This window comes from Capricornis sumatraensis, chromosome 4 (assembly GCF_032405125.1).
Source record: "Capricornis sumatraensis isolate serow.1 chromosome 4, serow.2, whole genome shotgun sequence".
NCBI classification, from domain to species: domain Eukaryota; kingdom Metazoa; phylum Chordata; class Mammalia; order Artiodactyla; family Bovidae; genus Capricornis; species Capricornis sumatraensis.
The window spans coordinates 155,009,929-155,283,695 of NC_091072.1; the positions used below are offsets into that span (position 1 = coordinate 155,009,929).

Below are 273,767 nucleotides of genomic sequence, written 5' to 3' on the forward strand. Positions count from 1 at the left end.
AGAAGCTGTCCCAGGAGGTGGTGAGATCTACGTCACCCCAGGTATGCAAGCGGGAGCTGGGCCCTCACTTGGGGGGACTGACAGAGAAGCCCCAGTCCTGAGGACTCACCATCTGCTGGCTTCTCAGGGTCCAGCCTGTGAGCTTAATGAAAATGTTGCCGGAGGAGACTGGAGAGAAAGCGCACAGTAGCTGGCATCTTCTCCCTGCCTTGCTGTCTGATCTCTTTCACTCTCCTAAGCCCGGGGCTGTCCCGCTGGGCACTCAGCCGGTCAGGGAATGGAGCCCCTGCTCACGCCACCTCCTTCCTACCTCCAAGTCTTTGCACATGTCCCTTTTCCCTCTTCGATGCCAGTTCTCCACCCACCTCGTCTCCTCTTATCTCAGTCCTGCACGTGCCTTTGAGGTCCCGTGCAAGCCTTTGGCCCTGGATGAGGTCTTCCCCGAGACGTCTGATCTGCAGCCCACTCTGTTCTGAAATAAATCCATCCCGCCCGCGGACGCCTTCTGGCCTGCTCAGTCCGTGCCTGTGAGACACCACCACCCAGGCTGGTGTGTGCTTACATGACCTTGCACCGCGGTCTGGTGATGAAGGTTTGTCTGGTTTCCCTGGACATGAAAAGGTAGGAGCGATGAATGTTTGTTGAGCACCTACTATGTGCCAGGCACTGTGCTAAACCCTTTTTAGACTTCTCATTCTGCAGAGCATGAACTTGGAAATTCTTTTACGGGGAATCTGTGTGTTTCTTTCACATAAGAGGAACCTGGGGGCCAGAGACTGCAGGGGGTTTCGCAAGGCCCTCCGACAGGAAGGGGCTGAGCTGGGATCAAGCTGGAAGGCATCCTCTTCCAACTCTCTGTCCCTTTAGCAGACCAAGTGGTTCCAAGGGAGGTCTCGGTATCCCTTCACTACAGCCCCAGCCCAGCAGGGTGTCCCCACTCCCCCAGCCTCCAAGCAGATGAAGTGGGGGTGGGAGAGCTGAGCAGAGGTTCTGACCCCTCTGGGTCCTGAGGCCCTGGCTTCCCTGGAGGGAATTGGTGAGGCTGGGGCATTTGTAGGTGGAGTGAGGCTTTCTTTCCATCTGAGAGCCCTCTTGGAAGCCTTCCTGGAGGAGGTGGCTTTTCAGCCAAGCCTTGAAGAGTAGGAAGAAGCTGGGTGTGGATGAGAGGAGGGGAGGCTGCCTGGGCTGTGGCGTGAACCTCTGGAGTTGAGTTCTAAGCCGGGCTCCAGCCTGGAAAAGCTGGTGGTCTTAGACCGGCAGCCACTCACCGGGGCAGCAAGGACCCTCTCCCCGCCCTTCACACAGCGTCTCGCTTAGAATCCGGACAGTAATGTGGCCAACCGGGCAGCGGGTCAGTAATGGGGTCCCTCCCTTTTTAATGCATGACGCAGCCCCCTTGTGGAGGGGATAGGACCCTCCCCCAGGCACGACCCTGAATGTTGAGGAGGTGGCCTCAAGGCTAGGGCGGCTTCCTGTCCTCTCCGGAGAAGAGGGGGCTCACCAGCGGCCGCCGTCGGTCTGTCTGTCGCCTCCACGCCTCCCCCCTCCAGCGTCCCGCGCCTGCAGCTTTCCCCGAAGACATTTGGTGTCAGTATAAGGACGGCTTTGCCTCGCACGCGGCGCGGCTCGGTCTCGCCGCCGCACGTCCCCGCACCGCCGGGCGCTCGGGCTCCTCCGCAGCCCCCGCCGCGCGCAGACCCCGCGCCTGGAGCCCGGGGCCGGAGGCGCGAGCCCAGCAGAGCCGGGCGAGGAACGCGGCCCCGACCCCGCGCCCCCGCCCCGGGCCGCCGCCCTCGCGGGCTCCTCTCCGGGCACTTGCCCGCCGCGCGGTCCCCGCAGCGCCCCCGCCCCCGGCCCCGGCCCCGGCCCGGGAGCGCCGCGCTCCCGCCCGCCCGCCGCGCGCTCCAACTCCGGCTCGGTCCGCGGCTCGTCCGCGCTGCCGGCTTCTCGCCGCCCGCCGGAGCCGCGCGACACTCCCGCCAGCCCGCCGCCTCCTCGCGCCATGGCCCGGGCCCCGGTGCCCGCCGCCCACCGCCCGCCGCCCCTAGCGCCCCAGGGGCTCAGCTGATCCTGAATTGGCGGGGGGCGCCTGGCGGGGCTGCGGGTCCCCCTCGATTTCCGGCTTCGGGGGACGCGTCGCCCCCGTAGCTCTAACGTGGACGACCCCCCCCCCAACCCCCCGCGGCCCGGCCAAGTCCATGCCAAGGTAGGTGGGGGTGGGGGTGGAGAGGGGGAGGGAACTGGAAGCAAGGGAGGGCTCCGCTCCGATGCCAATTTCTTGGCGCGTCGTGTTCTTTATTGGGGCGTTTATTTATTTCTGGGGACCGGTCCCCCCACCTGCGTGTGCCTATCAGGTCGCCCCCCCAACCCCGAGCCTTGGGGGTAGGTGCCTTGGGAGGAAGGACGGGAAACTTTGACCGGTCTCTTCTCCAAGGCCACGAAAGTTCTCTCCGTGCCAATGCTGAAGCCGGCTGAGCCAGCGCTGCAGAAATTTATTCAACAAGTCAGGCTGCCGGCCGAGGGTTGCGGGGGGGCGGGCGCCCAGGCTGTCTGTCCGTCTATCCCGCTGTCCCTCCGTGGCTGGCTCTGCGGCCGGCGGGACCAAAGCTCGTGCCCGTGTCCAGGGGGCTGAGCTGGGAGTGTTGGCGGAGGCAGGGCGGCCGCAGGGGGATTGAATGGGGGAATCCCAGAAAGCGTTTAACTTTCCTCGAGGCCGGGGTGGGAGCGGGCCCCCTCCTTGGTCAGCACCCCGAGGGTGCCCAGAGCCTCGCTGTGGGAAGCCAGGCGGGGGTCGGAGCTGGGACTCTGGGGGGTAAAAGGAAACCTCAGTAGGTTGGGGCTGGTTATATAATGAGTGTTTATGATGACTGGGTTTTAATTGTGTGCTGGGTGGTGTGTGTGTAGGATGTGGGGGGACAGGAGGCCTTGGCAGGGGTGGCAGGCCTCTGGGGGGAGGGCATGATGCCTGGCGGGAGGGGGCTCTTAGATGGGCCCAGACTATAGAGGGGGCTCTATAGCCGTGAATGAGGTTGGCCTCTGGAGACACCTCGGAGCTGTATTCTGGCCCTGGGAGTCTGTGGTCTGGGGCCAGGTGTGTGCATGTGTGTGTGCGTGTGTGTTTGTGTGTGTGTGTGAGTGAGAGAGAGAGAGAAAGCGAGAGGAAGCTTGCTTGCGTCTGCTGTGGGGTGTGATCAGGTCTGACATGTCGACATGCCGTGTGACGGCGTCCTAGGGGCTGGGGTGCTCAGGATGGCCTGACCAGGGAGCCGGTCTGTCCTGCTGTCTCTTGCTGCCCAGGGGACTCAGCCAGCAGATACTGGCCCTGTCTCGGGCCAGGGTGCTGTGCAGATGGAGCTGTGGGTCTGTGGCCCGGGGCCCGCGGGAAAGAGTCTGGCTGAGGAGTTGGGCTGCTTGCCTGCTGCTCAGGCCCTGTCCATGCTGTCAGACCACCACTCAGATCAGTGTCTCCCCTCAGCCCCCAGGACTGGCCCTGGAAACTCTTGTCCACCCTTTAGGACAAACTTTCTGTTCAGGCTCCAGGCCCCTGGGCCTTGTATGGGGAGTGGGCTGGGGCCTCTAGAGACCTCTCTGTCTCCTTCCCTCCACCACCATCCGTGCTGCGCCCAGTCGGGGAGGACCCAGGGGGTGACAGGGCAGGTGGCACTGAGCTGGGATGATTCTGGGGCTGCAGTCTGGGGGAGGAAAAGGGAAGAGCCCCATCCCGAGGGAGTGCTAAGCTGGCTGGCGCCAAACTCGCCCTGCCCCCCAACACCCCCACCCCCAGGGGCCTGGGTACCACTCCAGGACCCTGCCTGGCTGCTCAGAGCTGCCCAGGGCTGCCTCTGGAGCTCCATGGGGGGCAGCTTGGGGGAGGGGCGGCCAGCCTGGCTGAAGGTCTCTCCCAGTTGCTTTGATGGAGGTCCTCCGCCCCTTCTCCCTCCACCTCCGTTCCAGGTGCTTCCAAGAGGGCATCTTCTAGGCCCACCAGGGGGCACCACCCGCAGTTCTCTGTGCCCTGATTCTCCTTGACCTTGGGTGGGGAGGTGGGGGTGGAGGTAGCTGCCAGAATCCCCTCCCTCCCCTCCCTCTGCCTGGTGCTGTCTTCAGACAAGCCTGCCCCTCGCGGCCCCGCAGCCAAGCTGGGAGCAGTTTCAGGGACTGGCATTTGACCGCAGCCTTCTGGGGGTCCTGGACCCAGATCCACATCCAGGAAACCGCAGCTGGAGGGGGGCGTCGCCTCCGACTCACCTCCCTCTGTCCCCCTCCACTGCCATCTCTGTCCCCTCACCCTGTGCCCCAAGTGGGGCTCCCTGGGAAAGTCTGCTTCTGGGCCCCGCTCTGTCCCTCCCCCACGCTCGAGGGGCTCCCGCCCCAGCAGCTTCTGAAGGCACACAAGGTAACAAGACAGGCTCTCATGAGGCTCCTTGGTCCGTGCCCATCTCTTCCTGGGCCGCCTTGTTCACCGGATGCCCAGTCAGTGTGCTCAAAACTATGTCTGGAAAGAGAGGCTGCCGGGCTGGGTGGGGCAGCAGGGGGTGCATGGCTCTTCTCCCTTCCTCCCCATCCCCTCTCCTCTTCTGGCTCCCGGCTTCCTTTGGTCCACCCTTCCCCTTGCTCCTTTTTGACCTCTCCCCGCCCTCTGGTTCTTTTCTGCAGAGCCTTTCCTTTCTGCAAGTTCCCAGGAGGTGCTCTTGGCTAGTGCCCTCAATCCTTCTTGCCTGCAGGAGTCTGGCGTGCGGCTCTGCTGGAGGCCCAGAGACTGCCCAGGGAGCTGGGAGCGTGTGGTCTGTGGGCCGTGCTCCGTCATCCGTGGATCTCTGTGAATGTGTGAGTGTGTGGGTCTGTGAGCCTTTAGGTCCATGGGACTGTGGGTGTAAAGTGTCTGCGAGCCAGTGGATATGTGGGTTCATGGGTCTGTGTGTCCGCACATTCTTGGGTCTGTGGATCCTCATATCCAGGAAGATGTGGGCTGAGTCTCTCCCCCTCATGGCTGCCAGTCTATGGAGGGAAGAAAACAAATCCAATGTCCTGGATTCCCTTCTCTCTTTTGTGTTTGATAAGCACCTACTATGTGCCAAGCCCTGATCTGGGCCCTGGAGGGATGTAGCAGTGAACAGAGGGGAGCAGACGAAGGCTTGGAGTATCTGTGCCCCTAGGAGGGGTCTGGGGCATCCCTCCTGCCAGGTGCCCAGGTGTGGGCACGTGGTCATAGGGCCTGCTTTCCTCGTTCACGCTCAGAAAGGAGAGCCAGGCTGTGTTTGGCACCTGTGGGGAAGGGTGCAGATCATGGAAGCCTTTGGAAGCACGAGGTGTTTGGGTACTCTGGGAGCTAGTGCTGGGAGCTTCCGGGGCTCCTTGAGCAGGAGAAGATGAGAGGGAAGTGGTTTCTCCAGGGTGGAGGCCACAGTCTTTTGGGGCCAAGGTCAGCACAGGCCTCGTGCTGCCTTGCTGACCTCCCTTCATCTCGGAGGCCCTCACTCTGCCAGTTCCCCGTCTTCTGCACTCCGGCCTGGGCAGTCTCGCTGAGAAGAGTGTCAGGGCTTTCCTTCTTACCTCTGACCACCGGCCCTGAGGAGCAGTCAGGGCTGCCCTTCACTCGCCACTGGTCCAGGGACTCAGGCTTCCTCCCTGGATCCCTCAGCTCTTGTCCCAGCCGGGAGAGACATGAGCCCATGCAGGGTCACAGGCCTGGCCCCTGAGGGGCAAGGCACTTAGCATCATGGGAGCATTGGCTGCTTGTAAAACTGGGAAAATAGCATCCACCTTAAGGGATTTTTATGAGACTTAGAAATGTCTCTGCAGTGCCTAGCACGGGTTCTGGTACAGGGAAGCTGCCTTTTTTCCTTAAGGTGCTTTCTGAATCTCTTCCCCATTTGCTGCCCCTTTCGAGAGATAGAGAAAGGACCTTGTGTTGCATTTTATACAAGAGAAATGAAGCTTGCTGTGACTACGATGCAGAGCAGGTGGAGCTGGGACTCTGGACCCGGGGTTCTTTCTGCTAGAATGCTCTTCCTCCGTCAGGGGCCATCGTCACCCTGACTGGTTTGCTGAAGTAAGACCCGAGGCCCTACCTCCTGCAGAGGCACTGAAAAATGATCAGCAGAGTCACAGATGGGAGATGTTCAAACACACGGATGGAGATTCAAACACAGCCCCACTTGCTGTGACTTGTCTTGAGGCCGAGGGCCGACGAACAAATGATGATGCCTAGTGACAGACACATGGACAGGTCCTGGGGGCGAAAGCATGACTTCAGCCTTCTGTCTACAGCCTGGCCTGGACAACCCTTTAGCTGGGGAATTGGATTTGAACCCCGTCTATCCAAATCCTAGCTCTTTGACTAAGTACCGCTTGACCTTGGGAAAATCCCCGCATCTCTCTGTACCTCGGTTCTTCGCCTCTAATTGGAGAGGGCAAGAGTGCTTACTTCATTGGTTTGTAAAGAAGTGCCTGGCACACAGCATGCGCTCAACAGTGTCAGCTGTGAGTCTTGTTAGCTGTCTTGGAGGGGCTGCTCATCCAATTCATCGAATGCAGCAAGGATGAAGGGTGAGCTGTTGATTCTGGTGACAGAACCAAGGTGACCGCAGTATGTGGGCAGGCTCAGCTGGCCAGACCAGAGCAGGTTTTGTGTCAGGTCCCGCACTTAGAGGCCAGATTTCAGCCATTCCTCTTTAGGCTAGAGGAGCCTTGACTTGGCTGCCGTTCCTCTGAAGAAGATCAGAGGAGACCGGTGGACCATACGCCTCATTGTTGCTTCAGTCTGGCTGCTAGGCTCCCAGACTGCATCAAGAGAGTTCCATCTCCATCTCTGCAGAGTCAGGAGCGGACCTGTCTGCTCTGCTCTGGGTGACGTGGTGCAAACCTGGTCTAGCCCTTGCAGAGGGGAAGTTGGCAGACTCTAGCATGACAGGGGAGAGGTCCCAAGGAACAGATGATCTGGAAATTGTTACCCAAGAAATGGATCAGGGAGCCAGTGACAAGAGGCCTGGGGCAGATGAGGTTTGGGGGTGGGCGGGCGGTTGTCACACATCTGCTGGGCTGTCATCTGGAAGAGGGAGCAGACAGAGGGTGCGGGGGGCTCTGAGACGCCAGCTGGAAGATTCTGGTAGGCAGGTTTCCTGCAGCCTCATAGAGACTTTTTCCCAGGCTCTGCATTGGAGGGTGTGGTGTTTGTGTGTGTGTCTGTGCGTGTGTGATAATGAGTGTATGAAGTGTGTGCATGCATGTTTGTGTGAGTGAATGTGTCTGTGTATGTGTGTATCATGGTGAGTGTGTGTCTGTGTGTGTGTGCGCGTGTTTGTGACTGACAATGTGTAAGACATCTGTCTGTGTGACTGGGTGTGGTGTGAGTGTGTGATTGTAGGTATGTCTCTGTGTGTGATTGTGATTGTGTTACCTTGTGCTGGTGAATGTGTGTGGTGATGACTAGGTCACTTTTGGGGTCTCAGTCTTTTTAGAAATTCCTTGTTTAGAAATCTGGAGCCACTGCATTTCTGGGACACTTGAGTTCCAGAGTTCTGGAATTCTGTGGCTGATGCTCTAACACACTTGGGAAACCATCACAGGTTCTTTGTGCACCGGCCCAGTGGCTGGTGGTGTGGTCAGGTGCTGGTGTGTGTGTTACCCCATTCATCCTCCCAGTGGCCCCACCACAGAGCAGCCAATGGCCTCATTTTATAGACAGGGCATCCGAGGTCCCTGCCAGGTTGTCATGTGCTAAGGTGAGTTGGTGTCAGAACTGGGACTGATACAAGTCTTGGCTTCCAGCTCTGGTGCTCTGAAGCACACGTTACAGAGTGTAAGGTTATCATAGTTAATATCTTGGGTCTCTAAGGTTCGTTCTGGGTGATTCTAAGATATTCTGACTCTGAGATTCCTGGATTCTAGGATTCCCAGAATGAATCTGTTGTTCTTGGAGCTGTGATGTTAGCTGATGTGTGGTTGTTGACAAAGGGATAAACAAGTTGCTGGCCTGTGTGTACCTGTGAACACACACACAAACACGCACACACACATGGCTTGGGTGACCCAGCCAGGCCTTGGGTTCTTCTCCACCAGGACTCTGGGCTTTGCAGAAACAAGGTTTCCCCATACCATTCTCTAAAGGCTCTGGAGTGCCTGCGGAAAGACCCTGGCAGGCAGATTAAACCAGAGACTTGGGAAGACTTGAGGGGCCTTTGCCCATACTGAGGGTCTTGGCTGGACCAGCAGCTGTATCTTCACTGCCTGCTGACTCAGCTGGGAGGGAAAGACTGGCTCCAGGGTACCTTTCTTTGTCCCAAGGTGGTGCCTGTGATGGTTCAGTGGGCTTGGGCTCAGGGGTGGCAGACCAGGCCTGGAACCTTGACTCTGCCCTATACTGGTTGAATGATCTCAGGCACTGCTGGACTTCCTTGGTCCCCAGTCACATTCTCCATGAAGTAGGAATAAGCATGGTGTGCATATCATAGGACTGTGGTGGAAATCAACATGGACAGTGCATAGGAAGCCCTTTGCCCATTGCATGGTATAGGGTCAGACTCAGTCAGAGCCTCTGTGATGCTGTGATGGTTGTGGTGATGGTGATGGTGGTGATGATGGTGGTGATGATGGTGGCGGTGGTGGAGATGATGATGATGGTGGTGGTGATGATGGTGGCGGTGGTGGAGATGATGATGGTAGTGATGGTGGTGGTGGAGGTGGTGATGATGGTGGTGATGGTGGTGATGGTGGTGGAGATGATGATGATGGTGGTGATGATGGTGGTGATGGTGATGATGATGGTGGTGATGGTGGTGATGGTGGTGGAGATGATGATGATGGTGGTGATGGTGGTGATGGTGATGATGATGGTGGTGATGGTGGTGATGGTGGTGGAGATGATGATGATGGTGGTGATGGTGGTGATGGTGATGATGATGGTGGTGATGGTGGTGATGGTGGAGATGATGGTGGTGGTGATGATGGTGGTGGTGGTGGTGATGGTGATGATGGTGGTGGTGGTGATGGTGATGTTGGTGATGGTGGTGGTAGTGATGGTGACGGTGGTGATGGTGATGATGGTGATGGTGATGGTGGTGATGGTGATGATGATGGTGGTGGTGGTGATGATAGTGATGTTGATGGTGGTGATGGTGATGGTGGTGATGGTGATGGTAGTGATGGTGATGGTGGAGATGATGATGGTGGTGATGGTGGTGATGATGGTGGTGGTGGTGATGATGGTGATGATGGTGATGGTGGTGATGGTGACGGAAGTGATGGTGATGGTGGAGATGATGATGGTGGTGATGGTGATGGTGGTGATGGTGATGGTAGTGATGGTGATGGTGGAGATGATGATGGTGGTGATGGTGGTGATGATGGTGGTGGTGGTGATGATGGTGATGATGGTGATGGTGGTGATGGTGACGGAAGTGATGGTGATGGTGGAGATGATGATGGTGGTGATGGTGATGGTGGTGATGGTGATGGTGGAGATGATGATGGTGGTGGTGATGGTGGTGGTGGTGATGGTTGTGGTGATGATGGTGATGGTAGTGATGGTGATGGTAGTGATGGTGATGGTGGAGATGATGATGGTGGTGGTGATGGTGGTGGTGGTGATGGTTGTAGTGATGATGGTGATGGTAGTGATGGTGATGGTGGTGATGGTGATGGTGGAGATGATGATGGTGGTGGTGATGGTGGTGGTGGTGATGGTGGTGGTGGTGATGATGATGGTGGTGATGGTGATGGTGGAGATGATGATGGTGGTGGTGATGGTGGTGGTGGTGATGGTTGTGGTGGTGATGGTGATGGTAGTGATGGTGATGGTAGTGATGGTGATGGTGGAGATGATGATGGTGGTGGTGATGGTGGTGGTGGTGATGGTGGTGGTGGTGATGGTTGTGGTGGTGATGGTGATGGTAGTGATGGTGATGGTGGTGATGGTGATGGTGGAGATGATGATGGTGGTGGTGATGGTGGTGGTGGTGATGATGATGGTGGTGATGGTGGTGATGGTGATGATGATGGTGGTGATGGTGGTGATGGTGGAGATGATGGTGGTGGTGATGATGGTGGTGGTGGTGGTGATGGTGATGATGGTGGTGGTGGTGATGGTGATGTTGGTGATGGTGGTGGTAGTGATGGTGACGGTGGTGATGGTGATGATGGTGATGGTGATGGTGGTGATGGTGATGATGATGGTGGTGGTGGTGATGATAGTGATGTTGATGGTGGTGATGGTGATGGTGGTGATGGTGATGGTAGTGATGGTGATGGTGGAGATGATGATGGTGGTGATGGTGGTGATGATGGTGGTGGTGGTGATGATGGTGATGATGGTGATGGTGGTGATGGTGACGGAAGTGATGGTGATGGTGGAGATGATGATGGTGGTGATGGTGATGGTGGTGATGGTGATGGTAGTGATGGTGATGGTGGAGATGATGATGGTGGTGATGGTGGTGATGATGGTGGTGGTGGTGATGATGGTGATGATGGTGATGGTGGTGATGGTGACGGAAGTGATGGTGATGGTGGAGATGATGATGGTGGTGATGGTGATGGTGGTGATGGTGATGGTGGAGATGATGATGGTGGTGGTGATGGTGGTGGTGGTGATGGTTGTGGTGATGATGGTGATGGTAGTGATGGTGATGGTAGTGATGGTGATGGTGGAGATGATGATGGTGGTGGTGATGGTGGTGGTGGTGATGGTTGTAGTGATGATGGTGATGGTAGTGATGGTGATGGTGGTGATGGTGATGGTGGAGATGATGATGGTGGTGGTGATGGTGGTGGTGGTGATGGTGGTGGTGGTGATGATGATGGTGGTGATGGTGATGGTGGAGATGATGATGGTGGTGGTGATGGTGGTGGTGGTGATGGTTGTGGTGGTGATGGTGATGGTAGTGATGGTGATGGTAGTGATGGTGATGGTGGAGATGATGATGGTGGTGGTGATGGTGGTGGTGGTGATGGTGGTGGTGGTGATGGTTGTGGTGGTGATGGTGATGGTAGTGATGGTGATGGTGGTGATGGTGATGGTGGAGATGATGATGGTGGTGGTGATGGTGGTGGTGGTGATGATGATGGTGGTGATGGTGATGGTGGTGATGGTGGTGGTGGTGATGGTGGTGGTGGTGATGGTTGTAGTGATGATGGTGATGGTAGTGATGGTGATGGTGGTGATGGTGATGGTGGAGATGATGATGGTGGTGGTGATGATGGTGGTGGTGATGGTGGTGGTGGTGATGATGATGGTGGTGATGGTGATGGTGGTGATGGTGATGGTGGAGATGATGATGGTGGTGGTGATGGTGGTGGTGGTGATGATGATGGTGGTGATGGTGATGGTGGAGATGATGATGGTGGTGGTGATGGTGGTGGTGGTGATGGTTGTGGTGATGATGGTGATGGTAGTGATGGTGATGGTGGAGATGATGATGGTGGTGGTGATGGTGGAGATGGTGGTGATAGCACAGAGACGGTTAGGGTGACAGCCATTGGGGATGACACCACTGGCCCCATACCTGCTTGGGCAACCACCTTCATGGGTCCTATAGCATCTTTCCATCTGTGCCACTTTGCCTCTTCACAGGAGCCTGCAGAGGGAGGCAGGAGGAAGGCTGAGCTTCACAGAGAGAAAACTAAGACTCCAAGAGGCCAGTGGAGTCAGGAGTAGGTGGGGGTATGCTGTAGATACAGTGGGGTCCTGATCCTGCCCTTGGTCGTGGAGGCCAGTCTAGTCACACACCACTGCCTGTGGGGCCACCCTGGGAGCGCTTAGAGGGAGGAGGCTCTGAACATGGAGGCAGCCCAGACTCTGGGGCCAGATGGACCTGAGTTTGAATTCATCAATGCTGCCTACCACCTAAGAGTGGTGGTCTGCTTTCTCTGAGGCTCCATCTGCAGACAGGACAAAGCCCAGGGGGACCCAGCTGCCAACTCCCCAAGAACCTTCAGCCACAGACAATGAGCAGCTGGGGACAGGAGCTGGGCTACAGGCACAGAGCAGAGGGAATTGGGAACGGAGAGCTGAAGCCGGAGAGCTATGGCCTGGGCAGCTGCGAGGGAGCAGGCCAGCAGGAGATGGCCTGGAGGGTCCTGGGGGAGCAGGTCAGAGGGTGGAAGCTGGGTAGGGCGGTGGGGAGTGGATTGGTGGCCTTGGCAGTCATGGTCTCTAAGAGCCCTGCAGTGTGGGAGGAGAGGCGTGAAAGCAAAGGACGACACAGTGTGACAGCTTTACACAGGGCCAGGTAAGGCAAAGAGCAAGTTAGTACTGAGTGGAATGAGCTGAGAGCGGGGAGAGGAGGCGGTTCTGTGTGGTCCCAGAGGCCATGGCAGCCGTTACCACCTCTGCTGTTCCCAGCAGGGCTTTGGTGGAGCTGGGCGAGGTGGCACTGGGGCCAATGCCAGGCCAGGCTCTCCTCAAATATACCTCAAAGCCACCCCTTTCTTTTCACCTCCTCCAGCATCCCAGGCCAGCCCAGCCCATCCTCCCAGGCTCCTTCTGGTCCTCCCCTGCCTCTCTGCCTACTCTCTTTTCAGCCCACAGAGGGGTGGGGTTAAAACGCAGCCCCAAGCACACCACTGCCCGCATAAACCCTTCCGTGGCTTCCTGTTGCACTTGGACTAAAACCCAAGCTCCTTCCGTGGCTCACAATGGGCCCTGCCAAACTCTTCAGTTTCATCCCTCCTCCCTGGTGCCAGCTCCGCCACACTGGCCTCATTTCTGTTCCTTGGACGCACCAGCTGTTCCTGGTACCTGGAGGCCTCTTCCCACCGAGCATCCATGGCTGGTGCCTCCAGTTCTTGTTTTTATTGTAAAGGTCGCCATTAGAGGGCAAGATGGGTTCTTCCCGAGCCCACCTTTCTCCCTGTTTATTTACTTCCCAGCACTTTTTACTTATTTAGTCACCAACTGTTTGCTGAGCACCTGTTATGTTCTAGGCACAGTCCAGGTGCTGGGGTGAACAACGCAGACCACAGTCCCCAGTCTCTTGCAGCCCCCTTTCAGGTCGGGAGACAGACACTAAATCATAAATATGTAAATACATAAATTATGCGGCATGTTGGGTGGTGATAAGAGCTTTGGAAGCCTAGAGAGAGAAATGAATTGACCCATGTTCCTCTCTCTCTCTTGCTGGACTGAAGGCTAAATGAAGGCTGATGCCGAGTCTGGCTTCTTCACCAATGTAGCCCCCTGAGCCTGCACGCTCCCTGCACATAGTAGGTGCTCAGGAAATCAGTGTTGGGCAAATGAATGAATCGTCAGGGCCCGGGAGAAGGGAGGATGGGAGATGGGGAGAGGGTTTTCTCGGGAGAGGGAGCCTCATAAGCAGAGGTCTGGGAGAGGAGGCAGCCTGCACCCAGGATGGGACGAGGCAGTGTTTGGCAGGAGCACGGGACCAGTGTGGGGAGCGGTGGACTCGGGCTGGCACGGCCGTGAGCAGACCTGCAGCCACCCCAGGGAGGATGTTTTTCCGCCCAGTGGTTGACACGTGGCGGGCCAAGGTGCCTGGGAGCTTATGTAAGGCCCATGGCTGTTTTTCTGGAACCAAGAGCAAAGCTCTGAGCTCAGGAGAAAACTCGGCCTCACTGACCAGCCGGGCGAAGAGGTAGGAGGTGCCACCTCCCGCCTGTTGCCCCAAGAGCCAGAGAAATGTCCAAATGTATCACCTCTGGGTGGCCCAGCTGACAGCTTAGCAGCCACGGGTGGCAGCTGGGTGGGTACCACTCATCCCTGACTCCCACTGCCCACCCTGGCACTGCCAGGGTGTCAGGGCCCAGGAGACTCCCCTGGAGGAGGATTCAGGGATTGTTAACCTCTTGGGTGATATGGGCAGTGGAAGGCCCTGCCCTTGACTGGCTGTGGAGGGGGCTGAGCAAGGCCGCAGTCAGTTGTTACTGAATCTGGAGGCTGGTGCTGGGCTTCTGGCCTCTAGACGTGCCCTAGTTTAGCCTGTGCCCAGGTGTAACCTGGGCATGCCCCTCCCATCTCAGTTTCTCCATCTGCTAAATGGGCCCAGTAAGGCTTCTGAGGTTGTAATGAGCATCAGATGAAGCCAGGCTGTCAAAGTACCTCTGAGTGGAAGTCAGGACCAGTTAAGTGAGTTGCAGGTCCCAGCGCAAAATGAGAGTGTGGGCCCCTTGATGGAAAAGTATTAAGGGTTTCAAGTTTGTGACCGCAGAACATTAAACCAAGCGGAGGGTCCTCCTGAGACACTCAGGAAGCCAGCCCCGATGGAGCTCTGTCTCTGTGTCTGTCCTCTCTCTTCGCCGTGTCTCAGTTTCTCCAGCTGTAAAGAGGCTGGTGTGTGAGGTCCTTCTGAGTTCTCAGCTTTATGGAGCGGTGGGTGGGGTGTCCCTGGGCTCACCTGTAGGTCTTGGCTCAAGGGTCATTTCCTCAGGGAAGTCTGCCCTGATTCCATGCCGGCTTTCTCGGGTACCTAGAGGTCCCACAGCACCTCTGCTTTGTAGCACACATCATCCTGGCACTGTCTGTCTTCCTAATAACTCTTGTCTTTCTCTTGCAACTTTTCTTCGGTGATGCAATAAATATACAACTCTGGTCTCATTGGAAAAAAAAAAACCTTACAACAGTATCACAACTGTGTTCTAAGAAGGTTTTATTCTCTCTACATTTCATCTCCTCTGAATGAGGTTCACCAAGGTTGACCAGACCTGCCCCAATACCACCAGCCTGGAAGTGGTTTCCAACTTGGGTGCCTCCAGGCCCTCAACTCTTCTGACCCTCCCAGCCAGAGTGTGGGCGAGGCGCCTACGGAGCTTGAGGCTGGGCTGTCTGAGCCGTATCCCTTTGTCGAGGGAGGCGGGTGCCAGGCTCGCCCCTAACCCCCTGCCAAGTGCTGCCTCTTTTTCTTCTGCAGGGCTCCCTGCTCAGCACCGACATGGCTGAGAGCTCCCCACCGCCCCCTTCCCCCGCTGCAGCCCCGGTGGCTGAACCCGGAGTCACGGAGCAGCCGGGGCCCCAGAGCCCCCCTCCCTCCCCTCCTGGCCCAGAAGAGCCCATGGACGGAGTTGACCCAGAAGTCCCTCACCCGGACCTGGCCCCCGTTGCCTTCTTCTGCCTGCGACAGACCACCAGCCCCCGGAACTGGTGCATCAAGATGGTGTGTAACCCATATCCTTTGTGGGGCTTGGGTTTATCTGGATTCTGCCCGGGCCCCCGCCGGTCCCTCTGGCCAGGAGGCCTGTGGCCTGGACTGAGGCTGAGAGGCTGTGGTGTCGGTTAGCAAGCTCAGGTGCTGGGCCTGGGGGATCTCGGACTAGAGCTCAGACGGATGAGGACCTGGTGTCCTGCTGATGTGAATGTTCTGGAAGTTGCTGATGACCGTGGGCAGTCAGTGCAGTGTCCAGCTGGCTCAGGAAGCCCTCGAGTGTGAACTTTAGGTTTGCAGGAGGAAGCAGAGTTAAGTCAGACCCTGGCCCGTGGCCCAGCTCCCGGTGCTCGAGTCATTCGGGGGTTGCTGACCACAGGGGTGATGAGAGATGAAAGCCTGTCAGGGAACCATGGGCCTGGACCACTGACAGGTGACCCTGGCACGCAGGGTGAGGCTCCACCCACCTCACCTCCTTACAGAGCTTCCTGCCTCCACTTGCTGCCTCTCCTCTGCTCTGGTCACCCCCTGGTGAAGACCGTCTTGGAGGCACGAGCAGAGTCCCACCCAGCCCCCAGGCCCTGCCCCGCTCCCCTCATTCTGCTTCCCCTGCTCTTCCAGGCCTCAGGGCCTTCTCACACTCTCTCCTTTGAAATGCCTTCCCTTCCCTCTTCACTGGGCCAAACCTTTTGTTGCATCCTTCAAATCCCCACTTACATGTCACTTCCTCAGGGCAGCCCTCTGTGGTTTCTCCTCCGCCCCTCTTGCTTGTTGTCCCTAGCTAGTGTGGGACTCAGAATCTCACACTGTCTCCTCCAGGGCACTGTCAGGTGACCAGGACACAGACCAAGCCTGTCTTTTTGACTGTGGGACCTCAGCACCCAGCACAGTGCCTGGCACATTGCGGGCGCTCCTGCAGTGCTCGCTGGGCGCGTGTCTCCACAGTGAACGGAGCAGAGGCCCCATCACAGGGCACTCAGGCTGGGCTTTAGGATCTTGGGGGGATGTAGTGGGATTCTTTGATTCCATGCCAAGGGCTCCAGGATTCTTCCCCAGCCACAAACCTCCCTCCCGCCCCTCTTTCCTGGGAGGGAGCTCAGGAAAGGAGCATTGCATAACTCAGTGTTCCTCAGTGCGGGCAGGGTTGGCATTTGGAGTGTGATGGTGTTGTGCGGTCTGAGCTGTCCTGCATAGCACAGGATGTTTGCTCTTCCTGGTCCCTAAATATTGGTAGGGAGCAGCCCTCCATTATTGCGACAACCAAAAATGAGCCATTGCATCTGCAGACGTTGCAGGAGTCTGCTCTGCATCAAGAACCCAAAGGAATGGTGGACATGGAGGTGTCAGGGTCAGGCCAGCAGGGAAAGGCTGTCAGGACCTGCAGGCCCGGGTGGGAGCAGGGTGGTGTGGGAGGTCCTCCCGGGACAGACTGTTCTGAGCACCGGAGTCCCTGGTGCTGAGGGGCCCTGGCTCAGAGCCAGCTGCCCTTTGAAACTTGGTGCTTCCTGACTCAGCTCCTCTCCCAGACCAGAGGCAGGCCCTGAGTCACTGCCTGACTCACTGGAGAGACAGAAGGCCGCTGGGACCCTCCGTAAGCTGCCGAGCCCGGGTGGCAGAGGTCCACTCACCCAGAGGTCAACACCATTCCTTACCTGGTCTGGGCCTTGAGCTCACACTGTCAGCCGGGTTTCAGCTGGGAGGACTCTGCGTCTGAAATGTCAGGGGGTCTGTTGTGCTGTTTTTTTTTTTTTTTTTGAATCAACTAATTTATTTTGAAAAGTATTTATTCTGTGGCTGCTGTGGGCCTTAGCTGCCGTCCATGGGGTCTTTGTTGCATCGTGCAGGGTTTTCACTGCGGTGCAGGGATTCTCTAGTTGTGGTGCGTGGACTCAGGAGTTGCAGTGCCTGGGCTTAGTTGCTCCGTGGCATGTGGGATCTTCATTTCCCGACCAGGGATCAAACCCACGTCCCCTGCATTGGAAGGCACATTCTTAACCATGGGACTGCCAGGGAGGTCCCCCCTTGTGCTGTCTGACTCATGGGTAAGTGGCATGTGGAAAGCATTGGGGACTGGAGTAAGACAGACCCATGGGCTGGTTCTGCCTGTTGTTTGCTGTGTGACCACAAGCCAATTTCTTAACTTCTCTGAGCCTCAGTTTCTCATCTGTTAAACAGAGGTGGTGTTTACGCATTTTACTGGATTACATTGAAGACCAAAGCAGTACATAACTAGCACATGGGAAAGCAAATCTTTGTAACCTAGAAAACCACACATGTGGTTATCACTCTTATTACCTGTGCCCAAAAGTGACCAGGGCCCTCACTTACAGCTGAGTAAACACTAGTCATGGTAGGTTCAACAAGACGCTGGGCATCACATCTTTAGATAGAACATAATGCCTTCAGAGGGCGTTGTTTCCAGGGAAAATCAGATTCTATCTCTGTGATTTAGGTAGATTTGTGCCAGTTACCATGCTGATACCCGTGCCCTCATCCATGCAGACATTGCTAATCGATCACGGCGTCCTCCAGCAGGGCACCCTTGGCAGCATGACTAATCAGTTTGAAACCCATTTTCCACCCTCGATTAGACTTTCAGAGCCTTTCTTAGGCATGTCACTGGCGGCATGTGGGTGAACGGCCAGTGGTGGGTTGTATGCACTCTGGTTTCCTTTCCCTGAGCCTTAGTTTTCTCATCTCTGTGATGGGACAATTAAAGATGGTTAGGGATGATTCTTGCCAAGCACCCAGCCACGTGTCCAGCCCAGAGGTGAGGCCAGGGGAGGACGGGCGGTGATAATAACAAGAGCCGGCACTTAAACTGTGTGCTGAATGCTTTGCCTGCAGTATCACCTTTTAACCCTTATAACCACTCCCCAGGAGGTAGGTGCTGTCAGAGCCCCATTTACACATGGGAAAAGTGAGCTCAGAGAGGTTGACTAACTTTTATCCAGGTTGCACAGCCAGGATGTGGTAAAGCTAGCAAATACCTCAATCTCTCTGAATTCCCCAGGCTCAGCTTTTATCCAGGACATGGCTGCCACCTTCGGAGGCTGGAGACAGGTTCTCCACACTCCACCGGAGCAAGGATGCTTTGCAGTTCTGGGCGGCTGGGCGGGGGTCTTCCTGGGTTCCAGTGTGTACCTTTGGCAACCACCTCACTGTGCCAGGAGGACTTTGCAGCCCCCTGCCTCCCCGCGTGCCCCTGGCTGCTGCCTGCCCCATGCCAGCTTGCGCTGAGCCAGCGCCGTGGGAGCCAGCCATGCGTGGTGGGAGCCAGTCGGCTGTGGAGGCTGCCTCTCTGCTGGGCAGGGGAGGGCGCCAGCCTGGGCCGGGAGGCGGGAGACACCAGCTGCTGGTGACCTTGGGCAAGTCACTTCCCCTCTTTCGCCCTCGGCCTGCCTGTCTGCAGGATGGGGAGACTCGGGCAGTCTCCCTGAGTCAGGAGGGGCTGTCTGGGGTGCCCGTTTCCCTGCTGCCTTTGTCAGAAAGTGTCCCGTGGTGTGCAGGGATGGGGCTCCGTGTTCCTGGTGGGCGGGTGTCCTCGCTCTGTGCTTTCATGGCTGTGCCTGGTTCTCATCTGCTCCTCCGTCCCACTTCTGTTTGCTTCTGGTGCCCCGCCTGGCTCTGCTGCTAGGACTAGGGGTCTGTGGGTGCACTTGCATTGAAGCCCACCTGGCTGAGACCCTGACGCCTTGCAGACCCTCTGACCTGGGTCATCCTGGGGCAGGAAGAGACAGAGTCCATTTTCTCATCACAGCCCTGCAGTGTCAAGCCTTGTGCTGTTCGCTGTGAGGGTTCAGTGAATTTGCTGAGGTGGGCGAACAGGCTCTTGTTCATCTGTCCGTTACTCACCCATTCATGAGTTGGGTCGGCAAGCGGTTACTGAGTGCCTGCCATGTACCAGGCTCAAACAGAGGCCAACTATGGCCATTTTGTGCAGGGGAGGGTCACTCTGGCTCCCTTGGCAATAAGCCAGCCAGGAGACCATCGTGAGAGGGGATCTGGGGAGGCCGGTGGTTGAGGGTGCTGGTGGGGCCGGAAAGAGGGGTCTGAGTGGAGGCATGGCTGCCTTGGGGTTGGTGTTGGAAAGACACAGGGGTGACCCCAGGGGCTGTAGCTTGGTCAAGCATGAATGTTAACCTTCTTGGCCAAGGGGCCTTTGTCTTTGCTGAGCCTCAGTTTGCTCATCTGTGAAATGGGAACTTCAATGATCCCCATTTGGGAATATCAGGGGTTCCAGTGAGAATTCCAGGGCAAGCATTGACTGGGCAAACTGTTAAGTGTGGAGTAGCAGCTGTGTGCACCCTGGAGCCAATGATGGAGCTGACAGGGACACACCTGGGGTGAACTGGGTGACCCAGCTCAGAACAAGGGTTTTCAAGGCTGGTGGGTAGCTGGGTCCCGTGTCTGGATGATGGTCTGAGAAGCCTGTGGGCCGGGTTGCCCCCAGGGAGAGAGGTGCCGACTCCTGCAGGGTGGAGGGAGGGCATGAAGTTTGGGGAGTGACGAGGAGAAGGCCTGGAAAGCCCTCGCCACGGGAAGAGAAATGGGGCGTCACCACCCTCCATCGCCCTGCTGTCCCTGCTCTGGTCATTTAGTCCATCCCCCTGCCTCTGGTGGGCTACCTCTCTGCTGCATCAGACGGGGCCTGGGACCAACTGATAAGTACCTTTTGGGCCTTCTGAGGCCCTAGGCTGACTGTCAGGAAGTCCTCCTTAATCTAGCCCCCACCCCTCCTGTCCTGAGCCCTTTCCCTGGGTCGGGGCCGTTGGGAAATCTGGGCCTGTATTTCTCCACCACCTCTTGTCTAAACAGGTGGCCTCTGGGATCTCACCCCTCCTGCCCCACTGACAGCTGGCATCTTCCTCCTTCCTCTTCCCTGCACAGTGGAGACAACCCCCAACCAGGAGCCCAGAGTGTAGTGCCCTCCGACGAGTGCCTCTTTCCTGCAACCCTCTCCTCCCCGCTGGCCTTCATCCTCAGGGGGTCCTGGGCTCCCGGTGTGGACATGGTTTGTCATCAGTCAAGTGCTGTTTGCTCCCTCCCTCCCTTGCTGCCTTCTTCCATTTGTTTGCTTATTCATTCCTCCCTCGGAAACCTTCAGCGGCTCTCTCACCCCCAGAATAGTCTCACTTAGCCTGGATTCGGGGCCTTCCACCATCCACCTGGTTGGCCTCCAGCCGCCTTTCTGCTGTTTCCCTTCACACACTCTGTCCTGAAGCCCAAACACGCTGCTGGTGTTTCCTGACACCCCTGCCCGCCCGCCTTTGCTTACGCTGGGTCTGCCCCCTGAGACACCCTCTCCCCCAGTCTCCAGGGTGCCAAATCCTGCCAGCCCCATCAGCACCAGCTTCCTGGCCACCACCTGCAGGAAGTGTTCCTGAATCTCAGCTTTTCCCTCTCTGGCCTCCTGCAGTCCTTCCCTAGCCTCTGGCCTCAGGAGATTGTTGGTGGCTAGCCTTGTCTCCTCCTCCTCCACTGGGGTCCCAGAGGGCTGGGCCTGTGGCTCTCACTTGATTCTGTCTCCAACGCACAGGCGTCTCATCACTTTCCGGTTTACAGGGTACTTTCCCGCTCGCCACGGCTTCTCAGATGCTCTCCTCCCGTGTGGTGCCGGGCCCAGAAGTCTGCTAGCTCCCCATTCTACAGCCGGGAAGCCTGAGGCTGCAGAAGGGAGCCTGACCTGCCCGAGGGCACATGTTGAGTAGTGGACAAAGCCAGTGCAGATCAGAGCCCAGGACTCTCAGGCCAGGGCCTGCTCATGGCTGGGGAAGGGGTTCTTTCAGGGAGGGTATCCGCTCCTCCTTCAGCCCTGGCCCAAAGGGAACGTCCAGACGGATGGCAAGTGTTGCTGGAAGAAGCAGCACATGTCTGGGAAATTGTCCGTTTCCCTCCATCTGGCGTAGAGAAGGTTGTTTTTCTCAGAAGTACAAGTCAGCACCAAGCTGTGCCCTGGGGATGCTCACGGTGGTCAGAGTGGATGCTGCACGCTCATTGATCAGCAGGGTGGACCTGACGGCCAGTCAGAGGAGCCTGGCTGGGCCAGGGAGAGCCTGACCCACAGGGCAGTCTCAGGTACTGTCACCTGGAGATGTCTACATAAACAGAGCTACAGGTGCAGAAGCTGCCCCTGACAAAGCCTAGGAGGGTTGGTGAAGCCTGCCTGGAGGAGGGGACGTTTGGCTGGGTCTTGCTGCATGAGTAGGAATTTCCTAGGACGGCAGTTGAGGAATGGTGTTTTAGCAGGGAGACTAGTGTCGGGAACAGGAAGGAGTTTAGTATGGCTGGAGTGGTGTGAGGAGGGGCGGGATAGCAGGGTATGAGATGCCAGGTTGGAGCTTACTCTCCATCCTGTGGGCACTGCAGAACCACTGAAGGATGTCCAGCAGGGATAGGGCACGTGTAATTTCATTTATTAGAACACTTCCTCCTGGAGCAGAATGGCAGGTGCTTGAGAGAGAGAGACTAAGGTCAGGAGACCAAGCAAGAACCACCTATTATAGATATAGATCAGTCGATTGATGGATTCAACAAGTGTTTAGCGAAGCCCAGCTTCAGTAGTGTTGGACACTGTCCTAGACAGAAGTGGAGGGCTGTTCAGCCACGTTGGGTTGGGGCCACGGTGTACCAGGCCTGGCACCTGGCCTTGGCCCCCGGGAGACCCCAATCTGATGGGGGAGGCAGAACCACACCCAAATCATACTCCAGTGAAGAAAAACGGGGTAAAGACTGGGCAGAGGGACTCTGAGCGGGCTGTGGGCACCAGGAGGCTGGTCAGTCCGTTGTGACTGGGAAGCCGCAGGAACCCTCCATGGATGGGGAGCAGGGCAGGAGAGACTTCGGTGGGGGAGAAGGGGGAGATGGGGCATGATATCCCAGTTGAGGAAACAGCCTGATCGGAGGCTCCGAGTCAAGTTGGGGTCACCAAGGTCGCTGACTACAGCCTGGGGGCTGGGCTGGGAGACCAGAGGAGTGGAGTCTGAGCACAGAGGGACATTCGGGGTCTAGATTCTGGAAGGCTGTGCCAGAGAGGACACTGGTGATTGATCCCTAAGGGCCTCCCATGTGCTGCTGGGTGCAGCTCAGGTCCCCCCTCGAGATTTCCCATTTGACAGCCGAGGCTCAGAGAGGGGACGTGCTTGTCCAGACCACCCAGCTGGGAGGTGGCTGAGGGGGCTTGGGGTGGGGGCCTGGGCCTGTGTCGCCAGCCCCTCAAAGCCCCGAGGTGAGCCCAGCTGGGAAGCCTCGTTATGATGGATATAGAGCGGGTGAATTAGAAGGAGGGCTGGCTGGCTAATGAAGAGTCAACCCCCTCCTGGGGCATTTAAAACGCGATTGGAATTTTACTTGTCAGTCCCGCCTGGGCTGCGGCTTCGTGTCAGAAGCTGACTTTGACCTGTCGCCTCCCTCAGACTGCCTCGCGGTCCTGTTGGGAGACAAATGGCCCCGTTCATTTCCCTGGGAGAGAAATCGATATGGCTTTTTAATCAGCCAGAAGGTCTTCCTGCTCATCTCCCTCCAGCTCTCCTATGGGGGGCCATCCATGTTTCCTTCCCCAGCTGCCCTGGGGAGTCCTGCATCCCTGTCTCCCCACAAGTTCAAATCCTGACTCTGCTGCTGACTGCTGTGTGGTGCTGAGCAAGCCACGTGACCTCTCTGGGCTCCCATTTCTATCTGGCTCCTGTATGTAGATGAGAAAGCAGAAGGAGAAGCCTTGGCTGACTGTGAGATTCTGTATGAATATTGGGAGCTGGGCTAGGGGAAGAGACCCAGCCCATGTGTAAGCCCTGTGACCTCAGGCGGTCACTCCTCCCGTCTTCATCTCAAATTTCCAAAAAAAACCCAGGACTAAGGAAAGGGTTGAGCCATATCAACCGTGATCTTCAGTTGGGAGTGATTTTGCCCACGGTATGTGACAATGTCTCCAGACACCCACTCCAGTGTTCTTGCCTGGAGAATCCCAGGGACGGGGGAGCCTGGTGGGCTGCCGTCTCTGGGGTCGCACAGAGTCGAACACGACTGAAGTGACTCAGCAGCAGCAGCAGACACTGTTGGTTGTCACAGCTCAGGGAGGGTGTGCTACTGGGCGTTGTTGTCTTTCAGTTGCTAAGTCGTGTCTGACGCTTTCCGACCCCATCCATGGATTGCAGCACATCAGGCTCCTTTGTCCTCCAGTATCTCTCAGAGTTCGCTCACATTCGTGCCCATTGAGTCAGGGATGCTATCTAACCATCTCATCTTCTGCCACTTCTTTCTTCTTTTGCCTTCTATCTTTCCCAGTGTCAGCATGTGCTACTGGTTGCCAGTGGGTAAAGGTCAGACAGCCTGCAACGCACAGGACAGCCTACCACAAAGGGTCCTCCATCCCTCGATGTCAATCGTGCGGAGGCTCAGAAGGTCCTTGAGATCTCCTGAAGCTCCGAGAGTGTGGAAAGCATGGAGCTGAGGGTCTTGTGAGGAGGAGGGCTGAGACGGAGGGAAGCGGAGGATGATCACTGAGAGAGAAGAGGAGGACGTGCAGAGTCCCAACTGGCAGGGTTTCCTGTGGTCTCCTAGCCTTGAGTTTGAGTCCTGGAGCTGCCGTTTACTGGGAGTCACATTCTCGATCACCCCCCTCCTTCCACCCACCCATCTCCCCACCCGCCTTCCTTTGCTTCATGCATCAATTCATCCAGCCACTCCCCAACCCACTCATCCATCCATCCACCCATCTATCCATTCATCTTTTCATTTCTTCATCTGTTTATCTGCACACCCACCCATCAATTCACTCAGTCCTTACATCTGTGCATTTATCTACCCACCTTCCCAATCATCCACCCATTCAATCATCCATTGCTCCAACCACACAAAGGCCTCCTTCTCACCCTCCTACCTACCCATCTATCAACCATTCACTTATTTGGCAAATGCAGAATACCCAGCCCAACCCTCTGTTGGGCACCATCACTCTCTCCTTGTAGCACTTACGAGACCTCTTGTACCTAACTTCTTATTTTCACCTTCTGCTAGACTGTGAGCTCCCTGAGGGCAGGCTCCATGTCCCATTAATGCATGTCTCTTCTTTAGCCTTGACATAGTAGGTGTGCAGCAAAGCTTGCAGCAAAGCACATCCTAGTTAACAAGGTTGGAGGTGGAGGTTATACAGACAGAGAGGAGGCTGGCCAAGAGCTCTTACACAATGGAATGCAGAGCCGAGGCATCTGGAAATTCTCTAGAAGGCAGTGGGGAGCCATGGAAGGCTTTTGGTTTTGGAGGAGCCCTCAGACTGCCGTGTGGAGGATGTGTCAGGGAAGGCAGGGCAGCAGGAGGGGCAGGCTGTTCACGGACTTAGGAGTGAGAGAGCGAGGCTTGCCTGGGGCCGTGGGGTTCAGACGGGGGATGGAGAGGAGAGATTTAGGGGGTGAGATGGACAGGTCTCTGAGATGGACGTCAGGGGTGAAGGGAAGGAGGGCCCTGATGGGTTCTAGCCTGGACAGCTTGCAGGATTGGTGGTAGTTGGGGTCATCGTTCATGGGATGGGAAGTTCAGGGGAGAGTTTGGTGGTCTGCAGAGAGGATGACCTATCCCATTTTGGACATGATGACTCTGAGGTTCCCTGGGACATCCCAGAGCACTGCTTGGGAGGCTAGTTCAGTCCAGGGCAGGTCATCGAGGCTGTGGGTCTGGGTGTGGGTTCGGTGGATGGAGAGGGAATCTCAGGGGCCTGGGGAGCCCGGGAAAGGCCAGCATTTAAAAGGTGAGGTCCACCAAGCAAGATGAGGGTCTGTCCAGGAGCTTGTGGTATCCCCAGCGCCCAGCAGGAGTTTCTGGAACAGGGGTCTTAAACTGAGGTTCGTCCACTTGAATTGGGACAAGCTGCGTGTTTGGTTTCATTGACTTCTGACTGAAATGTAGCATTTCTTTGTATTATGAACAGAGGCAACCGAGCACAATGGGGTTACCGGCAGTTCCTGCCACTGTCATCCGCAGCAGTCACTGATATTTTTGAGCCACATCACGGTTCCTTGTAGAGCTCTGGGAATGTCATTGTCATTCTCCCCAGCTTCCCAGGCACACAGGCTCAGACCCGCCCCTGGCTTTGGTTATTCATTGTGTTGATAACGAAGCACACAGAGTTCTCCATCACAAATTTGTTTTTCTAAAAAATATTTTGACAACTATTTTAACGTAACTGGTTTCCTTCCTTTCTAATACTAAGCCTTCTTTAAAAAAAAAAATTATGCACTTAAAAACAGTATTCTGAGAAAGGGTTCATGAACTTCCCCAGGAGGTACAGAAATGCTTAAGAGCTGCTGGAGCGGGGAGAGAGTGGGTCGGCCGTACCCAGTGCTGCTGCCCCCAGGGGCCGCGGAGGCTGGTGTGCACACACTTTGGTGTGTGTAAGTGTGGGAGGGGCTCCGTGGGAATGCACATGTGAACATGTACACAGGTGTGGTCAGGGGCAGGCAGAGAAGACGTGTGGTGGGGGACAGGCCCCCAGGAGGCCAAGGAAGAGCATCGTCACCCTCTGTCCAGCCCTCACCCTGTCCAACCTCATCTCCGTTAGTGCTTGTGTTTGCTCATGGCTTCTGGAGGGCAGGGACCATGTCATCTTCATTCAGGGTTTCTAGGGTCACTGTGGGCCAGACAGAGGGGGGCGGGGGCTCAGTGAAGAGAGGCTGAATATATGAATAGTGAGTGATGGATGTTAGAAAGGAGAGGAGGGGGAGTTCGAGGTGGGGAGGGGGGCTGCAGGTCCCTTCAACACAGAAATCCCTCTTTAGCCTCCTTGATGCCTCCAAGTGACGGGCACCTCACTCCTTTCCCCGAGGCTGTAGATGCCCTGAGCTGCTGCTCCAGGTGGGCCTCTGGGCAGAGAGAAGGTCGGATATGCGCTGAAGGTCGGATATGCGCTGCCCCTGGAGAGCACGGCCTGGTTGGGGGTGGGACGCCGGGACAGAAACATGCTGTTGTCAGGGGCACGTCTGAGGTTCTGTAAGGGCCCATGGGAGGCCTCCACACGCCCTGCTAGGACTCCAAGAGGCTCCCCTGCAGGCGCACCTTCTTTGTGGACGGGCTCCTGAGGCTGGGTCAGCTCACAGACAGCGGGACCCTGGTCCCCAGGGGCCTTCCCTGCCCTTCTCTTCAGCAGTGACTAGAGTGCGGCCAAGGTGAGTCTCCTTGGCTGGAGCTTCCTTCCCATGGACCATCCACCCCGGTTTTCTTCCCAGCTGGCGGCCCCAGTTCCCTCGCCACTGCCTCCTCCACTCCGGCTGTCTGCACTGGGCACAGAGGCCTGCTGGGCATCTGGGAATCAAAGACTTCGACCAAATTCAATGAGTTGTCAAATTACACAGACTCTAAGAAGTGGGCTGGGGGGCAGTGACACTCTTTCTAAGGGCTCTCAGCCCACTGAACTTCCATAGCTTATAACTAGAACCAGTCAGCCTGGGGAAGGGCTGTGTGTCATGTGGGGAGCTCCCTGTCACTAGAAGCATGTAAGTGGAAAGAGGATGAGGACCATCTGCCCAGTGGGCCCGTTCACTTTGTGGAGCAATTTTCTGTCTCAGCTGAACCACTGTGTCAGCTTGGGAAAATCCTGCCATCTCTGAACCTTCATTTTCTTTTTTTTTTTTTGGCCACACCACGAGGCATGTGGGATGTGAGAGCTTAGTTCCCTGACCGGGGATCAAACCCATGCCCCTTTCATTGGAAGCGGGGAGTCTTAACCACTGGATTGCTAATGGAGTCCTAGGACCTTCATTTTCATATTTGTAAAGTGGGTGGAATGATGTCTGCCATGCCCATCTTCCAAGGTTGCCGTGGGCTTGGACAGAAGAAATTCTTAAACGAAGACAGAATGCTGCGAGGTTCAGATCCCTGTTCTGTCCCTTGCTGTGGCCTTGGGCAAGTCTGTGAAACAGGGGTGACACCCCTCCTTTGCAGGGTTGTGGTTGAAGGTCTTCTGGGGGGTCCAGTGCCCCAGCAAGTATGGCTTTTTAATTGTTGCATTTTATATTTCCCTATAGCTGTAGCTCGGCATCACTTTTTGTTACACTTTTTATTGTGATAAAATTTGCATGCAATAGAGCTCGCAAACCTTAATGTCCAGCTCAAGGCATTTTTCCATGTAAACACACTCCTGTGACCTCACTCCGTCCAGGAAGAACATCTCCAGCCCTCGCAAGCTCCCTCACCCCACCCGCGATGAACTCTCTCTCCTCTAGCGTTACTGCCCTTCTGACCTCTATCCCTGTTGCTTCGCTTTGCCTGGGTTCTCACTTCATATAACTTGGATGCTCTTTGCTCTTCTGGCTCCTGTTTCCAGCGTTAGGTCTGGCCGCTTCAACCACGCTGCTGTAGTAGTGTGTTCTTTTAGATCACTGAGCAGCGTTCCATCAAAGGAATGTGCCGCTGTTTCTCAGCCTTGGCACTGTGGGCATTTCAGAGGATTCTCTGTGGTGGGGCTGCCCTGTCATTGTGGTGTGCTGAGCGGCATCCTTGGTCTCCATCCACCAGATGCCAAGAGCCTCCTTCAAAACCCAGTTGTGACAACCCAAAACGTCTCCAGACATGGCCGCATGTCCCCCCGGGGGCCCAGATCATCTCCAGTTGAAATCTCCTGCCAGACTCATTCTCCTGTTGATGGACACTTAGATTGTTCCCAAGTTGGGACTGTTAAGGGTAACACGTGCCTTTTGGTGGACTTATTTGGGCATTTCTCTGGGGGCTGTGGACCCAAGAGTGGCACAGCTGGATCCTAGCATGGGCTTATGTTTTTTAAAGTCACCCTTCTTTTTTAAAAAATATTTATTTGTTTAACTTTTGGCTGTACCTGGTTGTCATCGCTGCACAGGGCTCTCTCTAGTTGCAGAGAGTGGGGGCTACTGTCTAGTGACGGTGCGTGGGCTCCTCACTGTGGTGGCTTCTCTTGCTGTGGAGCCCAGGCTCTAGGGTGCTCAGGTTTCTGTAGTTGTGGCACATGGGCTCAGGAGTTTGTGGCACACGGCTTAGTTACCCTGTGGCGTGTGGAACCTTCCTAGACCAAGAATTGAGCCCATGTCCTCTGTTTTAGCAGGCGGGTTCTTAACCATTGGATCCCCAGGGAAGCCCTCTGTTTAGTTTTAACAAGTGCTGCCAAGCAGCTTTCCAGAGTGGTTGTGGCTCATAAAGATAAGTTGAATGAATGAGTGAGTAAGTGAATGGATATCCTCTTTAAAGCCCAGGGCCTGCAACATAGCCGACATTCAAAATGGTAGCCACTTCTGGCACAGTGCATCCTACGTGGCCTCATACCATGGCAGGTCCTAGAACAGGTAAGCACTCTGGGCACCTCCAGCCTGGCTCATCTCAGTACACTGATGCACAGGTCAGATATCCAGTAGGTGCTCCATGGATGCTTGTGAACCTGGCCTTGGAGGAGCACAAAACTGGCCCAAGAATAAGGGTCTGGAACCTCAGGCCTTGGTCTATGAAGGCCTGAGGCCTGGGTGCCCATCCTTGGATGCCCTGGAGACAGACAGAGGAGGGAGCTCTGTATAGGGGCAGGCTCACCTTCCCTGCCTCCCTGGTTTAGGAGGATGTAGCTCCAGGCTTGCTTCCTCCACTTGATTTATTTAGACAACTGAAGTGCACACTGGGAAATGGATCTGATTTCAGATTTGACAAAAATAAAAACAAACTTGGCTGCCCCAGCCAAACTGAGCACTCCCATCCCCTACCCACCCTCCCAGAGCCCCCTGGAATTGCAGAAACCATGACTGTCAGCTGAGCTTGCAGGATGGAGGGTGGTGGTTGCCGTGGTAACCGTGCAGGCCTCTGGTTCTGGTTCCTGGAGAGGAGGCTGCCCTGAGGGGCCTGGTTGGGCTCTGGACATTGCCCAGCCAGTCAGTCTTCTCTTTAGGAAGTGGCAGGTTCAAGGGGGCCCCTGGCATCATAGCTTTGCTGGTGGCCCTGTCCTACCAGGTCACACCCCATCTTCTTAAGACAGGCATGGGATGGAGATGTTCCTGGTCTGGCTCAGCTCTTGCTGGGGACTTTGAGGCTGGCACCCTCTCCTCACTGGCTTCCCCTCCCACCCTCTCCTGCACCATCTCCTTCCTTCCCAGTCGGAGTGAGTGAGTGAGTGAGTGAGTGAAGTCTCTCAGTCGTGTCCAACTCTTTGCGACCCCATGGACTGTAGCCTATGAGGCTCCTCCATCCATGGGGTTTTCCAAGAAAGAATACTGGAGTGGATTGCCATTTCCTTCTCCAGGAGATCTTCCCGACCTAAGGATTGAACCCGGGTCTCCCGCATTGTAGGCAGACACTTTACCGTCTAAGCCACCAGGGAAGTCTCCCAGTCGGAAGGGAAAAGCAAATATTCCACTGAGCATGTGCCAGTCCAGGCCCTGTTCCCTGAGGCCACAGCATGTGGCTGAGAACATGGGGTTTGGAGTCAGGAGAAGCATGTTCAAATCCTGACTTTGCCACATACCAGCCATGTGACCCTGGGTGGCTGTGGCTGGAGCCCTGGAGCCAGTGCTGGTGCCTCAGTTTCCTCATCTGTAAAATGGGGTAACAGTAGCACCGGCCAGTTGATGGGACTCGGCTGAAGGTGAAGGGCAACTTTCCAAGTTGTAGATTGATTGTATTTAAAGCCTGTGAGTGAAGGTTCAGCCGTTGGGAGGCAGCCATGGTCTAAAGGGTTTGTGATCGCATCTCTTGTCCTTACTCAAGGTCATGTTAAGTAATCAGCAGATAACACCAGTCTGAGATTCTCAGTCCTTTGCTGGTGAGGTGGCTTTTTTTTTTTTCGCCCCAAAGCCAAAGAATGGGAACCCCTGGAGCCTGTTATAGAAGAGGCGGACAAGGACAGGGATTTCCCTGTTGCACATACATGACAAGCCCTGGTTCTTGTCCACAGTCACATGGGTCTGTGCTCTGGGGCCTCTGGGCTCCCTTCCTCATGTGCTTACTGCAAGGTTTAAATGACGTATTATTAATATATGCTATTTCATTAGAAAAGCGAAAAGCTCAGGGACCTTGTGGCTGGGGAGTCTGTTTTCTGAGGGTCACTTCTGCTCCAGGCTCATCGTGTCCCTGGGATGCTCTCTGCCCCTCTGTGTCCCCTCTGTGCAGTGGGGGATGGGATCAGGGGCTCTGTGAGGGCCGGGATGGGGTTATTCTGTGGCAAAGATCACCTGGAGAGGCGTGAGAGTCTGGGTGGCCAAGTGGGCAAGGTGGCAGGGTCCTAACCACAGAGCCTTGGGTGCCAGGCGGGGGCCCTGAGCTTCGCCATGGGAGGCCCTCGTGGAGCTGGCACCCGGGCCCCAGCCTGCCCTGTTCCCCAGTGCAGGGAGCCAGCACGAGGAGTCCCGCCTGTGGCAAAGGTCATGAGGTTAAGGGGCCCGACAGGCAAAGGCAAGTCGGGCCATCCTGTACCACCCTCTCTGGGCCTCTGTCCTCTCTTGCACTGTCCCAGAGTCCTGGAGCTCTGCTTGACAGCTTTCAGAATTCCCCGGTGCTTGTGACTAATGATGGCAGCTCTGGGCGCTGGGCCAGGCCACCAAATTGCTCAGCCCAGGACCTTCACTCCTTCCACCACTCTCCTTCCCATGCCACGTGGTCTGGTTTAACTTCAAGGAGGGCTTATGCCTTTGATCCCCGAGCCAGTGGGGAGTGTGTCAGGATCCGCAGACAGCGATGCCAGCTCTGGCCTGACTTCTGAGCCTTGCAGGCTCCTGGAAAGGGCCCAGCCCTGCCATCTGGGATTTCCCTGAGTGCCTTGGGGCAGGGCTGAGACTGTCCATCCCTGAAGCTGGGCCATCTAGAGGTGAAAGCCGCTCCATCTGCCCCTTTCGAGGGACATGCACCAGAGGTGGCCCTGTGGCAGCGCAGCACCGCTAAGTCAGACCATTCAGGCAACTCACTGGCTGTGACCTTGGCCAGGTCACTCCAGCTCTCTGGGCCGTTTCTCCATCTGCTCCCTGTGGGCTATGAGAAGAGTTAGGGCCATGTCCCTAGGGGCCTGGCAGGCAGTAGTCATGACTACTGCCAAGTTCATTAACGCGATATGAGCTAGACCAGGTGTGTGGGGAGCACTTCGGGAAGGAGGCTGAGCCCCCACTAGGTGAGTGGGGAAAGGTGCTTCAGCAAAGCTTCCAGAAGAGGTGACAGATGACCTGGGCTGTGAAGGATGAGTAGGAGTTTGCCTGGTAACGTTGGTAGAAGGATATGCATGTTGGTAGAAATGTATGCATGCATACCCCATGCAAAGGGTGTAATTGGGGACAGCCAGAAGTTCAGTGCATGCCAAGGCTAGCGGGAGAGAAGGCTGGAAGAGTGCATTGAGGTCAGGGTGTAGGAGGCTGTGGGTGTCAGACTAGGGAGGGTGATGGGAGCCTCCCTCCCATCACTTCTGGAAGGCTTTTGAATAGGGGAGAGGTCTAATCAGAACTGGGCTTCAGCCAGATTAATTTAGTGATGACGAAATGGGGCAAGAACAGCAGGCTCTGATTTTGTAGCTCAGCTCTGCCTTTTTCCAGCTGGGGTCCTTGGGTAAAAGTGTATTCCCCTTTGTGACTCTGTTTCCTCACTTGTAACTGGGGCTTATAATAGGGCTGGAGGATTAAATGCAATAACACTTGCAAAGAGCTTGGATAGTATTGGCCACACAAACACCTCAGGATTGTGTGCAGGGCAGATTGGAGTGGCAGAGACCAGAGCTGGAGGCCAGCAGGGAGGCTGGCAGGGCTCAGGTGAGAGACGCTGAAGATGAGCTGAGGCCTCAGAGGAGGGCAAGGAAAGACACAGGAAGAGACAAGCCCTGCATCACAGAGGAGAGCAGGTCTGGTGTGAATCTCAGCTCCAGCGCTTCCCAGCTGTTTGAGCTGGGAGAGACCCCTCATTTCTCTAAACCTCAGTTTTCCTAATCCATAAAATGGGTCTGCTGACCCCCACTGCTCAGGGCCTTGGTGAAGAAGAAGTGGGAGTGCCAGGTTCCTGGAAGACACCTGCCAAGTGCACTTTGAACTTGAAGCTGGCAGGAAGGGCGAAGGGAGCAGAAGAGGTGGCTGGAAGGAGAGATAGCACAACAGGCCAGGGGAAAAGGCAAAGAGGATGGGGGACGTTTGCTGGTAATTAGAACGTTTGAACTTCAAAAAAGTTAATTAATGATGAAGCTGCTGCTGGAGCGATGCTCAGGCTAGAAGGGGGCCCTGGCAACGACTGAAGTTAATTACAGGCTGTGGCAGGAGAGTGGCAGAGGTTTGAGGGGGCAGGAAGGAGCAGAGTTGGGGTAAGGAGGGTCTGACAGGGAGGCGGGAGGGAAGGCAGTATCCCAAGGTGAGCAAGGACCGGGGATGGGAGGGAGGCTGTTGCCAAGGAAACTGGGTCAATCTTCCATTAGGCAAGAGATCCTCACCCCACCGCTGGGTGGGGTCTGGCTGAGAGGCTGACTGGCATAGCTGCATCTGAGGTCAGAGTAAGGGCTTTGAAATTGAGGGGCCAGAGCTTTCATTTGGGGACACTCAAGAAGAATCTTTGGGTGTCAGAGTGGGCAGCACCTAGAGAGGTTTACTCAATCACGACAGACGTTTATTTTGCTCCTTCCAGATGCTTGTCACTGTTGGGGCATGAATGCCACCACCCTGTCCCCTTGGAATGTAGGTTCTAGCCTTGGATAAAGACAATGAACGTGTCAGCAAGTTAACCTGTGAGTGACCCAGGCCCTTGGGTCCCTCTGGGTTCTAGCTCCCCTGGTTCCCCTGGGGGCTTGGGGATTCTAGGTTTGGGAGGGAGGTATGGGGCTGAACATCAGTGGGCTGTGTTCTAAGACTGAGTAGGAATCAGCCAGGAAGGAGCAGGGTGTTAGAGAGGAGAGCAGCCTGGCCTGGAAAGCCCACTCACTCGGTCCAAGCACGTGCCCTTGAGGCCATGCCCAGCTGCTGGCTGTAGGAGCCTTTCTGCCTGGACGTGCCTGAGGAGGCTGAGCCCCACCCTGATTCGTGCAGGGGCTGGGGGGAGCCCAGGCACAGAACTGCTGGAGTCTGGCGATGAGCTGTAACCCAGCCACAGGAGAGGAGGGAAGTACAGGGTGTCTGGCTAGTCTCAGCCATGCTGGACGGACGCTCTGCAGGGTTCAGCTCCAGGGCTTGGGTAGAGCTGGAGGGGGCGTGGGTGGGGCAGGGGAGGGATGGTCAGAGAAGGGAGGCAGTGACAGTCAGAGGAAGGAAGTCAGAGTTAGGCTGGGAGAGTCTGGAGATGGTCTCCCAGTCAGGACTCTGGGGACCTCTTCCTTTCTGGGTCTGGGGGAATTCAGGCTGGGGCAAAGAGGTCGGGGGTGGGCGGTGGGGAGGGCATCCTGGCAGATGGTGGCTTAGTGGAGTTCAGGTTCTCTGGTGGATTTGGCCATGTCTGTTGTGAGGTGTCGGGGTAGGCTGTTTAAAAGGTCTTTGAAAATATAGGCACTGACCCACCAGGGGAGGCACCTGGGGGGCAATGGGGTGGATATCTGTGTTGGTGGTGGGGGAATGGCCCCCCAGCTGTTGTGTCCTTGACTTGGTGCGCACGTGGTTTGAATGTATCAGCATGCTGGTGATCCTGCTGAACTGCGTGACCCTCGGCATGTACCAGCCGTGCGACGACATGGATTGCCTGTCAGAGCGCTGCAAGATCCTGCAGGTGAGGCCGGCTGCCCCGCCCCGCCCCGCCCCGCGCCTCAGGCCCCGCCCCGGACCCGCCCATCCTAGCTAGGCCCCGCCCCGCCCCGCCTAGCCACCTCTTCACTCCTGGTCCTGCCCTCGCTGCGCTCATCCTCTTGCCTCACTGCCAGCTGGTCCTACCTGCCTCCCATCCATCCTCTCTCCTTTCCGTCCTCTCCTCTCTGTCTCGAGGCCTCTGCCCTAGTCCATGCCCTTCCTTTTCTCCCATCACCAACTTCCTCCTGGTCTCCCCATCCCCATCCCCCTATCCAGTAGAGCACAAGTGGCCTGACACTCCCTGAAGAAAGCCTTGCCCCTCACTCCCAGTGATCCGGATAAAGGCCGAGCTCCGTCACTATGTCGATGCCGTTAGGAGCCGCCTCCTGGACCTCTCCTGTTCTCATCTCACGGAGATCCCAGGTGGAGGCCTGACCTTTGGCCCCTATGGCACACGTACACCTGTAGTGCAGGGTGTTGGGTTTATACCCATTTTACAGGCATGGAAACATCTAATTCTGTCTCCCTGAGAAACTCAGATTCCTCCCGAGAGGAACTGCCCTCTGCTTCCTGTGTTCCTATAGGACTCAGAGGTTCCCAAGCCGCCCAGTTTCTCCAATTCCCTTGGGGGTACATGTTCAAGATCCAGACCCCGGCCCATACAAAACCTGCAGAATTAGAATCTGAGGTGGGTCTGGGGTCCAAGTGGGTAACAAGCTCCTGGGCCGGCCCCAGGGTCCTGGTGGAGTTAGAACCCATTATTAACTTCAGTGAGTACTAGACTGGCTTCCCTACCAGGGGGTGAATTTAGCGAGCATTCATCTCTGGGCCCCCAACACTCAACCTATGAGCTACACAGAGAAGGTGCTCAGCCTCCATTTGTTGAATTGAATTGTCTTTAACCTTCATTGATTCTGGAAGGAGGGATTCCACCCAGGCCCCATCCTCAGGAAATAGACATGAGCCCGTGATTGTGGCCGTATTTGGGGGCTTCCTTTCTGAGCAGAGGAAGACATCATGGGGACTTGTGCCCAGGGCGGGTGTCAGGCCTGTTTTGAGAAAGCTCCTTCCATGTGTGTATAGGAGACAGGGAGACCTGAGTGTCATTTCTTCCCTTCACGGCTGTGGGAACTGTGGCAAGTTTCTGAAGCAGTCTGAGATCCCGGTTCCTCATTGATAAAATGGCAGCATTCAAGGGGTCACTCAGAGAACTGAAGAGGAAATGCAGAGCAAGGATCTAGCCCAGGGCATGGCAATTATTAGGGAGACCCCCCTTTGCCCACTCCCATCTGGGTCCCTTGTCATTATGCTTGCTTTTAGGGAACAAATAGAGGGGGCTGGAAAACCCTGGGCAGGCTCATTCCCCATTCTGGGCCTCGGTCTCCTCCTCTGTGAAATGAATGCCTTGGACTAGGACCTCTGAGGTTCTCTCCCGGACCAGAAGAAGATGTTTCCAGGTCTCTCCCTGGGTCCTCGTGTCCGTGCCCCTGTTCCCACCTCACACCGTGGCTCCGACCCTGTGTCCTGCTCTGGGACCTCACGCTGTCCCTTGCTTCTTGTCCTCCTCCTGCCCCTGCAGGTCTTTGACGACTTCATCTTTGTCTTCTTTGCCATGGAGATGGTGCTCAAGATGGTGGCCCTGGGCATTTTTGGCAAGAAGTGCTACCTTGGGGACACATGGAACCGACTGGATTTCTTCATTGTCATGGCAGGGTAGGTAGACCATATCAGACAGGTCCTAGCCTCTGATGCATGCCAGATATCATGTAAATAATCTCTGGGGCTTCTTGGTAATAATGATGAAGCTGTGTGTTATTGTCTGGATTCCTCCTGGGCCCCTGTGATGGAAGGAATGATGTGCCTTCCCTGAATGGCCTGGACAAATAGACATTCCTTCCCCCTCATTCTGGTGAACTGTGTGACTTCCTGCGCTGTCAGCTGATACTGGGTCTGTTTTACACTAACTGTGACCTTAAGAAAGCTACTTAACCTCTCTAAACCTCAGTTTCCTCATCTGTGAAATGGGGATAATGTATAACAAAGGACAGCTCCATTAAGGTGAGCACCCAACAAATGTGAGCTATTATTATTATCATCCTAGATCACTTAGCAAGTTAGAGATCCAGCACAGACTCTACCGTCTGACTCCAGGCTGTGGTTATTTCTGCCCAGATGTAAGCTATAGTCAGAAAGAGGTCAGGGGACAACTTAACCTGTTTGGAGCATCTTGGACTCTGCTCTGTGCCTTGTCCTTCCTTTCCTGGGTTAAGCCAGGCTGGTGGCCCATCCGCACATTCATCCCACAGTCAGCAGTTGACTGAGCTCCTACCAAGTGTCAGCACTGTCTCCAGTGCAGGGCAGGAAGGAAAGCAAATCTAGACATAAGCTTTATCCTTCCCGAGTACCATCTGGAGAAAGGCATTCAGCAGCTACGCGGGTGAACGTGCCACACACTGAGACCAGGGCTCTGGGAAAGAGTTATGATTCTCTGAGAGCATCTTTGCACCAGGCTGGGGACTTGGGGATTTGACGACTTGCCTGAGGAGGTGACGCACGCACAACAGCTGGGAGATGGACAGGTGTTAACCATGCCCAGTAATGGTCAATATGGCAGAAGTGGAAAGCAGGGTCAAAGAGGCTAGAGACCCACGAGTGTGTGTGTGAGTGTGTACACGTGTCAGTGTCCGTGAGAGCATGTGGATTTGCATACATGTGTGTGCCAAGATATGTGTGTGATGCCCTTGAGAAGTTGCAGGGAGGGTGGCCAGGCAGGTGGCTGAGATGGGAGGTCAGTATCCCCATGTACACACTGAATTCCGCCGATGTGTCCTGAAGGGCAGGGGTTTGCTCGCTGGTGTTCTTTAGAACGTGACAGTATCCTTTCCTCAGAGCTGTATTCAGTTCCACAGCCACATTATCAGCGATGATTTAGACCGAATTAGAAGGTAAACTGGGTCCCTACGTGGGAGCTGTGTTGCCCTCTTTGTCAGATTCTTCCTGCTCATTCTCATCTTGGTTTGGCTGGAGGACATCCTTAAGTAGTTTTTTTTTTTTAATTGGATTGGCCAGAAAGTTCATTTGGGTTTTTCCATCATATGTTAAGGAAAAATCCAAATGAACTTTTTGACCAACTCAATAAAAAGAAAAGGTGCTTGGATAGTGTCATTTTTCAGTTTTGCCTGTCCAAGCATACATCCCTTTGATCTCGGTGGGTGAAGGGCAGTTTTTGTCTGCACTGGCTCCAGAGTCACAGTTTTTCTGCGTGCGGTATCATCCAAATCGACACCGTATATTGCAGCCGAGGCCGCTAGAGATCTGATTCTTCTTTGTTGGGAGAAACCTGCTTTTGCTTTGTTAGAAGCTTGAAGGTTTTCTCCTTACCTTCAGAATTCAGACATTTCTCAAGGGCAGGGATCGCTTCCGGTGGGGCCTTTTGGCACTCAAGACTTGTGCATCCTTCAGGTCAGAAAAAAATTATTCCGTATCTTGTTTGGTGACTGGCCATTCTTTGCTCTCTCCTAGAATTCCCAGTAAGTGGTTATTTCCATCCTCTCTCTATTCTCTGCATGTTTCGTTCGCCTCTCTTACAGATTTCATCTGTACTAAGAGAGAATTCCTTGACTTGGCCTTCTGAATCACTAACAATGTCCTTTTCTCAATTTACTGCCCCTAATGGAAGTGTTCATCTCATCTGTGTCTTTTTAATTCTCAGGATTGCTTGTTGCTCTTGAATTTCTTATTTTTCAGAGCAGCTTGTTTTTATGGATGCAATATTCACTCATATCTCTTCGTAGATACAAATTAGGCTTTAGTGATCCTGAAGTCAAAGTATAATTTCCAGAAAGTTAAAAAAAATTACCCTCACACAAATCTTAGAAGGAACATGTATATTACAAATTTATTCGACTCATTAATGAGGAATCAGCAGGATGGTAATTGTCAGAATCAGGAAAACAGGTAATGGAAAAAAAAACCTGGGGATATGAGGTGCTTAGAATCAAAGCTGGTTAATGGCCTTATAGGGTCATAAAACCGTAATCTTTGGGGTTATCTTTTTCTATTGGGCAGAAACCACTTACAAATATCTCCAAGTTCACATGTAATTTCATAGCAGCCAGACCTTTAATTAACAGTAAAGAGTGAATCAGACCAAGGTGTGTTCCCCCAGATAATGAAATAATCTTTAGATGGGTCTGCTAAATAGTGCTCCAAATGATATCACGAGAAATGCTGCCCTTCCTTTGCCGAAATTCCAAATTTTAGGATGATTTTTCTTAACTCTTGTTTCAAGGAAGTCATTTGTTTTGCTGGCTCCACTGACTGCCTCCCATGAATGCCCCCGCCCTGCCCTTTTGCCTTGAAGAGTCTCCTCTATTGCTTAGCGGTTCCCCTCTGTCTGCTCATATTTATAAAAAAAGACAATAAGGATCTAAACTGAGTGGTCTAAGGATCTGGGTTGGCTTCAGCATTGTGGCGAGGTCTCCGTTTGATATTTTCTCTTGGTCTTTGGGGTGGAGACGGGACAGGGGTGGGGTCCACAGGCCAGCAGCCTCCTGGGGGGTCAGGGAGCGCTGGGTACATGTGCAGCCCCGTAGGGCCCCATACTTGGTGCAATGCTCTGCTTTCATCAGTTTGAAATTCTTTTTTCTTTTTCTAGTGGTTGTTGGTCTTCCACAATGGAATTCTTTCTTTGAAAATTTTTTATTGGAGTATAGTTGCTTTACAATATTATGTTAGTGTCTGCTGTGTCAGCAAAGCGAGTCAGCTGTATGTATACATATATCCTCTCTCTTTTGGGTTTTCTCCCTGTTTAGGTCACCGCAGAGCCCTGAGTGGAGTTCTCTGTGCCACACAGGAGGCTCTCATTAGTTACCAGTTTTAGACGTGGAAGCCCCGTTTTATATGTAGTAATACATCTCTGTCAACCCCAACCTCCCGGTTCTTCCCACCCAGCCCTTCCCCACCTTGGTGTCTGTGCATTTGTTCTTTATGTCTGTGTCTCTATTTCTGCTTTGCAAACAGTTTCATCTATGCCATTTTTCTAGATTCCGTATATGTGTGTTAACACGTAATATTTGCAATTCTTTTCTTCAAAAGATTCCACTTTACGTTAGTTTTTCTTACTTTTGGCTGCGCTGAGTCTGTTGCTGTGCGCGTGCTTTCTCCAGTCTGGGCGAACAGGGGCTACTCTCCAGTTGTGGTGCGTGGGGTTCTCATTGCAGCAGCTTCTCTTTTTTCGGAGCAGAGCTGTAGATGCCTGGGCTTCAGTGTTTGCAGCACATGGGCTCAGTAGTGGTGAAGCTTAGCTGCCCCGAGGTATGTGGAATCTTCCCAAACCAGAGATCGAACCCGGGTCCCCTGCATTGGCAGGCAGATTCTTATCCGCTGTACCACCAGAGAAGTTCTGAAATTCTTAATACATTTTGAACAGAGGCCCTACATTTTCACTTAGCACTGGGTCCTGGGAGTTACGTAGCCAGTCTTGGGTTGGCGGTGGGCTCAACAGAGACATTTTTGTGAGTCATGAAGAGCCCCATGTGGGATGCTAGGAACTCTGGTGACCCAGAGCTCTGGGTCCTTCCTGTCCTTTGTGCCTAGGGATGGTGTGGGTGCAGAAGGCAGGATGGGGAGCCACAAGCCTGGGCTTCAGAGCCCAGCTCCCCTCACCCAGTCCCACCCAAGCCCGCAGCTATAAATGTCCCGTTTCCTGAGCAACAGGCCTGCCATCCTGAGGACGTTTTCTTCCTTCCTGCTCCTCCTTATCCCCAAATTACTGGCTCACTTTTCAAGCACAGAGAAGACAGAACCTCCACACCAGAAGGTGCCTGTAGAAGTCAGAGCCTTCACCTCCATATCCAGTCAGCCCCTGCTTGTGTGCTGCCACTGGAGGCAACTCACAAGGCAGCCAAATGCAAACTGGGACAGCTTTTGTTGTCCAGTCCCTAAGCTGTGTCCAACTCTTTGCGACCCCATGGACTGCAGCACGCCAGGCTTCCCTGTCCTTCCCTGTCTCCCGGAGTTTGCTCAAACTCATGTCCAGCCTAATGTGCTGGAAAGTTCTTTCAAGGAGTTTGAAATTTGTCTTCCTGTAGCTCCCGCCTGATGGTGGATCTCGACACTTACTCATTGACAAAGTCAGCATTTATTGAGCACCTACTGCATACCAGGTGCTACGCAGGGGGCACACGAAAGGAACAAGACAGATGCTGCTGTGATTTCATAAAGCTCACGATTTAGGAAACACTATAAAACAGATAATAAAGTTCTAGATAAATTCTGCTTGGGACCAAAGCCGTCGCAGCAAAGTGTAGAGGGCCATGAGGGTGTGGAGTGGGTCTGCATACAGCTTCCTGAGGAAGAGAGGCCTAGGGGTAAGGGTTGACCAGCAAGGGGTTGGGGAGGGTGTCTTGGGTAGAGGGGACAGCACGCAGGGGGCCTGGAGGGGCTATTTGAGGAAGAGGAGGCTGTCAGAGCCCAGGGACCCATGGGGTGGGTGGGTGCTGAGAGACGAGGCCAGAGAGGGGGCAGGGGCCTGACCGCTCAGAGGTGTTAGGGGCTCAGTTATGTCCGACTCTTTGTAACCCCATGGACTGTAGCCCACCAGGTTCTTCCATCCATGGAATTCTCCAGACAGGAATACTGGTGTGGATTGCCATTCCAGCAAGGGCGTCCCCAAAAGACTCGTGACAGCCTTCACACGTTGGAAAGAGGCTCATTTCCTCCCTGAGTCTCCCCTTCCCCATATAAAATGTTTCCAGCCTCTCCCGCTGTTTGTCAAAGGAGGGGAGGTGGCCTCCGCTGCCGGACCTACTTTAGGCTGTCTTGGTCCCTGGCTGGGGGGAAGGACCCCGGCTTCCCACTGATGACTTGTGGGAGAGAAAAGGGACTGCCCTCGCCCGGGACCATGCGGGATTGTGGCCTGCTGAGGGGCTTCGCTCCCTGGCCCCCCTAGGTTGTGTGCTCTCCAAGCCAGGCCTCTCCTACCCTGGAGCTAAACACAGGTGATTTTTAAAAAAACACACAAATACCCACCTTTGCATTTATTGTTATTAATTTCATCTTACAATGATCTCTTAGAGTCTTGTTTCCATCACTCATTACATTTTCTTCCTGTGCTTGATCAGCCCAGGACAGCAAGGCCCTTGGCACCTCACTAGAGGCTCTTCCAGTGTGTGACAAAGCCCCACTCATCAGTGGGTAATAGTGGAACCTACCTCACTGTGTTATTTAAGCTATGCATCTCTGCCTTAGTCCATTAGGAGGTCGTGAAATATTCACTGACATTCTCTTTGAACTTGAGATTTTCTTTATCTATATATCTCCCTTGCTGCATCATACTGGTAATACTACCACCTCCCTTAACCAAAAAAATAAAACCACATGAAATGGCCATTGACAGCTGTGGGGAGGGGTCTGGGTACCTCTGTTAAAATCTTTCCCAAGAATTCTGATGACTGGTGTCTGGGAGGGGTGGGCATGGTGAGCCAGGGCTGTAGGGCTGGGCTGGTAGGGACCTTTCTAGAATGAGTCTGAGCCAGTGCCCTGGCCAAGGTCATGGCTGGTGTGGGCCCCGCCTTGGAGGAGCTCAGGGAACAGGAGTGGCCTTGAGTCTGATGTCCCTTAAAAGCTTTTGACTATGATGGGATCCTGGAGAAGGCCTTGGCGTGGAAAATGGAGCTGCTGAGGGATAAGCATGAGCTGATCAGGAATGGGCTCTTAAACATATGTGCAAACTTGTACCCCTTCTCTCTGCTCCTTGAAATTCAGAGAGCCACAGGGTTACTGGGGCACAGGTTAAAATACAGATTCTGGGGCCTCATCCAGGGGATCCTGACCCAGCAGGTACAGAGGGCCTAGGCATCTGCATTTTATGCAAATGCCCAGGTGGGTCTGGGTTCTTTGGACCCTCACAGAGCTCCTCATCAGGAGTCCTTCGAGTGGTGAGCATGATTCCCAGTTCTGGGAACCACAGGAAGAAGAAGAGGCCTGGGGAGGGCTCCGTCTCTGATCCGTGCCCAGGATCTGAATTAATTCTCAAGACAAGCAGATGTGCTCTGTCAATGAAACAGTGGGGACACGTAAAAATTTCTGTCATCGTTAATAATATTAACACGAATAGCGGTAACACCAGGAACTCTGCACCTTGGCCAGGGAGGAAGGAGGAGGAGGGGCTGGGCCAGGATCTATCGTGCCCTGGAAACAGCTTCTCCCCAGAGTGCGAGGGGGGCAGCTTCTCCAACCCGACTCTTACAAGCTCTCGGGCAACAAAATGTCAATAAGAATTGTTCCTTATCCCTGAACTAGAGCTTTCTAAAGAGATCAGGCAGGCTTGTCCCCTCTGTGGATGCTTGCTGAGAGTTCCTATTGTCCAAAGTGGCCCATCAGTGGGACTTTAAAAAGCAAAAGGAATTGAATCCTCTTAGGCATTATCCAGGTGAAAAAAAAGAAAGAGCATCTACTGTTTGCGGAGTACTCACTGTAGGCCTGATGCTGTGCATTATCTCGCCGAATCTTCAGACTAGCACTGTGAGGGAAGGATTGTGGTCAGTTCCGTTTCACAGATGAGCACAGCGACAGGGAGTGACCTGCCCGAGGTCACGACCTAGTAGGGGGCAGAGCCAGGAGTTGCATCCAGGCAGCTTGGCTCCGTGGGCTGGCATCGAATCCTGGTTCTGTGTAACTTGCTGGTGTATCTGTCAGGGATGCATTGGACTGCAAGTTAACAGGACATCTGACCACAGCACAAATACTGGGATGTTTTTCCCGACATAACATGACGTTCCGAGGTCAGTGGTTACCAGTAATGGCTCTGTGATGCGGGGGCTGACGTCCTTGTAATTTTCCAGATCTTCTTTTCATGGGCACAAGGTGGCTGTTGAAGCTGTGGGCGTCATGTCTGCATTGAAGGCAGGAAGGGTGGAGGGAGACAGGACTATGCCAGCTGTGCGTGTCTACTTGGATCTGGAAAACGACATTTTCTTTTCTAGATCCTTCCCCATCCCAGCACACTTGGCCAGAACTGGGTCTCATGGCTGTGCTTAGCTGCAAGGGAAGCTAGGAGAATAGAAAACATCATTGAATTTGGGTAAATCAATCAAGAATTGTTCCCTGGGGCCAGGCAAGATTGGAAGAAGAGAGAGTGCACTTTGGGTGGGCAACTCTCAGAGTCTGCCACCCTCTTCTCCTGTGTTTCTTCATTTGCTCTTGGCCAAAGCTGTGGCCCTACCATGTCTCCAAGTCCTAATTGGAGCCTCAGGAGCCCTGCCTGGGCTGTCTGGGGATGTACATGATCTGCTGAGAAATTTAAAGTTAATTGCCAACCCGTGGAAGCTCTGCAGAGGCTGGTGCCCACCAGCAGGCTTGCTGTGGTTACTGGTGTGAGAGGGTCACCACCGGGCTGTTTCCCGAAGCCTTTGCTGCCTGCCTGCCTCCTGCACGGCTCTATGTGCATGATCTCTGGGTCAAGGAAGCACGGCACATGTCGGCAGGCCCAGGTAGAATCCTCTTGGGTCTATGACTTTAGACCCTGATTTATCCTGGGCTCTGTCTCCTCCAGGGCTTGTGTGCTCCAGGGCAAGGCCAAGGCTGAGCCATTGTCCCAGAGTCCCTGGAACTTGGCCCCAGGGCCAGCACAGAGGGGAAGCTCCATATTTGTTCCGTATCTTTGTGTCCTGTCACTGCAGAGCTGGGGGATCTGGGGCCATTTTCTTTTAGCTGAATCGGCCCTTGGGTGGGTGTGGACCTGGGAAGGTTCCAGGGAAAGTCCTGGTGTGGATGATTCTCCATTTGCATATGGAATAAAGTGGGAGGGAGAGACAGCATGATGATCACCACTCTGGTCCATTTCCATGGAAACAGGATGCTAGAAGGCATGGAGGACTGGGTAGGGGGTAAATCACCAGAGAGTCTCAGGCTACAGGTTGACAAGCCAGACACCAGTCAATCATAAATCAGTCAGGATTCTTTCAGTTTATACAAACAGGAACCCTCTGAACCTTGTTTAAAGAAGCTTACTATCCGTTTTCCTGAAAGTCCAGGGGTCTCTGACTTTAGGACCCGCTCAATCCAGGATCCTGAAAGATGTCACCAGGCAGTGTGCCCTCCCATCCTACAGCTCCTTTCAGTCCTCTGACTGAGGACTTCCATCCATGGCAGATTTCCTCTGGTTTGGAGGGGGGTGGGCAGAAGAAGGGCACAAACTTCTCCCTCCAGTTCAACAGAAAGAGACCGCTGCTTCCTTAGCCACTCTAAGCAGAGTGGGAGAGAGCCTCGTTGGCTTGGATTGGCTGGAAAGGGTCATGTGCTCATCCCTGAGCCAATCACTGTAGCCTAAATGAGGCAGCACTCTGATTGGCCGGAGCTAGGTCAAGGTATATGCCCTGGGCCAGGTGTGAGGTTGACCTCTCTCATACCACACGGTCAGAGAATGGGGAGGGTGCATTTGGCAAATCCCAGGACTGTTACCTACAAGCAGAGAAGGAAGCTCCAGGTAGGCACAAATCAGTGATGATGCCTAGGTGGGTTGTCAGAACTAAGGTTTCCTGACTGGGTTGTGCTTTCTTACTCCCCAGCTGTCCTGAGAACTTGAGGTTGTTAACCTCATTTCCCAACTGGGGAAATGGAAGCTCAGAGAGATCAGCAGCCTGCCTCAGGTCACACAGCCTGTAGGGACTGTGTGATGTGTTCAGGTATGACTGTCCCCAGAACCCATCCTGACTTGCAACCTGAAGGGTTTTACCTTTTCAGAGGCCAAAAGATCCCAGTCGCTCTGCCCTGGAGGACTTGGACGGCCTCACTAGCTCTCAGAAGGATGTGGGATGAGTCCCGGAAGAGGGACTTTTTTCCCTGAGGCTCTGGTGGAGCCAATAGAATCCCTATCTGGTTTCCAGCAGTTGTGCCCACCGGCCGTGGTGCCAAGACTACTCTGGAGTAAGGGAGCTGAATTTTGTGGGAGGCAGTCAGGAGGCATATTTCGGATATATACTAAAAAATGATAACACTGTTTGCCTGAAGTTCAGACTTAACTGGGCATCCTCTATCTACCTGGCAACTCTACCCAGAGATAAAGCCATTGAGTGTTGTCCCCTGTGTACAGCCTTGTGGAGAGATGGCCCAGGGTCTCCTGCTGCCGAGGTCCCCAAATTTCTTTTGTGGCCCCCAGTTCCTCCTTTACTCTGAACTTGGCCTGACTTGGTTTCAGCCCATCAGTTTCTTTGTCAGGTAGGCTTAAGAAACCCAGTTCTTGGACTTCGCTGATGGCACAGTGGATACGAATCCACCGGCCAATGCAGGGGTCATGGGCTCGATTCCTGTTCTGGGAAGATCCCATATGCCGCGGAGCAACTAAGCCTGCGCGTCACAACTATTGAGCCACCACTCTAGAGCCCGTGCTCTGCGACGAGAGAAGCCACCACAGTGGGAAGCCTGCGCACCCCAGTGAAGAGTAGCCCTGCTTGCAACTAGAGAAAGCCTGCGTGTAGCAAGGAAGCCAGTGCAATCTGCTCCCTGCAAAGAGAAAGAAACTTTGTTCTGGTCTCATAAGAATTGTGTGACGGTATCTGGGCAATAATGACCACCAGTCATAAAACACTGGCCAGAGTCAAGGGTTAACATTATCAGTCCCTAATTTTCTCTTTCCCTGATTTCCTCTCTCCCTCCTGTCCTCCCTCCACTGAACACCTACTATGTGCTGAGTGCTGGGATAGTAGCATAAGCTGGTGGTCTAGTTACCACCTGACTCAAGCTTGAGTCATCATAGAGCTGCCTCCTGACAGATGAGTTGCCATTTCCAGCATCTCAGCTTCCTTTCCATTAGCTACATCTTACATTACATTTTAAGAAAGCCCTGTGAGTCCCTCGTAAAGATTGAGGAAACACCCTATTTTTATCAGTAACACTCAGAAATCATCTCCTGGGAGGGGTATTTCCTGGAAAGATGTTAAGTCTCAGTCATTTTATGTTGCTTCTTGTCAGCTCCTAGATTTTTTATTTTTATTTTTTTTTCTGATCTTGTCCCTCAAGTTATTTGTTTGACAAGCTGGCAGGGGGAGCTGCCTCCAAGCCAGGTGCTGGAGAGGGGACTGGGGACCTAACTAGGGCTCTGAGCCATGCCCTGAGGAACAGGGAAACGACAGCACCCCCTCGAGCCAGAGGTGCCCTGGGGTGGGATCTGAAAGCTGGGAAGGGCGTCCCAGGGAGAGGGGCTGACAGATACAGAGGCATGTCTGCTGGTGTATTCTGGGGAACTGAGATGTTCGCGTGTGCCTGGACTGCAGGGCAAATTGTGGGTGGTGATGGAGTCTTGGTTGGGGAGCCTCCAGAGGCCCTTATCGCCTGGGCTTCCCCCGGGAGGAAGTGGGATCCAGGGAATGGTTTAAGCAGAGAGCATGTGATTCGTGGGCCAGTGTGCCCCGAGGCAGCAAATAAGGCTGTGATGTAATAATGGCTGGCTTTCGTGTGCCAAACCCTGTCCTGGTGCTGAATCCCCATGTGAACACATTTCATCGACTCCGTGAGGTCAATTCAGTGACTTGCCAAGGTCACCCGGTGCAAACCCCAAGCGGGGATTGGAACCCAGGCTCTGTGCTCTAAACATTGGGTAACACAGCCTCCACAGTTGCTGGCCCTATTCCACATGCTGCCGGTCCGATTTACTGGCTGGCTGTGGGAGTTGCTCTGCCGGACCTGATGACTGATGAAGTGTGGGGGGCAGGTTGTGCAGAGCTCCTGGGCCCCTCACTGCTCAGTTGGGCTCTGTCTGTGCCTCAGCTTCTAGGGTGGGTTCCCTACTTCCTCCAGGGGAAGGGCTGTAAAATGCCTGGCACAGGGCGAGTGCTCCGGAAAGCCCTCTGAAGCAATAGGACTCTGCGAGTTGCCAGGGAGAGAAACCAGTTCACATGACACCTAAGCTCCAAAGGGAAGGGGCTGGCTCGTGTGCCTGGGCAGGACAGAGCACAGATCCACTGTTTGGGTGCAGCTGGGGGGGAGTGCTCCAGCCATATGGTCAGGATCCTGCCTCGCCCCGGTTCTGGCCTCTGCCTTCCTCTGTGTTGGCAGAGATTTCCGGCCACCACGGAGGCAAGATGGCCATTAGCGCCTCCGGGTTTCCTGGTGGTGGCTTAGCCAGGGAGAGCATCTCTCCTCTGCAGTCCCGGCTCAAGGGCCGGCAGCTCCTCACGGCCCATCCTGAACTAGTCACGGTGGCTGGTGGTGGTCGTGGGGGCCAGTGTCTGGCAGTAGACTGGGCCTGGGTCTCTGTGCCTCTCCTGGGAACCAGGGGAACAGTACAAGGGGGTGGCTTCTTAGCTGGAATCCGTGAGGAGGGCCCTAAGAGCAGGTGTCCAACCTGTCCGCCCACCCTGGCATAGCCTGCACTTCAGCGTGGACACACCCGAGCCCCTCTCCCCAGACGACACCCCATCTGACACCCCATCCGGGAGCTGGGTGCAGTCACCCTCCTCCTGGGGTGATGTCAGGACGAACGCGCTCGCTTTAAAGCAAAATTACTTACCTAATTAGGCACTTGGGAGCTGGCAGGAGGTAGTGGGGGGGTTTTGTTGGTTTTTTTTTTTAGACTTTTAGCACTGAAGCTGCACGACAAAGTAACTGTGTAATTAGGGATTAATTTCTCACTCCTGCAAGTGATGTCTTACTTGGGGCCTGAGGGAAGTCAGCCGGATGGTTATTCACCCACAGAGCAGCTCTCTTCCCCTTCTCTTTTGTTGGTTGAGGGGAGAATGTGCCTTCAGCTCTCCCGAGGCGGGAGGTGGCTTCTTCCGTCCCAGGTGTTCTTCGTGCTGCATAGATTCCCCGAGTCAGTGCTGTGCCAGCTCTGTGTGGTGGGGCTGGAGCAGGCTGTGTCTGAGAGATGCCCAGCCAGTATCCAGCCGGTTGTTCAGGGATAACGCCTTGGCCCCGCCCCCGCTGGTCCAGGTCTGATGCACACAGCCTGTCAGGGTCCCCACTGGGATTGCACTCTGTTTGCGTTTGCAGGGTAATCTGCTCACTAACAGCCCCTTGCTGATTTTTCCCTCTCTGCTCCCTCTCTGGGCCTCCTGGTATCACCTCCCAAGTAAACTGAGGCTCCTGAGTCCTTGGCTGAGGTGGTGTTGGGGGATCCCAAGCCAGACTGGAGGTGTGAACAGAGTGTGGGAGGAACCAGAGCCCAGAGGGGTGAGGGCAGCCCGCGGTGCAGGGAGGGGAGAGCAGGGCTTCCTGGAGGAGGGGGTCTTGAAGGCGGAGAGTGAGGAGGATGGGCTCCACTCAAAGGAAAGGGTCAGGGAAGTGTGTTTGGTGAGCTCAGTGCGCCTGGTGCCCGAGAGGTGTGGAGTAGGAGCAAGGGGTGGGGGAAGGGGGCCGAGGCCAGACTGCAGGGCCGTGAAGACCCTGCTCAGGGGCTTGGACTTTGTTCTGAGGGCAGTGGGGAGCCATTGAGGGTTTAAGGCCAGGAGTGATGCAGCTAGCTTTGCGTTTCAGAAGCTTTGGGCTCACCAAGGCTGCTGCAGCTGTCAGCAGAGAGGGACGGTGGCTGGGCCGGGGCAGGGTGCTGAGGCTGTCAGTGACTGTCCACGTTGGGCTGGTGGGTACAGTTACCATCGGGGCAGAGACTCAGACCTGCGGTTCCTACCTCCCGGCCCCTCGCTTGGCTCCTGTCTCCCCATCCTTGTCCAACAGGCAGCTTTCCATCCTCTTCCTCTCAGGGAACTGTGAGATCTGCTGGATTCCTCACCGTGTGCCTGCTGTTTACTCTCTGCCTCTGAAAGCATTTGTACCTGGTCTTGCTCCCCCAGACAGGAGATGCGGCTGCGGCAGGACACCCCGATAGGTTCACAGAATACAGGAAAGAGAGTTAGGACCTGGGAGAAGTGTTCAGGCAGAGGAATTCCCAGGGCCAAGGTCGCTCATGCTGCCAGGGACTCAGTGACTCATCGCATTTCCCCTTGGGACTCGACTACCAGAAAGCTCGGAGAAGGCGACAGCACCCCACCCCAGTGCTCTTGCCTGGAGAATCCCATGGACGGAGGAGCCTGGTGGGCTGCAGTCCATGGGGTCGCCAAGAGTCGGACACAACTGAGCGACTTCACTTTCCCTTTTCACTTTCCTGCATTGGAGAAGGAAATGGCACCCCACCCCAGTGCTCTTGCCTGGAGAATCCCAGGGACGGGGGAGCCTGGTGGCTGCTGTCTATGGGGCTGCACAGAGTCGGACATGACTGAAGCGACTTAGCAGTAGCAACCAGGAAGCTCAGAGCCAAGATCTTGGCACTAAGTTCTTCAAGAAATTTATCTTGGGGAGTTTTTCCGTGGGGACCTGGGGGCTTGCAACTGATGAATTCTCAGGGGAATTTTTGCAGTGGAGGATCAGGTCAGAGGTGAACGGAAGGGGCAGAGCCACTGTGTTGGTCTGGGTCCGCCAGCCTGTGGCTGTGTCGTCCCCTTTGGAGATGGGACAAGAGTCAGATCAGCCTCCACGAGAGGGCTGGGGTCTAGGAGGTGTTCAGATTCTAGGGCTCACTACTCTGGGTTATAGCGAGCCTTGGTGACATCGAGTCATAGCGTGTATTGCGCTCAGGAGGCAGGGGCCAGCCCCGCTTGTTTAAGAGAAGCGCATGAGGAGGGTGAGCCCGATTTCTCGCCATCGGTCCTGAGTGCGCAGGGCACCTGTGCTTTCCCATTCCTGCCCTCCAGCCTATCCTGGGTCAGGGCCATGGTGGATGCTCCTGACTTAATTGAGAAGCTTTAGTCTCAGACTGTGGACTGTGCGTTCTTTGGGAGGGGATCGGCAGCACGGAGCCCGCGTGGCAGAGTGGGGCGGGGCAGTCAGGGACCAGGCGCGACTGTCCTGAGGGCTCCCAGCGCAGAGCGAGCTCTGTATGGCCTGCAGCCATGGGTCTGCCCTGGTCCAGGGGAGCAAGGAGAGGGTTGAGGCAGGATCTGAGTGATGTCGAGGGCACTCAGGAGGTTAACTGAGGTGAATAATGAGAACACACGCAAGAGGCCCTCAAAATCCGTTCTCTTTCCTCTGCCTACCCCTCTGCCTGTGAAGCAGCTATTTATTTTTATTGTGAGACGTGAACAAATCCTGGACTGGCACCTGCTGGAGCTCAGAGGTGTGGCCGGGGCTCCTGGAATGTAGTCCCTGGGTGGGTTCCGTCTGGCATGGCTGGGGAGCCCCCCACCTCCAGCACACCTAGCAAGGCACCGGCTGAGCCGGTTGCCAGGATGGAATAGAACCAGGCAGAAGGGAGAGGGTCTGTGTTGGTGGGGATGGGGGAAGGCGGAGGGGCTGGCTGGAGCTGGGCCTGGCTGCCTGCCCTGGGGTGGCTGTCCCCAACCTGGCATGTGTGTGTGTGTGTGCGTGCGTGTGCCAGTGGGAGAGCCTGTTTGTGTGCCCACGTGTGCCACCCCCACAGCGCCTCCATCACATACATCTCCCGGGCTGCCTGGAGAGCTCTTTCTTCCAGATAGGAAAATGACAGTTTGGCTCGCCCACGCACGGAATCCTCACGCAGCCCCCCTCCCCCGGCGCCCCCTTCTCACGTCACCCGCTGCCCCCGGGCGGCTCAGCCCTCGCCCTCTCTGCCTGGCTGCTGCCCCCTGTCCCCACCCCGCATCCCCTCCCGCCCGCTCCTCTGGTCCCCCTGGTGGTCTCTGCCTCTAGTTCTGAGGTCTCTGTCACATTCCTTCATCCGAATTTGGGCTCTGGTAGGAGCGAGTGTGGATGAGGGCATTCAAGGAGTGTGTGTGTATGTGTGTGTGCGCCAGAGGTTGTGTGCAGGCGTTTGACTCTGGGTTGTGTGAGTGTGTGTGTGTGAAAGAGAGAGGAGACAAAGAGGGGGAGTGAAACCTGGGCCCCAGAAAGCTGGGGGATGGATGGAGGCGTTTGAGGCAAGCAAGGCTTTCACTCAATTACTCTTCAAGCAGCGAGGGAGGGTGGGGGGCGGGCAGCTTCACAACAGTCGGACAGGTTTGCACGGTGTGGAGGAAAAGCCTTCATTTCCACTGATGGCGGTGACAGGTGGAACTGGCAGCCAGGCCCGAGTCTCAGGCTTGAGCGCCCAGGTCTGGTGATTGGGGCGTCCGGGGTGAGGCTGGGGTGGCAGGCCCCTGGGACCTGCCTTTCAGAGGTGGGGAGCAGGTAGCGACTGGGCAGGGAGGATCTGGTGGACGTGCTGGGAAGTACAGCCCAGGCCCCCCGCCCGCTTCCTGAGATCTGCCTGCTGCGGAGATCCAGGAAGGCCACCTGGAGGAGGCAGACTGTCTCTGAATTGCTGCTGGACTAGTGGACGGTGGGAGGGGCATGCGGGCCTGTGGGGAGAGGCCCCAAGGATAAGAAGGAGGGCCGCGGTGAGGGCTCCAGGGCCGTCTTTGCCTTTGAGTCTCTGCCCTGCCTCCTTGCGAATTCCTGATGGTAGGGGCCAGTCTGAGTCGTTCTTGGGTCCGTAGCGCTTAGACTGGCCTGGCTCATCATGGACCCAGGTGTGGAGAAACTGCCAAGTCTCCAGGGACTTCTGTACAAAACCCGATTAAGGCTTCCACAGAGGAGGGAGGTGTTCCAGGCGGAAGGGACAGTGGGGGGAAGGCCTGGAGTGGGACAGCGCAGTGAGCCTGCGAGGCTGGAGCCTGCACGCCTTGCAGGGGCTGGCCGATGGGTGTGCCCCAAAAGAGGGGGTTATTCCTACAGGTCAAGTACTGCCTGCCTGCCACACCCCCGAGCTGTGGCCTGTGAAGCCTGGCCTCTCAGAGACCAGGTGAAACTCAGAGACAGAGAGGGGGCAGAACTGGGATGGCTGCTGGCTTGAGTTTCTAAAGAAAGGCAATGCCAAAGAATCCTCAAACTACTGCACAATTGCACTCATCTCACACGCTAGTAAAGTAATGCTTAAAATGCTCCAAGACAGGCTTCAGCAATACGTGAACCGTGAACTTCCAGATGTTCAAGCTGGTTTTAGAAAAGGCAGAGGAACCAGAGATCAAATTGCCAACATCTGCTGGATCTGGAAAAAGCAAGAGAGTTCCAGAAAAACATCTATTTCTGCTTTATTGACTATGCCAAAGCCTTCGACTGTGTGGATCACAAGAAACTGTGGAAAATTCGGAAAGAGATGGGAATACCAGACCACCTGACCTGCCTCTTGAGAAACTTATATGCAGGTCAGGAAGCGACAGTTAGAACTGGACATGGAACAACAGACTGGTTCCAAATAGGAAAAGGAGTACGTCAAGGCTGTATATTGTCACCCTGCTTATTTAACTTATATGGAGAGTACATCATGAGAAACGCTGGGCTGGAGGAAGCACAAGCTGGAATCAAATTTGCCAGGAGAAATATCAATCACCTCAGATATGCAGATGACACCACCCTTATGGCAGAAAGTGAAGAGGAGCTAAAAAGCCTCTTGATGAAAGTGAAAGAGGAGAGTGAAAAAGTTGGTTTAAAGCTCAACATTCAGAAAACGAAGATCAAGGCATCTGGTCCCATCACTTCATGGCAGATGGGGAAACAGTGGAAACAGTGTCAGGCTTTATTTTTTGGGCTCCAGAATCACTGCAGATGGTGATTGCAGCCATGAAATTAAAAGACGCTTACTCCTTGGAAGGAAAGTTATGACCAACCTAGACAGCATATTAAAAAGCAGAGACATTACTGGCAAAGTAATGCCAAATCAAGCTCTGTCTAGTCAAGGCTATGGTTTTTCTAGTGGTCATGTATGGATGTGAGAATTGGACTATAAAGAAAGGTGAGTGCCGAAGACTTGATGCTTTTGAACTGTGGTGTTGGAGAAGATTCTTGAGAGTCCCTTGGATTGCAAGGAGATCCACCCAGTCCATCCTAAGAGAGATCAGTCCTGGGTGTTCATTGGAAGGACTGATGTTGAAGCTGTAACTCCAATACTTTGGCCACCTGATGCAAAGAGCTGACTCATTTGAAAAGACCTTGATGCTGGGAAAGATTGAGGGCAGGAGGAGGGGACGACAGGGGATGAGATGGTTGGATGGCATCACCGACTCAATGGACATGGGTTTGGGTAGACTCTGGGAGTTGGTGATGGACAGGGAGGCCTGGCGTGCTGCAATTCATGGGATCGCAGAGTCGGACATGACTGAGCAACTGAACTGAACTGAACTGAGCTTCTAAAACCCGTTTGCTAGGTGACCTGGGACATGTGACATCACCTCTCCTACAGCCTTATCTCATCATAAATCCAGGCATCTAACCCTGGCTTGGGGGGTTCCTGGGGACTTGGGGAGATGGAGGGACTGGGGGGCTCCACCAGACGCTGCTGCTGTGGCTGTAGCTGTGATGGCCAGTCACCATCTCAGCTCAGCCTGGGGCCTCTGGGCGCCTCTGTTCTCCCCCTTGGGAATGGGGTGACTTCTCCCTGTTTGGGGGGCTGCCCTGGAAATGAGGGCAGGAGCTGCCAGTGCATTGCTGGACAGGCTTTGAGGACCCAGGGTCTCTGCTCCTTATTCCCTCTGCCCCCGGCCACATCTACCGGGCTCCTTCAGGCAGTCTACACAATGGACGTCACCAGCCCTGCTTACGGAGAAGGAGATAGGCCCAAGGGGACAGCCCGAGGCCACAGGGCTGACTGGGGCTTAGCCGGGGTTGCTGACCACTTTTCTTACCCCATCCAGGCAGGGGTGGGCATGGCTGGTCTGGCCGTGGCCCCACCGTCCTTCAAGTTCTGGGTCTCACTCTCCTCCCCTCTCTTTGCAGGATGGTCGAGTACTCCCTGGACCTCCAGAACATCAACCTGTCGGCCATCCGTACGGTGCGCGTCCTGAGGCCCCTCAAAGCCATCAACCGTGTGCCCAGTGAGTTGGTGCCCCCAGCCCTGCCCCAGGCCTACCCTGCCACTCACACACTCAGCAAGACTGCCCAACACCTCCCAGTGCCAGGCCTGTGCTGGGCACGGGACCCTTCCATGACAGTACAGATGTGGGCCCTGCTGCCCAGGCCTCTCGGGCCATTACTCGGGCCTGAAGATGCTGGAGGGTGGCCCTGACGCCTCTGGGTCCCCAAAGCACTCATACTGCAGCAAGTTTCTGGCTTGTTGGGGACAAGGTTCCTTGCAGGGGTGGGGCAGTCAATGTGGCAAGTGTGTGAAAAGAAGCTGGTTGGTTGGGAGGGAGGTGTCATGAAGCTTTCTACTGGGGAGGGGCTCCTGGACCCCCCACTTGTGCCAAGTGACCTGGAACTTGAACTCCTGATCCCCCACTTCATCCCCCATAGGTTCACCCCCCGCCACATGCAGGTCTATCCACCCACTCGGCTCCCCCATCTGATCAGCTGCCCATCCGTCCACCCACCTAGTATTGAGAGAGATTATCTGAGAACAGCAATCCCTGACATCTGCCTAGACTCACACCGCTTTGCAAGCCTTTCATCTCTGTGATTTCTTTTGAGACTTACCGTCCCCCTGGGCAGGAGCGGGAGGTGGGCTGTGCTCATGAAAAAGAGATGAAAAAACCTGAGACTTGGATGAGACACGAGGTTACTTGCCCAGGAGGTCCCCTGACTCTTTTCCACTGTCTGGTGTCAAGGAATGGAATGGGGATTCGGGAAAGGAGTGAGGGGCCCTGCCCCAGGGAGCTTCTGTCCTGATGGAGAAGGACAGGAACTTACAAGAGCATCCGCCCACCTCCTGTGTGTCAGGCTTTTGACATCTTGATGGCTGACTTAACCCCCTCGACAACCTATGTGAGGTTCAGAGAGGTTAAATGGCTTGCAGAAGGTCACACAGCAATTCAGGGGCAAGGCAGGAATCTGAGCAGAGTTCTGTCTGTCCCGAGTCTGGACTCGGTCTGAACTCTAGTTCTCTTCCCTGCCTGAGCCTCCGTTTCTTCTTCTGCAGAAGGGGAAGGGGCTCCTGGCACCTCGTTCTCCTCCCCAGTTGGTACTGACCCTGCTCCACCCATTCCCAGCCTGTCCACCTGTCTGCAGCCGTCCACCTGACTCTGGGCTCGTGTCAGTCAGCCTGGGCAGGCCTGGCGGGGCAGTGGAGGCTGTGCTTTGGGATGTTTGTGGAGCAGAGGGACTTGGGGAGGGGGTGGGCTGGCTCAGGCTGGATGAGGTGCAGAGGGGGAAGGGCTGGTGTCTCAAGGTCACATGTACAAGGTCACCTCCCCACACATGAGCCTGGACAGGATGGGGAACTCAGGGGCCCCTGAGAGCTGCTGTGAGGTCCCCAGGGAGGACTTGAGAGGTAGGAACCAAAAGGTGGGCAGTGGAACTCAAGGTGTCTGGGAGCGGAAGGAGCAGTTCACCTCTGTCCCCTCCTGGTCCCAGGGAGACTCCCTTGGGGCAGAGAAGGGGCATCCAAAGAGGCCATCCTGGCTGGCATCCTTTCTGTCCTTCCCACTTGCCACCAAGCCTAGGAGTCTCCTTAAAGATCACCTCATTCTAAACCATCTTTACCCCTTTTAACAAATGAGGCCAGTGAGGCCCAGAGAGGGTCATGGCCAGCCCAAGGTCACACAGCAGGTCAGTGGCAGGGACTAAACTGGAGCCTGTTTCTAAGCAGCACGCTTCTCCCAGGGGCGCATGTTCCCCTCCCCAGGCCCCATCTCCTCCTGGGAGGCCGGCCACAGGCAGCCTTTGTTCCCGCAGCGCCCACAGCTCTGTCTGGTGTGTAGCAGGGGCTCAGTAAATAGGTGTGAAGTGGAGCCGCTGGGCAGGTATATCGAGCAGCTGTCCTGTGCTGCCCGTGCTCAGACCGAGGGATGCCGGGCATGTGGAGGGCACAGGGGTGCAGGGAGGGGCACAGCTGGGGGCACTGGGGGTCTGAGGTGGTGTCTGAGCTGAGACTCAGCAGAGTGTGGGGACTGAGCCGACAAGGGAGTATTTTAGAGATGCCTGGCAGTGGTGGGCAAGTGGATACAAGACTGCTCCGGCAATGTGGGTGAACTAGGGCCGTGCTGGGCAGGGTGGAGAGGAGCAGGTGGCCGGGAGGTCTGGTCCTAACTCTGGAGAGTCCCGGAGGGAATCAAGTGTCTGGCCTGGGCAACCCCACGGGGAAGGCAGGCAGGGGCTGCATCCCTCCTGGGCGTCCCCCATTGGGTTCCCCATTTCAGTCCCAGAGAAAGGCAGGGCTGCCCCCAGGGGGCGGCAACCACGTGGCCACTGTCATCCTCCTGGCCACTCAGCCCGCAGGCCCAGCCCCCTTTCCAGAGACGCGTGTGCCGGGGTCACACAGGGGTGTTTGGAGGCCATCCTACATTCTGCATCTCCCGTCAGGTCTCAGGTTTTGACAGGCATGGGAACAGCGATGCGACAGGGCATTTCTGAGAGGTGGTCTGGGTGGGGGGTGGATGATCCCTAGACACACAGGGTATGGGTTTCTGTGGATGGGTTTCTGTACATTTGTGCACGTGTGTGTGTGTGAGGGTCTCTCTCCTTGAGAGACTGTGTGTATATGTGTGTGCACATGTGGGAGTGTGCACATGTGGGAACGTGTACACGGGGGTGTGCACATGTGGGGACGTGCACACGGGGGTGTGCACATGTGGGGACGTGCACACGGGGGTGTGCACATGTGGGGACGTGCACACGGGGGTGTGCACATGTGGGGACGTGTACACGTGGGTGTGCACATGTGGGAACGTGTACACGGGGGTGTGCACATGTGGAGGTGTGGGCCCACGTGCCTCTCCTCCCCCCACCTCACTGCCTGTGTGAGGAACTCATTTGCGGCTCCTGGCTGTGGGGGGTCACTGGCAGGCCCCCTGTGCCAGTCTGTCCAGTTCTCTAGAGAAGGGCCGGGCTGGGCCCCGTGCTCATGGAGCTTCTGATTTTGGAGGCTGGGCGGCCCCCAGGGCCCAGAGAGGAATCCAGGTCTTTCCTCAGGGGCTTCTTTCCCGCTAATAGGCTTTGCTAGGAGGTCCAGGGCTGCCTGAGGTGGGCAGTTCTGTTCCTGCTCTGAGCTGTTTCTGCCTCTCGCCTGACAAACAAATCTCTTGCTTTCTTAGAACCTGGCCGGGGGGGATAGTTATTGAGACCATGAACTCTCCAGGATCCAAAATATAGCTAATGTGCCTCAGCCCCCTCCCCAAAAGGGACCTTAAGATAAATCCATCTTCACGAGCAACTTAACAGGAGCCTCAAGCTGTTGGAGCGGGTGCACTAATCCAGACCCAGGTGTTAGGTGCTCTGCCCAGAGTCACTGGGAATGAGTGGCCTGTAGGAGTGGAGGGTCACTTAGAAATCTCTTTGAGAGGTTTGGTTGGTTGCCTTCTTTTTCCCTAGCTGTTTCCCTGAACATTCCAAGTCCTCGCATTTATCTTTTTGAGGCCGTCCCACATGGCATGGGGGATTTAGTTCCCTTAGTCCCAACCAGGGATCAAACACGCATCCCCTGCATTGGAAGCATGGAGTGTTAGCCACTGGACTGCCAGGGAAGTCCCCCATTTATCTTTATTGCTGCTTCTGCCCTGGGACTCATTCAACATTAGCCTGTAGCTTTCAATTTGGCCACAAGATGGCAAGCTAGAGGATTAGGACGGCGAAGTCAAATTATGGGTTATTAATTGCAAAGCTGTGGAGAGGGAGGTGGCTGCCTGAAGTTTAAAAACACAAGCAACCAGGAAGACTCAGTTGGGTTGTTGGGGAATGTAAGTTCTGCTTCTGAGCTCTGCTGAGAGTCTGCTTTGTGACCTGGGAAGCCCTTGGGAGTCTCTGGGCCTGTTTCCCTATTTGCACAAAGGAGGAAGAGGGACTTTGCCCAGGATGGATGGGGCACCTGGGGGTTGTGCTCTTTACAGAACATCATAAAATGTGTCCCTCCACCCCACGCCTGTAGGTGTGTGCTGGCCACTCAACCATTGGTGGATAAAGGGCAGGAGAGTGTAGAGGAGCCAGGGAGGGAAGGAAGAATCACTAGACTGCCAGTCAGGAGGCTAGGTTCTGACTTTTGATAAGTCCTTGCTGTGCGACTTTTCATAGGTCGCTATCCCTTTCTGGGCCTTGGAAAGATGGGGCTGGTTTATCTCTGAAAGTGCTCCCTCCTGGCTCCAGCTGACTCCAGGCTTCACCCACCCTACACACCCCTCAGTCAGCTGTTCAGTTCACTCACTCAGTCATGTCCAACTCTTTGTGACCCCATGGACTGCAGCATGCCAGGCCTCCCTGTCCATCACCAACTCCCAGAGTTTACTCAAACTCATGTCCATTGAGTCAGTGATGCCATCCAACCATCTCATCCTCTGTCGTCCCCTTTTCTTCCTGCCTTCAATCTTTCCCAGCATTAGGGTCTTTTCAGATGAGTCAATTCTTCACATCAGGTGGCTAAAGTATTGGAGTTTCAGCTTCTGCGTTAGTCCTTCCAATGAATATTCAGGACTGATTTCCTTTAGGATGGACTGGTTGGATCTCTTTGGAGTCCAAGGGACTCTCAAGAGTCTTCTCCAACACCACAGTTCAAAAGCATCAGTTCTTCAGCGCTCAGCTCTCTTTATAGTCCAGCTCTCACAACCATACATGACTACTGGCAAAATCATAGCTTTGACTAGACGGACCTTTGTTGGCACAGTCAGCTGTGGTACCTCCCAAAGCCCATTGACCAAGCCATTTAAATATGAAAAGTGCTTTTTTCTCCATTAAGAAACTAGGGCTGCTGCTGCTGCTAAGTCGCTTCAGTCGTGTCCGACTCTGTGTGACCCCATAGACGGCAGCCCAACAGGCTCCCCCGTCCCTGGGATTCTCCAGGCAAGAACACTGGAGTGGGTTGCCATTTCCTTCTCCAGTGCATGAAAGTGGACTCTTTGCAACCCCATGGACTCTAGCCTACCAGGCTCCTCCGACCGTGGGATTTTCCAGGCAAGAGTACTGGAATGGGGTGCCATCGCCTTCTCCGAAGAAACTAGGGCAGTTACTGCTAAAGCCTGAGCCGGCTGAGTCTGAACTGCTGGCCTACCTGTGCCCCTGTACACCCTGACCCAGGCTGTGGAGGGGGTTGGGAGGGAGGCCTAGGGAGCTCGGGGCAGCTGTCCACCTCCTGGAGCCCTATCTGGCTGACAACCCCTGGGTCAGCAAGGACCCACCTCTGTGCAGGGGCCTCTGGGCTGGGGCTGGGCTGGGCAGGGCCCGGGGACAGGGAGGCAGAGCTGACTGTGCTGTGTGGAAGGCCCCTGTCGGGCCCCAGCTGCAGGCTCAGGACTGGAGATTAGCTCTCTACTGACAGGCCCCACTTCTGGTCCTTTCACCCACCTGTTGTGGGACCCTGGGCCTCTATTTCCCAAGTGATAAGATGGCATTAGTGATACCAGTTGCTATACGGTTTTTTAAGGACAAAATGCTCCCATGTGTATAGCGAGCTTAGCCTGGAGCCTTGTATGCAGTAAGTGGTCAACAGGCGCTACTCTAATGAAGAAGGTGCTTGGGAGCATTGGGGTTGGAGGGTGAGGGCATCAGGACCTCTTCACAGAGGTTGCTTGTAGAAAATGCTCACCAGGAACACAGAGAACTGGAAAGGGTGGTCCTGGCAGACGGAGCGGAATTGCACATGCCAGGGTGGAGAAGAGGAGCTCTCCTGGGACTGTGTGTATTTGTATGTGCACATGTGGGCTTGTGTGCACATCTTAGTGCGTAGGCGCAGAGCACTGCCTGTCACGAGGAGGGGTGAGGTGAGCGTTCCACGTATTCTAGGGATTTACTAATAATGATAAGTGGCTAAAATTTATCATATGCTTTACACAAACTGTATCATAACAGTCCTAGGATGTTGGTACCACTGTGATGCCCACTTAACAGATGGGAAAACTGAGGCAGAGAGAGGTTGAGTAACCTGCCCAAGGCCACACAGCTGGCCAGCGCTTTGTGCTCCCTTTCACAACCTCCTTCCTTTCCTTTTAGTGTGTAGGCATCTGAGCCACCCACTCCGTCTGCACAGGGGCATCAGGAAAGACACCTGCCCACATCCAAGGTCAAAGCAGAAAGGCCCCATGGGCTGAAGTAGTGGCCCCTTCTCTACCCCCAAGTTTGGTGTGCTCCAGACCTCTGAGCGCCTCTCACTGTCAGGCTGAAGAGTTCTCGTGGTGCTCGGCCCTTTGCAGCCTGAGGGGGTGAGTCAGGGCGGGAAGGAGGAAGGTAGAGTGGTTAGTGCGGAGCATGGTGTCTGAGTTGGCCTGCCAGTGTTCAGAGCTTGGGCCTGTGTTCGTTAGCTGCAGGACCTGGGAAAAGAAACCTCTCTTGTTTTGGACCCTTGTCTGCACAGGGGGGATGACGCATGGCACCTCAACGTGGGTTAGTCTGCAGTGCCAGATGTAGATTAGGCTCTGGCGAGCTGCTCCATCCCCGCCCCCTCAGAGGGAGGGTCCCAGTGTCGGGGCTACAGACCGCAGCATCCAGAGCAGTTAGACCAGGGTTTGTGCCTGGGATCTTGGCCACCTCTCAGACCTCAGTTTCTCAGTCCATAAGATGGGTCCCAGCCCTCCCTTGCTAGGCTACGGAGTAGCAAAGCGTCTTCATGACACCTGCTCCTAGAAGGTGCCCAGTGAAGGTGCCAACACTGTACGTTGATCACGGGTCTCACGTTGTTGTTGTTTAGTCGCTAAGTTGTGTCTAACTCTTCTGCCACTCCATGCACTACAGCCCGCTAGGCTCCTCTGTCCATGGGATTTTCCAGGCAAGAATACTGGAGTGGGTGGCCATTTCCTTCTCCAGGGGGTCTTCCAGACCCAGGGACTGAACCCACGTCTCCTGCATTGACAGGTGGATTCTTTGCCACTGAGCCACCGGGGAAGCTCGAGTGACGGCTCATACTCCAAATGTCACACTCCAGATCTAGTAGCAGAGGGGCTGGGGCACCCGGAAACAACGCTTGCACGAGAACCTCAGCACTTTCAATCTGTACGTGTGTTCAGGCGGGCTTGGGGTGCAGCTGAAGGGGGGCTCTGACCCCAAGCAGGACCTTGAACTTCAGACTGTCTGTCCTTGGCACCCACACAGCTCCCCCAGCTGCCACGTGGAAGAAAGGTCTGGCAGCCACCCGAGAAGGAAGGGAGGGAAGGAGGGAGGTGGGGAGAGAAAAGAGAAGACAGTGAGCAGGGGCCCGATTTCCCCAGAGAGATGGGGGTGGGCCGGAGAGCCTCTGGACAGACCATCTGATGAAAGCCTGGCTCGGGAACAGGAAAGAGCAGCCGGGACTGTGAGAGGAGAGATGCTTGGGGTGCGGCTGGGGTGAGGGCAGCCCCCTACTCCCCCTCCGCCTCCGCACTGGGTCAAATTCCGCTTTACACATCAGGAGGGCGTGATTCCTGCACAGGACACCAGATCAAGGGAGAGAGCCACTGCGTGTGTGTTCATTCCTTCATCCGTTCACCCAGAGTAGCATCCGCTGTGGGGCCACGGAGCCAGGCCTCGGGGCAGACGTGGGGGTCATGGAGAAGGCTCTCATGCCGCCCCGACTCTGTAGGCAGATGCTCAAGCTGGGCAGCTGTGGGGCTGGAGCCAGGGGCCCTAACGGAGGCAGCTGGGCCGAGGGGAGGGGCTCCCGACACCGTACTTTAAGGAGGCTTCAGAGAGGAGTGGGCAAGAGACTTTGGAAGAATGCGTGAGAGGACATCAGGGGCCATGGTGGGGTTGGGGACCTTCAGCAGGACAGGGCCGGGCACCTGACTGTGTGGGCTGGGGCCAAACAGGGAGGCCATTAGGGACCCCAGCCTGCAGGATGGTCTACAAACGCCCCTGTGTTTGTAGTGAGCACTGACTGCCTTGGGGAGGAGCCAAGGCCTCCCCTGGGGTGGAGGGCATGGTGCCGCAGACCCCTTGTGTGGGCATTGCTTCTCGTCTCAGGAGTGGGCACTGAGGCCCCGCTTCAGTCCACAGGCCCCTCCCCTCGGGGCTGGGGCCAGCAGCTGTGTCCTCGGCCACCTGGCCGTATGCTGCCTGGCCCGGCCTCCCGGACACCCACTGTGCCTCTGATTAGTTGGCCCTGGCCGTGGCAGGAGCAGCACACAGCCTCTCCCAGCTGCTTAGCAGCCTCTGCTGACCTGGGCAGACCAGGGAGAGAGGGGAGCCCCAGGGCCAGCCGCTGCCTCGCGGCCCCTTGCCCCAGGCCTACTCCCTTCCTCCTGGCTGCGGGCTGGGCCCCTGGCAGAGGCTAGCACGAGCTCGGCTCTTTCTACTTGAGCTGCCCTGGCAGAGCGGCTGTGCTAATCTGGGCTGACAGCTCCTGTCTGCGGAGAGCACCCCAGACCTCCAGGGGAGAGGCCTGTCAGGAAGTGCACCCTCTTCGCCTCCTGGGCGCCCCACTGCCACCAGGGGCCCTTGTCTGGCTGATGCCCAGCTTTCTTTATGGCAGAGGGCCTGGTCCAGGGGCTCGCTGGAGAGAAGGGGGTGAAAAGGTTGAGCAGCTCCATCAGTTTGCCCACCTGTCATCGTTTCCCCCAGCTCCTGGCATTTAAAATTCCACCTAGAGGGACTTCCCTGGTGGTCCAGTGGTTAGGACTCCACATTGCCCATGCAGGGGGAGCGGGGCTCGATTCCTGGTCTGGGAACTAACATCTTGCATACCTCACAGTGTGGCCCCAAAATGAAAACATAAAATGCCACCTACAAACTGTTTCTACCCTGATGCCACTCACGTGATGCTCCAGGCCATACTTCTCCCTCTGAACCCCAGACCCTGAGATCTGATTTCACACAGGTATACACCAGGCACCCCCAATTCCCCATATCCTCACAGACCTCCATCTCCACTGAGGGCTGCTGTGTGCCTCTGCACTCAGGCCCCCAACCTTGGAGATGCCTCAGCTCCTCTGTCCCATTCACACCCACATCCTACCCCTGACTCAACCTTCGGAATGCCTCTAGAGCCCCGCCTCGACATCCCTCTCCACTGCCACGTCATCTGAACCCAGCCAGATGTGTGCTATCAGGATGGCAGGTGAGCGAGGGCTGGGCCAGGCCAGGTGGCCTGAAGTGGAGCAGGTAGACCGAAGGCCCGGTCCCCACCCTGGAGAGTCCCTGGAGAGTGCCCAATCCCAGCATCTGGCCTGGGCAACCTCAGCAGGGAGGGCACCGGGCAGGAGCCTGAGTCTCTCCTGGGCACCCCCTCAAAAGAAAGAAAGAAAGAAAGAAAGAAAGAAAGAAAGAAAGAAAGAAAGAAAGAAAGTGAAGTCGCTCAGTCGTGTCTGACTCTTTGTGACCCCATGGACTGTAGCACACCAGGCTCCTCCATCCATGGAATTTTCCAGGCAAGAATACTGTAGTGGGTTGCCATTTCCTTCTTCAGGGGATCTTCCTGACCCAGGTATCAGACCACATGTCTTCCGCATTTCAGGCAGACACTTTACCATCTGAGCCACCAGGGAAGCCCCCAGGCACCGCCTTGAGGGATCCCTATTTCAGTCCCAGGAGAAGGCATGGGGTGCCCTCAGGAGGCACGACCACGTGGCTGCTGTCAGGCTCCTGGCCATGCAGCCCACAGGCCCAGCCCCCTTTCCAGATGCGTGTGCGTGTTCCAGGGTCACACAGGGGCGTTTGTAGACCATCCTGCAGGCTGGGGTCCCTAATGGCCTCCCTGTTTGGCCCCAGCGCACACAGTCGTTTTCTTCCCAGCAGCCGGGAGACCATGTCTGTCTTCCATCTGCGACTCTCAGTGCCAGTCAAAGCTGGAGTCACACGCTCTCCTGCAGGCAGCCCTGTGCCCTCCCACCTTTGCCTGGCTCTTCCCTCTCCTGGAGAGCTCTCCCCGAAGTAGGCACACAGCTGCTCTGTGTGTCTTGGCAGGGTGGCCTTTCCCAGCCCCCGCTTTATGCCAACTGGTCCCCTAGCCCCAGCCTGGTCCTTCTGCAACCTCCTTTTCGTTTTTGTAGCACTTACCACCCAACAAAGGAAGAAAGGTACTTGTTTATCATGCTTGCTGTTTCTTTGTCTCTATCTCGCTTGTTGTTTAGATGCTCAGTCGTGTCCAGTTCTTTTGCGGCCCCATGGACGGTAGCCCACCGGGCTTCTCTGTCCATGGGATTTCCCAGGCGAGAATACTAGAGTGGGTTGCCATTTTCTTCTCCAGGGGATCTTCCTGGCCCCGGAATCAAATCCACGTTTTCTGCATTGCAGGCAGATGCTTTACCGATGAGTCACCGGGGAAGCCCCTGCCTCTTCCTACCCTTAACCTAGAATGTGTGCTTCACAAGGGCAAGGGTTTGATCTGTTTGTGTGTGTGTGTGTTTAAACTGATATATCCCCAGAGCTTAAAACAGTGCCTGGAATGTAGTTGGCCCTCACTCAACATTTGTAGAATGGATCCATCCACCCAGCCCATCACTCCTACATTCGTTCAGGCCGCCCCCCTCGGAAGAGTTACTCTGTACTGGGCCCCAGGCTGGATTGGGGGATGCAGAGCACCCCAGGTGGGCTTTGCACTCCTGGTTTCTGGGGAGAGAGGAGGGCAGAGCTGTGATGAAGGATGACAGTGTAATAAGTGGTGTGATGGAGGGCGGACAAGACTGTGACAGCTCATTGCAGGGGCACGAGCCCAGCCCTGGGATCCAGGAGAGGTGACCACACAGCAGAGGTCTGAAAACGGACGAGAGATGGCCTTCTGAGCATGTGCGAGGGCCCAGCAGTGACCCAGAACCTGAGCTTCCCAGGGGTTGGAAGTGGGTCAGTCTGGCTCCAGCATGGACCCCATCCTGCCTTGGCAAGTGAACTTAGCATTGCTCTCAGCAGTGCAATAGTAAAGGAAGCCCCCTGGCAGAGAGTGGGGGGGCGGTGAGTGGGGGGCAGGATGTGTGCACAGGTGGGGAGTGGGCGTGCTGGGCGTGTCTGCAGTCTGGTGGAGCAGCAGGTTCAGGCATGGCCTGGAGGACAGAGGGGGACAGATTGGAGCCTGATGGTTGGGGGTCCTGCGATTGGGGGGTGGGATAAGGATTTATACTTTCCCCATTGGAATGGGAGGCTTTGACTTTGGGGGCGCCCCCCACTGAGGTGTTCTAGCCTTGGGGTCTTCCTGAGGCTCGACAGGAACCACTGTCTTCTGTAGTTGAGGCCTCTGGGGCCCAGAGAGGGCCAGTTCTGCCTCAAGGCTGCCCAGCCAGATCTGGCCCCCAGATGTCCTGTCCTGAGTTGGTGCTGTTTGCTCATCAGAGAAAGGGCTACACTGGATGTTCTGAGGTCTCTGGGGTCCTCTTCCATCTTAACTAGGGGAGCAGGGCCCCAAGCCACACTCATGGGTCACCTGCAGCCTGCCCTCATTCAGGCCCACCTGGTCTCCATCCAAGGCTCAAGAGTCACAGAGACCAAAACCAGGTAATCTCATCCCGGGAGAGGAAAAGGGAGAGCCATAAGGGCGCGAGAGGCAGGAAACCTGAGTATCTGGGGGTGAGAATCAGAGAAGGCTGCCTGGAGGAGGAGGCCTTGGCTGAAAAGAAGTGTGGAGGATGAGCGGAAAAGATAGTCTGAGGTAGATGGTGATAGGTCTTAAGAGCGGTCTCTGCCTCTTTCTCTCTGCCTCTATTCTGTCTGCAGTTCTCTCTCTGTTTCACTTTCTCTGCCTCTCTCTCCTGTAGCAGTTGCCAGGGGAATCAGGGGCATGGGGGAACCCTCCGACTTGCTTGAGCTAATTACTTGACTGTGGGCGTTGAAAGGAGGATTAGCTGGGTTCTCGTGAGGTCCTTCCTGGCTCCCTAATCCCGTGGCCCCTGTTCCCTGGCGCGGAAGCGATGAACTTGCTTTGAGTCCCTAATTAGCTAATTATGCCCTGGCTCTGTGGCCCTGGGGCTCCCTGGGCCCCAGGGGGGCTGTGAAGTGAGCTGGGGTTCAGCTCAGCAGAGGGGAGGGAGGAGGGGAGGAGAGATCGGGCTGCCATTCAGGGAAGCCGGCGGCCAGGCAGGTTCTCAGGAGCCTTTCAGAATTTCAATGTCCTGGAGAACTGGGAAATGTAATTAATTGAGCAACAACAGCTGGGCCCGGGGGGAGCAGGCGGGAGCAGCCAGGCTGGGATGGCACAGAGCTGCCTCCTGCAGGCCTCTCTGAGCCCACCGCTTCTCAGGGCCACCACCTGGCCCTCCATGCTTGCCTCCCGCCTCTGTCCTGTCCTCCAAGATTGTTCCATCGGCTTTAAAGCCCGGAGCTGGTCAAGGGCTCAGCCTGCTTAGAAACCTCCCAAGTGGCTGCCTAGCAGAGGCCCCCGGATGCCCTCTCTGGCTGGTCACTCCCCTGTGCCTTTGCCACCGCTCCTGTTATCCTGCAGGGCCCAGCTCGAGTCAGCCTCTCCAGCGATGCACCTAGAGCTCCCTTACTCCCCAGGCCTCATCCCTTTCCCCAACACTGGGGTCCCCTGTCCCTCTGCTGGCAGACTGCAAACTCTGCAAGGGGTGAAAAATGGGATTTGGGATTTCCCACAAGCCCAGCACTGTGCCTGGTATGCTACGCAACAGTTCTTGTAAGTGTCTGATGAATGAATGAATGATGGGGCACCAGAAAGGCCTGCGACTGACTGACTTCACTTTTGGATGGATTGTAGGCTGATTGCTCTGATTTCTCACTTCCCTCTTCTGCACACCCCCTGTTGTGGGGGCGGATGTGGAGGGAGTGGGATACTGAGCCCTCACTCACCCTGGCTTGCTCTCAATTGGAGAGCAGGAGCTTGCAAGGGAGCCCCACTGCCTTTCCCAAGAGGAGGCTGACCTAGTTTTGTGGGGTGAGAGGATGGGGGTGAGCATTAATTATTGATTGGAAATCACTCCATACAGAGCTCGTGATGCAAATCCCAAATAATTACCTCGTTAATAACTACCTCAGCCATTGCCCCTGGAATAAATAAAAATCTGGACAGAGCCACTCTTCTTGTCACCATCCTTTCATCTTCCCCTCTCCAATATTCCACCCCCTCCCCATGACTTTGCACATTGTTCATTCACAAGCAGTCATTCAGTAAATGTTGAATGTAAATGGCTGAGACTCTGCTCTGGGCCAGGACCTGCTGGGTTTTGGGAGTACTGAGGTGACTCAGATAGCCCCTGTCCCCAGGAACATATAGCCCAGTGGAAAAAACAGGAGAGTAAATGGATAATTATATATTAGGGTTAGAAGATTAGATGTTGATGTAAATGGTGCCTCCAAGGTTGTGCAGTATGCAACCTGCACAACTGTACATGACAGCCTGTGCTAGGTCAGAGGTGCTAAGGTGGCCCAGAACAGATGAGTGAGAGAGAGGTTTAGAAGGGGTATGGGAAGTCACAGAGAGACTTCGCAGAGAGAAGGCAGATCCTTAACTGAGCTATGGTGGCTGAATTAAGGTTTGCCAGGCACAAGAGAGGTGGAAGAGTGTTCTAGAAAGAGGGAACAGCATGGATAAAAAAAGCATGGAGGTGTGAATCCCATGGTATCCTTGTGTGTGTGTGCTTGCTTAAGTCACTTCGGTTGTATCCGACTCTGTGTGACCCTACGGACTGCAGGCTGCCAGGCTCCTTTTTCCATGGGATTCTCCAGGCAAGAACACTGGAGTAGATTGCCGTGTCGTCCTCCAGGGGATCTTCCCGACCCAGGGATCGAACCCGCGTCTCTTATGTCTACTGTATTGGTAGATAGGTTCTTTACCACTAGTGCCACCTGAGACCTAGGGTGCACACTGGGGACAGAGGGAGGGAGGGAGGAAGATGAGGCGAGAGAGGGTTCATAGGAATCACAGGATCTTGGGTGGTGTACACTCAAGGGTGACCCACTGGCTCCTGACGCTCTTTGGAGCCACAGACACTTATGTGGACCTTTTTCCCAGAAAAATTCATGGCATCATACTTGGATATTTTACGGCAATTTCATAAGGTTCAATGACCTCCTGTGATGAAAAGGAAAGTGAATGGCTCCCCAGACAGCCATTTTGCTTTTTTGCATTTCTTTTCCACGGGGATGGTCTTGATCCCTGTCTCCTGTACAATGTCACGAACCTCAGTCCATAGTTCATCAGGCACTCTATCAGATCTATTCCCTTAAATCTATTTCTCACTTCCACTGTATAAGTCCTCCTCTTGATGAAAGTAAAAGTGGAAAGTGAAAAAGTTGGCTTAAAGCTCAACATTCAGAAAACGAAGATCATGGCATCCAGTCCCATCACTTCATGGGAAATAAATGGGGAAACAGTGGAAACAGTGTCAGACTTTATTTTTTTGGGCTCCAAAATCACTGCAGATGGTGACTGCAGCCATGAAATTAAAAGACGCTTGCTGCTTGGAAGGAAAGTTATGACCAACCTAGATAGCATATTGAAATGCAGAGACATTACTTGGCCAACAAAGGTCCGTCTAGTCAAGGCTATGGTTTTTCCTGTGGTCATGTATGGATGTGAGAGTTGGACTGTGAAGAAAGCTGAGCACTGAAGACTTGATGCTTTTGAACTGTGGTGTTGGAGAAGACTCTTGAGAGTCCCTTGGACTGCAAGGAGATCCAACCAGTCCATTCTGAAGGAGATCAGCCCTGGGTGTTCTTTGGAAGGAATGATGCTGAAGCTGAAACTCCAGTACTTTGGTCACCTCATGTGAGGAGTTGACTCATTGGAAAAGACTCTGATGCTGGGAGGGATTGGGGGCAGGAGAAGGGGACGACAGAGGATGAGATGGCTGGATGGCATCACTGACTCGATGGACGTGAGTCTGAGTGAACTCCGGGAGTTGGTGATGGACTGGGAGGCCTGGCATGCTGCGATTCATGGGGTTGCAAAGAGTCAGACACGACTGAGCGACTAAACTGAACTGAACGACCTCCTGTAGTCCCAGAGACCTCCCCCACCTGCCAGGGATCCACAAACCCTGGTAGCTGATGAGAATGCCATCTGTTTGTACACATAGTGGTGACATGCCCACATTTGTGTTCTAGAGTGGCTGTTACCAGGAATTGCCCCCTCTCTGTCCTGGGCTCTGCTTTCCCTGGGCTGGCTTCAACCCCAGACAGGCACTATCCCTGGGAAGCAAGATGGCCCCACCAACTCCCAGCTTCACTCCTCCCAACTTGTAGTCTCTGCAGCAAGAGAGCATCTCTTTTCCTGTAGTTCCATCAGAAGTCTCATTGCCAACTCTCATTGGTCCTAGATAGAGTCACATGCTCATCCTGGACCAACTACGGAGGCTAGGGAAACAGACTATGCTGATTGGCCAAGTCTAGGTCGTGTGATCTCCATGTCATGTGATCTCCCACACAAACCATGGAACTGGAATGGAAGAGTGATACTGTGTTCAGAGGACTGGGAAATAGGGGCTGGGCAAAGCCACAGAGGTGGCCCACCTGTCTGGGGCATGCATTCCTGTGGATTCTCCAGTGACTGGGGTGGCTGGATCTTCTTGAGGAGTCAGGAGGGAGTGGGTGACATGCAGACTGTTACCGAAGCCATGACCGTGGCTGACATCACCCAGACTTGAGAGAGCAGGTGCTTGTCACAGCTCAGGGACTGAGCCCATGGGGAGAGAGGGCCTGGAGGGTGCAGATGGGTCAGCCCAGGCAGGCGGGGCAGAAGGGAAGGGTGGGGAGACAGACGTGAAGAGCGGTAAGTGTGTGGAGTAGTGCCGAAAGCTGAGCCTGTTCTCCACTTCCTCTGTGGGGTGGAAGCCCCAGAATTTGCTGAGACTTGGGTGTGGGCCCCGAGCTGGGGAATCTTTGTAGCGTGGCTGCTGTCTTCCTGGGCCGCTCTGCTGAGGGGTCTTATCCTCCACGAGGGGCAGGGACTGGTTCAAAGTCCCATAGGTCCCAGAGGCCAGCAGCGTGAGGATTTGAACCCTGTTCTCTCTTCATCAGGGGCTATGTGCGTTCCACAGGCTTTCCCTACCTGCAGAATTTTGGGATGTCATACCTCCCCAGAAAGTGACTGACATGTTCTGTTCCCCTCTCCATGCCTGCCTGAAGCCCCATTCAGGTTACCCCATCACCCTCCCTGGGGAAGTCTATCTCCTCTCTCATTTCCCCATTTTCTCCTCTTGTTGCCTCTGGCTTGGCTTGTTCATTGTAGCTATTTCTAAGGAAAAGAAAAGTCCTCTTCCTCTGGCATCAGGCCAGGTCTGGGTACTTTGGCTGGCCAAGGTTCTTCTCTAGGTGGTTCTGAGAACTCTTCCTGATTTCATCATGCAGAGGGGTGGGTCAGCAGGATGGTTTTGGCTGGTACTGATGTGTCCTGGCATGGTCAGGGGACCACTGACTGTCCCGGAGATCAAGGACACTCAGGACACAAGTGCCCGTCCTGGGTGGGTGCTGGGCATAGGGAGATGAGCTAACCTCAGTCCCAGACCTCCAGGTACTTGGGGGCTATGGAGAGTGCTAACTTGGTGTCAGGACACCTGGTTTAAATCCAGACCCTGCTGCGTCCTACCTGTGTGAACTTGGGCAAGTAGCTTCAGTTCTACGAACCTCCAGTTGCCTTTTCTATAAAATAGGGATAATATTACCACCCTCATAGAGTTGTCATGGAGACTGAAGAGCTCGTATTTGTGCATTACCCCGAAAAGCATTTGGCACGTTGAAAGTACTCCGTAGATATCTGCTTATTCACTCATGATCTAGTGGCAGTATAGCCGGATGCAGAGCCATTTTCATGGCTTCTGGGAGAAGGGGCAGGTACCAAGGAGGTCTGTCTGGGGGCCACTGAGCAGGTTGAGGGCAGTAAGGAGTCCCGGCCCACATGTCCCACCTCTCCTCTCACCACGCCCTCTCTGTTCCTCTAACCCCGCTCTCTGTGTCTCCTCTCTGGGCCCTCTGCCCCTGTCTGCCAATCCAATCCCTCCACCCTCCCCCTCCCAGGCATGCGGATCCTGGTGAACCTGCTCCTGGACACACTGCCCATGCTGGGGAATGTCCTCCTGCTTTGCTTCTTTGTCTTCTTCATCTTTGGCATCATCGGCGTGCAGCTCTGGGCCGGCCTGCTTCGCAACCGCTGCTTCCTGGAGGAGAACTTCACCATGTGAGTGCAGCGCCCCATCCCCTGCCCCGGGACTCCTGTCCCGCTTGACCTGGGGCATTGTTCATGCAGAATGTGTCCAGGCTAGGAAGGTCTCCCCATTGAGCACCTGGTCTCAATCCTTACTCCCGGTGGAGCAGAGAGATTAAGGGATGTGCCCAGGTGAGTTGGTGGTAGGTCTCCCATGAATGGTTGGACACCAAAATGAGCTCAGAAGGTCTCTGAGCCCTCCAAACTGTTATCACAAAGTCCCAGTCCAAGGCAGGCCCTTAGACGCTAATTTAGCTCCTACTGACTCTTACTTAACACATAGTTTTAACTTACTGGGTGAAAGTGAAAGTGTTAGTCGCTCAGTCGTGTCCGACTCTTTGCAACCCTGTAGTCTGTAGTCTGCCAGGCTCCTCTGTCTATGGGATTTCTCAGGCAAGAATACTGGAGCAGGTTGCCATTCCCTTCTCCAGGGATGTAACCCGGGTCTCCTGCATTACAGACAGATTCTGAGCCACCAGGAAAGCAGGAAGCAACTTACTTGGTAGTTGGGACCCGAAGAGTGGAAGCAGTGAACCAGGAGGAGGTTGGGTAGGAGGGGAAGACCCAAGCAGAAGTGATGACAGCAAGGGAAAACAAGACAGAAAACCTCAAAAGCAGACATGAAACCTGGCTGTCTAATTACAGCACAGACATTCCAGTCGGTGACTCTGAGTCATCAGGGAAAGGTCAGCTTGCATTTAGCCCACATGTGTCTAAAAGCAGTGGGGGTGGACAGCTCCCTGGAGAGAGGCTTGTCCAAAGCTATGTAAACAGAAATTGAGCTGTGGCTCTTGGAGAAGTTGGGTTGAGTCGTCGGAGAAATTGGACATCTGTAGCATCTCAGTGAGGAGGGGTAAGCAGCGCCTTTGAGTACACATACATGGCCATGTGTAGTTGGACATGACTAAACTTTCATTTCGTTTCACTAATATGCATTAGTGCACTCCTGCTGTGTCCAGGCCGCAGGGACAGAGGTAGGAAAGCATTTTCATTCATCCTGTGACTTGACACGCTCACCGAAGCAGCGGCACTTGCCCAGCTCAGGGGAGGATGCAGCAGCAGGTGGAGTTCCAGCCCTTGGGGATCGAAGGGTGCAGGGACATGGGGACACTGCACAGGCATGGGCTGGGCCTCCCTGTCCGCCTGACTGCTGGTTGTGGGGATGGAGCTATGCTGGAGAGCCAGGGGGAAGCCTGGGGAAAGAACTGGCTCCCTCTGCAGCACTGTGGGGGCAGATCAGGGGCAGGGCACCCTTGTGGGTCAGGGCCCTGTGTGGGGGAGGGGAGCGTGCAGGGTCAGTCATTTGTAAGGGGCGGGCCCTGCTTCTCCCGGTCTGGCCTGCACAGATGGAGACGGGCAGGTGTGAGCTCTCAGCTTTGGGGGTTCAGGTCACATCCAGGCCCCTCTGTCCCCCATGGATCTTTTCCTAGTTCATCCCGAGGTGGCCCCCTCTCATTAACCCAGCTCAACCCCAGTGTCACCTCCTCCGGAAGGCCTTCCCTCACCACCTCTTTCCCCCAGACATTATCTTGCTTGATTTTCTTGGCACTGTCTTTGTCTGAACCTGTCTCACTTGTGAGTTTATCTTTTGGGTTGTTGGGCACCTCTAGTCCAGTTTATTGACTTGGTTAGCAAGGATGACACGCTCCTGTGTGACATGGGTGGTGGTGGTGGTGCTTGACTTTTGACCCCATGTGGAGACCCGGAAACAGGCTGAGAGAGGAGAACCTTGCTCCAGAACTTCCAAAGCCTACCGTGACCACCCCCCAGTGAGCGTGCACAGAGCATGCCCCAGGCACACAGGCCCCAGGGGAGACCCCAGATGGTCAGAGGCAGGGTTCTTGATGAGCAAAGGGGATGCCACCCAGCTAGGAAGTGGCGGGGCTCCGTCTCATGTCCTCTGCAAAGCATCTGCTCCCTTCTGGCAGATTCTGTCTAGGCATTAATGCACACGCACGACTATTTACACCCCAGACAGGTTTTAAAAATGGGAATTGCTTAGGCAATGTGTCTTGAGTGTGTCTTACATCAGTGTTTCTTATTCCACAAATGAACCACAGTTCAGGGTGCCAGCTTCTGTTGATGGACTTTGTGTGGTTACCAGGTATTTGCTTTTATGTGGAAGCCTGCAGGGAGCCTCGTGTATGCTTGCCATCTTTGTATGCCCTTGTGTGATCAATGACTAGACTCATAATTGCTAGTCGAAGCGTAAGGCACACCTCTGAGATACTGTGGGTTCGGTTCCAGACCACGGAAACAAAGTGAGTCATACAATTTTTTGGTTTCCCAGTGCATGTTAAGGTATGTTTACACCATCCTGTGGTCTGGTTTTTTTTTTTTTTTAATATTTCTTTTTATTTATGTGGCTGCCCCAGGTCTTAGTTGCAGTACTCGGAATCTTCGATCTTTGTTGCGGCATGTGAAATCTTTAGTTTCAGCACGCAAATTCTTAGTTGCAGCATGAGGGACCTACTTCCCTAACCAGGGATTGAACCGAGGCCCCCTGCATTGGGAGTGTGAACCACCAGGCAAGTCGTCTGGAGTCTGTTAATCGTGCAATAGTATATAAAAAAGAACATGCCCCAACTGAAAATATTTTATTGCCAAAAAATGCTGGCCATCTCTGCTGAGCCTTCAGTGACTCATAGTAGTAATAACAAAGCTCATTGATTGCAGATCACCATAACAGACGTAATAATAATGAAAGCTTGAAATAGTGCAAGAATTACCAAAATACGACACAGAGACACAAAATGAGCAGATGCTGTGGGAACAGTGGTGTTGATAGGCTTGTTTGAGGCAGGGTTGCCACAAACTTTCACTTTGTAAGAAGGGTAATAAAGCAAAGCTTACTAAAATGAGGTATGGGTGTTTCTCTGGTGGTCCAGTGGCTAAGACTCCACATGCCCAATGCAGGGGGCCCGGGGTTTGATCCCTAGTCAAGGAACTAAATTCCACATGCTGCAAGTAAGTTTGCACACGCCCCAGCTAAAAAGATCCACAGGCCACAACTAAGATCCAAGATCCCACGTGCTACACCTAAGACCCAGTGCAGCCAAATAAATAAGTAAATACATAATAAAAAATAAATAAAATGAGGTATGCCCTGTGTCCATTTTTAAAAATTTTATTTATTTTTAAATTGAAGGATAATTAGGTTAGAGAATTGTGTTGGTTTCTGCCAAATATCAACATAAACCAGCCATAGATATACGTATGTCCCCCTCCCTCTTGAACCTCTGTGTCCATTTTTTTATTTGCCTTTTTTGGTTAAGGTATAAATTACACTCAGCGCCAGGCACAGCTATTAGGTGCTGTGGGGGGCAGGGTGCTCAGTGAGGTTTTCCCTGGATTAAGCACTGGTGTCAGTCTACCCTGAGAAATTCACAGTGCCCAGCAGGGCTCTATCCTGCCCTTTCCTCGTCACCCTCCTCCTCGCCGCGATGTAGCCGCTATTCTGATCTCTTATCACCACAGAATCCCTTTGCCTGTTTCTGAGGTTTCTTCGGATGAAATCGTACAGGCAGTTGCCTTCTGTGTCTGCATCTCTGGCTCATGGTCCTGTGTCTGTGAGGCTCATCCACGTTGCTGCATGTATCCGTAGCTCCTTCTTTTTTGCTGCGAGGCTCCCACTGACTGAATACACCTCGGCATGTTGTGTTTTTCCGTTCTCCTGTGGATGTGGGTGGTTTCTGGTTCTTTGGTTCAATGACTCATGAATATTCTTGCCCATGTCTTTGGGTGGATATGGCCGTTCCTTCTTTTGGGTAAATTCCCAGGAGTAGAATTGCCAGGTGAAGGGAGTGCCTGTGTTTACTGGCTTGTAAATTTTGTCAAACCGTTTTCCAGGATGGTTGCACTGAATGTTCGCTAGCAAAGTCTAAGGAGTTCCAGTTGCCCCACATTCTGTAGCAATGTTTGGAACTGTCAGTCCTTTAATTTTTACTATTCTAGTGAGAGTGCAGTGGTGCCTTATTGTGGTTTTAATTTGCATCTTAATTTGAATTTTCCTGATGGCTAGTGGTGATAGGCACTTTTCTGTTTGTTGATCAGCCATTGGTATATCTTCATGTGAAGTGCCTGTATGGTTTTTGCCATTTAAAAATTGAATTGCCTTTATTTTTCTTATAAATTTGTAGCAGTTCTTTATATTCTGGATTTGAGTCCTTCAGTGGATATATATATATATATATATATATATATATATATTTATGTCCTATATCATATATTTGATTCCAGTTTGAATTTTATGTTTTCACTTTTTTCTCTCCCTTTAAAATTTTTTTTAATTTTGTTTTTTCTTTTTCCGTTTTTTATTTCTTTTTAAAGGTTTTTTGTACTTCTGTGTTTTTTCTTTTCTAATTTTCTTTTTGTCTTTTTGCAGTTTTCACTTTCTTAATGGTATCATTTGATTGATAAACAGAAGCTCCCCAGTATTATCAATTACTTTTCTAGTGTTATTTTTTGTATCCAGTTTAAGAAATCTTTTTCTAACCCAAGCTTATGAACTATCCTCCAGTGTTTTCTTTTAGAAGCTTTCTTGTTTGTATCTTTCACATTTAGGTCTGTATTCCACTTCAAATAATTTTTAGTATGGCATGTGGTTGGGGTCAAGATTCATTTTTCATGCGGATGACCAGTTGTCCCAGCACTGCTGCTGGAGAAGTCCATCCTTTCTCCACTGAACTGTCAGAGTGCCTTTATTACCACCGGGGGACCATATGTATTTGGGTTCTATGTCTACGTGTTAATTGTTGATGGATGTTGCCAGAGTACCCTCTAGAAAGGTTGTGTCAATTATACTCCCACCGCTAGTGTATGAGCATGTCTGTTTACACGCACCCTCCCCACACTCAGTGTTATCAACCCTGAAATGTTTGCTGTTTGGATGGATGTAAAATGATCTCACTGTAATTTTTGTTCGCATATTCCTGTTATTAGTGAGGTGAGCATCTCTTCCTGTATGTTGGTCATTTTGATTTCTTCTGTGAATTTTTCATTCTTTTGTCCTTTCCTTCCCTAGTGGATTCTTTTTCTTATTGAGTTATAAGAGATTTTAATATGTTTTAGGTGGTTATATTGTATCTGTTTTACGTGTTTCAAATACTTTATCACACGGGATGGCAAACTCTGGCCTGTTTTTGTGAATAAAGTTTCGTTGGAACACAGCCATGCCCACTTGTTTATCCATTTTCTGTAATGGTTTTCATGTTACAGTGGCAGAGTTGCGTGGGTGGGACAGAGACCATGTGGTTTGCATAAAGGAAAAAAAAAAACTTACTATTTGTCTCTTTATGGAAAAAGTTTGCCTCAGTTCAGTCGCTCAGTCGTGTCTGACTCTTTGCAACCCCATGAATCGCAGCACACCAGGCCTCCCTGTCCATCACCAACTCCTGGAGTTCACTCAGACTCAAGTCCATCCAGTCAGTGATGCCATCCAGCCATCTCATCCTCTGTCGTCCCCTTCTCCTCCTGCCCCCAATCCCTCCCAGCATCAGAGTCTTTCCAAAGAGTCAACTCTTCGCATGAGGTGGCCAAAGTACTGGAGTCTCAGCTTTAGCATCATTCCTTCCAAAGAAATCCCAGGGCTGATCTCCTTCAGAATGGACTGGTTGGATCTCCTTGCAGTCCAAGGGACTCTCAAGAATCTTCTCCAACACCACAGTTCAAAAGCATCAATTCTTCGGTGCTCAGCCTTCTTCACAGTCCAACTCTCACATCCATACATGACCACAGGAAAAACCACAGCCTTGTCTAGACGGACCTTAGTCGGCAAAGTAATGTCTCTGCTTTTCAATATGCTATCTAGGTTGGTCATAACTTTTCTTCCAAGGGGTAAGCATCTTTTAATTTCATGGCTGCAGTCACCATCTGCAGTGATTTTGGAGCCCATAAAAATAAAGTCTGACACTGTTTCCACTGTTTCCCATCTATTTGCCTTGAAGTGATGGGACCGGATGCCATGATCTTCGTTTTCTGAATGTTGAGCTTTAGGCCAACTTCTTCACTCTCCACTTTCACTTTCATCAAGAGGCTTTTTAGTTCCTCTTCACTTTCTGCCATAAGGGTGGTGTCATCTGCATATCTGAGGTTATTGATATTTCTCCCGGCAATCTTGATTCCAGCTTGTGTTTCTTCCAGTCCAGCGTTTCTCATGATGTACTCTGCATAGAAGTTACATAAGCAGAGTGACAATATACAGCCTTGATGTACTCCGTTTCCTATTTGGAACCAGTCTGTTGTTCCATGTCCAGTTCTAACTGTTGCTTCCTGACGGGCATACAGGTTTCTCAAGAGGCAGGTCAGGTGGTCTGGTATTCCCATCTCTGTCAGAATTTTCCACAGTTGATTGTGATCCACACAGTCAAAGGCTTTGGCATAGTCAATAAAGCAGAAATAGATGTTTTTCTGGAACTCTCTTGCTTTTTTGATGATCCAGTGGATGTTGGCAATTTGATATCTTTTCTAAAACCAGCTTGAACATCAGGAAGTTCACGGTTCATGTATTGCTGAAGCCTGGCTTGGAGCATTTTAAGCATTACTGTATTAGCGTGTGAAATGAGTGCAATTGTGCGGTAGTTTGAGCATTCTTTGGCATTGCCTTTCTTTGGAATTGGAATGAAAACTGACCTTTTCCAGTCCTGTGGCCACTGCTGAGTTTTCCAAATTTGCTGGCATATTGAGTGCAGCACTTTCACAGCATCATCTTTCAGGATTTGAAACAGCTCAACTGGAATTCCATCACCTCCACTAGCTTTGTTTGTAGCGATGCTTCCTAAGGCCCACTTGACTTCACATTCCAGGATGTCTGGCTCTATGTGAGTGATCACACCACCGTGATTATCTGGGTCGTGAAGATCTTTTTTGTACAGTTCTTCTGTGTATTCTTGCCACCTTTTCTTAATATCTTCTGCTTCTGTTAGGTCCAGACCATTTCTGTCCTTTATCGAGCCCATCTTTGCATGAAATGTTCCCTTGGTATCTCTAATTTTCTTGAAGAGATCTCTAGTCCCTCCCATTTTGTTCTTTTCCTCTATTTCTTTGCATTGATGACTGAAGAAGGCTTTCTTATCTCTTCTTGCTATTCTCTGGAACTCTGCATTCAGATGCTTATATCTTTCCTTTTCTCCTTTGCTTTTCGCCTCTTTTCTTTTTTTTTTTTTTCGCCTCTCTTCTTTTCACAGCTATTTGTAAGGCCTCCCCAGACAGCCATTTTGCTTTTTTGCATTTCTTTTCCATGGGGATGGTCTTGATCCCTGTCTCCTGTACAGTGTCACGAACCTCATTCCATAGTTCATCAGGCACTCTATCTATCAGATCTAGACCCTTAAATCTATTTCTCACTTCCACTGTATAATCATAAGGGATTTGATTTAGGTCATACCTGAATGGTCTAGCAGTTTTCCCTACTTTCTTCAATTTGAGTCTGAATTTGGCAATAAGGAGTTCATGATCTGAGCCACAGTCAGCTCCTGGTCTTGTTCTTGTTGACTGTATAGAGCTTCTCCATCTTTGGCTGCAAAGAATATAATCAATCTGATTTTGGTGTTGACCATCTAGTGATGTCCATGTGTAGAGTCTTCTCTTGTGTTGTTGGAAGAGGATGTTTGCTATGACCAGTGCATTTTCTTGGCAAATCTCTATTGGTCTTTGCCCTGCTTCATTCCGCATTCCAAGGCCAAATTCGCCTGTTACTCCAGGTGTTTCTTGACTTCCTCCTTTGCATTCCCATCCCCTGTAATGAAAGTTTGCCTCCTTCTGCTTTATTGCAATTTGTTGTTTGTATACTATTGTTTGTCTCAGAAATCTTGTATACACTCAATCTTGCCAACCTTTTTCTTTATAGATTTTGGATTTTATGTGTCTTATATAAGAAGGTCTTACCTATCCTGAGTTAACAAAAATACCTCATATGTTCTTGTAAAGTTTTTGTGGTTATTTTTGTTGTACTTATGCTTTTTTATTCACCAGGATTTTATTATTTAAAATTTTATGATATATTTTTCTTAACCTAGTATGTCCAAAATATTATTTTCAGTGTGGGATCAATATAAACAATTGAGGAGATAATAGACATTCTTTTTTCCATTCAGTACCATGTCTTGCATAAGTTTACTTTTGTATATGGTGTGAGGTAGGGATCTAACTTTATTGTTTCCCAAATGGATAGCAGATGTCTTAACACCATTTATTGCCCAGTCCTTCTGTTCTCCATGGATCTGAAAAGGCTTCTCTATAATATACCAAGTTCCCTTTTATACCTGGGTTTGTACCTGTGTTCTGAGGTGCTCCACAAATCTTTCTGTTCCTGTGCAATACCACACTGTATATTGTGACCTCTTGTACGGCTATACTCCACTCACCTTTATTCTTTTAGAAAATTGTCTAGACTAGTCTCCCATTTATATAAACCTAGAACCATGTGGCCAGGTTTCATAGACAAAAGCATGTTGGAATTCCGATTGGGATTGCCATGAGTCACAGATTAGCTCCACAGGATGGGCAGGGCGGGGATCGCCATCTCTGTTTTACAGATGAAGAAATTGAGATCCAGAGAGGGGAATTGACCAGCCCAAGGTCACATAGATGGGACAGGGTGGAACAGGAAGGTATCTTACCTTGATTCGTTGAACCAGTAAAATTCAGCTTTTGTATATTGAGCACCTGATCTGTGCCGACCAGACGGTGTGCAGGCACTAGGGGTGCTGAGACCCAGTCCTCACCGTGAAAGAGCTCCAGGCTCCCAGGGAAGTTGGGTGCACTTTCCCCAAGAGCAATAATGGGAGTTTGTGCAGGGCCTCAGGCTCCCTGAGGAGGGGGGACCCTGGAACGTCCCTCAGTGAGTAGGTGGGAGTTTTTGTGACGATGCCAGAGGTGGAGAAAGGTGTCCCGGGCAGCGGGAACAGCATGTATGAAGGCCTTGAAGCGATAATGGCTGGCGGTTCCAGTCCTGTCGTGCCGCGTGGCGGTGACCCCTCCCCTTCTCTCTTCTGCACCATCACCTGTGCAGACAAGGGGACGTGGCTCTGCCCCCCTACTACCAGCCGGAGGAGGATGACGAGATGCCCTTCATCTGCTCCCTGTCGGGGGACAACGGCATCATGGGCTGCCACGAGATCCCTCCGCTCAAGGAGCAGGGCCGCGAGTGCTGCCTGTCCAAGGACGACGTCTACGACTTCGGGGCGGGCCGCCAGGACCTCAACGCCAGTGGGCTCTGCGTCAACTGGAACCGCTACTACAACGTGTGCCGCACGGGCAGCGCCAACCCCCACAAGGGCGCCATCAACTTTGACAACATCGGCTATGCCTGGATAGTCATTTTCCAGGTGAGGCCCTCGGGCTTGGCACCGGCCCCTCGGGTGGGCAGGGGTGGGCAGGGGTGGGGGAGCAGCGTCACCCGGCACTCTGTGCTCGGCGTTTGCCACCTGAGTCACTGAGGTCTGCCTGGCCTGCCGGCACGACAGGCACTATCACGCCCATGTTCCAGACAGAGCAACTGAGGTTGGGAGAAAGGACTGTAGGCCCTCGGGAGTATTGCCTGAAGTCTCTGTGCCTCAGTTTCCTTATCTCTAAGACGGGGGTGGGACTTCCCTGGCGGTCCAGTGGTTAAGATTTTCACCTTCCCATGCAGGGGATGCAGGTTCATTCCCTGGTCGGGGAGCTAAGATTCCACATGCCTTGCAGCCAAAAAACTAAACATAAAATGGAAGTAATGTTGCAACAGGTTCAATAACGACTTTAAAATAGTCCACATCCAAAACAACTTTTTTTCATTTAAAAAATGGGGGTCATAACAGCTCCCTCCCCCTGCCCCCCAACCTTGAGTGGCTGAGAAGAATAAACCAGACGTGAGCAGAGCCCAGCGCGCAGCGAGTGCCGGGTCAGGGTTACCTTCCTGCTGTGGTTGGAAGGAAGGATGGGGTAGGTGCAGAGGGTGGTGGCTGAGAAGCCGCTGAGAGGGCTGCTCTGTGAGCTTTGCTCTGGGGAGCGTTAGAATCATAGAATTCAGAGCCGAAGCTGTGATGTGGTCATAGCCCAGCATCTGTGTTTGGAGACCTTCCGGTTCCAAGAGGGGGAATTGCTCCGTGCAATTGCCCAGAAGCCAACAAGACCGTGGTGCTGGGGAGGACCCAGCATCCGTCTTGCCCAAGGCTGCTCTGCTTTTCCTCTCTGAGAAAGTACATGGGGGACAGAGTCATACCAAGCTCAGCACAGCCACTGTCCCTGGCTCAGCTGAGCTGCGCCCCCAGCCCTGCCGGGCGGGCTCTGTTAATCCCACGCACTGAAGAAGCAGCTGAGGCTCAGAGAGTGGCCCAGGGGGTGAGCTGGAGTTGCAACCCAGACCCCCTCCCCGCCACCTGCTTCTTCCAGTCCTTCTGCTTTGCTGTGGAAGACTGAAAGGTAGGGAGCTCTGGAGCCAGAGGGACCAGGTTAAAAGTCCCCAATCCACTCCTTGCTGGCTGTGTGACATTGGACAAGTGTCCTAATCTCTCTGGACCTCAGTTCCTCACCTGCATGTTGGGGATGAGGATGCCTGCCCAGTGGAGCCCTCGGGAGAGAGAACACGTGTAGTGCCCCGGTGCACTGGGGGACCTCTGTCTGGGGCACTCGCTTCGCTGCCTGCCTTTCCAGAGGCCCGGCCGTCCCAGCCTGTCTCTCCTGCTCTGTTCTGGCTGCAGGTGATCACTCTGGAAGGCTGGGTGGAGATCATGTACTACGTGATGGATGCTCACTCCTTCTACAACTTCATCTATTTTATCCTGCTCATCATAGTAAGTGTCGAGGGAGCTGGTGCTCTCCGGGCAAGCTCTGGGACCCACGGGCCAGGGGGCCAGAGAGTCTTTAGGAGTCCCCAGGGAGACCCTCCGAGCCCACAGGGCTGAGCGGGAGAGAGCAGGAGGGGCAGTTTTTAAATGCATCCGAGCCACGGGTGATTGAAGGAGCTCGTTGGGGGTGGCTGCTGGAGGCATCCATCGCTTCTGATTGCCTTCATTTCTCATTTCTGGGAATTGAAGTCCACCCAGCGCTCGAGTTTCTGTGTCTTGCAGTCTCTGGGAATACATTCCTTTATGACCATAGCAGGGATGCAGCCCCCAGATGAAGCTTCTCAAGAGCTCCAGCATCTCCCTCGTTTCCTGGGGCGGGAAGATGAGATGCTGTGAAACCAAAGCCTGGAGTGGCTTCCCAGGCAGTCTGGAGGGGAGACTGAGCCTGGGTGTGGGCCCCTGGAGCTCCTTGGAATTCTTGGAGGGACCCACGCCTCTCGGGCATCTCTGCCTTGTTGGGGAGACTTGGAGGTGAAGGGGGCTGTCTCTACCCCCAGAGAGGGCCCCTCTGCTGGCCAGCCCCTCTACCCTCACCACAGTCTCCTCTAAGCTTAGAGCTCATCCACTCTGTCCTGCCTGACAGCCTCAGCCACAACACAATCCTCAAATGTCAAGGTGATTCACTCCCAGGAGAGTCACTGCTGGCTCCCTGCTGTAAGGCTGGGTTGTCTGGCTCCCTGGTGTTAGGAGGGGGTGCGCTTGGTGCCACACCCCCTCCTGGGCTGCTGGGACTTTGACCTGGGGGTTCAGGACAAGCTAAGCTGAGACACTCACTGCTGGCTTAGCTTCAATGCCTTCCTCCGCGTGCTGGAATGCCTTCCATAAGGAAACACTGCCGATAAAAGGAGAAGATTGCAGGCTTTGTTCAGCATCCCCACCCATCTGCTGGTTCGTTCATTCCCCAGCACTTTCAGGGAAGCCTGCACTGTGCCAGGCCCCGAGTGCTGGGTGCTGAGCAGTGGATCTGGCCTGCCCTGCCCTCTGGGAGCTCACAGTCTCACTGGGGAAAACGGGCTGCCTCAGGCAGGGGCCAGCCGCATCTTAGGAGCCGTGCTGTCGGGGAGAGGAAGGAAGAGGGGATGAGGGACCGACTGTCGCCTGCAGGAACCTTCTGGTGGGCAGCCTGGAGGAGGGTGCAACCCCACTGCCTCTCTCACTGCAGCTGAGTCTGGTCCAAGGCTCAGCCCGTGTCTGGGAGGAGCCTGACTCTGGAAACTGGGGCGGGAAGGGCCCTTCTGCCTCTGGTGGCCCCTGGAGCAGGGCCTGCGGACTTGAGGTAGCAGAATTCCTAACCTTTCCCTACCACCCCATCCAAGCACACAAGGAAACCTTTTCTAAGGCAAACCTCTCTAGTGGGGTCTAGGGCCCAAGTCAAGGCCATAGCGAGGGCAGGGCTGGGGTGGGTTTCAGGGCTAGCAGAGCCTGCTGGGTCTCTGCCTCCCTCCCCTGCCTCAATGTTGATGTCCCAGGCGGGAGGGCAGCTGTGGTCAGGATCTAGGGGTCCGAAGCAGGTGGGCTTGGAAGCAGGCTTCAGGGAAGCAGCCTTCTTGGGGGGCTGCCCGGACCACCCCTGTCCTGGGCCCCAGCCTCCTCTGGGAGCCAGGCCTCAGTGATCTTTTCTTGTTCCTAATCTGTGCCCGTGCCTCTCCATCTCTCTGGGCCCTCCACACCCCGCCCCCTCCTCTCTCTCCCTGTCCCCACCCTCCCCCCTCCACCCCGTCTCCGTGCCTCCCGCCTCTGTCCTCTCTGAGCCTATCTCACCCTCCCTCGGCATCTCTCCTTGCCTTTCTCTCTGCATCCCGCTGTCTCTGGCCGTCTCTCTGCCTGTTTCATGTCCGGGATCTGCCCTGCCCTTCCCCTGGTCCTCTTTCTGTCTCTGCATCCCCTCTGCCCCTCGCCCTGCCTCCATCCCTCCATCTCCACCGCTCTCTCTCCGCCCTGTCTCTCCTTCTCCCTCTCCCACCCTCCTGCGGCCGGTCTCCCCCCACCCCCACCCCTTCTCACCCCACCATCCCCTCTGTCCCTGTCCTCTCCCGTTGGTCACAGGTGGGCTCCTTCTTCATGATCAACCTGTGCCTCGTTGTCATAGCGACCCAGTTCTCGGAGACCAAGCAGCGGGAGCACCGGCTGATGCTGGAGCAGCGGCAGCGCTACCTGTCCTCCAGCACGGTGGCCAGCTACGCTGAGCCTGGCGACTGCTACGAGGAGATCTTCCAGTACGTCTGCCACATCCTGCGCAAGGCCAAGCGCCGGGCCCTGGGCCTCTACCAGGCCCTGCGGAGCCGGCGCCAGGCCCCAGGGACGCCCGGCTCCGCCACGCCTGGGCCCGGCACCAAGGAGCCCAGGCACTACAGTAAGTAGCGGGGCCTCCAGGGTGCTCCAGCCAGGCCTGGTGCGTCTCCAGCTGGGGACTCAGAAGCGGCAGTTTGAAAACGTGGCCTGTCCCTCCAGCACAAGCAGAGGTGTCCATCTAGTTCAGAACCTGGGCCTTCCCCAGGAGCGGCAGTCTACACTCTCAGTTCCCTGTCTCCTTTCCCGACCACCTGCTGGGGCCTGGCCTGGCCTGGCCCTGGACTTGGGGGGCCTAGCCCCACCCTGGCGGAGTTCCCTTCTGACCCCAAGTGTGCACAGGACTCAGGCTCTACCGTGGGCTCCGTGCACAGAACGATGAACAGCTCTGTCGTTTGTTGTTGTTCCGTGGCTTGGTTGTGTCTGACTCTGCAACCCTGTGGACTGCAGCACACCAGGCTTCCCTATGCTTCACTGTCTCCCGGAGTTTGCTCAGAATCATGTCCTTTTAGTCAGTGATGCCCTCCAACCGTCTCCTCTGGCATCCCCTTCTCCCCCTGCCTTCAATCTTTCCCAGCATCCGGGTCTTTCCAGTGAGTCAGCTCTTTGCATCAGGTGGCCAGAGTACTGAAGCATCTGTCCTTAGTTTCCAGTTCAGTCGCTCAGTCGTGTCCGACTCTTTGCGACCCCGTGGACTGCGGCACGCCAGGCCTCCCTGTCCATCACCAACTCCTGGAGTTCACTCAGACTCACGTCCATCGAGTCAGTGATGCCATCCAGCCATCTCATCCTCTGTCGTCCCCTTCTCCTCCTGCCCTCAATCTTTCCCAGCATCAGAGTCTTTTCAAATGAGTCAGCTCTCCGCATCAGGTGGCCAAAGTATTGGAGTTTCAGTTTCAACATCAGTCCTTCCAATGAACACCCAGGACTGATCTCCTTTAGGATGGACTGGTTGGATCTCCTTGCAGTCCAAGGGCCTCTCTAGGGTCTTCTCCAACACCACAGTTCAAAAGCATCAAGTTTTAGGCGTTCAGCTTTCTTTATAGTTTTCCTTAGTTTCCTTCATAGTTTTCCTTAATTTTATGAAACTATAAAACCCCTTTCCATTGCAGGCCATCCCCCCTCCCTGCCCCCGCCCGGGGCTTCCTGCTGCTACCTGCCTGCCTGCTGGCACACCTGAGCAGGCATGTCGGGCACCTCACATACTGTGATCCGCTCCTGCCTTGGGGCCATTTCTCTTGCTCGACTGTGGATGGTTCCAGAGAGTTAGCCCCTTAGGCTTCAAAGGGTTTTCCATTCATTTTCTCATCTGCTCTAGAAAACAGTCTTAAGAAGGGAGCAGAATAATATCGGCTCCTGTGTTCAGATGGGAGTGCTAAGGTCTGGAGGGATGAAGGGAGTCACGCAAGGTCACACAGTGTGTCAGGGACATCAGAGTTACCGGTTCTGTCGCCTCCCGCCCCCCACCACCCAGGGGGACACGAACCTCTCCAGTAAGAGGAGGCGAAGGAGCCACAGGAGGTGAGCCCCACCCCAGGCCCAGCCCTGCCCCCCAGTTGGTGCCAGTGAGGAAGGCAGCCAGCCTCAGGACTGCACCCAGGGCAGCGGCAGCTGGGACCCTGGCTGGCCCGGCTCCTCTGTGGCTCTCCGGCCTCCATCCATGGAGTGAGGATGAGGCCAGGCCCTGTGGAGTCAGCCACCCCAAGCCCCGCTCCTGCAGCTCTCATGTTCTGGGAATCTGAGATGCTCAGAGACAAGCTGGAGAATTCATCCTCAGGGCAGCCGCCCACCCGTCCCCGGGCGCCAGCCGTCCAGGCGTGGTCTTGGAGGAGGCTCCAGGTGGCCCGTGGGCTGGCCCAGCACGTGGCCGGGGGAGTGGGGGTCTGGCCAAGGCTGGCACCCCGTGTTCCTGGATGATGTGGGGAGGGTGTTTACTGCTTAGGGACTTCCTGCTGTCGCCCACTCCTCTCTCCCAAGAAACTGCGTGGAGAGAAGCCCTAGAAGGCTTCTGGAGGGAGGTCGTCCCCTGCCCTGGGCCTCCGCGCCTCCCCCAACTCCTCCCTTCCTTGGGAAACAAGCCTTAGCGGGGGCGACCCCATGCACCACTGGGCTGGGAAGTACTCTGGTCTGACCTCCGATGCTGAGGTGGGCCCACGCCTGGCAGCCCCACCGGTCTAGAGGGTGAGTGAGTCAGAGCCTTGTCCAGAGGTATTTGGTAGCAAGTGTGGAAATGAAGGGTAGACATTTCAGGCTTTTCTTCCCCTTTAACGTTATATATATTTTGCTACACAAGCAAAACCCGTTTATTCTAGGAAAACATAGACAAATATAAAGAAGGAACCAAGCCTCCCAGATGGAGCCTCTCTGACGCTTCTTTGAAATGGTTCACGGATCATAGAACTTGGCTCCAATACTGGCTGAGCTCCTCACCTCTCCGGGGATAGCCCTGGGACGACAGCTCCTGCCCCTACCACGTGTGGGGACCTCCTGCCCGCTCCCCAGGGCCCACCTCGACTCAGCTGTGTGGAGGGGAGCCTGGTGGTGGGGAGAGGTGCTTCTAGAATGAGGATTTTCCTTTGCCCAGGGCTCCTGCCTCCTTCTTTCCTGGATGCCATAGACCCCAGGAAAATTGAGGAACGTTGAGGCCACCTTGGCTTCCTCTTAGGGGGTATCTGCCCTCCACATCGGCCTTTTCAGCCGTTTTCCAGGCTCCATGATGCCATGAAGCAAAACAGTGGGGACGGCTGGGGACGGACTAATCTCGGGGGGCCACAGGTCAGGAAGTGATGGAGCAAGGACACTCCTCAGGGCTCATCTGCATCTTAACCAATAGAACCCATCCCTGTGGCTCTGTGGGGTGGGTGCTTCTGATCCCTGCTTTTCTTCGGGGGCCAGGAAAGCCCAGAAGGGGAAGCAGGTTTCCCCAGGAACCACCAGCCGTCCTCCTCCAAGCAGCGCTGGTGGGTTCCAGGCAGACTCTGTGGGCTCACGCGGGTGGTGACCCAGGTTATGCCAGACCGACTGCAGGTGGGGACTGCCTCCTGCATGACCCGAGGCCCCGACCCTGACCCCTGCTTCCTTTCCAGAGTTATGCCCCCGACACAGCCCCCTGGACCCGACGCCCCACACGCTGGTGCAGCCTGTCTCCGCCATGCTGGCCTCCGACCCTGACAGCTGCCCCTGCTGCCAGCACGACACCGGCCGGCGGCCCTCAGGCCTGGGCAGCAGCAGCGACTCAGGCCAGGAGGGCTCGGGCTCTGCACACGCAGGGGTCGGCGAGGGTGAAGCCGGCACGGATGTGGCCCGCACCAGCGAGGACGGGGCCTCCTCGGAGCTGGGGAAGGAGGATGAGGAGGGGCCGGCCGACGGGGCAGCCCGGCTGTGCGAAGACGTGTGGCGGGAGACGCGAGCCAAGCTGCGGGGCATCGTGGACAGCAAGTACTTCAACCGGGGCATCATGATGGCTATTCTGGTCAACACCGTCAGCATGGGCATCGAGCACCATCAGCAGGCCAGTGGGGAGCGGGGCGGTGGGGGGGCATGGGGCGGGCTGTCATGTGTGTGCCCAGGGGCCTGGCGCGCACCCGCTATGTGTCTGTCTTGTCCTGGGTCCCATTCAGCCACGTGACCTCAGTGCCCAGCCCAGGGCTAGGCATGGAGGAGGCAGAGCTCAGGGTGGACGAGTGACCCAATGGCCACCTGGGGTGAGAGCCAGGGGGAGCACTTCCTGTCCCTCTCAGCGTGGGCACCTGCTCACCCACAGCCCATCCCTCGCTAGTCCCTGCTGCATCCTGACTTCCGTGCCTCGCCTCTGTACCCGAGCCTTCCTGTCTCTTCTCTCCAAAACCCCTGAAGTGGTCTTTCCAGAGGCTGGGAGCGCCCTGGCCCCAAACTTCCACGGCCTCTGTTGCCCTCGGCACAAAATGCAGACCTTTTCACCGATGGTCAAAGCCCCTTGTGCTCTACCCATGACACACCTTCAGCAGGTGGGCGCGTCCTCCTATCCCTGACCCCCACCCCAACTTCCTCCCCCCTTCCACTGTAGCCCCACGGCACTGAGGGCCCCTGTGGGGTTGCCCTGCTGCCCCCGTCTCCCTTCTTGGCCGAACCTGTGGCTTCTTCTGCCTTCAGCTCTGGAGGCATGGGGGGCAGAGACCGTGTTGACGGAGTTAAATGGTGGGTCCCAGGTCCCCTGCGCCACGAGGGGTATTACCCAGGGTTTAGAGGTGAGGCAAGTCGGACATGACTGAACGACTTCACTTTCATTTTTCACTTTCATGCATTGGAGAAGGAAATGGCAAACCCACTCCAGTGCTCTTGCCTAGAGAATCCCAGGGACGGGGAGCCTGGTGGGCTGCCATCTCTGGGGTCGCACAGTAGGACACGACTGAAGTGACTTAGCAGCAGCAGCAAGTTCAGAGAAAGGGTCCCCCACGGGGGGGGGTAGCTGCCCATGGGGGCGGGGACGGCTACTGGAAGGTGACAGGAGCACAGGGAGGATGTGTGGTACTAGAGGGTATTTATGGGGGCACAGGATGGAGGGCTAGGGGGTTGGCACAGATGTCTCCATAGCTCACACTTGGCTGACAGCCTGGACAAGTCAGTCCACCCCTGGCTCCTTTGGGAAAAACATCATTTTCTGGCTCCCATGGTTCCTCAGCTGCTAGGTGGGGTCCCTCCCTTAACCTGCACCCCAGCTGTGTAGGAACTCTGTCTAGGAGCCAGAGGGGGAGGCTTGAGGCCCAGGGAGGGGGCCTCAAGATCCCACAGGCACTGACCCAAGATCCCACAGCCAGTTGGGGTCAGATTTCATCCCCCATAGGGTCTGAACACCCCCTTGGCTTCCCAGTGGTCCTCTTTCTGTGGGCCCCCCAACCCACCCACAGCACCCCAGGGCGGGCCCCACTCTCATTTCCGTCTTCATTAGCCCACCAGGCACAGGCTCCATTCAATTTACTTAAATGCGGCCCCTGGGGCTGCCACCGCACTCTGCTTGGAGCTGCCCGTTTGCCAGCCATTCCAGCTTAATTATGAGGGTCTCTGGGGAGGGCTGGTGGGGAGGCTTTCTGCAAGGGTAAAGTTGGTGAGACTGGCAGCCTGGACCCCCTCGCCTCCAGTCTAGTCTCCTGGCCTTTGTCTGACCCAGCGTCCCCAGGGAAGGCCCCGCAGTGAACTGGTGCTGCCGGGTTGCTAGCTCTAGCTTCTGGATGGAGCAGCACCCAGGGTGCCTGTCGCAGTCCCGCCCCACCAGGGCCTGAGCATGGTCCCTGCTGGCGGCTTGTGGAACCAGCTTGCAGGAGCCCATTTTCTCAGATTCCAGGATTTTGCAAGCCCCCCCTTTCAGACGGTTTGGCCATGGAAGGAGGGGTATTCACCCCATGGAAACTGCCCTATGCTGTAAATCAGGGCTATTTTTTCAGAGGCCTGTTTGCTACTGTGCCACTGGTTCCCGCCTTCTCAGCCGTCCCTCCAAGGCAGCACGGTGGCCGCAGCTCTGACCTCTGGGTCCAGCTTCTCCCTCTCCCTGCAGCCCCAGACTCAGGCCAGGCCACAGTCCCTGCTCGAGTGCTCTTGGGGTCTCCCCACCTGGCCTGGCCCGGCTTGTCCTTCTGCCGCATCCTTTTGGGCAAACACTCCAGCCTTCAGATGGTGGGGAGGGGGCTCTGCTCTTTGGTGCTGCAGGCCCCCTTTGGTCTCCCCACTGGGGTGCCCTCACTGGCACCCTCTGTCCCTTCACAGGATCCTCCCTGGCCTCCTCGTCCACAAGCAGGTGCCCTGACTTCATGCCCTTTCCCTCATAGGGATTGGCTCCCTGACTCCTACTAAGCGCCAGGCCCTGAGCCAGCTTGGTGTACTGAATTTTCACCACCATCCTCAGCAGGTATTAACACCACCTGCCCCACCCCCCAACCTGACGACTTCCACCGGAATGCTGAAACCTGCTGCTTCATCCCCTGGTTCTGCTGCCGCCCAGCAGGGTAACCTTGGGCAAGTCACTTGGCCTCCTTCAGCCAGTAGCCCCATCTGGAAGTGGACACACGAACCTCTCCTCCCAGAGGAGCCGGGAGGGTCAAATGCGTTAAGGAGCCTGGTGCATAGTCCGTGTCCTCTAGTTAGGAATGCTTTGTGAACTTTTGTCGGAACCTTACACCACCCTTGGGGCTTCCCTCATAGCTCAGTTGGTAAAGAATCCACCTGCAATGCAGGAGACTCTGGTTCAATTCCTGGGTCGGGAAGATCTGCTGGAGAAGGGATAGTCTACCCACTCCAGTATTCTTGGGCTTCCTTTGTGGCTCAGCTGGTAAAGAATTCGCCTGCAATGCGGGAGACCTGGGTTCAATCACTGGGTTGGGAAGATCCCCTGGAGATGGGAAAGGCTACCCACTCCAGTATTCTGGCCTGGAGAATTCCATGGACAGTCCATGGGGTCACAAAGAGTCAGACACGACTGAGCGACTTTCACTACACCACCCTTGGGGTGAGTTTACCCAGCTACCGTCTGGAGCTTAAAAAAATTATTAAGGAAGAAGTGAGGGGGAGGGAAGATTTTTAAAAATATTCTCTTTAAAGCAGCTCGGAGCGGCAGCCATTGTTTGGCGGAGCTCCGCACAGGGGCTGCTCGTGGGGCGCGGGTAGCTCTGCTCCACGCCCCTCGCTCCCATCCCAGACGGTGCTGGCAGGAAGCGATCCGCCCCCGAGTCTATTTTGAGCAACTCCCGTCTGAGGTGGTGCCGGTAGAGAGAGAGGTGGCCCAGGGCTGCCAAGGGGCAGGGAGAGAAGCCGGGAGCGGGAAGCGGAGGCCGGGGAACACATGCAGCCCGTCCCCTGCAGGGGAGGGGACCAGAGAGGAGGCGTCCTGGGGGGTCCCTCGTATGGCCCTGGCTGCACACCCTGCAGGCGGCGAGCTTGGTGTGGTCACCGGGTGGCAGGGGTGGCAGGTGACGAGGGCATGACAGAGGTCAGGTGTCACTTTCCTTTTCCGTCTGTGAAGGGGCCACCCCTGTGTGGTCACAGGGGCTCAGATGAGAGGTGAGACGGGGGTGCCCATGGCCTCTAGGTGCTCACTGCTGCCAAGATCACGAAGGACTGTCGCCAGGTTTCTCGTGGTCATGGATACCCTGTGCAGGGACTGGCCTGGGAGGAGGTGACCGGGAAAAGCAGGAGTCAGCCAGGCAGGGGCCTGTGTGTGACCCACGAGGCGGTCAGATGGTGCTGAAGTCTGCTCCCGACCCGGCGCAGCCCTGGCGGGGAGGGGGCCCAGAACCGTCTGGAACGGAGTCTGCGTGACAGGCAGGTGGGTGGGGATGGCTTGGGCAGCCAGATTCCTCCATCGTCATCTGCTCTCCTGTGTTGTCATATCTCTTCCTGGTATGACCTCACGGCAGCCCCTGGGGAAGGCGGGGCGAGTGTCTTGTCCTCACTGGGCAGGTGGGGAAACTGAGGCTCAGAGAGGTGAACTGGCTCGCCCAGCGTGGTGTGGTGAGTGACTGTCAGCGCTGGGCTCCGAGATGCTGAGGTTGAATTGGAGGTTCCAGAAGGCTGATAGGAGGTGAAGGGGAGGCACCGCTCCTGGGAGGGGGCTGTCTCAGCCCCACCGTCTCCTGGCACTCTCTTGACCATGACCGTGACTCCTCCCGAGCTGGGCAAGGCCTTCCTGAGACTAGAGGATGGTCGCTGTGTCGGACAACACAAAGAGGATTAGAAGCTACCCTCGTGGTCCAGTGGTTAAGGCTCTGCCTTCCAATGCAGGGGGCACAGGTTCGATCCCTGCTTGGGGAATTAAGATCTCATATGCTGCAGTGCGGCCAAAATAGAAAAAAGAGGGTCAGGTTGAATGGAGTGCAAGGCAGGGGTGCAGAAACCCTCCCTAGAGCAGGGCTGACCCCACCTGGGGTATGTCCACTGGCTCTAGCTCCCAGGGGACAGCATTCAAGGCCTCCAAATCAGTGGATGGGTCAATATAGGTTTTATTCTCTTTTCAACAGTCCTGTCTAGTCACTGCCAACCTAGATCTGGGGTGACTCTAGGAAGAGGAAGATGGGATAGCTTAGTGCCTGACATTCCAGCTCTATGGGGGCTTAGGGGAAAGAGATACCAACATGGGCTGCAGTCAGGGAAGGCTTCCTGGAGGTGGTGGCACTGGAGATGGATCCTGAGGGATGATTGGGATTTCAGTAGACAGAGAAGAGACAAATGCAGGCACCAGGAACATAGGTATTCCTATGGAAGACCCTCCTGAGCCCTCAAGGTGCATATGCACAGGCCAGGGCAAACAGCCCAGGAGGCCCGGGGGCTGTCCATTCATGAAGGGTCTTGAAACTGGCTTTATCCTTAGGGCAGTGGGGGAAGGGGGCATGGAAGGCTTTTAAGCAGGGTAGTGAGTCTGTTGAACTAGAGCCTCCAAGTCAGAAAGGCAGGGAGGTGCAGGCACCTGGACCATGGGGAGGTATCGGGCCAGAGGGAGGAGACCTGGGTTTGAGATCTGATTCTTCTGCTGACTGTGTGTGGCCAGGGAAGTCACTCTTCCTCTCTGGGTCTCAGGTTTTCTGGCTGTCAAATGGAGCTACTATAGGATATTGTTTTAGCCTTGAGGGAATAATTCATGGAAAGTGCTTAGCGCCACCTGGCACATGGGGATGTTTTCAACACCAGCTGGCATTGTTGTCGTGGGGGTGATGCTGGGCTCAAGGGGTTCCTGGGGGGCAGCTTAGGTTCCTGCCCAGCTGGGCCCTTGTCTGCCCCTGCAGCCAGCCCTCCCAAGCCTGGCGTCTATCAGGGGTGAGCTGGCCGTGCCCCTGCCCCCGTCTCCCTCTGCTTCTGGCCTCTCCTCCAGGTTGCAGCCCCCCTCATCGGCCCTCCATCCTCCCACCGCTGGTGTAATCTGGTTTTTCTGCCCTTCCGCACCTCCCCTTCCCCTGGGTGGGTCTTTGCCATCTCCAGCCGCCTCTCTGCAGCCTCTCCGTCTGTCTGTCTGCCTCAGCACTCTCACTTGTTGGCTCTGCCTCTGACTTGCCCAGTGTCGCGATCGCAGTCTTTCATTCTGTGTTTATCTCTGTTTTTCTCTTTGTCTTGTCTCTCCACACCCTGCGTTTGCTTGCTTCTCACTCCCGGGTCCATATTGGTCTGTCTGTCCATCTGTGTTTTGAGTCTCCCTCTGTCCATCTCTCTGACGGCTGCCCTGTTCCTCTTCCATGCCTCCCCGCTTGGTCTCTCACTCACTGTGTCTAGGTTTGTCCACCTGTCTGTCTCCCAGAAAAATGCTCGCAGGAGTGATGGATGGTCCATTAGAAAAAGATTAACAGGTGTGTGCTTGACTAGAGAAACAGCTGTTGCGAGGGAGGAGGGGATGAAGCGGGTGACCTTTTGGGGAGAGCCGGGCGGCAGGCTTCCCATCGGTTGTGGGTGGGCGGGCGCGTGTGCGGTGCATGGCCCCGAGTGGGGTGATCGCTGTCACGGACTGTCAGCAGCCACATCTCTCATCTCCCTTTTGGCGGGCTGGGAAATTGGTGACTCTCAAGAGCATCTGGGCCCTGGCTCAGCCTGGGATGCTGGGCCCCAGCCCCTCCCGCTCTGGGGGCCTCTCTCAGGGTCCCACTCCCCTTTTGGGACCATTTTGTGAGTCAAATGTAATTACAGATGGAAATGGTGCCTTCTCCTTTGATCTGGCCTTGAGAGGAGCTGGCAGTTTTATTAGATTTCCCAGGCACCAAGCGGGAAGCAGAGGGTTGGGCTGCTATTTTTTTCTCTTCTCCTTTTGACCCAAGTGGAGTCAAAGTCAGGCCCTGAGTCCCTGTTGCTCTGTGGGAGAGGTGGGCCAGAGCGGGCGGACCTGATATTGGGATTTCTCCCATCTCCCTCCCTCGCTCCAGCTGGTCCCTCTGCCTGGACACCTTCTCTTCTCCCTGTTACCCACTCCCCCTCTTGGCTTTGAGCTCTCCTTGAGATGTCACTTCTTCCAGGAAGCTGCTCCAGACTCCACTGACCCTATGGCCTAAACCACCTTCAACTTCCCCCGGTTTTTATCACCTGCTGACTGGTTTGTTAAGCTGCACGGATGGCTTTGCCAGTGGAGCCTGCACTTCTCAAGGGCAGGAAGAATGTCACGATTGGCTCACCACCGCCCGGCCTGGGTAGCACAAGCCCAGCCCTTGACCGACGCTGGGGAGAGCCTGCAACAGTGGATGAGCAAATGGATGGACGGATGAGTTCGGGGGTGGGCGTGGGGACTGGGAGTGCACTTTGAAGTCTGACTTGGTGGCTCTGCCACAGCCTTGCCAGGTGACTCAGCATGGCAGTTCCTTCTCTGAGCCTCAGTTTCCTCATCTGTAAAACGGAGATGACAACAGTGGCCTCGCAGGGTGGCTGAGGTGTCAGAAATTGAGTTGGGGTTGAGCTCAGGCCTGACAAATGGCCCTTTCCTGCTGCATGATTTGGGTAGGAACAAACTGACCCGGTGGTGAGTAAAGACCTGACACTTGACCAGTCCTGGAAGAACCAGGGGAGGCGAGAGAGGTGGAGAGAGAAGGGGCTGGAGCCCTGTTTAGCCCTCCCCTCACTCCATCTCCCATTTTATGGATGAGGAAACTGAGGCCTGGGCAGTGAGGGTGGACTTGCAGCCCCACCCCCAGTTGTGGCTATAGGGTAGCTTGTTTAATACAGTGGCATTCCTCGGGTAGTCCCACATGTAGGGGTGTCACGTGCTGCTAATAATTAGCAGGTATGCAGCTCCAGGGGCAGAGGGTGGGTCTGTGGACAGAGGGGCTAGTCTCTCTCTGAGTAGCTGGGACTTTGACCTTCAGGGGCTTCCCTCATGGCTCAGCTGGTAAAGAATCTGCCTGCGATGCGGGAGACCTGGTTTCAATCCCTGAGTCAGGAAGATCCCCTGGAGAAGGGAATGGCAACCCACTCCAGTGTTCTTGCTTGGAGAACGCCATGGACAGAGGAGCCTGGCGGGCTACATACAGTCCATGGGGCTGCAAAGAATCGGGCACGACTGAGTGACTTTCCCTTTGACCTTCAACCTCTCTGGGTGAAGTAAGCCCCACTGACCGGGTGGTCCAGTGTACTGAAAGCTATGGTGGCACACGGTAGGGGCAGGGCCTCTGTCTGCCCTTCACAGCGCTGGTGGTATCAGCCACCCACAATCTTGAGAAGGCAATTGCTAAGGAAGGAAGGAGGTCGGGGGAGGGCTGGGTATGGAGGGGCGAAGGGCAGAGACTTGGAGTTAGGCTGCCTGGGTTCAGATCCAGGTACTAGCTGTGTAGCCTGAGGCAGGGGACTGGCCTTCTCTGAACCTGTCTCCTCATCTGCATAATGGGCTCTTCAGTTCAGTTCAGTTGCTCGGTCATGTCTGATTCTTTGCGACCCTACGGACTGCAGCATGCCATGCTTCCCTGTCCATCACCATCTCCTGGAGCTTGTTCAAACTCATGTCCATCAAGTTGGTGATGCCATCCAACCATCTCATTCTCTGTCGTCCCCTTCTCTTCCTGCGTTCAATCTTTCCCAGCATCAGGGGCATTTCTAATGAGTCAGCTCTTCGCATCAGGTGGCCAAAGTATTGGAGTTTCAGCATCAGTTCTTTCAATCAATATTCAGGATTGATTTCCTTTAGCATTGCCTAGTTGGATCTCCTTGCAGTCCAAGGGTCTCTCAAGAGTTTTCTCCAACACCACAGGTCAAAAGCATCAATTCTTCAGTGCTCAGGCTTCTTTATGGTCCAGCTCTCAGATGCATACACGACTCCTGGAAAAACCGTAGCTTTGGCTAGACAGAACTTTGTCAGCAAAGTGATGTCTCTGCTTTTTAATATGCTATCTAGGTTGGTCATAACTTTTCTTCCAAGGAGCAAGCATCTTTTAATTTCATGGCAGCAGTCACCATCTGCAGTGGTTTGGGGGCACAAGAAAATAAAGTCTCTCACTGTTTCCACTGTTTACCCATCTATTTGCCATGAAGTGATGGGACTGGATGCCATGCATGATCTTTGATTTTTGAACGTTGAGTTTTTAGCCAGCTTTTTCACTCTCCTCTTTCACTTTCATCAACAGGCTCTTTAGTTCCTCTTTGCTTTCTGACATAAGGGTGGTGTCATCTAAATATCTGAGCTTATTGATATTTCTCCTGGCAGTCTTGATTCCAGCCTGTGCTTCATCCAGCCTGGCATTTCACATGGTGTACTCTGCATATAAGTTAAGTAAGCAGGGTGACAATATCCAGCCTTGACGTACTCCTTTCCCAGTTTGGGACCAGTCCGTTGTTCCATGTCTGGTTCTAACTTTTGCTTCTTGACCTGCACCCAGATGGGCTCTTGTGAAGGACTAAGTGACATGATACTTATGAAGTGCACAGGACAGGACCTGCACACACTCACTAAATGGGTTAGGGTCGTGGGCAAACAGGGATTCTGCAGTCACTGGTTTGCCTTCCTGTCTTGCTCTGTCTAACTGTGTGACCTCAGGCTGCCTTCTGAGCCTTGTCTTCCTTATCTGTAAATTGGGTATCATAATGTGGCCCTCAGTGAGCAGTACAGGCATCATTGCCCAGTTGATGGGAGGTCGGCCCCATGTGTTCTCATCTCAGTAGCCCTCTTGGGACAGCAGAGACGATGCAGAGGCCAAGTGCAGGGGGAGGGTGGAGGTCCAATGAGGACACCGACCTGCAGGCCATGGGGCCAGGGTGGCAGAGCCAGGCCCTCCCTGGGGGTTTGAGAGCTGATGGGTGTCCAGAGTGGGGGATGCACGGCTGCCCTCTGGCCTGACCGGGTCCCTGTCCCCTGCCCCAACATCCCCACAGCCTGAGGAGCTGACCAACATCCTGGAGATCTGCAATGTGGTCTTCACCAGCATGTTTGCGCTGGAGATGCTGCTGAAGCTGGCTGCCTTCGGGCTCTTCGACTACCTGCGCAACCCCTACAACATCTTCGACAGCATCATTGTCATCATCAGGTGCTGACCCCACCTCCCCAGCCTGCGGACTTAGAAACAGAGCGAGGCGGGAGGGGGGTTAAATGCGCTGACCCCAGCCAGTAAATGAAGCTGTTGTTGTTCGGTTGCTCAGTCACGTCCGACTTTTTGCAACCCGGTGCACTGCAGCACACCAGGCTTCCCTGTCCTTCATTATCTCCCGGAATTTGCTCAAACTCATGTCCATTGAGTCAGTGGTGCCATCCAACTATGGGTGTAAATGAAGTACATAAGATCAAAGGAAGTCAATTATACCGAAAACCAGTTAGGAAAATATTTGAAAATGTATGATTTATCAATATAGATGTGCTTCTGGGTGAATGAATTAAATATCAAGATCAATAGTAGTGGGTCCATAACAACCACTTTCCAGAGAAAGGATGAGCATAACTAACGTCTGGAAATATCTGTATCAGCCATCACGTGGTAGAAAACCACCAGTGATTTCGATTGGCCACAGGGTCATAGGGACTGCTAATTAATTCTCTGCTGTTTGTTGTTGACCTTCATAATTAAAGGAATGTTAAATCTCAAAAAGAGGTCAGCGATATTCATGGGCTGTAGACTTCTTGAAGGGGGCGGTCCGTGGAACCCAGGTTCAGAGCCCTGGGTTTAGGGTGCCAGGAGCCGCAGCGACGTGGCAAACAGTATCTGTTGGGTGAACGAGTGTATGAACGGAACGTGTGCATCTCCTTCTCCCCGGCCCCGCTTCTTCCTCTGTCCTCGTCCCGCTGACCCCTCCTGCCTGTCTCCCCTCCCTGCCCTGCCTGCTGGCCCGGCTGCAGCATCTGGGAGATCGTGGGGCAGGCGGACGGCGGGCTGTCGGTGCTGCGGACTTTCCGGCTGCTGCGGGTGCTGAAGCTGGTGCGCTTTATGCCCGCGCTGCGGCGCCAGCTCGTGGTGCTCATGAAGACCATGGACAACGTGGCCACCTTCTGCATGCTGCTCATGCTCTTCATCTTCATCTTCAGGTGAGCCCTGCCTACCCTGGTGCCACACCCGCGGGGTCTGCTAGGGCTGTGGGCAGGGGCCTGGGGGAGTGTGACTGAGCTTCTCCACGCAGCACCCCAGACCTGGGTGTGAATCCTGACACTGTCACTTCATCCCTGGGCAAATCCTGCCCCTCTGAGCCTTCATTCTCTGGGCAAATCCTGCCCCTCTGAGCCTCAGTGTTCACATCTATAAAATGGGACCAACTCTGGTGCTTCTCCTCTTAAGTGGGCTGTTCTGAGAATGAAACAGGGTGGGCGGACAGAGAGCTTGGTGTGTGTGTGAGCCCCTTGAGCCACCTCCATCCTTCCCCCAGCATCCTTGGGATGCACATCTTTGGCTGCAAATTCAGCCTGCGCACGGATACAGGAGACACGGTCCCCGACAGGAAGAACTTCGACTCCCTGCTGTGGGCCATCGTCACGGTGTTCCAGGTGAGCCCCGGCCTGTGTCCACGGGTGTCTGTCACTTTTTGGAGGTGTCCCCAGCCTTAGAGAGTCTGGGGAAGAGCAGAAGCCTGCAAGGAGGCCCCTCTACTCCAGCCTCCAGTGGCCAGACTGCCTCAGCTCTGGCTGTGAGAACTGGACTGACCGCTCAGAGCCCGTCCCTGTGCGTCCACTCCTGCCCCGAGACTTTGGGGTTGATTCTTCCCTGAAACCGTTTCCTCATGGGTACTGTGGTCTTGGGGGTGGGGTTGTGGGGGCAGCCAGGAGGGAGCACTGGTCACCTGGGAGTGAGTGTTAGGGCAGGAGTATGTGATGCAGGCCTTGAGGGTGTGGGCAAGCCAGGCAGCAGGAAGAGCAAGGGGTGTGTGTGTGTGTGTGTGTACATGTTTGTGCACACATGCGCATGTGCTTGGGTCTGTGGCTATGCCCCAGCCGAGGCCATGATATGCGAGGACCCTGGGTGCACGATTGTGTATGAGAGGATGCTGTATGCAAGTACGCGCGGGCTGCTGCGTGCCTGCAGCTAGGACACCCAGTGGGCTGGGGCCTGGGGATACTCAGGGGCTAAGCAGCTGATCCTCTCCCCTCACAGATCCTCACCCAGGAGGACTGGAACGTCGTCCTCTACAACGGCATGGCTTCCACCTCCCCCTGGGCCTCCCTCTACTTCGTTGCCCTCATGACCTTCGGCAACTATGTGCTCTTCAACTTGCTGGTAGCCATCCTGGTGGAGGGCTTCCAGGCGGAGGTGACTGTGGCCTTGGTGGAGGAAGCACCCCTTTGGGGCCTGTATGAGACTGGGTGGGTGGGGGGGGCCTGGATAGAGGAGGGTGGCAATTCAAACATCTAGCAGGCAACGGGTCTCCAGAGGAGGGTGTTACCAGTGAGGTGGTGAGCTTCCCATCACAGGAAGCATGCAAGTGGAGGCTGCATCTAGGACCCCTGCCTATCCCCCGGGGATGTAGGAATAAGCCTCTCCATCTCTGATATCCTAGAGTCCCCAGGATCTGGGACGCTGGATCCTGCCTGCTCCATTTTCTGAGGCTTGGGGGACACTTGCAGTCAGGCAGATGTGGATTTCTGGCTGAGGTCCTCATTAGCATCTCACTTCCCTTTTCAGAGCCTCAATTTTCCCATCTGTAAAATGGTGTGTGTTGGGGGGGAAATGGTAAAAACACCCATTGAAAAATTCAGGAGGGAGGAGAGGGCTAAACTGACTTTCGTTCCAATGTGAGGGACGGTCTCCCAGGGTGATGCCAATCGCTCCTACTCGGACGAGGACCAGAGCTCATCCAACATGGAGGAGTTTGACAAGCTCCAGGAGGGCCTGGACTGCAGCGGAGGTAACCAGATTTCCACTCATCACCTGGGAGGCCAGGACTGTTCCCCAGAGCTCCAGGCGGGCAGAGGGTACAGCACCTAGTTTCCCCTCAGGCCAAGGCTCCGGGACTGCTAACTCTGTGGTTTGTTGTTCATGTTTATAATAGACAGAAATGCTGAATCTCAAAAAGGTCAGCGACAGTCATGGCTCTCCTGAATTCTAGCCATGCGGCCCACCCTCACCCCTCCACACAGCTGGCCTGTTAGGAAGAGTTGTGGGCCTCAGGATGCCTGGGTTCTGTTGAGTACTTCTGGGCAGCTGGAAAGAAACCTCCCCAGCCCATGCTGTGCCCTCAGCAGCTGGGCTAGACAGGTTCTGCCCTCTTCCTGCATTGAGTACAGGAGTGAGGCTCCTATGCTGGGTGAAGCCCAGAGCTGGCCTCTAAACATGGAAGGCAAGGGCTTCACTCATCCAAAAGTAAAGCTGAAAGCCTTGGAAATGAGCATAGGGGAGGCACGTGTAATGGGGTCCAACCAGGAGGACTTCCTGGCGGAGGAGGTCTCTCCAGAAAAGTTCTTCTTTTCTGTTACTGTCCATGTCTGTTTCTTCATCTCACGGCTTCTTTTGCTCTTGTTCTGTCCTCCTGTCTGCCCCTCCTTCTGTCTCTATCTGAACCCTCCAGATCCCAAGCTCTGCCCAATCCCCATGACCCCCAATGGGCACCTGGACCCCAATCTCCCACTGGGTGGACATCTGAGCCCCACTGGGGCTGCAGCATCCGCCCCCCGCCTCTCACTGCAGCCAGACCCCGTGCTAATGGCCCTGGGCTCCCGCAAGAGCAGTGTCATGTCACTGGGGAGGGTGAGCTACGACCAGCGCTCCCTGGTGAGTCCTTGTGGGGTCCTCTGGATGGCTGCTTCCTGCCGGGTGTGTGCTGAGTGACCCAGAGAAGATGTGTCTGCCAGTCTGGTACCAGCCTCAGGCTGGTACCTAGGCTTAGGACACCAGACTGCCCAGCCAGAACCAGGCAAGGACCATGTCATTATATTCCTGGGTGCCCAGGGAACAAGGAATGAATGAATAAGTGCCAGTGGGTCTGGTGTAGAGTTGGGTTTTGGTCTTAGCAGCAATGTGCAGGGTAAAGAGCTGGGCCTCGGGGTTGGGGAGACCTGAGCTTCAATCTGGCCTCTGCCACCGCCAAGCTTTGTAACCAAGACCAAGTTAGAATGCTTCTCTAAGCCTCCAGTTTCCTTTCCTGTAAAATGGGCAGATGCCCTAACTTGCTGTACCTTTCTCACTAGAAATGAGGTGGCAGGAGGGACAGAACCACAGGGTGGAGGTGACCAAACGTCCCAGGATGAGGATGGAGTGAGAGGCAGAGCAGGGACAGGTCTCCTGGGGTCTAGCCCCTTCTGTGCCCCAGTGGCCAAGTGCGTGGCCCCCTTTGGGCCTCAGCGGGTATGCAGGTTGCCTTCAGTCACAGCCCTGACTGTGTGTGATGGCGCTGACCAGAGCCCCGGGCTTCCTCCCAGTCCAGCTCTCGGAGCTCCTACTACGGGCCGTGGGGCCGCAGCGGGGCCTGGGCCAGCCGTCGTTCCAGCTGGAACAGCCTCAAGCACAAGCAACCGTCGGCGGAGCATGAGTCCCTGCTCTCCGCTGAGCGTGGCGGCGCCCGGGGCTGCGAGGGTGCCCGGGACGAGGGCCCGCTACGGACCGCGCCCCTGTACGCCCCACACGCCCACCATGCACATCATGGTCCCCACCCGGCGCATCGTCACCGCCACCACCGCCGAACGCTGTCCCTCGACACCAGAGATTCGGTGGACCTGGCCGAGCTGGTGCCCGCCGTGGGCACCCACTCCCGGGCGGCCTGGAGGACGGCGGGCCTGGCCCCCGGGCACGAGGACTGCAATGGCAGGATGCCCAGCATCGCCAAGGACGTCTTCACCAAGATGGATGACCGCCGGGATCGCGGGGAGGACGAGGAGGAGATCGACTACGTGAGTGCGCGGGGCTCTGGGGCAGCCGAAGGGACCACGAGGTGGAGAGCAGGCATAGAACAGGGAGGGGCCGAGGGGCGGGGCTTGAATGGGGCCCCACCTAAATGGGCGTGGGGAGAGGACTTCAGGTGCCTGAGCAGGGGGCGGGGCCCGGACTGCCCACCTCTGAGTGGGCCCACCCCTGGCACAGAAGTCCTCCTGGCCTACCCTGGGTGGGGCGAGCATTCTGGTCTTGCTAGGAGAGTTCGGAGGTCATCCAGTGGCCACACTCTGCTAGATGGCCAGGATGGGTGGAGGTGAGCAGCTCTGGGCAGCGCTGACCTGCCTGACCCCGCGGCCTTCTCTTGCCAGACTCTGTGCTTCCGAGTCCGCAAGATGATTGACGTCTACAAGCCTGACTGGTGTGAAGTCCGCGAGGACTGGTCCGTCTACCTCTTCTCCCCTGAGAACAGGTGGGCAGGGCCAAGCTTGGGGTGCCGTTAGTGTAGGAGGTTGACGTGTCTGGGAGGGAGAGATTTCTGCCAAGCCAAGCAGGACCATTGTGGGGGCGTCACTTATACCTCAGAGCCTGCAGGGGAGGGAGGGGTTCGGGTGGGGGCTTTTCTGAGCATCTTCTCTACCCTAAGCCATTCCTGTGCTGGGCACCAGGTTGGATAAATCTTCTGAGAACCTGGAGTGCTTCCCTCTGGAGGGGGCATCAAAGGGCTTCCTGGAAGAGGTGGCCTTTGTGCTGGGCTTTGGAAGCAGACAACATTCTGCAGATGAAGAAGGAGGTGTGAGAAGGTGGAGGCCGGTCCAGGTGGAGAGAGTAGCCTGAGGAAAGGCCTGGGGGCAGGAGCTGAGGGTACCTGGCCGTGTGTGCCCATGCGGCTGAGGACAAGGCTCAGGGGCATGGACTGGTGTCTGGAAAGCTTCGAGTGTCAAGGCTAGGTGGGCACCCATCATCCTGGGGTGCTGGAAGCTTGCAGTGTGGTCAAGTGGCATCCTGAGATGTGAAATCGCCACCTGTGATGTGTCCAGAAGAGAAGGGTCAGCTTTCCAGGAGACCCTGGTCCCCATGTGTGCCAGGGCCTTCTGCCTTCCTTCCGGCTAGGGTGAGGGACAAACCAACGCTCACGTGGTCCCCTGCCCACCCTGCCCAGGTTCCGGGTCCTGTGTCAGACCATCATTGCCCACAAGCTCTTTGACTATGTCGTCCTGGCCTTCATCTTCCTCAACTGCATCACCATCGCCCTGGAGCGGCCCCAGATTGAGGCTGGCAGCACCGTGAGCGGCGGGGCCTTCAGGCGGTGCAGGGGATAAGGCGGAGGGACAGGCCGCCAGGGCCTGCTGTGGGACGGCATGCCGGGCTGGGGGCAGGGGGTGGGAGAGCTTATGAGGCCGGATGCCGCGGAGGGAGGTGTGGCTGGGAGCATGCGTCTGGAGAGGGGGCCGCCGCCATGGACTGTGAAGTGGCAGCCTCTCCTCGGTGCCCCTTGGCTGAAGGCAGAGGCTGTCAGTTCTGGGAGGCCCCTGGACCCACAGCCTCTCCCGGCTCTTTCAGGAACGCATCTTCCTCACTGTGTCCAACTACATCTTCACAGCTATCTTCGTGGGCGAGATGACACTGAAGGTACTGGCTTCACCTGGGACCTCTCCTTCCCCCTGTCCGGGGCCCAGGCTCTGGTCCAGCCTCCGTCAGCTGGTCATCCACTTGCCCCTCAGCAGCATTCCACAGGGGGCGTTGGAGGCCCATCCCCACTTGGGGCCAGCCACTGGGTTGGGCTCCTGGGGTGGAGGAAGGAGGAGGGAGGCGAGGTCAGCTTCATGTCTGCCGGGTGGGCGCTCACAACGCATTTCCAGTGTCATGAAGGTACCTGCTGGAGGCGTGGGGCACAGGAGAGGGCTCCGTCTAGGATGCTTCCTGGAGTGCTTGGCTTCCATGGGGGTTAGCCAGATATGCAGGGAGAAGGGAACCGGGCAGTCGTGGGCCTGTGCTTCAGGGAGTGGCTCCTTGGGTAAGGGGACACCTATAGCCTGCCTTCAGAGGGGTGGCAGTGGACGCATCCACTCCTGCCCGCCTGCTCCCCGGACGCCTACCTGACCCCGCCCCCAGGTGGTCTCGCTGGGCCTGTACTTCGGGGAACAGGCGTACCTGCGCAGCAGCTGGAATGTACTGGATGGCTTCCTCGTCTTCGTGTCAATCATTGATATTGTGGTGTCCGTGGCCTCGGCTGGGGGAGCCAAGATCCTTGGCGTCCTCCGGGTCCTGCGGCTCCTGCGCACCCTACGACCCCTGCGGTGAGGACCCTGCCCCCGCGGATGGGGGACCCTGCCCCCGCGGATGGGGATCCCTGCACTGCCGGAGGGATCTCCCAGGGTCTAAGCGGACCCCTCACTCTCTCCCTCTGCACCCACACTGTCCCCTGTAGCATGTGCCGGGCACCATCTGAACCCCGGGCTGTGGGCCCTGCTCCTGGGGGCGGGGCCTGCAGCAGGTGCTGGAAGGCGGGGGCTGAAGGTGGTCCCCAGGGCTGCTACCCACTCTCTGTGTGTCCTTGGGGGTCTCACTGCCATCTCTGGGCCTCTAGTGTCTAGAGGAGAGTGCAGCGTGTATCCCAAGGGATGGGGTAGAAGCGCCGCGCCTTGCTGTGCATGGAGTCTGTGGCCTGGGGGTCTCTGCTCTGGTGACTCGGGCCTAGTAGGGGCTGTCCCAGGTCTGGCTGATGGCGCATGGTATCCTTGGCCCCTCCCTGCCTGCAGTGTCATTAGCCGGGCACCTGGCCTGAAGCTGGTGGTGGAGACACTCATCTCCTCCCTAAAGCCCATCGGCAACATCGTCCTCATCTGCTGTGCCTTCTTCATCATCTTCGGCATCCTGGGGGTGCAGGTGAGGGGCCCTAGGCTGGGCTGGCAGTAGGCTGGGCTCTGTAGTTGAGGAAGAGACTCCACGTTCCTGCCCAGCTCTCGGGACCTTGTGCCAGATGCCCTGGTGGAGCAGCCATGGTCTCTGCCAGCAGGGAGCTCCCATTCCAGGCAGGGAGGCAGACAGGGCCCAAAGGGCTGAGCGCAGAGCAGGCGGGGGAAATGGGATCACAGGGGGCCAAGGGAGGCAGGAACACAGGGCTGGGCCGGGGACAATGGGGAAGGAGGTGGCCTTTTCACCAGGCCTTGAAAGACAAGTGGTTTGGGCAGGTCACAGTAGGGGCAATGAATGTCAGGGCAGATGGGCACATGGGGAGGTGGGGACAAGCAGGGCACTGGTGGAGAGAGTCCTGGAGCTACGACTGGCGTGGAGAGGTGAGCTGGACCGTGGGGGCGAGACCTGGAAGGGCAGCTTGGCTTCACTGGGGTGGGCACCATGGAGAGCCTCTGACCCAGGCAGGGCCCTGAGCTCACTCAGATTTTTGTTTGGAGCCCAGTTTGGGTATGGGATGGTGCCTCAGGGCTGGACGGGGAGGAGGGGTTGCAGACCGTAGACTGTGTATTGGGGGGTGGCCAGAATGACCTGGGCCTTCTATGGTCCGAGTGCCACAGAGATGCTCTTTCTTGAGGGTCTGAGCCCTGTTCTGAGGCCCCCAGGCTCCCCACCTGGTCCTGTGCTCTGGGCTGTAGCTTTGGAGGAGCCCCGTGCACAGGGGTCCTTTGGGGTCGCTGAGAGATCACAGCGTGGCTGCCTGGGCAGGAGCCGCTTCGTGCAGACAGTGGATCTGCCCCTCTAGGCAGTTGACATGGAGAGGGCTTGGGTCCCTAAGAGGGTCCCCTTGCTTCTTTCTCTCTCTCCCTTGGGGAGGTACAGGCAACTTTCTTGTGTGGAGTCCCTGTCCGAATCCCCAGTGTACGTACTGAGGTCTGATCTCGGGTCTGTGGAAGAGCTGGAAATCAGACCAGGCTGTGAACTTTGGCTCTGCCACTTCCTGAACCTGATGACTTTGGGAAATTAACCTAACATCACTGGGTCTCAGTTTTCTAACCTGTGAGATGGGATAAGCATAGCCCTGCCTCATGCTGGAGGACTTGGAGAGCGGGTGGGGTAGAGTGGGTTGGCTCAGGCATACACAGAGGACGTGCCCCTGGAAGGGCAGGTTCTTTTTCTGATTTGCACCCCAATTGCACCCCATCCACCACCATCCCCTGGGAGCACTGGCTAGATGGTCACTAGCCCTGTGTCCCTACCCCCAGCTCTTCAAGGGCAAGTTCTACCACTGCCTGGGTGTAGACACCCGCAACATCACCAACCGCTCTGACTGCATGGCTGCCAACTACCGCTGGGTCCATCACAAGTACAACTTCGACAATCTGGGCCAGGTGAGCACCCGCTCCTGCTCTTGACCTGCCCCACCCCAGATGGGTGGGGGTGACAGCTCTTAAGTGCCAACAGGACTATAGACCAGGCTTCAGTCTTCCCCTGCCAGTGCTTCTGCTTTTCAAGCCTTGATTTTCTTTTCTGTAGAATGGGTAGAGGTAGAACTCCCTTCACAGGTAGTGTGAGGCTTAGGGACCCTGAACACAGAGTGTCTGGCAGGTGCTTGGCATTTAGTAAGTGCTTTAGTGGACATTGGTTCCTGGTCCCCTTCCCCCAGCCAGCCCTTTCCCATTCTGGAAACTCTGCTTAATGGCAGGCTGATGACCTTAGACCCCTGAGTAGGTCTCCGCAGAAGCACGTGGGAGGTTCCAGCATGGCTTGGAACCTTAGATCCCTTCCTGGACCTCTTAGTAGCTGTGTGCCCTCAGGCCAGCTCTGTCCCGCTCTGTGCTTCAGTGTCTTCATCTGTAAATTGGAGCAGTGATAGCAGGTCGGTGATTCCAGGGTCCCCAGGCTCTCTGCACTTCAGACCTCTGTGATCTAAGCGCTCACAGGGACATTTGCCCCTTGAGCTGGAAGGACTTCGTGTGCTTCCCTGGTAGAGAGGGCTCCCTTTTTGTCCCCTGTCCTGTTCCTGGGCCTGAGCCCTTTCCAGGCAGCCCTCAGCACCATTCCCTCTGGGAAGCAAAGAGGAAGGGTCTGAGGCCTGGATGGATAGGACGGAGGGGTCAGTACAGGTCAGGAGACCTCTCCCGTGGATGCTTTGGCCTGCTGTCCATATAGAAGCCTTGGCTGGCTATCCCCTGGGGATCACCTCTGTTTCTAATATCGTTAGTGAAGGTAAATATTGCCATTTACAGACAAAGAAGCTGGGGCCCAGAGACATGAAGGAAACTGCCCCAAGACACACAGCCAGTGAGTGGGAGAAATTGAGCTGGTCCTGACTTCTCTTGAGAGCTCCTGTTTCAGGTGCTAGAGGCAGGGCCCCTCCTGTTTTCAGGAACCTTCCAGTTTAAAGTCTCCGCTGATCCTCGGCCCTGAAGGGTTAGTGCCATTCTGTGGGTGAGGGGAAAAGATGTCATGAATTTTTTTGCCTGGTTAATTTCAGAGCTGAGACTGGAGCCCAGGACTCCCAGTCCAGTGCTCATTCTCCTGCAGCAGTGCCTGCGGGGCACATGGCAGGCACACGTGTTCTCAGAAAAGGTCTGTCGGTCAAGGACACAGCTCTGCCCTGGACTCGGGGAAGGCCTTTCTGTCCCTCCGAGGGGGCAGATGCAGCCTGAGATGCCCATGCCATCTCCCCACCCCCTTTCTCCCGTGTCTTCCAGGCCCTCATGTCCCTCTTTGTGCTGGCCTCCAAGGATGGCTGGGTGAACATTATGTACAATGGACTGGACGCCGTCGCAGTGGACCAGCAGGTGGGCATGGCCGGGCCAGGTCTGCCTGGGCAGCAGGGGAACGACACGGTGTCTTTGGGGCCCCCAGGTCTGAAGCAGGTGTCTCCCACTGTCAGCCATACCCGCCCCTCCCCGTCCTGGCCTGCACCCTTCCCGTTAGGGCTGCGCTCTGGCTGGTGTAGGTCCCTGCTCCGTTTGCTTCTGCAAGCCTGCTCTCTGCAGGGAGAGCGCTGTGAGCTGGCTCTGTCTGGAGGGCTGCAGAGCCCGTGGATAGAGTAGCAGGAGTAAGAGGAGGCCCAGGGCTGGGCTAGCTATGAGGACAGCAGGTGTACGCCTGCGCGGGACAGTGACAGGCTCAGGGAGTCATGAGGCCAGGGCCGGGGGTAGGAGGTGGAAGGAGGGTGGCAGGAGGCAGGTGGAGGAGGTAAGCAGGGCAGGAAGGGCAGGAAGGGCAGGAAGTGCAGGAAGGCCTAGGTGTGCAGTTGGGGTTGGAGCGGAGGGCAGTGGGCATCAGTGAAGGGGTAACAGTGAGGTGAGCTTGCGGGAGCCTCCTGGGGCTGCCAGGTGAGGATGGATTTGGGAGTGGGAGGGTGGAATGGGTCAGTGAGGAGGCTGGGTCTGAGCCCTCGCCCCCAAGATCCCTCTGAGAGCAGGGGTCCCCTCGGGGGCTAGGTGGGGGCCTTAGGCAAGACACATGGCTGATCAGGGTCAGCAGTGTCCTGGCTACGGAAGTCATCGGGAGAAGGAGCAGGGAGATGCTCTAGGTCATGCCAGGACCCACTCAGTGAGGGCATCGGAGCTGGGGATGCCCCTAGGCCTGTAGGCCCCTTCGGGCTCTTGGCTTCACCCTGGATGGCTCTGGAGTGGACACAGAGGTGGAGGTTGGGGATATGGAGGAATGAGAACATGTGGTGACATCACCTTCCGCTTCTTTGTCTGTACACTCTTCCTGCCTGCCACCTCCACTAACACACGCAGACACACACAGATGCGCGCGCACACACACACACAAACACACACACACCATCAGGGCTGTGATCACTCCTCTGCTGGCTGCTTTGCTTCCTGGTTTGTTTCTAGATGAATGAATAAATGAATGAATGCTTGGATGAATAGATGGGTGATGAGCACATGGATGAATAACTGGATAGATGGGTAAATGGTGAATGAGTGGATGATGGATGGGTAAATGGATGAATGAGCGGATGATGGATGGGTAAATGGATGAATTGAGTGGATGGATGGGTAAATGGAAGAATGAGTGGATGGATGGGTAAGTGGATGAATGAGTGGATGATGGGTGGGTAAATGGATGAATGAGTGGATGGATGGGTAAATGGATAAATAAGTGGATGGATGGGTAAATGGATAAGTGAGTGGGTGATGGATGGGTAAGTGGATGAATGAGTGGGTGATGGATGGGTAAATGGACGAATGAGTGGATGGATGGGTAAATGGATGAGTGAGTGGGTGATGGATGGGTAAATGGTGAATGAGTGGGTGATGGATGGGTAAATGGATGAATGAGTGGATGGATGGGTAAATGGATGAATAAGTGGATGGATGTGTAAATGGATGAATGAGTGGGTGATGGATGGGTAAATGGTGAATGAGTAGGTGATGGATGTGTAAATGGACGAATGAGTGGGTGATGGTGTAAATGGACGAATGAATGGATGATGGATGGGTAAGTGGATGAATGAGTGGGTGATGGATGGGTAAATGGATGAATGAGTGGATGATGGGTGGGTAAATGGATGAGTGAGTGGGTGATGGATGGCTAAATGGTGAATGAGTGGGTGGGTGATGGATGGGTAAGTGGATGAATGAGTGGATGATGGATGGGTAAATGGATGAATGAGTGGGTGATGGATGTGTAAATGGTGAATGAGTGGGTGATGGATGGGTAAATGGATGAATGAGTGGATGGATGGGTAAATGGAAGAATGAGTGGATGATGGATGGCTAAATGGTGAATGAGTGGGTGGGTGATGGATGGGTAAGTGGATGAATGAGTGGATGATGGATGGTAAATGGATGAATGAGTGGGTGATGGATGTGTAAATGTGAATGAGTGGGTGATGGATGGGTAAATGGATGAGGGAGTGGATGATGGATGAGTAAATGGTGAATGAGTGGGTGATGGATGTGTAAGTGGATGAATGAATGGATGATGGATGGGTAAATGGATGGAGTGGGTGATGGATGTGTAAGTGGATGAATGAGTGGATGATGGATGGGTAAATGGATGAATGAGTGGGTGACGGATGTGTAAATGGACGAATGAGTGGATGATGGATGGGTAAATGGATGAATGAGTGGATGGATGGGTAAATGGAAGAATGAGTGGATGATGGATGGGTAAATGGTGAATGAGTGGGTGATGGGTGGGTAAGTGGATGAATGAGTGGATGATGGGTGGGTAAATGGATGAGTGAGTGGATGGATGGGTAAATGGTGAATGAATGGATGATGGATGGGTAAATGGATGAATGAGTGGGTGATGGATGTGTAAATGGACGAATGAGTGGGTGATGGTGTAAATGGATGAATGAATGGATGATGGATGGGTAAATGGATGAATGAGTGGGTGATGAATGTGTAAGTGGATGAATGAGTGGGTGTTGGGTGGGTAAGTGGATGAATGAGTGGATGATGGGTGGGTAAATGGTGAATGAGTGGATGATGGATGTGTAAATGGATGAATGAGTGGATGATGGATGTGTAAATGGATGAATGAGTGGATGATGGATGGGTAAATGGTGAATGAGTGTATGGATGGGTAAATGGATGAATAAGTGGATGGATGGGTAAATGGATGAGTGAGTGGGTGATGGATGGGTAAGTGGATGAGTGAGTGGGTGATGGGTGGGTAAGTGGATGAGTGAGTGGGTGATGGATGGGTAAATGGTGAATGAGTGGATGATGGATGTGTAAATGGATGAATGAGTGGATGATGGATGTGTAAATGGATGAATGAGTGGATGATGGATGGGTAAATGGTGAATGAGTGTATGGATGGGTAAATGGATGAATAAGTGGATGGATGGGTAAATGGATGAGTGAGTGGGCGATGGATGGGTAAATGGTGAATGAGTGGGTGATGGGTGGGTAAATGGATGAATGAGTAGGTGATGGATAGGTAAATGGATGAATGAGTGGATGAATGGATAGGTCAGTGGGTGGATGAATAGATGGTGGGTAGAGGAAGAAGACAGATGGCAGGGAAGGGAGCACTGTCTTTGCTGAGCACCTTGTGCCAGGCAGGGTGGGCACTTCCTACCTCCACCTTCAAATCTCCCAGTTGCCCGGGAGGCTGTTACCAATGCCCGCCCCGCACGGAGGCTCGGCGAGGGAGGGCACCCCCGCAGTGGCCCCATGTGCCTGGCCAGCCTCCCTCAGCCCCGTCTGGTCCCCGCAGCCGGTGCCCAACCACAACCCCTGGATGCTGCTCTACTTCATCTCCTTCCTGCTCATCGTCAGCTTCTTCGTGCTCAACATGTTCGTGGGCGTCGTGGTGGAGAACTTCCACAAGTGCCGGCAGCACCAGGAGGCCGAGGAGGCGCGGCGGCGCGAGGAGAAGCGGCTGCGGCGGCTGGAGAAGAAGCGCCGGAGTGAGCGGGTGACCTGCGGGGTGGGGGACGCTGCTCTGTGGAGGCCCGGGCCTGACCCCAGCCACTGGGCCTCTGGACCCAGAGGGAACGGATGTCTCTGTGCCCCTGGCCTTGCTCTTCCCCAGCATCTGCCTGACCTGACCTCTGTCATCAGTGTCCATCCAGAGTCTGATGGTGACCCCACTGCCTGCCCAAACGAGGCCCGGCAGCTCAGTCCAGGCGGAGGGCAGAGACAGAGTCCACATGCCCAGCCCTGAGCCATGGGACCCCTATCCTGCCCCCAGCAGACCCAGAGCCCCTGCATGGGCACATTTGGGGTGGATGAGGATAATCAGGACACAGAGGACAATCCCTCTTTGCCACCCTGCCTCACGTGCTAATGCCTTTCCCTCGAGGTGCCCTGGCTGGGTGGGGTGGACCTAGGTGACTCCCCAGGGCCTGGGGTGGACCCGATCTCTCCCCCTCACCTCCTCCCTCCCGTTCACCTCTCCCTCTGTGTGCTCTGCCCCGACCTCTGCGCCAACCCTCTGTGGTCTGCACCACCCACCCCGCACCCCGGCAGAGGCCCAGCGGCTGCCCTACTATGCTACCTACTGTCCCACGAGGCTGCTCATCCACTCCATGTGCACCAGCCACTACCTGGACATCTTCATCACCTTCATCATCTGCCTCAATGTGGTCACCATGTCCCTGGAGCACTACAACCAGCCCACGGTGAGCCCCGGCCTGGCCCCTGGGTCCTCAGTGGGACCCCACCCCAGGGATGGGCGGGCCAGGGTCTGAGCAGGTCCTGCGCGGGGTCCTATGCTTAAGAAGCTCAGGGCCTGGTAGGATGGACGAGTGAGAGGGAGAGGTCGCTCCTTTCCAGGACAAGGTCCTGGTGAGTGGGATGGGATGGGTGGGGCGGGGAGTGACATTCGGGTCCAGCCTTGAACATGGGTGACAGTGGCTGTGGTGTGCTCCCTGAGCCTCTTTGCAGGACACACTACGGATATTAACTCTCCAGTCCTCGCAGCAACCTTAATGTGTGTGTGTGGTGGGCTTTCTCCAGATTTTGTAGATAAAGAAACTGAGGCTCAGAGACATAAAACACGGTGCCCAAGTCTTTCAGCCAGTGAGTGGAGGCGGGGCTGGAATTTTGGTTTGCCACCTGGCTCCCCTGCTACTGGGCATGTGGAGCCTGGCAGAGGGGCAGGGCCTCTGAGGGCAAACACCGGGGTAGGAGAGGCGACCAGTTCCCAGCTGGTTGCAGGCAGTGTTCATGAGGGACATGAGGGGTGTGTTATGTAGGGGCGAGTCTGAGAAGACCTCCTGGAGTGGGGGAAGAGGGGAGAGCAGAGCCTCCAGATGAGGAACTGGTACGTTATTTTAAATGGTAGGAGTGAAATACAATGAGTGCAGGCAGCCATTGATGGAACGTAGCCGTAACGGTAGAACTTCTAAATTAACATGAAGAAATGGAATAAGAAGAAGTTCATATTAACCAAGTATTTATTCTGTCTGGTCTTGGACTATGACCTCGTTTAATTTTGATAGCAGCTTTCTGAGGTGGGTGCTATTATCATCCCCAATTTATAGACTGGAAAACTAAGTCCTGGAGAGGTCAAGTGACTTGCCAAGGCTACCAAGAAGGAAAAAGTGCTGCGTCTGAATTCACATTGATCAATAAGTGGTCTGGTTCTTAATCACTACCTTAACCATTACCCCATACTGCCTCCACTGAGTGGCAGAAATAAGGAAAAGCAGCAATCCAGAATAAATAGCGCACGTTAAGTAAGGGGGGAGAGTAAAAGCAGATTTGTAAATCATTGCGATGTGTGAATGGAGTCAATGCTCCCCTTACAAGGCAGAGATTTTTCTGACTGGAGTAAAGGCGGCGGACAGGGCCTGGGGCCTGGATCATGCTTCTTTTTGTTGCTCCTGCAGTCTCTGGAGACAGCCCTCAAGTACTGCAACTACATGTTCACCACCGTCTTTGTGCTGGAGGCTGTGCTGAAGCTGGTGGCATTTGGTCTGAGACGCTTCTTCAAGGACCGGTGAGCAAAACTGGGCTGGGCCGAGGCAGCGGAGAGTGCACTGCAGGAGGGGAAGCAGTCCTGACCCCAGGGGAAGCTTGGAGCAGCTGGAGGAGGGGGACCAGTGGGAGTCCGAGGACTGGCGGCCACTGACCCCAGGTGCTGCCTTCAGCCCTGACGGGTGCAGGGCATTCTGCCAAACCCCTCTCATGGGTCCTCCATACCCCACAGGTAGAGCAGGGCATACCTCATGCGAGTCCTTCTTTTCAGAGGGAACAAGTGGAGCTCAGAGAGGTTGATGGACTAGCCCAAGGCCACACAGAGGGAGCAGCTGGCTCGAGATTCAGACCTAGGAGTCAGAACCCATTCCTCCTCAGATGTTCCTTTAGCCTGGTCAGCCTCTTGCTTGAGGGATAGAGGCTGTGGTGGGGTTGGGGTTGGGGGGCAACGAGGGAGCTGGAACCACTGGGATCTGGAGGGGCTATTAGGGATCCCTGAGGGCCGTGGCAGGAGGGTGGAGGGCTGGGACACTCCTCCCAGCTGGAGCGTATCTAAACTCAAGCGCTTCTCGCCCTGCATCTCACTCCCGCCCTCCTCTGCTCGGCCGCACAGGTGGAACCAGCTGGACCTGGCCATCGTGCTGCTGTCGGTCATGGGCATCACGCTGGAGGAGATTGAGATCAACGCGGCGCTGCCCATCAACCCCACCATCATCCGAATCATGCGGGTCCTCCGAATCGCCCGGGGTGAGGGTCCGGCGGGGAGAGCGGGGCAGGATGGGCCGCCTGCTGAGCAGGGGAGTAGCAGCCCGTCTCTGACACACACTCGACGCGCCCATGCTGTGTGCCCACACTTGCCCTCGTCCTGACAGCTCTGTACTGCACCCTGGTATGCCCTCTCCATATAACACCCTGCCCAGTGTGGTCCAGTCTCAGGTGGGGTTGAAAGGACCCCAGGGCAGCCGAGAAGACACTGGGTCCTCACCAGCCTTTCTCCAGCTCTGGCTGGGACACCTTGTCCTTGAAACCCTCTTTCTTCTCCCAGAAGCCTCCCTTTCGCCCCACGGCTGTCCTCATACTTGTTTCAAAAAACCTCCTGCCTCTGGCCTTGCCCTTCTATCTGCCCCGCCCATTGCCCCCAGATTCCAAGGTGGTGAGGGGCCGGTGGAGAAACTCAGCAGTCACCCTGGGGCCTCTCCAGCCAGAGAGGAAGGGAGATACCCAGGGGCACTCGCGCACTGGTCATTGTGGCCTCATCACGGTGACTTACGTGCTCATTCACACACTTGATATCCCTCTGCACCCTTGTGCCTCCCCTCCTCCTCTCGGGCTTTTTAACACTGCCACCCCCCTGGGACCTGTTTGTGTGCTCCACCCCCATTCATCTGCACCCAGGGGGTTGTAGTGTGGCACCTCGTGCACGCTCCTCCACCTTCTCGCTCTACTGCATTCACACGCGCACACGCGCACAGGCCTGTCCCCGCTGGTCTGGGCTGAGTGGGCTGGGTTGGGTGTTGCCCACAGTGCTGAAGCTCCTGAAGATGGCCACGGGAATGCGGGCCCTGCTGGACACCGTGGTGCAAGCTCTGCCCCAGGTAAGAGCCGCCCCTCTCCCAACCTGGCCGTCATCGGTGTCCCGCTGGCCCCCCTGGGGGGCGTGGGCTGTGACTTCCCTTCTCTCCAGATCTGCCCTGAACCAGGCAGAATCTTGCCTCCAGAGAAGCAATTGTGAGCTCAGGGCGTGAGAGATGGGCGGGTTCCCATTGACTTCTTCCTTCCTTTCTTGGCTGAGCACTTGGTCCCTCCCGCCACCCCTCCCCCACCTGCCTGCTCTGTACCCAGGTTCTGCCCCCAGGAGTCTAGGGGAACGACAGAGGCCTCAGGGCAGTGTGGGGAGAGGCCTGCACATGGGGAATCAGAAAAGGCATCAGGCACTTTGAGCATGACCTTATAGGGCGGCTTGACCTTGTGGGTGGCTTGGTAAGAGGTGGTGATGTGGACAGAGAGGTGACAGGTATGACATTCTAGGAGGGGATAGCGTGAGACACTGACCTGGGGGTGGGCACCCTGGGAAGTCAGGAAAGTGCCCCCCACCATTGGTGAGGGGAAGGGAGGTAGCGTCAGGGCCTCAAGAGTGCATCTTCTGTCCTCCTGGGAGCTCTGCAGTCCCAGGCCCCTCCTCCCCTCTGACCCAGCTACTGATGGCTCCTCTTCTCCCTCCCCTCAGGGCGGCCTCACCTCGCTCTGAGGTGAGCCTCATATACATTCATGTATTCACTATGAATCATCTAGTCTTAAGGAACTTTGGGTGTCTTAAGGTAAAAGGCACAGATACAGCATGCTAAAGATGAGGATGAAAGATTAACAGCCCAGGGAAAGTGAAAGCAAATTCTCTCAGGCACTTGGGCTGAGGATGTTGAGTTCCATTCTCAAGTTTGGTGTGAGCTTCCTGGCAGCCTCGTTGCAAAGGGAAAGCGACACAGCAGACAGCAGGTCTGGATGGAAAGCAAGGGCTTTCATTCAGAGAGCTGTGGTCTTTCCTAACATGAAATTCCTTTGGAAGAATTTGTCACATGGGAGATGGGAGTGAATTCTGGGCAGATAGTAAATGGGTTGGAGACCAGACTCAAGCCTCCCTGAAAGTCAAAGTGTTAGTCACTCAAGTCGTGTCCGACTCTGCGACCCCATGGATTGTAACTCGCCAGGCTCCTGTGTCCATGGAATTCTCCAGGCAATAATACTGGAGTGGGTAGTCATTCCCTTCTCCAGGGGATCTTCCTGACCGAGGGATCAAATTCGGATCTTCTGTGTTGCAGGCAGATTCTTTACCATCTGAGCCACAGGGAACCTATGGTCAAAGCCCAGTGCCCTGTGAGAGCCTGGGGATGAGGTGCCTTTATTTTTCTTGCTTGTGAAATTGGGGCGAGGGGTGGTGGTGGTAGTAGTTCTTATCTCAAAGGGTTGTTGTGAGGTTTAAAATAGTTAAAGCTTGTAAAGCACTGGATCTTAAGAAGGACCATGGAAGCGGATCCTAAGGACAGGAATGGGGGTGGCAAGTGTGTGCCCCCCGCCTGCCTGGCCTCCTGGCCCTTTCCTCTCTCCCTTTCCCCTTGTTCTGATCCCTGGGCATCCTAACCCTACGTTGGCATAGAGTACATGGAGATGCCTAGGAGGTCCCAGCTTCAAGTAAGAGACATGGGATAGTAATTACAACTACTTTTAAGACATGTGTGTGCCTGGGACCATGTGGTATTGGGGTGAGGGGCTTACCCCTCAAAATCTATTAGCCGATCCTGGACATTTCCTTGGTTCTTTGTAAAGTGACATGAAAACAAAACCTCAGCCCTTTCCTTCCAGGCTTTGTCTCAGGCACACTGACAGGAGGCATAAGGGAAGTCTTCTCAGCGGAGGTGACCCCTGATCTGGGTATTGAGGGGTGGGGAGTAGGTGTTTTCTAGGCAAAGGCAGAGAGAAGGTCTTCCTGGCACAGAAAACAGAATATGCAAATGGGGTTTGTTCTCTGTGTGGCTGGAGTCTGGAGTTGGGTGATCAGTCTGGGAGGGGTCCACAGGGCTTGACCCCAGCAGCTGGGGCCTCACACCTGGCCTCAGAGGTGCTCAGTGAGAGCTTGTTTCTTTAATAAGCCAGCATCATTTAATTAGACACTGTTGGTATGATTGTGGTGCAGCTCAGAAGGAAACCCTTGTCTGGAGTAGAGAAAAATTAGGAGCCTGTGATTAACACGGTTTACTTTTCAGCAATTGACACAAACATCCTCAGATTCCATTCATGCAGGTCTTCTGAGGGTTCTCAGCGACACTTCCGTTCTAGGGCAAGAACATGTTGGAGCCTTATCTTACCCATAACATGAGTTAAAGGTGGTCTCTGGCCTATAGATAGACTTGAAACAGGTTTGAAATCTGTGATAGTTTTCTCCCACCGGAGCTGTGGGAGGGGGGTGGCTGGGTCTGCAGGAGGCTTCTGGGGGGCCCAGTCTTGCATGATTCCTGTGTTCACGCCTTTCTGGGGCCAGGGCTCGTGCTGGCGCAAGGAAGCAGATCTGATTTACCCCAGCCGTGCCCCTGCCCTCCAGTACTTCCCAGACTGGCAGAGACAGTGACAGGAACGCAGCAGTTACACTCAGGCTGTAAGACTGAGTCCCCGTCTGTCTGAAGGAATTCAGGCAGGCTTCATGAAGGAGGTAGCATTCTTGATGTAACTTCCTTTTCCCCCTCTCTCCATTCACCCGTGGGATGGTACTGACCACGCACAGGTGTAGAAGCTGTGTGCAGAGACCCTGGGGACAGCCTGCTAGGCTTGACCTCAGTCCTACCACTACTAGCGGTGTGGACCTGGGCAAGGACTGCACCTCTCAGGACATCTGTCTCATCACCTGAAGAATGGGGGTAAACAAGAGTCCATAGATCATTGTGTGCAGCCACGACTAAGGAATGCTTGAAATCAGACCACTCATAGGAAGGGCTTCATGCTTTGTCACTTCGGTCGTGTCTGACTCTTTGCGACCTCATGGACTGTAACTCGCCAGGCTCCTTTATCCGTGGGCTTCTCCAGGCAAGAGTACTGGAGTGGGCGGCCTTCTCCTAACCAGGGGAACTTCCTGACCCAGAGGTCGAACCCACATCTCCTGTGGCTGCTGCACTGCAGGCGGATTCTTTACCGCTGAGCCACAGGGGCCACCAGTAAGGGCTTCACATGTGTTCTATTATTGTCTTGTGCCCTGTGCTGGACCCAGCCGGCCCTCCAGGAGGTGGGGCGGGAGGGCCAACACGGACACAGAGCCTGCCCTGACCCTCAGGCTGGCCCTTTGCCTGGAGCCTGCCGTGCCCCCTCCCCGGACCCTGCCAGCCCCACCTGCTGTCCCCACAGGTGGGCAACCTGGGCCTCCTCTTCATGCTGCTCTTCTTCATCTATGCCGCCCTGGGAGTGGAGCTCTTCGGGAAGCTGGGTGCGTGGTGCTGAAGCTGGCCTGGGGGGTGGGCTATGGAACAGGTCTGGTAGTGGAGGGAGGGTCCCGGCAGGGTGGGGAGGCCTGAGCCACCCTCCTCCAAACAGACTGTTATGCCATGGTCTCTGTGATGGGGAAATGTTCCCACAGCGAGCCTTTGGGGGCTGGATGGGTGACCCTCAGCCATCCACACCCCCTTCCCAGTGTGAATAGAGGCTTTGGAGACATGCTCGCCTGGGTCCGTGGGCACTCCCATACCTGTGCAGAGGACCCCCCACTTGAAACCCCCCCCCCAGCTGTCTGACCTCTCAGGGAGGCCCCTTCCAGTCCCACCTGCCAGTGCCCATCCCCAGTCAGTGCCACCCCAGTAGGCAGAGTAGACAGGCCCAGACTGAGGGCGATGCAGCCCACATCCAGGCAGCCCTGCACAGGGCCAGCTCCAGCAAGCTGGGCTCCTCTGGGCATGAGCCCTTACCCACCTTAGCCCAGCTTCTCCCTCAGAAATTGATACCTGGGTGGAGCGAGGAGCCAGGCTCACCTGAACTTGAGTCTCCACCAGCGTGCCACCTCTGAGCCTCAGTCTCTCCATCTGTGGGCGTGCACAGCCTGCACACGCCTCTGAGGTTGTCTGAGATGAGGCTGAGAGGCAGCAGCGCAGGGCAGGCCCTGCAGGGGACTCTGCAGCGGGCCAGGCTGACCCCACTCTCCTTCCAGTCTGCAACGACGAGAACCCTTGTGAGGGCATGAGCCGGCACGCCACCTTCGAGAACTTCGGCATGGCCTTCCTCACGCTCTTCCAGGTCTCCACTGGCGACAACTGGAACGGGATCATGAAGGTACACGAGGTGGGCAGGGGAGGGAGAGTCAGGCTGGGCTCTGCCTGCCAAGCGGCCCGTCACACACGGGGGGATGTGCAGAGCACAGAGACGCAGGGGGACCTACCCACGGCCCTGGGACACAGCAAGGGGGACATGAGGCCAGAGCGGGTTTCTGTCCACCCTGAATGCTGCGCTGGGATGAGGGCTCAGATTCGAGGGGACAGGACTCTGTCCAGGGCCAGGGACTCCAGGCACCACTGCTCTGGGAGCCGGGCCCTTGGCTTGCGCTTCACTGCCCATCACCCAGCACGGGTTCCCTGGTTCTGGCCTGCAGTTCAGCCTGGGGTGGGTGGAGACGGGCCTCATGAGGACAGAGATGAGGCCTGTGTCCCAGACCCCCGGGCCTCGCTGCTAGCTCCCTGCCGCATCCCACTCTCCCCCATCCCCGGTGCAGGACACGCTGCGGGACTGCACGCACGACGAGCGCAGCTGCCTGAGCAGCCTGCAGTTTGTGTCACCGCTGTACTTCGTCAGCTTCGTGCTCACGGCCCAGTTTGTGCTCATCAACGTGGTGGTGGCCGTGCTCATGAAGCACCTGGACGACAGCAACAAGGAGGCCCAGGAGGACGCCGAGATGGACGCCGAGCTGGAGCTGGAGCTGGCCCATGGCCTGGGCCCCAGCCCGCGGCCACCCGCCGGAGCCCCAGGGGCGCCCGTGACCGCCCACGGGCCAGGAGGGGCGGCTGGCGAGGGTGACCCCGAGGGCTGCCTGCGCCGAAGCTGCTACTCGCCAGCCCAGGTGGGCGGGGCCTGGAGAGGGCAGCGGGGTCGCCGAGGGCTGGGAGGGCAGCTGGGCTGGCGGGAGTGGGGCTCAGGCAGAGAGCTCAGTCGTTCCGGGCCCCGTTCGCTCAGCTCCATTTCAGGGGTGACCCTGTGATGCGGGGTCGGGCCCAGGCCACGGGCAGAGAACCAGGAAGGCAGCCCGCGCCCGCCCGCCCAGCCATCCCGAGCTGGCCGATAATCCCACGTGTCCCCACCCCGTCCCCGCCCGCCTAGGAGAACCTGTGGCTGGACAGCGTCTCTTTAATCATCAAGGACTCCTTGGAGGGGGAGCTGACCATCATCGACAACCTGTCCGGGTCCATCTTCCACCACTACTCCTCGCCGGCCGGCTGCGAGAAGTGTCGCCATGGCAAGCAGGAGGTAGCGGCAGCGCCCCCGACAGAGCTGGGGCCTCGGGGTTGAGGGGCTGGCACCAGTCCTGGTGGAGGGCCAGCCTGAGGGGTGAGCCGCTCTGGGTGGAGGCCCACCAGGGCCTACTTGATTGAGGCTGGTCCCAGGGGGCTGTGGTGGACGGGCCTCCTCCCCGAGCCCAGCCTGGCTTGATCCTCTGCTCAGTGCAGGCCTGTGGTGTGGCCTTAGGAGGTGCGAGGCCCCGCTCTGGGCCTGTACACAGCAGGTGCTCAGAAAGGGCGCTGCCCACCGTGGTGGTGAGTGGCGGGCGCCAGCAGGAAGCCCAGGCATCACCTCTGGTGCAGTGTGCCCTTTCTGTGACATCAAGGGGTCACCCAGGACCATCGTCCCAGAGCTCAAGGCCTGAGCACCCTGGAGCCTCTTCCCAGGGCCCCTGCCCTGGTTCCAAGGCTCAGTCCTGCCCTCCCCAGGTGGGGTTTCCCTGATGGGCACTGCAGGGCATCCGTGGCCTTGGGCCTGTCTTGTGCAGGCTCAGGAAGGCCCTGTACCCTCTCCCCAGCCACGTGGGGCCCTGAGCACCTCCCTAGGAGGGTCCAACCCCCAGGGATCCCCTTCAGCCTAAGGTGACTTCAGACTCCCCAAGATCCTAGGGGCTCACAAGCACCCCCAGCCCATGAGGGCAGCCTGCACAGGGCTACAGGTGAGTCAGACCCAGCAGCCTTGAAGGGCATTTGGTCTGCTTGGACCAGCTTTGGTTCACACCCCTCAGCAGCTCACCTGCCCGCTGGCCCAGCTCAGGCCTGGCACTCTGGCGTCTGTGACATCCTCGGGTCATCTCCTATCCCTAGCCCAGGCTAGGTCCCTGCACAGGATGGACGTGCCATCTGTGCTCAGATCTCTTGCCCTCTCTGACTGCTGCCCTGTGTCTCTCTGGAGGACCAGCCTGCCCCACTGCAGCCCCAGGGGTGACCCGAGGTGGCCCCCTCTCCCTGCAGGTGCAGCTGGCCGAGACGGAGGCCTTCTCCCTGAACTCAGACAGGTCCTCGTCCATCCTGCTTGGTGATGACCTGAGTCTGGAGGACCCTGCAGCCTGCCCTGTCGGCCCCAGGGACGGCAAGGTGAGCACCCAGTGGGCTCCTGGGCAGGAGGATCTGAACTGGCAGCCTGGCCTCCGCCTGCCATGCTGGGACACCGCCCCTTCCTGGCGCACCATTTAAGTGGCACCCGCTGCATGCTGGGCCCTCATCTCCTGTTGGTCAGATGAGGGCTGGGGACAGAGAGGTGGAGTGATTTACCTGAAGTCACACCGCAACAAGCCAGGGCTCCAATCACAGGATCCAAGTGGCCCTGGTCACTCACTGTAGCTTTGGAAGTTTTTTGCTCTATTGGGAGTTGTCCCTGGTGGGCGCACTTTACAGGGGGACCGGGGGAGGCTGGAGAGTCTAAACAGGTGCAGACACCTACTGCGTGCCATTCTGTCCGCACTCAATGTGCCCGTCCCCCAGCTCTGTGCGTTAGGGGTGATGTGACTCCATTCCACAGGCCAGGGCATGAGGGCTCTGAAAGGTGAGGTAGCTTGTCCTGTCACACAGCTGGGCACGGTCCCCAACCTCTGCCCTCGAGGTGGTCAGTCTGAGGGAGGCCAGGAGGGCTGGAAGGGCTGCTCTGTTGACCCTGCAGACTCAGGGAGGGGAGGTCTGCCGCCGGGCTTGTGACCTCAAGGCAGAGTCATTCTTTTTTTTTCTTTTTTAAAGTATTTATTTGTTCATTTGGATTCCCTGGTGACTCAGATGGTAAAGAGTCTGCCTGCAATGCAGGATACCCAGGTTCAATCCCTGGGTTGGGACGATCCCCTGGAGAAGGAAATGGCCACCCACTCCAGTATTCTTGCTTGGCGAATTCCACGGACTGAGGGGCCTGGTGGGCTCCAGTCCATGGGGTCGCAAGGAGTGGGACACTTGGGTCTTAGTTGTGGCATTCAGGATCTTCACTGCATCGTGTGTGGTCTTTTGTTGGCACACAGACTCTCGTTGTGGTGTGTGGTCCCAGTAGCTGCATCGGAGGGCTTAATTGCTCCAAGGCATTTTAGTGATTGCCCAGGCTGCAGGAGGTGCGAGAGCCCCTGGCCAAAGGGGGTATGCAGTGGGCCTCCCCTAAGAGAGTCTCTGTCCCCCTGACCCCTGGCGCAGCCTGGATTTGGCACCACCGCCCTCAGGGCTGTCCTCCATCAGCTCCAGGAAGGCGGGGATGGGGGGAGTGGATCTTCCTGGCCCTCTCTGTCCCCCTTCTGGCAGCTGACAGCCCCTGTCCCCCTCCGCCCCCAGCCCCTTCCTGCATCTCCTGCATCTCTGCACTGTTTACCCACACAGGATGTTGGGGTGCACAGTTTCTAGGGTCTGGTGGGTGTTAGGTGGGTGCTGTTTTATTAGGACTCAAAGAATGGTTCATAGGGGGCTCATCTACCTTGGAAGGGGCATAGAGGCAGATTTGAGGCACATACTGTTCAGAGGAGACCTTGGGCTGCAGGGTTGAAGAAGGGCAGGGCTCAGGGAGTGCCAGGAAGAAGAGCTGGTTACCAGAAGGAGTGGTTCCTCTCTCATTTATGGATGTGGAAACTGAGGCTCAGCCACAGGAAGGGACCTGCCCAGGGTCACGCTCACAAGGGGGCTTTGAAGCTGCTTGGTCTGTCTTCTGGTGCCTTCACCAGCTTAGGCTTGGCTTTTTTACTGGCCAGGGTCTGTACCACTTGGCTACAGAGACAAAGAAGACCCTCAAGAGTCTCAGGGTCACAAGGGGAGTAAGTGGGGAAATTGCTACCTGCCTGGGACATCAGAGAGGGCTTCCTGGAGGTGGGGTCCTTTCACCTCCAGGAAGTTTTGGAAGATGATGATTGCTGGCCAGGTGAAGGAGGTGAGGAGAAGGCCGTCCCAGGCAGTGAGAGCAGCGAAGCAAAGGGGTGTAGAGCAGGGGCATGAAGGCAGCTGTGGTGGGCTGTTTCCCCCTCCACCATCCTGCCCCTTCCACCTCCCTTTCCCTGTAGGGCGAGCCTGACCCGCCTGAGCCCATGCGGGTAGGGGACCTGGGCGAATGCTTCTTCCCCTTACCCAACACGGCCGTCTCATCGGGTCCGGAGAACTTCCTGTGCGAGATGGAGGCCATCCCATTCAACCCCGTCCGGTCCTGGCTGAAACACGAGGGCAGCCAAGGTGAGGGTGGGAGCCCCGCCAGCTCCCATGGCCCTGATCTCTGGTGTTGGCTTCAGAGGGAGCTGGCTGAGATTTTTCCTTAGCAATTTTGCCTAGACTATTACATCGAGTCCAGAAAGAACCAGATGGTTAATTGACAATAAAAGATAGGAATCTCAGGCCTGATAGAACAATGACAGAAGACCAGGAGCCAAATAATACAGAGAGATGAGGTCATAATTATACCAAAAAATCTGGGCTAATGGATGATTCACACTGAGTGTCCTGGGAGCTGTGGGGAAAAAGGAAACAGGTTGGCACACACAGCTCTCATCAAGCAGAAGGCAAGCTGCCTAATTATTGAAGTGTTTTTCTAGAGCTGAATTTGAGAGGTGTTTATTCCACAAGATTGTCACACAAGGTGATGCTGAACAGCAGAGAGCCTGTGGTCCTCAATAGCTCTTTCGTACAAAGCCCTACCCTCAGTGTCCTCTGTATGCACTTTGGGCTTATGGCTGGGCTCTGGGCTTGAGGACAGAGGACTTGACTGGCCCATCACAGGTTCACCTTCACCTCCAGTCTCTCTGGAAGGTGATGGGATCTGGCTTCATAGTACTGGCTGGGGAAGGGAGGCAGAAAGACGAATTCATCAGAAGAGGGGCCCTGAGATCCTGAGCCACCCCACGTACTCTTCTGGGAGGAGGCTTGGCCTTGAGCACCTTCCAGGAGCTAAAGGTGGAGTGACTCTTCCGAGGACCTTCCTAAAGCTGATGGCCTCTGGACTGCATATGATGGCTGAGATGCCAAGACCCCAGACCTCCTGAATCAAAAGTTAGGGCATGGGACCGAAGAGCCTTTCTGATCAGACGAAGTCCCATCTTCTTTACCTAACCTTTCATTAGCGTTTTTCCTGAAATAAGATGACATAGATGAGGAATCCCCCTTACCTGGGGACATTTGCGCTTCCATCCTCATCCTGGAAGCCACTGAGGGGGCCATGGGCAGAAGTTGCTGTCCCCACCCGCTGAACTGCCCCTGCTCTCATCTCCACCTCACCTTCCCTTTGCCCCCTCCATGCGCAGCACTCTCTGCTCTGCTGTGCAGCGTGGTGCCCACCTGTGTGCTGTCCTTGGATGGGGGCCCCCAGGCCTGGCCAGGCCTCGAGGGTGTCAGCACTGGGGAGCGAGTGTCTTAGTGAGCACTGCTGTTCATGGGGCTTGAGCTCCATAGCTGCCTCTTGCTCTTACAGCCATGTCTCCACTCCTCGAGGTGGGCAGCTGGTCCCCATTTAAAGGGGAAGGAACCTAGGGGGGCTTGAGCCTGGGTCTGCTTGGCTCCAGAGACTGCCATCACCCAGTGCCCATCCTCCCAGGGCTCACAAGGCAGGCTCGGTGTTTCTTGCTCTCACAATGGACTCCAAGGCTCAGAGAGGGAGGCTCGCCTGTGGAGTCACAGCCAATTTGTCGGGGGGCCCTTCCTGCCAGCCTACCCTCAGGGGCCCACAAGCCTGAGCCTGCTCCCCTGCCCCTCTCCTCCCTCCCCAGCAGCACCCCCGAGCCCTTTCTCCCCGGATGCCTCCAGCCCACTCCTGCCCATGCCGGCCGAGTTCTTCCACCCTGCCGTGGCTGCCAGCCAGGAAGGGCAGGAGAAGGGCGCCAGAGCCGGGACCCTCCCCAAGATCGCCCTGCAGGGCTCCTGGGCCTCCCTGCGGTCGCCGAGCGTCAACTGCACCCTCCTTCGACAGGTACGGTCCCTCCCAGCTCTCAGAGCTCTCCTGTCAGGGGACATGCGAGGGGGATCTTGAAATCCAAGGTGAGGGAGGAGGGAACGGGGCCCAACCAAAGGCACCAGGCAGGGCGGTGCCAGGGACACTTGGGAAAGGGGCATAGTGGAGGGAGGAGGTGACAGTAGAGGCTGATGAAGTGGACAGGGCTAGGTCCTAGGGCATCTGGGGACAGCAGAGTGTGGGGAGTGCCCAGGTCGGGGGCCCTGGAGGAGACCTGGGCTCTAGCTTGAGGGGACAGGGAGGAGGGGGCGTTGGGAGTCATTGCATGGTGTGGGGTGGGGTGAGGGGGTTGGGGCGTGATTGCTAGGAATGGAGGTCTCGGTCTGCGGGGCCGCCTGTATTGAACGGGCCAGGGCTGCCACCTGGGCACCCCTCAGGGCACAGAGCAGAAGGGTCTGCAGACCTGACATCCCTGGTCTAGGGTGGGGATGGGGGGAGCGGGGGTGGGGGAGGCACAGTGCGGAAGGCACAGTCAGCCCAGGGCTCCTGCAGTTACTTGTTCGCCCAGGGACTGTTGACCCCAGCTACCCACCAGCCAGGCTACAGCCGCCTGCAGGGTGAAAAAATCCCTGCCCCCCCGGGGGGTTTACCGTTTAGCGTGCTGCAGGGATGTGCCAGGAGAGATGATCGGAATAAATGCACGGAAAGTGTAGTGTGTTTGGCAGTGGTGTGGGCCAGGGAGAATGCTGCGTGGGAGACGGCCGGGAGCTGGGCGGCGAGTGGAGTGCCGGCAGTTCAGGTGGAGGCTGGGAGGGCAGTGAGCACTGACACAGGTGTATCAGGGAAGAGCTTTCCAGGCAGAGGTGCGGGTGAGGGTGCGGGGTGGGGTGGGAGGAGCCAGGCGAGTAATGGGGGAGAGAGGGCCTACGAGGACGGGGTGGGGCCCAAGGGCTTTTCCTCCCAGCGAACTTGGATCCCCCTCTGCTGGGTGCCAGGGTCTGACTGGCGTCTGAGCAGGGTGACGCTGGTGGCACCCTGAGGACCAGGCAGTTTTGGGGAGGCCCAGTCAGAGGCTACTGCAGGGACCACCAGGAGGGCCACCCTGCAGCTCAGACAGCGGGGAAGCCTCACTAGGCCCGGTGTGTTCCTGAGGGGTCGGAGGGGCGGGAGGGGGTGTCCATCGGGGGAGGGGAACACCGGACGGCCCCCCGACCCCCTGTGGCCCTCCCCGCAGGCCACGGGGAGCGACACGTCGCTGGAGGTCAGCCGCAGCAGCTCGGCGGGCAGCCTGCAGACCACGCTGGAGGACAGCCTGACCCTGAGCGACAGTCCGCGGCGAGGGCTGGGGCCGCCGGCGTCCGTCCTGGGGCCCCGCTCCGGCCCGTCGCCCGCCGCGCGCCGCCGCCCGAGCCCGCGGGGCCGGGGCCCGTTCAGCCTGCGCGGGCTGCGGGCGCACCAGCGCAGCCACAGCAGCGGGGGCTCCACCAGCCCGGGCTGCACGCGGCACGACTCCATGGACCCCTCGGATGAGGAGGGCGCGGGCGGCCGGGCCGGCGGGGGCGGCGGGGGCGCGGGCAGCGAGCACTCGGAGACCCTCAGCAGCCTCTCGCTCACCTCCCTCTTCGGGCCGCCGCCCCCGCCGCCCGGCCTCCCGCCCGCGCGCCGGTTCAGCAGCGCCAGCAGCCTGGCTGCCGGGCCCGGCCGCCCCCGCGCCACCGCCGCCCCCGGGCCCCGCGGCCTGGCCCGCAGCCCCTCCTGGGCCGCCGCCGATCGCTGCAAGGACCCGCCGCGCCCGGCCGAGCCGGCAGTCCCCCGGGACCCGGAGGCCCCCGAGCCGCAGCCCCCGCCGCCGCCGGGGCAGCAGCCGTCCGGGGATGCCGCGAGCCAGGGGAAGAGATGAGGGCCGCCGCCCGCCCGCCCCGTTTCACCTTTCTTTACCTCAGGAGCCAGGGGCAGACAGCAATACTTCGTCCAGTCCACCACCTGGACCTGGGCGCCGCGCCGGGGGGCCGCCGTCGGGGCGGGAGGAGCAGGCCCCCCCACACACCCCTGGTGGCCGAAGCTCAGAAGGGCCCAGCTGTGGTCCTGCCCGTGCGTATACGTGTATACATATGCATATACATAGAGAGAGACAGACATATATATTTATTTTTTCTACCGAGAGCTTATGACTTCCAGAAAGTGCTAAAGTTGAGCATAGCCGGAGGGGGCCCACTCCGGGGGCACTGGCGGCAGGAATTTCTGGTGTCTCTCTCCAGGGTTGAGAGTGGCTTCGAGAGGGCTCTCAGGCCTCTGAGGGTCCCCATCGTGGCCGGGGAGACAGGCCCAGAAGAAGAGGTGGAATTCAGGGTGCATTTTTTCCTTTAAAGAAGAAACGCTGCTAAGATCCCGCCCCTCTACATGTTGGGGTGTCTGTCTTGTTCCTGACCGTCTAGTTGTTGTGACAGTCCTTCATAGATGCCCCAGAGCACACAAACTCTTAGTCAACCAGTTAGATGTCTTTCTTTAGAAAAACCAGGGGTGAGTCCTGGTGTTACTTTTAGGATGGGGTGGGGGTGGAAGGTGGCTCCACGACTGAGCAGGGTGGGGGGCCTCACCTTTAGGTGAGGTTCCAGGGGCTTTTGCCCCCAAGGAGCTGAGAGCAGCAGGGCTGCAGGAAGGAGAGGGACAGTGGAGGATTAATCAGATGAGGTATTTTGAGGTCAAGGGAACCCTCCTGGTCTGTGCTGGTCGGGCTGTCCCCTAGGGCTCCTGGGTTCTGACAATCAGTGGCCAGTTACTTATTGCCTTTTACCCCCACCCCAGGGTGGACCCTGAGCCACGGCCATTGCTGGAGGCTGTACACACCCCTCCACCCCCTGTCCCCTGACCAACTCTGCTCCCTGCCCCCCATCTTCCATGGAGTTCAGGGTAAAACAGATCTGACAGGACCCTAAGTAGGGGTAGGGGTACCTACCTGGGCCCTGGGATCAGCTGTGGCCCCTGCACCTTCCCACGCCCGCCTGGCACCTGGAGACCCACATCCCCACATCCTCTCTCCCTGCTGCCTGCCTCTGAGTCTCTGTTTTATTCCCCTTCCCAGCTTTCCCAAAGCTGCAATACTTCTCAAATGGGTTCCTAGACGGGTATTTATTTGAATAGTTTTGCATTTATCAGATGGGTATTTATTTGAATAGTTGTGCATTTATTTCAGTACTTATTAGGAAAAAAACCCCAGTACATTGGACCCATGACGTCACATAGTGCTCAGATCAAGGCTGGGTTTTGAGCAGTGAATGGACTTGAAGTCATTTTGAGGAAGAAGGCTGGGTCACGGTGATGCAGTGATCTGCAGACACGCAGAGGCTGTGGGGTGGGAAAGGCCGAAAGCTGGGGACTCACCACCCTTCAGCAATAACCAGGCCCTCTGCCGGTGTGAGAGCCTCTCAAAGGCTTCGGCTGGCCCCGCTGAGGGGCCCTTGACCTTGTTCCCAAAACCTGACCTTAAAGTGTTTGGCTTTGGGCTGGGCAGACAGGTTTGGGAGAAAGGTCTTCTTGACAGGCCCTGAGTCTTCTGGGTGGCAGAGGGACCCCTGGGGTCTGGGCATCATGCAGAGGGAGGAGGTAACATGGTCTGCAAAGCCTTTCCCCAAGAGCTGGTAGGGGGAAGGGTTGTTTGGTCCACTTCACACCTGAGAAAGCCAAGGTCCACCCCAGCGGGTAAAGGGGCCACCCCAGGACCCTCAGAGCCAGGGGAGCAAAGAGGCTGGGGCGCCGTGGGCGGCCAACCCCCGAGTACCTGAAATGTGAAACAGGGACCCTGTGTTTCAAAGCAGGTGGATTTGGAAAGTCACAGCCGGGCTGCAGGCCTCTGCTGGCAGTGGGGGGGAGTTGGGCCATCTTGGTGGTCAGTCCTAGACTTGCCCCTGAGCCTCTGGAGCCTCCCTCTCCTCACCTGAAAGTGTGATGGTGGGCAGTCCTCTTTGAGGGGTTGCTGTGAGGCCACACAAGGCAGTGCCCACACGCTCTGCACTCTCCCAGGTGGCAGCCTCTGGGGAGGGGTTGGCTGGGCCTGGGGTCATGTTCCCTCCTGCCCCCAGGGGCCCATTGGCTGGAGGCAGAGGCTGGGCCCTAATCCTGAGCTGCTTGCTCCAGAGAGCCTTGCACTGGCCGCCTGGCCATGCTGATGGTTTCATCACTGGGGTTCTTGCTCATCTGGGGAAGAAGAGGGTGGTGGGTAGCCAATGCCTGGGCTCTGCCTCGGCTCTGCCTCACCCTCCCTCCATGAGCCACGCCAGCCCCAGCAGTCGAGGTGGAGGGGAGGCCGCACACACAGTAGGTGTGCCCGGCAGCGTGTTCCTGGAGGGATGTGTGTGCCAGGGGCTGGAAGATGGCCAGTGGGGCCTGGGAGGCCCGTGTGGAGGGTGGGTGGGGTTCAAGGGGATGGCGTCTGACTCTGGTCAGCAGCCCCCATTTTCTGGGCTCAGGTGTCGTCGGGCGGCTCTGAGCTGCGTGCAGTGCCGCTCCACGCACAGACCGGGGAACTGGCTTTCCTGGTGTCACCGGGTTATCAGTGGCTGGGCACGGAACACATCTTGGGTGTGTCTGACATAAAGCCATCCTTTTACTGGGATCTGTGTAACCTCAGAACAAGCAGACATGTGGGAAGAGTGATCCAGCTGTCACTTGAGTGATGGTGGGAGGTCTGGTCAGAGCAGGATGTGTCTCAGAGCTGAACACGGAAGATAGAAGCATTGCCCGAGGGAGTCGTGAGAGATGGGCTTGTTCCTGGAGGGCCTCAAATGCTGAACCCAGGCTCCTGGTCCTGTTCCTGGGAGTTACAGGTGATAGGGGACGAGGGAAGCTGTGGTTGGCTGGCCAGGACAAGCCCAAATGGCTAAGGGTTGGGTGATTAGGCCCTTTGCCCTCTCTGATCCCGAGGCCTGTCTATCACAAAAGCACAAACCTACCCTAACCCACGTGGCCTGGCCCTGAGGAGAGTGGGGACCCTGGTGCTGGACACCGCAAGCTGTGTGTGTGCAGATCTCTGCAGGATGGTGGCTGGCAGGCACCTCAACACCCCTATACAAAGGGACCCAAGACCAGATGGGACATGGCCTGCCCTGGCCAAAGCCTTTTCCTGTCCTCTTGCCAGGCCTTCTCCTGCACCAGGCAGCCCCCTAAAAGTGGACCAAATGTGCACAGTATCAGCCTGTCTGCCTGTCTCCCCACCCCCCAATTCTTCCCACTGGAGCTTTCTGTTTCCAGGGCCACCTCTGGCCCCCTTTGCTGCGCTGTGTAAGGGCTTGGGGTCTTAGAAACCGCTTTTTAGCCCAGATACACATACTCTTTTTGTCTTTGTGCAATAATCAGTGTTCCTGGCAGAGCCTGGGTTGAGCCAGGGTTTGAGGAGGAGACAGAGGCAGCCTCCTCCTGGAAGCCCTCCACCCAGCCCTGCTGCTGTGACTATCGCACTCCCAGTCGCTGCACAGTTTCTATGGTGTGAATAAACTTCCCTCCTAGTTGCTGATGGCACTGGTACCTACTGGCCCAGACAACCTGGGGTAGAGAAACCATGTGGCAGGCGCCACCAGTGTTGTTTTGAATAAAACCCGAAGCCTATTTCAGAATTTTTCTGTGTGTCTGGGCTGTTCTTTCCCTAGTGGCGGGGGTGTTGAACTGGGGGGTTTCCCGGTGTGGGGGTAGGTGGGCGTGGTGGTGGTGATGTGTTTATCATGCCCAGGCTGCGGGGCCTGGGGTGTCTGGGACCTAGAGACACCCACAAAAGGGTCCTCTCCTGGCTTGGATGTGGGTCGAGGGCTGCTGCTGGGCTGGGGAGGAAGCAGAACCTGGCTTTGTAGTGAAGACGCTGGACCCGGGTGAGAGAGTAACAAGACAGTGCCATCTACTTACCTGGGACTGTTACCTAAAGTCATACTGTGGGTATTTTCAGGACTCTTGGTTCAGTTCAGTTCAGTTCAGTCGCTCAGTAGTGTCTGACTCTTTGTGACCCCATGGACTGCCACACGCCAGGCCTCCCTGTCCATCACCAACTCCTGGAGTTTACTCAAACTCATGTCCATGGAGTCAGTGATGCCATCCAACCATCTCATCCTCTGTCATCCCCTTTTCCTCCTGTCCTCAATCTTTCCCACCATCAGGGTCTTTTCCAATGAGTCAGTTCTTCGCATCAGGTGGCCAAAGTATTGGCGTTTCAGCTTCAGCATCAGTCCTTCCAATGAATATTCAGGACTGATCTCCTTTAGGATGGACTGGTTGGATCTCCTTGCTGTCCAAGGGACTCTCAAGAGTCTTCTCCAACACCACAGTTCGCAAAGGACAAAAATCCAACTCAAATGAGCTTGAAAGAAAAATCTAGAAGAGAGGAAAGGAAGGCAGGGAGAAAAGAGAGAAATAAGATGAAAGTAACTTAGTGGCTCAAGCGGCTAAAAAGTCCAGAGGCAGAGTCAGCTTCAGATGCGGTTGGATCAAGGGCTCCAACTATGTTGCTAGGATGAGGTCTCTCTCTACCTCTTGCCTCTGCTTCCTTCTGAGTTTACCTCCCTCTTCTCCGAGTGGCCACCAGAAGCCCAGCCTTGGGGCCTATCTGCCCACCCCCAGGTGAAGGAGGGTGTCTCTCCCTGACAGTCTGGCAAAGTTCATGGACTCTCATAGGTTGACTGGGGTATGTGCCATGCTCTGACTGGCCAGGTCTGAACTCTGGGATCCAGGGATGGGGGTGACCCACTGGCATCATGGTTTGAGAGCAAGAAAGGGAGAAACTGTCAAGGAGAACCACTGTGTGCTTGTCGGAAGGAGGGGCCGAAGGCTGGACACGCAGAGAAACCTGGGCTGCCTCTTCTCCGGCTAAGCTGCGTGCGGCTTCATCCCTGGGAAGGGTGCTCTCGTCACTGCCCCTCAGATCAGACCAGGGACCCAGAGAGGCCCAGAGACTGAGCGCCTGGGCGTCTACAAGCTGTGGGAGTGGAAGAGCCAAGTCAGTGGCTAGCGGGCCTGCCTGGTCCCCACCAGCCTTATCTAGGCCACTGGCCCCCTTGGTGTGTGCTCTCTATACTTGAGGGCCAACCAGGGCCTTGGCCTGGACAGGGGAGGGACGTGGGGACAATGCGGGTGACCTCCAGTGCTGTCCACTTCAGAGAACAGCAGAGAACAGGAAGACCTGGGGCCACCCCACAGACAGGCCTGTAACCCCGGCTTTCCCATCTGCTCTGAGACCCCTTCTGGTGGCCCCTGGGGGCTCTGGGTGGGGTGGTGGTGGTGTGGACAGAGACATCACTGCAGCCTTCCAGGTCTCTCTGCATGGCGCCCACGTGGATGCTTCCAGCTGCAGGCTTTGCTGCTCAGAGCACTAGGTTTTCCCTGCTTGAGGAGGGGGAGGTGGAGGGGGTCTCACCAGGAGCCCTTTCGAGGCCTGGCCGTCTGCCTCACCATAGACGAGGCAGTGGGGGCAGGGAAAGCGGCCCGGCTGGCGGGGGCTGCTGCACACGCACTGGTGCACGTGGGCCCGCCCCGGGCCCGCCCCCACTCCTGGACGGCCCGCCTCCACCTAGGGAGGGGTCTGACGCCCATTTTCAGATGAGGAAACTGAGGCAGGGCAGGCCTTCCCCAGAGCAGGCAGAGCTCTGAGTCCCAGCGTAGGTCCAGGCCCCAGCCTGAGCCTCGCTCATCACCCGTGAGACGTGGTCCAGCTGCCCAGCCTCAGCTCTCATGGCTGAACCTTCCAGCAAGCCCTGACTCCCTGGGGAGATGCCCTGCTCCAGCCCTTTCTCTCCCAGCCCTTAGAGGCAGGCCTGCTGGACTCTTCCACGGGGCACTTCAGACTCCACCTGTTCAAAACCTCTAGACACCTGACCCCCAACACCCATCCCTCTGTGGAAGCCTGGGCCCCAGACTCCTCTCCTCCCCCACCAGGGGCCCCTGGCCTGACCACCCACCTCACCCTTGCTTGCCTTCTGCTCCCCAAGCCAGCTCTCTCTCACCTCCCAACCCTCCCTGCTGACCCCCCAGGGCACATTACTTGGCCCCTCAGCTCACCTTTCAGGGCCGTTTGGAGGTGACTGTCCCTCCTCCTTGAGCTCTCTGCTCAGTTCCAGCCCCCAGGCTCTCTTTGCCTCCTTTCCAAGCCTCACTGCCTCCGTCACTCTGCAGACCACCCACGTGGTGCCGAACCCACGCCTCTTCCTCCTTGTCCTGTGAAAACAGGCCCTCCCCTACCTAGCGTCCCTTGTTCCCTTTTTCTCCTTCCCCTGGCTCTTGCTTACCACTTCAGCTTACCCGAATGCCACTTCCTCCAGGAAGCCTTCCCGGCTGCCCATGGCTTCGCTCTCCAACTTCCACTCCTCCCTCCACACCAACTCTTTATCCCCGTGGCCTTGTCTGTCTCCTGAGTCCCCATCACACCACATCAGTCCAACAAAGGCAATCATGGTCCCTCCGCCCAGCCCAGAACCTAGTGCCCAGCTAACCCCCTCCCTCACTTCTCTCCCCGAGGAAACTGAGGCCCAGAGAGGCGGTATGCCCTGTGCCAAGTCACACAAGGGGGCGGTGCCAGAGGTGACCAAGGCCTGCCCGCCCCTTCCATAGCGGGGAGCAGCATCCCTCTCCAGGCCGAGGCCACTGCAAGCCCTAGAGAGCAGAGCTGTGCTTTGTTTTGCTCTCCCTTACGCGTTAATAATGGGATTAAAGGCAAGTTGCTGCCAAGGAAAGAGACTGAGAAAAAAAAAAAAAGAACATTTTAAGAGAATGAAAAACTTCACCCATCAGCACTTTTTATTTAGACCTGAATTCATGAATTTTAACCAAATAAACACTGGCATGTTAGGTATTAATATATGGACGATTATGCAAAACCGCTATTATGGCTGTAATGAGAATTAGATTCTGACTCGGAGGTAGCGTTCCAGGAGGGAAGCGTCCTCCAGTTTCCTGTGCTGTGACCTCGGATTGCCGTTGTCATGGTAACAGGGTTGCTCTGGGAATCAGTGGATAGGAGACTGGTACTGTGGGGAGGGGGCGCCAGAGGGCCCCCTGGGCTGGTGCAGACCTGCAGGCCCCCGAATTCGGGCTGGGCCCCCACAGCGCTGTCCCCCGGGGCAGCTCTGAGACTCACGGGAGAGCGGACAGGTCACCAGTGGGAGGGGTGGGCTATGCACAGTGTCCTCATGTCGCCCACGACTCTTTCTCACTCCCCTTCCTGGTGGCTCTGCCCTTGCATATTTCAGCAGATGTTTGCTGAGCACCTACTATGCACTAGGTGACAGTTGCTGGGGACACAGTGTTGATGGGTCCCCGAGTTCAGGAGCCTGCTGTCTCAGATGGGGTGATAGAAAATAAACAGCAAGCAGACACACGAGTGGGATTGTTCCAGAACCTGAAAGCGCCGGGACTGCTCTGGACCAGGTGCTCTGACGAAGGATGACTGAGGGCAGGGGGCGGTCCTTCCGCCAGGGGAGACCTCTCTGGAGGGGAGTCCTTTGAGCCAAGGCCTGGAGGACGAGAGGTAGACAGCCACACAAAGGCACTGGCCACCCCTCAGAGAGTCGGGCCGCCAGAGCAAATCCAGGATGCACGGTTAAATTTGAATTTCAAATAAATCATGAATAATTTTTTAGTGTATGTCCCATACCATACTGGGCACATACCGACACCAGAGCCCTATCTGTGGTTTGTCTGGAGGTCAGATTCTTATTTGCTGATCTGCCAATCCTATCAGAGGGAGGAGGTGACTGACTTGCCCAGGTCGAGATCTGGTCTGACCTTCTCCTGAGTGGCTGCCTGGGGTCCCTGAGCGCCCCCACCCCCACCACCGGGGCCAGGCTGATGGCTGCAGATGTCAGCTCCTCAGGATGAGGTTTTTGAGTTTCCCCTGGGAGATGTGGGGCGCAGGAAGGAAGGTCTCCCCAGTGCTGCCGCCAACACCGCCATTCACCCCATTGCGGCCCGTCAGTGTTGGCCTCCTGGCCCCTGAGTCTCCTCTGCTGCCATCCCTCCCTCTCTGCCCCGCTCCGCGTCTGTCTCTCTCTGTGCATCTCTCCATCCGCTTCTGTCTCTCTGCCTTATTTCCCTCCGTCTCTGACTCTCCACTGATATCCTGACCATTTCCCCCTCATATTTGCAATAACAGAAGGCACATCACCAGCCAGGCGGCCATCCTAGGCCCTCTGCGTTCAGTCCCCGCGGGGAGGGTGCTGAGGTCTGCAGGTGGGCTGGGGGCCGAGTCACAGCCCCGACCCGATTCTATGCTCTTTCCTCCCCACACGGTGCCTGTCACGTGCGCTCTCACCTCCTCTGTCTTGGGAGGTGGGAAGGACACTCAGGTCAGAGTCCCTGTCTTGCCCACCCAGTGACCATGGTCCAGAGTCACCCTGCTTGGGCAAATCAGGGAACAGCCTGCTGTGCTGGTGCTGAAAAGGGCCAGCTCTGGCCCCGAGGAAAGGTGCCACCGCGACTTGTCAGCTAAATGTAGAACTGGGGGGGGTTCCCACCCCCATTCCAGGGCACCCCATATCACATACTACCCGGAGGGGTGTTCCTCAGAAGACACTCCATCCTGGGAGCATGGAGAGGCAAAGGTCAGGGACTCAGGGCCCCATTTGGATTTGGGATAGGGCCCGGGCCACCCCCAACCACGGAGAGGAGCATCTTCCCTCCAGGAGGCCGCCACAAGGGACACAGGCACCATCACCATGGTTACCTCCCAGAGCCAGAGGAAGATTTGCAGAGAGAGAGCATCCAGGAAGACTGTTCCCAGCAGGGGATGGACAGGCCCTGGGTGTCTCACCCAAGGAAGGTGACAGCTTGTCAGATGGTGCTCCGTGAACCTTCCTCCTGGTATCCATTCCCTTGTAGAGTCCCCACCCTTGCATGTGGGCTGGACCTAGTGACTTCCTTCTGATGGCTAGACTACGGCAAAAGTGATGAGATGTCACTTCCGAGAGCCAGTGGCAAGAATCTGGCTTCTATCTCTGACTTCTGTCTTCCTCGCCTTGTCTGGCCCGCTCACCTCCTTGCTCTGTTGGAAACTGCCACACTGTGGGCTGCCCTATGCAAGGCCTACGGGATGAGGGATTGAAAGATGTAGTCCTCAGGCCAGCATCCACGGGCGTGAGGCCCCGAGTCCAACGACCCTCAAGGTGCTGATTCCATCCACGCCCATTCCAGTGAGCCGGGAAGCTGACTTCCCTCAGCCCAAGCCTGCAGATGAGAGACTGCAGCCCCTGGCAGTGTGTGGATTGCAGCCTTAAGGGACCCCCCAAGCCAGAGGGTCCAGTTAAGCCAGGGGGCTTTCCAGGTGGCTCAGCGGTACAGAATCCCCCTGAGATGCAGGAGACATGGGTTCGATTCCTGGGTTGGGAAGATCCCCTGGAGGAGGAAATGGCAACCCACTCCAGTATTCTTGCCCAGGAAATCTCACGGACAGAAGAGCCTGTCAGGCTACAGTCCATAGTGTTGCAAAAGAGACACGGCTTAGCGACTACACCACCACCGCCCGGTTAGCCATGTCCCGGTTTCCAGCCCAAAGAAACTGTGAACTCTTAGGTGGTGATGTTTTAAGCTGCTCAGCTTAGGAGTAATTTGTTATACAGCTGCAGATAGCTGACACAAGTACACACAGCCCTGTGTTATGAATCATGATCATGTGAAATTCTACAACAGGAAGACTAACCTGTAGTGGAAATAATCAGAACAGCGGTTGCCTCCTGGAAGCAGGGGCAGGGCTGCGTGCAAAGAGGCGGGAGGACGCTTTCTGGGATGATGTATGCTCGGTTACTGGGTCGTGTCCAGCTCTGCGACCCCATGGACCGTACGTAGCCCGCCAGGCTCCTCTGTTCATGGGATTTCCCGGGCAGGAATACCGGAGTGGGTAGCCATTTCCTTCTCCAGGGGATCTTCCCGACCCAGGGATCGAATCGAGTCTCCTGTGTCTCCTTTATTGGCAGGCAGATTCTTTACCGCTGAGCCACCTGGGAAGCCCCTCTGGGATGATAGTCATATCCTTTATTCCAATATGGGTTTGTATTACTTGTTTATATGCAAACGACTTTTAAGTTTTGTGCATTTCACTGTATGTAAATTTCACCCCCCTTCCCAAACAGTAAACCAGGAAGCATTGAAGGGGAATTGGACTGACATCATCAATTTACTTTGAAATGCATCAAAAAGTAAGACAGACTGATGGATGGATATTGATAAAGCAAGTATTATGAAATGTAAATGGTAGAATTCTACTGTTATAGAATCTGGGTGTTCATTAAAAATTCTTTCCACTTGGCTGTGTATTTGAAACTTTCATAATAAAATGTTTTAAAAAATCACTCATTTAGCAAATACAGAGTGCTTAATGGGAGAAAATTAGAATAATAGCACTGTGGTCTGGATAGTCATTTTAATCAAGGTTTATTATGTTAGGCATCTGATGAGGCTCTTTCACATGAGTTATTTCATTTTATCCTTAGGGCCAGGGCACAGGATACTTTGATGTCTTTAATTTTTTACAGACAGGAAAACTGAGGCACAGGAGAATTCCTTCCATCAAGTTTATGTAGCAAGGAAGCTGCTGAGCGAGGGTTTCCTTGGTCCAAGTACTCAGAAGGCTTGAGCTGTGTCAGCCTAGGGGAGTCACATCCTTCTGGGCTTCAGTTTCCCAATCTCTGAAGCCCTTTAACAGCAGCTATGTGTCTCAAGGGCTGCTCCATACAGGCTCATGCTGCAGCCACAAGCAGCTTGTGGAATGCACGGTGAGACCCTCCATCCCCGTGGTCCTGCTACCTCCATGGGCAGAAGGAAGGCGCACAGTAAGGGAGGCACACAGTAGGTGGTTCTGGACAGGGAGACATGTCCTCCCTTAGAGGCTGGCCTCCTCTCTTCTGCGGCTCTCATGCCTGGTCAGGGGTTTCTGGAGCCTCACTCCTGTGTGGTCCAACTCCTCAGGAACGTGACTTGCTGTAGAGATGATGATGCCTTGCGGCCTTGGGACTCCACGGGGCCCTCACCCCCATCCTTCCCTTCATGAAGAAGGAGGCTGCTCAGTCCATCTGTAGCCCTGGCCTGAGAGGAAGGCTTCATCTCCTCCATCCAAGCCCCTACTTCTTCTTTTTTTAAATTTTATTGTTTCCGTGGGGTCTTGCGTCATGTGGGATCTTTATTGCAGTGTGAGGGCTTCTCTCTAGTTGCCGGGTGTGGGCTTAGTTGCCCTGTGACACGTGGGATCTTAGTCCCCCAAACAGGGATGGAACCCACATCACCTGCATTGCAAGGCGGGTTCTTAGCCACTGAACCACCAGGGAAGTCCCAAGCCTCTGCTTCTAAAGTGTATCCAGGGGCACAGAAAATGCCCCTAAAACACCTCTGAGACCCTCCTCCCCACCTGAAATCCCTCCCTGTCACTCGGGTCGTCTTCTCTGACCCTCCCATCCCCCTCATTCCCCCGGGATCGTGTAAGTTGTTACACGTCCTGTGTCCCCACAAGCTTCTCAGGCAGGGACAGAAGGAGGGAAGAGAGGAGGGGGTGGGAGCTCTGGGCACAGAGCGCCAGATGCCGGCTAAGTGTTTCCAGTGTGGCCCTTCACCCTCATGGCCGCCTGGTGGAGGGCATGCTGTTATTCCCATGTCTGTGGGAAAAGGAGATGGAGGCTCAGAGCGGTGAAGTGAAGCCCAGGGCCCTCCGCCCCTCAAAGACAGGGCCGAGATTTCCAGTCCTGGCTCAGTTGACACTGCTGCTGCTGTGCTGAGCCCAGTCGTGTTCGACTCTTTGCGACCCCATGGACTGTAGCCCGCCAGGCTCCTCTGTCCTTGGGATTTTCCAGGCAAGAATACTGGAGTGGGTTGCCATTTCCTATTCCAAAGTATCTTCCTGATCCAGGGATCAAAGCTGCGTCTCTTTCGTCTCCTGCATTGGCAGGCAAGATTCTTTACCATTCAGGCACCTGGGGAGCCCGTAGTTGACACTGAGGTCTGTGTTATTCCCAGTTGGCTCCATGGGGTTTAAGATGCAAATGAAAATGAACTACCCTTTCCAGTAGTCTGCAGCTTCTGAGTTTCCTTAATATCAAATTGCTGGGCTCATCTGTGTTCACAGCTTACCTTCTGCTCTTTAACCCTACACCCAGAGGCTCTACTCCACGGTGGGATAACCAGAGGAAGAAGGGGCAGAGGAGGGTTATTTTTCTCTGGAGTGCAGGGCAGTGGCCAAAATAGTCCCCGTCTAGGTCAGAGGGCTGGCCCAGGAAATGTCGGCGGTTGACAGGGATGCCCGGGGCTGATATCACCCTTTGCACCTTATTCCCAGGGGGCCTCCATCTGCAGCAACGGATGGAGCTGGGTTGTGACCTCAGGCCCCAGCATGAGCCCCCTCTGCCCTGTGGAATTTATGATCTATGGAGCTCAGGGCGGGAGGGTGGTAGGAGATGATGGGCTTTTAAGTGGCACTTTGTCTCCCAGGAACCTGGGCTCCCTGTGGCTGTGAAGTGAGCACTGGGCAAGTGTGGCCCAGTGACTGTCCATCTCCCTAGGTGGCTGTGCGGGTCTCCTCTGTCCACTGAGCTCTTCCGGGAGCGAGGCCAGGCTGGGCTACCCTGCCTGGCCGCGATCTTGTCCCGTTCCAGCAACTCCCCAGGGTGTGGAATGCACTCAGACATTTTATTTTGGGTGGGTGGGAGTCAGGCTCAGGTTGAGGTGGGGTGGGCACAACATTCCAGAGCAAAGTGCAGAATGCTCAGCCTGTCCCTCAAAGGCTTTTCCAAGCTGGGCCTTCGCCGATACCTCTGGGATCTGGGGTGCGTCAGGGTTGGCATCCTACATGAGTCTGAATTCCCTGCAAGGCCACCAGGAATGGAAAGACAGGGGCTGCCCCTCTGTGTGTGGTGCACAGGAAGCTCTCGAGACTGTGGTTTGGTTGAGGAGGCTGAGAAGCAATTGAGAGGGAAAGAGAGAGGAGGGAATTGAGAGACTTACTTGAAGAAATCAGCTTGCATGACTGGAGGCTGGCAAATCCCAGGCAGGCTGGGAACTCAGGCAGAACTTCCGTGTTCCAGTCTGGAAGCAGAGTCCCCTTTTCTCTGGAAAGCCTCTGTTTTTGCTCTTAAGGCATTTTACCCATTCGATGAGGCCTTCCCACCTCATGGAGAGCCATCTCCTTTACTCAAAGTCAAGTGATCGTAAATGTTATCACACCCGCAAATTACCCCCAGAGCTACGTCTACATAGTGCCTGATTAAGCAGCTGAGCATCACAGCCCAGCCAGGTTGACACATAAAAGCGACATCACAACTGGGTCGTTCTAACTCACACCTTTGCTAGTACAGACCACTTAGCACACATGTGATCCTGTGGGTGGGAGGTGAGGGGGCTGTGGACACTGCTGTTACCAGAGCTGGAGGGGGCAGAGGAGGAGACGTGGTCAGTTCCCAGCAGGAGGCCCTTCCTTGTCTTTCTAGGCTGTGAGCCATTGAGGGTGGGGGTCCGGAAGCCCATTCTCTGGCCTGATGTGTCTCCGTGTTGCAGGAAGGGGGACCCCTTCCAGGTCCCAAAAGAGGGCTCTTGTCTAACACTCAGAAATGAATTGTCCGAGGAGACATAGGAGCTGACTTTATTGGGAAGGGGTGCCCAGGGGGAGAGCAGGAGGATAAAGGAACCCAGGAGGACTGCTCTGCCACGTGGCTCGAAGTCTTGGGTTTTATGGTGATGGGATTTCTTTTGCTGGGTTGTCTTTGGCCGATCATTCTGACTCAGGCTCCTTCCTGGTGGTACACGCATTGCTCAGCCAAGATGGATTCCAGTGAGAAGGATTCTGGGAGATGGTAGGACACGTGGCATCTCCTTTCGGCCTTTCCTGAACTCTTCCAGTTGGTGGTGGCTTATTAGTTACCTGTTCCTTGCCAGGACCTCACAAAAACGGTTACCATGGTGCCTGGCCAGGGTGGGCAGTTTCAATCAATGTTCCCCTAACAACTGTATCCCTACAATGTCACCAATGCCCAGTGGTGGCCCTCATCCCTGCAGAAGGGGTCAGTGAATGTTTGTGGCCTCTTGAAGACATGCATGCACAGTGGGTGACCTGAGGACTCCAGAGACCAAGCAAGGTGTCATTAAGGACTGTGGAGATGAGGTTTTTCTGCATGGGGCAGCCTCAACGTCCTGCCAGCTCTGGGCCACATGCCCACATCCAGAGCATGCCTGGGCTTCTCCCTCCCAGGTGGGCCAGGCTGCCCTCTGGAATCTCGCCTGCAGGGAACAGAGCAGGGCCCGCCTGATTCTGTCTCCAGGGATCTGAACCTTGGAGCTGGCAACCTGGTACTTCCCAGCCACGCCCTGACCCTCAGTCTGAATGGGCCATCACCTGAGTCATCACTCCACAACAACCCACGACCATCATTATCTTCTCATCCCAAGCTTGCCTATGTCTGCATCCGTGTCCCCAGTACACAGGAGCTCCTCAAGAGCATGGCCTCACCTGCATGGTCTGGGGACCTAGTGGCCAGTGCAGGCCTGGCATAGAATGGTGACAAGGCAGAGAACGGGGATCCTTCTCAAACCAATATCCCACTTGCAACTCCAGTGAGCCGCTCAGGCTCTGTGAGCCACAGTCTTGCATCCTGGGAGCCCCTTGAATACACACACTTGAAGCCCCCAAGGCCTGAAAAGATTGTATAGGTTTGAGTTAGGAGATAGATGGGCTCCAGGTTAGACATTTACAGCTGGCCTCCTGTTTGCATTTCATGGGCCACAGAGCAGTGGGCTTCAGGCTGGATACTTACAACTGTTAGCATTTCCTGAGACAAGAGATAGGCGGGTTCCAGTTAAGGCATTTACAAACAGGCTCCTTTTGGCCCTCTGAAATGAAAATAATAAAAGAAACGGGGTAAATAGCCAGTGTTTGTCCTTGTAAACACCTTAAGGTATTAGCCATGGCAAGGACAAAGAGGGGCAAAACTCTGTTTGAGTAAAGGATTAAGGGATCTCCGCTGCCCCCCTCTTTGGGGGCAAGGGAGACGCTACATATGCGCACAAAGGCTCCTTGTGGGTCAAAAGTCAAGGGATAATGCCAGGATATATGAGTCTTGCTCCTCCCAGAAGACGTCACTTCGAGATTCATCTTGGCTGAGGGGTACGTGCACACCCAGGGGAGGGTCTCAGGGTAGGTCAGGTGTGGGGGAAAAAAAATCAGATAATTGGCCTGAAGGAAGACAAAGACCCTGAAGAACTGGCCTATATAACTGACTCAGCCACCTAAAGAGGTGGCTTCTTCCTCGCGGGGGGCACACCCACACCCTTCCCCTCTGGGTGTGCATCTCTACCTTGCTTGTATCTCATTTAAATAAACTGTTTCTCTGTGTGCTCTTCCATTTGTTGGTGTACTTTGTCTCCAATAATAAACTTTGCACCTGCATTTATAGTTTCTGCCTTCGTAATACGTGCATTTTTCACTGGGGGCAAAGATCCAGGGAAAAATATCTTCCAGCCTCTAGGCCTTGCTGGTCTGGTGGCTAGGATTCCTGGTTCTCATCCAGCTTAGTCACTCAGTGGTGTCTGACTCTTTGTTACCCCATGGATGGTAGCCTGCCAGGTTCCTCTGTCCATAGGGATTCTCCAGGCAAGAATACTGGGGTGGGTTGCCATGCCCTCCTGCAGGGGATCTGCCCAACCCTGGGACTGAACCCAGGTCTCCCCCATTGCAGGCAGATTCTTTACCACCTCAGTCACCAGGGAAGCCCCTCATTCAGGCTACCCAGGTTCACACGCTTCACACGCTTCACACGTTTGCTCACTGCTGCCTCGTGAGATTAATACTAAACTACTGGACAATTCTACGTGAGACTTTAATTCTGACAAATGGTGGACCAGTAGCCTAAAGAACACAAGCTGCTGTCACAGGTTAATCCTTAAGTCCCAGGGATTTTTTTTTCTTATTCATCTAACGTTTGAAATGGCAGGCAGTTCTCCTTCAAGCAGTGATTAGGGACACAGGCTCATCTGTCTTGTGACTCTGCCATCTTCCCCTGTGGATTGTGTGGGAGGTTTTCACAATCCTGACCTGGGAACAGTTCCACTAGACATGCTACCATGCTTAGCTGCAAGGGTTGAGGGTAGCTAGGGCTGTGGTCTAGGTGTGAGCCCCAAAGGAAGAAGAGATGGTTTGGTGAACAAGTATTTGTTCTGCTACAGTCAGATCCTCTGGGGTTGAGGGACACTTGCTACAAAAACACCTAAAAATGCAGGTTCAGTTATTACAAACTTCTTTATTCAATATGTAGCTAAGTTTGCAAGAAAGTAAGGGAAATTCCTGAGAGCCAGTAATGATGTGGGAACTGATACCAGAACTAGAAGCAAACACTGCCTTGAGGCATTTGCTAACAGGAGCCTAGAACTGTTTTTGTTTTTGTTTTGTTTTGTTTTGTTTTTTAGAACTGGGTTTTAACTGCAATGCACACATTATCTTTGGGGCTTCCCAGGTGGCTCAGTGGTAAAGAATCCACTGGCCAAGCAGGAGATGCGGGTTTAATCCCTGGGTCAGGAAGATCCCCTGGAGAAGGAAATGGCAACCCACTCCAGTAGTCTTGCCTGGGAAATCCCATGGACAGAAGACTCTGGCGGGCTGCAGTCCATGGGGTCACAAAAGTGACACAACTTAGCAACTAACCCACAAGACATTGTCTTATCTAGAGCTCGTGGGAGCTTGGGAGTGTGAAGTGAGATCTTTATCTCAAGCTGGGACCCTCCAAGGCAGTACACTCAGCATAAGGTTGGGCTGTATAAACCAAACTTTTAGCAAAGAAAGAGAGTAAGGCTATTCATGTGTCTAGGGCCCTGCAATGAATGGAGATAAAAAGATTCCTTCCTGAGAACGTGTCAATTTAGGCTGAACTTCACTAGCAACTGGGGCTCCAATTTGTGAAATCAGTGGTCCAGAAAACCCCAAGCCCAGAAATTAACCTAACGTGGTGTTGGGTGGATAGGCCTGGGACACAAGGCCATGTCTTCTAGGTCCTTCTGGGTTCCTACAGAATATCATTTGGCTACAATCTCAAATTGCAAAACACGTGAGAAAACCACCCATGATGACTCAGAGTCAGCAGAGACCACACATGCAAAACTAGATCAAAAGATTTCAGATGTTTGAGTGATCAGAACTAGAAAAAAAAATAAGTTAAAAATGTTTCAAGAAAGAATTGAGAATACAGACAAGGAGGGGAAAAAAGACTATAAAAGTGATCCAAGAGATTGAAAAAGAGCCAGGTAGAACTTCTAGAAATGAAAAACATAATAACTGAAATACAAAACTCCACAGATGGGAGGAACAGCATATAGACCCAGTTCAGGAGGGAATCAGTGAACTAGAAGACGGAGCAGAAGCAATTACCAGGATGCGTCAATGCGGGACAGAGGAAAAAGCCAGAAAATATGAGACAGAGGCTAAGAAGAGGGAGTTGGGGTGAGAAATAACGCACAGCTGCACGGAGGGCCAGAGGGAGACAACCGAGAACTGGAGAGACGGTCGTTATTTGAAGAGGTGATGGCTGAGAATTTTCCAGAATTGATAAAAGACATGAATTTCAGTTCAAGGAGCACAATAAATCCTAAGCAAGGGATTAAAAAAAACACACCAAAAAACCCACACACAGACCCATCACAGTGATGGAGAATAGCAAGTAAATCTTACAAGAAGCCGAGAGAAGAGAAAGTGACCCATCTGTGAATGGCAGACTCCTAAAGGCAGTGAGAGAGGCTAGGAGCCTGGAAATCAATCTTATCAATGACTAAAACAAAAGTGAACTCATTGTCCAACTGGAATCTGTATCATGTAAACATGTCTCGTAAGAACAGGATGAAGGCATCTTCAGACAAAGCCCAGAGGGGACAAGAGACCCCCCATGAGAGCCACTCCTAATGGAAGGTGATTCCTGACGGAAGGAGGCCCCAGAGGCAAGAGCAGGGGGCAAGGAGTTGGCCCACACGCGAGGAAAGCCTGGAGGTACGTTGTCTTTGTAGAACAATCCTGTTGCTGTTTAGTCTCTAAGTCGTGTCCGACTCTTCTGCGACCCCACGGACTGTAGCCTGCCAGGCTCCTCTGTCCATGGGATTCTCCAGGCAAGAATACTGGAGTGGGTTGCCATTCCCTTCTCCAGTGGATCTTCCCGACCCAGGGAATGACCCCACGTCCCTTGCATCTCCTGCACTGGCCGGCAGATTCTTTACCGCTGAGTCGCTTGAGAAGCTCTGAGCAATCCTAGTACTGTCTAATCTGGGGGATAAAATACCGAGATTCTGGTATTTCACATGATGACGATCTTCATGCTCTTTGGAAAAATACTAAATATCAAATTTTTTGAATAGTGTTGTCTGCTTTGCCCGGAAACCAGGAGCACACTTTATAGACCTGAAGGATGGTTCAGCACCTGGACAGGAGCCCAGAACATGCTTTGAGGCCCCAGAGTCTTGGCCAGAGGAAAGAATTCCCAGAATTTGCTTTCCTGATGCTGATTTTCCCACGGCCCAGCCCACGGGTTCTCACCTGAAGCACCTGGAGGACATTCTACCATCCATGTCTGGTTCAGCCAGAGAATCTACATTTCTAAAAGTTCCCAGGTGCCCCTGGGCTTGGACCAGTTTTAGAACCATTAATCTAATCATTCGAAATCTCTCCCGTCTGTTGCAAGGTTAACACCCTTCCTCCAGGAAGCCTTCCAGCATGCACACACACCTCACAAAGCAAGAACTGTGTCTTTACGATTACCGCTGCATTTTTATCATTTGCCTGCTCAGAACAGAGCAGATGCTAAGTCAATTTTAGTTGAGCAACTAACTATATAAACTTAAGGTGTATCTTTTGGCCAGTGGGTCTTTGAGTGGGGGTTCAAGTCAAAGATGTCTTCCCAGGTGGCTCAGTGGTAAACCATCCGCCTGTGAATGCAGGAGACTGGGTTTGATCCCTGGGTTGGGAAGATACCCTGGAAAAAGAAATGGCAACCCACTCCAGTATTCTTGCCTGAGAAATCCCATGGATAGAAGAGCCAGTCAGTCTACAGTCTATGGGGTTGCAAGAGTCAGACACGACTTAGCAACTAAACAGTTCAGTTCAGTCGCTCAGTTGTGTCTGTCTCTTTGTGACCCCATGGACTGCAGCATGCCAGGCCTCCCTGTCCATCACCAATTCCTGGAGCCTGCTCAAACTCATGTTCATTGAGTCGGTGATGCCATCCCACCATCTCATCCTCTGTCATCCCCTTCTCCTCCCACCTTCAATCTTTTCAAGCATCAGGGTCTTTTCCAATGAGTCAGTTCTTCGCATCAGGTGGCCAAAGTATTGGAGTTTCAGCTTCACCATCAGTCCTTGGGATTTGTCCCCACCAAGAAATCACTGACATGCACACACAACGCATACATATACACAATGCATACACCACACACACACACACACACACCATTTCTATTTACCAGAGTTGCCACATCTCCTCTGCCCCTTAGCTTGAGGGCTTACTTGAGGGCTCTCTGTGCCGGGCTCCCCAGGGGCTATGGAGGGTGCGGGGTACTTGTGGCTTTTTCTAAAGACTCTGGACTGCTTCTAACTGCTCCGCCCCCTCCAGACCCTGCTTTATTCTCCGCCCCAAGGCCATGTCCCTTAGGGATTGGTCCAGAATCCTGGAAAGCCCTTGTTTCCTCCCCTCCAGTGAAGATGTCAGGGTCTGGCAGGGGGACTAAGTGGAACGACACGGGCAATTGATCCCAACAAGCTTAAGACGTCCCGGTTCCGGGAGAAGGGTCTGCTGACAGGAGAGGCAGCTGCCTGGGCTGCTGGTGGAGTCTGCTGGAGCAGCTGGGAGCCCCCAGTCTGTCGTTGAGGGGGGTGCACGGTGGGGAGGAAGGAGGGTGCTGGGCATGTTGGGGGAGCAGGCCCTCTCCTGGAGGGGCTGGCGGTCTCGGTGGGTGCTGCCCTGAGAGGTGCCCAAAGGCCTCCATGGGTGGAGGGGGCCGTGGATGGGTGCCTGAGGAGGCCCAGATGGCTGATTTATGAGGTCAGATTAAGAAGATGGATGGCCTGTCCCTGGGCCAAGAAATGAGTCCTGTTGCAAACCTCTGAAGGGCACGGACCAAACGTGGAGGAGAAGATTGAGAAGGAGTCGTTCAGGAGAGTAATGAGGAGTAATGGTTTGAAACTGAGCCGATTTCAGGAAAGAGATCTTGCCTGTGACATCTGCTTGGGCTGGAAGCTGGCTCTGGGAAGAAGAGAATCCTGGGGTAGCTACTGGACCGGGCTGGGGAGGCGCAGGAGAAGAGACATGGGGCCCCTCGGAGGCCCTCCTGCGCCACCTCACCCTGAGCTGGAGAGACCCGGCCTGAGATCCCCACTCCCCTGCCCCTCCAGCAAGGGGAGGGTCACAGCTCTAGGGCTGCCTGGGGTCAGGAGGAGTAGGGGCCCAAGGGACGGACAGCTGACAGAGAGCTGGGAGCAGCCCAGCCCTCTGCTCTGCCCGTGGGGGACCGAGTAGGCACCACCACCCACTCTTGGACAGGGGGCAGGGTCACACCAACTCAGACACTGAGCAGACTTGTGTCAGAGCCCAGCTTTTCGTTCAGAGTCCCTGCAACCGATGGTGCGGGAGCTGGACGTGGGGGGACCTTGCCGCGCGGCCACGTCCTTGGGAGCAGAGCACCTCCAGAGGTCTCTGAGACACCTCCAGGGCCTGGGGGAGCCTCTGCACCCTGGAGCTCACTCCCAGGGCCCCTGCGTGACTCAGCTCCCAAGAGCGAGGCCACCCCTCCTTCCACGCGGGGCCATGTGCCAGGGCGGCTCTCATACTGGGGGATGTTGCCCATGACTCAGGCGCCAGCACAGTGCCCAGCCCAGGGCGGGAACAGGTTGCACCCTCAGAGAGCCTGGGAGGGGGCGGCAGGGCTGGGGAGCCGTCAGGGGAGCCCCCTCCTACATGCCCAGCCTCCAGCATGACTCCTGCTAGGGCGTGGGGGCCTAATTCTCCCCTTTTGTAAATGAGAAGGTTGCCGTAAGGCCTCGCCCACCGGGTTCTGGGTTGTCGAGGGCGGATGGGGTTGACCCCTCATTTCCGCCATGTGAAAGGCCGCGCGTCTCTCTCTGTCATTAGTTAGGAGACCAGTTGCTTCGCCACTCTCAGTCTCCCAGAAAAAGGAGTCAGGACCTGATACCCACTCCACAGGGTCCAGGGAGCTGAAGGTCCAGCCTGGCCCCCCGGTAGGTCCTTCTGCAGACCAGCCCCTGCTGAGGCCCTGGGGCTGTGAAACAGGGGTGTCTTCCTCATGCCAAACGATTGCTCCTCGTGGGCCTGGCACCCACCCTGGCAGCAACTTGCTTTGACCTCTGTCTCCGTGCACAGTCTGGTCTGGCTATCCTGGATCTGTCTGGGCACGTTCCACCCACCCCCAGGCCTCACCCAGCCAGGCAGCCAGGGCCTGCCCTCCTCTTCCCCACTCTGAACCTCCCCTTCCCCTCCTGATTCCCCTCTGGCCCTCCCCTCCCAGCCACCTCCCCCTGCTTCCAGCCCTCCACTCTGAAACGACCTTGCTGCTGTCTTTGGAACTCTCTTGCTGTCTGAAGGCAGCATGTGGACTTTAGCCACCCATGAAGCTGAAGCTTGGTACATGACAGATGAGGAGTAAGAAAAAAGCGTGAGTGTTGGCTCTGCCTCCCGAGGGGACCCGCCCCACCTCGGTCAGCGCTGGTTCCTGGGGGGCCCGGCCTCCCCAGAGGGGAGCTGGGGTTCGAGTGCTGGGCTGCGGAGCTGACAGCGCACTAAGCCACTTCCCTTCCCCATATAGATTTGTAGTTTTGGAAGACTTGGGGGGAAAGTAATAAAACATGAAGAAAAAAAAACAAACCCCAACACGTCCCAACAAGATTTCTCATCAGTTTGAAAGACGGACTAGGACCTAGGTCTATAATGAGGAGACTGGATTGTGTCCTGATTAAGCTGTCTGGCGCTTGCCAGTGGCGCTACAGCTCCATCCTGACCTTCACAGAGGTCTCCAAACAATGAAGCTCACTCCCAAAGAGACACTGCCCAGTTTGGGGTGGATTTAAAGCTCCCCATCCCCTCACCCGTCAAAGAGCAGGCCTCCAGCCCTCCCAGCCTCCCCTGGGAGAACAGAGGGGAGGGTGCTGGTGGAGGGGCTGTGTCTTCTCTTTCTGGACCACAGACTCCTCCCCATTGCCTGGTGATCCTGCCTGGATAAGCGGAAGGATCCTCAGTGAGATCCAGGCAGGTTGCCTGGCCCTCAGCCCACCCTCTCTCGGCACCCTTTCCTCTCCTGCTTTTGCAGCGCCCTGCCCGGTCATCTGGTGAGAGAGGGGAGGCCCGCTGCCCTGCCCTGCCAGGCAGGATGTTGCTTCCTTTCAGCTGGAGCAGGAAGCCATCCCTCCAGCCCCAGTTCCAGGGCTCAAGCTCACCCAGCGGTTCTAATTGGAGGTGGTGAGTGGCTGTGCATGAGTCCTGTGGACTTGGACTATGCTAAACCAGGAGTCATCTCCCAGCTTAGGGGCATCTTCTCCCTGGAGAAAGGTCTTAAAGTGTCTAATGAACAAGCACAAAAGCTGCTCGGGGCACTCCACGTGAAGCTCCAGTGGTGACATCCGCTACATAAAAATGATAAGGGCCATTTATCTTCTGTCTTTGGAACAGGAAAGCAGACTCTTAAGCCTGAGACTATGTGAATGGAATTGTTATTACCTGCAGCTGACCGTGGCACCCTGCTTCTGGACGCCAGGCCTCCGGGGCGGCCTGGAACCATCATTAGAGAAGGTTTTACATGCTCTTAAATAAGAGACCAGGTTTAACGGCCTCTCCCGCCCTTGGGCTCTGAGTGTAGTGGCCTCCTTCTTGCTTTCGCCCTGGACCACCTCATTGGCACTCTTCTGCCACCTGCGGGCTAAAGCTCACCTCGGTTCTGGAAACTGAGCTTCAAGCCCTGAGAACTTTGCCTCCTAAGTGTTTCTGGGGTCCTTCTTCCGTTGCCAAGACCTCTGTGCTGAATCACCTTGCCAGCTTTCCCCAGGACCCCACGGGGTCTCCTGACTCGCCTGCCACACTGACCACGGGACCTACGTGAAGCGTGAGTGAATCTGACTGCATCAACCCCTCAGCTTTGGTGGCATCCCAGTGCTTTACCACAAGGCTCTCTTGACCTGATGTCACCTGCCCTCTGCCTCCTCTTCCAGCCTTCTCTCTGTCCCCTGTCTCAACACTCCATGCTAGCGGACTTCCCTGGTGGTCCAGTGGTTAAGAATCCATCTGCCGATGCAGGGGACACGGGTTCAATCCCCTGTCTGGGAAGATTCCACGTGCTGCGGGGCAACCAAGCCCACGTGCCACATCTACTGAAACCAGGGTGCCCTCGAGGAAGCCCGTGCTCGGCAACAAGAGAAGCCACTACAATGAGAAGCACTGCAGAGTAATAGGAGGCGGCCCCGCCCTCGGCAACTAGGGAGAACCTGTGCACAGCAACGAAGACCCAGCACAGCCAAAAATTAATAAAAAACAACCTCTGCGCTGGCTACAGCACCCCACCCAGCTCATGGCCCCCTCCATCTCTGCTTATGCTAATCCCTCAGCCTGGATGCTCCCCTTCCCAACTCCCTGTGCTTTGCTGGACTACTGGTTTTATAAGTGTCTGAGTTATTTCCTCTTCCAGGAAGTCCTCCTGGAGCTGCAAACCCCTACCCTCTCTCAGTGTGCTGTGTCATGACCGTGCCCATTTGGGATCTGTCTGACCCCAGTGTCCCATCTCCCCAGGAACACTAGCTCTGCCTATGAGGCTACCTGACCCTGTCACTCCCTGGGTCCCTGCTGCAGATAGAAACTGATTTCACCTGGATGTAGCCCCCAGACCAGCATGAGACCACTGCCTACAATGCCTGAGGCCGGATGCCAGCACGTCTGGGACCCTGAGGGAGGAGGCCCAGGGCCCTGTGCCCTCAGCTCCTGGGACCTCCCTTGCCACCTCCCTTCTTGGAGACCAGCTGGCCCCGAGGAAGGGCAGGAGCAGCGCTGGGCTCTCCGCTCGAGGAGAAGGAAGTCTAGAGCCCACCCTTCAGACAGCATCCTTTTCTCCCAGGTCTCACTGGGTTCCAGCTGCTCTCAGCCAGCACCTTCTTGTCCCTGGGAGAGGGCTGCTTGGTTCTCGGTGCCCCGGTCCCCTCAGTCACCCACCCCAGCCTCACTTCATTTTGTTTTCATCACATGCTCTCACGGTCCAAGTGGAGGGAAGGCTGGATCGGAGTAGGTGTGCAAAGTCCCTTAGTCAAATGATGAACATGGACTCGCAGCGAAGATCTGAGTTGAAACCCTGAAACTATCAGTCATTTCTTGGCCAGACACAGACTCTCCTGGCCTGATGTCCTGATTTCAAAGGGGCACGTGCTGCCTCAAAGGGTCGAGGTAGGTACCCTTGGAAGTGGCTGTCAGCCCTCGCTGGGTGCTGAGGATGCAGATCCAGAAGCCGGGTCTCCGCCCCAGGGGCCCGCAGGGGAGAGAAGCACCCCTAGGCTTGTGTTGGAAGGAACAGCCCTCTTCGGAGCCAGTTTAAATGATGTGAGTTTGCTGTCAGGACCCAGGGGGATCTCCCAGGACTTACTGCAGGGAGGGGGCACCTCTCCCGGCCTCTCGAGGCCCCCTGCCCCTCTCTGTGTGCAGGTTCCATTCTCCACGCAGCAGGCAGAGCAGGTTCTGCCCTCCAGAAGGGCAGGGGCAGGCAGGGGACAGGGAGGGGTCCCAGGAGATGAGGAGATTTTAACAAGGCCACCAGCTTCCAAAGGCTGACTGAACTTGGCCTTGTGGCAACCCCAGCACCCAGCAGAAGGCTGGCTGGAGAAGTGAATGAATGAATGAGTGAATGAGTGACTCTCAAACGTGAGCGGGCCTGGCTGTCAGGCCTGCACTGGAGCTCGCGGGCACGGGGGGTGGGCAAGCTGGGTAGGGCTAGCACAGGACACCTGGCAGGCTGGCGGCTGACCCCTGGGGAGTGGTCAGGACGAAACGCCCACAGAGGCCTCGACTTTCAACCAAGCAGTTCCAGTTCTGTGGAATTACTGACACAAATATACAAAGATATTTACTACAGCCGTGGAAGCCGCTGAAATGACCGTCACAATGGGATTCAAACACTACACTATGGAGCATTCATACCATGGAATTCCAGGAGCTGTTAGCAAGAACCACGGCACAGACGAGCAAGTGGAGCCATTTGCCCAGGCCACACAGCAAGGAGAGAGGGTCATTGGCCTGGTACTAAAGGGCTGCAAGCGGCACTGCGAGATGAAGAACAGCGTGTGGGATGGTGTAAGAAGCGGCAGAGGTGGGCGGGCGGGTGGCATCAGAAATGTTTGTGGGAAGAGGCTGGGAAACAGCCGAGGATGTTTTACTAGCTGTAAACCCTTTTGCTTTTTTCCATGTTTGTTTCTGTCTCGGTTTGAAAAGCAGTTATTATAGACGGAAAATAACAAAAAACAAACTTATTTAGCATCTTTCTGGCAGGAAGGAGTAGGTTGCTTGCAAATAATGTGATGAATCTTTAAAAATATCACCCTCAAACTTAAAGGCGGGGTGACTTGGTCTAGATTGGGGCCCAGGCTGGTTCTAGGGGAGGGGGCGTTGGTCCCCTGATGGCATCCAGGAGGGAGTGACCAGCAGTTGACAGCCACACTGGGCTCAGGGCTGGGGGCTGAGGGAGGGTGGGAGACGGGCCAGCTTGTGACCAGCCAGGCAGGGTGCAGACCACGATGCTGCAGCCGGGCCTGGGAAGCAGAGGCTAGGAAAGAGCAGCAGAAATAACTGCGCTCAGACGAAACACATGTGATGAGGACAGCTGCCGCTGTGTGCCTGGTGTGGTGCTGGGCCCTGCCTCTGAGCATCTCATTGGCTCCTCTAAAGGTCACAGGCTGCAAGCCCTCACAGTGTCCCCAAGGCACAGACAAGCAAGTGGAGCCATCTGTCCAGGCCACACAGCAGCAAGGAGAAGAGGGTCATTGGTCTATCTGGTCCCAGCCTCCAGAGAGCTGAGGGTCCAGGTGCACAGTGGACATCAGGGCGAGCGGGTACGTTGACCGGCCCTGGGTCTGGGCTTGGCCGTTTAGGATCCCAGAGCCGGCAGCACAGGTCTGGGAGGCTGGGACTGAGAGCTTGCATTTGCCCCCCGCCCCAGAGCGTCCTTAGGGGCTGCAGGTACCCATATCCCCCACCCCGCCCTCTGTGATGAGCAGCACAGAACTTGTATGGTTGAGCCTTTATGCCGGCTCTGGTTAGGAATGGTATCTGTGACCCCAAAACCCCCAGGCCTGCTGGGCAGGGTGTGTCCTGCTCTGTCTTGGGGCCTGAGTCCAAAGGCAATGCTTTGCCTGCACGTGACCTGGCAGGTGGAGGCTTTGCAGAAAAGATTCACTGATTCCTCTACAGGTGTTTTCACTAGGCTGAGGCTCGGGACATTATGAACTTGACCCCTAGGGCCCTTGAGAAAGAAGAGGTCCAAGGGAAGCAGGGGAGGGGGCTGGGGAGAAGGCCTGGCTGTTGTCTCCTAGGGCCACCCCCCACCCACCTCACCCAGGGCCACTCTGTGCCTGTGTGTGTCTCCCTACAGTTCACGGACACTGCAGGCCCGGGTGGGAGAGCTGTACTCCTAGCTGGGCATTGGCTGTGGAGTAGGGTCAGGGAAGAGGCTGAAGGACTTTGGTGAGTCGTGATTTCTAATGAAAATCACTGCAGAGCAGGATCAGCGTGAGAATGTTTTATTTATTCTTCTCATTTTTAGGGAGGGCATTTCTTGCACAAACAGGCCACGCCCCCATCCCCGAACTGCCGGGAGCCTAGGGCTTTGTTAAGCAGGAGTATTTAGTATTCATCTATCTGGGTTTCCCTGCCCATGCGGTCACAAAGAGTCGGACATGACTGAAGCAACTAAGAGACAGACACACACACCCCGGGGCTTCCCAGGTGGCACGAGCAGTAAAGAACCCACTTACAAATGCAGAAGACGTAAGAGACACAGGTTCAATCCCTGGGTTGGGAAGATCCCCTGGAGGAGGGCATGGCAACCCATTCCGGTATTCTTGCCTGGAGAACCCCATGGACAGAGGTGCCTGGTGGGCTACAGTTCATAGGGTTGAAAAGAGTGGGACACGACTGAAGTGACTTAGCACATAGGCACATATTTGGGGGTGGGGATGGGCTTGGTTGGATTTAACATATTCAACTAATATTTCTTGAGCATCTGTAGTGTTTCCATATATCCTAAACGTCTGCCTGGTTTCACCCATATCACTTCTGGTCATCCCAGTAAGAGGCCTGTGAAGTCTTCATCCCCATTTTACAGATAAGACAATGGAGGCTCAGAGAGTCTGGAAGCTCGCTGAATGTCTATGCAGGCAGAGGCCCAGTAGGATGCTTTGCAGGCATCTGGGCCTCACCTGACTCTGCTGGGTCTCCAATTCCTCCCAAGGCTTGACTTCCTTCTCTCCTGAGTCCTCAGGGACTGACTCAAACAACACTGCAGCCCTAAATTCTTTGGGCCAGACCCTCCACCCCAGGCTTTCCTCCACTCCCAACACCCAGGCAGGTCAAGACCTCCACTGTACACCCAGGCCTGCCTACCCCAGAGCATCCCAGCTCCTGGTTGGGAGAAATGGACTTAGATCCCGAGTTTGGGACATCCTTGTTGGATAAGCCTGGGCAGTGTGTTCCGGAAAACCAGAACTCAGGAGGTGATCTTTCTTGAATCTGAGCTTTCAGGAAGGTCTGAACTCCTGGGAGATGGGGGCTGAGATGACCCAGGAGCTAGCAAGAAGGAGGACACACCCCCACGGACACACACTTGCTTTCTTTACTTTTTATCTGCAAGGCATGTAATGTGCAAAGTGCACACAGCTTGGACAGCAAAGAGATCAAACCAGTCCATCCTAAAGGAAATCAGCCCTGAATATTCACTGGAAGCACTAATGCTGAAGCTCCAATACTTTGGCCACCTGATGCAAAGAGCCAACTCATTGGAAAAGACCCTGATGCTGGGAAAGATGGAGGGCAGGAGGAGAAGGGGGTGACAGAGGATGAGATGGTTGGATGGCATCACTGACTCAATGGACATGAGTTTGAGCAAATTCTGAGATGGCTAAGAATAGGGAAGCCTGGCATGCTACAGCTCATGGGGTCACAAAAATTTGAACATGACTTAGGAAATGAGCAACAACAGCTTGGTTTGATTTTCTGTGTGTGTTCCCTTGTGTACGGTCATCTACACCAAGATACAAAAGAGGCCCCTTGCCACCTCGCACTCAGTTCTAACTCCTCCCCCACTGGGGTAATCGGTATTCTGACCTCTTTTATTCTATACCAGTTTTGCGCATTCTTGAACTTCATATAAATCATACGACATAGTCTTTTGCTTCTGACTTCTTCCATTTAACATGGTGTCTGTGAGATTCATCCATGCTGTTTTGTGTCATGTATTAAATGCTTTCTCTCTGAGGTGTATCCATTGTACAAGTGTGACTCAGTTTACCCATTCTCCTCCCAGTGGACATGGGCTCATTTCTACTGTTTATTTATGAATGTGACTTTATTACGAATGTGGCAGCTAAAATATTTTTGCCCTTGTCTTTGGATGGATGGACTCTTTTCTCTTACTTTTCACCAAGAGGTAGAATTTCTGGGTCACGGGGTGGGCATGTTAAAAAACCAGTTAATAAATGCTAATAAATGTTTAACCACCAGCTGTTTGGGGAGAAAAAAAAAAAAACCCCTACTGTGTAGTGCTGGCCAGTTTTCATGGCATAAATAATTCCACTATGGCTGATTTCAAGCTACCCACGTGAAGTCACCATATCTAGACTTGAAAAGAGAGACACATGATGGGACCTTGGTCCCCCTGGGAGCCAGCTCAGGATCACCACCTGGGGTGCTCTTTTCCTCTGGAACTTGTTCAAGCAGAACAGGGCTCCTGAACCCAGAGACTGGGCTTCTGTGTGTCCATTCATTCTCCCTGCAGAGTCATATTTGCTTTTCTGCTGTCCCCCAAGTCCAGTCTCTGGGTTCAAGGGCTTGCTCTCAGCAGAGCATTAAAGGGGGCGCGTGTTCACCTGGCTGGCAGTAGGGATCAGTGAACTGTGGAGACCTGCCCACCCTGCAAGTATCCCTTTGCTGCCAACCTTGGAGGATGTAGGTCTTATTATTAAGGAAAGTGGTCAGTTCCTTATAGAAACTGAGGCTCACTGACTCGATGGATATGAGTTTGAGCAAGCTATAGGAGTTGGTGATGGACAAGGATGTCTGGTGTGGTGCAGTCCATGGGGTCACAAAGAGTCGGACACGACAGAGCGACTGAACTGAACTGAAGCTGAATGGCATCTCTCAAGGTGGGGCCTGGGAAGAAAAGACCTTATGTCAGAGAAGTGAGCCTCTAGTGACATTTCAGTCTCCTCTACAGGCTGTTCGGGGGTGGGTAATGGCCCCACGGGCTTCATGACACCCTGAAGCTCCCTCGGAGGCCTGAGCCAGCCAGTCAGGCCTTTCTGGCTCATTTGAAGCCTCCGATTCCCCACTGTGTAGTCGCGGGTGGCATCTTACAGGCGTAGCCAGCCAGCCCGCAGTGAGCTGGGTGCAGGAGGTTCTTCAGTCCTGATGCGCGGCAGCTATTAACAGACACGCTGCTCTGAGGGCCTGAAGCCTCCAAGGACACATCTGCTCCTCAGAAGGCTCTCTGATGTGACAATCTTCTGTCCCTGCCCCCTGTTTGCCCTGAGGGAGGGGGGTAGTGTTCCCATTCCTTCCCCGCAGCTCCCCTGTGCCTGTCCATCAGGCGCCAACTGGCCCCTGACTCCCCCACCACCACCCACCCCTACCTTGCAATAGACATCTCCCAGCTCCACACTGCCTGCAAGATCAAGGAACCTCCTGGGTTCCTTGACTTCAGGGTTTTAACAGATAGTGCATCCGCTGCTTCCCAGAATGTCTCCTGTCACTCACCATCCGGCCCTTCTCTGTGGACGTTCTGCTCACTTTGCACAGCCTGTGCCATTTGTGGAGCGTGGACCCCCGTCTCCTACCTGGTGGGCTCAGCCCCGAAGACCTGGCTCAATAACATCTCTTCTGCACCGGGCCTCCCCCTACTCTGGGAGAATTTGCCCCTGACCCAGCACCGCAGGTCTGCCTCCAGAACACTTCATTGTATGGTGGTGATGGGGTGGAGGCTCTCTGCCCTCAAGGTCACAGACAAGGTCATCTTCCTCTTGGGGCCTTGGGGCTTTGCCTTGAGCCCAGCACTTAGCAGCAGCAACTCAGGAAATGTCCACGCTTTATTGAAAATGAGTGAAGAAATATCTCAGTGCTAAGGAACGCCAGCAATACCTCCTGGCCTGAAGGTGATCCAGAGAGGGTGCAGAGGGTGGGGTGGGGGGAAGGGAGATGGGGAGGTGGAGAGGCGGGCGGTGAGTGGAAGAGGTGGGGTGGGGTACGACCTTTGGCGTTCTGTCTCTGAGGAGGGTCTCCAGGCCCTGCCGTGGTGGCAGCCGTGGTGGCAGCCGTGGATGGAGCCCCCGGCTGAGCGCTATCATGGGTCCCCCACCTGGAAGCCGCACGTGCGGAGTGGTCTCGCTTTCCTTCTTCAGCCTGGCAGAGGCGGAGCCAAGGATGAGGCAGGAGAACGTGGACTTTGGGGCTACACTTACCCGCGCTGCTTCCTGCCTGTGTGACCGACCGTCTGCACCCCGGGGGCAGATGCTCCGGCCGTGGGTTGTTGTCAGACATGGGACAGGCCCCTGCAGAGGACCTGCAGCCCCAGGGGCCCGGCCAACAGCAGCGGCTGTCACCTCCCCGGCTTCCCTGACCCAGCCTCGTGTGGTTTTGCTCCAGCTTGACCCGGTCTCACCTGCGTGGTTTTTAAAGGCAAATAAGAGGTGTCCTGCTGCTGTGTCCCCCACAGCCAGCATGATCTCCTATAAATAAGGTACAAGTCAGACTTGGCGGGCCACAGCTGGGGTACTGGGATTGGGGTGGGGTTTTTCTTTTCCTTCTTCTTTCGCAAAGGTTTTTTTGAGATGAGACTCTGTTCCCGCCCCGACCTTGTCTGAACCCCTGCTTGAACATCAGGTTCGTGGGTATATGTGAAGAGTGAAATAAAACAGGGAAGTGAATATCAGCCCAAACAAAGAATAAGTTCTGCTTCTAACATTTGAGAGCAGGGTGTCGTGGGTGGAGGTGGGAGGGAGCCGTGGGTCCAAGGCCCTGGTGTCCACTCGTGAACTGCCTGGGGCAGAGCCTGAGCTTCTCTGAGACTTGGTTCCTCACATCTGAGATGGACTAATCACATCCATCTCCAAACACTGCTGGGGGATCAAATGAAAAAAGGCATGGAGAGAACATTTTCCACACTGAGATACAGGGTATAACTACTAACCATCAAGGATCTTTCACCATTTAAAAAATGTGTGGTCTATCCATAAATGGAATATTATTCAACCTTTAAAAGGGAGGAAATTCTGACATATGCTACAACATGAACGAACCTTGAAGACAGTCTGCTAAGTGAAATACGCTAGTCATAAAAAGATAAATCTTTTATGATTCCACTCACATGTGGTACCTGGAGGACTCAAGTTCATAGACAGAAAGTAGAAGGGTAGGTGTTAGGGGCTGGGGGCAGGGAGGATGCGGAATTAGTGTTTCATGGGCACAGAATTTCAGTTTGGAAAGATGAAAAAGTTCAGGAGATGGATGGTGGTGATGGCTAAACAACCATGTGAATGTACTTAACACCTCTGAACTCGACCCTTAAAAACAGCTAATATGCTAAATTTTATGTTATGTATATTCTATCACCAAAAAAAAGGTGTGACAGCCACTGGGGGAATGGAAATGAAGGGATGGAAGCACACACCTCATTTCCAGAAAACAAAGGGGGTGTGTGTGTGCAATTTGCTTTATGCAGACGACAAGTGAAATAAAGGGAAACAAGAGAAAACTTTAAAAAGGAAGCTTGCCAGTCCATGAAGCTGAGGTTTTTATAGCCTCTGGGGCAGTGTCCTTCAACACTGGAGAAAGACTGACATTGCTCGTAACATTTTGAAAGGTCAAAACCGAGTGAAACGCCAGCCTACTGCCTAAATGCATGATAATAGCAAATTTAAAAATTAATTACAGGGTCCTTCCTGCCGACACCTGGTGCCGCTCAGAGGTGTCACTGTTCTCAGATGCCTTCCGCTGCTTCTATTCTCAGGAGCAGCTCAGCTCTGCCTCACACCATTGTTCCCAGACAACGGGACATTTTGAAATGAAAACTGTTCTAGCTAGACACAAAGGAGACAGCTTCTGGATTCCGAGCCCAGACAGGAATAAAAACTCTACTCAGCTGAGGGCGGAAGGGGCAGCCATTCGAGGAGGGCATCTGGGGAGCCCTGAGTCAACTTCAGACTCAGGGCATGAGTCCCGAGGTGCATGAGTCCCCGCGAGATACAGCCAGGCACTCCGTGTGATGGTGTCTGATCACGTTCTCCCAACCATCCTGCTTCCATCATTTCTGTTTCCCAGAGGAGCAAAGCAGCACCCACAGAGGCTAAGCTTGCCCAGGGTCATCCGTTCTAACACTCAGGCTGGATTCAGTGCTTGCCTCCCTGATGGCCAAGAAGGAGCAGGAAACCGAAGATCCATCGCCAGCTGGTATCTAAGAGGCCTTAGGGAAGCATGTTTTCAGCATGTTTTCGTTTGCTTATTTTGGAGATGGGGCTAATTTCTGCTCCAGTCAGTATTGAAACCAAGCAGGAGCCTGGGCACAGAAGCTCTTCTTTCACCCCATTTCTTGTTCGTTAGGGAATAGCCTTCCCACTCCGTGATTTTCCCTGAGTTCCAAAGTGCAGATTTGAACAACCACTAATCAGGGAAGGGAGGGGTTGCAGAGACAAGGGAGGAACAGCCAGGAAATGGTGCTGCAGCCTTAGGGTACTGTCCTGGTTCTGCCTCAAGGGATACACATAAAAATACCTTGGAGTTCTTTACAGAACTAAAACCCCCAACAGATGGAAGGTGCTAGCACTCTTCATTCCAGAGAAGACCATGAAAGGAGTGCAGGCCCTGCACACTCCCTCATCCTGATCAGCAGACCCCAGCCTCAAATCATTGCTAGGAAGCTCCTCCCTCAGTCCTCCCAGGTTGGCACACACCATTTTGAGAGGCAGGAGCCTGCTGTATACCCCTTTTCCTGGCAAAGCAATAACACTGTCCTTTTATACTTCACCCAAAACTCTGAGCTTCAGTTCAGCACCAGTGCACAGAGGCTAAGTTTTCAGCATCAGTCTGGTGAGATGCTGCGAGGTTACCTCCATCTGTACCAACCCAACACTTGCTGGCTGGGGACTCTGTGGTGTTGCTGTGTGGCAGGGAACAGGTGACTCAGAACAGAAAGGCTTTAGCAAGGTTTTAAGTGACACAGCCACACCTAACCTCCAGGGGAGTGGGAGGCACAGTTTTGCCCTGCGGCAGGGAGGGCAGGACCAGGCATATCTAATTCCACAGTGTTCCCCCCACCACTTGCTTCCTAGGTTATTGTCAGGATGGAGAGAGGAAGTGTATGAGATGTACTTTGTTAAACATCAAATTCTCTGCAGATGTAAATTCCTCATGTAAAATACAAATGTAAGCTACTAATGTATTATTATTGGTGTTATTAGTGATATTAATAAACGTTTTCAGAGGAGGAAATGGCAACCCACTCCAGTATTTTTGCCTGGAAAATCCCATGGACAGAGGAGCCTGGTGGGCTACAGTCCATGGGGTTGCAAAGAGTTGGACACGACTGAGCAGACAGCACACACCTGTCTTTCACAACGTCCAAGAATCAGCCATGACCATGAACCCAAAGTGGTGGGAGGCGCGCTCTTCCGGTCAGGACAGAAGGCTCTGAGCGGACCCCGCACTGCGGCCAAGCTCTCTGCATTTGGCTTCTGCCGTACTGACTGTCATTAGAGTTTTTCTTCCTCTGTGGAAGTTTCTATCATTAGCCAATCCCAAAGCCACAGAACCATCAGAATTTTAATAGACTTGGGCCCCAGAGCTTGACTGCAAACATTGTCATGCACAGCTACGGATGGAAAGCAACAGGTCTTTACAATGTGACTGAACACTGTGCCTTTTAAGCCATTCCTCGGGGCCCCAGGGCCCTGCAGGGGTGATGGAGAGGTTTCTGGGAAAACAGTCGGTGGTGGGGAGATCATTTAATTGTCTCCGTTTTTCTGTCCCTGGCACTCTCCCAAAGTTATGCCACCAGTTGGATAGAAAAAACTCATCAAGAAAGATCTGACAACTTCTAAAATTTCCAAAGGTCTGTCCTTGAGTTCCACGCTGGCTACTGTGTTTCTTTATTCCCTCCCTCTGCTGTTGTTCCTTTCCTTTCCCCTTTCCAGCTGATAGCATCTTATCTCCACTCTCCCCCTACCACCCCACCCCTGCCCTGGACACACACACACACACACACACACACACACACACACACACACACCCTTAGCTCTGGGTGCTTTCTGCACTTCTCTGATGGGAAGTGCGGTGTCTTGCATTATAAGAACACTTCTTCGGACTCAAGCAGATCTGCGTTCAAATCCAGCCTCTGACTTGTACTTGGCTGTGTGTTCTTGGGCAGTTCCTTAAGTCCCCTGAGCCTAATTTCCTCACCACAACATGGGGAAGGTGATACCTGGTTTGCAGAGTTCGGTGCGTGACTGTGACTGATCCCCACCTCTTCTTCCTCCCTCTCCCACTGCAGCTCTGGCCCAAGCCTTCCCAGCCCCATGTGCCCCCCGGCTCCATGTTGGCCCCGGCTCACCCAGCACTGGAGGGCCTCAGTCCCCTTTCTGGAGCTCAGGAGAGATTGGGCGGGGCTCACAGAGCTGGGGTGCTAGGACTCTGGCAGAGGGACAGCCCAGGAGAGGAGTGGGCTGTGAAGGGCAGAGAGGATCCACATAGGTCCTGCTCAGAACACAAGCTGCACCAGCCTTAGAGATGTCAAGGTTAAAGGGAGAATTCCTGATGATCGGTTTTGGCTGTTTGCATCGGGCTCCTGGCCTGTGGCTCCATTCAGAGGCTGCCCCACGTGCGTCCACGACCCCAAGAATCATCCTCACATCAATGTTTCATCCCTTCACAGCTCTGTCCCTGGCACAGGCTTGTCCACAGCCCTGCATGTGCCGGGCCCTCAGGAAACCCTGGTTCCGGCCCAGGCCCCTGTCTGCCAGTTTCTCGGTCAGCACAGGCTCAGCTTCCTGCTGGGCCTCCAGCTTCCTCAGCTCCTCATCCTGGGCCACCTGCTCGATCACTCCCTGCCCCCTTGCAGCCTTCTTTGTGTCATCACTAGGCAACCTGGACTTGGGGTGCTGGGATTACTTGAAGCCTCTTCCGTTTCTGGGGCCTGCCTCCTTCTCAATGGCCCTGCCTGCTCCCAATGCCCTCTTGCCCAGTGGCCTCTGATGGGAGGGGCCGTGTGAGACACTTTCTAATTAGGCCGGGGCCTGGCTCTGCTTTTCCCCGACTGCTCCCCTCAGTGCATCCCTTTACTGTCTCTGGGGCGTCTGATGCTAAAGAGGCCCCTGGCTAAGGAGATGCCTTGGACCAGGAGGTCGGCTGATTTCTGGCATCAGCCTGGTTCCCAAGGCATGGCCCCTCTGGAAGGGGTTCCTCAATGGACTGATCCCTTCCTGGTGGAAGCCAAGCCTCCGGTCAGGCTTGGGAAGGGCCAGTGGGTGTCCTCTCCATGACTCCTTTGACCCAGGTGTGGCTTCTGCTCACATCCCTCCCCAGAACTCTCGTCAGTGCTCCAGACGTAGCCCCACAGTGGCACCCCCTTCAGGATCACGCAGTGTCAGAGTAGGGGTGGGGATGTGCTGAGACCATCCACCCCAAGGCCTTTGTCTTACACCTGGGGAGCAGGTCACCAGCTCAGGGGCCAGCCAGGGCCAGAGTCTGGTCTTCTGAAGCTCACCCCAGCACACAGGCCTCCTCCAGAGCCATCCCTGCACAAGCAGCTCCGGGCTTCGCTCTGAAGTGAGCACAGACAGTGGAATCGCTTGTATGGCAACTCCCCACCCCCGGGAAGGCCTCCCCATGAGGGTGACGTCCTGGCTTACGGCTGGCTGGCTTGGCCCAGGTGCCCCCCGTGCTGGCACCGAGTGTGATCGCTTTATAGGAGCCAGGTACCTTCAGATAGCCCAGATCTTTTAGCGCTAAGATCTCCAGGACCACGGAAGGAAAGATGCTTTCACCGCGAGAGCGCTGGCACACTCAGGGAACGGCTGAGTCTCCCTTCCTATCCTGGCTCATTCTGAGGCCCGAGTTCACCATGATACTTGTTATTGGCTCCTTCTCTTCTGCAAGCAGGCATAGCTGAAGTACGGAGGTGGAGTTAGACGTGCATACTATGTGACTCTACTGTTTGTGGGGAGTGAGAGCCAGGTCCCCCAAGCAAAAATCACCCAGAAATCCAGGCCAAGGTCAGTGGCTGCCATGGTTTGGGGGCAGAGCGGATGGGATCTGTTCTGGCCCATCCCACACTGTGGTTTGGGGAGAGCTTATTTATAAGAATGAAGTACATCTCTAGGTCATCAGAATGCTATAATTTTGGAAATTGTAACATGTCATGGGGTGATGCTGCACTGAAAGAAGTTTCTAGGGGCCAGGGAGGAACCAAGGAGGAGAATCAAAAGGACGGAACGGGCAGAGCGTCTGCAGCCCCGCCGGGGAGGAGCCCTGCCTCTGTGCGGCCGTCGATCCATCCTGCTCCCTGCTCTTCCTAGTAGAGGTGCTTCCTAGACTCTGGCTGTGCCCCAGGCGCTGGGCGAGGCTCTGGTGACCCTGGAAGGACACGAGAAGAGGGGCAGAAGTCCCTGCCTCTTCCTGGCCGCCTTCTGGGTAGGTGCCCCCCGCACTCGGGAGGTCCCTGCCTCTTCCTGGCCGCCTTCGGGGTGGGTGACCCCCGCACTCGGGAGGTCCCTGCCTCTTCCTGGCCGCCTTCGGGTGGGTGCCCCCTGCACGCAGGATGCGCTGGCCTGATTGGCTTCTTTGTGTTCCTTAAACAGCCAAGCTCATCTCCACCTCGGGGCCTTTGCCCATGCTCTCCTCCTTCTGTTCAGGATGCTGGTTCCTGAATTTTTTTCATGAGTGGCTCCTTCTCGTTAAATGGGTCTCAGCTCAAAGTTACCTCTTGGGAGGGGTCTTTCTCGATGAGTGCCATTCATTTTCCGACCTGTTTTTATCCATTCTGCTTTATTTTCTTTACAACTCTTACCACTCTCTGGAATTCTGACTTAGTTCTTTCTTGTCTGTGCTCACTAAGTGGGCTATCAGGTCCACGACGACAGGAATCCCGCCTGTCTCATTCTCCTCTAGATTCCAAGATCTCTCCTAGAATAGCGCCTGCAGACAGAAGGAGCTCAGTAAATATTCACTGATGAATAAAGTTCCACCTAGAACTCTTGAGCCAGCTCTTTGTGTCGGGCACTGTGCTTGGCACCACAAAACTGTAAGCAAATTGACAGTGCACCATGCTTCCATACAATTGTACTGTATTTCATTCAGTCTTTATAGGAGCCTCGCTGAGAGAGAATTAATATTATTTCCACAGTGTAAACGAGACCATAGTAAATAACTTGTTCAGCCAGTCCCATCACTTCATGGTAAATAGATGGGGAAAAAGTGGAAACAGTGGCAAATTTTATTTTCCTCAGATCCAAAATCTCTGTGGACTGTGACTGCAGCCGTGAAATTAAAAGACACTTGCTCCTTGGAAGAAAAGCTATGACAAACCTAGACACAGTATTAAAAAAGCAGAGACGTCATTTTGCCAACAAAGGTCCATATAGTCAAAGCTATGACTTTTCTAGTAGTCATGTATGAATGTGAGAGTTGGACCATAAAGAAGGCTGAGTGCTAAAGAATTGATGCTCTCGAACTGTGGTGCCAGAGAAGACTCTTGAGAGTCCCTTGGACAGCAAGGAGATCAAACCAGACAATCCTAAAGGAAATCAACCCTGTGTATTCACAGGAGTGATGCTAAAGCTGAAGCTCCAATACTTTGGCCACCTGATGTGAAGAGTCAACTCATCAGACCCTGATGCTGGGAAAGACTTAGGGGAGGAGGAGAAGAGGACGGCAGAGGAGGAGATGGTCGGATGGCATCAGTAACTCAATGGACATGAGTTTGAGCAAACTCCAGGAGATAGTGAAGGACAGGGAAGCCTGGCGTGCTACAGTTCATGGGGTTGCAAAGAGTCAGATATGAGTTAGCGGCTGAATAGCAATGAACAACCGACCCTAAAGGTAAATAACCTGCTTCTTTGTGTGGTTCCACCCTTCCCCTTCAGCACATCCCAGGGAGGGGCTGTTCCTTCATTCTGGATCCCAGAAGGAAGATGCCATGGATAAGAGCCTTGGCTGACCAGGGGTTTAACTGGAGAGAGAAATATGCTGTGGTGTTCATAAGCCACAGAGAATCTGGGTTGTCTGTGATCACAGCATAGCTGAGCAAGACCTGATTAGTACACTGGCTATAAGAATGTTGATAAGGAAACGCTTTCTGGAGGAGGGCGCAGGTGTGGTTAGCTAAAGATACCCTGAAGAAGAGATGGGAAGATGCTGGGCCACAGGGGCACCCACGGGCAAGCGTTCTGACCCCACATGATCCCTCGTCTCTGCACTGCCAGTCACGGGGATGCTGGTGTATTGTTTCCTGAATGGCCACCCCGTCACCCCGGGTTAACCAGCAGGCCCCAGGCTGCCTCGCCAGCCTCGTCTCCCTGCTGCTTTTCTCTCTGGACCCTGTGTTCTTTCCTGTCTCTACCCTGAACTCACAGAAGGGCAGGCATCTGGGGAAATGACTTCCTCTTTCCCAACCTCAGTTTCCCACCTGTGAGAGGAAGGATAATGAGAACTCTGGGGATTAAGAATTGAGTTAATGCGAGAAAGTACCTGGCCCTCTGTAGATGTTTGCTGAATGAGTGAATGAATAAACAAATGAATGAGTAAACACTTGAAGTCTGGTGCCAAAGAAAGACCCAGCTCATAAGGGTTTCTTCTGATTTGAGTTGTTACAAACCAGTCTCCTCTGGCTTGAGTACTTCTGGAAAAGCTGATAAAGCCATCATTTTTGAACCTCCAGAAACTGAGACAGCGGTGACCTCGGCAAGGGCCAGCCCTCCCACGAGTGTCATTTTGCAGCAGGCTGCAGCCTCACCTGCCAGAGGCAGGGACGGGGGAGCCAGGGTCAGCTGGCACCACTGAGCAGAGAGATGTGTGTTCCAGGGTAGCTGTTCTCTTCTGAATGCTGCTCCTGGGTGTGCAGGCTCCTGGGAACAAGGCAATTGATTTCTGTACAGCAGACACAAAGGCCCACGCGACATGGGACCTGGAGAGATACGGTGACAGTCAATCATTGCCAGGCCCGGCGTTGGACCTGTGTTCATTTCAAAGAAGGCAGCCCACCAGCTGGCTGGGTACCCCTTAGTGGATTCTTAAAACCCAGACACTGAAAAATGCTTCTCCTTGCCAACTAATTGAAACACAAGTTCAGCTTGAGAAGCACATATTTGTTGCAGAATTGTTTATATAATAATGTCAGGTCACCACCCAAATCCAAGGACTGTGTAAGGTATGTGGGAAACATGGAGACGGAAGAAGAGAGCTAACACTGATTGAGCATCTACTATGTACAAGGCATCTTGTAGACATGTTTTCATTTAATTCTCACAATAGCCAGGTGAGATGAGTGCTAATAACTCACGATATGCAGTGGAACATCTACTTCCGCTTTATTGACTACACCAAAGCCTCTGACTGTGTGGATCACAACAAACTGGAAAATTCTTAAAGAGATGGGAATACCAGACCACCTGACCTGCCTCCTGAGAAATCTGTGCACAAGTCAAGAAGGAACAGTTAGAACTGGACATGGAACAACAGACTGGTTCCAAATCAGGAAAGGAGCATGCTTCTTTAACTTATATGCAGAATGCATATCACGTGAAATGCCAGACTGGATGAAGCACAAGCTGGAATCAAGATTGCTCAGAGAAATATCAATAACCTCAGATATGCAGATGACAACACCCTTATGGCAGAAAAGGAAGAACTAAAGAGCCTCTTGATGAAAGTGAAAGAGGAGAGTGAAAAAGTTGGCTTAAAGCTCAACATTCAGAAAACTAAGATTGTGGCATCCAGTCCCATCACTTCATGGCAAATAGATGGGGAAAAAATGGAAACAGTGAGAGACTTAATTTTGGGGGACTCCAAAATCACTGCAGATGGTGACTGCAGCCATGAAATTAAAAGACGTTTGCTCCTTGGAAGAAAAGCTATGACCAACCTAGACAGCATACTAAAAAGCAGAGACATTACTTTGCCAACAAAGGTCCGTCTAGTCAAAGCTATGGTTTTTCCAGTAGTCATGTATGTATATGAGAGCTGGACTATAAAGAAAGATGAGCACAGAATTGATGCTTTTGAACTGTGGTGTTGGAGAAGACTCTCGGGAGTTCCTTGGACTGCGAGGATATCCTAAAGGTCAATCCTAAAGGAATCAGTCCTGAACATTCATTGGAAGGACTGATGTTGAAGCTGAAACTCCAATACTTTGGCCACCTGATGCGAAGAACTGACTCATTAGAATAGACTCTGATGCTGGGAAAGATTGAAGGCGGGATGAGAAGGGGACAACAGAGGGTGAGATGGTTGGATGGCATCACCCACTTGATGGACATGAGCTTGAGTAAGCTCCAGGAGGTAGTGAAGGACAGGGAAGCCTGGCGTGCTGCAGTCCATGGGGTCGCAAAGAGTCGAACATGACTGAGCAACTGAACTGAACTGGGCAGGTGAAGGAGCAGAGGCTCAGGAAGCTTGAGTAGCAGGCCCAGGGCTGCAGGGCTCAGAACAGGCAGAGCCTGGACTCAAATTCTTGCAGTCTGATCCCCCAAACTGTGATTCTCACGTTGCTACCTCCGTGACCCTTTGTGGCCTCTGAATGGCTGAAAGGGAACACAAGGAGGGCTGGGCTCTAGTTACACTGCATTCTCTTGGAAGCAGGACTGAATTGAGGCAGGTGAGCCTTCAGATCACACCTTGATCTCAGACTCCTGGCTTTCAGAATTGTGAGATGATAAATTACTTTAAAAAATTTAGTTAATTAATTTGACTGTACCAGGTCTTAGTTGCAGCAGACTCCTCATTGTAGCGTGTGAACTCTTACTTGTGGTCTGTGGGTTTTACTTCCCTGACCAAGGATGAAACATGGCCCCCGGCATTGGGAGCAGTCTTAGCCGCCGGATCGCCAGTGTGTGTTCAGTTGTGTCTGATTCTTTGTGACCCCATGGACTGTAGCCTGCCAGACTCCTCTGTCTGTGGGATTCTCCGAGTAAGAATACTGGAGTGGGTTGCCATGCCCTTCTCAAGGGGATCTTCCCAACCCGGGGATCGAACCTAGGTCTCCTGCATTGCCGGCAGATTCTTTACCACAGCGCCACCTGGGAAGCCCCCAGATCACCAGGGAAGTCCCTAAATTACTGTTATTTTAAGCTACCAAGCATGCGGCCAAGCAGCCCCAGGACACTAATACAGGGACGACAATGCTGGATCAGCTTCTCCTCTCTGTGGGAGCACTGAGTTCGGGCCCCAGCTTGAACAGGGCACTTTCTCAGTGAAACCAGCTCAACCCCATTGGAGGCCTGTGGTTACACCATTACACCCACTAGAAGTCCTCACCCCATCCCAAGGGTGCTGTGGTGAAGACATGGCTATCACATTTCCCATCACGTTTCCCAAGGGGCAGGTGAACACTCCAGGTAGATTAGAGGGTTGGTTGCAGGGCAGAGAGGTCTGCACAGGCCAGCTGCCGACACAGAAGAGAGAAATCACAGAAAGACACACACTCATTCCCAACCCTGTCCCACCCCCTAGATTATTTTTAAAATTCTTTAAAATTCAGAATTTTAATAATCAACTGCTTGTTAATATCCAAGCATCTCTATTTACTGTATTTTTCCATGTGGTAATAGTGATGAGCTGAAAAGCTGGTGAATATGGCTATGTTCTCATGCTAAACAGCAGAGCCAAGCCTCAGCAGATTAGTCATTGAAATTCACCCCTTTAAAGATTGTCATTTAGGCGTCGAGGCAGAATCAGAGTGGATAATCATTGCTGGCTCACCGCCCCCCCCGCCCAGCTCATCTCAAGAATGTGAGGTGTTCTGGTCTTTGTGTAATATTGTTTCCAGTAACTCTGGCTTTTAGGGGAAGAAGCGGCGATTAATGAGCCAAATGAAAACACTAATTTCCATATATTAGAGATGATGAAATATGCTAATGGCTTAAACGAAGCTAATCGACAAGATTAAGAATATAAAAGACAATTTTAAGGGCAGAGGCTCCATACTGAGTTTTTGGCAGCTGATTAGAATGCTGACGCGTGGCTGTGCCGGGAGAGTGGCTGGAGGCGGCACAGCTCATGGGACAGGATGCCTCCAGCATCGGAACCTGGGGGAGGCGTCCTGCTGGCTGCTCAGCGCTGTGTGACCTTGAGCCACTGACTCAGCCTCTCTGAGGCCCCAATCCCTCATCTGTCTCGCTCTCCAAACAGTCAAGAGACTAAAGCGTTAGTCCCTCAGTCGTGTCCGAGTCTTTGTGACCCCATGTACTGTAGCCTGCTGAGCTCCTCTGCGCATGGCATCCTTCAGGCAAGAATACCAGAGTGGGCGGCCATTCTCTTCTCCAGGGGATCACATCGACCCAGGGACTAAAGACAGATGTGTTCAAGTGCTTTGCAAACAGTAAGGCACCCCACAAATGTTAGGAAGCCCAAGGCCAAGGGGATTTGAATAGACTGAGCAGTGAAAACCTTCTGAGATGAACACCCGGTAAGCACAGCGATCTCTTGTGTTGTTTTTCCTCCTGCAGCTTCCTAAGATGCTTTAAAAGGAAATCTAGGACTTCCCTGGTAGTACAGTGATTAAGAATCCTCCTGCCAACGCAGGGGACATGGATTAGATCTCTGGTCCAGGAAGATCTCACCTGGGGGTAACTAAGCCTGTGTGCCACAACTATGGAGCCTGTCTAGAGCCCAGGAGCCACAGCTTCTGAAGCCCGTGTGCCTAGAGCCCGTGCTCCACAAGAAGAGAAGCCGCTGCAGTGAGACGCCCGAGCATCACAACTAGAGAGTAGCCCCTGCTCACTGCAACTAGAGAAAGCCTGCATGTAGCAACGAAGACACGGTGCAGCCAAAAATAAATAAATATAGTGTTGTGTTGTGTTTTTTTTTACAAAGGAAATCTACAGGCTTCTGGATGAGGTTTGTTGGTCACCCCCAACCTACATGGCAGGTAGAGGAGCGTCTGGACCTTTCGTTCCTAAGTTGCTCGCCATTACTGTCCCCACTGGGAACCACGGCTGGTGAAGGCACCTCCCCTTCAGTACAGCAGTGGCGATTAGAGGCCACCGTGGCAGGACCACACTCAGCAGTGGTTCTCAGCAACAAGTGACTACGCTGGCTGGGACCTGTCCAGCCATAGACAAGATGGTCCCCAGGGCTGGGCTGGCACAGGATTGAGCTTCTGGAAGGCAGCCAGCCCAATCCCCATTGCAACTTTGGGGGAGAAGGCGGGAAAGCTGTCCTTTCCATGGGCTTTCAGGGCCTCCAGAGGCCCTGCTTATTTGGGGGCGTGTATGTAGGTATTGAAAGGTGGTGGCATCTTCTGGAAGGGCCCTTGTCTCGGGAACGTAGGAAGTTTTGGCTTTGGGCTTCCTGTGTCCTCTCTCACGGTCCCCACGAAGTGGGCGTGTGACTGCCAGTGCTGTCTTGCTCCCACTGGGGCCAGGCCCTGCCTCCCCGCCTCCCGTCACAGACTGACCTCCCTCCCCTACGACTGCCTCTTTCAGGCTCAAATCAGCTTTTCCATTAAGTCCCTTCCGGTCTCTTGTCCAAAGGCTCTGCAGCCGCCAGCTGACAGTGTCCACCGCGGGTCTGTATCGATCGCCATCTGCCATGTGAGAGGGACGGGGCGCTGTGCCCGCTGGGCCCCTGCATCCCTGGAGTCTGTGTTTGTTTGCCTCTTCCTTGCTGGTTCTCTTTATCTTTGGAATTTGTGCTTTTCAAGCTGTGTGTTTATTCTCACCTTTGGCTTAATCTAACGTGTTACTGTTTCTGGCTCAGTCCTTTCTCTGTTTTTGGTTTTTATGGGGGTGGGGGCGGGTGGAGGAAATACAGGTGGAACAGACTGTTTGAGGGTTAATAGAAGCAGCTCCCCAGGACTCTTACACAGCGAGTATGGACGTAAAACAAATATCACACCATTAGCCCAGAGATAACGAAACCAACCACCAAGGGTCACTATGGAGAAAGTGTTCCCCATTAAAAAATGAAGTATGAGCATATTATTGTATATGAAACTGAAGTCAGAACTGATTTTTCTTTAGCCTCTGTTGGCTATTTCTGGGTTGTTCTCTGTGGTTTTCAATTGCACATTATATGCTCCAGAGGCAGAGATCCATTAAAGAAATGAAAATTCTCAGACTTCCCTGGTGGTCAGTGGTTAAGACTCCATGCTTCCATTGCAGGGGCATGGGTTCAGTCCCTGGTCAGGGAACTAAGATCCCACACGCCATGTGGCTCAGCCAAAAAAAAAAAAAAAAACAGGGAGAAATGAAAATTCTCTGCTGCTGGGGTGAACCAGTGAAAGCAGTCCCCAATTAAAATCCTGTGTGTGTAGCCACATGACATTTCCCAGGTTTAATTATGTGGAAAAAAGAAATTGGGACAGTCTCTTCACCTCCAAACCAGCTCTTAAGATATTCTAGCTTTCTCCAGCTTCTGCTAATTTGGGTCTAAACACGAAGGAGGGCAGGGAATGGCTGGGGAGTGTGTGTGGAGGCAGATAGCGCTTCAGAAAAGGGATACCAACAAAAGAAAGATCCAAAAGGTCTGGGGTGGATGCTTCAGCCAGGCGGCTCTAGAAGTTGGGGGCGACCAACTAGATGGCAGTGTGCGAGGGAGACAGCTGCTGTGGAGGCAGGAGCCCCAGCTCCTCTCCAAACCTGGGGCAGACAGGCTAGCCCCGCCCATCTTCCTCATTTGTGATCCCAGTCAGTGACACCGACACCCACCTTGTTACCCTCACCCTGAACTGTGAAGCACTGAAGCCAGTGATTATAAGCACAACCTCCACACCCAGATGGACCAGGATTCCTGGCCTGGCTTTGACCCTTACAACTATCTGTGTGACCCTGAACAAGCAAACTCAGCTTTTCTCAGCCTCTTTTCTCAGCCATATGAAACGTGGCAATACCCTCCTGGTATGGTTGTTGAGAAAATGAAAACGTGCTTAGAACATAGCAGTCAATGAATGTCAATTAGTCTTATCGTTGATGTTGATACACACACACACACACATCCCAGAACTCTGGATCTCATCCTGATTCATTTCTTATTTTGCATCTCCCAGTTTTAAGCCGTCATCAAGTCCTAGAACTATTGCATTTTGCGTTGGTGTTCTTCAGTGTTAAGAACGGTGCAGCAACCCTACTGGGACAAGTTCTCAACTGCAGCACAACTGAACACACACATTGTGATCTTTTATAATGGAATTTTACTGTTTGAATAGCTTTGAATGCCCGAAGCCATCATTCTGCAATAATTACCGTATCTTTAAGAACTTTTTGCATCATCCATGAGAAAACAGAATTTGAAATTACCAAACACAATCATCTTCAGAACCTAGCTTCTTCTGAGCCAAATGACTCTTTTCTGAGCCTGCCTGCTGATAAAAGGTGGCAATATATTCTAGCACAACAATAATATGGTTGGCCTCCCCAAACGACTTGGTGTTCTGCAAGAAATAAAAATCTCTCAATTCCATGTAACTAAACCCTGCCCCCTTTTAAAAATCACATCTCAGAATCCATTCTATTAAAAATAAAGTGAAACTTAGAGAACCAATCCCCAGGATGCTGAGTACATAACTGTTTGCCAAGTTGTTCTCTATTCCCTTTCTCTGTAAAATGAAGACATGGGAAAGAAGGGACTCCTTGAGCAACCAGGAACAAGCCACTGTCACAGCAAACTCATCTGGTGGGAAGATGAGTCACCAAGGCCTCCAAGCCCCACTCCCCCACTCTTAAAGATTTTTCTTTGATGTGGACCATTTTTTAAAAAGTCTTTATCAAATTTGTTATAATATTGCTTCTGCTTTATGCTTTGGTTTTTTGGCTTCAAGGCATGTAGGATCTTGGCTCCCCGACTAGGGATTGAACTTGCGCTCCCTGAATTGGAAGGTAAAGTCTTAACCACTGGATTGCCAATGAAGTCCCATCCAAAACCCCCTTTTAAAGCCTATTTTTATCACTTTGTGAGTGGATTTTGGAAACCCTTTAACTCTCACATTTCTGTGATGGTTTATTTTCAATATGATACATTTCCTTGTCACTTGGTCCTTTTCTGTTAGTCTATAAATGTTACCTATGTGTGCGTGTGTGTGCTGGGTCATGTCCAACTCTTCATGACCCCCATGGAACGTAGCCCACCAGGCTCCTCTGTTCATGGAATTTTCCAGGCAAGAATACTGGACTGGATTGCCATTTCCTTCTCCAGGAGATCTTCCCCACCCAGGAATCAAACCTTCGTCTTTTGCATCTCCTGCATTAGCAGGCTGGTTCTTTACAAGCTGAGCTACCTGGGAAGCCCTGAACGTTACCTCTCATCACCTACTGTAGATGCATAAAAGGAAACTAAAATTCTCACATTTTAAAAAAATTCCTATTTAACATTTACTATTATTTTTAAAATTTATTTAATTGGAGGCTACTTACTTTACAATATTGTAGTGGTTTTTGCCATACATTGGCATGAATCAGCCATGGGTATACGTATGTTCCCCATCCTGAACCCTCCTCCCACCTCCCTCCCCATCTCATCCCTCAGGGTCATCCCAGTGCACCAGCCCTGAGCACCCTGTCTCATGCATCGAACCTGTACTGGCAATCTGTTTCACATATGATAATACGCATGTTTCAATGCTCAAATCATCCCACCCTCAAATCCCTCAAATCATCCCACCCTCGCCTTCTCCCACAGAGTCCAAAAGTCTGTTCTTTACACCTGTGTTTCTTTTGCTATCTCACATATAGGGTCGTCGTGACCATCTATCTAAATTCCATATATATGTGTTAATATACTGTATTGGTGTTTTTCTTTCTGACTTACTTCACTCTGTATAATAGGCTCCAGTTTCATCTACCTCATTATAATTGATTCAAATGCATTCTTTCTAATAGCTGAGTAATATTCCATTGTGTATATGTACCATAGCTGTCTTATCCATTCGTCTGCTGATGGACATGTAGGTTGCTTCCACGTACTAGCTATTGTAAACAGTGCTGTGATGAACATTGGGGTACACATGTCTCTCAATTCTGGTTTCCTCGGTGTATATACCCAGCAGTGGGATTGCTGGGTCATATGGCAGTTCTATTTCCAGTTTTTTAAGAAATTTCCACACTGTTCTCCATAGTGGCTGTACCAGTTTGCATTCCCACCAACAGTGTAAGAGGGTTCCCTTTTCTCTGCATCCTCTCCAGCATTTATTGTTTGTAGACTTTTTGACATTTTTGACCCACCAGTTCGTAATCCTATGCTCAGACTCTTGTTCTGGCTCCCAGCTTTTGCACATGCTGTTCTCTCTGCCTACGAAATTTTCTCTACCCTAACTCCCTTTGCTTGACTAAATTCTGCTTATCCTTTAGGATTCAGTTTGGATTTTATTTCCTCTGGGAGGCGTTCCTTGACCCCAGATTGGAGCTGGTTGTGGTTCTTTACCAGGCTCTCCACACCATCCTTTGCCTCCCAGATTCACAGGACTTACACATTACACTCTAATTACCCATCGATCTGTCTGTGACTGCACCAAACCATGCCTCTGAAGACAAGACTGCATCCATTGTGTTCACCACTGCATCTCCAACGTCTAGGAAACTGCCTACTTATAAAAGGTGCTTAATAAACATTTAAAGAATGAACACATGGGTAATCTGACAGTAAGTAAACTATAAAATATTTTTATAATTGTCTTATAATAAGATCCTCAAGTTCCAAGTAAAATGCTTAAGAGAATAACATCTAATGAAGTATTTTTAATCTGAGATAATTACAAAGTCAATCAGAACATACCCACTCCTAATTTAAGCCAAGTTTGTTCTATTCGTTTAATGGAGTTGGCTAAATAGAAACTGAAATAAGTGCTTGTTAATTATACTAATTAACAAATGGTTGAATTAAAATATATGAGCTATGTAAAACCTAGTTAAAATCTGAAGTTACTGTGTGCATGTAATAAGTGCATAGTAAGTAAGTTAGTTTCTCAAGAGGATAGTTTTCATTCCCTCAGTTATTTGTGGGGTTTCTCTGAGTAAATTTCAAGATGTCGGATATAGCGCTTTTCAGTGATGGGGGTGGGGAGGAAAGAATGCTGTATCTCTGGAAGCTTTTTATTCTTAACTCTTGGCAATGTACCACTAAGAAATTTTATAGCTGTTGCAAAAAAGAGATATTCCATCTTTCTATCCCTTAAGAATCCATTGGTGGATTTTCCCAGACGATGAAGAAAGCCAATAGAAGGTGTCTTATGATTTCATACTTTTTTTATGCTCTGCTTTATTTCAGAAAGAAGTTTTATTTGCCCAACATGTCATTAGTGGCATTTATTTCAATAATCCTGGAACTTATATTTCAGTTCAAAAGTTATTTCCTTAAAGAATTCTTTCACCAATCAAATCCTATGTATTATTTCCCAGAACTATTAGCCTCTCACATTTTAAAAAACAACTTGATTAATCTGTCAAAGTTCTCCAGAATTCTAGAACTCAAGCTGTCGTAAACAGAAGTTATGTCTGATTTTGTTCAGCACTGCATCCTCAGGGCCTGGTATAGAGTCTTATGGCATTGAAAAAGATAGAGACCTGATAGATACATGATTGCAGAAGCCACTTTTCCCTAAGGGCACGTGTTGAGTTCAACAAATTCAAATTTTCATTTTGGTGCCCTTGAAAGGTGATGAGAACAAATTATTTCACATAAGGTGGGGGTATGAAACAAGAGATACTCCTTATGGTGAAGTGGAACCAAATGGCTATGCATTGAGAATGAAGTTGAAATGAACGATCTCTTATGAGGAATTTATGTCTGAGATTAACCTGATTGTTCTAGAAGACTTCAGGCAATTGCCATGATTTACCTAACCACTATGAATATTCATTGGAAGGACTGATGCTGAAGCTGAAGCTCCAATACTTTGGCCACCTGATTAGAAGAACTGAGTCATTTGAAAAAGACCCTGATGCTAGGAAAGATTGAAGGTGGGAGGAGAAGGGGACAACAGTGGATGAGATGGTTGGATGGCATCACTGACTAAATCGATGTGAGTTTGAGTGAACTCCGGGAGTTGGTGATGGACAGGGAGGCCTGGCGTGCTGCAGTCCATGGGGTCGCAAAGAGCTGGACATGACTGAGAGACTGAGCTGAACTGAACAGAAATTATATCTCAATTTTTAAAAATTTGTGGATTTCAGTTATGCAAAGGAAAATTAATAGCCTTATGCATGTATTAGACCATTCTTAATAGTTTGCTAACAAGAATACTCTTTAGTTTACTTATTATTCTTACCAGTAAGAATTTTATACTAGTTTACTTACCATTTCTACTAACAAAGATATGCTTGACACTATCTATAAGAAACAGAGGTCTGTGAAAAACAATATAGCCAATTTTACAAGAACCGAGTCAGTCAGTCAGTCAGTTCAGTCGCTCAGTCATGTCTGACTCTTTGCGACCCCATGAATCGCAGCATGCCAGGCCTCCCTGTCCAACACCAACTGCCAGAGATCACTCAAACTCATGTCCATCGAGTCAGTGATGCCATCCAGCCATCTCATCCTCTGTCATCCCCTTCTCCTCCTGCCCCCAATCCCTCCCAGCATCAGAGTCTTTTCCAATGAGTCAACTCTTCCCATGAGGTGGCCAAAGTACTGGAGTTTCAGCTTTAGCATCATTCCTTCCAAAGAACAGCTAGGACTGATCTCCTTCAGAATGGACTGGTTGGGTCTCCTTGCAGTCCAAGGGACTCTCAAGAGTCTTCTCCAACACCACAGTTCAAAAGCATCAATTCTTCGGCACTTAGCTTTCTTCACAGTCCAACTCTCACGTCCATACATGACCACTGGAAAAACCATAGCCTTGACTAGATGGACCTTTGTTGGGAAAGTAATGTCTCTGCTTTTTAATATGCTCTCTAGGTTGGTCATAACTTCTCTTCCAAGGAGTAAGTGTCTTTTAATTTCATGGCTGCAATCATCATCTGCAGTGATTCTGGAGCCCCCCAAAAATAAAGTCTGACACTGTTTCCACTGTTTCCCCATCTACTTCCCATGAAGTGATGGGACCAGATGCCATGATCTTCGTTTTATGAATGTTGAGTTTTAAGCCAACTTTTTCACTCTCCTCTTTCACTTTCATCAAGAGGTTTTTAGTTCCTCTTCACTTTCTGCCATAAGGGTGGTGTCACCTGCATATCTGAGGTTATTGATATTTCTCCTTTTCATTATACAGGACTGGAATGCAAAAGTAGGAAGTCAAGAAACACCGGGGTAACAGGCAAATTTGGCCTTGGAATACAAGAACCAAGTAGAATTATAGAAATGGAAAATACAGTAGCTGAATTAAAAACTAAATGAAGATTTAACAACAAATCATATATAGCTGAAGATAGAATTCATTAACTTGAAGGTAGGTTGGGAAATAACCACCCTGATTCATGCAATAAGTATGCTGAAATATTCTGCTGTGAAGTGTCACGATATCTGAAATTTATTTTCAAATAGCTCAGCAAAATGTGTGTGTTTATCTATATAATGTGTATATAGACATAGATGTGTTTAGCAAGAGAGGGAGGTTAGGCAAATATAGCAGCATGTTAACAACTGGTGAATCTGAATAAAGGCTATATGGATGTGCAATGTACAACTGTACAACGAACATTCTATAAACTCTTCTAAAATTACAAATAAAACTGGTAAAACAGTAGCACTTAAATAGCACAAAAATATGAAGAACAAAGAATTAAGTCTTTAAAAAAAGAAATAGAAGCCTTCTTGGGGGGAAATAATGAGCTTATTGAAAAACATGAAGAGAACATCTATATGGACAGAGGTTTTAGAGATATACCACGTTCATGGATTGGAAGATTAAGTTTGTAAAAATTTCTCCAAATTGATTAATAGAGTTAATGCAACTTTATTCAAAATTGAATAGGCCTTTGGAAAGAACTTGACAAGATGCTTCTGTAATATATATAGAAAAGGGCCAAGAAAAGAAAACTCTTTTGGATTCCAAATGCCACAGACAGTATTGTTTTGTTCCTACCTCAGTGGTGCCTCTTTCTCAACTTCCTTCCTTAATTTCCCAACTTCTTCCTGATCTTATGTTAGAATGCCCCAGGGCTCAGGCCTTCAACTTCTTTCCACTATCACACTGACTCCTTTGGTTAATTTCATCTAGTCTCATAACTTTAAATAAAAATCATTTACTAGCCTCCATTTCAATCTAGATCTGTCTCAAACTCACTCTTCTGTCCAATTGTTTACTTGATATCTCTACTTGGTTATCTAATAGACACCTGAAATTTTAAAAAATGGATGCCTTAAATTTTTAAAAAATTAATTCAGTTCAGTTCAGTTCAGTCGCTCAGTCATGTCCGATTCTTTGTGACCCCATGGATTGCAGCATGCCAGGCTTTCTTGTCCATCACCAACTCCCGGAGTTTACTCAAACTCATGTCCATTGAGTCGGTGATGCCATCCAACCATCTCATCCTCTGTCGTCCCCTTCTCCTCTTGCCCTCAATCTTTCCCAGCATCAGGGTCTTTTCAAGTGAATCAGCTCTTCGTATCAGGTGGCCAAAGTATTGGAGTTTCAGCTTCAACATCAGTCCTTTTAATGAATATTCAGGATTGATTTCCTTTAGGATTGACAGCTTTGATCTCTTTGCTGCCCAAGGGACTCTGAAGAGTCTTCTCCAACACCACAGTTCAAAAGCATCAGTTCTTCGGCGCTCAGCTTTCTTTATAGTCCAACTCTCACAACCATACATGACTACTGGAAAAACCATAGCCTTGAGTAGCTGCTGCTGCTAAGTCGCTTCAGTTGTGTCTGACTCTGTGCAACCCCGTAGACGGCAGCCCACCAGGCTCCCCCGTCCCTGGGATTCTCCAGGCAAGAACACTAGAGTGGGTTGCCATTTCCTTCTCCAATGCATGAAAGTGAAAAGGGAAAGTGAAGTCGCTCAGTCGTGTCCAACTCTTAGCGACCCCAGGGACTGCAGCCTACCAGGCTCCTCCGTCCATGGGATTTTCCAGGCAAGAGTACTGGAGTGGGGTGCCATCGCCTTCTCCGAGCCTTGACTAGACGGACCTGTATTTTTTGGCCACACCACACAGAATGTGGGATCTTAGTTCCCTGATCAGAGAGTGAACCCATCCATGCCCTCTGTAGTGGAAGGGCAGAGTCTGAACAACTGGATCGCCAGGGAAGTCCCTAAAATTTTTTCTATCTGCAACCTTCCTCATCTTAGTTGATGGCAACTTCATCTTGAATTTTAGTTGCTCAGTCCAATACCTTTGGGTTCATCCCTGACTCTTCTCTTTCAGATATTTTATCCAACTCATCAGCAAATCCCTAAATGAATCACTTCTTATTTACCTTTACTGTGCTGACCCTGGCTTGAGCCGTATCCAGCTCTTACCTGGATAATTTCAACAGCCTTCTGACTGGCTTATTTCCTCACCCCATGTTCCTGCACCAACAGTGTCCTCTAGTTCTTAACCCAGTGTGCATGATGAAAATCAGTTTTGATTTGGGACCAGCACCCAGAGCATTAGAATACTTTTTAAAATGTCTCATAATTCTTCAAAATTATCAGAGATTATTTTAGCCTTTGGTTAGTAATTGTTGAGACTGACCAGCGGGTAAATGGAGCCCTTTACATTGTTCTTTCAAATAAATATGAAACAAAACAAAAGCTGCTCTGGTGATTCCAATCTGCAGCAGGATTGAGAATCACTGGTCTGTAATCCCCAAACCAGATCATTTCCCCCATAAATAATTGAGACAGTTCTATTTACAAAGCTGTCTTAAAGAATTAAAACAGATACATAAAAGACTAAAAACACCAAATTTATTTTCCAAAGTACAAGAAAAAGGTACACATTTAAATTTACTTTGCATATTCCTTAACAACAACAGAAACAACAAAAGCCCACCTGTTTCATGCCCTACTTATCTCAACTCAACTCTCAACCAACTGTGGCATCCACAAGAAGGGAAAGATTTTTGGCCCTTTTTTGCAGAACCTGAAAGGTGACATGAAGAGATGTGAAACATATACCCCAGACTCAGTTCTCCTAAGACAAGGCAAAGGCTCGTTAACAATGAAGCTCCATACTGATGGAAAATGAGAGGCTTCCTACTGCCAATTTACCCAGGAACTCTGGAATAGTCATCTGCTGTCTGAAGTATTACCACAACTTTCACTACTGCTCCATGTTATTTAGAGGTAAAGTACAAAGCATGGAGGAATGAAATTCTCTTCAGTTTCAAATGAACTAATATTTAAACCTGAAAATATTATCAAAGGTGATTCTTTTTCTCTTTAAAAAATAAACCACCCAGATGAATTTATTGGTTTGATGCATACTTGTTTAATAAACCTGACAAAGAAAAATCAAACTATCACTCTATTTTTGCACAGTAATGAGAATCTATAAAATGTTTTGCGTTCTATCAACAAGAGCTACTGAGATCATTCGACTTGATCGGAGCCCGCCTCAGAACACTGGGGGAACTGCAGAGACCTGCTTACTTGGGGACTGGGCCCGCTCATGCTCACCAGACGGCTGCTGATGACGTTGAGCTCCCGTATCACCACGCTCAGGTCTTCGTGCAGTGTGACTATGGCAGTTTTCACCTCCCCTAGAAGAACGTTAGTGGAATTGTCTGCTTCAGGCTCCCTGGACAGGCCTTTGGTTGCCTGAGAACTAGAACAGGACACCGAGGTGAAATGGTCTACATTCTGAGTGGAAAACCCTACCCAGTCACTGCTAGAAATTGAACTCGTCTTCTCTTTGGCAGAACCAGAGTCGTCTGGAAGAATTTCCAGGAGGTTGAGGTGGTCATTTGCTTTTTCATCGGGGAACAATGGACTCCTAGGAGCAAAAGGGTGACGGATCCTGGCTGTCTTATCTGTATTTTTAACAGAGGCAGAAGAAGACTGTTGACGGGACAAAGTCCAAAAGGAAGGTCCGGCCCGAACTGCGGGTAAGGGATGAACAGACTTCTCTGGAGAGGCTGAATCAGGGGATGACACAGATAAAGTAGAAAAGGCGAATGTTCCCTCAGAGGCAGCTGAAACTAAAATGTATAAATGAAAGACAAAGATTAGGCAACATACACATAAGAGTAATAGCTTAAACAATTTTACAATGTCAAATTCTATCTGGTCTCAGCATAAACTACTTAGAATTTTATATGTTAAAGAGTCACAGTAGGCCCCAATAAAACCAAAGCAGGAAATAGAGAAAATCTAAAGATGTATGATACATCAATAATACCACAGAAAAGGAATTTAAATAGAAATATCAATATTCATCTTGACTCTCAAACTTTGCCTAATATATTTTTACACTACACTTACCAGAGAGCAGAAAAGTAGAATATTACACCCTCTTCTACTCACTGCCAGAATTTTAAGTTGACATTTAAAGCAGAAAGTCTAAGAAACCTGTAACTTAGATTCCTTCTCTTTTTTTAACAGAAAATATTATGGCAAAATGAACAACCAACTACAAGTACCTCAGAGTTACAAAACTAATCTTTTTCTCTCAATAGTCAAATATAGTCAAGGCTGAGTCCAACCCATCCAAGATCCAGGACACTTTAGCACTTGTGTATTTTTTTTTTCCACCAAGAAACTACAAATAAAATGGATTCTAAGTCTATTTTCCATAAAATTAAAGATTTGATAATGTTTTTAACTTCCCTTCTGGCAAAAATCATATTAAATCTCTTCTTTCACACTTTATTCTAAATCATTATTTCCCAGACCATTATGGAGAACACTGTGTCCCTTAAGATGTAAAAAGATGTTTTGTTGAGAACTGGGTTTCAAAGTCAAACAAGATTGGCCAATTGCACACTGTGCCTCCCATTAGGAGATTAACAATATCCATTAGCATATTCAAGGTTCTGAGAAATTGACAGTACAGTTGACCCTTGAACAACATGGGGGTTGGGGTGCTGGCCCGCCCCACATTCAAAGACCCCCACATAACTTTACAGTTGGCCCACCATATCTGCAGTTCCAAATCTGCAGACTCAATCAACTGCAGATTGTATAGTACTGTACTATGTATTTACTGGAAAAAAATCGTGTATAAGTGGACTCATGCAGTTTGAACCCATGTATTTAAGGGCCACCTGTAATTTATTCAAGTGTTTTCCAAACTTTATCAGACATAGATCATTTTCTTGTCTCCTTGGAATCTCTATTTTTATTCATTTATGCCTTAGGTGGGCTTCCCAGATGGCTCAGTGGTAATCTGCCTGCCAACGCAGGAGCCGTGGGTTCAATCCCTGGGTTGGGAAATAGGATACTCCAGTATTCTTGCCTGGAAAATTCCATGGACACAGTCTGGTGGCTACAGTCCATGGGGTTGCAGAGAGTCAGACACGACTGATGTGACTGAGCACGCATGCCTTAAAAGGTGATACAAGTTGTCAAATTCTAGTGCCAAAGTCTTTGAAATTAACTTTGAACTTACTACTCAAAAAAAATTTTTTTTAATTGGCAATTCCCTGGCAGTCCAGTGATTAAGACTCTGTGCTTCCAGTGCAAGCGGGCACGGGTTTGACCCCTGCTCTGGGAACTAAGATCCCACATGTCACGAGGCATGGCCAAAAACTAAAAGTAAATAAAATAACAGTGAGAATAATTTGAGAATAAAATAATTAAAAATACAAAACTTATTCACTATAAGTCATAGAAGAGGGAGATTAATGCTTACCACTTAGCACACAAGCCTTATCTTTCTTTCTTATTTATTTTACATATTCATGTCATTATAAACTAAATTGGACCTCTTGTCTAAAAATGTGGCCAGGGCAGACAGCTTCTATTTTTGGCTTCAAAGCCACCTGGTGCCTAGCTCCAGTTCTCAGGAAAGAATTCTAATCACAAAACTTTAAGGGGGCGAAATGAGTATCCTCAGCTGGTACAGCAGCAGGACACAGAAAGGAAAGGAGGAACTTCATTAACAAACGGTCAAGACAGGACGAGCACACTCAAGAATCCAGGCCAGGCTTACCCAGCACTCTATCCTTGGGTTAGAAAGAGGGTATGTGGCAACCGCCCTGCCAGTGACGGAAGCCTCTATATGCGCGTGTCCCGAGTCACTCCGCAACCCTCTGGGCCACACCCACAGCTGTCACTGGACACGTCTCTAGGCCACCCTCCTATTTTCCATCGATATATCCTGGATCCTTGTCTTTCTTGGTCTATTCTCAGGCTAGAGTAACACGTTCTCCAGTGGCTAGCATCTCACTTCAGAGACCCTCCATGTACTTCTCCAGAAAACACATCTCTAGACTTCTGCCAGAGGTTGTAAGAGTTGGTTGAATATTCAGGGCAACTGTTCATCTGTTTGACAAGGAGGAAAAGTCTAAGGATTTAAATTGCTTTTCAAATAGGTATTTTCAAATTCTATTTAGCACCACACGACAATAACAACCTGTGGAATAGGCTTCATAATCCCATTTAAAACATGAGGCAAAGGCATCTCAGAGAAGCAAAGAAACTTTCCCAAGATCACAAGGCTAAAAAGGGGTAGAGATGAGACTCAAATTCAAGTCTCTGATGAAGCATATAATCTAATCTAAACTCTACATCCACACCATTCTAGTATATTATAATTATTTTTACTCTATTAGATAATTATGTTAAACTCTAGATATAAAGTTGAGAAGGCAGGCAACCAAGATGGTGAGGGATGTAGAAGGGTTGATGGATATTCAAATCTTTACCCCAAAACAGATAGGAAGACAGAGGGTTGCTGTGGCTATATTTAGTTTTTCGAAAACAGTCATATGTTAGAGTACTAAGAAACTATTCTAGAAATAGTTCACTCTGGTCAGAAAGAATGATTTCATAAGAAAGATTTAAGAAGGCCAGGAGGAAAACAATATTTCAGTCAAATGTTAGTATAATGTTATCTTATATATTTAAAGATCTCTGGTTCCTCTGCCTGTTCTAAACCCTGCTTGTACATCTGGAAGTTCTCGATTCAAGTACTGCTGAAGCCTAGCTTGAAGGATTTTGAGCATAACCTTACTAGCATGGGAAGTGAGCACAAGAGTCTGGTAGTTTGAACATTCTTTAGCATTGCCCTTCTTCGGAATTGAGATGATAGAGATTTTCTTTTCTTGGGCTCCAAAATCACTGTGAATGGTGACTGCAGCCATGAAATTAGAAGACACTTCCTTTTTGGAAGGAAGGCTATGACAAACCTAGACAGAGTGTGAAAAAGCAGAGACATCACTTTGCCAACAAAGGTTCACATAGTCAAAGCTGTGGTCTCTCCAGTAGCCATGTATGGATGTGAGAGCTAGATCATAAAGAAGGCTGAATGCTAAAGCTTTTGAATTGTGATTTGGAGAAAACTCTTGAGAGTCCCTTGGGCAGCATGGAGATCAAACCAGTCAATCCTAAGGGTAATCAACCCTGAATACTCATCGGAAGGGCTGATGCTGAAGCTCCAATATTTTGGCCACCTGATGTGAAGAGCATCAGGAAAAGACCCTGATGCTGGGAAAGATTGAGGGCAGGAGGAGAAGAGGGCAGCAGAGGATGAGATGGTTGGATGGCATCACCGACGTGATGGACATGAACTTGGGTGAATTCTAGGAGACAGTGAGGGACAGGGAGGCCTGGCGTGCTGCAGTCCATGGGGTTGCAAAAAGTTGGACACGACTTAGCAACTGAACAACAACAAATATATTTAAAGATAACACAGTTATGGTAGGCACACACGTGTGACATGATGGAATACCTGGCTTCAGTTTTATGCTGAAACTGAAAGTTGCTCAGTCGCGTCTTACTCTTGAGACCCCATGAACAGTATATCCCATGTATACAATCCATGGAATTCTCCAGGCCACAATGCTGGAGTGGGTAGCCTTTCCCTTCTCCAGGGGATCTTCCCAACCCAGGGATCGAACCTAGGTCTCCCACACTGCTGCTGCTGCTAAGTCGCTTCAGTCGTGTCCGACTCTGTGCGACCCCATAGATGGCAGCCCAACAGGCTCCCCCATCCCTGGGATTCTCCAGGCAAGAACACTGGAGTGGGTTGCCATTTTCTTCTCCAATGCATGAAAGTGAAAAGTGAAAGTATAGGCACTCAGTCATGTCTGACTCTTAGCGACCCCATGGACTGCAGCCTACCAGGCTCCTCCGTCCATGGGATTTTCCAGGCAAGAGTACTGGAGTGGGGTGCCATTGCTTCCTACACTGCAGGCAGATTCTTTACCAGCTGAGCCACCAGGGAAGCCCACAGTTTAATGCCAGTGTTTCTTAAAGTGCAGTTCCTGAACCAGCAGCAGCATCACCTGGGAATTTGTTAAAATGAAGTTCTAGGGCCCCACCCCAGACCAGCTGAATCAGACACTGGGGGTTGGGGCTCAGAAAACTGGGTTTGAACAAACCTGCAGGTGTTTCTGCTATGTGCTCTGGTCAGAGAATCACTGCTTTTTGCTGTATGCCCACCTTTCTCCTGCTATGTAGCTACAACTGCTGAGTAAACAGCTTCTCACTGTTTATAGTTCTGCAGCTTTGATTCGTAGGCTGCTTGATGCTTTTGCTCATAAGAACCCACTTCATCTCTAATTGCTGCACGCCAATTTACTTTTGTTTCCAAACACACTGCAGCTGTACCAGCCACTGCACACTGCGCCTCAGGGCGCATCTCCCTCCCCGTTTAGTGACCCTTCTCTGGCTTACTGCGGTGGTTGTTAACAAGCATCCTCTTCATACAGTCGACCCCCCAGAGCTGAAATGCAGCAAGTATTGCAAATCAGCTGCAGCAAATAGCTGGATTTAAAAGTCTCATTGTGTGATACAGTCATGCTAATGACTGCCAGACTCGCTTGAAGATAGCACTGACAAGATTTTTCCAAATGCTAATGTGTTATCTCTAATTTTTTATACTCACAAATAATGCTGGATCTGTTAATTAGGGTCACAAAGAGTCAGACACAATTGAAGCGACTTAGCACGCACACACTGTTAATTATTATACTACAATTTTAAACTTAAAAAGCATTTGGAAGTACTGGATTGGAAAAAATAAGATAACAAATACACTTCTGGAAATATTTAAAATTATCTTTAGCAGTAAATGTAAATTTTTCTGCTAGCAGCTGGTCTTCGGTAAACAGCCCACTGTACAAGAGAGGGATTTTTTTCTTTTTCCCATTCTCCAATTCATCTCTTTCAGTTTTCCTCACTAATACAGAATGGCTGTCAAGTTACCTACACACAGGAATTATACTATCCTGATTTTGTTCTATGGCTAAAAAATGAAACATTTACAAAATTCTTTGTAATATAATTATTCATAACTGCCAAAAAGTGGAAACAATCCAAACGTCTGTGAACTGATTAGGATAAAAAAAATGTGTTTATCTATACATTGGAATATTATCCAGCCATAAAAGAGAATCACTTACTGATTTATGCTACATTGTGGATAAACCTTGAAAACATGATGCTCAGTGAAAGAAATAAATCACAAAAGGCCTCGTGTTGCATGACTCCATCCCATGAAATGTCCAGAAAAGGTAAATCCATAGAGACAGAAAGTAGACAGTGGCTACCAGGGCCTGGGATAAAGGGGGCAGAGAGTGGCTGCTTGTGTGTACAGGACTTTTGAGGGTAGTGGGAATGCTCTGGCATTAGTAGTGATGACTGTACAACTCTGAGAATACACTGAAAAACCACGACGCTGTCCGTTTTCAAAGGGTGCATTTTATGGTACAGGAATTAGATCTCAATTTTTAAAAGCTGCCATATTTGACAATTTATTTTTAGTATCATTATTATAAATAAGCTACATAAAAGAACCAGATTTAGGAGTAACACGGGCCTAGAGAGAAATGCTAGTAAGTCTGCCCCTTATTATAAGTAGTTATAAATCACTTATGCTGGGTTTTTATTGGGAAAATTGGATTATTGTATTAAAGATGAGTTTTCTCACTTGCTTACGAAGTATAAATCTGGTTCATTAAATTAAAAAAATCAAATTGGTGCATCTTTCTGTCTGCACAAGAGCAGGCAGGAGCTGCACAGCTGGAAGGGTTGTTGGGGCCCTGTCTAGGGGTCAGGGAGCACCCTGGCTGTGACTTCCCTAGAGGGTGAGAAGCCTCCCTCTCCCATCAACGCTCTACTCCACACGGTGCTTGTGGACCACCCTGACCACTAGCTCCACCAGAGTTAGCTGGGATGGTCTGTAGAACTGCTTTCTATCATTTCGCCCATTGCTTCAGGGACTCTGTTAATTGTTCTAACTCCAAAGGCTTTTATAGGCAAAAAGAAAAAGGCATTGTAAATGAGTCTTCAGTGTATGTGTCACTTTAGTTTCTTTTCCTAGCAAAGGTGAACTGAAAAATAGCTACAAAGAACAACTACTGCTGAAATCAGAGTAAAAAACAAAATGGAACCAAATGAGACAGAAAGGAGGAAGCCAGTGAGGATGGTCACCGCTATCTCAACAAGACAAAGTACAGATAATTTTTTCCTCCCCAAAATTAGAAAGTAAAATCCAGGGCATCTAACACCCTCACCCTGACTGTGGCTGATGAGACTATAAGGAAAGCTGCCTGCCACCAAATTGGCTTCTAAGTATGTGCTAGCTCCTTCTTCCTTTTTAGTGTGCGTGATAAACTAACGACCTAAAACAACAGTTTGAGCTTCAGACAAATAAGCAGAGGAGCAGAAGGAATGGGCTGTTCTCAGAACAGAGGTATTGAGCATCAAAATGTCAAAGGAGGTTGCTGCAGCAAATTCATTCCTCTCATTCAGTAAAGATATTAAAGTGTATTAGCTGGCTGCCTTAGACAGTCTCCCTGGTATTTGAGAACCGCTAAAATATGCAAGGATTTTTTAAATTTGTCCAGCTCATTATCTCCAAAGAGTTTTATGACAGTGGACCTGGACCCTTCCTATAAACAAACGCTTAAATGAAAACCAGAAAAAAAAAGGTACTCTCTTTGTTATCCTCCACCGCCCAGTATCCATGGAGACTAACATCCATTTAGTCTCATCATTTCTTGAATTCCTCAACCACAATGACCTTCAGCCATTCCTCTGAGTATTTCCTAGAATGCCATCACTCTCAACTGCCCTACTTTGAAATCTTGTTTTTCAAGATTACTTTTTCTTCTCAGTTACTTCCAGCTCTATAGATTCCTTTTACATTCCTTTTAATACATCTACACTTTGGCCTCATTGATGCAATGAGACCATAGATGCAATGATCTTTCTATTTTCTCTCTTTCTATCAGTGTCCTCTTGGTTCTGGCTCCTTTCCTAAACCAGTCTAGAATCCCAGGATCCATTACTTTAGCCACTTTCTGGCTACTCTCTTGCTGAATGTCTTTTGCCTTACTTGCTACTGATTTCTTTCTTTGGCCTCCCTGGGTGGCATGCAGGATCCTAGTTCCCCAACCAGGGAATCGAAACCGTGTCCCCCCGCAGTGAAGTCTTAAGCACTCGACCCTCAGAGAAGTCTCCCTGCCACTAATTCTTGATGCAGGAGTCAGCAAAACGTTGATAGAAATGACAGGATAGGAGATCTTTTAGGCTTTGTGGTTCATACGGTCTGACAGCTCTGCTGATGTGGCACAAAAGCAGCCAAAGACAATATGTGAGCCAAGCAGTATGGTTGTTTTCCAATAAAACTTTATTTACAAAAACAGGCAGTGGGCCAGATTTGGTCCAGGCTGAAAGTTGGTCAATCCCTGTCATAGGCCTATTCAATTTAAGTATCTGCCTTTTTCATTTCTATCCCCGGGATGCTCAGCATAGGAAAAAAAAAAAAATAAATAAATAAAGCCCAGACCTGAAAAACTGGACCACTACCAATTACTGTTCCTCCATCTTCTCAGAGTCTCAGCAGCTCCTTCTTCCATTCTCAGCAGTGGCTGTTCTAAATTTTTTCCAGTTTCTTCATGGAAAAAATGAAACCACTCCAAACCCTCAGGCTTGGCAGGTGACCCCAGACAGTAAGATACGGAGGCCATGACATACAGAGTGCAGCCCATGAATGTTCAGTACATTTAATTATTGAGAACAATAAGACCCTTCCCTCACACTGGTACACCCTTTTTCCTCCTTCCTTATGGGTTCTCAGCACGAGGTGACTCTCTTCCTGGTCTGGATTCTAGTCTGCCTTCCCCACATCCCCCTCCATCTCAGGATCCTTCCCCCGACCTTGCTCACCAGCTCCTGTCTCTGTCTCTCACCTCAAATCTTCTCCTTCAGCTGACTCACTGGAAAAGACTCTGACACTGGGAAAGGCTGAAGGCAAAAGGAAAAGAGGGGAGCAGAGGATGAGATGGTAAGACAGTATCACTGACTCAATGGATGTGAATCTGAGCAGATTCCAGGAGACAGTGAAAGACAGGGAAGCCTGGCACGCTGCAGTCCACAGTGACTCAGAGTCAGACACAACTCAGCAACTGAACAACAACGACACCTTTACCACTAGAATTTAAAATAAAATATATGGCATTTCCTATTTACCCACGTATTTATAATTCCTAGTGCTATCTTTTTCCCCCCACGATTCACTGGGGTCTTCCCCTAGACATATATTATGGCTTCAACCACTGTGGTGAGATCCACCGGGTCCCCATCCTGGGCGGCAAGTTCTCCGGACACCCTCAAGAGCTATGCCTACATAGCATTCGCCACTGAGAGCTCGGCCCAGGCCACCATGGAGCTGGACAAGAGCATCTTTCAAGGCTGGGTCATCAAGTGCTGCCCAAAAGGACCAATTTACCAGGCCTCGGCTCCACGGACCACAGGGGCCTTCAGGAACACCCAGGTGCCGGTGGGGAGCCTTCCCGGACAACAGCCTCCAGGGCAGGGCCCGTTTCAGACCGTGAGAATGGAACCGGGGGTGCAGAAGAGTCTCACCATGGTTTTTACTGTGCTGAAGCGAGGACTCGATTTTGAGAGCGGGGCTGTAGCGGGGTCAGGAGTTAACACAACTCTACTTGGGACCATTTACTCCACGCAGAATAACTTATCCACCCTCTTCATTCAGCGGGAGGACAGTCCAAACCCCACGCCAAAGCCATCAGGCACCCAGCAGGGCAGAGGGTGGGCCTGCCATGGGGGCCAGTCTTGACTGTGGAGGGCATGGGGCAAAGCTGCAGGTAGGTGAGGCCCAGGCAGCCGGCGTCGGCTCCAGTGATGCCTTTTATAGAAAAGTAGAAATGTGTGTCTTATCGGTCAAGAATTTGGGCAGAGTTTACAAATGGAATATGAGACTCCTTCTGAGTCTCCCTCCCTTTTAGGGTTTCCCTTGTAACTTTTCAACTTTGTTGCCAGTACTGAGCTCTTTCTTTTGACACCTCAACCTTTATGAACGGAATAGCACCCTTAAGGTCTTAATTTCAGCTAATTATTTTTCTGCTTTGGAATTCAGGAATTCACTTACTCCTTTTTAGAGATAGCAGTATTCTATTCCGATGAAATTCCCCCATCTTTTCTTCTGTGTTTTTTTTTTTTACATATATTAATCATAATTATTTTAAAGTATGTATAACTTCAGTATCTAGATTATTTATGAGTCTGTTTCTGTTGCTTATTTTATCCTGTATTTCTGGTCATTTGTTCATTTCCTGGTATGCCTGGTAATTTTTTGGTGAATGCCATACCTTATGCATGGAAAACTGTAGCACCACTCAAGAAAGGATTTTATTGTCTTCAGATACTTTGCTCTAGTTGAAGCTGGGTTTCAGCATTTGGGAGGGCTGTTCTATTTCCAGGCTGTCCTTGCTCCTAGAATGTACCTCTGATGCATAGGGTGTAGCCCTTTAGAGGGCCCAGCTGAAAGGATGGTGTATTTACCACAGCCCCTACAATTCTGCACATCCTAAACTCCAACCTCCATCTTCTTAGCACCACAAGACTATCAGAATCTCTGGTTAGCTTCTTGGCTTCTTTCCATTTAGTTTCTTGGCACCTTATCCAAAACCTGAGCAGTTTAGCAGCAGGCAAAAGTAACAGTAAGAAATTACACAAAGACTTGTGGACTTTTTCTCTGTGATTCCCTCCCCTCTGAAATATTGGCCCCTTAAGTCCCTGACACCTTGGAAACCCCAAACTCCAACCCTACCTCCCCAGCTCAGGGAGACAGCAGAAAGCCCAGGCCTCTCATGTTTCCTTGGCTTCTATCACCCTGCTCTGCTAACAGGCAGACAGGCAAGGGGGAGAAAACTGAGACGCTACTCAGATGCCAGCTGGGGGTCCAGGCCTCTTTTTCTGATGTGCTGGCTATAAATAGAAGAATCCCATGGTCCCCTCTTTGGGTTTGATAATTTGCTAGAATGGCTCACAAAACTCAGGACCTTGCTTTGCTTACTATGACTGGTTTATTATAAAGGAACAACCAAATGGAAGAAATGCACGGGGCAAGGTATGGGGAAGGGACACAGAGCTGCTGTGCCTTCTCTGGGCGATCGTCCTCCCAGAACGTTCACGTGCTCACCAACCTGGAAGCCCTCTCAACCTCATGGTCTAGGGTTTTTACAGAGGTCCCATTACATAGGCATGACTGATCAAATTATTGGCCCCTGAAATTTTTTTAGACTATCCATCACTGCCACCTGCTTCTTCTCTTCTGAAAAGCATCTATTATTTGTTTTGGCTGCACCGGGTCTTCGTTGGAGCATGTGGCCTTCTCTAACTGTGGTGTAGGCTTCTAGAGCATGTGGGTTCAGTAGCTGCACATGCGGGCTTAGCTGGGATATATGGGATCTTATTAATAGTTCCCCGAGCATGGAGTCTTATCCACTGGACCACCAGGGAAGTCCCCATTGGCTTTTGATTGATCAAATCATTGGCCATTCCTTCTCCTCTCCCCAGAGGTCGGGGATGGAGTTGAAACATAAACATATTCTGTTTATGATGAATAACAGAACATGCCTCTTTCTCTCCTATCACTCAGGAAAATGACAAGGGTTTCAGAAGCTCTGTGCTAGGAACCAGGGGTGAAGACCAGATATACATTACTTGTCGCCTCACAGCATCACAATCCTTTCCCCTAGGAGCCATCAGGTGTTTTCTACCTTGGTTGTTTTATAATGATTTCTAATAGTTTTCCAGCTTTAACCAATATTGTTGGTGGAGGATTAGACTAATGCTATCTACTTCATTGTAAGTAGGAGGAAAAGTCTTCCTTGCTAACTGGTTTTAGAGGAACTTCTTGTAATTTTTCATAATTAAATATACTTGATATTACAAGCTATGACCAAAAGTATTCTCAATTTTCTTTTTGTGGTATTTGTGGAAGAAATGAACCAAAGTAACAGCTTCCCAGGGGACATGAGCTAATCCTAACATGCACTGGCTATCATAACCAGTACTAACTGGTTTCTCCATCAGTAGTCTCAGCAGAAAAGTTAATTTTGTGACAAAACTAAGAATTAGTTTTATTTTTAGGTACTCAATTAAAAAAAAATTCTGGGAAGAGCAGTAAGAAGAATCTCTTACTAGTCACTGATCTTACTAGCATTAAGGTAAGTTTCTTTAACCTCAAACAATTTTGGCTTCCATTGTTTGTATTTATATTGTACTTCTGACCTGAATTTGAGGTAGTTTAAAGGATTTATATTTTAAAAGTTCATATTTAAAAATTATATTTATGAGTTAGTAAGCATTATTACACATGAGAATCAATAAACTACTTAGTCTTTGAAATGAAAAAAAAGTGAAAGTGTTCGTCGCTCAGTCATGTCCGACTCTTTGAGACCCTGGGGACTGTAGCTGGCCAGGGTCCTCTGTCCATGGAATTCTCCACATAAGAATACTGGATTGGGTAGCCATTCTGTTCTCCAGGGAATCTTCCCAACCCAGGGATTGAACCCAGGTCTCTTTCATTGCAGTAAGGTTCTTTACCATCTGAGCCACCACGGGTATGTACCAGCAAATGGGTTATTCTTTTACTAAATAACTCTACAGAAGAAAGTATAAATTATGAAATGTAGGATTTAACAACTGACAGCCAATGACCTGGGAACTGGCCTTATCCTTTATCTACCAGTCTAGACAATACTGTAACCCTCTCAATGTTTTGCAAGACAGAAGAGGGAGGCGATTCTCTACTCCCCCCGCCCCTTTTCTGTAATCAGTACACAGCTCTTTTAAAAAAGGGAAAACACACACACACCAATATACACACTAATCACTTTCTCTCATATAGTTTTTAAATAAGTAACCTAAATGTTTGACAGGAAGCTCTTATTTAATGCTAGTTCTTTCTAATTTGTTCTGTATCAAAATTGCTCAGAACATGGGCTTCACTCAAGCACATGTAACCGTGATGATGATCTGCTATTAGCCCTTTTTAAAAGGGGCACTTTCCCAACTCAGAGGTACCTCTCTTCATACCAGTGGGTGGAGAATAAGAGAGGGCAACAACCCAGGAGACAGAAAGCAGAGAAAAGTAAAAGAAGAGTACTTCAAAGGAGGGGTTTCTTGTAGACTCACCCCATGTGGCTAAGGTCTGGAGGTTTTCATCCTCCATCGGAACCAGGCCGGACCGTGTTGCTTCCTGATGACCCTTACTGATTACAGTCTCTTTCATTGGGCCAAATGTTGTGAAGGAGGGAGATACATACAGTGTCTCCACGGAGGCCTGGTTTCGGAAAGTAGAATCCGACTTTGATGTCCTTAAATGAGGGCCTGTGAACTCTTCTTGACTAGACGGCCAATGTGCTGGTAAAGTCGCCAATGTGTCACAGCTCTTTGCGGCTGGCTGCTGTTCTAAAGGCATTTGCAAAGGGCTTCCTGTGACGGTCTTTGTAATGGTACTGTCCACGTTCTTATCCAGATTCTCATTTGTCTGCAGAGTTGGGCTTTTTTCTGAGGGAACAGGCACAGCATCTGTAAAATAACAAATGAAAGAGCTATAAAAATAATAAAATGGAAAGTACTCTATGTCAGATTTATTGCATTTTTAATAGATGGATATTTTCATGCCGTAACAGAATTCTCTGCTGTTTAGTCGATTCTACTTTTTCACTGTTTCTATTCTGTCTATTTAAAGTATACCCAAGCATAAGTGATGACTAGTCATTCTGTGGCTGTCTTTCTCTCTCTCTCTCTCTCCTCACTGAAGCCAAGGCCAGGCAAGCTTCAAATAACTTGTCTTTAAATATTTCTCCCTTCACCCACTTATCCATCTCTGAAACCACTCTATTTTTAGTTCCTTCAAACTTTCATCTCTTACAAGATAAACTAGAGAAAACATGCCACCTCATACTGGTCTATCCTCACAGAACCCCCAGCTACAAAAAAGTCTTTTGCCCCAAAATAAAAAATGTCTTCTCGCCCCAGTGTCTATCCAGGGCCCATGAAAGAAAACCACTCTCTTAGATAGCAACCTAATTTTAATAATAACTCAGTGGGAGAAAAGAAGCAATTTTTCCAGAACCGTTGTGATGACTACTAAAATGGACGTTTCACTGGGTCAGGGATCTTTGTCCGTTTTATTCATTAATATCATCAAAGTACCTAGGATATAATGGGAAAAGCACCTGGAATATAACAGACAAGTAATACATACTACAAATCAAAGGGATTGAGAGAATGGAGAGGAATTGAAATTTATCTATTGAATATGAATTATGAGCCTGGTCCAAGTTTCTAGATGTAAATTGTTATCAACACTGCCAGTGCTAGGGACTTGCTCTCGAACAGTTTCATGTGAAATAGTATATGGAAAGAAAGAAAACTGAGAGGGCAAAAGGAAGACTGTCTCATTTGAACTCCTCCAAAGAAAGGAGGCGATGGGAACTGTGTGAGTTGCTGTGAAGTGTTTACACGTCACAGGGTACCTCACAGTGAGCAGTGAGATGCACGTCACTATCACTTTCAGGCTATGAGTTATTATACTGAAAAGCAAATCTTCTTTATCTCTAACCCTCTTTCCCATTTCATCCACAGTTGGAGGCTAACCTGGGCAAAAGTGCTGCTGGTTCACCACACAGAATCAGACAGTTCAAGAAACCTGAATCATTACCTCTACCAGGAACTCCGTTTCCCAACCCCCCTCCCAGTCCTCTCATCTCCGGACATTTTCATACTTAAAAACTCAGTTCAACTCTCACCTTCTCTACAAAGCTTGCCCCGATCCTGTCTTTCCTCGCTCTATCCTATTATTGTTTATCTTACGGTATCTTGTTAGGAGCCCTGTGAGCAGTTGTAACACATCATCTCGTTAACTATTAATGCAAGTCTGGCCACCTGCCTGAAAACAGGTTAGCTGAGGAGACCTTACTAGGAGTTTCCTTTGTACCCCAGCACCCAACAGTGCCATTCCCATCGGACGTGTTTGATAAAACGCTTGTTGAGTGGAAGGCCAAACTGAAGCACAAGGATAAAAATGGTAATGGCTTTGTTTTTTAAATTGAATATAGTTTAACTACTTAATAGTGATTAAGGGAAACAGAAGATTGGTATATAAAAGTAACATCTAAAATATTCCAGGTGTGCATATGATCACATTATATCTAGTGGATAAAGGTTCTGTTAAAAAGATTAATATATTCCTAGTAGACTATGAGATCAATGGGGTCCCACAGTGCATGTGTGCATCACCATATTTACATAAAACCATGGCTAACAAGTGAATTTCAGTCAAATATTTTTCCACTGACTTTCACTTTTCTTAGGAGAAAAGTCTTTCTATAAGTAAAGAAAATCATCTTGAAATTTAGCAACATGTAAACCAAGATAATTCAGAATGACAGTGACTTTTTGATGACAATATTCAAAATAATACTCCATCTAAATCTAAAGAAAGAAAGAAACTGAAATCTCAAGACACTCCTTCAAACTCATTCCTCTGTGGATGCTTCAAGTGAACTCTGCTGGCATCCCTTCATCTCACTAAGCAATCTTTGCAATATTCTTCCCTGGCTCTGTTTCCTCTAAAATGCAGACAGTTGATCCTTGGCCCCTTCCTCTTCGGCCTCTACCATATCCCAGGGTGATGTCACCTATCACTGCTCTTAAAGGAGGATGAGATCCATCACCTGTATGCAAGTAATTCACACATTTTAATTCTCAGCTCTGACTTCGGCTGAGTTCTAGCCCCCAGTACATACCCATCTCTCAGTACAGGGCAGTCTTACTACCCTCCAGCCTCCTCACCCTTGGGTGCTTGTTTTACCTCTATTAATATGACCATTAACTTCCCAGTCATGCAGGTTGGAACACAGTTGCTACTACCGCCTCTAAGATGTCTCCTTGCCCTTTATCTCAGTTCATTCTGCACGGTACAGCCAGGGTGGCCTTTCCAAACTGAAAACCTGCTCATGTCACTTCTTTCCAGTACGTCCTCAAACTACTTAACAGGGTTTACAAGGCTCTTTATCAGTCAGTCCCCATTCACCTCTCTTGTCTCATTTTGTACTGTTGTTGCTGTTCAGTTGCCAAGTCATGTCCAAGCCTTTGTGACTCCGTGAACTGCAGCGTACTCTCCCTAAGACTGTACGATTCTGCTTAACCTCTCCCAGTTCTTCACACTCACCAGGTTTCTTTCCGGTACCAAGTCTTTGCCCATGCTGCTCCTTCTGCCTGAAATGGTCCTCCCGCTTTACACCTGACCCCAGCTTCCAGGCTGACGGCCATCAGGTGGACACACGCTTTCACGTCTCTGGTTTCATGTCTCTCTGTGCTCTTCCTTCAGTCTAGAACATCCTCATCCTTACCCTTCTTCTCTATCAAAAACCTTTCCACTCTTCTAAACTCAATTCAAATACTGCCTCCTTGGTGAAATCCTTTATATATGCTCCACGTTAAAATGAATCCCTATGTTCTTTGTTCTGCATGATACAATGGGAATATTGTTTCCACTTATCATTTCAAATATTTACAGCCCATGGGGTTGTGAAGAGCTGGACACGACTAAGCATGCACACACATCATATTTCAAATATTATTCATTCATTTGACAAATATTTATTACGTATTAGTATGTGGCAGGCACTAAGCTCTGATGTCAGCAATGAACAAATCTTGTTGTTGACACCTCGTTAGAGCTTGTTGACAGCTCTGGCACCTAGAGTTTGCATACCCACTCATGGCACATATCGTGTTCAACTCGTTCAATCGGTAAGTGACTGGCAGAGTTCCTAACACTCACTTGATAAATGTTTGTTCAAGCAATCTTTATCTGGATGATCCAGTTGTTAAAAGGAACATGAGTGGAGGACGAGAGATGTCTTAGAGGACATTCTAATTCAGTCCTTTTGTGATACACAGGAGAACCTGAAATTTCTAGAGGGCAGGTGACTTGCCAGGCTCACAAAATGATTCAAGGGCAGAATTAGGACCAGAACCCCAAATTCCTGATTTCTAAGTCAATGCTCTTTTTATTAGGGGAATATGAGAAGGAATAATGAGAACCAGCTGCACCAAGTACTTCTTTACCAACAATTGTTGTAATGGTACATAACTGAAGTGACTGGAGCTTTGGGATCAGGACATTTGTCCCTGGGGCTGCCTTTAGGGATGTGGGACCCTGCAGAGGGGGATGGAGTTAAGTACACAGTTGGCCTGTGTATCTGTGCCTGTTTGTCTTCTCCCAGGAAGGGGCATGGGTAGAGTAGATTTTTTTCTTCGATTCATATGAAGAAAGAATAGCATTTATGGAAAAATTTTCAGAAGCCCAGGAGAACCTGTGGGGGTTTGATGGAGAACAGCAAAAGGTTTGTCTTTTTATTCACCGAACACAAAGCACAAAAGTGGATATTCTGTAAACACTAAAACACTAAAGGGATTGTTTCATGAGGGATTCCCAAATTTCTCTGGGAAAGAATTTCTGTGAGTTCCACTGAAAAGGCAGAGAGGAATACAGAGTGAATTAATTTGGTTGGCTTGCTTTATCTGGTTTCTCATTTACTTTCCATTTAAACCTGAATGTCAAAAAGCTTTATTCTCAAGTATCTATCCAGCAGACTCCTGGATGGGAAGTCTAGAATTAAATTATGAGACTGTATTCAGTTTCTTTATTGTAACAGTGCTTTACACCTGCTAAAATACTTGATTAATGCAAAATAAGACCTTGAAATGTCAGTCATATTAAAACTGGTTTGGATATTCTTGATAGTTATCTTTAGGAAGAAGCTTATTCCCTATGTAGGACATCAGACAGCAAATTTAAATACAGACTATCACCAAAATGCCTGAAGCAAGGGAAGAAAAAAAGACAGCCAACAACACAACTCCTTGCTTTGAGCCTAAGGACAAAAGAGAAATAGCTATGCTGCCGAAGGTACTGGAAAATGTTTTTGCTGGTTCAGAGACAATGATGAAATCATTTTTAAAAGAGAACATCAGATTTAATCCTGAGTTGAGAAACTTTGCCTACAGACAGGAACATTCCCATACTGGTAGCTCTTTTACAATTTTCAATAATTCCACTGCCTTGTTTCAGGTACTATAATCATTGCAAATTATTTTATATTCTATTATACTGAGGATCTAATAATGGGTGTTATATTCCAACAGCGCTATTGCTGTGATCAATTCTCCTGTTGGTCTGATACACAGTATCTAATTACAGCTACAAAGCAGAGAGCTGGCAAGCATGACAAAAGATGGATGCCACACACGTCTTTCTGTAGTTTAAAACTGTGTAACTAAAGGAGCTTCTACTTTAGTAATTATGTTAATCAGAGAAAATAGGACCTGAAGATAATAAGGCCATTTTGCTAAGAGGCCACAGTTATAAATTATTAACACAGAGGGGTGATTTGAATTGCTCATTAATATATTCATTTAAAGTAGACAAGCTATTAATTTTAAATGGATATTTAATGTGAAAGTTAAATAACATGTTTGACAAGAAAATCTTTATATATTTACCTTATAATGTTTACATAAAGCCCCAAATAATCATTATAAGGTTGCATAGCTATACTCTCCCTACAATCTATGTTAAGTGTGTGTATGTACGTGTGTGTCTGTAGGGGGGATGTATATACACACAGTTGTAGATTCTGAGAATTTTTTATCATGTATCATCATACTTAACTGTAGTATATATATTATATCCAAGTATTAAAATAAGGAAATAAATTTGGAATTATAGTTATGAAATATGCCAAGTATGCTTACTACTTCTTTTGATATGTATTTGAGGTAATGGCTTAGCTTTGCATAGAGAAATAGAGGTATGGACACATTGAAAGGTGCTTTTCTTTACAAAGCATCAAGTGGGACAGCTGAGACTTTCAGGCCTTGAAAATGGATTGTAATGTTGTGCGTGAGCTGTGAGTTCAATGCTAATGAAGCAACTGTATAAAATAAAGTGTCTTGAGACAGGAACACACATAAAATGAGGTTATGTGCTGATCGGCTGCCGGTGATGTTGTGACCAGAGATCATGGGAATCTGAGTCTGTTTCCCAGGAGCAGGGATTCAGGAGGGAAGGTGTCAGTGTTTGGCGTGAACACACAGAACCAGACTACTGTATGCTCAGCTTGAATAAATCCTCCCCAACACTTTACTAAGTTGATTGTACCACCAGGGGAGCTTTTAAAACTTCCCTGGGTCAGGTTACACCAAGACCAAATAAATTAGCACCTCTGGCAAGGGGACTCAGGGACAGCGGTCTTACAAGCCAGTGTGCACAGTCACTGATAGAAACACTAGGAGAAGAGATAGAATGATCACAGAAACCAGCTCAGTTCAGTTCAGTCGCTCAGTCGTGTCCGACTCTTTGCGACCCCATGAACTGCAGCATGTCAGACCTCCCTGTCCATCACCAACTCCCGGAGTTCACTCAAACTCATGTCCATCCAGTTGGTGATGCCATCCAGCCATCTCATCCTCTGTCGTCCCCTTCTCCTCCTGCCCCCAATCCCTCCCAGCATCAGGGTTTTTTCCAGTGAGTCAACTCTTTGCATGAGGTGGCCAAAGTACGGGAGTTTCCGCTTTAGCATCAGTCCTTCCAATGAACACAGCAATAAATAGTTGCTAATTTCACCCTCCCCCACAAAATAGAAAATGGATCATAATGATTGGATTATATTGGGTTGGTCAGAAAGTATGTTAGGGTTTTCCTGTAACATATCATGGAAAAGCCTGAATAAACTTTTTGGCCAACCCAATAAAATAGGTACTGGATGCTTATTATTAAATTTTACACCATAGTTATGGTCTCACCAATAATAGAAATCCTAATTTCCCTTAACAGATTATCATTATCAAAACTGAAGCTCTAAATATCTTCGGGAAGCTGGTGATCATTACCTATAGCAACGTTTTGTGTCTTTTAGGCTAGAGTTAAGTGGATCCGGTCTCTGGCAGGCCAAGGCCTCCATGCGCTACAGAGCATACTCCAGGCTGACTGCAACGGGCAGGTGCCTGAAGGCGCAAGTGTTTGTGACCATCCAACCAATCCTTATCATCACAATAAAACCCTGCATGTGACTCCAGGAGAGTAAAAATATTAAGCAGAACTGGACCAGCGGTCTAATTCTGATGTGACTTAAACATGTGCAGTGTTTGAAATGGTACCTGGCTCACAGTAAACAAATGTAGTAAACAGGTACTGTTATTCTGGGACAGTCTAAAGAAGTGGCATCATGAGGGACTTGTTGCCATGGCCCTGTCTGGAAGCAGATGGGGACCTGAACACACCAGGTACTCTCCCTTCCCCCCAGAAATTTCTGCATTCGCAGACCACAAAGCATAAGGCAAGACTTTGTGAGCACTGGTTCTTGTATTTGAGAACACAGGAGCTGGTGTGCTGCGGAAAGGTGACGTTGAAGAACTACAGTTGTCAAACATTTTCCCCATAGATGGACAGACCAGTGACAAACTATTTTTTACCTTAACACTGAGTAAAAATCATGCCTAAGTCTGAAATACTGCAACAAACCCTTAAATATAATTTAAATTGTGAATTCAAAAGCAACTGCTATTTCTCATGATGCATGAGTTACTCAAAATAAGCACACATGAAAACCTCTCACCTACTAAAACTTCACAAATTATATATGTCCCTTTGGAAAATACCTTACAGAATACCTAAGATGCTAGGTACTGTTTCTCTTCCTTTGGCAGAGGGGGATGGTCCTTGTTTTTACAGCTTTCTGCTTATACATCTATATATGCATTTTAATTGAAATATAATTGATGTACAATATTATGTGAGCTTCAAGTGTCTACATAGTGCTTTGACGTTGGCATACGTTATGAAATGTCACCGTGACCAGTCTCGTAACCATCTGTCTCCATATAAAGTTATTACAATATTACTGACATAGTCCTTATGCTGTCTGCTACACTCCCATAGCTTACGTATAACTGGAGGTTTGTACCTCTTAATCTCCTTCACCTATTTCCTCCACAGCTTACATTTTAATAATATGGTTTACAACACTATATTATAATTTATGTATTGTTTTCTTTGCTGTTTTTACTTCACAGGTTTTCATTCATTCATTTTTGCAATAAATATATTGAGGATGGATCATGTACTGTACATTGTGCTTGAAAATACAAAAGTCCGCAGAATTAGACCAGCAAAGCCTTCAGACATTGTTAATTCACTGGAATTATAACATACAGAACATAAAATGACCACAGAATATTGAAGTTCTATAAAGAAATAAAAGTTTGAAAACATGAGCAGAAAATAAGAAATTATAGAAATAGAAACAAAGGACTTTCCTGTTGGTCCAGTGCTTAAGATTCTGCGCTTCCAATGCAGGGGGCGCAGGTTCAATCCTTTGGCGAGGAACTAAGATCCCCCATCCCGCATGTCACAGGACATGGCTAAAAGTAAATAAATAAATAAAACCAAGTAGATCTGACAAAGATCCAAATAGACTTCTGTGCTGTGCTGTGCTTAGTCACTCAATCGTGTCCAACTCCTTGCGACCCCATGGACTGCAGCCCACCAGGCTCCTCTGTCCATGGGATTCTCCAGGAAAGAATACTGGAGTGGGTTGCATGCCCTCCTCTAAAAATGAAAAATAAAATACCTGAAAATTTAAATGTAACTGGTTGATTTAAGCAGCAGATTAACTCCAGTTGAAGAGAAAACTGGGAACTGGAAGACATGTACAAAGATTCAAAAGCACAACACAGAGATCAGACAGAGAGACAGTACGGATGCAAGGAGTGAGAGGTGCTTCGTCCAAGTATCCAGAGCTCCGACTCTCCTTCCAGTCTCCAGCTGCCTGCCCCACGGCCAGTCAGTCATTCTCAAGCACCTCAAAGCTTCCCCCGCACACCAGGGGCTGTCCCACCCGGCTATTGCTCTGGCCACTTTTACTTTTCTTTCCCTCTGTCTTCTGGAGGTCCATTTAAAGGAACAAAGCTCCCTCCTACGAGCTCACAGGGGTGGGTGAGGGACAGGTAAGGGACAGGGGTCTGTCTCTTCCTCACTGGTCCCTGCTGTGGTCACATACTGTTGGTGGTCACTGCTCTTTCTGCTGAGGTCTCTCTGCCCTCCAGGCAGCCCTACTGGACAGGATCCAAGATGACCATGATGGCTCTTCGTCCTGCCAAACCCACCTCTGGGCAGTCCCCTGCTCTGATCAACTCTGGGGCCAGGCCAAAACCAACTCACCAGGCCTCAGTGGCTTTACTGCCAATGTGACTGGTCAGTGTCTCTCTCTCCAGGCCAGAGTCAGACCCCGGCTAAAATTCCAGGTATGAGTCAGGTACCGGTTCTCCAATTCCAGGGAATATATCTCAGAGCCCCTCTCACTGGAACTGGGGTCAGTGAGTAGCAGTCTCTTCAATGCTCCTCCAAAGAGGGGGGAGGTGTGTGGAGACTCATGGCATAAGGCATTAGCTCCCTCCCAAGATATGCCCTGGATACAGACGGTATTGATAGTAACATGAAGAGGGAAAATCAAGCACCACTATTTCCATTTTGTTAAAACTGCTAACTTCAGGGAAACGAAGCTGTAGCCTGAACATGCTGGATATGCTGGACTGTGATCAGGAAGGGCAAAATGATTAACTACTAGATTTCTCTCTGAATTTTATTAAGGGATTGAGCATGTTTGATGATGACCTACATTCAAGATGAGCCATGCTTTTTAAAATAGTAATAGAATTCTCAGATCTCTGAAATGCACTGTAGACATAACCACTATCCAGAAAGCACACATAGAATCTTTAATTAGGTGTCTCAAGGAAAGACTGATTAAAGAAATAGGAAAAATAATTGTCTAAGGTGGAATTCAGTTATTCTAGTGTACTGATAGTCAATATTTCCAGAACAAATATAGAACTCCAAAATACAACTCTTACTATTTCCCCAAACCTGTGCTCTCCTGTCTTCCCCTTCTCAGTAAATGGCACCATCACACATTCACTTCACAAAGGCAGGAAACTAGGAATTGTCTTTGTTTCCATCCTTTTCCTCATGCTGACCACGGACCATCAGGAGATCCTCAGGGCTGAACTCTAAACCGTATGTCAAGTTTGCCCACTTTTTTCCACAGCCACTGCCCTGCCTCAGCCATGGTCATTTGGACGGTCTCCAGAGCCTCATCACTGGTCCTTTTGCTTTTGCGTCTCTCCATAATGCATTCCCCCTTGGTTTATATTTTGTTATTGTTGTTGTTCAGTTGCTAAGTCATGTCTGACTCTTTGCAACCCCATGAACTGCAGCACGCCAGGCTTCCTTGTCCTTCACTATCTCTTGGAGTTTGCTCAAACTCATGTCCATTGACTTGGTGATACCATCCAACCATCTCATATTCTGTCAGCTCTTTTTTCTCTTGCCCTCAATCTTTCCCAGCTTCAGGGTCTTTTCCAATAAGTTGGCTCTTCGCATCAGGTGGCCAAAGTATTGGGACTTCAGCTTCAGCATCAGGCCTTCCAATGAATACTCAGGGTTGATTTGCTTTAGGATTGACTGGTTGGATCTTCTTGCTGTCCAAGGGACTCTCAAGAGTCTTCTCCAGCACCACATTTCGAAAGCATCAATTCTTTGGCGCTCAGCCTTCTTTATGGCCCAACTCTCACATCCGTACACATTAAAGTTGTGAAAAAGTTCCATATCTGTACTGGAAGAACCACAGCTTTGTTGGTAAAGTGATGTCTCTGATTTTTAATGTGCTATCTAGGTTTGTCATAGCTTTTCTTCCAAAGAGCTGCTGCTGCTAAGTCATGTCAGTCTGTGCAACCCCATAGATGGCAGCCCACCAGGCTCCCATCCCTGGGATTCTCCAGGCAAGAATACTGGAGTGGGTTGCCATTTCCTTCTCTAGTGCATGAAAGTGAAAAGTGAAAGTGAAGTCGCTCAGTCATGTCCGGCTCTGCGCGACCCCAAGGAGCCAATGTCTTTTAATTTTGCGGTTGCAGTCACTGTACACAGTGATTTTGGATCCCAAGAATATAAAATCTGCCACTGTTTCCATTTTTCCCCATCTATTTGCCATGAAGAGACAGGACCGGAGAGCCCAGAGGAAGAGCAATAATCCAGCATGTCAGGAAAGGCTTCCTGGAAGAAGCAACATTTAGCTGAACCCTAAAGATTCAAATGAATAGGAATGGAGAACAGAGTAAGGGGCATATTCAAAGTGTGAGAGAACACAGTATTTTGGCAAGTTGCTCAGCATCCATTGCTAGACCACTGCACGTGATGGAGGAAGAAGGAGGTAAAAGGCAAGCTGCAGAGGAAAGCAGAGGCCAATGAGGAAGGAGCTTATCTGCCAGGCTAAGGTGTTAGACTTTATCCTAAGGGGAGCTTCTCAGAATTCTGACCAGATCAGAGCTGCATTTTAGAAATGTTCTTAGTCTCCAGTTCTGTTTTGACCCCTGACTGCTCTCCCTAACTTGTCCTCCTCCAATATTTCTTTACACCACCATCCACAGTCATCTTCCTAAAAACAAGGAAGATCTGCTTGTCTCATGTCCTTGCTTAAATCACTTCAAAGGCTCCCCATCATTATCCAGACACTACTGAAACTCCTCCAGCACACGCTTGCCTTAGTCCATTAGTGCTGTGATAACACAGTACCACAGACTGGGTAGCTTAGAAACAACAGAAATTTCTCTCTCACACTTCTAGAGGCTGAAGTCTGAGGTCAGGGTACCAAGATAGCTGGGTTCTGTGAGGCCTTCTTTCAGGTAACAGACTGCTGATTGCTCACTGTGTATTCAGCTGGTGGGAGGGCTGGGGAGCTGTGTGAGGTCTAAGATCACCAATCCCCTTCCAACTTCCTCTTACCCTACCCTTTGTCCTCTCACACACTGTTCACTCAGCCTAAGATATTCTCTTCTTCTTCCCTCACTTGGTCTGGCTGATTCTGTGTAATAGGCAAAACAGTGTAGTGAAGTGTTTCCCAAACTGCAGGTTGTGATCTGTTAGTAGGTTGTGAGATCGATTTTGTAGGTCACATTCAATATTAAAAGGAAAAACTGTCTAGAATAAAATAGAATGGATCAGAGTACATTTCCAATAACTATTGCAACACTACTGTTTCTGGTGAGTGTTTGTGTGTACTGGGTCATTACACAAAAGGAATTTCGGGCTGCAGATCACAGTTAAAAGGTTTGAAACACATCAGCATAGGCTCAGGGATCAGACTATTTTGGTCTAAATCCTGACTTTGCCATTTCCGAGCTCTGTGACCTTGGGCAAGTTATTTAAAAACTCTGTGTGGATTTTCTTCATTTATCTCATAAGACAGTTTTGAAGAGTAAATGAATTTAAGTGCATAAAAGTATACCCAGCACACACATGGCACCAGGGCTGACAGTTTAGTCATTATCTATCCTTCAGGTTCCTGAACATCATTTTCTCTAGAAAGTCTCCCCTAACATCTGAAGTCAAAGTCAGGTGCCCTCTCGTGTGCTTCCCTGCCCACTCTATCCTGACACTTACCTCATCTGTCTGATCAGACCTGATCAGTCCTGATTAGACCCTGGACTGGAAGCTACATAAACTCAGGGATCTTGTCATCATCGCATATCCAGCAGTTGGGACAGGGCCTGACACACAGTAGGTATTCAGTAAATAGCTGTAGGATGCATAACTCACTCACTTGGAAATAGATACACAGCCATCTGTTTCACTCAAATAAAGTCAAATTGGGACATATACACCTCAGGTGTCACAGTCATTTGATAAAGAACCTGTCACCTTAGTTTACATTAAGACTGTTTCTCCTAATTTGAAATCTCAGAGAGTTATATGATATTTTTATAATACATGCACTTGTTAGTAATGTAGAAAAAGATTTAGGTGGGATGACTCTTGATATAATGTGTATAAATAATTCAAAAGTCAGTGTTTCTTTTAATCATTGCAATGATGCAAAGAGTCAGCCACTGCATGACAAATAAAAGGTGACATCTTTAAATATAGTTACCATCTTTCTAGTCTTTTAATTATTTAATCGACTTCTGCAGATGACTATGGCTTTGCCCTATTCATTTCAGTAAGAACGTTTCACAGTTCCATTCATGTCAATTTTTCATGCACGAATCATGTTTTCCAGATTTTTGAAGTTAATAAGGTGGGAACAATTAAATTTCAAAAAAGGTTTTAACTGAATTTCTTCACCAACCATATAAGGCACAGTTACTATGTTGATAACCACTCAAATTTCTGTAGTCATTTCTCTAATTAAAAACATGCTTTGCAATACTCCGATGATTGATTGAAAGACACTTTCAGGGCAATGTGAAAGCATGGAGCAACCGCCCTCAGAACGGAAACCATGAGTGCAGTGCACCTAACCCATGAGCAACAGCCTGAACAGCATCATATACACCTGGAAGCAGCCAAGAGCAAAGTTCACAGTCAGAGCAGAGTCACCATACCCTGGGGTGGTCCGCAAAGCCCCCGAATCAAATGATTCACTTACAGAATCAGAGACACACAAGTGATATAGCAATTCGGATGATGCTGAGTGTTTCCAGGAAAATAAAGCAGGGAGCAGGGAGACAGTGAGCCAGTGGAGGTGGTGAGGTGTCAGTTTCTGATACTGTGCTCAGGAAAGCCTCCTGAGGCTGTGACGTTTCAGCAGCACCTGAAAAGAGTGACACCAAGAGCCAGAGAAAGACAGAGAACACTACTGCGTGGGACTCAGAAGCGGCCTTCAGCAGAAAAACACGCCCCTGGCAGGCTCTAAAAGGAAGCGGAAAGGCTCTGGGAGATGGGACCGTTGGAAGGGCTCTATTACGTGCAGTGTGCTCAGACACCTCCTAACTGCCCTGGAACAAACTCTCTTCACCAACACGCTAGCAACTATTGGCACGGCGCACCAGCATCACTGCAGCGCTTGTAGTGGTGGTCCTCTGCGGGCTAGAGAGGACCCCAGGGATGATGCAGTGGGACTGGGCTCCCTGATCACAGTGGGGATAATGGCATCCTGGAGTGGTAACAGCTTAATCTTGGAGACAAGCGAGGCACAAGAACCATAGCAGGCCACAGGGATGCAACGATATCAGGTTTTTTGTTTGTTTTCACTTTCAGGGATACACAATAATGGTTAATGAATGACAAGATGAATAGAAAATAAGTGGGCAGCCTATGAAGTGCTGCTCTACACGAAAAAGTGGAAAAAGTGAAAGTGAAAGTCACTCGGTTGTGTCCAACCCTTTGTGACTCCAAGGACTATATAGTCCATGGAATTCTCCAGGCCAGAATACTGGAGTGGGTAGCCTTTCCCTTCTCCAGGAAATCTTCCCAATCCAGGGATCGAATCCAGGTCTCCCACGTTGCAGACGCTGCTCTACATACATAGATGGAAAACCTAAGTAGTGTCATTATGAGAGAAGTCATGGCCTTTTACTCAATTCCTAAACTGAAGCCAGTTCACAAAGCCAGAATCTCCTGATGGAGAGGAAGGTCAGATCCCACTGAGAAAGAATCCCGAAACGCCCACTGCAGGTATAGATGGTAAATCTCCTAAACCTTCCCTAGAGGACCCGAAGCCATTTACAATAGTGACTCTCCTTGGAAGGGAAACACACAGAACTCCCCAGTCTTGTTAGATCCTGGCTCTTAACTGACACTAATCTCTGGAGATCCAACAATGCCATTATGCTCTACTAAGTAGGGATTTATGGAAATCAGGTGACACATGAAGTCTCCACCTAGGCAATAGCTCACAATGGGTCCCGTAAAATCGCAGCCCTACCTCCAGTATTTCCATGGTCTCAGAATGTATAACAGGAATAGATACACTTAGTAACTGGCAGAATCCCCACTTTAGTTTCACAAACCATGGAGTTCAGGCTATTACGGTTAGACGGACTACGTAGAAACCTCAAGAATTAATTACACCTTCTCACTCCAAAAAATATTTTTTGGGAAACAGCAGACATTAGCGCTACCATCAAAGACGTAAAAGTTATAGGGGCAGTGAAAAGCCAGATGGTTTGTGGAGAATGACCAGAGATTATTGCAAATATAATCAAGTGGTGATGCCAATCATAGCTGTAATTCCAGCTGTGGTATCTTCCCTAGAGCAAATCAACACAGCCCCTGGAATCTTATGTCCAGTTATTGGCCTAGAAATGTTTCTTTAAAAACCTCTATTAATAATGAGAATCAGTCTTCATGTGGCAGAGACAGAGTATACCTTTACTGTCTTGCTTCAACCTCTTTCATCAGAGACCAGACAGACCTGGATTTCCTTGATATCCGATAGAACATCACACTGGTCCTTTATGTTGATGATACAAACTGGACTTAATAAGCAGGAAGACATAAGCCCTCTTAGCGCTTCATGCACGCAGAGGTGGGAGATAAATCCTCAGAATGCTCTAGGGTTGCAACATCTGTGGAGTTTCTAGAGTATTCAGTGGTCTGTTGCATGTTAACATATCCTCTCTAAAGTGAGAGACAAGTCATTGGGACTTCCCTGGTGGCCCAGTGGTTAAGACTCCGTGCTCCCAATGCAGCGGGCCCAGGTTCCATTTCTGCTCAGGGAACTAGATTCCACTAAGAGCCCACATGCTGCAACCTCAGCTGCAGCCGAAAAGAAAAAAAAAAAAAGGCAGTGAGAGACAAGTCGCTGCCCCTTGAATTATCCAACACAAAGAAATAAATCACAGTGAAACAGGTGTCTTGGAATTTCAGAGGCAATGTATACCACATTTGGGTGTGCTGCTCTGACCATTTACTGCCATTTTTTTTTAGTGAGGATCAAAGCAAGAAAAGGTTCTGCCACAGGTGGAGGCCACTGCATACGCTTCTTAGACAGCTGGACCATATAACCTTGAACCAATGCAAGTGCCTGATGCAGAGAAAGATGGTAAGCAGAGCATCTCGTGAGCCCCAATAGGAAAGTCACAAAGCTGACCTCTAGGACTCAGGAGTAAAGCCATGTCTTCTTTTGCCTACACCTCAATACACCAAACAATTATGTGCCCATCATGTAATGGGCGTTATGGTCTAGAGGACAAAGAATTGGGATCGCACAGCAGCATCCTACTGTAACATCAGATGGAATGGGTGAGTCCAGACTGAGCCAGAAAGCCCATGGAAACTATACAGACAGATGGCTCAGACTCCACGGAGTCTGCTCCCATTATTTACTACTCCTCCCTCTCAACTTCCACCCCTAGCTCCATGTAGAACTGCCAGTTAAGAGAGAAAAGTATAGGGCTGGTTTACAGATGAATCTCAGGAATGCCAGGAGTAGCCAGCAGCAGTTAACTGCTAAATCAGAGCGTCATTCACAAGTGCCCTGAAAGAGTAGGAAAATCCTCCAGAAGACAGAATTGCAAACAGATGCACACTTCACATGGAAGGCAAGAAGCAATTCATGGTCGATGGGGGCTATCAGGGACCTGGAAAAAAAAGACTGGAAGATTGGAGACCAACACGTGGGTGAATCTTCAGGGTGTATATGCACACTGTGTGAAGACATTCATGTCCCATAGAAGTGCCTGCCAGAGGACATTCACTGCAGAAGACGCTCTCAAAAATCAGACAGGCAAGACACGCTGTTTAATGGATGCCAACCATCCTCTTTCCTTAGTCACTCTAGTGGCTGTGCAGTGGACTCTGGCCGTGTGGTAGGGGTGGAGAGCATGCACGGATTCAACAACACGACCTTTCTGTCACCAAGGTGACCTGGCCACCATAGCTGCTGAATGCCCAACCTGTTAAAAGTAGAAGTTAATTCTATATCCCTAGCATGGCACCGTTTTCCAGGAAAAGCAGCCAATTACCTGGTGTCAGGCTGATTACACTGGACCTACCCATTATAAAGGGGGCAGTGCTTTGTCTTCATGAGGAGACAGATGTATTCTAGGTAGCCATTTGCCTCCCCTGCCTGCAGTCCTTCTGCCAGCGCCATTACTGAAGGTACAGTATTTATTTATTTACAGTATTCATTTATTACAGTATTTATCCACTTTCATATCATCTCACAAACAACCCTACACAAATTATTCCAGCATATAAACAAAGAGCAAATACTTTCCAAATCTTGTTATGAGTCTGGCAACATCTCAGTATCAAAATCTAACAAAGAAAATATGAGAAAAGACAGTCCTGCTTAATTTCACTCATGGATACAGATGCAAAACTCCTAAATAAAACATTAGCAAACCAAACCCAGCAAGATATATAAAAGATAATATATCATCACCAAACTGAGTGTATTACAGAAATTCAAGGTTGTTTCAACATTTGGAAATCAGCTAATTTACCAAATTAACAGTTTAAGGGAGAAAAACCTATAACCATCAATATAGATACTAAAAATGGATAAAACTCAACACATATTCATGATAAAACTGTTGACAAATTAGGAATAGAGATCTGCAAAAAACATACAGTAAACTCATCTTAATGGCAAAATGTTGAAATCATTTTCTTTAAGATACAGATTGAATCTAGGAAGACCACAATCACAGTTTCTATTCAGCACTCCCTGAATGGTTCTGCCTAGTAAGGTGAGGTAAGAAAATGAAATACAAGGTAGTTCACAAGTGTGAAATAAATCTGCCATCATTCACAAGTGATATGATTTTCAACACAAGGAACTGAGAAGAATTTACAGGAAAATTGGTAAGAATTAGTTGAGCAAGGTTACTGGCTATAAAATCAATATACAAAAATTAGTTCTACTCATTTTCATCAACAAACTGTTAGAACATGCAATTTATAAAATTATATCTTTTACAGCAGCAACAAAAAATACATAAAGTACACAGGATAAATCTAACAAAAGATGCATAAGACTTGTATGGGGAAAAACTATAAAATATAACACAGTAAAGTGAAAGTTGCTCAGTCGTATCTGACATTTTGTGACCCCATGGACTATACAGTCCATGGAATTCTCCAGGCCAGAATACTGGATTGTGTAGCCTTTCCTGGGATCTTTCCAACCCAGGGATCAAACCCAGTTCTCCTGCATTGCAGGAGGATTCTTTACCAGCTAAGTCACAAGGGAAGCCCAGGAATACTGGAGTGGGTAGCCTATCCCTTCTCCAGGGGATCTTCCTGATCCAAGAATCGAACCAGAGTCTCCCTTATTACAGGCAGATTCTTTACCAACTGAGCTATCAGGGAGGCCAACTCAGTGAAGAAGACTTAAATAAACAGAATAATTTGATATTGTAAAGTGGTCACTTCTCCAAATTGACTTAAAGATTGGCGAGCCAATAAAAAACTCTAAGAGGTTTTTTTCAAGGAACATGACAAGCTTTTACGTGGGAAAGCAAGCAAAGGGTAAAAAAAATTTTTTTTAATTTAAAAAAAGGAAAAGAAACAATGACTCTTCCTGATAAAGGAAAACTTTACAAAGGTTGAGTAATTACAAGTATTTGTTGGTTCTGGGAGAGCCAAATGCCTCGTGGAACAGAACAGAACTTGTGGAACAGAAAGCTGAGAAACAAAAATCCATGCATATGTGTAAACTTGCTTTAGGCCATAGATGGTACTTCAGTTCATCAGGGAAAGGACAGACTTTTAAATAACTAATTCTGGGACAGCTGGTTATCCATTTAGAAGTAAAAATGGACTCCTGCTTCAACCACATACAAAATCCAATTCCAGCGGCATTAAGAGCTTAATTGTGGAAAGCAAAATTATACAAATCTTAACCTTTATGGTCTTGAGACAAGAAAGAATTTTTTTAGATCGTAAGATACAAAAAAGTACAAATCATAAAGAATGAAATTCTACCTCATTAAAATTAAGAACTTCTGCTACCAGATAATTACCAGGGCTCATTAATGAATTTGATAAAATTGTAGGATACAAAATTAATACACAGAAACCTGTTGCATTTCTATATACTAACAACATACATTAACTGTACGCTTTCTGAAACATCAGAAAGAGAAATTAAGCAAACAATTCCATTTACCATTGCATCAAAAAGAATAAAATACCTAGGAATAAGTCTACCTAAGGAGGCAAAAGACCTGTACTCCAAAAACTATAAGACACTGATGAAAGAAACTGAAGATGACACAAACAAATGGAAAGATAAACTGTGTTCTTGGATTGGAAGAATCAATAGTTAAAATGACCATACTACCCAAGGAAATCTACAGATTCAATGCAATCCTTATCAAATTGCTGATGGCACTTTTCATAGAACTAGAACAAAATTTTTCTGTTTGAAAACACAAAAGACTCTGAGTAACCAATCTTAGGAAAGATGAAGGGAGCTGCAGGAATCCTACTGCCTCACTGCAGAGTATATCACAAAGCTACAGCCATCGAAACAGTGTAGTACTGACACAAAAACAGGCATATAGATCAATGGAAAGGATGGAAAGCCCAGAAATAAGCCCAGGCACTTATGGTCCATTAACTTATGACAAAAGAAGCAAGACTACATAGTGTTGGAAAGACAGTCTGTTCAACAAAAATGGTGCTGGGAAAACTGGACATCTACACGTAAAAAAATAATGTATCTAGATCATATTTTAACACCACACACAAAAATAAACTCAAAATAGATTAAAGATGGGACACAAGAAAATTCCTAGAGGAAAACACAGGCAGAACACTCTCTGACATAAATCACAGCAGTATCTTTTTTGCTCTGACTCCCAGAATAATGGAAATAAAACAAAAAATGGGACCTACTTAAACTCAAAAGTTTTTGCACAGTAAAGGAAACAGTAAACAAAATGAAAATACAATCCATAGATTGGAAGAAAATATTTGCAATGATGTGATTGACAGGATTAATCTCTGAAATTTACAGCTCATGAGGCATAACATCATCAAAACAAAGAACTCAGTCAAAAAATGAGCAGAATACCTACATAGACCTTTCTTCAAAGAAGACATACAGATGGCCTGAGAGGCACAAGACAAGATGTTCAATATTCCCAATTATTAGAGAAATGCAAATCAAAACTATGAGTATCACCTCACACCAGTCAAAATGACTATCATCAAAAAATCCACAAATAAAAATAAATAAATAAAAGAATAAACAAAAGATCCACAAACAACGTATGTTGGAGAGGATGTGGAGTGAAGGGAACCCTCCTACACTGTTGGTGGGAATGTAAACTGGTACAGGCACTATGGAGAACAGTGCAGAGGCTCCTCAAAAAACTAAAAACAGAGCTACCATATGGCCCTGCAAGCCCACTCCCGGGGATATACCTGGAGAAAAACATGGTCTGAAAGGATACATGCACCCCAATGTTCACTGCAACACTGTTTACAACAGCCAAAACAGGGAAGGGAGATTTTAGTTCTGTCTACATGGTTTGAATTTTAAAAATCAGAAAATATTCACTTATTATTTATGTAATGTAAAAATAAATAAAACTTATTAAATAAATAATTATGGTACAAAACTATAAATTCTATTTTGGGGGTATGGGCAAAGTCCTGTGGGAACACACTGAAAGGAGAAACTAGTGTGCGGAAAGATTTTATAGCAATAGTGACATTAGAGCTGGGCCTTGCTGGTTTTTTTTTTAATTTATTTATTTTTTTAATTGCAAGGTAAATGTTTTACAGAAATGTGTTGGTTTCTGCCAAACGAGCTGGGCCTTGCTGTTTGAATAGGATTTTGTTAAGCATTCATTATTTGGTGGAGAACTGTGGCAGACTGTATATTCCAAAGATGACTGTGCTAATACACTTCCCACTCCATATGCTTTTTTTCCAATATGACATGGACACTTGTCCATTGAGAGGTAGGCATCTTCGTACCCTCCCCTTGAACTTTGGCAAGACTTTTCGATTGCCTTGATAAACTGAATGGGTGGGGCGGGGGGGGGGGGGAGGGGAGTATCCTAGCGTGGCTTTTGAAATTATTCAGCTCTGCTTGGTCGGTCCCTTCACAGGATGTTGAACCTTGGAACCCAGCCACCATGCTACAGGGATGCCCAAACTAGCCCACGGGGAGAGACCACATAAGGTGACTCATGTGGAGAGAACCTGAGGCTTCCAGCTGACACAGCAAGCATCAGTTACCAGACAAGTAAGCGGATGAGCCATCGGATGATTCCTATCCCCAGCCTTTGTGTATGCCATGGAGCAGAGACAAGTCGCCCCCGCTCTGCCCTGTCCTAATCCCCGACCCAGAGAATCCGTGAGCAGAATAAATGACCATTTTATGCCACAAAAGTTTTAGAGCAATGTGTTACACAGCTGAAGGAACTGGAACAAAGACATTCTAAGGAGAAAGTAATAGAATGTCACAAACTATTGTGAATACTGGCAGTATTGGTGATGAGGCCATAAAGGTTGGCTGGAACCAGACTATGAAAAGTCTTACACGACAGTAAAAAAAAAAAAAAAAAATTAGACTTACTGGCAGTAGAGAACTGTTAAAATGTTTTAAGCTGAAAAAAAATGAAATGCTAAGATCTGCCTTTGCAAGCTATCTCTGAGATCAGTGTGAAGGGAAGACTGGAGAGAAGACTCAAAACAGGAATTCAATAAAGACTTTAAAATGGTTCACATAAAAAAAATCTTTAAAAAAAATCGGAAAAGCTCCTCCAATTAAGATGAGTCCTAAACAAGTAAATGGGTAGGATCATCTCTCAAGCAATATGCTTTGTGACTTTTTTCCTCTTAAGGGTTGCTTCTGATGCTCATTTATACTCAATTTCTTGTATTAAAATGCTGGCAGAGAGAAGCATGTCACACAAAAACCTACACAGGAGTATTTACAGCAGCTTTAGCTAAAATTGCCAAAACTTGGACATAACCAAGATGTTCTTCAGTAGGTGAATGGATAAATTCCCTCGTATATCTTACTCAGCACTAATTTTAAAAAATGCACTATTAAGCCATGAAAATACATGGAGGAACCTTAAATGCACATTACTAACTGAAAGAAGCCATCTGAAAAGGTTATACTACATGATTCTAACTTTATGAATTTCTGGAAAAAGGCAAAACTCTGAAGATATTTAAAATGTCAGTGGTTTTCAGGGGTTACAGAAGAGGGCGGAAAGAACAGACAGAGCACAGAGGATTTTTCGGGCAGAGGTGCACTCTGTAGGATACTATAATGGTGGATACATGTTGTATATGTTTGTCAAAACCCACAGAATGTCCACCACCTAGAGTGAACACCAACAAAGTATGGTCTTTGGATGATTAAAAAAAAAAGTTAATGTAGGTTCACTGTTTGCAACAAATGTACCACTCTGGTGTGGGATGTTGATAGTGCAGAATGTTGCACTTGTTTGGGGAAGAGGGGTATATGGGGAAATCTTGGTACCTTCCCTCAATTTTGCTGTGAACCTAAAACTGTTCTTAAAAAAGTCTATTAAAAATATTAGGGGATGGGAATGTTAGGGGATATTAAAACACAAAAACATTTTCCTTACGTTTTCTTTCAAATTTCTGGATCTGGACCAATTTACATAAAGTGTATTCTAAGAATAAAAGCAAGCTGTCTAAAAAATTGTTACCACTTATAACCAATTATTTATGTGAATAACACCAACCTTATACTACAAATATCACCATAACCCACAATTTCTTGTTTCTGGGTTGATTAAAATATCCTCATCAGTCTCAGAACTGGCTTTATAAGAAAACTATATACAAGTGAACTTTTACAGTAAAACTATACTAATAAACTTCGGTTTTAATATTTTGGATATTGGGACTCTATATAATGGGAATCTAAGGTGTATGGTCCAAAGATGAGGGAGAAGATGAAACTCAGAATATAAGGAGCCAACTCTATGAAAAGGATGCCTGGATGAAAATAAAAGCAAAGATATATGAGCGGATAAAAACTACTCAGAACGTTTTGTTCATCTTCACAGATCTTTCATCCTTTTTTTCTGAGAAAATCAAGGGAAGAATGTATTGGAAACTGAGTTCATGGAGAACAGACAGGCTGGAGTGGCTCGACAGTGGGTCAATCAGATCTTGAGTAGCAGTAGAGCCTGGCTGGAATTCGAATAGTGTGATTTATTGGAGGTCAGTAGTATACTGTGCCATTCTCTAGTGTTACTCAAGAGATCATTAAGCAATCTGTGGGACACCATGCTTCATACTTTCTCACATTTTCATCTAATGCTTGCTTCTGAAAAATATAAGCTCTTCATCAAAGAGAAGATTAATACAGACAAGAAAAGGAGCTAAAATGAACTTTATGCTTTAAAGAAAAAAATTTATGAATATAAAAGATTTAACATTTGTAGTTAATAATTTTTGAAATGAAACAATGAAAATGAATAAAGCGAAACAGACAAAAACATTGAAACAAATAGTAAAACAAGGTTCTTGGACCCTGTGTGGACTGAATTTATCCGGGTTAGTCTTTTCCCACAGGACCAAAATTAAAGCCACTGTTGCTCTATTTCACAAAATAAAATCTGACGAAAAACAATACCTGTCCAGTGTTTCTTATTCCCGTTTCTGAGTACAATTTTTATTCTTTAATTTACCTGTATCCAAGAGATTATAGACATCTGTTTGCCCTTCTGACAACCATGCTGTTGATGAGATAATGGAAGTAGGAATTATCGGCAAAACTGGCTTTGGATCATCCTCACAAAATAACATCAGGTCCTTATGGAAAGCAAAAGAGAACACGAAAGTAGAAAAAAATTAATCCCACTGCTTCAATTTGCTACAGCAAATGGACAATTTATGGAGACACAATGTGTCTATATGTGCTAACATTATCATACATTTGGATTGAAAATTAGCATAGAAGTTATCTACACTTGGGTGTCCACTGAGTGTTGAGTGGTTTTCTATCCTTAAGGATCCCCTCTCCCTGCAGCAATATGGTTGGACCAAGAGAATATTATGCTTAGTGAAATGTCAGACAGAGAAAGACAAATATTGTTCGACATCACTTACATGTGGAATATAAAAATAATGCAAATAAACGTATATGCAAAACAGACTCACATATATAAAAAACAACTAATGGTTACCAAGAGAAGAGGCAAGGCAGAGGGGCATATTACGAGCATGGGATTAAGAGATACCAACCACCATGTATAAAACAGACAAGCAACAAGGATATATTGTAATAGCACAGGGATTTACAGCCATTATCTTGTAATAACTTTTAATGGAGTGTATCTGTAAAAATACTGAATTACTATGCTGTACATCCAAAGTTAACAAAATATTTTAAATCAACTATACTCCAATTAATATAAATTAATAAGTAAAAAACAATCTGTACCTTCTAAGTATATAAAAAAAAATCACTCTTTGCTACCTAGTGCAGATAAGCAATGATTTTTTTGAGGGGATTAACTTTCCCTACCATTTCTTGAGCATCCTTAGAACTTACTATCTCAGAGGCCGATTCTGTTTTATTGGTAGTAACAAAGTTACCTGTGTGAGTCTTTTATCCATATTTAAAATTTTAAACTTTTTATCATGGAGTAAAGAAAGCAGACAATAATCCAGTCAAGTAGGTTAAACAAGAATCAACTCAACCAGCCTTGTTTCATTTGTATCTTTACCGCTTCCCATCTATTTTATTTTGAAGCAAATATTAGATATATCACTTCTTTCAATATGTATCTCAAATGATAAGAACTCTAACAATAAATAATTGTGTTTACACTTATAAAAGATAATACTGTGAAAGTGCTGCACTCAATATGCCAGCAACTTTGGAAAATTCAGCAGTGGCCACAGGACCGGAAAAGGTTAGTTTTCATTCCAATCTCTAAGAAAGGCAATGGCAAAGAATGCTCGAGCTACTGTACAATTGCACTCATCTCACATGCTAGTACAGTAAAGCTCAAAATTCTCCAAGCCAGGCTTCAACAGTATGTGGACCGTGAATTTTCAGGTGTTCAAGCTGGATTTAGAAAAGGCAGAGGAACCAGAGATCAAACTGCCAACATCCATTGGATCATGGAAAAAGCAAGAGAGTTCCAGAAAAACATCTATTTCTGCTTTATTGACTATGCCAAAGCCTTTGACTGTATGGATCACAACAAACTGTGGAAAATTCTAAAAGAGATGGGGATACCAGACCACCTGACCTGCCCCCTGAGAAATCTGTATGCAGGTCAGGAAGCAGCAGTTAGAACTGGACATGGAACAACAGACTGGTTCCAAATAGGAAAAGGAGTACATCAAGGCTATATATTATCACCCTGCTTATTTAACTTATATGCAGTACATCATGAGGAACGCTGGGCTGGATGAAGCACAAGCTGGAATCAAGACTGCAGGGAGAAATATTAATAACCTCAGATATGCAGATGACACCATCCTTACGGCAGAAAGTGAAGAACTAAAGAGCCTCTTGATGAAAGTGAAAGAGAAGAGCGAAAAAGTTGGTTTAAAGCTCAACATTCAGAAAACGAAGATCATGGCATCCGGTCCCATCACTTCAAGGTAAATAGATAGGGAAACAGTAGAAACAGTGACAGACTTTATTTTTCTGGGCTTCAAAATCACTGCAGATGGTGACTGCAGCCATGAAATTAAAAGACACTTGCACCTTGGAAGAAAAGCTATGACCAACCTAGACAGCATATTAAAAAGCAGAGACATTACTTTGCCAACAAAGGTCCATCTAATCAAAGCTATGGTTTTCCAGTAGTCATGTATGGATGTGAGAATTGGACTATAAAGAAAGCTGAGCACAGAGGAATTGATGCTTTTGAACTGTGGTGCTGGAGAAGACTCTTGAGAGTCCCTTGGACTGCAAGGAGATCCAATCAGTCCATCTTAAAGGAAATCAGTCCTGAATATTCATTAGAAGGACTGATGCTGAAGCTGAAATTCCAATACTTTGACCATCACCTGATGTGAAGAACTGACTTATTTGAAAAGAGCTGGGAAAGATGGAAGGCGGGAGAAGGGCATGACAAAGGATGAGGCATCACTGACTCAATGGACATGAATGTGAGTAAACTCTGGGAGTTGGTGATGGACAAGGAGGCCTGATGTGTTGCAGTCCATGGGGTTGCAAAGAGTTGAACACGACTGAGCAACTGAACTGAACTGATGAACGTCACAATAACTCAATGCCATCAATAATGATAAACTGTTCAGACTTTCAATTTAACATAACTGTCATAAATACGTTTTTCTACAGCTTGTCTGGAGAAGAATCCAAACAAAGTCTTCACAGTGGGACTGGATGATTTGTCTTTTTTCCTCCATGAACAGGGGAAAATGTTTTTTTCAGTAATTACTGATGCATAATTAACAAACAGTAAAATCCAAAACCTTAAGTGTAAAGCTCAATAACTTTTAATATTATGTGTATACTTATGTAATCACATTTCCTTCACTCCAGAAAGTTCCCTCAAGCTCCTTTCCAATTGATACCATCCTCTCACCACCAGTAAAGAGTATTATACCTTCTATTGCCATCAATGTTTGCCTGTTCTTGGACTTCGTATAAATGTAGCCATACATTATGTATTCTTTTGTATCTGATTCCCACTGCTTAACATAGTATTTGTGAGATTCATCCATGTTTTGGGTGTGTTGGTATTTTTTTCTGTAAGAAGTATTCCACTGCATGAAAATATCACAATTTGTTTATCTGCTCTCCTGCACATGGACATTTTGGTTGTTTCCACATTTCAGCTATTACGAATAAAGCTCTATGGACATTCTTGCACAAATCTTTTTGTGGACAACTGTATTCATTACTCCTGGATATACACACAGGAGGAGAATGGCTCGGTCATAGAATAGATTTATTTTTAACATCTTTAGAAACTGTCAAACCATTTTCCAGGTCATCTGCCACTTTTTATAATTCATTAATATTCTGAAATAGTTGTATATTCACATTCAGTTGTAAGAAATAACACAGAGAGATCCTGTGTGTCGTTTACACAGTTTCCCTTATAAGTAACATTGTGCGAAATTACAGAACAAAATCATATTCAGGATACTGACATTGTTATGGTCAAAATACACATTTCCATCACCATAAGTCTCCTTCCTGATGCTTTTTTTTATTACCATGCCCTGCTCCCAACAACTACTAGTGTGTTCTTCATTTCTGTAATTTTGACATTTGAAGAGTGTTATATAAATGGAATCATACAGGATGTAACCTTTGGAGATTGGTTTTTTTCACCTGGCATAATTCCCAGAGAGTCATCCAAGTTGTTGCATGCATCAATAACTTGTTCCTTTTTATTGCCAAGCAGTAAAGGCAAAGTGGTTGTCTGAGGAGGCTTTACAAATAGCTGAGGAAGAGAAGCGAAAAGCAAGAGAGAAAGGGAAAGATATACCCAACTGAATGCAGAGTTCCAGAGAATAGCAAGGAGAGATTGGAAGGCCTTCTTCAATGAACAATGCAAAGAAATCGAAGAAAACAACAGAATGGGAAAGACTAGAGATCTCTTTAAGAAATTTGGAAATGTCAAGGGAACATGTCATGCAAGAACGGGCACAATAAAGGACAGAGATGGCAAGGATCTAACAGAAGCAAGAGATTAAGAAGATGCCGCAAGAATACACAGAACTATACAAAAAAGGTCTTAACGACCCGGATAACCACAATGGTGTGGTCACTCACCTAGAGCCAGACATACGGGAGTGTGAAGTCAAGTGGGCCTCAGGAAGGATCAAAGCTAGTGGAGTGATGGAATTCCAGCTGAGCTATTTCAAATCCTAAAAGATAGTGCTGTTAAAGTGTTCCAATCAATATGTCAGCAAATTCGGAGAACTCAGCAGTGGGCACAGGACTGGAAAAGTCAGTTTTCACTTCAATCCCAAAGAAAGGCAATGCTAAAGAATGTCCAAACTACCATACAATTGTGTTCGTTTTGCATGCTTGCACGGCTATGCTCGAAATCCTTTGAGCTAGGCTTCAGCAGAACTTCCAAATGTACAACGTGGGTTTCCAAGAGGAAAGGAACCAGTGATCAAATTGCCAACATTCACTGGATCATAAAGAAAGCAAGGGAATTCCAAAAACATTATCTACTTCTACTTCAGTGATTATGCTAAAGCCTATGACTATCTGGACCACCACAAACTGTGGGAATTTTTTGAGACGGGGATACCAGACCACCATACTTGTCTCCTCAGAAGCTTGCATACAGGTCAAGAAGCAACAGTTAGAACTGGACATGGAACAACTGACTAGTTTAAAATCGGGAAGGGAGTAGGTCAAGGCTGTATATCGTCACCCTGCTTATTTATTTTCTAATGTGGAGTTCAGTCGATAAATCATGTCTAATTCTTTGTGACCCCATGGAGTGCAGCATGCCAGGCTCCCCTGTCCTTCACTCTCTCCCCCAGTTTGCTCAAATTCATGTCCATGGAGTTGGCAATGTCATCTAACCATCTCATCTTCTGCCACTCCCTTCTCTTCTTGTCCATCAGGGTCTTTTGCCATGAGTCAGATGTTCATATCAAGTGGCCAAAGTATTGGAGCTTTAGCTTCAGCATCAGTCCTTCCAATCAATATTTAGGGTTGATTTCCTTTAGGACTGACTGGTTTGATCTCCCTGCAGTCCAAAGGACTCTCAACAGTCTTCAGGGTATATCATGCAAAATGCCAGGCTGGATGAATCATACGCTGGAATCCAGATTGCGGAGAAATATCAATAACCTCAGATATGCAGATAATATCAATCTAATCACACTAGGACCACAGCCTTGTCTAACTCAATGAAACCAAGCCATGCCTGTGGGGCAACCCAAGACGGGTGGGTCATGGTGGAGAGGCCTGACAGAATGTGGTCCACTGGAGAAGGGAATGGCAAGCCACTTCAGTATTCTTGCCTTGAGAACCCCATGAACAGTATGAAAAGGCAAAATGATAGGATACCAAAAAAGGAACTCCCCAGGTCATTAGGTGCTGGATGGCATCACGGACTCGATGGATGTGAGTCTGAGTGAACTCCGGGAGATGGTGATGGACAGGGAGGCCTGGCGTGCTGCGATTCATGGGGTCGCAAAGAGTTGGACACGACTGAGCGACTGAACTGAACTGAACTGAACTGAATGGCAGAAAGTTAAGAGGAACTAAAGACACTCCTGATGAGGATGAAAGAGGACAGTGAAAAAGCTGGCTTGAAATTCAACATTAAAGAACAAAGATTATGGCATCTGGTCCCATCACCTCATGGCAAATAGAAGGGGAAAAGGTGGAAGCAGTGACAGATTTTATTTTCTTGGGCTTCAAAGTCACTGTAGATGGTGACTGCAGCCATGAAATTAAAAGACACTTGATCCTTGAAAGGAAAGTTATGACAAACCCAGACACAGTACTAAACAGCAGAGACATCGCTTAGCCAACATAGTCTGCATAGTCAAAGCTACGGTTTTTCCAGTAGTCAAGTATGGATGTGAGAGTTGGACCATAAAGAAGGCTTAGCGCACAAGAATTGATGCTTTCGAACTGTGGTGCTGGAGAAGACTCTTGAGAGTCCCTTGGACAGCAAAGAGATCAAAGCTCTCAATCCTAAAGGAAATCAGTCCTGAATATTCATTGGAAGGACTGATGCTGAAGCTGAAGCTCCAGTACTTTAGCCACCTGATGCAAAGAGCTGATATTGGAAAAGACCCTGATGCTGGGAAAGAATGAAGGCAAAAGAAGGGGGTGAAAGAGGATGAGATGGTAAGGTGGCATCCCCAACTCCATGGACATGAATTTGAGCAAACTCTGAGAGATAGCGGAGGACAAAGGAGCCTGGCATGGTGCAGTTCATAGGATTTCCCAGGCAAGAATACTGCAGTGGGTTGCTATTTCCTTCTCCAGAGGATCTTTCTGAGCCAAGGATCAAACACATCTCTAAATCTGCACTGGCAGGCAGATTCTTTACCACTGTACCACCTGGGAAGTTCAGGACCCATGGACAAAGACCAAATGTGTATTTCTTCCTATGATCTCAATATCACAATCTTATAGAAGTCCAATTTTAATGTAGTCAAATTCTCCATTTAATGGCATCTAGATATGAAGTTATTTCTAGAAATACTTTCTCTAGTCTAAGAGTTTATAAAATGTCACCCTAGCTTTTTATTTCAAGAGACTATTTTTTAGATCAGTTTTAGGTTCATAGCAAAGTTGAGAGAAAGCTACAGAGATTTCCCTGTATATCTCTACAGTCCGTGGGGTCACAGAGTCAGACATGACTTAGCAACTAAACCACCACCACCACCATCACCAACCGTAGCTCCTGGCACAGAGCTCCCAAAACCCTTGGAATTTCCTGGGTAATATGAGTATCTTTTGTTCTAATGAAGTGACTCTTGGCGGGTTCTTTGAGGCTTCAAGATGGCGACTGGCCATGAGAAAGCTCAAGCCATGGTTAGAAACTTGAAACTTTCAGCCCTAACCTTCCAAGAAGGGAGGTGGGTTGGAGATTCAGTTAATGATCAATCATGCTTATATGATGAAGCTTCCACTAAAAAATCCTAGGTACATGGTACAAAGAACTTCTGGGTTGGTGAACACAACTGCATGCTGGGAGATTAAGTAAGTAAGTAAAGTCACTCAGTCGTGTCCGACTCTTTGTGACCCCGTGGACTGCAGCCCACCAGGCTCCTCAGTCCATGGGATTCCCCAGGCAAGAATACTGGAGTGTGTTGCCATTTCCTTCTCCAGGGGATCTTCCCAACCTAGGGATTGAAGCCGGGTCTCCCGCATTGGAGGCAGACGCTTTAACCTCTGAGCCACCAGGAGAGATACAGAAGCTCCTGCACACAGAATGGTTCTGGGTGCATTTTTCAATCTCAGCTTACATATTTCTTCATCTGTCTGCTCATTTGTGTTCTTTATATATTCTTTATTATATAATAAACCAATAAATGTAACTGTTTCCCTGACTATGTAAGCAAATACTGCTAAAAGCTGTTTTAGCAAATGATCGAGCCTCAGGAAGGGGTCACTGGAACATGGATTTATAGCGCGTCACCCAGAAGTATAGACGGCAACCTGGGACGTGCAACTGGTATCTGAAGCAGAGGCGGGGAGAAGGAAGTGTCGTGGACTGAGCCCTCGGCCTGCGGGATCCGATGCTGTCTCCAGGAGAAAGCATCAGAAATAAATTAAATTGTAGGACATCCAGCTGGTGTCAGAGAACTGCCTGATGTATAGAAACCCATGCCTCTGATGCTAGAAGTGGAATGTGGTGGCAGTATGACAGTAAAGGCGAAACATGGGCGGGGTGGGGGAGCGGTGGATAATGTGTTTTTCTTTTACAAACACACACACAAAAAGCCATAAATAAAGTAAAAAATCAAATGAATGACAAAGATTAATCTACAGAACACATTAATATAAGCAGCTCATACAGCTCAACATCAGGAAAACAGTGAAAAAAGGGGCAAAGACCTAAACAGACATTTCTCCAAAGAAGACATACAGATAGCCAATAAACACATGAAAAGATGCTCAACATCACTCATTATTAGATAAAAGCAAATCAAAATTACAATGAGGTATCACCTCACACCAGTCAGAGGGGCCATTATCAAAAAATCTACGAACAATAAATGCTGGAGCAGGTGTAGAGAAAAGGGAACCTCTTGCTCTGTTGGTGGGAATGTAAATTGATAAAGCCACTGTGGAGAACAGTATGGAGATTCCTTAAAAAACTAGGAATAAAACTACCATATAACCCAGCAGTTCCACTACTGGGCATATACCCTGAGGAAACAATAATTATATCCCAATATTCATCACAGCACTACTTACAATAGCTAGAACACGGTAGCAGCCTAGATTTCCATTGACAGATAAATGGATAAAGAAGTTGTACATATATACAATGGAATATTACTCAGCCATAAGAAAGAACGCATTTGAGTCAGTTCTAATGAGATGGATGAACCTAGAGCCTATTATACAAAGTGAAATAAGACAGAAAGAAAAAAACAAATATTGTGTATTAACGCAGGTATATGGAATCTAGAAAAGTGGTACTGATGAATCTGCATGCAGGGCAGCAGTGGAAATGCAGACAGAGTGACAAAGCTGTGAACATATGAGAAGAAGAGGGTGAGATGAACTGGGAGAGCAACACTGAAACCTACACATTCAGTTCAGTTCAGTCGCTCAGTCGTGTCTGACTCTTTGTGACCCCATGGACTCCAGCACACCAGGCTTCCCTGTCCATCATCAACTCCCAGAGTTTACTCAAACTCATGTCCATTGAGTCGGTGATGCCATCCAGCCATCTCATCCTCTGTCAGCCCCTTCTCCCGCCTTCAATCTTTCCCAGCATCAGGGTCTTTTCCAATGAATCAGCTCTTCCAATCAGATGGCCAAAGTATTGGCGTTTCAGCTTCAGCATCAGTCCTTCCAATGAATATTCAGGACTGATTTCCTTCAGGATTGACTGGTTGGATCTCCTTGCAGTCCAGGGGACTCTCAAGAGTCTTCTCCAACACCACAGTTCAAAAACATCAATTCTTCAGTGCTCAGCTTTCTTTATGGTCCATATTTTACCATATGTAAAATAGAGAGCTAGTGGGAATTTGCTGTATGATGCAGGGAGCTCAAATCCGGTACTCTGTGACAACGTAGAGGGGTAGGATGGGGTGGGAGATGGGAGGAAGGTTCTAGAGGGAGGGGACATATGTATACCTATGGCTGGTTCTTGGTGATGTATGCCAGAAACCAACACAACATTGTAAAGCAATTATCCTCCAATTAAAAATAAATAAATTTTTAAAAATCAAGTGAAAACTAAAAATGATTAGATAATGGGCTAAATATTTAACAGACATATAGCTCTAGTAACTGATAAAGAAAAAGATAGAAACCAAGTGGAAAAATGGGCAAAAGACATGAATTAATAAATAAATAAAAAGAAACACAAAGCCCAATAAACACGTGGTAAGTTGTTCAAACTTACAAACTTACAATTAAGATAAAACAAATTTAAGATTTTTCTACCTCTTAGATTGACAAAGATGTAGAAATTTGATAATACTCAGTATATACAAAGATGAGGGGATACACTTTTGGTGGATATAAAGTGGTGCAACTTTTGGGAGGACAATTTGGCAGTACTTTTCAAAACTAAAAATAAATATAACCTTTCAGCAATTCCACTTTTGGGATAGCATCATAAAAATGCATGTACAAGGTTGTTATTGTAACACTGCTTTTAATAGACAAAAACATTAAAAAATCCCAAAATGATTACCAACAGGGATGGGTTAAATAAATTAAGATTAATTTATACATCAAGAATACAACATAAGATAAATAAGTTCTTACCCTTTTATATTGTTTAAACTTTTCTCAGTAAGTATTTTCTAATTTAAAAAGAATAAAAATATAAAAATGGAAACAAATGACTTTTAAGCACAAAGCAAAGATGCAAAAAAGAGGTAAAAGGAGGATGAATTAACATAATTAGGCTAAGTATAATGTTCATTTCTCTAACGGCTTTGATATGTTCAAATTTTTTGCAAATATCATAAATGATATGCTAATAGACCCAAGAATAAAAATTGTTTACTCTTCACTTAATAAATAATAAACAGAGGCAGTAAGAAATAAACATTTTCCTTCTGTCACTAGCAATTTAGTAACTCAGAACTACACTGAAGGCTTTGGTCAGCTTTAATTTTGTGTGAACCAATTTATAGCATCCCTAACTGTTGCTATGGAAACAACTGAGACCCAAAAAAATCATAACCTCATTGTTGGATCTTCTCAAGTAGGAAAAGAGGAAGGTCTTTTGAGCTGATGAAAAGCTACAAATAGCCTTACTAATTAGCAAATTTAATAATAAAAATTCTGGACAGTATGCAAAGACAGAACTCATCCATGTCTAAGTGTCATAAATTTAAAGACTTTCTCTAGTTTGGAATGTATCAGAGGCGAGCACTATTCAGTTTTGAAAGTCCTATTCTATTCAGAATTTTACTTACTGCTTTTAGAACATTTTTGCATTTGCAGAAAGAGAATAGTTAAAGAAGTTGCTATTAAAAGTTTTAAAAAGATTTTTAAACTACCCCTCATTCTGCCAAAGCAATCAACAATATCATTTCTTTCTCATTCTGTATTAAGAACATGAGAATTTTAATGTAGATGCAGTACATTTGGCAACAACAATTAGATTTCCTATTCATCTTGGTAGGTTTTGTCTTCTGCTACAAGAGAAGATTACTGAAGAGGACATGTTGGATTGCATCAAGTATTCTTGACAGTAATAACAGCAATGTTTGTCAATGGGATGACGGAAGAGTGTTCTGACATAGTCATGCTTTGAAAAAGGAAAATCTAGCTTTAAACTTTGAGAGATGGGCACCATTTTCTGCTCATGGATATAAGATGTGAAATGATGTAAATCAATTACAGTGGATTCCTCTAAAGAAAAAATAAAAATGATGAGAATTTAAAGACTGATATTAAAAAAAAAAAAACCCAGTAGGTGACATTTTATGTCTTTGTGAAACTCCATAGCATATAAGATTATTCAAGTCTATTCTCTCCCTTAAAAGCCAGCAGCAGCAAATAAACTGATCGCAAATTTTAAAATCATTTTGACTTAACCTCATAACTTTGAAAATAACCTACAGATTTTCAATCTGTGGGCTATTTTGCAATTAAGATACAGTGAATCATATGCACTTTTCTGAGCTACTAGAACATCAGGTAAATCCAATACCTAGTGGCTAGAGGAAAAGGCTGGGAACAGAAGACTAGGAAATAGTTCCAACCCCCCTCATTAGACCTCTGGCAAAACCCTGAATAAAGCACTCAGAGCAGGAGGCCGAACAAGCCTGTATCACAGGAAAAGAGGGGAAGGGCACTGACATTGAGGGTCTCCTCATTCATTCATTTCACTGTTCATTAACACAAACTGGGCAACTGAAGATTCAATAATCAATAGACTAGAAACGTCTCCAAAGCTCTAGAAATGGAGCTTTCTTTCCAGTAGGAGAAAAATATAAAACAGAAAAACGAATGAATGAGATAATTTCAGAGAGTCTTGAGTGGAACAGATTTCCAGTTAAAATGGTTCTACTTGCTCATACTGCAGGGATATGTGTTCTGCAAACACACAGCAATGAAAGAGAAAAGAGAAAAGTGTGAGAATTAAAGGCATTATGTAAAGGACAAGATGAACATCTTCACAGATGAGAGCATGAATACAAACTCATGACAGTGAGGAGCTTGAAGCTGTGGATCTTTGAGTGCAAAAAGAAAAACAGATAGAGAGAGAAAACCAGAAGGTCAGTTCCAGAGGGGTAAACACAGATTTAAAATGATCACCGAGGATAAGAGTGTTGAACATGAGCTGACTGCTTAAAATGATGCCTGGGCATTGGGCTCCCCTACTTACAAAGGAACCTGAAATAATTAATCCGGCATCAGTCACGGCCTTGGACTCTGGCTTCTTAAAGTATTATACAAGTGGGTTCGAGGGGACACAGACTAAACTTCACCAGCAACTGAGCCACAGTACCTCTTGGTCTGGAGACTGGATCTGGAGTATCTCTGACATGAGTGAAAGAAAGGGGCTGTCCTCTGAAGGGAGTGCCTCCTGCGAATGCAGAAACCCTGAGCAGGTGAGAACACTCCATGGGACTGAGCAAGCAGGCTTGAGAAGACGCTTCCTCACCCTTCCTCTTCCAATCCCCTGGGGCAGGTGGTTTACCACTGAAGGAGTGCCTCCCTCTAAAGCTGCTTCTTGGGGTGCTAAGGATAAGACCCTCAGAATGAGCAATGATTAACTCTGGTATTCTTGGAGGGAGAGGGGAGGGGAAGGACGTGCTCTCCACCCTGCAGCCCACTTCTCCGCCATCTCACTTAAGCTGACAGAGCTGACACGGAGTAAGGTCTGACCTCTAGCAGTCCTAGACAAAGCGGCCATACTCTCAAGGGCTAAACAGTCATTTGAGGACCAAAACTATTTTTAAAAAAAACTGAATTACAGGTTTTGTCAAAGTATGGATATTAGAAAAGATGGACCAAGAATTTAAAGTTAATATACAAACTAAAATAAATAAATAAAGGGATATGCAATATGCAACAGGAATAAGCACAATAAAAAGAATGAAATAGAAACATTAAATATCAAATGTAAAAACAGAACGTGGAAACAGAGAACACAGTCAGGATAAACAGTGGAATGGATTCGCCAAGAACAAATATCAAACCGGAAGATCAGACTGAGAAACTCTAGATGAAGAAAAAAGAAAACATTAAATACAGTCTATAAAGAAAACTGAAGAGATATGAAGGTAAAAATAGAATTACTAACATTCAGATAAGAAGAGCTCAAGAAAGAGAGAAAAATAAAAATAAACAGTAAGAAATATCTGAATCAGAGATAACTGTCTCAGAATTAAATAGAGGTGAGAGACCGTCCACTGGAGAGTCTCGCAGGGTGACAAAGAGAGATAAGGAAAATCTACACTTAAACACTTAAGAGTAAAATTTCAGTCTTTTCAACAATGCTGTTGAAACAATTGGATATTGGTAGAGAAAAAAAGTTTTTTTTTTAAATCTCACCTATACTTCACACCTTACACAAAAATTAAATCAAAATAGATCAGAGATCCAAATGTAAAACATGAAACTATAAAGCTTTTAGAAGAAAACATAGGAGAAAACCTACATGATCTTGGGATAGACAAAGAGTTCTAAGATATAACACCAAAAGCATGATCCGTAAAGTAAAAAACTGATAACCTGGACTTCACTAAAATTTAAAACTGTTGCTGGAAAGCTGGGTGAAGTGTACCTGGGCCTCTGTACTATTTCTGCAACATCCTGTAAGTCTATGATTATTTCACAATAAAAAATGCTTACATGAATAGAGAAAGATGGACTGTTTGATAAAGTAAATATTGCTTATCCATGAGTGCGTGCTCTGTCGCTTAGTCAGGGCTGACTCTGCAGCCCCATGGACTGTAGCCTGCCAACCTCCTCTGTCCGTGAGGTTTTCCAGGCAAGAATACTGAAGTGGGTTGCCACTTCCTCCTCCAGAGGATCTTCCCAATCCAGGGATCAAACCTGTGTCTCCTGCATTGGCAGGCGGATTCTTTACCAGAGAGCCACCTGGGAAGCCCTTGCTTACCCACTGCTATGTCACTTCAGTCGTGTCCGACTCTGTGCGACCCCATAGACGGCAGCCCAACAGGCTCTGCCATCCCTGGGATTCTCCAGGCAAGAACACTGGAGTGGGTTGCCATTTCCTTCTCCAATGCATGAAGGTGAAAAGTGAAAGTGAAGTGGCTCAGTCAGGTCTGACCCTCAGCGACCGCATGGACTGCAGCCTTCCAGGCTCCTCCGTCCATGGGATTTTCCAGGCAAGAGTACTGGAGTGGGGTGCCATCCCTATCTTAACACTATATAGTAAAATTCCAGAGGGTATAAAGTGCTTTCCTTGTGGCTCAGCTGGTAAAGAATCCGCCTGCAAGGCAGGAGACCTGGGTTCGATCCCTGGGTTGGGAAGATCCCCTGGGGAAGGGAAAGGCTACCCACTCCAGTATTCTGGCCTAGAGAATTCCATGCACTATATAGTCCATGGGAGTCACAGAGTCAGACACAACTGAGCAACTTTCACTTTCACAGAGGGCATAAATATTTGAACATTTAGAAGAAAAAATAAGAGACTTTTTCTTATATTAGGATAAAAATTTTTTTCTTAAGATTTTTTAAGGCACAAAGTATAAAGGAAAACTTTGTTAATAATATTTTGAATGACAGAAGGTATCAAAAGCAAAGTTAAAAGGAGATAGTTTCTCTTCCCTGAAGCTCGAAAAAGAGAGAAAACTAAATTTCCCTTCAGGGTTCGAGAAAGAAATGCAGCCCTGTAGACACCTCGATTCTAGGCCAGTGATCCCTGGGTCAGATTTCTAACCTACAGGACTGTCAGATGCTACTTCCGTGTTGATTTAAGGCACTAAGTGCCGGGAGCCAGTGTGAGGAATACCGCCCGTGACAAGGTCATGAGGAAGGAAGCTGACATACGCAAGGCGTGCTCAGACTTCAGGGACCCCTCTGGAAATTCCTAAGCATGTACCCCAACAAAAATCTGCCGGCTTTTGTGCTCTGCTTTTCCGCTTTTTTGATATTCTCTGGAAAAAAGTCAATTCAGGGTTTTAGTCTTCTGCATTTGAAAGGGATGTCTCAGTTAAACCCCTCTGATAGCTCTCTAGCCTGCCTAACAGGTTCCCCAGACCTCTTACAGCTTGTGAATTGCTTACAGCCCCCCAACCGCGGGAGGCACAAAGCTTAAAAGCATCTTAAAGATACAGAGCCTTTTCTAAAGAGTTAAAAATTATGTTGGTAGAGGGTTTTCACTGTTGACTCAAGGACTGCTGCCAGACCTCCATATTCTTTATCTTTTAGGCACCTGGAAGGATGTTAATGTAAGCAGGATGTAGAAAAAGATACATAGTAGGTTTTGATGTTAGCAACACTAGACTTTTGAGTTAATTGCTTCTCTTTTGCTGTAAATCACTGTACTCCCTCTACTTGTTATAAGTTGCTGTATCCTTGCTGTGTAAGAATGTAATTTTATTTAGTGCTTTCTGAGAGTGGCACCAGACCTTGGGAAGATCAACACAAATAAGTCTTGTGGTTGACAAACCCTTATCAGAAAAAAGGCTGTAAAATGTTAAATTGGCCCTTTTGGCTGGAAGATGATGTAAATTACCTAAGACTTGTGTATACAATTAGGTATGCAGAGAAAAAAGCCTGGTTTTGATAAGAGTCTGGACTGCTAACGCTGCATAACTTTGTGTTACCCATTGATCTCCATGTTTTATCAAAAGTATAAAAGGCCTTCTGAACAATAAAGGGGACCAGATTCTCGGACCAGTTTCTCGGACTAGTCTCGGCCTGGTTTCTTGGGAATCTGGCTCCCCCCGTGTCTCTCTCTCTCTCTTTTTCTCTCCCTTTTCTTCCCTCTGCTCTTTACTTTAATTTTAGGCTGAATTTCCATCTGGGGCACGGAGGCTCATCAGGTCTACTTATTTGCTCTGGTTATTAAGATCCGCGCGAAAGGGAGCTTAAGGTGAGGCACCCTTAGATATTCAAGTGGGCACCGGTGGCCCAACGTAGATGGTGCAAATTCCTTGTCTGGAATTTTATTGGTCTTCCGCGTAAACCAAGCTATTCAGCCCTCTTTCTCCACTTAATCTTCCTACTGCACTATAGTTTCTTAATCTAATCTTATATTAATAAATAAACAAGTCTTTCCACGCCAACGCCGTCCACCCTTCGAATTCCCTGGATCCACCGGGGCTGGACCCCGGCAACTAAGCTTCTGGGAACTTGTTAGAGCAGCAATAGGAAACTACTGTGATGACTCACCTCTGTCAATTTCCAAGCATTAATCTCGACGGGTAGTGTTTCCTGGGACAGGACAGTTCCACTGGGCACCTCAATGTCTTGACACTGCTCTTGTTTCTGTCCTGCCTTGGAAGTGTTTTCTGTCAACAACATAAAGCTTTTACTTTGACAAAAAAGTAGTCATGTTTTCACACTGGCTCACAATTTTTCAGTTAATCACTTCTGATGATCCATTTTGTCTACAAAACATTATGTGCCAGTGGTAACCAGTGAGTATTAATCATTTAATATATCCCTTTATCATAACTGACAAGTTTGGACAGATTTTAAAAATACAACTTTAATTCTAGCCATTTCTCCCATCAATGATTCTATTTTAAGGGTTTATTATTTGAATCATATTTTAAAAAATAAGGTGTAATATAGAAAATAGAGTTTGAAAGTGTGAAAATTACTCAAATGAAAGTCTAACAAAGCAGGAGTGACATCTATAATTATTTTAATTAAGACTTAGAAGAACTTTATTATTGTGGTGTGAATTTCATGTGTTCTAGGAAAAAATAATCAGAAATATATAGGTTTTTTGAGAAAAAGAAACTTTAAACAAATTTTTGACTTGAAAATTTTAAAGAAAAAGAATATGCCAATGAAGATAAGCTATTTTTGTTTATATATATTTGCTGAATTTAATGATTTTTGTAGTCAATATCACTTTCCTTCCTATGTTATGAAATGTAAATGAAAGTATTAGAATCAACTATATTCCAGCATGTTATTGGGCACCACAAAAAGTCTAAGAAATCTATCTTCAAAGTAGTATACACACTTCTGGGGGTATTTAAAGACTTCCCAAGGGTTAGGTGGGCGTAGACAGCTTTAAAGGACGTAACTTCCAGATCCACAAGTTCCGTTTGTATTCTTACCAAAAACTGACCTGCCTGAGAATGCAACTATGTAGAAGCCTCTGGCTAGGTCTTTTCCTCCTCCTTTCATAATCAATTTTCTCCCACTTTACAAAGAAAGACATTTTCTTTACCCATCTAATTATGGAGCATCCTCCCTTCAGCTACAAGCATAAGAATCTCTGAGGCACCAAACAACAGTAAAAAAGATTGGTGTGGGGAAGCCTCTTTTATTCAAGGCATGAAAAACCCAAAGTACAGCTTCAAAGTTTGTCCCGTCTTACACATATTTCTTTCTCTCAGAAAGCATGGCATAAGTAACAGGCCTTTTGGGCCACACCAGGATGTGTGGTGCTCAGATATATCACAATATGGAGAAGCAGGACAGTGTCCTTGTGCCTCCCATCCCCCTGGTACTGTCAAAGAATGCATCACTCCTGGGGAAGAGTCCCAGAAGAGAAGAGCAAAGAAAGCATCGGGGATAGAAGCACCTTATTCTACCAGTGCCACACACTTAGGGCAGCCTTTGTGGTGGTGGTGGTGTAGTCACTAAGCCGTGTCTGACTCATATGACCCCACGGACTGGAGCCTGCCAGGCTCTTCTGTCCATAGGATTCTCCAGGCAAGAATACTGGAGTGGCTTCCCATTTCCTTCTCCAGAGGATCTTCCCAACCCAGGGATCAAACCTGGATCTCCTGCATTGCAGGCAGAATCTTTACCGATTGAGCTACGAGTGAAGTTCCACCAATGCAACACACTTGGGCAAGCCTTTGTGCCTTAGCTTTGAGAGTGTTAATGCAACCAGAGTGATGGCTGTTTCCATGTGTATTTAAATAAATAAAGTAAAATGTTTTTCTGAAAGGAAGTTTAAATCTGATTCGACTGGTTGTTTTGACAATGAGGACCAGCTTTGTAAACTAGGTAAATATGACAAATATTTTCCAGCAATTGAATGAAACAAACCTGCAGTTCTGAAGATTTGATGAAAATTCATTTAAAGCATATGACACACAAAAAGAATCATTTCTCAAAAACATTTGTGTTGACAGGTACACTGCAATTAGTGTTTTTATTTTTCCCACACATTCTGAGTATATCGGGTTAACTTAATGTGTAACCAGTATAATTAATAGCCATTTGATACATTTTAGCAAGTTTTTTGGTATTCCCAGAAATTGAGAACACAAATTGCTCCCAGTGACTGTTTAACAAGTCTTTTCCTAAGTAGGCTGTTTCCAATCCTTTGCTTTCAACAATGAAGAAAGACCTAATCACATTAACAGTTGACAAGTGATGGAAAACATTTTTATAATAAATCACTGTATAATTCTGGGCATATGACTTGGAAAGAAATCACAGAATTGATTGACACTGCTATAATAGAACACCTTCTATTCCCACTGACAATTTTATGTGAACAAGTCTTCTCAGCATTTACATCTATAAAAATGTAAAACAGAAACAGAATTTATGTTGAACCTTGTTTATTTCAAGCAATAAGTAATATTCACATGTGGGTAAATGAACAGTTTCATGCAGTTCATAAAAAATGTCCTTCCAATAAAATTTTATTCTTTATGTTTAATAAGTATTTATAAAAATATATAATACACTTATGTGGTTGAGATCGATTGTGTACTAAAAATAATTACAATGATAAGTCAATCTAAAGGGAATATTTTTCCACTTAAAGCCTCTGGTTGCAGACAATTTAGAAAAATAATTGCAATTTATATACATATTTCACGTAGAGAAGACTTTCAGGCATAAGCATACTTTCTGTTAGGAAAAATTCTGTGAGATGTGAAACAGAAATATGACTTCGAGGAGAAAAGAGAATGATATAAAATTTCTAACAATTAAAGAAGACCATGCATTTTTTTAAATGAACGATTATAGATATCAATCAGAATAGTATCTATATTCCTTTAGATGCTCTTGAAAAACTCATGAAACACTTCTGATTGTTTTCTTTTCTTGTCTGTAAAGTCAATATTTTTAATTATATTCTTTGCATTTACTATACTTAAGACAAAATTTCACATGTCAATTAAAAATGTTTAAGGGGGTATATAATTTTTCAAGATCATTTTAAGAGTTATACAAGAAAAATAGCCTGATTTTTGCCTTTAAAATGTTTATAGACTGACTAGTGAGGTAAGTCTAAAATACAGACTTATAGGAAACAATTAGAGGAAAACAATTACAGGCCAAATTTTCTTAAAGTAACTTTCATTGGAAAAGACCCTGATGCTGGGAAAGACTGAGGGCAAGAGCAGAAGGGAACAACAGAGGACGAGATGGCTGGATGGCATCACTGACTCAGGGGACGTTACTTTGAGCAAACTCAGGGAGATAGTGAAGGATGGGGAAGTCTGGCGTGCTGCAGTTCATGAGGTCACAAAGAGTCAGACATGACTTAGGGACTGAACAACAACAACAATGAATAGATATTCTAAGGAAAAAAATAACCAGTGTGCTCCAGAGTAATCAGAAAGACCCTCACACTGGAAGGAAAATTTGAACAAGGCTTTGAAGGACAGCTAGGATTCTGATAACTACAGAGGAGAAATGACTCCAAGCAGAAGGAACTGCACAGGCAAAAGGAGCAAGAATGGTATAAGCCAAAGATGCTGAAGAACACAAATTCTGCATTTATAGCTCTGACGTTTCATTTTCTAACTTTATCCAAAAATCAATAATTAAAATGAGCTTATTTTGGACTTAGAGATTCTACAACTAATCCTGGCAAACAGCAGTAATTTGAGGTTTAGATCATCTATGTACTTTCAAGCGATTTAATGAAGATCTATATTATCTGTCTTTGAGCATTCAGCAATTTATTATCCTCGAAATGATATGGATTTAAGTTTCAGACATCCTAGAAGTTGTTGTAGTTCAGTTGCTCAGTCGTGACCAACTCTTTGCAATGCCACGGACTGCAGCATGCCAGGCTTCCCTGTCTCCCAGAGTTTGCTCAAACTCATGTTCATTGAGTCAGTGATGTCATCCAACCATCTCATCCTATGTCACCCCTTTTCCTCCTGCCCTCAATCTATCCCAGCATCAGGGTCTTTTCCAATGAGTTGGTTCTTTGTATCAGGTGGCCAAAGTATTGGAGCTTTAGCTTCAACATCAGGCCTTCCAGTGAATATTCAGGGTTGATTTCCTTTGATCACCTAGCAAGCAGTTCAAGAGTCTTCTCTATCACTGCAATTTGAAAGCATCAATTCTTTGGTGGCACTCAGCCTTCTTTATGGTCCAGCTCTCACATCTGTACATGACTACTTTAAAAACCATAGCTTTGACTATACAGACTTTGTCGGCAAAGGGATGTCTCTGCTTTTTAATATGCTATCTAGGTTTGTCATAAATTTTCTTCCAAGGAGCAAATGTCTTTTAATTTTGTGGCTGCAGTCACCGTCCACAGTGATTTTGGAGCCCAAGAAAATAAAACCTGTCACTGTTTCCACTTTTTCCCCATCTATTTCCCATGAAGTGATGAGATCATATGCTATGATCTTCGTTTTTTGAACGTTGAGTTTTAAGCCAGCTTTTTCACTCTCCTCCTTCACTTTCATCAAGAGGCTCTTTAGTTCCTCTTCAGTTTCTGTCATTAGAGTGATATCATTTGCATATCTGAGGTTGTTGGTATTTTCTCCTGGCAATTTTGATTTCAGCTTGCACGTCTTCCAGCCCAGTATTTCACATGATGTACTCTGCATATAAGTTAAATAAGCAGTATGACAAAATACAGCCTTGACGTACTCCTTGCATGTATATTAAATAATCTTATGGGGCAAGAAGGCAGGCAGAGTATAGTGAGTCTACAGAAATCCATTTAGAATTTTTTTTCTTTTTTTTTTTGTATCAGCACACAACATTGCCAGTGAAGTGCGTTTAATTAAATTAGGTGACTACACAACATTGCTTTCTGGGTTTTCACAATCAAGTAGAGGGGGAGAACACACAACATGCATTTAGCTCCTTAGTGGAAATGAAGTACCTTGTATATCACAAGCTATTTATCAATTGAGACTGTGAAGTCACAGCCAAGGAGGACTAGTATGTGAATGAGAAACCTCAAAGGAAAAAGTGAAGATGTTGCAGGAAGTGATGCTATTGAGTCATTCAAAGATGAGCGCTTAGATACCGAGTCTGTAGTTACTAGGCAGAAACAATCTAGGGAGAAGCTACAGATCTCATTGAGCCTGTATCACTCAGATAATACCACAAAGCAGAACTGGCGAAGCTTGTGATACTTCTCAGATAAGATATCAAACTGATGTTTAAACTATCAGACAGTAACAACGCCACTGTGCATTTTGGAGTTGAAACGCTCTGTGAGTGCACAAATTGTTCTATGTATTATTTCGCATCTAACAGACATTTCGGCTATGTATTAATACTGTCCTTTTAGGTGTAATTGAAGTAAACTAAGTCACTTACCTAGCAAACATTAAAAAATATGTATTTAATTATTATCAGCACTTTGGGCTGTGGTGGGTTCTCGTTGCTGCTCGCGGGCTTGCTCTAGCTGTGGTGAGCGAGGGCTACTCTGCGACACAGCGCTCTGGCTTCTCATTGCTGGGGCTTCTCTTGTTGCCGAGCACAGGCTGTAGGCGTGAAGGCTTTAGCAGCTGCAGTGCGGAGACTCAGTTGGTTGTGGCTCATGGGCTCTAGAGCACTGTCTCAGTACTTGTAGCACATGGGCTAAGTTACTCCTTGGCATGTGGGAACTTCCTGGACCAGGGATTGAACCTTTGTCCTTTGCATTGCAAGGCAGATTCTTAACCACTGGACCACCAGGGAAGCCCCCAAAATTAACTTTTAAAAATGAACAAATGCATCAATCATAGAAAATGAAGAACTGATAAGGTTTCAAAGCCTCATGGTGATTAAGAGTATCACAAGTTTGGAACCTTAACAATTTTAATATCATGGAGCAGACTGATAGAAAAGATGGAAGAATAGTACAAAGAATTCTCATTCAGAGCCACCAATTGTTAACATTTTGCTTTATAATTCTTTCCTCATTTATGTACATATCATTGTCCTATATCCTAAGTCTCGAAGCAAAGTCACTACTGTAGGTTGGGTTCCCCAGGAAATAAGACTTTGAGACTCACATTTGTATGAGGGAGACTCATTAGGAAGCACTCTCAGAAACCACATCTACAGTAGGGAGGGAGGCAGGCCTGGGCCAAGGGAGAAACTGAACTGCAATGCATTTGCAACAGAGGTCTTAGCCAATCCTCCTGGGAGCTCTGGGGCTGGAATAGCTCTTCACAGTTGTCCTGCCTTGAAGCAAGGTAGCTGGCCCATATCCACAAGTCATTGAAAGCAGGTTCTTTCAGGGATGGGGCAGAACTTTAGGCAGAGAGGCTTTCTTCAGTTGTTGGGAGTTTGAAGAGAATTCAGCCAAGACCCCTTGGGTGCCAGCTCCCCCAGCAGCTGATGGAACAAGCACCTTGATTTTGAAGCAGGAATCTGGGAAACACCCCAGCATCCACTACAGACACCACCTCTGTGATTTCACTTTACTACTATATTTACTCAGGACAAATGCTTCAGAGGGACAGTTTCTAGAAGCCACCTACACTGCTTATCACTACATCTTCAAACTTCCCATGTGGCGCAGCGGTAAAGCATCTATCTGCCAATGCAGGAGACGCAGGTTCAATCCCCGGACAGGGAAGATCCACTGGAGTATGAAATGGCAACCCACTCCAGTATTCTTGCTTGGGAAATATCATGGACAGAGGAGCCTTGCGGGCTACAGTCCAGGGGAGTCACAAAGAGTTGGACACGACTGAGTGGCTGAGTGCACACATCTTCAAGCCAGAAAGTGAAAGTGAAGTCGCTCAGTCATGTCCGACTCCCTGGAGAAGGAAATGGCAACCCACTCCAGTATTCTTGCCTGGAGAATCCCATGGACAGAAGAGCCTGGTGGGCTACAGTCCATGGGGTCGCAAAGAGTTGGACATGACTGAGCGACTTCACTTTTCCCTATTTCAATGTGGAAAAGATATTCTATATTTTCTTCTAAACATTCTGAAGTTTTGCTTTTTCACTTTTAAGTCCTTAATTCCTCCAGGATACATTCTTGTGTGGGCTTCCCTGGTGGCTCAGATGGTAAAGAATCTGCCCGAAATGTGAGAGACCTGGGTGTGATCCCTGGGTTCAGGAAGATCCCCTGAAGAAGGGAATGGAAACCCACTCCAGTATTCTTGCCTGGAGAATCCCATGGACAAAGGAGCCTGGTGGGCCACGGTCCATGAGGTTGCATAGAGTCAGACAGGACTGAGTGACTAACATACACACACACACACACACACACACACACATACACACACACATTCTTGTGCACAATATGAGACGCAGACCTAATTTCACTTTTTCCAACATGGATAGATGAATGTCCTGGTGTTGTTAAGCAGTTCCTCCTCCCCCCACCAATGTGAAACACCACCTCTGGCATACACTAAGATGACGCAGCTGTACACGTTTGTTTCCAGGCCTCTATCGTTTGCTCCACTGGCCATGCACCTATCCCTGCATCACCACCACACTGCCACGATCAGAGCTCTTTGTTCGTGTGATCTAGAAAGGCGAGCCCTCCACCTTATTCTTCTTCAGGAACATTTTGGATATGCCTGACCTTTTGCTCCTTTCAGATGAGTTTTGGAATTAGCCAATCAAACTCCATGTTTAAAATCCTTTTGGAACTTTGATTTTAAATGTAGTCAATCAGTGATTCTCAACTTGGGGCAACTTTTGTCCCCAAGAGACATCTGACCACATCTGCAGACATTTCGGGTTCTCGCAAAAGGAAGGGGTGTGAGATAATAGCATCTAGTGGGTATAGGCCAGAGATAAGGCTCAACAACCTACATGCACAGGGTGGTCCCCACATCAAAGCGTTATCTGGCTTAAAATGTCAATAGTACCAGGCTTTAGAAACCCTCCACTAAATTTGTGCAATTTGGAGAAAACTGATGCTTACCATTTTTTAGACTTTCAATAAAATATATATATATATATATTTCATTATTAATTAATTTAAATTTTTAGAAGATCCTTGGAGACTTCCCATACCTTTGGTGAGTCCAGAAATGTCTCAGTATATCATTTCAAAAGTCTTTAATTATTGTTCAATAAATGAGTTTCTTGGAGCTCCTCATAAGTATTATTACCAGAGTAGACCTGAAATATTGTCAGTGAAACTTAGCATTAGCATAATTCCATTTTTATAAAAACAATTTCTCTCTAGTTATTCATCTTCATACGTATTTGTATGGATGGATGGATAGCAAGATGCCTAGAATTTACATTCATCTGATATTAATTATGGCTATTTCTGAGTGATTGGATTGGAAGTGATTAATTCTTTACAATGGGTCTATTTTTCTTTTTTTTTCTTTTACAAGAATAAGGTGGTTTTTCTGAAACAAAAGAAGAAAAATAATAGGACTAGAAGCAAATATTCTAAGATGTTAATAGTGGTTGGTTTAGGGTGGTAGAGGTATAAGCTACTGTTTCTTTTTTGTATATTTATTTTTAAATTTAAAAAAACCACTGCTTAAATGTTCATCAGTGTAAATGTCTTAGTAGCAACCGCACTTGAACCATACACTCTGCCATTGAGACTGTATGTGATAAAGCCACCAAGTATGGCTCTACAACTCTCCATAAATACAAAGTTCACTGCGGAAAAATGCTGGTGGTTTTTCTGTTTGCTTTTGATTCATGCACTGTTTATCTATCTTTGTGGCGGGTCTCCACTGCTTTGCACGGGCTCCTCTAGTTGCAGCGAGTTGGGGCCACTCTCCAGTTGTGGTGCGTGGGCTTCTCACTGCAGTGATTTCTCTTGCTGTGGAGCATGGGCTCTAGGCACACAGGCTTCAGTAATTGTGGTGTACAAGCTCAGGACTTGTGGTTCGCAGGCTCGAGAGCACAGGCTCAGTGGTTGTGGCACACAGGCTTAGTTGCAACACGTAGAATCTTCCCAAACCAGGGATCGAAAGTGCCCCTTGCACTGGCAGGTGGATTCCTATCCATTGTGACAGCAGGGAATTCCAACATGGGTGTTTTTGCTTATTAAAGTATGACAACTGCTTTGAATTCTAACTTTTGGTTCAACAGGAATCATATGCAGTTTTTAGGGAAATATTTCCATGATGTGAAATGTTATTACATTTAACACAGGCCAGAGTAATCCTCTGATACAGGTAAAGTTCCATTGCAAAGAATAGTACCACTAAAGAGCTCTTTATAGAAGACTGGATGATCCACAGAGGTAATGCTTTGCTGGTCTGGTTGTAAGCAATGTCTCCAGTGATAGTTTTTATAATTATTACCTCTAAGGAAAGGCCCTAACTCTGATGCTTACAGCTCAGAAAAGCTGAGTTATCACTGTGCTTTATATAGCTTTCTGTCTTGCCATCAAGCAGCACTTATCCTTCAGCTCATTTCTTCCTTCAAACAACAAAATCATCTAAACAAAAAACACCCAAGCTATCCACCAGAATTAAAACATGAGGAAAACATCCAGGAATAGGAAAAACGGAGTAGAAGCAGCGATGTGTGTATAACACCTTCTCTAAAGTATCTTTTTTCCCTTGCTAATTCATCACAAAGAAGTGAGGCACAGCTGTTTTAGCTCAGGATCCTAAAGCCAGGGTATCAGATTTCCAGCAATGCATCCAATTTTACATTTCATTATAACTAAATAATTCAGAAGCATCTTCAAATTCCTTCTGATGGAAATTTACCCTTATGAAACTATAACTTGCCTTCATTTTCTCTGACTCAAATGTTAAGAGTCATTTTCGATTTCTGTCTTTCTTCTCCAATGTATCATCTATGTATTCATTCCCTCTCTATAGTCTGTCTTTAAACATTACCTTTTCCTCATTTCAATAACCTTTGAGTGGGTCCTAGATTGAAACAACTGTCTCCTAGAAAGCTTCCCTCCAATTTGTAGTTCCTTCATTTCTACACAAAGCAGTAAGAATTATCTTCCACCAACAGCTGTTTTCAGTAATAAGAAAGCTAAGTTCTGTGACTAAGCTGAACATCCCTTCTGTTCTCCAAGGCCTACAATGGATCCTAGTTGCTAGTTGTATCAAACTGAAATTTCCAAATACTGCTCATAAACTGTATTTATAAACTGTGTGGAGTACTCTCAACTATCTGCCCACATTTTTCTGCATATTAAAATTTATATTTTCTATTCCATTCAATCTGACAACCATGTATTACCGTGGCTAATTCATTTCTTGTATTCTTCTCCACTATGGTAGGGACTATTTGTCGTTCCTATATTTATTCTCTCCTTCTTCCTTAACAATAGATTTCCTTTCATTTGGGTACAAGGCTGTTATATGAAGACTACATTTCTCAGCCTTTCTTGAAGCTAGGAGCGTCCATGTAACTAAGTGCTAAACAATAAGAGTACATAAGCCAAAACGTTACAGGCAATTTCCATAAATGTCCTTAAAGGGAAGGGGCATTCATAGTTTCAACCCTTCCTCCTTCCTACTGGCTAGAAGGCAGATGTAATGGCTGGAGGCAAGCAGCCATCTTGGACCATAAAGTGGAAGTTACATGGTGAGTTTGGTGGAACAACAAGACAGAAAGAGTCCTGACATCATGAACAGCCATACTGGTCCTAGAATACCTAGATCTGGATTATTTTTAGAAGAGAGAAGTTCTTACTATGTTTACACCACTACCAGTTTTGTGGCCCTAGTACTGTCACTCATGGCTGCCCCTAATTTTAACTGATCCACACATCTCCAAGTTATCATTTGCTGTTTTTCCTGTCCCATTAATAATGCCTCCTAATAAACTTTCTTATCTTCCCCAGGCCCAGGCAAATTACCAGTTTTTTTTCTTCTTTTAAAATACAGTTTCAGATTCAAATGCCTACATGGATATGGTTAGTATTGCTAAGCTTACTTAATCCAATTTCTCTTTTTTGAACACAAACTCACACTTGTATATATCCCCTTTGTATGCATATGATACACAGTGATGATAAATGAAATTTTAAAATTTTTATGTAACAGATTTTTTAACAAACTTACTACAGCTTTTATATGTAAAAATTCATTATTTACTTTAAATTTTCACTACAAATGCACTTCAGTGATGTTGTCATCCACCAAAACTCTTTTTGAACATCTTTTTTTGAAGCAGACTGAAAGTTCATCACTGGATATAACCTCTGTGAGAGCAGAAATACACCCAATTTGTTTACCAGGCCTAGCCAACAGTGTCTGACACATAGTACGCAGATACTCAATACATGTTTGTAGTATGAAAAAAATCAATTGTAGCAAAACTACTTCATTTGCAGGTAGATTGATTTTTTAAAATAGTCAAAAGGTATTCAGAGCTCAGTCTAGTTGAATAATAAGCTATTATAAAGCTGGGAAATATCATTTTGGGTTTAAAAAAAGCAGTGATTGTAAGGCAATAAGCTAGATTTTCTTATATGAATCACAAAAAAGGCTCAGAGTTGAGCTACTTCTGCAGCAGTTTAGGGATTCATCTCCTGAGTTGACGGTGAAGGGTGCCAAGCTTTCTCTCATCTCAGAGCATTTGCACCACTGTTTCCTCTGCCCAAAGATCCCAGATATACCTGGACAGTTCCCTCACCTCATTCAAGTCTCTGTTTAAATCTCTGCCTCCTCCAAAAGAACCTCCCTCCCTGCTGCTGCTGCTAAGTCACTTCAGTCGTGTCCGACTCTGTGCGACCCCATAGACAGAAGCCCACCAGGCTCCCCCGTCCCTGGGATTCTCCAGGCAAGAACACTGGAGTGGGATGCCGTTTCCTTCTCCAATGTATGAAAGTGAAAAGTGAAAGGGAAGTCGTCGCTCAGTCGTGTCCAACTCTTAGCGACACCATGGACTACAGCCTACCAGGCTCTTCTATCCATGGGATTTTCCAGGCAAGAGTACTGGAGTGGGGTGCCATTGCCTTCTCCAACCTCCCTCACTACCTGACCTAAAATAAAGCCATTCCTGTCCCTCTCTGCCCTGTCACTGCTTCCCTTTGCTTTATAGGACTTGACACTATCTGACACAGTATTTTACATCTGTTTTACTTATGTGTGTTTAATATTTATCTCTGTCACTAGAATATTTGCTACATGATGAGAGGGGCTTTGTTTTATTCACTGCTATCGCTCCAAAGTTCTGCTAGATATCCAAATTTCAAATTATAAATTTAATAAATACATTTATAATGAAAGAAAGGAAGAGGAAAGCAAATGGAAGAAGGAAGAACAAAAATGGTAACAGAGAAGTTGCAAAAGGGATGCAGAAACTCCAGGTGAGTCATAATTGGTTATTTTACTGTTACTTCGTTTTAGGTATCAGTTTGAATTTAAGGCTTCTATGAGAAAATTTCAGAATGTGTCTCTTTCAAGATTTATTTCAAAGGACCAGGTCCCCAAAGAAAGAGGTTCCACTACTTTTTAGAAGTATTTGGTTGGTATTTATTAATACTATTATAATTATACTCCCCACCTCTTTTACTATCTTTCAACTGCCCTGTCCACACCAGTACAAATGGAGTGAACATTTGAGAACTCTTGACTTGTCAGAATAGTATTATACTTTAATGATTTTTAGCAGGATTGTTTTGTACTGGCATTAATATTAACATTTTAAATTTTCAATATTTAACTGACACCTGGAATGTCTCTCTTTCAATATCTTGCTTAATATGGTTACATGATAAAGCTGGGAGGCAGGCGTTTGAAAATGTTTTCAACTATGTGCTCCTATATGTATGTAACATATATATGTAACATATGTAACATACATATATATACATAACATAACATATGTATATGTTACCCCTACTATGCCCCTCACTAGGGCACAAAGTGAAGCTGCTTTCAAGGGCCAGTTACCTAAGTCACATTTCACTAATGTTTTTGCTTCTTCAAACTGTCCATTCTTTACACACAATTTATTAACAGCGTTTCTACTGGAGAAATTAGAGCAAAATGACATTCCTTTGTTGTTGTTTAATCGCTAAGTTGTGTCCGAGTCTTTTTGACCATGTGAACTATAGCCCGCCAGGCTCATCTGTCCATGGGATTTCCCTTTGTGTTTCAGCAAATTCAGTAGAAAAGATAACTGCCTTTTCTTTCTGATCTCTATTAAAACATTATAAATAAGTGCCTTCTTTTCTAAGAAGAACTAGTTTTCAGCGGTCCAGATTTAAAGTTTTAGGTAAAGGAAAGGGTTATATAACACAGGGAACTTTCCTAGAAGAGTTTTAGAGCATTCTCAGAATTTGGAGGCACATTTTTTCATGTCAATGTCTTGATTTGGAGGATCAGAGAATGCAAATGTGTGCACACAAAGACCCCTAGTCTCCGAACACAGTTCTCCTTCATCTCCAGTTATGATTAACATCTTAAAACTTAATCAGGATGCCCAATAGGATAGTACTAGTTTAATACCTTTAAAGCTCAAAAACGTTTTATTTGCATCCCAGATAACTGCATTCAGACATAGTCATAAAATGGTCTACTGAACAGTATCCTTCATCACTGTCTACAGTATGATGTCTCATGTAGTAACAGTACTACTGATATAGTATTAATACTTCAGTACTAAAAGCCAATGTTTTCTACTTTTTAACTGTTCTTAAATGATATCTATTGTACTTTAGGCCAATGCCCATTATACGCACTTCTATTATGTAGCCGTGCAACCTTAAGCAGCTTATTCTTCTTCTCTGAAACAGGAATTTCTGGTGTAGGGGCAGAAGCACACGCTGTTGGTGAGTTACCTGTACCAGGTAATCTTTTAGGAAATGTCATAGAGTAGGAGGTACGCCGTCTAGTCCGACACGCTACTTCCCTCTCTCTATGCAGCAACTGTTCGTCCATCAGCAACGTTATAACTTGTTTTGACTTTTCCCGGATATAATAACCTGAAAAATACATTAATTGGCTTAGAAAATTTTAATTAAGACTACCATAAAATTTTATTCTAAGAAAAAATAAGCAAAGTGTAAAAACCTTTAGCAAATGTAGAGGGAAATCCAAATTTCATTAAATTGTCAATGCCTATACTCCTATTCTTACACTTTAAGAAGCGAGCATATGATGAAATCACATCATACATTGGCATTACATTTTTCATCTTTAATATGCTATTGGATTTTTCTTTTGAAAGCACTACATTATTTATTTCATTTTTCAAATTGGCATTGAGCACTACCTAATACTGTACTATATAGGTGTCTGTTTACTTGTTTACTGGTTTCTCACCTAGAATACAAGCTCCATGAGGGCAGAGACTCTTTAGTGTCTAGAAGAATGATTGGTACACAGTAAGTGAAAGTGAAAGTCCCTTAGTCATGTCCAACTCTTTGTGACCCTGTGAACTATACATTATATAGAATGCTCCAGGCCAGAATACTGGAGTGGGTAGCTGTTCCGTTCTCCAGGGGATCTTCCCAACTCAGGGATTGAACCAAGGTCTCCCACATTACAGGCGGATTCTTTACCAGCTGAGCCACAAGGGAAGCCAAAGAATACTGCAATGGGTAGCCTAACCCTTCCTCCCACAGATCTTCCCGACCCAGAAATCGAACTGGGGTCTCTGCATTGCAGGCAGATTTGTTACCAACTGAGCTATCAGGGAAGCCCATAGTAAATACTTAATGAATATTTACTGAGTGAATGAATCAATAAAGGAGAAAATTACCAAAAAGTCTCCATTTTCTTCTTGATGCAATGCAAATGGAGCCAGACAGATGAAAAATACAGGTTGCAATTTACAACTTAGCTGCCTGAGAAAGTTATTTGGCCTGAAATAATTTCTTAAAACTTTCCTAATTGGAAAAGGTTAGAACTACAAATTATGGGGCAGATGTGGAACATTCTACTCGGAGTCTGCATGGATGGGTGGCTTTGATGACAGCTGCAATAGTTCAAAGGGAGAAGCAGCTACCTTGAGCAGAATGTCAAACACAAGGATGAAGGGCTTCTCCCCACAGCCTCAGGCCTCCCTCCTGAGGAGCAGTCTGCAGCATCAGGACAGTGAGACCACAACACTTCACAGAAAACTGGGAAGAAATCATCCCCAAGTGAGCTTCCCATTCAAGGATTCCCACAGCCCTAGCCACCTCCTATCATCCCCAAGATACTGGAGAGTAGGAACCTGGATGTTTTAAAGGATCAGAGTTGAAAGTCAAAAGATTCAAGAACCCAATAAACCCGCTTCAATGACGAGGTAAATAATAACAATAGTAATAAGATGGCATCTACTTGCTTCTTACCAATACATTTCCGAAAAGGATGAATACATAGTACTAAAATATGATGGGCTTCCCTGGGGGCTCAGCAGTAAAGAATCTGTGTGCCAATGCAGGAAACATGGGTTCAATCCCTGGGTTGGGAAGATCCCTTGGAGAAGGAAATGGCCACCCACTCCAGTATTCCTGCCTGGGAAATCCCATGGACAGAGGAGCCTGGAGGGCTACAGTCCATGGGGTCGCAAAAGAGTAAGACACAATTTAGCACCTAAACAACAACAACAAACTAAGACAGAATAGTACTGAAACTAGCTGGGCAGCAACTGCTTTGTGTTTGAAAAAGGGAGAACCGTGAAGGGGACTGAAGAGGGGGAGAGAGAAGGAGAGGGAGACAGAGAGACAGAGAGAGGAGAGGGGAGGAGAGAAAACAGATTCTCTGAAATAGGAAATTAAACTATGCAACAGATCAACACCCAGATACTACATAAGACACAACAAGATGGAAAGCTTGTTAGTCGAGGTGAAGGCGAAAACAAAAAAAAGCTATATACCATTTCATTGGGAATCTTTTGGTCATTAGTGACAGAACCTCAATTTGAACTGCTTGTGGGAAAATCAGGGGTTGCAACTGGGCTACAGATACAAAGGAAGCGGAAACTAGAAAACTGCCAGCACCTCACCCAACCACCTCTGCCCCACTCTGCGATGCCTCTTCTCTTCTCACAGGTCCGCTTCTTCAAGGCCACAGACACTCCATACTCACACCTCAGACTGTGTCACCTGAGAAGTCTCTGTCATTTATCCAAATTTGAAAATTCCAGGAGAATGACACTGAGTGGCCCAGCTTGAAGGTCACCTGCCTGTCGCTATGGCAGAGAGTAGGATGCTACCATTGGCAACCCCCATTAGAAAGGCACAGTGGATTCAAGTGCGTGAAATAATGCCATTTGCAGCAACGCTGATGGACCTAGAGACTGTCGTACTGAGCAAAGTCAGTCAGTCAGAGAAGGAGAGACACCATACGGCATCCCTTATATATGGAATCTAAAGAAAATGATACAAATGAACTTATGAAACAGACACAGACTTAAGAGAAGAAAATTATGGTTGCTGGACTGTGGTAGGGGAGAGGATGGGGGAAGGGATAGTTAGGGAGTTTGGGATGGACATGTACACACTGTGACATTTAAAATGCAGAACCAACAAGGACCTAATGTATAGCACATGGAACTCTGCTCAATGGTATGTGGTGACGTGGATGAGAGGAGGGTTTGCGAGAGAACAGATACATGTATATGTATGGCTGAGTCCTTTTACTGTTCATCTGAAACTATCAAAACGTTGTTTGTTAATTGGCTTTACCCCAATATAAAATAAATTAAAAAAAAAAATTCTTAAATTTTGTACCCATATGAAATGAGGGACGTTCACTGAACTTATGGTGGTAATCATTTAACGATATAAGTATGCTGTATATCTTAAACAGTGCTACTGGCAGGCGGGTTCTTAACCACTAGTACTACCTCAGAAGTCCCATATGTCAAATACATCTCAATAAAACTAGAAAATAAAATAAAATAAAAAAAAGACACAGTGGAGTGACAGGAGGATCAACAGGATAGAAAAATGAATGAGGAAAAAGCCAGTATGAACAATCCTCCTCCCAAACTCAAAGGATGAGAACATGCAAATCTCTAGATCAACTATGCAACAGGTAATTCTCAAGAACGTTAACTTACGCAGTCCTTTAACCGTTTCCTGTACACTTTAAGTTTCAGGAAATATTCTAAGCAGTGGGGGCACCGGTGAGGAAAAGACAGACAAGGTCCCTTACGAGATAATTTCAGATAAAAATTCATGTTTCACAGGAAATGAAGAAGAGAGATGTGCTAACATCAATTCAGGGTGCGGTCAAGGAAAGTCTTTCTGAGGAAGTTACATATCAGCTGAGGCTTAAACAGCAAGAAAAAGCCAGCTGCGCAGACCTGCACGGGAAGAGCTCCTGGCAGAGGGAACGGCCCAGATTTCACTTCTTCAGGAAAGCCTCCCTCTGAGAGATAACAACTCCTTTCCGCCTCACCCTACACGTATCTCAGGGCCTCACTGGCCACATTAGACCCACCTTCACACACTCACTGGAGAAGGAAATGGCACCCCACTCCAGTACTCTTGCCTGGAAAATTCCATGGACGGAGAAGCCTGGTAGGCTCCAGTCCATGGGGTCGCAGAGTCGGACACAACTGAGCGACTTCACTCACTTTCACACACTCACAGCACCAACACCTGTCTTTCAGAGGCTTCCACGGTTTGTAACTGTCTGTGTGATAAATGTCTTTTTCCTCCATTAGAGTACAATATCCTTGAAGGCCAAAACTATCTTTGTTCTCTTAAGAGAAACTTAAGAAACATTTGTATGTTTCACAAGCTGGAATCAAGATTGCTGGGAGAAATATCAGAAACCTCAGATATGCAGATGACACCACCCAAATGGCAGAAATCGAAGAGGAACTGAAGAGCCTCTTGATGAGGTGAAAGAGGAGAGTGAAAAAGCTGGCTTGAACCTCAACATTCAAAAAACTAAGATTGTGGTATCCAGTCCCATCACTTCATGGGAAATGTTGTTCAGTTGCTCAGTCATGCCTAACTCTTTACAACCTCGTGGACTGCAACATGCCAGGCTTCCCCCAGGCTTTACCCACTGAGGCACAGCGAAGCCCAATCTACATGGTGAAAGAAATCAAATAGTCCTTGCCTTTAGGAAAAAGGGAGGCTTGACTGGAAAGGGTAATAAAGGAACTTTATGGGATAATGGAAACGTTCTTTGAGTGGGTGATGGATATGTTTATCAACATTTGCCAAACTGTGCACTTAAGATCCATGTGTTTTAAAGTACGTAAATTACATCTCAATAAAGCACTGTTAGCATTAAACATATACGTTAAAAATAATTTATAGTAAAGAAATGGAAAATATTATTATTAAAGGAGTCAGTTATCACTTTTACAGTTTTTATATTCCTAAAAGAAAGTCAATTGCTATAAATTTGCTGAAAGTATAAATATATAAAGGTATTAATCATCCATTCACCAAATACCTATTGGGTGATCCTACACCCAGGCATCGTACTAAGTACTAGGAACACTATTATCGCCCTTAAGAAATTCAAGTTTGGGGAACTTCCCTGGTGGCTCAGTGGTTAAGGACCCGTCTTCCAATGCAGGGTATGCGGGTTCGATCCCTGGTCAGGGAACTATGATCCCACGTGCCGCAGGGCAACTGAGCCCATACGCCACAACTACTGGAGCCCATGTGCTGCAACGAAGATCTCAAGAGCCACAATTAAGACCCAACACACCAAAAATAAGGAAATAAATATTTTTTTAAAAAAAGAAAAGAAATTCAAGTTTTGTGAGGGATACAGACATGGATATCAGTGTACTCTGACAGACGTATACAGACACTGTGGACATAAAGGAGAGGATTGTACACTCTTCCTGAGGATGTCAAGGAGATTCAGGACTCTTGAATTAACTATGGAAACAAGGCATCTTTTCTGATGAGTTTGAGCCTTACCTGTAATGGGCCCTAAATCAAAGATAAAAGAAAACTGGCCAGTCATGCTAGCTGTATCAAGTTACTTGCCCAAATCAGTTACACTTGAGTGAAGCATTTTTGTTTTAATTGGAGGATAACTGCTTTACAATATTGTGTTGGCCTCTGCCATACATCAGCATGAATCAGCCACAGGAGTCATATGTCCCCCCCCCGTTGAATCTCCCTCCCACCTCCCACTCCATCCCACCCCTCTAGGTTGTCACAGAACACCAGATCTGAGCTTCCTGTGAGTGAAGGACTTTTTAAGCCATGAGAGCTGCAAGTAAAGAGTACAAGGGGTACATTTCTTATACCATCTTTGAATGGTATAAGATAAATACCATAAATGGTACAAGATAAATAACTCTGAGACATGCAAAAAGGGATAAACTGCTCAGCTCCTGCTCCAGATTAGTGAACAGAGCTAGTTCAGTTCTTAGGTCCTTCCTATCTGCTATGTGTAACTAGTTAAATGCTTGGTCAAGTCTGGAGACAGACACATGTTGACACGACGGAGTAGAAGTGTGACGAGCATCAGGAGGATGGGGATAATATCATTCATTCATTCACCAATCTCTGCAGTACTTAAGAACATGGATTCTGAAACCAAAACACCTAGACTGTAATCCTGGCTCTGTCACTAACTAGCCATGTGAACTATTAGGTTGGTGCAAGAGTAACTGCAGTTTTGCATCGTTGAAATATACTGTTTGATATTGGAATATATTCTTAAATAAATGTGGTTATGTTTACAGTATTTTAATGTGTATTTCTTGCTTTTTGATTTTTTGCTAATGACTTATTACTTGCTCTGAATTTTATACGTATTTTAGACTATGAAAATGATGTTAGACAAAAAGCAATTTTGAGCAATTTTCTTATTCAAGTTCAAAATGGGTCGTAAAGCAGAAGAGACAACTTGCAACATGAGCTCCGCATCTGAACCAGGAACTGCTAATGATCACACAGTACAGCAGTGATCTGAAAAGTTTTGCAAAGTAGACGAGAGCCTTAAAGATGGAGTGTGGTAGCTGGCCATCAGAAGTTGACAACAACGAACTGAGAGCAATCATCAAAGCTGATCCTCTTACAACTACATGAGAAGCTGCCAAAGAACTCAGCATTGACCATTCTACAGTCATTCGGCATTTGAAGCAAATTGGAAAGGTGAAAAAAACTCCTTAAATGAGTGTCTCATGAGCTGATCAAAAATGAAAAAAACTCATTTTGAAGCATCTTCTCTTATTCTATGCAACAACAGCTAACCATTTCCCAATCAGATTGTGGCATTCAATGAAAAGTGGATTTTATCCAACAATCAGCGACGACCAGCTCAGTGACTGGACCGAGAAGAAGCTCTAAAGCACTTTCCAAAGCCAAATTTGCACCAACAAAGGTCATGGTCACTGTTTGGTGGTGTGCTGCCAGCCTGATCTACTACAGCTTTCTGAATCCCAGTGAAACCATGACCTCTGAGAAGTATGCTCATGAATCGATGAGATACACTGAAAACTCCAGCGCCTGCAGCCAGCACTGGTCAGTAGAACGGGTCCACTTCTCCACGACAACACCCGATCACACATCACACAAACAATGCTTCAAAAGTTGAATGAATTGGGCTAAAAAGTTTTGCCTCATCTGCCATATTCACCTGACCTCTCGCCAACTGACTTTCTTCAAGCATCTCAAAACTTTTTGCAGGGAAAATGCTTCCACAACCAGCAAGAGGCAGAAAACGCTTTCCAAGAGTTCGTCGAATCCTGAGGTACCGGTTTTAAAAGTCATGTATTTATTTTAAATGTTTTGAGATAAACAATTTGATTCATTGCTTTAAATTTACTTCACCTGAAAAGCTGTCTGGAGGTTGAATAAAACCATATTGAGAACATTATTTGAAAATGTTAACGTACTATTTCCAAATAAGTTTCTCTCATTTCCCACCTTTTCTGACTTGTTTTCTCAACTTTTGTCCCCAGTAGTATCACTATTATTAATTATTGAGCATGTTCTTTGTGATAAGCACCATTGTAACATTGGAGATGAAGCCTGGACAAAGCAGACACAGAATGTTCCTGTCCTTATGAAACTTACTTTCTAGTATGAGAAGATATATCATAAATAATAAGATAAAACATACCAACATCTGATAAGAAATATCATGAAGAAAAAGAAAATAAAAGGTGCAAAACATATCAGTGCAAAGAGTGGGCAGGGCTGCTTTTTTGTAAATAGGGTAGATCTAGAAGTCTGCGTGGGCTTCCCTAGTAGCTCAGCTGGTAAAGAATCCACCTGCAACACAGGAGACCTGGGTTCGATCCCTGGGTTAGGAAGATCCCCTGGAGGAGGGCATGGCAACCCACATCAGTATTCTTGCCTGGAGAATCCCCATGGACAGAGGTGCCTGGCAGGCTGCAGTCCATGGGGGTCACAAAGAGTTAGACCTGACTGAGTGACTCAGCACAGCACAGCACAGAAGCCTGCACTAATAAGATGACTTTTTGAGCAGAGATCTGAAGGATGCAGAAAGCACTGCAGGCATCTGAGGACTCCAGGCAAAGGGAACAGCAAATATAAAGACCATGGAGGAAAAAGAAGACTTTTTTCTATAATACCTTCTACTTTTATCTCTTCTCTGGTCTCTTCTTGATAACCTGTATCTAGGGTATGATCCAGCTGTAGATTACTGGGGTCACTACAATTTCTCCATGATTACTTTCTCCCTACAGATTTCACTCTGCTTTTTTTCTTCTCTGACTGAACAAAATCATTCTTATCAAGCAGTTTTTTAAGGATCACAGTCCTTTCTTCAAGTCTCTTGCTATTTTTTTGACTTCCATTCAATAAAAATTTACTAATTATTTAACATACGGTATATACCCTCAGAATTTAGATAAGGACAGATATACATAGTAGATAAGATACACTATAAAAAATACCACTCTGATATTATGCATAAACTGCTGTAGCAATTATTTCTGCCTAGTGAAGAAACGAAGAGAGTTGGGGGGGCGGGGTACAAAGGAAGATGCTTCTGAGCTAGGATCTGAAGACTAAATAGGAGTTCAAAGAGCAGATATCAAGGAAAGAATATTACAGGGAAGAAGAAACATCTTAAGTACAAGTAGAGGCGTATAAGCAGATAATGTATCAGGATTGCTTGGTGATACAACGCACTAGATGAAAACTACAGAAATGAGTAGAAAGGTAGACTGGGAACACATTAACGGTCCTGACACTATCATGAGAACCAGTTGTTTTGAACTATTTCAACAGCACATCTCATCAATAACAAAGTTTTACACATGTATCCACCCCCTAAATATATACATACATTTATTTATGTATGAATTATCTCAAGAGCTACTATTCTAATATGTTACACTCACTAGAGAACAAACACAAAAAGAGAAGTGTATAAGACATAAGTAATATTTTCCCCAATGCAATAGTTTTTCATTAGTATTTATTAAATTAGTAGTGTGTACCAGTTATCAATCAATAACTAATATGCCTTCCATAATCAACAAATGAATGTGCAGTTGACCCTTGAACAACATGGGTTTGAACTGAGTGCATTCAGTTAAACGCAGATTTTTTTTTTCAAGAAATATGTACTATGATACTACACAATCCATTGCTGGGTGAACCTGAGAATGTGAAACTGAAAATAGGTTATAAAGTTACGTGCAGATTTTCCACTGTTCATTGGAGGGGGACAGTGTCAGCACTGTAACCCCCAAGTTGTTCAAGGGTCAACTGTAGTATGCTTCTGCTGACAACTCATTTCTAACTTGCCTTTTTTTTTTTTCTTTCTTGATGCTAACAAAGTGAGTATTTATAAAGTCCAACATAGCGCAGTTGTATTTCTTTAATCCTAAACTCAAACGTTAGGTAATCTGAAAGACAGTGTATTCAAACATAACCGTACATATGATACTTTGTACATATAAAAGGTATAAATGAATAAATATATTTTTCTGTATATTGATAATTATATGCTTATCTACTTTATTTCTCAAAATAGCTCATAAACTCTTTAAAGCAAAGGCTGATCCTCTCTTTCCATTTAAAAAGATATTATCATAGTGGTAAATACAGTAATAACATAGCCGTTTTGTAAAGTACAAAAATGATTATACCCCATTCACCATTATGCAGAAAATTATGCCTTTTTAAAACCTAACTCTTGGGGAAAAACAAATATCATACACTCCAGGTGGCGCTAGTGGTAAAGAACCCGCCTGCTGATGTAGGAGACATAAGAGACTCGAGTTCAACCCCTGGGTCAGGAAGATCCCCTGGAGAAGGGAATGGCAATCCACTCCAGTATTCTTGCCTGGATAATCCAATGGACAGAAAAACCTTTCTATAGGGTCACAAAGAGTTGGACACGACTGAAGCAACTTAGCCCACACGCAACGCATATATATGGAACCTGGAAAGACGGTACTGATGAAATTATTTGCAGGGCAGCAGGGCTTCCCTGGTGGCTCAGCTGGTAAAGAATCCACCTGCAATCAGGGAGACCTGGGTTCAATCCCTGGGTTGGGACGATCCCCTGGAGAAGAGAATGGCTACTCACTCCAGTATTCTGGCCTGGAGAATTCCATGGACTATTCCATGGGGTCACAAAGAGTTGGACATGACTGAGGGACTTTCACTGCAGACACAGACATAGAAAACAGACTTATGACATGGGGGTAGGAAAGAAGGAAGGAGGAGGGTGTGATGTATGCAGAGAGTAGCAGCTATGGCTTTTCAGTAGTCATGTATGGATGTGAGAGCTGGACTAATAAGAAAGCTGAGCACCAAAGAATTGATGATTTTGAACTGTGGTGTTGGAGAAGACTCTTGAGAGTCCCCTGGACTCCAAGGAGATCAAACCAGTCAGCCCTAAAGGAAATCAACCCTGAATATTCATTGGAAGGACTGATGCTGAAGCTTCAATACTTTGGCCACCTGATGTGAAGAACTGACTCACAGGAAAAGAGAAAGATTGAAAGCAGGAGGAGAAGGAGATGTCAGAGGATGAGATGGTTGGATGGCATCACCGACTCAACAGACATGAGTTTGAGCGAGATCCAGGAGTTGGTGATGGACAGGGAGGCCTGGTGTGCTGCAGTCCATGAGGTCACAAAGAGTAGGACACCACTGAGCGACTGAACTGTACTGAACTGAACTAAACATGGAAACTTTTATTACCATATGTAAAGTAGAGAGCCAATGGGAATTTGCTGTATGACTCAGGGAACTCAAACCAGGGCTCTAACAACCTAGAAGGGTGAGATGGGGAGAGAGATGGGTGGGAGGTTCAAGAGGGATATGAACCTATGGCTGATTCATGTTGATGTTTGGCAGAAACTAACACAATTCTGTAAAACAATTATCCTTCAATTAAAAAATAAATTTAAAATTAAAAAAAAAAGAGTTAATGTCTGTAGTTTTGAATCATCTCCTTAAAGAAAAAAATAAATCTAACTCTTGGGCTTGCAAAATTTTAATAATAAATTTAACCCTAATAGAAGCTGATGCCTTTGTAATTTCCAGATTAAGTAGTATAGCATGCTCAAAACCCAAGAAGCTATTCTCCAGTTTTATCATCAAGCCTCAACCAGACCTAAAATAAGCGCTTAAAAAAAGAGGACATACACCATGACCAAGTGGGATTTCTGCTAAAAATGCAAGGGAAACAGGAAAAACACATAACATCAACTGATGCAGAAAAAGCATCTGACAAAAGTCAACACCCTATCCTGAGAAAGTCGCTCAACAGACTAGGAACAGGAGAGAACTCCAGCAACCTCACAGAGAGCATCTATGAAAACCCTTCCCTAATATCTTACTCGGGGCTTCCCCACTAGCTCAGTGGGAAAGAATGTGCCTACAGTGCAGGAGATTCAGTTTCGATCCCTGGGTGGGGAAGACCCCCTGGAGGAGGAAATGACAACCCCCTCCAGTATTCTGCCTGGAAAATCCCATGGACAGAGGAGCCTGGTGGGCTACAGTCCATGCGATCGAAAAAGAGTCAGACAGGACTGAGCACATGATGGATAGAACATCATACTTAATGGTGAAAGACTGAATGCTCTTAAGATCAGAAACAAGACAAGAATGTCTGTTCTCGCCATTTCTATTCATCATTGTACAGGAGGTTTCAGACAGAGCAACTAAGAGAGAAAAAGAAATAAGAGGCATCCAGAGTGGAAAGGAAGAAGTAAAATTATCTCTATTTGCAGATGACATAATCTTGTATGTAGGAAATTCAAAGAAATCTATATTAAAAAAAAGACCAAAATACCCCAAAAGTATTATAGCTAATAGTTATTACAGAAAATATTATAGCAGAGTAATAAAATGCAAGATTAATATAAAAAATCAGATGACCAGCTGAATTTCTACACATTAGCAATGAAAAACCTGAAAATGAAATTAAGAAAACAATGTTTGTGGGTTTTGTTTTTTTTTTGGTCTGTGTAAGATCTTAGTTCCCATGCTTTCTGCAGTAGAAGTGCGGAGTCTTAACCACTGGACCTCCACGGAAGAACCCATCATTTCATTTATAGTAGCACCAAAAAAAAAATTAGAAATAAATTTTAACAAAAGAAAACTTGTACAAACTACTGCATACTACAAACTTTGCATACCACAAAACATGTTTGAAAGAAATGAAAGAAGACCTAAATAAAAGGAATGATTTCTTATGTTTATGAATCTGAGGAAATAATATTATTTATATGGCAATATTCCTGAAATTGATGTTCAGACTCAACGTAATATCAAACAAAATTCTAGCTGGCTTTTTTGAAGAAACTGACAAGCTGATGCTAAATTTGATATGGAAATGCAAGGAACCCAGAATAGCCATAACAATACCAGAAAAGAACAAAGTTGGAGTTGGAAGTAAAGCCATATTCCTTTATTTCAAAACTTATTACAGAGCTACACAGGCATAAGAATAGATGAACAGATCAATGGAACAGAATTAAGAGTACAGAAATAAGCCCAAATATCTATGCTTGATTGATTTCTGTAAGCATGTCAATATAATTCAGTGAGGAAAGAATACTCTTTTCAGCAAACAGTAGTGAGACAACTGGGTATAACGGAATGAGTCTGGATCTCTACCTCCCACCATATATAAAAATTAATTCAAAGTGGACCCAAGATAAATATAACAGCTAAAACTACAAAACTCTTATAAGAAAACATAGGTGTAAATCTTTGTGACTTTAGACTAGGCAATGAGTTGTTACTTATGACACAAAGTACAAGCAACCAAAGGAAAAACAGATAAAATGGACTTTTTCAAAATTTACTCAAGAAAGGAAAAAAACAATCTATATAGAATGGGAGAAGATACCTGCAAATCACCTATCTAGATAAAGGTCTTATATCCAAAATATATAAAGAACTCTTTAAAAACTCAGAAAAAAAAACTTTTTTAATGGGCAAGGAATTTGGATAGACATTTCTCTAAAGAAGACATATAAATGGCCCAACGAAGACGTGAGAAGATGCTGAACATCATTAGTCTTCAGGAAACTGTATATTAAAACCACGGTAAGATAGTAATACTGCGTCACATCCAGCAGATTGGCTATAATAAAAAAGATGAAACAATAACAGGATTACCAAGGATGTTAACAGCAATCCTCCTGTTAATACACTGCTGGTGGGAATGTAAAATGGTGCCGCTGCTAAGAAAAACAGTCTAGTGGTTCCTCAGAAAGCTAAATATTGACTTACCACATGACCCGGCAATTCTACTCCTAAGTATACTTTCTAAAAGGAAGAAACTGAAAGCAGGACTCTGGTAACCTGTACACTAGAGTTCACTGTAGCATTATTCACAGTAGCCAAAAGGTGAAAACAACCAAGAACCCATTAACAGATGACCAGATGAACAAAAGGTGGTTAAGTACTTACAAATTAATGTGACTCAGTATAAAAAGAATGAAGTTCTGCTACATCCTCTCACATGGCTGAACTTGGCGGACATGATAAGTGACATAAGCTAGACACACAAAAACAACTACTCCATGATTCCACTTTACGAGGCACCCAAAATAAGCAAAATTAGAGAGAGAAGAAGTAGATTAGAGGTTAGCATGGGGATTGCTGCTGAATGGTTACAGAGCTCCTGTTTGAGGTGATGAAAAAGTTTGGAAACAGTGGTGATGGTTGTGCCACAGTGTGAATGTAACAAATGTCACTGAATCACACACTTAAAATGGCAAATTTTATGTTACATTTATCTCAATTTAAAAAATTAATTATATACCAAAAGTCATAGGATTGTGACCTCTAAATGGGTGAACTGTATGGTGTATGAATTTTGTCTCAAGGAAGCTGTTTTTTAAAGTAAAAAAAAAAAAATCAGCTCTCAAGCTATAAAAGATATAGAAGAATCTTAAAAGTGTATTGCTAAGAGAAAAAAAAGTTCTGAAAAAGCTACATATGGAATGATTCCAACTATATGACAACCTGGAAAAAAACAAAAGTACAGAAACAATAGAAAGAACAGTGACTGCCAAGGGCTCAAGGCAGGGGAGAAAGGATGGACAGGTGGAACACAGGGCACTTTCAAGGCAGGGAAACTATTCTGCACAATGCTGGAGTGCCAGACACATGGCACCATGCAAAACCCACAGAACTGCAGAACACTCTGGGTAAACTGAGGACTGTTAGTTAATACTAATGTATCAGTACTGGTGTGAGTGTAACAAATGTGCAACACTAGTGCAAGATGTTAGCAGGAGAGGCCACGTGTGGGTGGGGAAGGGCGTGGGAGCTCTACTTTTTGCATCATTTTTCTGTAGCCCTAAAACTGCTCTAAAAAAGACTCTATTTTTAAAAGGTATACTTAACAGAGACTGCACTGAATTTTATCCTCTTCTCATGATTCATAAGGCTATTACTTCAACAAATTTTAATTTGACTTTAGACGGGAGGAAGTGCTGATTCTTTACCACCGCAGAACAATATCAGGCACTGCTGAATCATCCCAGCGCAATAGCCTATGCAGCCTTTCCCTGCTTCTCTCCCACCCCCGACAATATTACTTCATGACCTAATTTTCTGTATTCACAAAACTACTCCCATCATAGTTTCTGAAGAGTCCATAGTCTTTGGAAACAGTTTATCACACTGATGACTAAATTCCAGTCTAATTCTAATTACAGTGACATTATTATATTAAGTTGTCATGCCTCTTAGTTTATTCACTTTGTTCTTTTTTTTTTTTTCACATGGCCATGTTAGTTTTATTTGGTCTAATTATACACTGTGTTTTAAAATATACAAGTTTATATAAAACAAAATAAAAATCATCTCTAGGGACTTCCCTGGCACTCCAGTGCTTAAGACTCCGAGCTTTCATTACAGGAGGTGCAGCTTTGATCCCTAGCATGGGAACTAAGATCCCACAGGCCGTGCAGAGCACCCAAAACAAACAAAAAAACACAACAGCAAAATTAAAAAAAAAAATCATCTCTAGTCCTACCAGGACCACTTGTTAAACTCTTAAATAATAAACCTCATATACATAAACATAATTTTTTAAACAAAATTGGGACCACTGCATATTCTTTCTTCCATTTATTATCTCTCTCAACAAATAAATGTTGATGGTGCCTCTTCTGCTGAGAACCAGCAATGGGCAAGGTAGACAAAGTCCCTGCCCTCATGGAGCTGACATCCTCTGGGGAGAACTAGGCAAACATATTTACACTCCTCACAACCATCCTATGAGACAGACATTGTTATTATCCCAATGCACAGATAGCTAAACTGAGGCCTCAGGTAACCTAATAAATTACCTTAGTATATATAGTTAGGCAGCAGCAGAGTCAGGATTCAACCCCAGGTTGAAAGAAAACCCTATTTGATAACAGACTCTGAGCTTTTAACTCATGAAAGAAATCTTAATATGATATCCTGTATCTTTATAAAATGGTACCAGGGGTAATAGTTTGGATTAGCTCCCTAAAATAACACATTTACTCCAAGGACATAGTTCTTTGACTTCAATCATCAAGCTTGCTCATGGAAAATTATTCACTGCTATTTTGTCATATGTAAATTAAGCAGGAACTCAAGTTCCACTTTTTATCTTTTTGGTGTACTTGTTTCGGGTTTTTTTTTTTTTTTCACTTTATTTTTTAAATCAATTTATTTAGACTAAAACAAAAATAGTTCACACATTTTCTTCCCTCCCTCCACCTCTGACAACTGCTAATCTGTTCTCTGTACCTATAAACTTTTCTTGTTTTTAACTCCACATGTAAGAGAAATTATACAATATTTGTCTTTCTCTGTCTGACTTATTTCACTTTGCATAATGCCCTTGAGGTCCGAAAGAATGAAATCTTGCCTTGTGCAACAACATGAATGGACCTTGAGGGCATTATGCTAAGTGAAGTAAGTCAGGCTGAGAAAGATGAATACTACATGATCTCTCTTTTATCTTCATTGTCTACGAGGTGTCCTTTTATCAGGCACCTAACTGTGTTAGTTTCACACATCATTTTGAAAAATATATATACATTGTTTTCAAAGGCACTCAAGAGTCAACACAAAGGATTAAACAGGAAACCCAAACTGTCCCAGAGGAAAAGCAGCTCCTACATTTAAGAACTACTTTTCCCCATCCTCTGCTTTAAAGTAACCCCCTCCCACACTCTTACTCTTTACTAGCACACTGTATAAACTTCTTCATCTGGTACCTTGATCTTTTCCAGCTTCATCTATGTGTCGAAAATCTTTTAACGTTTGAAGGTTACAGTACCCCTCTCTGCAATGCTGAATAACTTTCTCTGATCCATTCTTGATGAGATAATCCATTAGGGTAAGGGATTTATACACATGGCGCCAGTTCTTCCCATGGTCGTTGAGTCTCTGCCATAGCATGTTCATAATTTGAGAGAGAGAAATTCTGTTGAAAGTCAGGTCGCTGATATCTAACATTAGAGAACTGGAAGGACCCCAAGGGTCATTAGAAGTTGCTTCCCTGACTTTTATTTCAGCATCTGAGTAATTTTTCACAAGGTTTTTCACTTGCCTCCTGAATGCCATAGGTAAGACAAATCTGAAGGTGAGACGGGGGATGAAAGCAACAGAATAGTTGTTTGTGTCACTGGTTTACAGAACCCTTGAGAAATAGTTGGTCCCCAAGTCTGCTGCTCCCAAATACAAATGACTAATCTCCATCTTGACAAGGCATCAATTTTCTGCAAAGGAATACATGAAAAAAATAAGTTAAATATTTTTAAAAAGTTTCCAGAAGAGCAATTCAGTCTGAAAAATCTAGCTGTAGTTTCCAAATCAGCGCCTCACGTACGTCAGTGAGAACTGAGGGGACCATATAAATGTTCCTAGGATCAATACGGGAAAATATCTCACGAGGGATTAGCCTATGTTATTTACAGAAACATAAGTGGTCTTTCAAGACCTAAAAGTTTCCATTGAAAGTATCATTGGGACTTCCCTGGTGGTCCAGCGGTTAAGAATCTGCCTGCCAATGCCAGGGGACATGGGTTCGATCCTTGGTCTGTGAAGATTCCACATTCTGCAAGGCAAGTAAGCCCATATATCACAACTACTGAAGACTGCACGCTCTAGAGCCCGTGCTCCACAACAAGAGAAGCCACTGCAATGAGAAGCCCAGGCGCCACAACTAGAGAATAGCCCCCTCTCACCAAAACTAGAGAAAGCCCGGTGCAGCAACAGGGACCCAGCACAGTCAAAAATTAAAAAAAAAAGAAAAAAAGTATCCCTGAACCTCTTTGGCCAGAAATAAAATTATTATAAAGCATTACAAGGACAGTGGACAAGAAAATGGAACTTGCACTGTGACATCTCAAGATTTGTCACATATAAATATGCTGTGTCCTGCGACTAATCAAGTGAAAACTGAGTCTTACAATCATCAACTGACCTTTGGTTCTATCCTTTTCAGAACTTACAAGTCATTAGAATCAAATCTAAATATGGTCTGTTTTCTTGTTAATCTAAAAGAAGGGAGGATCATCAACTATTAAGAAATTGTCCTCAGTGGACTCCACATGTAACCCACGGCGGCCTAAACCAATATTTTAGTCCTGGTAAGTTGAAGGAAAGGTTAAATTACTTTCTTTACTCAGCTTTAGAAAAATATTCCCTGATGAGCATCCAGACCCAATGAGTGCTCAACAATCTATAATCAGATTTTACTAGAGAAACTGCACACATACTAAAGAAAAATGCTAAAAATCCATAACAAATGTACTTGCTATTTTTAGTTTTGCTTCTCTTCCTTGACCTTCTAATTTTTAGCTCAAGCTTGATTAATTTCTCTGTATGTATTTAAAGAAGACATAATTTTCAGAAGCAACCTAAGTAAACTATCACTTCTTTTCTAAAAAATAAGAGAATAAGCAATCATTTTTGTTTTTGGTAAAAGTGCAACACATTCTCAAATAAATAAGATAGAAAATGTATCTGTTTAATTAAGATTTCTCCTAAAGAAACCATCATCAACCCTAAACAGAAAAAGAGAAATTGTGTGTTTTTACAATTTTCTGATTTTCTCTCCTGTTTGCACTTTGAATACAGACATTTTTATCTGACTCACTCCTACCGTGAAAACTCGACTTACAATGTGTTTCAATAAGCTATTAAAATTTTCAATCATGAGGGTTTTCTTTTTCTATTGTCCTTTTTTGCCCTCTACCGAGCTCACTCAATGCAGCGATGTACTGTGACATTGGCTTGGAGCAACAAATATTGATCTATTTCTTCACAAGTCTATTAAAAAAAAAAACAACCTTGTTAGAATCATAACTTGCTAGAATTGAACACAGTTGTTAATTTTTTTTTTCTTTTTCAAATAGCTACCTATGTTTATTTTGGAGGGACAAAATCGTAATATCAAGGTTTTCCTCTACTCTTAACCTGCATTTTTAAATTAAAAAAATGTTTTCTTAGATGAAGTTTCTGCCACAGAAAATTATCGACATAATAGCCTTCCATCCAATAGAGTAGTTTACCATGGGATGTGCTGGACTTATAAAAATTAAATATATTCTTAACCATTCAAAAAACTAAAGAAAAATGTCTGGATAAGTGAATTATTATTATTTACTAACATACAGTACATAAGTGAATTAGTACTATTTACTAACATACAGTACATTGTGACATGAACACAGAATACATAACACACCATTCTACTACTTGAAATCTTCTCAAGCTAACAAGAAGTTCATTTGTGTTCGTTGTAAATTAGGTTGGTTTATTATGTGTTTTAGACACCTGGCTATATGCAAACGCTCAGTTTACTCAGTCCTTCAAAAGTTTGAGATTGTAAATATAGTGATATAATATGAGACAAAAGTAGTGCCCAAGAGGATAAATGTTCACACCTGAATTTTGGCTGTCTGGCTATCCAAGTCCTTATAATATATAGGGAAGTAAGATATTTCATGTTGTAAATTTGGGTTTTCTCCTCTGAGAGGCCTTCACCCACCATACTTACTACTTAGGTCCTCCCATCATGCTCTTTTCAGACCCAGTTTATTTCCCTCATGACATTTATCAGAATGTATAATTATGTGTTTGTCATTTTCTCTTTGGCTTTCTCCACCACCAGATTAGAAACTCCTTGAGAGCAGCAACCATGATCATCTTATCTATCAGTAAATCCTACTGCATAAACAGGTACCTAGCAGGCACTCAATATGTTGCATGAATAACCAAGTTGTAGATTGACTTTGCTTTGGAATAAACATGAATTGATTCTACAGCTTTGGGTTATAAATATGTCATTTAAAAATATAATCCAACCCTTGCAATTGTCAAGTAAAATTCTAATGTTTGCTTATGAATCTAGAATTAAAACGAGTTAATATCTAGCTTTAATTTTAGAGTTTTAAGCAAACATTTTCAAATCAATCAACAAGTATTTCTTGAGTACTTATTTTTATATAGCTTTGTGGAAGATATAATAAAACATGATGCATACATTCAAAAACGTCAGTTAGTTAAGGAGCTTTCTCCCTTCAACACCTCCAAGGTAAACAAATAATGAGGTATAAAACGTCCCTTAATTTTCTTACTCCATTTACCCACTGACTCAACTCTTTGATAAAGGCTGTTTTCTCCCCCAACTTTACCTGAATAACAGGAGACTATTTAAGTTGCCAAGTGACATTAAACTACAGGGCCACAATCTCTTATCTGAAGCCTTGGAGGCCAGATAAGTTATGGACTTCAAACTTAATTGGGGGAGAGGGTGTGAAAAACTTTTGAAAAGTAATGTCATGCCTACACTATATACTACATGATATCCACAGAAAGGTCTGGGGTAAGTAAAGAGGTCTGAACAATTAAACATCAACATGACTACAATAAAAATTTGCAAATATTTGTAATAAGTAAAGACGAATGGCTGTTTCAGTTCAAATCTTGTAGCTAGATAAGTTGGGGGCGGGAGGAAGTGGTTTTCAAAACTTCTTGGATATCAGAATTGAGAATAAGAGATTGAGGAGCTACACTGACTTTATCCAAAGATTTAGGACACTAATGTCAACAGCATCTAAGAGGCTGAGTACCAAGAGGCATCTTTGGAAAGACACATTTACGGTAGTGCTATGAAGACAGAACAGCTCTTTTGTTTATACAGATTCTGCCTGTAGACATGAGATCAACTCAGGAGAAAATAAACTCTGGCCAAGATTGTTCTGGAAGAAGGATTACAGAGATCACCAGGGCATTAGTGGGTGTTACTGTTGTGACGAAAAGCACACTGCAAGAGGCAGAGAAACTAACCTGAGTCCTGACTGTGTGTTCACCAAATCACTCAACTATTATTTCCCAGAGTTTACCATGTGACAAGCTCCATTTCTAAGAAACAGAGAAACAGGAGCACCAGACACAGTTTCCACCCTCTGGTGTAAATTGCATGCTGTCGTTGTTTAGTCACTAAGTCGTGTCCCACTCTTTGTGACCCCATGGACTGTAGCCCACCAGGCTTCTTCTGTCCACGGGATTTCCCAGGCAATAATACTGGAGTGGGCTGCCATTTCCTTCTCCAGGGGATGTTCCCACCCAGGGACTGAATCTCCTGCATTGCAGGTGGATCCTTAAGCACTGAGTCCCATCAGTGAAGTGCTGTGTAAGTGCTACTCTTCGCTACAGGCTCACAACGTGCTCACACCCAGGCATTCAGTACCTCACCTCATTACTCTAATTAGGACTCCGGAGGCATGGATTTGAGATCCTAGTCTGCCATTTCCTATTAAGGTTTCTCTGAGCCTCAGTTTCCCCATCTGCAGCATAAGGGGAAAAAATCACCACATAAGGGGTGGTGGGAAAGACATGACATGCTCCGCAAAGAACTGAAGGTAAAGAGCAATCAGCTTCCTGTATCCACTCCTTGGCATCACTTAACTCGTTCAACAATGGTTTCAGAATGACCACTGTGTTCCATGCAGGCCGTGTGGCGGGCACTGGGACACACAGGCGACTCAGACCAGCGACTCCCCTCAGAGAGCATGCAATGTAGTGGGAGTGGGAGGCTGGGTATTGGAGAAGCGTCTAGAAGGAGGGAGTGACGTAACGCCGTCACACAACAGCAACCTTCCCTCAGGGAGACCTGCGGGCCTTGTCCCCTTCTCGCCTGCCCTGACAAGGCGTAGGGACCCGCATGGAATGGGCAGTCGGAGAACACCCTTCCAGGCCCCCTCCATCCCCACCCCCACCCCCAAATGAGAGGCTACTACCTGAGGGGAATGTTCAGCTGCCTGGCATCTGGGCCTTTTCCCTCTCAAACACCAGGCCGGGCCCCTGTAAGCTGATCCGCCTCCTCCAACCAGGCCGGAGAGCTCACGCCCTCCCCCACTTCCGCTTCCTCACTTCCGGCCCTTCACTTCCGGCCTTTCCTGCAGCTGATGCTCATGATTCCCAGGACTTCGAGGAAGGGAGACGCCACGGGTTAAAGTAATCCCTGCTTGTGGCTATCCAGCAGCATGAAGGCAGATGTCTTCCTTTTGTGATCAGTTGGGCTGTGGCACTGCCTAATCCTTCAATGAAAGAATAAATTTTACAATCCGTGTTATTCTGGAAACGTGATCTGAAGGACAAAGAATGTAATCTCTAGTAGTAGTCTCTAGAGATGAAAAGTGATGGGAAATGACTGAGTGCTTCCAGTGAGGGCCTTGGGTACCCCGATGGCTAGTCATTGAAATAGTCAACTGACTTTCACTGAGCACCTAAAGCATCAAGGACTCAGATAGGATTGAGTTAAGTTGACAGGCTAGTGGAGGTGACAGGCACCATCACAGAAGACTGTGAGAAGGTATGCATAGCATAATGAGAGAGGAGAGACCGTCTGATTCTACCAAGGAGTAGTTGAGGGCAGGCTTCAGAGAAGAATTTATATCTGAACTGATTCTTAAAGGATGATAGGAGTTCACTGCCTAGACAAGAGGTAGCCATTAGAGGCAAAGGATGCATCATGTGTAAAGGCTTGAAAGCTGAGAGAGCCTATAATCCTGGCAAAACTGCCAGCTCTGTAGCTACGATGGCAGTCACAAAGACAGTGAAACAGCAGAGGGAGGTGAAGTGGCCGAGGACAGTCAGATCATGAAGCACCTTGTCTGTCCTACCAGGTGGTTTTTTCCAGTAGGCACTGGAAATGTAATCAAACCTATGTTTTAAAGAACCATGGTGGCTGTGTGGAATACTGACTAGAATGGAAGAAAACACATGTAGAGAACAGGAAAATGCTTAGTAAATGAAAGTTACCTTTGCTTTCAGTCCCTACTGCTTCAATCATAATTACTATAATAACAGCCTACATTGTTGATACTGGCATGTAGATAGATAAGTATAATATAAAATGATAGGAAAAGTGAAAGAAATCGGTGCATTATAACCAACGAAGCTGGCTGTAATACAGAGTAATGAGAGCAGAAGGCAGAGGGAAATTGAAAAGGTGGTCTGGAAATGGGTGGTTCAGGACCTTGAAGGCCATGATAAGGTGCTGGACTTTATAAAGTAAATAAATCAAATAGAAATAAACCAAAAGTGCTTTTTTTATTTTTTACATTGAGTTATAGTTCATGAAGATTCTCATATGCATATCTTTTGTAAATTTTAAAGGAAGTCTGAAATGTAGGTGATATTATCCCATTCTATAGGTAAGAATGCTAAGTTTGAGGAACATGCATTCATTCTTCATTAGAGCCAGGCACTATGCTGAGCCATGGGAATACAAGAATGTTACAGTCTAATAAGGGAAACAGGAATAAATCAGTAACTATGATAAATTACTATGATAAAGGCAAACATAGATTGATCTGAGAGTGAAAAAGGAATTTGTCTAAACCACATGGTTAGGAAGGCTTTCTGGAAGAGTTAAAACTGAGCTGAGTTTGCAGGAACATATAAGTTATATGAATTGTCCAGACATATTCAGCTAGCAAGGATTTAACTGAAACTTGTACCCAAATCTCCTGTATACACTTCAATGTTCTTTCCCCTATGCTGAGAATCAATCTTTTGTTCTTAATGTTGAGCTCCCATTGACCTTCTCAGTCATGAGTTTAACTTTTGTATTTTGAGAAGGTCAGAGATCTAAATTTTTTCATTTTAAACCTATTCATTTTCTTCTTTTAGAATGAATCTCTGAATGTGTTCAGAAAATTAGATTGGAAGCAGAACAGAGGGACTGGAAAAAGAACAGAATTTTATAGTAGTTCTGGCAATAAGTGATGAAGGTGCCTTCCCTGGCAGTCCAGTGGTTAGGACTTCACCTTCCCATGCAGGGAGAGCAGGCTCGGTGCCTGGCTGGGGAGCTCAAGTCCCTAAAACCTAAACATAAAAATGGAAGCAATATTGTAACAAATTCAATGAAGATCTTAAAAATGGTTCACATTAAAAAAAAATCTTAAAACATAAAGTGATAAAAGTCCTAGCCAAAGCAGAAGCCATTGGTGTGGCACATAATCCACTCCACCCATCCTCCTTTGACACACAGATGTTTGTGTATGAAATTAAAGCATAGAAGCTATTGGGCTTGGCTCTGGATATATCTGGGAGTCTACAGTGACACTCATGTTTCTTTTTGGGGTGACTCTGTGAATGGTGGTTGCTAGTTTCACTAAGATAGGAACCCAGTCTGAGGAGCAGATTTGGCAGAAAAGGTGATGAATTCTATTTTGGACATTTTGAATGTGAGCTGAGGTGTCTGGTGTGACCAGGTGAAAATGCCCAAGAGACAGTTGAGTAGAAAAAACTGGGACAAGGGGAGAGGGTTCTGGGCAGGGTTCATAAACTTGAGAGTGTTCAGTACATACATAGGTGATGATTGAATAGGCAGATGGAAAAAAAGAGAATGGCGCAAACTCAAAGACAACAGTCCCATTGCAGGTGGAGAGGCTGGTAGCTGTCACTGAGTGGATCAGACAGGCAAAAGGCTCACATGCTACCTGCTATGGAATTAACTCTGCTAAAGTGACTATAGTTTTTCCAGTGGTCATGTATGGATGTGAGAGTTGGACTATAAAGAAAGCTGAGTGCCAAAGTACTGATGCTTTTGAACTGTGGTGTTGGAGAAGACTCTTGAGAGTCCCTTGGACTGCAAGGAGATCTAACCAGTCCATCCTAAAGGAGATCAGTCCTGAGAGTTCATTGGAAGGACTGATGCTGAAGCTGAAACTCCAATACTTTGGCCATCTGATACAAAGAGCTAACTCATTTGAAAAGACCCTGATGGTGGGAAAGATTTAGGGCAAGAGGAGAAGGGGACAACAGAGAATGAGGTGGTTGGATGGCATCACCAACTCAATGAACATGGGTTTGGGTGTACTCTGGGAGTTGGTGATGGACAGGGAGGCCTGGCGTGCTGCGATTCATGAAGTCCCAAAGAGTCGGACACGACTGAGTGACTGAACTGAACTGAACTGAAAGTGACATGTGCAAAGAGATGTCTGCTTTCCTCCATTTGGGGGCACCATAATTTAGTTGCAATACTGTAGCATCAAGAACACAGACATCATTTTACCCCAATAACTTGGTGTAGGTTTTAATTTATTTTCTGAACTCAGAGTTTTATAAAAGTGAACCAAACTTTCTTCTCTTGGCTTCCAAGACATTACTTCTCCTTCTCGTCTCCTTGGCTGGTTTCCTCTCATTTCTCTGACCTCTCAGCTTTGGAGGGGTCAGTTCTCTGTCTGTGTTCATTTCCGGGATGGTTTTATCCAGTCTCATGGTTTTCAACACCCTTCTCTCTCTCAACAACTGTCAAGATTTCATCATCACCCCTAACCTGTGTCAACCTCCAGACTCAGGTGCCTAATTCTCTTGGCACCCCCACGGGCATGTCTCACAGACATCTCAAATTTAATACATTTAAAAGCAAACTCCTCATCTGGTCTTCTAGACCTTCTCACTCACAGTCTCTCCTGTCTCGGTGAATGACACATCCTTGCTTCTAGTTTCTCAGGCCATGAACCTTGGGATCACCACTGACGCCTCTCTTTGTCTCTCATACAGCCTGTGATACCCATGAACACACCTGTGACACAGAGTGGCTACTGATTCTGGGTTATGTGTGCTCCATAGATAATAAATGGTTTATCAACACAATAAAATAATCCTGTTTATGATTCCAGACTTTTTGGTTACCCTGTATATTAAGAACTCAACACTTCCCAGCATTAGCCCTAAGTCATCATCATCTCTTGCCGGGATCATGGCAGCAATCTCTCACCTGCTCTCCCTGCTTTTTCTCTTGCTTTCTTACAATCTAATATCAATACAATGATCAGAGTGAGCCTTGAAAAACTTAAAACACAGTCCCTGGTGGCTCATCTGTAAAGAATCCACCTGCAATGTGGGAGACCTGGCTTCGATCCCTGGGCTGGGAAGATCCCCTGGAGAAGCTACCCACTCCAGTATTCTGGCCTGAGGAATTCCATGGACTGTATAGTCTGTGGGGTTGCAAAGAGTCAGACACGACTGAGTGAGTTTCACAGAGCATATCACTCCCCAGTTCAAAATCTTCCACTGAGTCCCATCTCAAGAATAAAATCCAAAGACCTTGCCATGGCTGTTGAGATCCTATGTATTCTTGTCTCTACTCCCCCTCTGACCTCCATCTCTACTTTTCACCTCACTCACTGCATCCACGTTCAGGCTTTGCTTCTGCCGGTCCAGATACCTGAAAAAGCTATTTCCCCAAAAAGCCACCAGGCCAGATCCCTCGCTTTGTTTCGGACATTGCTCAGATGTCTTTTGATCTCCTAATTAAATCCCAACCCCACTTCAGCCGCACAGCCTATGACTCTCACCCCATTTTATAACCCTCTTTGGCAGTACCCCCATTTGACACATGTATTATTTCTTCCTCTAAAAGAACGTAAGATCCAGGAGAGCAAGGACTATGTTTTGTTCTCTGGTACATCCCAGCACCTGCAACAGACCCAACAAGGAGCAGGTGTACAAAACTTGTCTATTGAATGAATAAAAAGAGAACGTCTGGACCCGTGCTATCGGATGAAGAGTACACATTGCACCACGAAGTTAAAGTTAGCATAATTTTACGTAAGACGTTCTGATGCCAACAACCTCTCAAAAGGAACTGCTGAAAATGTTTAAATAAGTATGGTTTTAAACAAAATTTTCTCCTTGGTGGATAAGTTCAGATTTCATATATTCCCTTAATCCTCCCAATTTTGCTGATACTGTTCTGAGTGTCCCTTGATGGTGAGGACCAAGTTGCTGACAGTCTCACATGAGAGTTTTTCTTCTTAGGTTCTGCCTTTGCACTAGTTCAGTTACAGAACTGCTAGGAAATTAACGACTATGTGCTGCCTTATATGCTCTGTACCATGTCTGCCGATCATTACTTACTACTGAAAGAACTTCTCTGTGAGATTTTCCTGTTCTGCACTCTGCCCCATTCTTGGATGAAAAGGGGTTGTGTTCTGTTCCCTGGGGGTGGTGTCCGGAGGAAAAGCAGCTACATCGTTAGGGCGAGTGCTGAGAACACCATGGTGCTTCCTGTACAGTGCTAGTCAACAACTGCTTTCTCCCCAATTCAAAACCACTGGCTTGGGACAAGAGCTGTGGCCAGAGAATTCCAGTGTTTGAAAACCAACGATGAGGTCATCAGGCATAATGGTGATCCCACCAAGAAGGCCCTTCGACCCTGGAGATGGAAGAACCCTGAGGCCCACGTGGAGATGTGATTGTTTTAAAATTGGGCACACGTTGTTATCTTGAAAATTCTGTCTTTATAACATGTGCAAGTAGTGGGGACCCTATTCAGATGCAACTTGGATTCAAGAACCCCTTTGACAGACTTGCATGAATAAAGAGAAAGCCCTCTATTACAGATTTAAGAGGAACAAATTACTTCCTGTAAGTCATCTGACCAATCACTTGCTGAGCCCCTACTATGATCAAGTACTCAGATTCTTCTTTTCTATTTCAATAAAATTGTTGAGTGACCATAACCAACATTTCCACCCCCCGCAAAAAAAAAAAAAATCATAAATCTTGAGCAAGGTTTAGGTGTAAAGGGGCAAAGAAATAGAAAAGGATACCATTCCACAATGTAGAATAAGTTTAAATTTGAGATCCCCAAGTTGTCTTATCTGATGAATGCTGGAACATCTTGTCAGCCAACATTTCCATCTTTATCTTGGGTCTGGTCCCCTGACTCTGAACAGTGCCACTTAGCAAGCCGCAGTATCTCTAATTTTGTGCAAAAGATGCAACGTTGGCAATCCATTTTCTAGTAAAAGCAAAGGCAGAGGAAGAGGCCTTAGCAAGTTACACTTGGTTTGGGAGGAAAGAACTTAACCAGGAGCGTGAGCTACAAATCTGAAGGTAAGAACTAAGGAAGTTGAAGGTGACAAAAATGTTAGGTCAATGAAAAAAGTCTTCAAATCCCAGAAATATTTTAGCCTAGCCTATTCAGGAGAAAATTAATTCCCCAAATCTAAATAACCAGCTCCAGCTCGCACTTGGTTATGGCAAAGCTGGGGTTGGAACTCATCTTGGCTTTGAGTTTTTCTTTCTTTTGTTAGGGATAGTATTAGGGGCTAAGGGTAATATTATGGGCTGAGTACACTAAAAAAGTTTTTTTTTTTCCTGAGATTTGAATGATGTGAGTGATCCAGGATGCTGTTAAATAAGTTCCCCTAAGAAGTCCTAATGTTCCTCCTGATGCTTGTACCTATTTGGAGAAAGTGCATTTTCCT

General features: G+C 49.5%; 2 protein-coding genes across 2 annotated transcripts; one reads left to right on the top strand and one right to left on the bottom strand.

Annotated features, from left to right (window-relative positions):
* Positions 1-14,882: 14,882 nt before the first annotated feature.
* CACNA1I (calcium voltage-gated channel subunit alpha1 I) lies at positions 14,883-126,603 on the top strand. Its single transcript, XM_068970653.1, has 36 exons — positions 14,883-15,115; positions 33,629-33,740; positions 35,337-35,470; positions 53,477-53,574; positions 70,481-70,640; positions 79,678-79,993; positions 81,347-81,439; positions 83,540-83,846; positions 86,869-87,293; positions 96,578-96,729; positions 97,533-97,718; positions 98,054-98,171; positions 98,776-98,931; positions 99,433-99,526; positions 100,187-100,389; positions 101,037-101,504; positions 101,856-101,956; positions 102,647-102,770; positions 103,048-103,116; positions 103,600-103,784; positions 104,247-104,373; positions 105,666-105,791; positions 107,118-107,207; positions 110,608-110,800; positions 111,363-111,514; positions 112,727-112,836; positions 113,428-113,561; positions 114,339-114,409; positions 117,702-117,780; positions 118,495-118,616; positions 119,053-119,397; positions 119,655-119,801; positions 120,788-120,910; positions 122,833-122,998; positions 124,525-124,721; positions 125,938-126,603. The coding sequence occupies exons 1-36, from the start codon at positions 14,883-14,885 to the stop codon at positions 126,601-126,603; spliced, it is 6,582 nt and encodes a 2,193-aa protein (XP_068826754.1).
* A 53,964-nt stretch (positions 126,604-180,567) lies between these two features.
* ENTHD1 (ENTH domain containing 1) lies at positions 180,568-262,593 on the bottom strand. The gene is made up of 6 exons (XM_068971546.1): positions 262,245-262,593; positions 246,355-246,597; positions 232,755-232,873; positions 216,949-217,072; positions 193,591-193,986; positions 180,568-181,175 (listed from the first exon to the last, which is right to left on the bottom strand). Exons 1-6 carry the CDS (start codon positions 262,591-262,593, stop codon positions 180,568-180,570), a joined length of 1,839 nt encoding a protein of 612 aa, XP_068827647.1.
* Between the last annotated feature and the right edge of the window lie 11,174 nt (positions 262,594-273,767).

What these genes read in the sequence shown, in the direction of transcription:
- CACNA1I (XM_068970653.1), top strand. Translation starts at nt 14,883, where the DNA reads ATGGCTGAGAGCTCCCCACCGCCCCCTTCCCCCGCTGCAGCCCCGGTG. An exon ending in AGCCATCAACCGTGTGCCCA is followed by an intron (nt 53,575 to 70,480) that starts GTGAGTTGGTGC and finishes TCCCCCTCCCAG; the next exon opens with GCATGCGGATCCTGGTGAAC. An exon ending in ACTTCGACAATCTGGGCCAG is followed by an intron (nt 105,792 to 107,117) that starts GTGAGCACCCGC and finishes CGTGTCTTCCAG; the next exon opens with GCCCTCATGTCCCTCTTTGT.
- ENTHD1 (XM_068971546.1), bottom strand. Translation starts at nt 262,593, where the DNA reads ATGGCATTCAGGAGGCAAGTGAAAAACCTTGTGAAAAATTACTCAGAT. An exon ending in TGCACGGCTACATAATAGAA is followed by an intron (nt 232,874 to 246,354) that starts GTGCGTATAATG and finishes TGTTGTTGACAG; the next exon opens with AAAACACTTCCAAGGCAGGA. An exon ending in CCAGACCTTAGCCACATGGG is followed by an intron (nt 181,176 to 193,590) that starts GTGAGTCTACAA and finishes TATACATTTTAG; the next exon opens with TTTCAGCTGCCTCTGAGGGA.